A 225,996-nucleotide genomic window follows, 5' to 3' on the forward strand; every position below is an offset into this window, starting at 1 on the left:
TGAATCTGAAACCCTTGCCACCGAATCGATATCCACGTTTGAATCTACAGAACCTGCGTCAACTGCAACATCAATGACATCTGCTCCAGCTGGAACATCTACTACAAACATTATGCCAACAGGCACTGAATCAGTATCTTCATTACCTAGCCAGGCTGCATCAGCACACTCTTCAGCCTCTTCTGCCCCACTGACTAGTGAATCTGAAACCCTTGCCACCGAATCGATATCCACGTCTGAATCTACAGAACCTGCATCAACTGGAACATCAATGACATCTGCTCCAGCTGGAACATCTACTGCAAACATTATGCCAACAGGCACTGAATCAGTATCTTCATTACCTAGCCAGGCTGCATCAGCACACTCTTCAGCCTCTTCTGCCCCACTGACGAGTGAATCTGAAACCCCTGCCACCGAATCGATATCCACGTCTGAATCTACAGAACCTGCATCAACTGGAACATCAATGACATCTGCTCCAGCTGGAACATCTACTGCAAACATTTTGCCAACAGACACTGCATCAGTATCTTCATTTCCTAGCCAGGTTACATCAGCACACTCTTCAACCTCTTCTACCCCACTGACCAGTGAATCTGAAACCCTTGCCACCGAACCGATATCCACGTCTGAATCTACAGAACCTGCATCAACTGCAACATCAATAACATCTGCTCCAGCTGGAACATCTAGTGCAAACATTTTGCCAACAGACACTGCATCAGTATCTTCATTACCTAGCCAAGCTACATCAGCACACTCTTCAACCCCTTCTGCCCCACTGACCATTGAATCTGAAACCCTTGCCACCGAACCGATATCCACGTCTGAATCTACAGAACCTGCATCAACTGCAACATCAATGACATCTGCTCCAGCTGGTACATCTACTGCAAACATTATGCCAACCGGCACTGAATCAGTATCTTCATTACCTATCCAGGCTGCATCAGCACACTCTTCAGCCTCTTCTGCCCCACTGACGAGTGAATCTGAAACCCCTGCCACCGAATCGATATCCACGTCTGAATCTACAGAACCTGCATCAACTGCAACATCAATGACATCTGCTCCAGCTGGAACATCTAGTGCAAACATTTTGCCAACAGACACTGCATCAGTATCTTCATTACCTAGCCAGGCTACATCAGCACACTCTTCAACCTCTACTGCCCCACTGACCAGTGAATCTGAAACCCTTGCCACCGAACCGATATCCACGTCTGAATCTACAGAACCTGCATCAACTGCAACATCAATGACATCTGCTCCAGCTGGAACATCTACTGCAAACATTATGCCAACAGGCACTGAATCAGTATCTTCATTACCTAGCCAGGCTGCATCAGCACTCTCTTCAGCTTCTTCTGCCCCACTGACGAGTGAATCTGAAACCCTTGCCACCGAATCGATATCCATGTCAGAATCTACAGAACCTGCATCAACTGCAACATCAATGACATCTGCTCCAGCTGGAACATCTACTGCAAACATTATGCCAACAGGCACTGAATCAGTATCTTCATTACCTAGCCAGGCTGCATCAGCACTCTCTTCAGCCTCTTCTGCCCCACTGACGAGTGAATCTGAAACCCTTGCCACCGAATCGATATCCATGTCTGAATCTACAGAACCTGCATCAACTGCAACATCAATGACATCTGCTCCAGCTGGAACATCTACTGCAAACATTATGCCAACAGGCACTGAATCAGTATCTTCATTACTTAGCCAGGCTGCATCAGCACACTCTTCAGCCTCTTCTGCCCCACTGACGAGTGAATTTGAAACCCCTGCCACCGAATCGATATCCACGTCTGAATCTACAGAACCTGCATCAACTGCAACATCAATGACATCTGCTCCAGCTGGAACATCTAGTGCAAACATTTTGCCAACAGACACTGCATCAGTATCTTCATTACCTAGCCAAGCTACATCAGCACACTCTTCAACCCCTTCTGCCCCACTGACCATTGAATCTGAAACCCTTGCCACCGAACCGATATCCACGTCTGAATCTACAGAACCTGCATCAACTGCAACATCAATGACATCTGCTCCAGCTGGAACATCTAGTGCAAACATTTTGCCAACAGACACTGCATCAGTATCTTCATTACCTAGCCAGGCTACATCAGCACACTCTTCAACCTCTACTGCCCCACTGACCAGTGAATCTGAAACCCTTGCCACCGAACCGATATCCACGTCTGAATCTACAGAACCTGCATCAACTGCAACATCAATGACATCTGCTCCAGCTGGAACATCTACTGCAAACATTATGCCAACAGGCACTGAATCAGTATCTTCATTACCTAGCCAGGCTGCATCAGCACTCTCTTCAGCCTCTTCTGCCCCACTGACGAGTGAATCTGAAACCCTTGCCAACGAATCGATATCCACGTCTGAATCTACAGAACCTGCATCAACTGCAACATCAATGACATCTGCTCCAGCTGGAACATCTACTGCAAACATTATGCCAACAGGCACTGAATCAGTATCTTCATTACCTAGCCAGGCTGCATCAGCACACTCTTCATCCTCTTCTGCCCCACTGACTAGTGAATCTGAAACCCCTGCCACCGAATCGATATCCACGTCTGAATCTACAGAACCTGCATCAACTGGAACATCAATGACATCTGCTCCAGCTGGAACATCTACTGCAAACATTATGCCAACAGGCACTGAATCAGTATCTTCATTACCTAGCCAGGCTGCATCAGCACACTCTTCAGCCTCTTCTGCCCCACTGACGAGTGAATCTGAAACCCCTGCCACCGAATCGATATCCACGTCTGAATCTACAGAACCTGCATCAACTGCAACATCAATGACATCTGCTCCAGCTGGAACATCTAGTGCAAACATTTTGCCAACAGACACTGCATCAGTATCTTCATTTCCTAGCCAGGTTACATCAGCACACTCTTCAACCTCTTCTGCCCCACTGACCAGTGAATCTGAAACCCTTGCCACCGAACCGATATCCACGTCTGAATCTACAGAACCTGCATCAACTGCAACATCAATAACATCTGCTCCAGCTGGAACATCTACTGCAAACATTATGCCAACAGGCACTGAATCAGTATCTTCATTACCTAGCCAGGCTGCATCAGCACACTCTTCAGCCTCTTCTGCCCCACTGATGAGTGAATCTGAAACCCCTGCCACCGAATCGATATCCACATCTGAATCTACAGAACCTGCATCAACTGCAACATCAATGACATCTGCTCCAGCTGGAACATCTAGTGCAAACATTTTGCCAACAGACACTGCATCAGTATCTTCATTACCTAGCCAGGCTACATCAGCACACTCTTCAACCTCTTCTGCCCCACTGACCAGTGAATCTGAAACCCTTGCCACCGAACCGATATCCACGTCTGAATCTACAGAACCTGCATCAACTGCAACATCAATGACATCTGCTCCAGCTGGAACATCTACTGCAAACATTATGCCAACAAGCACTGAATCAGTATCTTCATTACCTAGCCAGGCTGTATCAGCACACTCTTCAGCCTCTTCTGCCCCACTGACGAGTGAATCTGAAACCCTTGCCACCGAATCGATATCCACGTCTGAATCTACAGAACCTGCATCAACTGCAACATCAATGACATCTGCTCCAGCTGGAACATCTAGTGCAAACATTTTGCCAACAGACACTGCATCAGTATCTTCATTACCTAGCCAGGCTACATCAGCACACTCTTCAACCTCTACTGCCCCACTGACCAGTGAATCTGAAACCCTTGCCACCGAACCGATATCCACGTCTGAATCTACAGAACCTGCATCAACTGCAACATCAATGACATCTGCTCCAGCTGGTACATCTACTGCAAACATTATGCCAACCGGCACTGAATCAGTATCTTCATTACCTAGCCAGGCTGCATCAGCACTCTCTTCAGCCTCTTCTGCCCCACTGACGAGTGAATCTGAAACCCTTGCCAACGAATCGATATCCACGTCTGAATCTACAGAACCTGCATCAACTGCAACATCAATGACATCTGCTCCAGCTGGAACATCTACTGCAAACATTATGCCAACAGGCACTGAATCAGTATCTTCATTACCTAGCCAGGCTGCATCAGCACACTCTTCATCCTCTTCTGCCCCACTGACTAGTGAATCTGAAACCCCTGCCACCGAATCGATATCCACGTCTGAATCTACAGAACCTGCATCAACTGGAACATCAATGACATCTGCTCCAGCTGGAACATCTACTGCAAACATTATGCCAACAGGCACTGAATCAGTATCTTCATTACCTAGCCAGGCTGCATCAGCACACTCTTCAGCCTCTTCTGCCCCACTGACGAGTGAATCTGAAACCCCTGCCACCGAATCGATATCCACGTCTGAATCTACAGAACCTGCATCAACTGCAACATCAATGACATCTGCTCCAGCTGGAACATCTAGTGCAAACATTTTGCCAACAGACACTGCATCAGTATCTTCATTTCCTAGCCAGGTTACATCAGCACACTCTTCAACCTCTTCTGCCCCACTGACCAGTGAATCTGAAACCCTTGCCACCGAACCGATATCCACGTCTGAATCTACAGAACCTGCATCAACTGCAACATCAATAACATCTGCTCCAGCTGGAACATCTACTGCAAACATTATGCCAACAGGCACTGAATCAGTATCTTCATTACCTAGCCAGGCTGCATCAGCACACTCTTCAGCCTCTTCTGCCCCACTGATGAGTGAATCTGAAACCCCTGCCACCGAATCGATATCCACATCTGAATCTACAGAACCTGCATCAACTGCAACATCAATGACATCTGCTCCAGCTGGAACATCTAGTGCAAACATTTTGCCAACAGACACTGCATCAGTATCTTCATTACCTAGCCAGGCTACATCAGCACACTCTTCAACCTCTTCTGCCCCACTGACCAGTGAATCTGAAACCCTTGCCACCGAACCGATATCCACGTCTGAATCTACAGAACCTGCATCAACTGCAACATCAATGACATCTGCTCCAGCTGGAACATCTACTGCAAACATTATGCCAACACGCACTGAATCAGTATCTTCATTACCTAGCCAGGCTGTATCAGCACACTCTTCAGCCTCTTCTGCCCCACTGACGAGTGAATCTGAAACCCTTGCCACCGAATCGATATCCACGTCTGAATCTACAGAACCTGCATCAACTGGAACATCAATGACATCTGCTCCAGCTGGTACATCTACTGCAAACATTATGCCAACCGGCACTGAATCAGTATCTTCATTACCTAGCCAGGCTGCATCAGCACTCTCTTCAGCCTCTTCTGCCCCACTGACGAGTGAATCTGAAACCCTTGCCACCGAATCGATATCCACGTCTGAATCTACAGAACCTGCATCAACTGCAACATCAATGACATCTGCTCCAGCTGGAACATCTACTGCAAACATTATGCCAACAGGCAATGAATCAGTATCTTCATTACCTAGCCAGGCTGTATCAGCACTCTCTTCAGCCTCTTCTGCCCCACTGACGAGTGAATCTGAAACCCTTGCCACCGAATCGATATCCACGTCTGAATCTACAGAACCTGCATCAACTGGAACATCAATGACATCTGCTCCAGCTGGTACATCTACTGCAAACATTATGCCAACCGGCACTGAATCAGTATCTTCATTACCTAGCCAGGCTGCATCAGCACTCTCTTCAGCCTCGTCTGCCCCACTGAAGAGTAAATCTGAAACCCTTGCCACCGAATCGATATCCACGTCTGAATCTACAGAACCTGCATCAACTGCAACATCAATGACATCTGCTGCAGCTGGAACATCTACTGCAAACATTATGCCAACAGGCAATGAATCAGTATCTTCATTACCTAGCCAGGCTGTATCAGCACTCTCTTCAGCCTCTTCTGCCCCACTGACGAGTGAATCTGAAACCCTTGCCACCGAATCGATATCCACGTCTGAATCTACAGAACCTGCATCAACTGCAACATCAATGACATCTGCTCCAGCTGGAACATCTACTGCAAACATTATGCCAACAGGCACTGAATCAGTATCTTCATTACCTAGCCAGGCTGCATCAGCACACTCTTCAGCCTCTTCTGCCCCACTGACGAGTGAATCTGAAACCCTTGCCACCGAATCGATATCCACGTATGAATCTACAGAACCTGCATCAACTGCTACATCAATGACATCTGCTCCAGCTGGAACATCTACTGCAAACATTATGCCAACAGGCACTGAATCAGTATCTTCATTTCCTAGCCAGGTTACATCAGCACACTCTTCAACCTCTTCTGCCCCACTGACCAGTGAATCTGAAACCCTTGCCACCGAACCGATATCCACGTCTGAATCTACAGAACCTGCATCAACTGCAACATCAATAACATCTGCTCCAGCTGGAACATCTACTGCAAACATTATGCCAACAGGCACTGAATCAGTATCTTCATTACCTAGCCAGGCTGCATCAGCACACTCTTCAGCCTCTTCTGCCCCACTGACGAGTGAATCTGAAACCCCTGCCACCGAATCGATATCCACATCTGAATCTACAGAACCTGCATCAACTGCAACATCAATGACATCTGCTCCAGCTGGAACATCTAGTGCAAACATTTTGCCAACAGACACTGCATCAGTATCTTCATTACCTAGCCAGGCTACATCAGCACACTCTTCAACCTCTTCTGCCCCACTGACCAGTGAATCTGAAACCCTTGCCACCGAACCGATATCCACGTCTGAATCTACAGAACCTGCATCAACTGCAACATCAATGACATCTGCTCCAGCTGGAACATCTACTGCAAACATTATGCCAACAAGCACTGAATCAGTATCTTCATTACCTAGTCAGGCTTTATCAGCACACTCTTCAGCCTCTTCTGCCCCACTGACGAGTGAATCTGAAACCCTTGCCACCGAATCGATATCCACGTCTAAATCTACAGAACCTGCATCAACTGGAACATCAATGACATCTGCTCCAGCTGGTACATCTACTGCAAACATTATGCCAACCGGCACTGAATCAGTATCTTCATTACCTAGCCAGGCTGCATCAGCACTCTCTTCAGCCTCTTCTGCCCCACTGACGAGTGAATCTGAAACCCTTGCCACCGAATCGATATCCACGTCTGAATCTACAGAACCTGCATCAACTGCAACATCAATGACATCTGCTCCAGCTGGAACATCTACTGCAAACATTATGCCAACAGGCAATGAATCAGTATCTTCATTACCTAGCCAGGCTGTATCAGCACTCTCTTCAGCCTCTTCTGCCCCACTGACGAGTGAATCTGAAACCCTTGCCACCGAATCGATATCCACGTCTGAATCTACAGAACCTGCATCAACTGGAACATCAATGACATCTGCTCCAGCTTGTACATCTACTGCAAACATTATGCCAACCGGCACTGAATCAGTATCTTCATTACCTAGCCAGGCTGCATCAGCACTCTCTTCAGCCTCGTCTGCCCCACTGACGAGTGAATCTGAAACCCTTGCCACCGAATCGATATCCACGTCTGAATCTACAGAACCTGCATCAACTGCAACATCAATGACATCTGCTCCAGCTGGAACATCTACTGCAAACATTATGCCAACAGGCAATGAATCAGTATCTTCATTACCTAGCCAGGCTGTATCAGCACTCTCTTCAGCCTCTTCTGCCCCACTGACGAGTGAATCTGAAACCCTTGCCACCGAATCGATATCCACGTCTGAATCTACAGAACCTGCATCAACTGCAACATCAATGACATCTGCTCCAGCTGGAACATCTACTGCAAACATTATGCCAACAGGCACTGAATCAGTATCTTCATTACCTAGCCAGGCTGCATCAGCACACTCTTCAGCCTCTTCTGCCCCACTGACGAGTGAATCTGAAACCCTTGCCACCGAATCGATATCCACGTTTGAATCTACAGAACCTGCATCAACTGCTACATCAATGACATCTGCTCCAGCTGGAACATCTACTGCAAACATTATGCCAACAGGCACTGAATCAGTATCTTCATTACCTAGCCAGGCTGCATCAGCACACTCTTCAGCCTCTTCTGCCCCACTGACGAGTGAATCTGAAACCCCTGCCACCGAATCGATATCCACGTCTGAATCTACAGAACCTGCATCAACTGCAACATCAATGACATCTGCTCCAACTGGAACATCTAGTGCAAACATTTTGCCAACAGACACTGCATCAGTATCTTCATTACCTAGCCAGGCTACATCAGCACACTCTTCAACCTCTTCTGCCCCACTGACCAGTGAATCTGAAACCCTTGCCACCGAACCGATATCCACGTCTGAATCTACAGAACCTGCATCAACTGCAACATTAATGACATCTGCTCCAGCTGGTACATCTACTGCAAACATTATGCCAACCGGCACTGAATCAGTATCTTCATTGCCTAGCCAGGCTGCATCAGCACTCTCTTCAGCCTCTTCTGCCCCACTGACGAGTGAATCTGAAACCCTTGCCACCGAATCGATATCCACGTCTGAATCTACAGAACCTGCATTAACTGCAACATCAATGACATCTGCTCCAGCTGGAACATCTAGTGCAAACATTTTGCCAACAGGCACTGCATCAGTATCTTCATTACCTAGCCAGTCTACATCAGCACACTCTTCAACCTCTTCTGCCCCACTGACCAGTGAATCTGAAACCCTTGCCACCGAATCGATATCCACGTCTGAATCTACAGAACCTGCATCAACTGCAACATCAATGACATCTGCTCCAGCTGGAACATCTACTGCAAACATTATGCCAACAGGCACTGAATCAGTATCTTCATTACCTAGCCAGGCTGCATCAGCACACTCTTCAACCTTTTCTGCCCCACTGACGAGTGAATCTGAAACCCTTGCCACCGAATCGATATCTACGTCTGAATCTACAGAACCTGCATCAACTGCAACATCAAAGACATCTGCTCCAGCTGGAACATCTAGTGCAAACATTTTGCCAACAGACACTGCATCAGTATCTTCATTACCTAGCCAGGCTGCATCAGCACACTCTTCAGCCTCTTCTGCCCCACTGACGAGTGAATCTGAAACCCTTGCCACCGAATCGATATCCACGTTTGAATCTACAGAACCTGCATCAACTGCTACATCAATGACATCTGCTCCAGCTGGAACATCTACTGCAAACATTATGCCAACAGGCACTGAATCAGTATCTTCATTACCTAGCCAGGCTGCATCAGCACACTCTTCAGCCTCTTCTGCCCCACTGACGAGTGAATCTGAAACCCCTGCCACCGAATCGATATCCACGTCTGAATCTACAGAACCTGCATCAACTGCAACATCAATGACATCTGCTCCAACTGGAACATCTAGTGCAAACATTTTGCCAACAGACACTGCATCAGTATCTTCATTACCTAGCCAGGCTACATCAGCACACTCTTCAACCTCTTCTGCCCCACTGACCAGTGAATCTGAAACCCTTGCCACCGAACCGATATCCACGTCTGAATCTACAGAACCTGCATCAACTGCAACATTAATGACATCTGCTCCAGCTGGTACATCTACTGCAAACATTATGCCAACCGGCACTGAATCAGTATCTTCATTGCCTAGCCAGGCTGCATCAGCACTCTCTTCAGCCTCTTCTGCCCCACTGACGAGTGAATCTGAAACCCTTGCCACCGAATCGATATCCACGTCTGAATCTACAGAACCTGCATTAACTGCAACATCAATGACATCTGCTCCAGCTGGAACATCTAGTGCAAACATTTTGCCAACAGGCACTGCATCAGTATCTTCATTACCTAGCCAGTCTACATCAGCACACTCTTCAACCTCTTCTGCCCCACTGACCAGTGAATCTGAAACCCTTGCCACCGAATCGATATCCACGTCTGAATCTACAGAACCTGCATCAACTGCAACATCAATGACATCTGCTCCAGCTGGAACATCTACTGCAAACATTATGCCAACAGGCACTGAATCAGTATCTTCATTACCTAGCCAGGCTGCATCAGCACACTCTTCAACCTTTTCTGCCCCACTGACGAGTGAATCTGAAACCCTTGCCACCGAATCGATATCTACGTCTGAATCTACAGAACCTGCATCAACTGCAACATCAAAGACATCTGCTCCAGCTGGAACATCTAGTGCAAACATTTTGCCAACAGACACTGCATCAGTATCTTCATTACCTAGCCAGGCTACATCAGCACACTCTTCAACCTCTTCTGCCCCACTGACCAGTGAATCTGAAACCCTTGCCACCGAATCGAAATCTACGTCTGAATCTACAGAACCTGCATCAACTGCAACGTCAATGACATCTGCTCAAGCTGGAACATCTACTGCAAACATTATGCCAACAGGCACTGAATCAGTATCTTCATTACCTAGCCAGGCTGCATCAGCACACTCTTCAGCCTCTTCTGCCCCACTGACGAGTGAATCTGAAACCATTGCCACCGAATCGATATCCACGTCTGAATCTACAGAACCTGCAGCAACTGCAACGTCAATGACATCTGCTCCAGTTGGAACATCTACTGCAAACATTATGCCAACAGGCACTGAATCAGAATCTTCATTACCTAGCCAGGCTGCATCAGCACACTCTTCAACCTCTTCTGCCCCACTGACGAGTGAATCTGAAACCCTTGCCACCGAAACGAAATCCACGTCTGAATCTACAGAACCTGCATCAACTGCAACATCAATGACATCTGCTCCAGCTGGAACATCTACTGCAAACATTATGCCAACAGGCACTGCATCAGTATCTTCATTGCCTAGCCAGTCTGCATCAAGAACCTCTTTGCAGTCCTTAGCTACAGTCAGTAGTGAGTCTGAAACCCATACCACCGTATCAGTGTCCATTTCAACAGCTGCAGCAGCTGGATCAATTGCAACATTGGCCACATCTGCTCCAGCTGGAACATCTACTGCAAACATTATGCCAACAGGCACTGAATCAGTATCTTCATTACCTAGCCAGGCTGCATCAGCACACTCTTCAGCCTCTTCTGCCCCACTGACGAGTGAATCTGAAACGCTTGCCACCGAATCGATATCCACGTCTGAATCTACAGAACCTGCATCAACTGCAACATCAATGACATCTGCTCCAGCTGGTACATCTACTGCAAACATTATGCCAACCGGCACTGAATCAGTATCTTCATTACCTAGCCAGACTGCATCAGCACACTCTTCAGCCTCTTCTGCCCCACTGACGAGTGAATCTGAAACCCTTGCCACCGAATCGATATCCACGTCTGAATCTACAGAACCTGCATCAACTGCAACGTCAATGACATCTGCTCCAGCTGGAACATCTACTGCAAACATTATGCCAACAGGCACTGAATCAGTATCTTCATTACCTAGCCAGGCTGCATCAGCACACTCTTCAACCTTTTCTGCCCCACTGACGAGTGAATCTGAAACCCTTGCCACCGAATCGATATGCACGTCTGAATCTACAGAACCAGCATCAACTGCAACATCAATGGCATCTACTCCAGCTGGAACATCTACTGCAAACATTATGCCAACAGGCACTGAATCAGTATCTTCATTACCTAGCCAGGCTGCATCAGCACACTCTTCAGCCTCTTCTGCCCCACTGACGAGTGAATCTGAAACCCCTGCCACCGAATCGATATCCACGTCTGAATCTACAGAACCTGCATCAACTGCAACATCAATGACATCTGCTCCAGCTGGAACATCTAGTGCAAACATTTTGCCAACAGACACTGCATCAGTATCATCATTACCTAGCCAGGCTACATCAGCACACTCTTCAACCTCTTCTGCCCCACTGACCAGTGAATCTGAAACGCTTGCCACCGAATCGATATCCACGTCTGAATCTACAGAACCTGCATCAACTGCAACATCAATGACATCTGCTCCAGCTGGAACATCTCCTGCAAACACTATGCCAACTGGCTCTGCACCATCATCACCATCACCTACTGAAACTACATCACCAGGATCAACAGCATCTGCAACAGAACTTACTAGTGAATCCATATCTCTTGGTACTATATCAACATCCACATCAAACACCACAGAAGCTGGATCAATTGCATCTTCAGCGACAATGCCCCCTGCTGTTACATCTCCTGCAAATATTTTGACAACCGGCACTGCATCATTATCTTCATTGGCTACCCAGTCTGCATCAGCAACCCCTTCAGCATCTTCTGCGACACTGCCTAGTGAAAATGCAACCCTTACTACAATATCAATGTCCATGACAAGTGCCACAGAAGCTGGATCAATTGCAACATTGGCCTCATCTGCCCTAGCTGGAACATCTCCTGCAAACACTATGCCAACTGGCTCTGCACCATCATCTCCATCACCTACTGAAACTACATCACCAAGATCAACAGCATCTGCTTCAGAACTTACTAGTGAATCCATATCTCTTGGTACTATATCCACATCCACATCAAACACCACAGAAGCTGGATCAATTGTATCATCAGTGACGTCTGCCCCTGCTGTTACATCTCCTGCAAACACTATGCCAACTGGCTCTGCACCATCATCTCCATCACCTACTGAAACTACATCCCCAAGATCAACAGCATCTGCTTCAGAACTTACTAGTGAATCCATATCTCTTGGTACTATATCAACATCCACATCAAACACCACAGAAGCTGGATCAATCGCATCATCAGTGACGTCTGCCCCTGCTGTTACAACCCTTACAAAGATTATGCCAACAGGCACTGCATCATTATCTTCATTGGCTACGCAGTCTGCATCAGCAACCCCTTCAGCATCTTCTGCGACACTGCTTAGTGAAAATGTAACCCTTACTACAGTATCAATGTCCATGACAAATGCCACAGAAGCTGGATCAATTGCAACATTGGCCTCACCTGCCCCAGCTGGAACATCTCCTGCAAACACTATGCCAACTGGCTCTGCACCATCATCTCCATCACCTACTGAAACTACATCACCAGGATCAACAGCATCTGCAACAGAACTTACTAGTGAATCCATATCTCTTGGTACTATTTCCACATCCACATCGAACACCACAGAAGCTGGATCAATTGTATCATCAGTGACGTCTGCCCCTGCTTTTACATCTCCTGCAAACACTATGCCAACTGGATCTGCACCATCATCTCCATCACCTACTGAAACTACATCACCAAGATCAACAGCATCTGCTACAAAACTTACTAGTGAATCCATATCGCTTGGTACTATATCAACATCCACATCAAACACCACAGAAGCTGGATCAATTGCATCTTCAGCGACATCGCCCCCTGCTGTTACATCTCCTGCAAATATTTTGACAACCGGCACTGCATCATTATCTTCATTGGCTACCCAGTCTGCATCAGCAACCTCTTCAGCATCTTCTGTGACACTGCTTACTGAAAATGCAACCCTTACTACAGTATCAATGTCCATGACAACTGCCACAGAAGCTGGATCAATTGCAACATTGGCGTCATCTGCCCCAGCTGGACCAACTCCTGCAAACACTATGCCAACTGGCTCTGCACCAACATCTCCATCACCTACTGAAACTACATCACCAAGATCAACAGCATCTGCTACAGAACTTACTAGTGAATCCATATCTCTTGCATCTATATTGACATCCCCATCAAACACCACAGAAGCTGGATCAATCGCATCATTAGTGACGTCTGCCCCTGCTGTTACAACTCTTACAAAGATTATGCCAACAGGCACTGCATCATTATCTTCATTGGCTACGCAGTCTGCATCAGCAACCCGTTCAGCATCTTCTGCGACACTGTTTAGTGAAAATGCAACCCTTACTACAGTATCAATGTCCATGCCAAGTGCCACAGAAGCTGGATCAATTGCAACATTGGCCTCATCTGCCCCAGCTGGAACATCTCCTGCAAACACTATGCCAACTGGCTCTGCACCATCGTCTCTATCACCTACTGAAACTACATCACCAGGATCAACAGCATCTGCTACAGAACTTACTAGTGAATCCATATCTCTTGGTACTATATCCACATCCACATCAAAGACCACAGAAGCTGGATCAATTGTATCATCAGTGACGTCTGCCCCTGCTGTTACATCTCCTGCAAACACTATGCCAACTGGCTCTGCACCATCATCTCCATCACCTACTGAAACTACATCACCAAGATCAACAGCATCTGCTTCAGAACTTACTAGTGAATCCATATCTCTTGGTACTATATCAACATCCACATCAAACACCACAGAAGCTGGATCAATCGCATCATCAGTGACGTCTGCCCCTGCTGTTACAACCCTTACAAAGATTATGCCAACAGGCACTGCATCATTATCTTCATTGGCTACGCAGTCTGCATCAGCAACCCCTTCAGCATCTTCTGCGACACTGCTTAGTGAAAATGTAACCCTTACTACAGTATCAATGTCCATGACAAATGCCACAGAAGCTGGATCAATTGCAACATTGGCCTCACCTGCCCCAGCTGGAACATCTCCTGCAAACACTATGCCAACTGGCTCTGCACCATCATCTCCATCACCTACTGAAACTACATCACCAGGATCAACAGCATCTGCAACAGAACTTACTAGTGAATCCATATCTCTTGGTACTATTTCCACATCGACATTGAACACCACAGAAGCTGGATCAATTGTATCATCAGTGACGTCTGCCCCTGCTTTTACATCTCCTGCAAACACTATGCCAACTGGATCTGCACCATCATCTCCATCACCTACTGAAACTACATCACCAAGATCAACAGCATCTGCTACAAAACTTACTAGTGAATCCATATCGCTTGGTACTATATCAACATCCACATCAAACACCACAGAAGCTGGATCAATTGCATCTTCAGCGACATCGCCCCCTGCTGTTACATCTCCTGCAAATATTTTGACAACCGGCACTGCATCATTATCTTCATTGGCTACCCAGTCTGCATCAGCAACCTCTTCAGCATCTTCTGTGACACTGCTTACTGAAAATGCAACCCTTACTACAGTATCAATGTCCATGACAACTGCCACAGAAGCTGGATCAATTGCAACATTGGCGTCATCTGCCCCAGCTGGACCAACTCCTGCAAACACTATGCCAACTGGCTCTGCACCAACATCTCCATCACCTACTGAAACTACATCACCAAGATCAACAGCATCTGCTACAGAACTTACTAGTGAATCCATATCTCTTGCATCTATATTAACATCCCCATCAAACACCACAGAAGCTGCATCAATTGCATCATCAGCGACGTCTGCCTCTTCTGTTACATCTCCTGCAAAGATTATGCCAACAGGCACTGCAGCATTATCTTCATTGACTACGCAGTCTGCATCAGCAACCCCTTCAGCATCTTCTGCGACACTGCTTAGTGAAAATGCAACCCTTACTACAGTATCAATGTCCATGACAAGTGCCACAGAAGCTGGATCAATTGCAACATTGGCCTCATCTGCCCCAGCTGGAACATCTCCTGCAAACACTATGCCAACTGGCTCTGCACCATCATCTCCATCACCTACTGAAACTACATCACCAGGATCAACAGCATCTGCTACAGAACTTACTCGTGAATCCATATCTCTTGGTACTATATCCACATCCACATCAAACACCACAGAAGCTGGATCAATTGTATCATCAGTGACGTCTGCCCCTGCTGTTACATCTCCTGCAAATACTATGCCAACTGGCTCTGCACCATCATCTCCATCACCTACTGAAACTACATCACCAAGATCAACAGCATCTGCTACAGAACTTACTAGTGAATCCATATCGCTTGGTACTATATCAACATCCACATCAAACACCACAGAAGCTGGATCAATTGCATCTTCAGCGACATCGCCCCCTGCTGTTACATCTCCTGCAAATATTTTGACAACCGGCACTGCATCATTATCTTCATTGGCTACCCAGTCTGCATCAGCAACCTCTTCAGCATCTTCTGTGACACTGCTTACTGAAAATGCAACCCTTACTACAGTATCAATGTCCATGACAACTGCCACAGAAGCTGGATCAATTGCAACATTGGCGTCATCTGCCCCAGCTGGACCAACTCCTGCAAACACTATGCCAACTGGCTCTGCACCAACATCTCCATCACCTACTGAAACTACATCACCAAGATCAACAGCATCTGCTACAGAACTTACTAGTGAATCCATATCTCTTGCATCTATATTAACATCCCCATCAAACACCACAGAAGCTGCATCAATTGCATCATCAGCGACGTCTGCCTCTTCTGTTACATCTCCGGCAAAGATTATGCCAACAGGCACTGCATCATTATCTACATTGACTACGCAGTCTGCATCAGCAACCCCTTCAGCATCTTCTGCGACACTGCTTAGTGAAAATGCAACCCTTACTACAGTATCAATGTCCATGACAAGTGCCACAGAAGCTGGATCAATTGCAACATTGGCCTCATCTGCCCCAGCTGGAACATCTCCTGCAAACACTATGCCAACTGGCTCTGCACCATCATCTCCATCACCTACTGAAACTACATCACCAAGATCAACAGCATCTGCTACAGAACTTACTAGTGAATCCATATCGCTTGGTACTATATCAACATCCACATCAAACACCACAGAAGCTGGATCAATTGCATCTTCAGCGACAATGCCCCCTGCTGTTACATCTCCTGCAAATATTTTGACAACCGGCACTGCATCATTATCTTCATTGGCTACCCAGTCTGCATCAGCAACCTCTTCAGCATCTTCTGTGACACTGCTTACTGAAAATGCAACCCTTACTACAGTATCAATGTCCATGACAACTGCCACAGAAGCTGGATCAATTGCAACATTGGCGTCATCTGCCCCAGCTGGACCAACTCCTGCAAACACTATGCCAACTGGCTCTGCACCATCGTCTCCATCACCTACTGAAACTACATCACCAGGATCAACAGCATCTGCAACAGAACTTACTAGTGAATCCATATCTCTTGGTACTATATCCACATCCACATCGAACACCACAGAAGCTGGATCAATTGTATCATCAGTGACGTCTGCACCTGCTGTTACATCTCCTGCAAATACTATGCCAACTGGCTCTGCACCATCATCTCCATCACCTACTGAAACTACATCACCAAGATCAACAGCATCTGCTACAGAACTTACTAGTGACTCCATATCGCTTGGTACTATATCAACATCCACATCAAACACCACAGAAGCTGGATCAATTGCATCTTCAGCGACAATGCCCCCTGCTGTTACATCTCCTGCAAATATTTTGACAACCGGCACTGCATCATTATCTTCATTGGCTACGCAGTCTGCATCAGCAACCTCTTCAGCATCTTCTGTGACACTGCTTACTGAAAATGCAACCCTTACTACAGTATCAATGTCCATGACAAGTGCCACGGAACCAGGATCAATTGCAACATTGGCCTCATCTGCCCCAGCTGGAACATCTCCTGTAAACACTATGCCAACTGGCTCTGCACCATCGTCTCCATCACCTACTGAAACTACATCATCAGGATCAACAGCATCTACTACAGAACTTACTAGTGAATCCATATCTCTTGGTACTATATCAACATCCACATCAAACACCACAGAAGCTGGATCAATCGCATCATCAGTGACGTCTGCCCCTGCTGTTACAACTCTTACAAAGGTTATGCCAACAGGCACTGCATCATTATCTTCATTGGCTACGCAGTCTGCATCAGCAACCCGTTCAGCATCTTCTGCGACACTGCTTAGTGAAAATGCAACCCTTACTACAGTATCAATGTCCATGACAAGTGCCACAGAAGCTGGATCAATTGCAACATTGGCCTCATCTGCCCCAGCTGGAACATCTCCTGCAAACACTATGCCAACTGGCTCTGCACCATCGTCTCCATCACCTACTGAAACTACATCACCAAGATCAACAGCATCTGCTACAGAACTTACTAGTGAATCCATATCTCTTGGTACTATATCCACATCCACATCAAACACCACAGAAGCTGGATCAATTGCATCTTCAGCGACAATGCCCCCTGCTGTTACATCTCCTGCAAATATTTTGACAACCGGCACTGCATCATTATCTTCATTGGCTACCCAGTCTGCATCAGCAACCTCTTCAGCATCTTCTGTGACACTGCTTACTGAAAATGCAACCCTTACTACAGTATCAATGTCCATGACAAGTGCCACGGAAGCAGGATCAATTGCAACATTGGCCTCATCTGCCCCAGCTGGAACATCTCCTGCAAGCACTATGCCAACTGGCTCTGCACCATCACCTCCATCACCTACTGAAACTACATCACCAAGATCAACAGCATCTGCTGCAGAACTTACTAGTGAATCCATATCGCTTGGTACTATATCAACATCCACATCAAACACCACAGAAGCTGGATCAATTGCATCTTCAGCGACAATGCCCCCTGCTGTTACATCTCCTGCAAATATTTTGACAACCGGCACTGCATCATTATCTTCATTGGCTACCCAGTCTGCATCAGCAACCCCTTCAGCATCTTCTGCAACACTGCCTAGTGAAAATGCAACCCTTACTACAGTATCAATGTCCATGACAAGTGCCACAAAAGCTGGATCAATTGCAACATTGGCCTCATCTGCCCCAGCTGGAACATCTCCTGCAAACACTATGCCAACTGGCTCTGCACCATCATCTCCATCACCTACTGAAACTACATCACCAAGATCAACAGCATCTGCTACAGAACTTACTAGTGAATCCATATCGCTTGGTACTATATCAACATCCACATCAAACACCACAGAAGCTGGATCAATTGCATCTTCAGCGACAATGCCCCCTGCTGTTACATCTCCTGCAAATATTTTGACAACCGGCACTGCATCATTATCTTCATTGGCTACCCAGTCTGCATCAGCAACCTCTTCAGCATCTTCTGTGACACTGCTTACTGAAAATGCAACCCTTACTACAGTATCAATGTCCATGACAAGTGCCACGGAAGCAGGATCAATTGCAACATTGGCCTCATCTGCCCCAGCTGGAACATCTCCTGCAAGCACTATGCCAACTGGCTCTGCACCATCACCTCCATCACCTACTGAAACTACATCACCAAGATCAACAGCATCTGCTACAGAACTTACTAGTGAATCCATATCGCTTGGTACTATATCAACATCCACATCAAACACCACAGAAGCTGGATCAATTGCATCATCAGCGACATCGCCCCCTGCCGTTACAACTCTTACAAAGATTATGCCAACAGGCACTGCATCATTATCTTCATTGGCTACCCAGTCTGCATCAGCAACCCCTTCAGCATCTTCTGCGACACTGCCTAGTGAAAATGCAACCCTTACTACAATATCAATGTCCATGACAAGTGCCACAGAAGCTGGATCAATTGCAACATTGGCCTCATCTGCCCCAGCTGGAACATCTCCAGCAAACACTCTGCCAACTGGCTCTGCACCATCATCTCCATCACCTACTGAAACTACATCACCAGGATCAACAGCATCTGCAACAGAACTTACTAGTGAATCCATATCTCTTGGTACTATTTCCACATCCACATCGAACACCACAGAAGCTGGATCAATTGTATCATCAGTGACGTCTGCCCCTGCTTTTACATCTCCTGCAAACACTATGCCAACTGGCTCTGCACCATCATCTCCATCACCTACTGAAACTACATCACCAAGATCAACAGCATCTGCTACAAAACTTACTAGTGAATCCATATCGCTTGGTACTATATCAACATCCACATCAAACACCACAGAAGCTGGATCAATTGCATCTTCAGCGACATCGCCCCCTGCTGTTACATCTCCTGCAAATATTTTGACAACCGGCACTGCATCATTATCTTCATTGGCTACCCAGTCTGCATCAGCAACCTCTTCAGCATCTTCTGCGACACTGTTTAGTGAAAATGCAACCCTTACTACAGTATCAATGTCCATGACAAGTGCCACGGAAGCAGGATCAATTGCAACATTGGCCTCATCTGCCCCAGCTGGAACATCTCCTGCAAATACTATGCCAACTGGCTCTGCACCATCATCTCCATCACCTACTGAAACTACATCACCAAGATCAACAGCATCTGCTTCAGAACTTACTAGTGAATCCATATCTCTTGGTACTATATCAACATCCACACCAAACACCACAGAAGCTGGATCAATCGCATCATCAGTGACGTCTGCCCCTGCTGTTACAACTCTAACAAAGATTATGCCAACAGGCACTGCATCATTATCTTCATTGGCTACGCAGTCTGCATCAGCAACCCCTTCAGCATCTTCTGCGACACTGCTTAGTGAAAATGCAACCCTTACTACAGTATCAATGTCCATGACAAGTGCCACAGAAGCTGGATCAATTGCAACATTGGCCTCATCTGCCCCAGCTGGAATATCTCCTGCAAACACTATGCCAACTGGCTCTGCACCATCATCTCCATCACCTACTGAAACTACATCACCAGGATCAACAGCATCTGCAACAGAACTTACTAGTGAATCCATATCTCTTGGTACTATATCCACATCCACATCAAACAACACAGAAGCTGGATCAATTGTATCATCAGTGACGTCTGCCCCTGCTGTTACATCTCCTGCAAATACTATGCCAACTGGCTCTGCACCATCATCTCCATCACCTACTGAAACTACATCACCAAGATCAACAGCATCTGCTACAGAACTTACTAGTGAATCCATATCGCTTGGTACTATATCAACATCCACATCAAACACCACAGAAGCTGGATCAATTGCATCTTCAGCGACAATGCCCCCTGCTGTTACATCTCCTGCAAATATTTTGACAACCGGCACTGCATCATTATCTTCATTGGCTACCCAGTCTGCATCAGCAACCTCTTCAGCATCTTCTGTGACACTGCTTACTGAAAATGCAACCCTTACTACAGTATCAATGTCCATGACAAGTGCCACGGAAGCAGGATCAATTGCAACATTGGCCTCATCTGCCCCAGCTGGAACATCTCCTGCAAGCACTATGCCAACTGGCTCTGCACCATCACCTCCATCACCTACTGAAACTACATCACCAAGATCAACAGCATCTGCTACAGAACTTACTAGTGAATCCATATCGCTTGGTACTATTTCAACATCCACATCAAACACCACAGAAGCTGGATCAATTGCATCATCAGCGACATCGCCCCCTGCCGTTACAACTCTTACAAAGATTATGCCAACAGGCACTGCATCATTATCTTCATTGGCTACCCAGTCTGCATCAGCAACCCCTTCAGCATCTTCTGCGACACTGCCTAGTGAAAATGCAACCCTTACTACAATATCAATGTCCATGACAAGTGCCACAGAAGCTGGATCAATTGCAACATTGGCCTCATCTGCCCTAGCTGGAACATCTCCTGCAAACACTATGCCAACTGGCTCTGCACCATCATCTCCATCACCTACTGAAACTACATCACCAAGATCAACAGCATCTGCTTCAGAACTTACTAGTGAATCCATATCTCTTGGTACTATATCAACATCCACATCAAACACCACAGAAGCTGGATCAATCGCATCATTAGTGACGTCTGCCCCTGCTGTTACAACTCTTACAAAGATTATGCCAACAGGCACTGCATCATTATCTTCATTGGCTACGCAGTCTGCATCAGCAACCCGTTCAGCATCTTCTGCGACACTGCTTAGTGAAAATGCAACCCTTACTACAGTATCAATGTCCATGACAAGTGCCACAGAAGCTGGATCAATTGCAACATTGGCCTCATCTGCCCCAGCTGGAACATCTCCTGCAAACACTATGCCAACTGGCTCTGCACCATCGTCTCTATCACCTACTGAAACTACATCACCAGGATCAACAGCATCTGCTACAGAACTTACTAGTGAATCCATATCTCTTGGTACTATATCCACATCCACATCAAACACCACAGAAGCTGGATCAATTGTATCATCAGTGACGTCTGCCCCTGCTGTTACAACTCTTACAAAGATTATGCCAACAGGCACTGCATCATTATCTTCATTGGCTACGCAGTCTGCATCAGCAACCCCTTCAGCATCTTCTGCGACACTGCTTAGTGAAAATGCAACCCTTACTACAGTATCAATGTCCATGACAAATGCCACAGAAGCTGGATCAATTGCAACATTGGCCTCATCTGCCCCAGCTGGAACATCTCCAGCAAACACTATGCCAACTGGCTCTGCACCATCATCTCCATCACCTACTGAAACTACATCACCAGGATCAACAGCATCTGCAACAGAACTTACTAGTGAATCCATATCTCTTGGTACTATTTCCACATCCACATCGAACACCACAGAAGCTGGATCAATTGTATCATCAGTGACGTCTACCCCTGCTTTTACATCTCCTGCAAACACTATGCCACCTGGCTCTGCACCATCATCTCCATCACGTACTGAAACTACATCACCAAGATCAACAGCATCTGCTACAAAACTTACTAGTGAATCCATATCGCTTGGTACTATATCAACATCCACATCAAACAACACAGAAGCTGGATCAATTGCATCTTCAGCGACATCGCCCCCTGCTGTTACATCTCCTGCAAATATTTTGACAACCGGCACTGCATCATTATCTTCATTGGCTACCCAGTCTGCATCAGCAACCTCTTCAGCATCTTCTGTGACACTGCTTACTGAAAATGCAACCCTTACTACAGTATCAATGTCCATGACAACTGCCACAGAAGCTGGATCAATTGCAACATTGGCGTCATCTGCCCCAGCTGGACCAACTCCTGCAAACACTATGCCAACTGGCTCTGCACCAACATCTCCATCACCTACTGAAACTACATCACCAAGATCAACAGCATCTGCTACAGAACTTACTAGTGAATCCATATCTCTTGCATCTATATTGACATCCACATCAAACACCACAGAAGCTGGATCAATTGCATCTTCAGTGACGTCTGCCCCCGCTATTACATCTCCAGCAATGACTATGCCAACAGGCACTGCATCATTATCTTCATTGGCTACCCAGTCTGCATCAGCAACCTCTTCAGCATCTTCTGCAACACTGCCTAGTGAAAATGCAACCCTTACTACAGTATCAATGTCCATGACAAGTGCCACAGAAGCTGGATCAATTGCAACATTGGCCTCATCTGCCCCAGCTGGAACATCTCCTGCAAACACTATGCCAACTGGCTCTGCACCATCATCTCCATCACCTACTGAAACTACATCACCAGGATCAACAGCATCTGCTACAGAACTTACTAGTGAATCCATATCTCTTGGTACTATATCCACATCCACATCAAACACCACAGAAGCTGGATCAATTGTATCATCAGTGACGTCTGCCCCTGCTGTTACATCTCCTGCAAATACTATGCCAACTGGCTCTGCACCATCATCTCCATCACCTACTGAAACTACATCACCAAGATCAACAGCATCTGCTACAGAACTTACTAGTGAATCCATATCGCTTGGTACTATATCAACATCCACATCAAACACCACAGAAGCTGGATCAATTGCATCTTCAGCGACAATGCCCCCTGCTGTTACATCTCCTGCAAATATTTTGACAACCGGCACTGCATCATTATCTTCATTGGCTACCCAGTCTGCATCAGCAACCTCTTCAGCATCTTCTGTGACACTGCTTACTGAAAATGCAACCCTTACTACAGTATCAATGTCCATGACAAGTGCCACGGAAGCTGGATCAATTGCAACATTGGCCTCATCTGCCCCAGCTGGAACATCTCCTGCAAACACTATGCCAACTGGCTCTGCACCAACATCTCCATCACCTACTGAAACTACATCACCAAGATCAACAGCATCTGCTACAGAACTTACTAGTGAATCCATATCTCTTGCATCTATATTAACATCCACATCAAACACCACAGAAGCTGGATCAATTGCATCTTCAGTGACGTCTGCCCCCGCTATTACATCTCCAGCAAAGACTATGCCAACAGGCACTGCATCATTATCTTCTTTGGCTACCCAGTCTGCATCAGCAACCCCTTCAGCATCTTCTGCAACACTGCCTAGTGAAAATGCAACCCTTACTACAGTATCAATGTCCATGACAAGTGCCACAAAAGCTGGATCAATTGCAACATTGGCCTCATCTGCCCCAGCTGGAACATCTCCTGCAAACACTATGCCAACTGGCTCTGCACCATCATCTCCATCACCTACTGAAACTACATCACCAAGATCAACAGCATCTGCTACAGAACTTACTAATGAATCCATATCGCTTGGTACTATATCAACATCCACATCAAACACCACAGAAGCTGGATCAATTGCATCTTCAGCGACAATGCCCCCTGCTGTTACATCTCCTGCAAATATTTTGACAACCGGCACTGCATCATTATCTTCATTGGCTACCCACTCTGCATCAGCAACCTCTTCAGCATCTTCTGTGACACTGCTTACTGAAAATGCAACCCTTACTACAGTATCAATGTCCATGACAACTGCCACAGAAGCTGGATCAATTGCAACATTGGCGTCATCTGCCCCAGCTGGACCAACTCCTGCAAACACTATGCCAACTGGCTCTGCACCAACATCTCCATCACCTACTGAAACTACATCACCAAGATCAACAGCATCTGCTACAGAACTTACTAGTGAATCCATATCTCTTGCATCTATATTGACATCCACATCAAACACCACAGAAGCTGGATCAATTGCATCTTCAGTGACGTCTGCCCCCGCTATTACATCTCCAGCAATGACTATGCCAACAGGCACTGCATCATTATCTTCATTGGCTACCCAGTCTGCATCAGCAACCTCTTCAGCATCTTCTGCAACACTGCCTAGTGAAAATGCAACCCTTACTACAGTATCAATGTCCATGACAAGTGCCACAGAAGCTGGATCAATTGCAACATTGGCCTCATCTGCCCCAGCTGGAACATCTCCTGCAAACACTATGCCAACTGGCTCTGCACCATCATCTCCATCACCTACTGAAACTACATCACCAGGATCAACAGCATCTGCTACAGAACTTACTAGTGAATCCATATCTCTTGGTACTATATCCACATCCACATCAAACACCACAGAAGCTGGATCAATTGTATCATCAGTGACGTCTGCCCCTGCTGTTACATCTCCTGCAAATACTATGCCAACTGGCTCTGCACCATCATCTCCATCACCTACTGAAACTACATCACCAAGATCAACAGCATCTGCTACAGAACTTACTAGTGAATCCATATCGCTTGGTACTATATCAACATCCACATCAAACACCACAGAAGCTGGATCAATTGCATCTTCAGCGACAATGCCCCCTGCTGTTACATCTCCTGCAAATATTTTGACAACCGGCACTGCATCATTATCTTCATTGGCTACCCAGTCTGCATCAGCAACCTCTTCAGCATCTTCTGTGACACTGCTTACTGAAAATGCAACCCTTACTACAGTATCAATGTCCATGACAAGTGCCACGGAAGCTGGATCAATTGCAACATTGGCCTCATCTGCCCCAGCTGGAACATCTCCTGCAAACACTATGCCAACTGGCTCTGCACCAACATCTCCATCACCTACTGAAACTACATCACCAAGATCAACAGCATCTGCTACAGAACTTACTAGTGAATCCATATCTCTTGCATCTATATTAACATCCACATCAAACACCACAGAAGCTGGATCAATTGCATCTTCAGTGACGTCTGCCCCCGCTATTACATCTCCAGCAAAGACTATGCCAACAGGCACTGCATCATTATCTTCTTTGGCTACCCAGTCTGCATCAGCAACCCCTTCAGCATCTTCTGCAACACTGCCTAGTGAAAATGCAACCCTTACTACAGTATCAATGTCCATGACAAGTGCCACAAAAGCTGGATCAATTGCAACATTGGCCTCATCTGCCCCAGCTGGAACATCTCCTGCAAACACTATGCCAACTGGCTCTGCACCATCATCTCCATCACCTACTGAAACTACATCACCAAGATCAACAGCATCTGCTACAGAACTTACTAGTGAATCCATATCGCTTGGTACTATATCAACATCCACATCAAACACCACAGAAGCTGGATCAATTGCATCTTCAGCGACAATGCCCCCTGCTGTTACATCTCCTGCAAATATTTTGACAACCGGCACTGCATCATTATCTTCATTGGCTACCCACTCTGCATCAGCAACCTCTTCAGCATCTTCTGTGACACTGCTTACTGAAAATGCAACCCTTACTACAGTATCAATGTCCATGACAACTGCCACAGAAGCTGGATCAATTGCAACATTGGCGTCATCTGCCCCAGCTGGACCAACTCCTGCAAACACTATGCCAACTGGCTCTGCACCAACATCTCCATCACCTACTGAAACTACATCACCAAGATCAACAGCATCTGCTACAGAACTTACTAGTGAATCCATATCTCTTGCATCTATATTAACATCCACATCAAACACCACAGAAGCTGGATCAATTGCATCTTCAGTGACGTCTGCCCCCGCTATTACATCTCCAGCAAAGACTATGCCAACAGGCACTGCATCATTATCTTCATTGGCTACCCAGTCTGCATCAGCAACCCCTTCAGCATCTTCTGCAACACTGCCTAGTGAAAATGCAACCCTTACTACAGTATCAATGTCCATGACAAGTGCCACAGAAGCTGGATCAATTGCAACATTGGCCTCATCTGCCCCAGCTGGAACATCTCCTGCAAACACTATGCCAACTGGCTCTGCACCATCATCTCCATCACCTACTGAAACTACATCACCAGGATCAACAGCATCTGCAACAGAGCTTACTAGTGAATCCATATCTCTTGGTACTTTATCCACATCCACATCAAACACCACAGAAGCAGGATCAATTGTATCATCAGTGACGTCTGCCCCTGCTGTTACATCTCCTGCAAAGATTATGCCAACAGGCACTGCATCATTATCTTCATTGGCTACCCAGTCTGCATCAGCAACCCCTTCAGCATCTTCTGCGACACTGCCTAGTGGAAATGCAACCCTTACTACAGTATCAATGTCCATGACAAGTGCCACAGAAACTGGATCAATTGCAACATTGGCCTCATCTGCCCCAGCTGGAACATCTCCAGCAAACACTATGCCAACTGGCTCTGCACCATCATCTCCATCACCTACTGAAACTACATCACCAGGATCAACAGCATCTGCTACAGAACATGCTAGTGAATCCATATCTCTTGGTACTATATCCACATCCACATCATACACCACAGAAGCTGGATCAATTGTATCATCAGTGACGTCTGCCCCTGCTGTTACATCTCCTGCAAATACTATGCCAACTGGCTCTGCACCATCATCTCCATCACCTACTGAAACTACATCACGAAGATCAACAGCATCTGCTTCAGAACTTACTAGTGAATCCATATCTCTTGGTACTATATCAACATCCACATCAAACACCACAGAAGCTGGATCAATCGCATCATTAGTGACGTCTGCCCCTGCTGTTACAACTCTTACAAGGATTATGCCAACAGGCACTGCATCATTATCTTCATTGGCTACGCAGTCTGCATCAGCAACCCCTTCAGCATCTTCTGTGACACTGCTTAGTGAAAATGCAACCCTTACTACAGTATCAATGTCCATGACAAGTGCCACAGAAGCAGGATCAATTGCAACATTGGCCTCATCTGCCCCAGCTGGAACATCTCCTGCAAACACTATGCCAACTGGCTCTGCACCATCATCTCCATCACCTACTGAAACTACGTCACCAAGGTCAACAGCATCTGCTACAGAACATGCTAGTGAATCCATATCTCTTGCATCTATATTAACATCCACATCAAACACCACAGAAGCTGGATCAATTGCATCATCAGTGACGTCTGCCCCTGCTGTTACAACTCTTACAAAGATTATGCCAACAGGCACTGCATCATTATCTTCATTGGCTACCCAGTCTGCATCAGCAACCCCTTCAGCATCTTCTGCGACACTGCTTAGTGAAAATGCAACCCTTACTACAGTATCAATGTCCATGACAAGTGCCACAGAAGCTGGATCAATTGCAACATTGGCCTCATCTGCCCCAGCTGGAACATCTCCTGCAAACACTATGCCAACTGGCTCTGCACCATCGTCTCCATCACCTACTGAAACTACATCACCAGGATCAACAGCATCTGCAACAGAACTTACTAGTGAATCCATATCTCTTGGTACTATATCCACATCCACATCATACACCACAGAAGCTGGATCAATTGTATCATCAGTGACGTCTGCCCCTGCTGTTACATCTCCTGCAAATACTATGCCAACTGGCTCTGCACCATCATCTCCATCACCTACTGAAACTACATCACCAAGATCAACAGCATCTGCTTCAGAACTTACTAGTGAATCCATATCTCTTGGTACTATATCAACATCCACATCAAACACCACAGAAGCTGGATCAATTGCATCTTCAGCGACAATGCCCCCTGCTGTTACATCTCCTGCAAATATTTTGACAACCGGCACTGCATCATTATCTTCATTGTCTACGCAGTCTGCATCAGCAACCCCTTCAGCATCTTCTGCGACACTGCTTAGTGAAAATGCAACCCTTACTACAGTATCAATGTCCATGACAAGTGCCACAGAAGCTGGATCAATTGCAACATTGGCCTCATCTGCCTCAGCTGGACCAACTCCTGCAAACACTATGCCAACTGGCTCTGCACCAACATCTCCATCACCTACTGAAACTACATCACCAAGATCAACAGCATCTGCTTCAGAACTTACTAGTGAATCCATATCTCTTGGTACTATATCAACATCCACATCAAACACCACAGAAGCTGGATCAATCGCATCATCAGTGACGTCTGCCCCTGCTGTTACAACTTTTACAAAGATTATGCCAACAGGCACTGCATCATTATCTTCATTGTCTACGCAGTCTGTATCAGCAACCCCTTCAGCATCTTCTGCGACACTGCTTAGTGAAAATGCAACCCTTACTACAGTATCAATGTCCATGAAAAGTGCCACAGAAGCAGGATCAATTGCAACATTGGCCTCATCTGCCCCAGCTGAAACATCTCCTGCAAACACTATGCCAACTGGCTCTGCACCATCATCTCCATCACCTACTGAAACTACATCACCAAGATCAACAGCATCTGCTACAGAACTCACTAGTGAATCCATATCTCTTGGTACTATATCCACATCCACATCAAACACCACAGAAGCTGGATCAATTGTATCATCAGTGACGTCTGCCCCTGCTGTTACATCTCCTGCAAACACTATGCCAACTGGCTCTGCACCATCATCTCCATCAGTTACTGGAACTACATCACCAAGTTCAACAGCATCTGCTACAGAACTTACTATTGAATCCATATCGCATGGTAATATATCAACATCCACATCAAACACCACAGAAGCTGGATCAATTGCATCTTCAGTGACGTCTGCCCCCGCTGTTACATCTCCTGCAAAGACTATGCCAACAGGCACTGCATCATTATCTTCATTGGCTACGCAGTCTGCATCAGCAACCCCTTCAGCATCTTCTGCGACACTGCTTAGTGAAAATGCAACCCTTACTACAGTATCAATGTCCATGACACGTGCCACAGAAGCTGGATCAATTGCAACACTGGCCTCATCTGCCCCAGCTGGAACATCTCCTGCAAACACTATGCCAACTGGCTCTGCACCATCATCTCCATCACCTACTGAAACTACATCACCAGGATCAACAGCATCTGCAACAGAACTTACTAGTGAATCCATATCTCTTGGTACTATATCCACATCCACATCAAACACCACAGAAGCTGGATCAATTGTATCATCAGTGACGTCTGCCCCTGCTGTTACATCTCCTGCAAATACTATGCCAACTGGCTCTGCACCATCATCTCCATCACCTACTGAAACTACATCACCAAGATCAACAGCATCTGCTACAGAACTTACTAGTGAATCCATATCTCTTGCTACTATATCCACATCCACATCAAACACCAGAGAAGCTGGATCAATTGTATCATCAGCGACGTCTGCCTCTGTTGTTACATCTCCTGCAAAGATTATGCCAACAGGCACGGCATCATTATCTTCGTTGCCTAACCAGTCTGCATCAGCAACCTCCTCAGCCTCTCCTGTTACAATGCCTTCTGAAAATGCATCCCTTACTCTGTTATCAACGTCCATGTCAAAATCCACAGAAGTTGGATCAATTGCACCATCAGCCACATATGCCCCAGCTGCTACAATGACTACCTACCTGATCCCAACAGGCCCTGTGTCACCATCTTCATCCCCTAGCCAAACTGAATCTCTTCGACCAACATCTTCAACATCTGCCCTACCTGCTAGTACTACTGGACACATTGTCCCCACAGGCTCTGCATCGTTTTCTTCATTGGCCAGCCAAAATGTTTCACTAATCTCTTCAGCCTCACCTGTATCGAGGACCACTGAATCCATAACTATTGTTTTCGGCTCAATATCTCCATCTAACGCCACAGCAACTAGACTAACGGTAATTTCAATGACACCTGCAGCATCTGCTACAAATTTTGAACAGAGTGTACCACCAGGCTCTACATCATCAACTTCATCCCTGAAACAAACTGCATCAGCACACTCTTCAGCCTCTTCTGTCCCACTGATGAGTGAATCTGAAACCCTTGCCACCATATCAACATCCATGTCAGAAACAACAGAAGCTGCGTCAGTTGCAACATCAAGGACATCTGCCACAGCTGCTACATCTCCTGCACACATTGTACCATTAGTCTCTGTATCATCAACTTTATTACCTAGCCAGTCTGAATTAACAACCACTTCAGTCACTCCTGCTGCACTGACAAGTTTATTGGTAACCTATGCCACCATATTGAAGTCCACATCAAATATTACAGCCGCTGCATCAGCTGCAACATCAGTGATATCTCGCCCAGCTGCTACAACTACTAAATACCTTATATCACCAAGCTCTGTATCATCATCACCTAGCCAGACTTTATCACTCAGCACCTCAACCCCTCCTACCTTATTGATCAATGAATCCATAACCAGTGTCTCCGGCTCAACATTTGCATCTAAACCTGCTGCAGCTGAATTAAATGCAACATCATTTACATCTGCACCATCTACTACAACTACTGCACACATTTTCCCAACAGGCTCAACATTGTCATCTTCATCCCCTAGCCAAACTGTATCACCAAGATCATCAGCTTCTGCTTCAACACTGACAAATGAGTCCGTAACCCATGCTAGAGTCTCGACATCTATAATTAAGACTCCAACAATTGGATCAGCTGCAAAATCAACAACATCAACGCCAGCTGCTTCACCTACTGCACACATTATCCCACCCCCAGTCTCTAAGGCCAAAGTACCCAAATCAAATACAACATCACTTTCCCCTGCTGTAGGTGCTACAGCTGTAGGAAATATTACTTCATCAGTTCCTGCATCCACATCTTCAACAACTTCTCCTCCTGACTCAGCAAGCTCCTCCCAGTCTCCAGTACCTCCAAATATTACAACATCACGGTCACCAACAGTGGCCGGATATAATATTTCATCACTTACTTCAAGATTTGTCCAACTTGGAAATACGAATAGACCTGATTCTCCTACTTTAGGCCCCATATCTTTTAATAGACCTTACTCTCTGTCAGCGGCAACTCCATCACCCTCCACAATGTATGTTATTTTTTAATATGTTCCATGATTTTTCTTTTGTAAATACACGTTGTTATCATTTACTTATTCTAGTTTACGCAATATTTGTAGAATATCACTGATTGTTTTTTTGTGTTTTTCAGCATTAGGGATGTGCTCATATATGTCCAGATTGTGTTTGTCACTCGCATGTCAAGGCTGCCCAGTGAAAGTGAAGTTCTTAACGTCGCCAATACTCTGCTAAGTTCAAAAGCAAGATCTGAAATTATAACACTGATTAATCCAAGAAGCCTTCAGAACATCACATATCAAAGTACGTGTATAATTCCCTTTTCCGTTTTAATATTTTTCGGGTGAAAGATTCTCCTTCCATTTGCACAAGCATTTCATTCCTTATTTTCTTGTACTTAGAAATATCATTTGAATTAATGAAATCGGGCAATCTGAAACACAAAAAATATGTTTGACATAGCTTCAACTTTATTTGGTAAACACTCATGACTAAGCACTGGACATTTAATACGATTGTTGTTTTCTATATTTCCAGAAATCTCAGACACTTCATTCGGAATCAACTTGACCTACTTGATGAATAATGTCAAAATTGATAAAAGAATCTCGTTGACAAATAAGACTTACAGTCAGATCCAGGAAGACATAAACAAGTTGGTGAGCTCATCCTCTCTACGGGCACTGTGCCCATAGTGACCCCCCCCCCCCTTTCATTGTCTTTGGGTGAATCATAGACTGCAGGAACCCTCAGGGATGCCACACAACATATTAATTTCATATTTTTTGCTCATTCATTTAACTTTACGTGTATGCATGACATATATCACAATTATATAGTTATATAAAAAAAAAGTAATGAGAGAACAATGCAATGTTCAAAGAGGTAGTATAGACAAAATTGATAGCGAAATTTAAAGAAACTTTAAAACAAAGTTACAGTTTTGCTAAGTTTTTTGTTGTGCTGAAGCTGTATATTTGTCAAAGTAGAAGATGGCTGGTTTGAATGGCGTGAATATGCAGGAGTCTTCACTTCTCCAGGCTTTGTAGATGTATGTGTCAGGTATAGGCAAGCTGTCATAGGCAACACAGGCTTTCACAGGTAAACCCTTCAAGGAAGATTATTGCTTTTTACTCCACTTAATCTACGGAGAATACCAACAGTTACTGGAATGTAAATACATGTATCTTTAAAACCCCGACTTCTGATACTGTTTTGAAACTGGTCAATGGAGAGATTGCTTACATTTGGTGGAATCTAAACCCTACTTTTTGTGTAGAATTTGGTCATCTGGTTTCTCCCCGCAGTGGAAGGACGTAGTTTAACGAATTGCTGTCTGTAACTTGCTCATGTCACGTGTGTCTTGGGATCGAGTAGCATTTTTATGAAACGTACCTTGTGACTCTGGGGAGACTCCAGGCACACAAGCCCTGTGCTAGTTGTACTGGATGGATTATCACCTTATTTCTAATATTTGTTTACGAAAATATACAACAGGGATGAGATCAGCTGACTAAATCGCACTGTGTAATGGGTTGCCTAGAAATAACTGCAAAAAAAAAAACAGTAATCTATTGATTACATATGCAATAATAGTTTAACAAATGGGGTCTTGTTATTTGGAGGATGCACAGAATATGTAAGACAAGAGTCATTAGTAACCTGCTGGGAGTTTGTGCTGTAAAATAATCTACTGAACTAACATAAAGTTGTATTTTCAAATCGTTTGTGGTTATTGAACCCTAGTGTAATATAACAGAACCGCAAAAGTTGATATTTCTCTTCTCTTCATGCTTTGGTTTTCAGATGAAGCTTATTCTCACTGACCCCTTATCCAATTCTAATGTCAACTTTCCAAATGCGACCTTTAAGTAAGTATCAGCATCAAGCTAATATCAAACATTATCTAACAGCATTATATACTCCGACCATTAAAATGTACCTTTTTTGCTTAAATTATTTTACTTTAAAACATTTGCTGGAATTCTTAAAAATAAAATAATAATCAGAGAGCTGAAAATATTGTGCAGTGTATAACGTTGCTCCATTATAATTTCATCCAAACTTTTGCTTTCTTCCTTACAGTGATAATAGTAGTTGGATCATTGCATATGAGACCTACACTTTTCACATGGAGGACATTAACCATCCAAGCAAATTTTTGAATGCGATCATGAAACTCATTGGTAAGTTTAATTCATCAATCACTGCGTGTCTCTTTTCAGCGTCATAGGCAGGAGCTCACAAACATATGATACAAGTGTTAGTGGTCTGTTGTGATGTACAGTATTGTGTAGTATACACTGTATATCTTTGTCTTAGGCAGTCAAAGAAAATGATGACTAAATGTTGATATGATATTATGTCTGTCAATGTATGTCAGCTTCGAAAACTCTACTAAAATCACCCAAGTATTTGCAGCAACCGTCCAACACAACACTAGCAAACCTTGTTTGCCTAATCGCCACCTCATTGAGTTACTTAGCTAATTAATTAAGTTTATTAATTAATTGAGCTGGTGGTAAAATTTAACGAATATATGGAATAGCTGGGAGAGGTTTTGTGACTGAAATTCTAGCCATCCAACAAGATGAGTAACTTTTTGCAGAACAGAAGAAAAAATTCTTGTTAGTTTTTATTGTGTTATTGTTAATATGCATATATTGTAGAGTTGAGCCGGATACTCGGCTGAAACGAGTATCCGGTACGGATAAAGCACTTTTGACGAGTACGAGTATCATACGAGTAATACAAGTCAATATCTGTGCTCGGATTGAATAAAAATTCTCATTGGGTAGCTGACTGTGTCTGCGTTCTGTGATAGACTAGTCACAGCGCCCCTCCCCTACACACATACAGATTTATTGTGTTGCTGTGTCCCGCTCTGCTCACTCACACACAGAACACTGAGAAGAGAAGAGAACAGCGCTCTCTCTCTCTCTGTCGCTCCCTCAGTCACTCAGGATCGCGGGTTTTTTTCCGCTAACGTTTAGGGTTTCTTCAGCTTCAGGTTTGTTTGTAGAATGCGACTCGCGTCTCTGCCTGTCGGAGTTTTTTTTTTCTTTTTTAAACCGTCAGCTGGCTCTAACCATTTTTTTTTACTTCACGCACTGAGTGTCTGACACTTTCTTGCTGTATTTTATAAAAAAAAATAAAGGTAGTTGTGGTATAATTAATATTACAAATTAAGCTACACACACAAACACACACACACACACACACACACACTCCCCCCCCTCTCTTTCTCTCTCTCTCTGTCTCTCTCTTCGTCACTCACTCACACACACTCACACATACCTGGTGTGGAAATAAAAAAAATAAAAAAGAACCAAAAAAAAAGAAATCACACTGATCATAAAAAAATTAAAAGTTAAAGAAAGTTATGTTGAGATGAAAACTCTTGTTCATTACATTTTACTTCATAATTGCAACCGCATGTGTTGTATTCATTGTTGCAAAACTTGTTCTGTATATAGTTCGTTTGTTATCGTGATCAAAACCACTGATCTTAAGCTCAATGCTGATGCTGTCATGTAAATAGTTTTCTAATCAGCAATAAATATAACAATTTCTGATCAACCCATATCAATTGCATGCTTAAAATAACATACCGGTTAAAGCCCCGCCCATTTAAAGACAACCCGACCCACTTCCAGGTCAAACCCCGCCCACTTCTGGGTTAGGCCCCGCCCATTCCGAGTACAGATACAGATACAGATAATTCATATGGTTAACAGATACGGATACAGATACAGATAATGCTGTACTCGCTCATCCCTAATATATTGTAATGGTAAATTGTTTTTTCTTCTGAACAAATACACTTTTACTACTTAGGTGAATAGCTTGAAACATTGTCTTTGACTGACAGTACTGTATATCAAAGACGTGCGCCTGTAAAGGTGAATGCAGACAAGACTTGTAATGGATAAGTGACTATGGAAAGAAGGATGAATGAATGCAAAGGTGACAAGCCGGCCACTGCTCTAACTATGAATCTATGTCATCTTCAGGTTTAGTAACTACTCCTCCCCCTACCACTACTGCTCCCGGCCTCCTTCCCAGTCTCCACATGACCGGCCCCTCCGCTGGTACCACGGCTGGGGTGGGAAGTCAGAGATTTCCAACCTGGGCTTTGGCCATCATCATCCCGTGTGCCATAGCCATCATCCTCATTCCCTTATGGATTCTGCTATGTGTAAGTCCCGCGTTTTCTGTGTTCATCTCTGTGTCACATATAGAGGCAGCAGCACAGTGCAGAGAGAAATAAAACATCTCTGTCATTCCGATATAAATAATTACATTTTGCGTCGGCCGCCGTTTCCCTCATTCCGTCTGTTTCGTTTTTCTTTGCTTTGCAGTGCCTCCTGTTCGGTTGCTGTGCAGCCATCAAGAAGCGTCTCAGCAGACGGAGGTCCTACCTTATATACAGGGCTCATAGTGACATCTTTTAAAATGAAACAACACGGAGAGGAAGACAGACACAAAATTTCATGCACACTTACAAAAATATATATCTTTAATGTTACGTAGAAATACTGAAAAATATATGCGTACATTCTGAAATGTAATATCATATTAAGCTGTATTTTCAATCAATGTATATGTAGTGTAAAACAATCTGCAATAATAAGCTAAACGATCATTATTATTTATTACTTTAAATATATACCTCAAAAATCAGTGTAATGGCTTTATGTGCTTGATAGCCCACATTTAATTGTAGTTTAAATGGCATAGTTTGTCGTGTAATTTTGCTCCTATCTATGTTAACATCTAAATATTTTAAAAATTATTTATTGCAAAAATCATCTGAATTAATTTAAATGTGAATTATTTCTTATTTGTATTGAATTTATTATTCATTTTATCATAATTTAAATCATCATGGTCTGTATTCATATTGTCATGAAAATTAAAAGCATATTAAATGGCCACATGATGAGTTCAATTACTATTATTTCTTCGATATTTTTAAAATAAAATATTTAATAAAATATGAATTGAAGATCTCCCACCTTAAGATCAAACACTACAAAAAAAATAAATTTACGTTTTTTAGGTATATAAATGTATATATAATCAATGTGAAAACAAATACTGCATTCATCATGCAAATTACATTCAAAGATGAAATACAATTACTTTCTATTATTTAGACTATTATTTATATTTTTTCCCGTATCATATAATCTCGGTGTTAGCTTGGTATTTGTCCTTTAAAGCTTGGAAAGTGAACTTGCCCCGTGGACCTTTTAGATAGATGCTGCAGTCAGAAATACGGCAAAAGCAGAGGTAAGACCAATGACATTTTGCACCACATCAGGTCAACCCCCGGCACCCCACTGTTCAAGCACGGGCAAGCCCATTGCTCCAGCACGTTTTTGCCTCTTGTCTTTTTCCCAGAATGCCTTCTGTCCTCCTGGTCCACTTCCCTGTCCCTCTCAACTCCGTGAAATTCATTACCGGTGGGTTGTGAAAAAGAGAAGCTGCCCGGGGCGGATGAAAAAGGCTGAGGACAATCGAGCCAGTCCGTGGCCAGGGAGCGCGGAAATCCTGCTCCAGGGCTGGAGCCAGGATAAGGAAACTTCCAGTACAATTGGCCTCTAAAAATGTTTATGGAGCCTGATAGAGATGAAGAGAGAAAGGTCAGCGAAGAGAGCATCATCAACAAATGGTAACAGTAGCCAGTAACACAATAACACTGTACTGTGCAAAAGTCTTAGGCAGTCAAAGAAAATGAGTAAGGCTATTTATCCATTTCCTGAAACTGCTTGTCCTATCCCAGGTGGTATGGGCACAAGGGGGGGAAGAACCCGGTACAGGGTACCAAGCCATCGCAAGGCACACCCACACACCAGTCACTCCTATGGGCACTTTGGTAGCGCCAATTAACCTCAACATGTCTTTAAACTTGGGGAGGGAAACGGAGGAAACCCCATGATGACACGGGGAGAACATAGCAGAGACTTGAACCCTGGGCCAAAGGTGTGAGGAAACATTGCTAAGCACTGCCCCCATGCTGCCCCCGGAAGACTATTTACCTTTGTAGTAATTGTGTGTTTCCGCAAAGAAAAAAGATTTAAAAGATGCAAACTAACAGTGACACAATAAAAATAAACAAGCATTTTGTCTGTTTTCCAAAAAGAACTGATGTCTTGTTGGATACTTAGGTAAACTGCACTTTAGCTCCGAAAACACTCTTTACGGACACCTCATCCAATTTATGTATTCGTTAATTTTTTCCTGCAGATCAATCTATCGATTAACTTACTTGTTAAGTAACTCAGTGGCATATTGATAGGCCAGATAAGCTGGGCTAGTGGTCGAGTTAAATAAAATATGGGTGTATTGGATGGTTGATGCAAATACTGGGGTGACTTTAGGAGAAGTTTCGAAATGGCCAAGATGAAACACTTACATAATATCATAGCTTTACACCAACACCCTGGCCTCATTTACACATCATTTTCTGTGACTGCCGACTGCCCAAGACTTCTCCCAGAGTTCTGTATATACAAAAACTGTCTTACCATCTTCATCTGTGGTGATTCCATTCACACCTTTTCTTAGGAGTTCTTTCCAGATTTCTCCATTTTCTTCTCTATTGTTTTCTGCTTCTCTGTTCCCCCAAACTGTACCCTTTTCCATGTCCCATACCAGCCCTTGTTCAACCTCCTGTCCTCCGGCGCCTAAATCAGACAGAGGCCGGGGGTACCCTTCTTGTAGGGAGAGATCCTTAAACAACCAATACTGGGGGCCTAGAAGGAGATCAAAGAAATGATCAGAGTTGGAAAATTCAGGTTCAGGAAGTAAAAAGCCAGACCAAATTTTGTTTAAACTAGCCAGTTGAGCATAAAGAGTCATATTCACAGAGTACGCAACTGGTTTGTTGGAGCGAAATCTTGGTCTGGATTTGCAATTTCTGAACCTGAACTTTCCACTTCTGGAAATGGTCAACTAAACGTGCTATACTACTATTAGCAAACAATGCAACCGAGAAATAACGAGGCAGTTTTGTGCTTATTTTCTGGTTAATTTTTAGCTTCAGATACGTTTTATTTGACCAATAAAAAGTAAACACAAAATTTTAATGAATTAAATGTTCAAAAAATTAAAATGAGAAAGAGACTTAACCACTAATGAAGACAATTGCGTGGTCTGACTGTCTCTCTAAGACTGCCTGCAGAGAGGCTAGGCTGGGAGGAAGACCCCTCCACATTTGCCGAAGGACGGCGGGCTTCCCGGACACCAGCCCTCCTCGGCTAACCCTCCACATACTGAGACCTATTGGAGAGACAGTCGGTGGAATATCCTTTCAGATATGGTCACTGCCAATTTGAAAAGAATCCTTCTCAATCACCTCTCAAGTTACAACACCTATCGAACATAGCTATAATCTAATAAGACAACTTAACAAAGTGCAACACCATTCATAGAACATAAAAATAAAATTGCTGATGGTGATCGAACAATCATGGCAATAGGGAAGACAGTGCTGCGACACACATATGTTCACTGCATTTTGGAATTTTATATATAACTGTCCAGTGCATTCCAGTGTGACTATAGGAACTGAGAAATAGAAACAATACAATGTGTCCTTGCAACAAAACATTATTTCAATTCCAAAAATGTGATTTCAAATTGGTTGCTATATGACTCGTTACATTCTCTAATAAAGCACAACAATCTTTCATTCACTACTAACTCACCTTTAAAAAAAAAGGTCTCCCCTCTAATTTTGGCCACTGCATCGAAGCTGGTTGCACAGCGATCAAAAGTATTTCTATATTGAAGGAAAGAATTAAATCATTTTCAGTGCTGCAGCGATACAGTACAGCATTCAGCCTTGGGACAGTGAGCATTTACAATTGTGGTACCTTTGTTGTTCAGTAATATATTGTTCTCTGCGTCTGAAGTGAGGCTGTAAGGCTGTATCAGTAGAATCTATGGCCAGATGATTATCTCGGTTACCTGAGATACAGAGATATCAGAGCAATCATAACACGCAGCACAATATTAAGACGTACGTGTCTGTCATGTTTTGAAATCACAGTCACAATAGATTAAAAAAGGCATCAAAATAAATATATATATTGCCTTATATTTTATATACCTACTTTTTCATTTTATTTATTATTTATTTATTTGTTATTATTATTATTATTATTATTATATATTTTTTACCTACTTACACATTGATTCACTGATAAACAAGTAGAAACCCCAAGTGATACAATGAGCTAAAACAGTGATATGCACAACCTCACTGCAAGTTCAACAAAAGTGGTTATGGCTATTAAAAGTCATTCATTTTCATTGAATCTAAAACAATAGATGATGTCAGATGCTGATGTGAAAATTGAGTAACTTGGTAGCTTAGGATTCCTACACAGTTACAGCAAAACAACGTTATTTCACAAACTTCAGCAGTTGGATACAATTCACTGCAATGAAAAAATAGCTAATTATGATTGTTTACTAAGGCAGATATAAAATGTTCCTATTCATACCATATAGTTTAGTGATCTGCTCCCTGTCCAGGGAGCTCAGGGTGAAGTCCAGGGCATCCCCCAGCGAGCCGTGGTAGTAAGGTCTCATGACAGACCGCTTAGAAGAGGAGTGGGACAATCCTAAGGCATGACCAAACTCATGCACCAGCACTGTGAAGAGATCAATACCCTCAGAGGCTGACAGAAACACACAGAGAGAGAGAGAGAGAGAGAGAGAGAGAGAGAGAGAGAGTAAATGAATTAAGGGTACATTTTATGAGGCTCGACACCCACATTTTGGCTACTATAAAAAGGTTAAAGGTCAGGCACTCACGAGGTTGCCTGAAAGCCCAGTCTTCCTGTGAGTCCAAGTGAACTGCACCAGCTCTGTCAGGATCAGATGGAAAGAAAGCATGGCCCACAGACCCACCCGGCCCATCAAAGGGAAAGCCGTCGCCATGTGAGCCGTGCAGGAAATCCACCAGTAAGTCAGCTCCGACTGGGCTGCCCACCTGCCAACAAAAGTAGGGTAGGGAGGTGACACGGGGACGGAAACGGCCATGAAAAATTACCTTAATTTTATGTTAATAGGTGAACGTTTCCTACGTCGATGAGTGTTAAGCACATCTGCTTCAATTAGCTTAATAACAGTGAGGATAACAGAGTGTGGATGCCTTTCCTTTTGTTTTCCACCACCTACTAAAGAGATCTCATCCCTGCAGAAGCAAATCCTAAGCTGGTAACTTATAACAAGAAGTGACGGGTTCTTTCCATATTGTACCTGTGCCATTACATTGACATTAGGCCATGTATTTTTTTACATCATAAATGACATTTTAAAATTCTGTGAACGCACCTCATGGAATTCCAGTGGAATTGGCTCCGCCCAAACCTTAAGGGCATAGAACACCAGGGAGCGAATTGTCTCACGAGAAAGAGCAGAGGGAGTGGGATATGACCGCAACCTAGTGGTGACGAAGGAATGGTCTGAGAATCGTGTACGCACCAAGGAAATCACAGAAGAGAGAAACGGGGACAAGAAAAGAGGAGAAAAATCTTGAAAATAAACCTCCAATTGATGTTCCTGTATGTCCAGGTAACTCCCCGTCTCTCCCGGTGTCTCCCAGCATGCAGGGGGTCCTGCTCCTTATCCTCATCTGGAAGGGAGCATCGCGGTTGGCGCATCAAGTCCAGTGTGTCCTTATCTAAGAGAAAGAGGACAAAGCAAGCGTCCATCGACCTTTGAGCTGACCTACTGAAATTCCATGAGAAGATCATAATTGTAGTGGAAGATCGTAATGACAGCATGCGTTTCAGTCATAACGATACGTTAGAGAATTCAGTGTTTAAAGGGCAGGCTGGAGGACTGTCTTTTGCAGACTGAAGCAGTAGAAAAATTGACTGTGTTCCATCGTATTTTATTGTTTTACCTACAGCTCCTGTTACATTGAGGCCAGCAAAGTTCTGCATAGTTCTTAAAGCCTGGGTGACGGCTGTCCAAGCTTGCAGCTGCCCGGTAGAGGGATCGGAGGGCGGGAGATAGCCATACCGTGTTAGCCAGTCCTGAATAGGGAGGAGGGAAGAACATCTACATGTGTTTGCAACAGGGCGATACTGTTTATGACTGGTTTAAATTGAGAAGGACATCACTAATACACCCTAATAACCTTAGAGAGATGTATTCAGCAATAGTCATGTTCTGAAACATCTCTGCACATTGGGAGCAAAAATATTAAAGCTTCTAATATGTCTCAGTGCCTTTCTCTCTTCATCTTACCACCAGTTCTGTGCTTTCATCCTCTGTAGGGCTGACAAAAGCAGAGGACGACGAAGTCTGAATGGTCGGGTGCAAAGGTGAAATAGGAAAGGCCTCCACTAGTTTGCAGACGTAGAGAAGCCGCAATCCCCAAACCATCACCCTCATTCTTTCTCAGTAATATGTGGTTGTCTGTAGGTTATTTCATAAATTAAATTTAAGTTACAACCCTTGACACCTCTGTCTCTTTTAAACCTAGGAATATGTATACATGATTTAACCTTTATCTGAAAAAAATCTTTTACTCTATAAACTTATATTGTGTCATATTGTAACATTATGAATTCTATATTTTTGGATATACATTTTTTGTTTAAGCTTACATATACAGGGCACCATTGTTAAAATACCCATTACTTGTCATTACTAGCAATATAACCATTTTTATAATGTCTAGCAATATATTATGTGAATATTTCACTTTAATTTTATGTCTTCTTTTGATGCAATTTGATCAATGTTGATTGCACAGTCTTGTTCCTGGAACACAGAAGTCAATAGTGAGTCAGATGACACTGAATGTTTTTTATCTGACAAATGTCAAATATTGTATGTTACTTGAGAACCAGATTTGCATGTCTGATTATTTATTATGGCTATGTATCCTATAGAATAATTCCTATGTTACTATTACAGATAAAACATCTAAAACAGGAGCATTTGCTAGCAATAAAAATTCATTAGTGGAAAATGACAAAGAAAGTACTCTGTTACCAGGCATAAAAATAGTTAGAGGAAGAAAATGAATGAGAGATGGATAACACAAGAGGATGTAAACCACGAAAGATGAATGAGAAAAGGGATTACGCGCTTTAATTTAATTAGGGGATGTCATTCCATTAACAAATGTGACGGGGAAGGAGGCATGAGACAGATTTGTGACATGATGAAATTAGATTAAATTAAATTAAAGACTCCTTTCTCTTGGGCAGTACTAAGGGGAAGAGCAAACTACAGAGCGAAATGAAACATAAGAAGTTAAAAAAAATAGGAAACAAATATGAGCATAATCAACAAATCTATTTCCTGATGGGGATAACTTATAAATGCATTGAATATCGTTTGTTTCCAGAAAAACTATAACGGGCCAAGTGTGTTTACTTTATAACATTCATACATAGAGAGAAATGCATTGAAATATTTTTTGACTGATTAAAGGTTATTTGATAAATAAATACCAGACACATTAGGACATTTTCAGTTATATTAATAGAGTCAGAGAACATAAGAAAGTGGTCAGATATGAAGAAAACAGTCCAGAGACCATCGCAGAGAAACCAGCAAATCTTGCTTACCTTCTGCATCCAGTACGTCCCTCTCTCTGTCAGAACAGATGTGTCCTTTCGAGATCTGGTCTTTTTGAAAGCCCTCCCACAGTCCAGCGCATGTAAGTCTTCACAATAGTCTCTTTACAAATGGCATTCCCACCCTGCCCTGCTCAGAAACAGCACAGTCAGTTAGCAGGGTGGGTGTCTTCTGTGTTGGGTGGAGGAGGGGCAGTTGTGGAGCAACTAAAATAAGGTACCACCTTTCATGCTATAAGAAGAAGCATGGAGATTTGCATCTTCTCTCTCTCTCTCACTCTCTCTCTCTCTCTCTCTCTCTCTCAGACACACACACAAACATACACACATACTTACTCCATCCAGATATAAAACACATAGATGAAGATTAATTCACATTTCTTTATTGTTAAATAACCAATTACCAAAATTAATTAAAATTTATGATCTTATATCCTATAAAATGTATAATATTATCGGATATATTAATTTAGGGATTTTGAACCATTTCCAACAGAGCTGAAGAGAGTTAAATGGCAGGCAAATATTACATGCAAAGCTTTGAGGGGAGGTGCAGATGCATGTTTTGTTGCAGGAGCTTTAAATCCTCAGATTTTAGGCGTAGAGTTAAACATTTAAGTATATATCTCTCTCTCTCAATGCATTGTTCACCCTGTTAGCCAATCACAGTTTTCTGCTTTGACCATTTTTATTACCACAAAGAGCATTTATATTGGCTTGCTGTTAATTATTTACATCACGTATTTGAAGTGTTTAGTACTGCAAAGACCAGTAAAAGTAAGAAATGTTGCTCATATAAGCGAGGTTGACTGCATATGACTGCATTTTTGTTAAATGTTTCAATATGAAAATGCACCTTAAAAACAATGTGATAAATGGTCACAACAAAGCAAACAAACAGAGCAGGATGTTATACCATGACTGGAAAATCTAATTAGTTTCATATTAAACATTAGGTGTGAAGTTAGAGTGGATGTATTTAGCAAAGTGGTTTATTTAGCAAACCACTTGCAAAATTATGCCAGATGTTCTCATAAGCATTTGTCACAGGTGATATTCTCTGTTGATTTCTATTCCTCTGCCTAAGGTGAAGGAAGAGAGCAGTTTGCAGAGATTGTTTTGTTGAAATGGGGTGAATAGGAATAATTGTATTAACACCTGTTGAAAAATTTTGCTGCATATTGAGAGTGAAATGGCGACAGAAAACAGCTTTTCCAGATGTGTGCTGTTGCATGCAGGTTTGTTTTTTTAGGAATCTCATGATAGGAAAAGCATACTTAAAACACTGCACGAATTCTAAAACCTGCTCATTAAACAACCAGAGTAACAAAATAACTACACATTGTAAGGTTCAAATAAAAGAGAAATTAAACATCAAACACTGAATTAACTTTAAAAGCATCAAAGTAATCGTTTAATGCCATTTTTAAACACTTTTTCTTTAAACGCTTCTAAAAAAGCTTTTCTTTCAAAGTAGAAAGAGTTAGGTTGTCTAGACAACAGATCTGACTTGGATGCATGTAGTGGCAAGGAGGGGTCAAAGGTCATGTGGTTTAGGGGCTCGGCAAGCTGTATTTTTAGAAGTTCCAAAACTCAGAGAAACTGGAAGCATGAAAGGGTTATGTGTTAGAGAATGACTGAATCCCTCAGCTGTCAAAACTGAAGAACTGAATTGAAGAACAGAACTTACCATCTCCTTGGTAACCAAGGTTTCTTCAGTGCTTTGTAACATAGAGTTCCATTGTTAACACTATTCATTGCATATCAGAGAGTACCGCAAAATTCTTTCATCAGTTTTACCTTAGTATGTTTCCGGTTTTAAAACTTAAAGATTTGTCTGCAGCAAATCAAAAGTGCAGTAGAATAAGCTGTATAATTTTATAGTAAAAAAGTACATCACCTACTATCAAACTAGATATGCTAATACTGTAATGCTATTTTTTTACTTATTCAAAATAATGTAAGGAAATTTACTTCACACATTGATGCAGGAGGCTACACCAAAAAAAAGAGAAAAGAATTCTTGTTATACAGTTAGATATCTTAGTAGAATATTAATTTACATCACTGTTCAGAAAACAAATAAACTATTTGGCATACACCCTTCCTTCGGGTTGTGAATGTTCCATGTCTGACTTTTCACTTATTAGACCCTAAAGAACTTCATGATTCCCAAACGTATTAACAAATTCCTTGGAGAGATGCAATCAGCAGCCTTATGCGTTGCCTTTAGTTTAGCTGCTTATTTACAACTGGAGCACCATGTGAACTTAGACTCTACTCTGGAATAACAGTCTCATAAAAACCATTAGTAAAGCAAAAAAAAGCCCATGGGTCCCCATAAATCTGGGCTCCCCAGAACTGCTGTAAGAGCAAAGACGCTACCTTAAACAAATGCCTTTACACCTTGTGTCAGGTCCCCAATGTCCCATTGTTGAACTACATTTCAATGGGGTTTTAAACAATCAACAATCACATCACTCAGAAATACCCACAAAATGACCCCGTCTGGAGATGCCGGGGATTGAACCCGGGGCCTCATACATGCAAAGCATGCGCTCTACCACTGAGCTACATCCAAGAAGCTCTAGTCACATTCTATTTAGATTAGAAAACATTACGCGTATTGCAATTGCTCTTATTTTCCTGTATATACGGTACATAAGTCCGGAAATAAATGTGCTAACAGTCGCCTTCAGAGCCTAGCTTGCAAGTTAGCTTCGTAGCTAGCTAGCTAGTTTATTGCTAATAACACATAAACGGATTACTCTAAGTTCACGAGCTGGACAAATAATACCACTGTTTTTAAATTATTACTAAGAGACAGCTACTGTGATACTAGGTAATAACGTCAGCAAAATGACGAACTGTGTTACTTTTCAAGACGAATTAGCTTCTATTATGGATGTGCTAGTTAAAGCAGCGGTTACAGATATTAGTAAACTTTTTGACAATCGCTCTGCTTTTCTGCGCTTGGAAATATCCTATCACCAAAAAGAAAACACGTCTCTGAAAAGGAAATTGCAATGGATGGAAAATGAATTGAAAGCGGCCCGACGTGGAAGGGGACCGAAAGCAGCACGACAGACCATTGTTAAAAACCACCAGTCTGATAGCATCAAGGTTCGTTTTAAAAGTGTTGTTATATATTAAATTCCTACACAAACTCTCTACATTTAAACTAGCTTATAGTCAGTCATTGCGTTATTGGGATGCCATAGTCGATTATCTGGTAGACTTAGTAATGTCAAAATAATATCCCTTAAAAGTCGACAGGAATACATCTATGTTTGGCCACTGAAATTTCCACAACTTTTTCACACGACAGCGCTTTCGTTGGGGTGTCAGGTTGCGACTGAGAAATTGTTCTGAATGTAACAAAGTGTTACATTATTCCAGGATGTCGATTTATCTAGGATTAGCCAGTATACTCTGAATGCAGTGTCCTAGGACAAGCAGGAATTAAAGCGCAATTTTCATAACCATATTCATTTCACTTCTACCTCAAATGGCAGAAGTTGTACTCTTTAACAAGCAATCTAACCAGCCATAACGATCAATCCAACCATCTTGACCATCTTGTTTATATTCAAACAAGTGTCTTGTTTAACATTTTGATAGAACATTTTATAAATATATATTTTAAGAATCCAGCACTGGAATTGGCTACAATAAGTTGCCAATAATATTAAAATTTCCTATTACAGGATGCAGACGTGGATGGAAGCTGGTCTGAAACTATTTTAATTAAGCATGAAGAACTTAGGGAGGACCTGGAGAACACTGATTCACAGAGAAGACAGAAAAGTAGCCAGAAAGGTAATGTGTCTGTTCCGTAATAAATTACAGTGTTTATACCTTTGCAAACATTTTATTCAATACAAAAAATGAACAGCAATGTAAATTTCTTTTGTTGGAAGGAGACTTGAAATCACCCCTTATCTGCTTGACCGCTTGACCTTTGTAATAGTAGGGGATGTAGTTCAGTGGTAGAGCGCATGCTTTGCATGTATGAGGCCCCGGGTTCAATCCCCGGCATCTCCAGGTTGGCTTCTTTTGTGGGAATCTGTGGAGCAGTATATTGCACAAAACCTTAATGACCCAGTTCCAAGCCATGGTCAAGGAGACCATAAGAATAGTACACAGCCCAGCCAAAAAAAAAAAAGTCGCCATTTGAATTTTTCATTGGACCATCTTTAGTTTTGATTATATATCATCTTATCTTACTTCAACCTGGTTTGGTCTTTCTTTTCTGGATACCTCAGAAAGAAGCTTGTTGTATTTCAGATAAATTTAAAATGAATTTTTGTTCTATGCATAAGATTGTTTGTAAACAGGTTATATTTCAGACAACTGGAAACCTGTCGAGGTCAGGTTGCCCCACCAAATTCAGCACAAAAGATGCTTCAGGAAGTTGTCAAGAACCCAAGATATTCATATCCTGCTCTTTATAAGTAATTAAAACGGTTAAAATGCGGGGGAATAAAAACCAATGTTTTAACATTTGAGTCAATTCTCATAATGAAAACATTCAGATTGATAGAACAGATATTTCAGTTTTATCAGTATTGAATCTTCCAGAACCATGATAGGAGACCGTGAACATTTGTATCATGGTTTCGGCCTCGGTCTCAGAACTGATACACCACTACTTGTCATAGTAATCTGATGTTTTTTTTTTCTGTTTTCCTAAAGGCTCATTGGAATCACAGGATTTCAACAATGATAAACGAGTTCTCCACACAGAAAGGCTGCACAGCCGGGAGGACTGTGACGCACCTTTTACACCTGCATCAGGCATCAAGCAATTCACAGACCAGCACTCAATCCAATTAGTAGGGAAAAGACTCAGTAAACTGGCAGGAGTCTGCAAGTCAGAGGAGGAGTACTCTTGCTCAGCCCAAAGACTCAGTCAAACCACATCTGAGCACAGTACCCTGAACCATCCGTTTCCTCAATATCTAATGCATGAGAGAGGAAGTCCACGACAGTTGGTACATCAGGCAAAAGAAACTGGTGAATCGGGTTACTCTGACACAATAGAGAATGATTCAGCAGCTCAGTCAGCTCTGCTGGGGCCCCATACTACTGAGACCGGGACAATTCCAGTTGGCTTAGGTATGACGGACACAAAATCTGAAGTTGGCAATTTAGAACCTGCTAAGATTAAGGATGAACTTGAGATGCCTATATGCAGTGATGAGGCAAGAATGCAGGTAGTTGAGTTATATCCTGTTTGGTGCAGTGAAGACAAAGAGAGCAAAGGAATGCATCTAGAAAGTAATAGAAGTTTCAGAAACCTTCTGGAAGTGCAGCAACAAATGTATGCAGAGAAAAACCATGAACTATTAGGTGACCACAGCAGAAGACAGCTAAGTTTAGGTGTGGTACACGAAAAAGAATTTTTGCTGCAAAATGACTTTTCCTCACTGAAAAGTATTAGGATGGACCAAAGGTCAGATGCAGACAGGCGTTTTAATTGTACACACTGTGGGAAGAGTTTTACACAGCGAGGTCACCTTAAGATTCATCAGCTCATTCATACAGGTGAAAAACCATTTAGTTGTACTCAGTGCGGGAAGAGCTTCACTCATGTCCATGTACTCAAAAGACACCTGAGTGTCCATACCGGTCATAGACCCTACACTTGCAGTCACTGTGGCAAAAGCTTCTCACTGCAGGACAGCCTAAGAAGACATAAACGAATCCACACTGGAGAGAAGCCGTACATATGCATGTACTGCGGGAAACGCTTCACTCAGGGAAGCCATCTTAAAATACATCAGCTGATTCACACTGGAGAAAAGCCGTTTAGCTGCACGCAGTGCGAGAAGAGTTTCACTCAGCTGCATGTCCTCAAAAGACACCTGAGTGTTCACACTGGTCAGAAACCATATATTTGTGTACAATGTGGGAAAAAGTTTACTCTACAAGACAGCCTGAAAAGACACCTGCGTATCCATAATGAAGGCAAAATAGCATTTCCCCAACAGTTACACGTCAGTCAAGATTTACTGTCACAGGATCTGCACTCAGATACATAAGTTGTACATTGAAGTTGCACAGTCATAGTAAACTTACTGTTTGACATGACAGGTTGGACTTTGTCGTTGAACTTGTTGTGTGTAATTATCTACTTTCATGGATTTTAAAATTTTGAACATTTCAAGGTGAATTTCAAACAAAAAATGTATGATGCTTCCTGTAATTTCATTGCAAGTATTGCTGGACTTCAGTAAAAGGACAACTGTAGCATGTATGTGAACCATGGTTTCAGACTGGTGAACAATACTAAAATAAAATCTGTATGACATAATATTCTTACATCAGCTTAAAGCATCTTATTTTTGTTGTGGTTTTCAAACTATGGTAATGGATGTGTGGATTGCATGCTCAGGTCAAAACCTAAGAAACACCTGTTTTATATTTAGTTTCAGTGTAGTAAATAATTTAAGGAAGCTGACTATTTATTGAAAAGATGTGAAAGTCGTAATATCCCTGTAGATCATGTAGTTGAATTTTCATAAATATGGTATGGTTAAGCAGGTAGTGTATAATTCATGGTCATTTTGAGGCATAGACAAAAAGAAAAAAGCCTTCAAATTTTTTTGTAAGTTTGTTAGATTTGCTAAGATATCATTTGTATAATATATTGTACGACATTTTGCAGTCCTGTTAATGTCAAAAACGTTCTTCCCTGACCGGGAATCGAACCCGGGCCGCGGCGGTGAGAGCGCCGAATCCTAACCACTAGACCACCAGGGAAGGTATTGGCAGCAATTATAAATATTTTGTCATAAGTAAAAATATGTTTGTATATATGTATGTATACACACCTGTCTCATTGGATCTCATGTTATTGACTAGATCTTGAATTACAAATTTGATCTATTCTAACCAGTTAGCAAACTTAGTAAAGAATAAAAGAAACTTTATGTACCATTGAAATAGTACAAATATTGCAACTTGTCCCGCAGTAAACAACGTCCAACTGCGGTGAAGCTATCCGCGCTTTAAATGTGAGGTGCACGCATAGGCATAACATTACGGTATCAGATCGCGTTTAGGAAAAATAACTGATTCTAAGCGATCGTGGATAAATAAAGAGTGATTTATAGTCATATGTACGAATATACTTAAATACAGCGAATTTCTTACTTTCCCATAATGTAAAAACTCGTCTTATACCTTCTGAAAGGCAAGATCCCAAGCTATTTCCAGGCACAATTTGGACAACTTTTACTGTACCATTTTCGAGAAACAGCACTTTGAAATCCATGGCTTTATGTGCATCTGGTTATATGAGCCAAGTGTGACCGGACATACCTCAGAATTTTCCCATAATGTATAAACAAGTTTTATCCCTTCTGAAGGGATCGTCACAAAAAAGGCCTATGTTCCATCTTTCTACTTAGATTTCCAGAAGGCATTTGATGTTGTCCCCCACAAATGGCTCTTGCTTAAGCTCAAAGCTGCAGCGATTTTAGGAACTGTAGCAGCTTGGATCGAAAACTGGTTAACTGACAGGAAGCAGCGAGTAGTTATTAGAGGCACCATGTCACAGTGGGCCTGCGTTCATAGTGGGGTACCGCAGGGTTTAATTTCAGGACCAATATTTGGACTAATTTACATTAATGAAGTTGACATCAATACATACAGTAAACTGGTTAAATTTGCAGACGACACCAAGGTGGGTGGTGTAGCAGATACTGATCTAGCAGCACAGAGGCTACAACAGGATCTGGATTTAATTAGCAACTGGGCTGATACCTGGCAGATGAAAATTAACATAGATAAATGCATGTAAGGTAATCCATGCAGGGAGCAGAAATATAAAGTACAGATACTTTATGTGTTTCACTGAAATAAAGGTAGCTGATTATGAGAAAGACTTGGTGTGCATGTTGATGCTTCCATGTCCCACTCTCGCCAGTTTGGGGAAGCAATTAAAAAGGCCAATAGGATGTTGGGTTACATCTCTAGGTATGTGGAGTTTAAGTCAAGGGAGGTGATGCTATGATTATATAATTCCTTGGTAAGACCCCACCTAGAATATTGTGTGCAGGTTTGTTCACCATACCTTAAGAAGGACATTGCTGCCTTGGAAAAGGTGCAACGTAGAGCTACAAGAATGATTCCTGGTCTTAGAGGAATGTCTTATGAGGAGAGGTTAGCTGAGTTGAATCTGTTCAGCCTCGAGCAAAGGAGAATAAGGGGGCACATGTAGGGATGGGGCCGATCCGATCCAGTATCGGTATCGGGTTCCGATACCAGCTTAATTAACGGATCGGAAATTTCTCCAGGTTGGATCGGAAATTTCCGATCCGTTAATTAAGCTGGTATCGGAACCCGATACCGATACTGGATCGGATCGGCCCCATCCCTACATGTGCCCCCTTATTCTCCTTTGCTCGAGGCTGAATTATGTCTACAATGCTGTCTGCTGAAATGACTTCACAAGTGATCCCGGGCTAGGTGACGTGTCTGTGCTCCAATGAGACACTGAGAGAGATGACACGCCTCCTTTCAGGAAATCCTCTGCAGTTTGCAGGTAGCAGTTTAGCATTGAGCGCCATACAACATGTCCGCTGTGTGGAAACATTTTACGGTCGAAACGCCGCAAAGTAAGACAGCAACGTGCAATGTTTGCAAAGCCGTTGTTCCGAGAGGTGGAACCTCCGTCGCGACGTTCAACACTACAAATATAATTAATAATTGCACTAGTATCTAGTAATCCTGTCTTGAAATTTAAATAAATACCCATTTAAACCCTTAAGTTGCATATTTGTTTTCAGGATGGGATTTCTGCCGTTTTCTGACCTCATACTTACCTCAAGTTGCTTTTTGGGACATACAATACATAGACTTGCTTGTAGAGAAATTTATTACAGCCTCATAAAATTAACAATAACGATAATAATCATAGTGATATTAAAGCAAATAGAGCTCTGGTATCGGAATAGTATCGGTATCGGCAGATATCCAAATTCAGGTATCGGAATCAGATCGGAAGTGAAAAAATGTGGATCGGTGCATCCCTAGGCACATGATCCAGGTCTATAAGATTCTAACAGGTCTGGATGCTGTTTCAATATTAGTTTAAATACTAGAACTCGTGGCCATAAGTGGAAATTAGCAGGAGAATTTGAAGGAAGCACTTCTTTACAAAGTGTGTAGTTAGAGTATGGAATAGTCTTCCTGCTAGTGTAGCGGAAGCTAAAACCCTGGGTTCCTTTAAATCAGAGCTAGATAAGATTTTAACAACTCTGAGCTATTAGTTAAGTTCTACCCAAACGAGCTTGATGGGCCGAATGGCCTCCTCTCATTTGTAAATTTCTTTTGTTCTTAAGGGCACGGTCCCATTCTCAACAAAATTTGTTCAATATTTACTGTAAAATTTTCAGGAAAATGCACTTCGAAATCCATTATTTTGTGTTATGTGAGCCAGATCTGAGAATCCATTTGCGAAATCTGACATGGACCAAGCTACTGTAATTTGCAAACTTTGCAAAGATATCGTGCAACAGGTGGCAACAAAAACAATTTTGTTTGTCTATTGTTATTTGTTTATAAGGTCAATGCACCGTTATTTATTATTTTAAAATATTTAAATTAGGCCTATTTTATTTATTACTATAATTAGACAAGCAGCATTTCTTGTAAGAATAGAACTGCTAGTTTCTTGGTTAAATGGTTAATTTACATTACTACAAACATTCCAGTTTAGTTGGTTTGTAAACAAAAAAAAGGATTAGCAACTACTGACAAGAACCGAAATGAAAACACAAGCAGTGTATGTATGGAAGTCACAAAAGGAATTACATAGTAATGAGAATATTTTTTCCCACCAAAAGTTGTCTTCCACTACTATTTTTTCCAAAAGTTGTTTATCGCTTCTCTTTTTTTATGCAAAAGTTACATTTTACTATTTTCTGTTTTCTTCCCTTGTTTTCTTGTGATAAATAACATCACATGCTAAAATAGCTCTATCAGACAGCAGATCAAATGAACCTTTAGCTCAAACCACTATCTGAATAGTACCCCGACTCAATGACACAAAACTTTATTGATGAAATATCAATCTAATCTGCATTAGTTTGCTGGAATCTTCATGGCTAATAGTAATAACATTTATGTTAGTTGACAATTGTTTTATTTGCATATAAGTGGTATAGTCATGTGCGGTTTTCATGTGGAACTAAAATTGTTCAAACGTCACCCTATAACCATGAAAACATCCTGCTTCCTTAAGTTCTCCAGCAATGAAACTGGCCATCGTTTCAGGATCACTTTAATGACCACAGTAATAAAGTTCCAAATGTCTCAGCCTCCTTCTCAAATAACACTGATTTGAAAACTGTCCATTGCTGACAGATGCTGGCCTTTCGTACACCACTATTTTGTTTTGAGTCAATCGCTCTTCAAAGTAATATCAAACTGATATTTGATAGGCTGATCCATGCTGCTGATATATGTCCGGCCAAGTCAATGATTTTTATATATCAAAAGACAGTAGCGAAAAATTACTTTTGGGGGGAAAAAAGGCCTGAAATTGCCCTTTGTTTCACATCAGTATTTTTTTGTATTATTGTTGGAGCCTCTGAACAGACAGGTATTGTGTGATAGGTGCTTACTGCTTTGTTCTGTGGTTATAATAATAGTATTAAGTAGATGTGCATGCAAAATCCAACCCGATTCCAGTAAACCAGGCCCCCAAGTGTGTGACAGTTCTTAGCTGTGGTCTCGCAGACATTTTCATTGGCTAACATTTGCGAAGTTGACAGCTGTTAGCTGCTTTTCTGGGGTTATTTGTCCCTTTTTTAAAAATTTAATTCAGCTTTAATGTCTGTTTTGCAAGTAACATTAGACCTTATAATAACCTTATGATTGACACTTTCATTCATAATATCTTTTTGTTCGCAGTTATTCATGCTAGACAAGTAGCTATGACAGCCCATAATTTCACCCCAACCTCTATGAGGTAATTTGTCCGGTATGTTTGTTCAATATGTGTTTTATGAGCAACAGTAAAACTGTCTATAATAGGCTTATAATGGGGACATAATAATAATGGGCTCTATTGTAATTCCAGTTAATATGCTTACCATGTGAAACAGCAGTATTGACGTTCATTTATTGCATTGCTTGCTTCTGTTAACACAATGGATAACATTACAGATTGAAAAATAAGCATCAGTTAGTCAACTATTTCTTGCACACATCGTTCCTGTTTTTTTGATACAGCCAATTTTTCTCATTTTAAAGATGAGAGGAGTATTTGTGTGCCGTCAGGCGTAATTCAGAAGCTGCTACTATAAAATTAGGTCAGATGAACAGAACTAACTTAATTAATTACAGTTATATGGTAAGATGGAACCAGACAGTTTATGATCACTTATCACTGTTGAGGTTTTGTTTTCCACAATAAGGTCTGTTCTCCCATTCACTTATAAAAGTGCGAGTTGCTTTATATCTTATAAGTACTGTAATTAGACACGCTCCTGAGACATGAACCTTATGCACTTACCTTTGCAAGATATTCATGATCTTCCTATATAGTCTAACAGTTTCTCAACTGGTGGGTCGTGACCCAGAAGTGGGCGGCAGGACCGCTTTCGTTGACTATGGCAAGTGTGTACATAAAAATATATACAGTGTAACCAAAAATAATTTTTACACTGTGAATAAATGGTTGATGATGAAATTACATAATCTGAGAACAATTCCAGTATAGGTTTTTTACAGTTTTTAAAATTTGCTCTTCGATATCTTATATATTTCCATTTTGGACCATTTCTCCACAGTGTACAATAATTTTTGGCTACACTGTATATACTTTGAAAGTTTGTTTCTAATGTCAGACTTTGTTTTTTAGCAGTGCTATTGTTACTGCGATGTTCTATTTACTATTTACTGTACTATTTTTTTGTTAAATAAATTTGGATCAAAATTAAAAAAAAAAAAAGGTTGTGGTTTAATAACCAAGGAAACACGTGTGTTGAGGTTCTTCCACAGTATGGAAAGGTGTGGACTTTGATTTTTGTGTTTTTCAAGTTTGGATAAGTATGGAAAAGGAGAGAGTATGGAAACATGTTTCCAGACTATTGCAACTAATCAGTCTACTATAATTTCCAGTGAAAAATATCAATGTAGGCTACCTTGCAATGTACAACGCTCACAGCTGGGAAATGCAAGTTTTCACATGTTCGGCTTGCCGATCCCAAGTAATGTAACTGGTTGGCTAAGGATCCCAAATGCGAATTGGAAGCAAAATACAAACTGTGCGTAAAGTTGGTCAACATTTGGAATACGGGCGAGATGTTATAGCCGCATGGTGGGCAGAAATGTTACCGTTTGGTTGCAACCAGCGGCCGGTCCTGGCAGGATGGCCAGTTGGGCGGGACAGCATTCTCTGGGGGCATCGACTTAACAAACCACCCAGGCCAACTGCCTATTTAACGCACTGCGTGTGCCAACTCCTGTTTCTCCACCCAGCCCTGGCAGCTGTTTCCATCACCACCCTGGGGTTGGTGACTTTTAGGTTCTCCACCCTGGATTTTCTTAATTTAAAAATGGAAAGTGTGTAGGGAGCTAGAGGAACCTTGATCTCCTGCCAGCTTTGTTCACTGGTATCTCTCTTTTGTCTCTGCCAGTCCATCACACATCTGATGCTCCCCCCCCCCCCCCCTCCGGGGTACATGCCATTTTGTATTTTATTTGCCATGTGATCTTTTAATGTCTATGGTCTTGATAATTAACTGGGTATTTCCTTCCCTCTCGTGTCTTTGACAAAAAGGAGATTCATTGTTTTAATCTGTTTAAGATTCATGTTCTAATCATCACTTATGTTTGTGCCACGAATCACGTGGAACCTCTTTCCAAGGCTGGATGGCCCAGCAGGGGACGTAAAACCATAACAACAGGAAGCTCTAGCAGTTGACAATGAAATCCACTCACACTATAATATTATAGTACGCTAGAGACATACCAATATATATTTAATCATAAAGTTAGTGTTATGGGTCTACTTAACTGTAAATAAAAACATGATAGCTATAATTTACTCTACATTTTCTTTCCAAATGCGCTCGGTGTGGTTGTTGTTGTTAAGTTGCTGTGAAATCTATTAATTGTCTGCCCCCTGGCGTTTCTAATTCAAATTTCCCTCCGGAAACTATGACGCGTTCGTTTGTGCAGGTTACGAGAAGCTCTTCGTGCGTTTTATAAAATCCGAAATATTAATCAGTTGCAAACAATATATGAGCACACCAGGCAAGATTAAATGCTGATTGTTTCAGTTCAAGGTATGCTAAAGCTTCTGTATTTGTACTTTTAGAATTTGATGAAACTGTAAAACGGAGAAAACATCAGCATTCGGGTGCATATGCACTACAGCATATCAGTGGCCGAGGAAACGAAGCAAAACCAAAACATATTCGCATTAAAATAAAACGTGCTTCTTAGCACAAAATGAATGCATTTCAAATTAAGAAACTAAATATAATACTGTAAACTGCATACAACATAAGTTATATAAGTTGTTTTAAGTATGAAAGTATTTAATGTGGGTTTAAAATATTGTATTCAATTATCTTATAAGGTACATGTATATCGGAAACATTCTAATTCTCATCTATGAATAACAAGCAATTTGTTTTAACCGTAACTGACGGAGCATGCATTGAAGTTTTCAGGATTTCCGCAAGCATGGTAATTACCAAAAACGTTTGAGGGGTGTACCGCAAAAATGAATTAAAGTCGAACTCGAGATTCATTTCTGTAATCTTGAACTGTGGCACGCTGCTGGTGTTCATTCAAATCAAGGTGAAATTAGTGATTTGAATAAGTTGTTTTTGTCTTATTGCCATGTTATACATTTGCGACACATTGGCGATGTAATTTTTTATCGTTTGAAAATATTTGGAAATGTTGCATAGCAGAAAAATATCGTGTGATGTGGCAGAATAGAATAAATTAACCGTGAAATGGCCTCTTTATTTGGTGCCCCTGCCTAGTACTATAGCTAAGACTCACTTTTGCCTCCGGAAATCCCTTCTGTAAACTTTCTCTGCCATTACCCTCCTCGTATAAATAAAAATCACACCCATTCATTCATTCATTTTCCATACCCGTTTGTTGCCAGTTCAGTGTATATGAATTTAAACATACCCTGCGTCCTGTCTAACATTAGATGATTGGTGGACACAAAGTGTACGGATATATTTTTTGTTTATTATTGTGTATAAAATAATATATGTACATTACAAGATTTCTTATGCATTGAAGCCAGCTGTACCGTGTATTTTATGTGATTTTCATAAAAAAAAATTCATGTGTACAATTTTATAAGACTTACCTTGTCAAGTACAGAATATAAATTCCATCCATCCATTTTTATACCCGTTTGTCATATAGTTTGTTTTTTGTTCATATGTCTATCTGTTTAATCGCAATACAAGCTGATATCAATCAAGATTATCAATCAAATGTTTTTTCCATCAGATACAGTTCGTCAGATAAAATATCACTTTTTTTTTTTAATCCACCCCAATACATTTAATAAATAATCACCTTGCAAATCACCAACCGTTTAATGCAAATCGGCATGGACAGTCTTTAATATAGTGTAAAAAATATACACAGTTAAAAAATATACACAGCTTTATCATTTAAAACATTATTGGGGGCTGTCTGGTTTTCCACTTAGTTTAATAGATACGTCTAGAATCTTACGCATAGTAAATGACTGGAGAGAAATGTCAATTTAAAATGAAAAGGGGGGAATGAAAAGGAGAGGCACTGGGATGCATGAATGAACTGCAAGAATACAGGGGATCCAGGCATGCATGAAATGACAAAAATAACACAGAAACAGGAAATGAATAAAAACAACACAGGAAACCCAATTTCTGTTTCAAAAATAGATCAACGTTCTTATTCTCTGCTTCCTCTACCTTCCCAAATCTTTTCTTTTCCTCATGCGTGCATTTTGTTGAAAATGCACTCAATGTTTTGTAGTTTTGGTAAAAAAAAATACATAAGGAAACTTTAAAACCCATGCTTACCTACATCAATCAATAAAATAACAAACATATTAATGTCATGCGTAAAGAAAGCCGGGTTTTGAAAGAATGCACAAGTGAAAAAGCTGTATAAAACATTACAAACACAAAAATGCATGTATACTTTTTACAGTATTTACTAAAACAAGCTTAAATGAGAAATTTTATTAAATGTCTACAACAAATAAAACATTCTTTTAATATCAGAATGAAATTCAGACCTCAGATTTAAAAAAAAAAACTGTGATGGGGAATGTACCAACTATTTCTGGTATTATACCAGAAGTGAAAAATTAAGGTGCAGTCCCATTAACATAAAGAGCAAGACCTAATTTGTATTTACATATATAGTATATGAATCATCTCACCTCAGACTGACAAGTCCATGCCACGTTAATGTCAACACAGTTGGTGGTCATTCGGGATGCTCGCCAACCTGAATGCAAACCAGACCTTTATCTGGAAAGCATTCGTTTTGGTTCCGGGACCTTTGTTTTTTGATGAAAAGTTCTTGTTACTAGGCACTTGGAAGAAAACACTGGTGTTTCATGATGGCGCCGTTGATATAAAAGGTCATGTCGATGACTTAGTTATATGAATCACAGTCGCTGTTTCGGTTTGAGGAAGGCTCTCTGCCGGGCTGTACAGACAGTCTCTCCAGTGCTGTAGGATAGCAAATGCAGTCATTGACGCTATATCCAGAGTTACAAAGTTGCAGTTTAAATAAACACTCAGTCTAGTATCCAGTTCTGAACAGTTAGTGCTGGTAACAGGTGACCTCATCATCACGTTTGACACGTGAGTAAGTGAAGATGAAAGCCAAGACAGACATCCAAACCCTGTTGCCATCTTTGTAGTCAAATTACCTGAATTCAGTTATATTAATTAAAACACAACAGTGGACTTAATAGAAATCTGAAGTGCGTTATTCATCAGCTGCACATGTCGTATAAATGTATATAACTAGGTAAACTTTTCTCACAAAGATGGAGCCACATTCAAATGCCGTAAAATTCACCTCATAATCTTGCCAACAAAATGGAAATATGTCATGAAAACGCTTCAAATTTCAAATGGTATAAGTTGTGACTGGTATACTTTTAGCTGTTCTATAGCTGTTTCAAGAACGTTGGTTTACGGGTGTACCGGCATATATTCCACGCACTCACCGGGGTACGAGTATCTTGCTGAGTTGCTGGAAGGCATTCCAGCCTGTGCTCTATAAAACGACACTGACACAACATAAAGACAGATGTCATACAGAAAAATACAGATTCGGTGGTTCCTGTACAAAACGAGTGTATTAACCTACGTGACGGTCCAAGCAAGAGACTGACTAGTGGTTTAGGTTCCAGTGCAAATATAACCAGCTGCTGAACCTTTGCTGGAGCTGCTAATAAAACATTTCGAGGTGATAAAATACAATGTGTGCGCGGCTTTGGGTAATAACGCAGAGCACTTACCACTCTGACTCTGCGTGGGTCCGATCCACTCCCGATTCCGCCGCTTAAACACTGCGCAGAAAAAGCACCATTTATGTACAGAAAACCCACAGTCACAGTGGAAAGAGTTCCGCATCCAAGTCAGCATGGAACATGATGTTTAAGAAACAAGGAAACCAAAGGGATTCAAATCATGTCCCCAGGTGAAGTCTGACTGTAGCATTGCCATGCAAAGCTGAACATTTACCGTATTTTGCTTTTTACAGACATATTAACTATAAAGCAACATGTAGCAAAATAGCCATCCAGAATAGAAGCATATGCTGACCATTAAATATATATATTGGTGTCAGACTGATAAAACCTGTAGCAATCAAAGGAGGATGCAGGTACATTGCGATGTTTCCTATGAGAGGCCTTAGCATGACTACTGAGAGCTTAATTTTCAGTGTTTCTCAACTTACATTTGTTGTAAAGGGTGGTGCACCTCTTATGTCCAAACCTGAGAAGAAGCAGGACTAGGATCCCCGTGATGAGCAGACCAGTCACAGTCTTGTAGCCTGCTAGTTCTTTACTCTTGGGGAGAGCTGGATGAGCAGAATGAAGGAACTGAGACCTCTGCTTTTAAAAAGACACTCTAGTTCTACCACAGAAAGACGCCGAGCACCTTCAAAAATACTCCTTCCTGTCATAAGTGGTGCTCAAAAACCATGAACTTTAGGTTCAGAGCTGATGGCATGGTGAGATAGTATTGAAAATAACTTTCAAAAATGTTTAAAATGCACAAATGTATGCACACCGGCTTACCTTTACACATAATCTCCAGCGTTATACAGTTGTCCTTTGGTATAAATCCATTTACCTCAATCTTGTAACCCGTATGGTTTTGTGACCGTTTCCATCCCTTGAATCCGTCACATCCCAGGTGGGCACAGAACATGTTCTTGAAGGATTCCAGCTTTTCAGAACTGTCGTGGCAGAGTGGGCGCGCGTTGAAGTGATTAAATACGTGCTGGAGGTGGAGGGCCCCCTGGCACGAGCTCACCGTGGCATTCACGTTGATGAACGCCAGGACCGGTGGAGGAGGAGTAGCAAATGATGGTGTTGAGGCCGTCCCAGGTGTAGAACATGGCGCACAGTTAGTCGTACAATTGTTCCAGCTGGGTGTCGTTAGATTGGCAGGATGAGTGGACAGGGATTCATTGCACACAACTGCAATAAGAACAAATAAGTTATTTTATTTTTGCTGTTGTTGCTGATGTGATGAATAACCCTCCATCCATCTACTAATTACTTATCCAGTGTAGGATCACTAGGGTCCTGGAGCCTATTTGAGGAAACAGAGGACACGAGGCAGGGAAATATCTCAGACAGTATTCTGGCCCTACCACAGGGCACAAGTACACACGCACGCACAATCACGCACTGCAGCCATCTTAAGGACATCAAATCACGTTACTGCATGTCTTCAAATTGCATGAGAAAACCCAAGTTACAAGGGAAGAAAACAGGATGAACACGGGGTGAGCACAGGGAGAACACAGGGTGAACACGGGATGAACACAGGGTGAGCACAGGGAGAACATGGGGTGAACACGGGATGAACACAGGGTGAGCACGGGGAGAACACGGGGTGAGCACAGGGAGAACACAGGGTGAACACGGGATGAACACAGGGTGAGCACAGGGAGAATACGGGGTGAACACGGGATGAACACAGGGTGAGCACAGGGAGAACACAGGGTGAACACGGGATGAACACGGGGTGAGCACAGGGAGAACACGGGGTGAGCACAGGGAGAACACAGGGTGAACACGGGGTGAGCACAGGGAGAACACGGGATGAACACAGGGTGAGCACAGGGAGAACACAGGGTGAACACGGGGTGAACACGGGATGAACACGGGGTGAGCACAGGGAGAACACGGGGTGAACACGGGGTGAGCACAGGGAGAACACAGGGTGAACACGGGGTGAGCACAGGGAGAACACGGGATGAACACAGGGTGAGCACAGGGAGAACACAGGGTGAACACGGGGTGAACACGGGATGAGCACAGGGAGAACACGGGGTGAGCACAGGGAGAACACAGGGTGAACACGGGGTGAGCACAGGGAGAACATGGGGTGAACATGGTAAGTACAAAAATGCACAGAGCTGAGATTAAATTCAAATGTGCCGCCCTGGAGAAGTGACATCACTGTGCAAGATTATTATTATTATTATGTTTTTGTTGTTTGACCAATTTCTGTAACTGCATCTATATCATTACAGTAAAAGTAATACTGATCATAGCAGCAGTAGCAGCAATTAAAAGTTTTACTTTTACTCTTTTCCTTTTAAGACAGGACTAACTTTTATATATCTGCTTCAAGCAAGATGCATAAAGTGACCTGAACTGCAGCGACCAAACGACAAGCAAAAAACTGCAAACGACAGCATCTCGAAAACGCTGCATGCCATACATCTTCAGTCATGTTCCTGCAGATCACCTGTTCCTGCTTGCTTGTATTGAATTAGCATTGACTTGGCTGTTGTGACAATATCTGCATGTTGCCTCTAAGCAACTGAAGAGTGTTACATGTAAATGCAAACAAAATTTTAAAAAGCTAATTTTACTTCGTTCGTTTCTGTTATGTATCTGACACAATAGCAAAAACTCTACAACTAAAATTAAATTACTGCTGCAAGAGTGTCGTTTTTAAGAAGGTGAACAATCATAATTGCACTTGCATTGTTATTTTAACAACAAACAAACTCTCATTTATAAATTTGCTCAGCGCACCTAATATCTCAATTCACAAATATCAAGACTGGTGGTCAGTTATAATTACCTAATTGCAAGTTCAGCAGGAACAACAACAAGATTACATAAGAAGGCTGTCACACTGCTGCTGTAACCCAAAATCACTCCACAGCTGGAGAAATGGCCCTAACTGATCAAACATACAGCCAACGTGGAATGTGTACCCTGCATCGTTTGACAGAAATTACATTCGTACCTAACCACAAAAACATAATGCGTTATTGCCGCTTGGACAATACTAATATTAATAAATATGCTAATAAAAAAATGACGCTTGTTTTTTTAATCCTTATTCTGATGTGGAACTATGACTATGAAATCTGCCGAATCATGGCTGAAGCATTTCGACACCTATCTGAAAGTCATCGCATTGCTTGCAGTAACAATCTAATACACCCATGCATGTAATTCTTCACTCACCAATTAGCATGCGATTATTTTGCCCCGCCATCACCTCACCATCTTGCCACACTTGCTAAGTTAATTAATTGAGCTGGTGGTGAAATTCAATGAAGACATGGCATGGTTTTGGTGCCCCTGAGGAGATGTTTGGGAACTGAAACAGTGTTCATCTGGCCGTCCAACAAGATATGAAGATATAACTTTTTGGAGAACAGATGAAATGCTTCTTTGGATTTATCATGTCACTGATCCATACTGAACTATATTCTTAAAATATTTTAAAACGTTTTTTTCTGAGCAAATAAACACTTACTTCCCAGATAAATGTTTGATGGCCTGCGACTTTTGCACCGTACTGTAAATAATACGTTCATAATACTTTTTTGATGCACGTTAAAGTGTGAAATCAAGAAGTTTCCAAGGCGAAGTTTTACTTCTGTATGATAACAGGCCAAATACATTCCTGTTGTTCCGTTTATATTGAAAAAGGCGCCAAGTGTTTGCTTATATTCAGATACAACAAACGGACTGCTATGTTTATTGAACCAAAAACAAAACTTACCAAACAGTAATACGGCAATAATTGTCAGCTTCACCATCGTCACTGAAAGAGTAATTTAAAGTACAAGGTTATCAAATACGCAGGGATGAGTCTCACCGGTGAGGTTTAAAAAAATCATAAATGTATGCAAATCTAATTTATGCTATCAACTTAAGGCTAAATAAACACAACAATGGGGAGATGAATTTATTAAAAATTGTTGAGAAAATAATGAACGGCGCCAGTATAATGGTTATATCCTAATAGGGCCTACAATTTTTTTTTTTTTTAAAAACAGCAAGACCGAGCATGTCATTTTCTATAATCGTAACAATTACTGTCACTGTTAGGCTGACTTCCATCAGATATCTGTGTTATTTAGTTGGATAATCTCATTATATTCCAGTTAAAAAAGTGTTATTACAAGACAGAACATTACTTTAAATCGATCTCATTTTGCATCAGTCAAATTCATGTCTTACCCCTAGAAGTTTTCGCAGAGCGAGAGATATGGAGAGAAGCACGAGAGACCGAAGACCAGCACGAGAAATGAAGGTGAAGGAAGTGTGCACGAGAGAAATAGTGCGTCTCTCCCATCGGCTCTGCTGCTCTTTCTCGGTCTCTCTGCATACATAGAACTTCCTTGCATCAAAGTGTGTTAGCGATGAAAAGAGAGAAGAAAAAAAAAGAAAGATGGGGGTGGGGGAGAAGGGAAGCATAGAATAAGCAGATGAACGAGGAGTGAGAAAAAGAAAAGATACTTAGCGAGTAAGAAATGATTGCGATGTTTATGAGACAGAGACTATGTTAATTTTTTCCATTTTTATGCTCCCCAAGGTGCACAAAATTGCGTCACACTTAAGTTTCTCACACGCATGGTGCAGACAGTGTGTTACGTACAGTGTCCAGTGGATACCTGTGCAGACGCTGCAATAAATAAAGATCTGTTTACTCTCTATTCTATGTATTCCATTAAACCACTAGTCGCACCAGGACACAAGTCAGTAGACGAGTTATGACTGTTGTATGATTCGGTTCTCACTTGGTTTCATTTTCTTTCATCTTTCGCGGGTGGTTTACCGTTCAATGGATTTACTGAGAAAAATACCCAGTGCGCAGCTCCAGCTCATCTCCTGTGTACAAGTTACTGTACTACAATAGTTATTTTTTTTTCTTCTTTTTCCATCTACCTGCTTAAAAAGGTAAATAATGTAAAATGGTGTGTGGTATCTTTAAATTGCATTTGCAAATATATTGTAATTGTGTATTTCTTCTGATAAATTACGGTTGTTTATGGTTTACGAATGGATTTCAGGTCTGTTAAGTTACCTGAACAATAAACAATGCATTGTTAGAATATGCAGCGCCTTACAGGAAAGCGGTCTGGGCAAAATGCATTACATTATTATAGAAAGTACTCTACATTCAGAACCGATATTAATAATCGTACTGAAATGTTTCAACTTCCAGTGTGAGCGATTTGCGAGAATGTCGTCAAAACAATATGTTAAAGACCCATTTAGAACAAATATATTTTGTATAAAATTATGTAGAAATTCAACTATGACGTTTTCATGCACTCATCGTTTTCAACACTCCGTTTGATACTGTGGCGATCCATATAGGTGATCCCTAAATCCACGGAGAAGTAGCATGCCCAGGTTGAGACATCAACCCACCACACTATTAGCCTACCTTAATTTTAAACAGGCCTACTCTATTACTTCTGTATTAGTGTTTATATTTGCACTTAAATGTTTTGATACAAAATGTTTTGAAGTACACAAGTATAGTTAACGGTTCATAGTCAGAAATCACTTTTAAAAGTTAAAAGCTGAAATAAATATGGGTTTCAATGTTTCGATAATATAAGTTTCTTTTTATATGAAAAAAGAAAAGCATATTTATTAATCAAGGCACATACAATACACGCAAAATAAACTCAACTACGGGATGGATCCCGATATTTTTCTAGTCTCATGTTTGTTATTCTTGTTCTTTGTTTAGATCTCAAGTTTAATTGCATTTTGTTCAATCAAATAAATACACGTCAACACATTAGATTAGTCACAAGAATATCAAATACTTGTTTCGTAACACTTAAAGTTATTTAATCTTTAATGCAGTTATAAGTTTAGTTCCAAACACAGTCATTTATGTTGCTCCACGAAACGGCAAAAAGCAGCGTTTTTCCGACCTTGTATGATTCTGCAATGATATCCTTACGTTCGTGGTTGTGTGAACCAGCAATATATCGATTTTTATTTGAATATGAAGAACATCTGACATAATTTTATTTGTTGGGATTCATTTTAGATCATTTTCACGTTTCTGTCCCTCGGGATTACATCGTCAGAGAAAGGGTCCGGCCCTGGTACAGTTTTGTTCCCCAGGGTATACAAACAACATTAATGTACACCAATGGTACAGAGATGTTCCCCAGAGTTCATTTCTGTACCTTAAATTAGAATAAAAGGTACATTTACCTACAACTAGAGTACAACTGCAGGCAGACCCTTGAGGGGTGAAAATTGGTACTTTTTTCAGACAGTATATTTATATTACTTTTCCCCCTGCAAATCATTTATTAGTCATTTCACCAATATCATTTCATTGTTTCAAACGATACATATCTTCACGTGTGATACAATTTTATACGTATACCTATAAGTAGTAATTTAAATGAAGTTATCAAAGAGGTGAATCCCGTAAATCACACATGCGTATCATGTTATTTTATGCAAAGATTTTCTTACAGATGAGTACATCTGAGTGAACGTCTGTTTTTCTGTAGAGTATATTTCACACTGCTACTGCAGAACCATTTAAAATGCCAAAATCAAAAATCATGGTCCCTGATCAGGTCAGTGCTCTTAATATGTAATCGTATTACACATTACATAGTATTACATAATATCTTAATATATAATAGTATTAAACATTACATAGTATCTTAATATGTAATATGCAGCAACTATAAATATAATACATTGACCAAAACAGCACATTTACCCACTGCACTACTACTCGTTTTTCCCTATTTTTTCTATCGCCATTTTCGGTTCAGCACCGCTTTCCACATCAGAAAGGGACAGATGAATAATGTTTCTCTTTCACACATTCAAGAAGAAACCAAAGCTGGCGGTACGAAATTAATGAAGGCGTATGAGCTCCGGCGTGAGTAGGCCGCGCTTTACTACAGAGCATGAAGATCGAGAGTGAAAATGACCTGGCAGCGAAGGTGGGGGAAAATAGGCCCAGCTGCCTATCACATCAAAAAGCAGACGTTTGGTTTTTTTTTTTTTTGAGATCGCATGCATGTTATGCAAAGAATAACCATCTGGAACGCTCTTAGTGTACACTGGACATATTTCCCCTATGCTTTTATCCAAACTGACATACAGTTGAGGGTCAGACAATTCCGGAAGCAAATGGACAAGTGATCCTGAGATTCAAGCCAGTGACATTCGAATCACAGATGGCGTCCCAACCCTCTGAACCGAACGTTAAATACAAGGTTGCCAACTCTCGCGCGCATCTGGCTTTAAATTCTCATGCTCACGCAAGAATTCTTAAGGCATGTCCATACTGTTTCATTATAAACCTAAAATTAGCTACATCAAAAGCGTTGGGTAGTCTGCAAACCCTAGACCGTTTACAAGGTAATAAAACTGTTACATACATGTAAATGCGTGTGTATGTGAGTAGAGAATATCTCACGACAGCCAGCAGACCAAAGTTGGTAACCCTGTAGGTATAAGCCCCAATCTGAAATAACCACCACTTAGTTAATGCAAAAACACTTATCTGACGAAGATGTCAATTCCGCTGTTTTAATTTACCGTAAAGAGAAAATACTGTGCATAAGATATAACACATGAAACTTGCATTATAATTCTTAGTGCTGTTAAAACCTAAACGAGATTTAATAAGTAATCCATCAGCAAAGATTCTAAGGATGTTTAACCTTTGAATTATTTGATCTAAAGCTCTTAAGGCCACTTAAAATTAATAAATTGTTTTACATGGCCGCCCGCCTCAATTTTTTGGTGCCGCCTCGATTTTTTTTATATTTTATATTTTTTATTTTGCTGTTGTTTTGCTATTGTCAGGAGGACGCTTTTATTGGGCCATTCTGTGGCAAGACCATTAAACACTTAGACTAGGCATTTGTTTTTAAGGTTTCTCTTTTCTTGTAGTTGTTTGAACTGTTGAGAGTTTAAAATGTTGAGATACTGACAAATTAAAGTTAAATTTTCTAGTTTTAGTATATCTCTGCTGCCGTTCGTCTTTTCGCTAAAAATATAAAATATAAAATATAAAATCCCCTACTCACCAATATTTTAGAAGTTTGAGTCATGTAAAACAATTTATTAATTTTAAGTGGCCTAAGCTGAAATGAACATTGGAAAATGAACAGACTGACAGGATGGATGGTGGGAAAATATACTATTATCATATACACACAATTATTTCTGAATCTGTTTTGAACTTCGTTTTCTTTAACGATGATTGATTAAAAGTTCATCTGGGAATTAACAGAGCGCTTTCACAGTCCTTGGTACTGACTCCACAACGAAAATGTTTCTGAACTTGAAACTGATGGTGCGATTTTCTAACTGTACCTCAGGCTACTAACCCGAGGGCAGACGGGACATCCTCTAACGCTTTTTGTACTTGAGGCTCCTGTGTTGGACTTAAGGCTCAGCATCGCAGGTCCATAAACACGCTCATCGGGCCCTAAGTACGGAGGCAGAACTGCGCCGGAGATGTAGGCTACGTGACCGTACATGTTAAGACAGATTCAAATGCCAAGTAATAATCCTTAATAGAGAATGACAATAGTATATTACTGTAAACTGTAAATGAATTATTATTATTAAAATTATTTCGTACTCAATATTATTTTCGTTTAACTTTAAGGAAATACCACCATACACTTGCGTCTGTGTAATCGCGTTTGTCTTTTCATGGGTTTTTGTGGCTGGTATAGGCCTATGTGAGCGAACCATATACCATGTTTGTTGTTTTAGTTAATTGGCCTGTCTAGTGTCTACCAATGGTAACTTTGTACTTTGAAAAAATCATCAAAAGCGTTGGGTAGTTTGCAAACCCTAAAGACTATTTACAAGGTAATAAAACTGTTACGTGCATGTAAACCAGCTAGCTGACCAAAGTTGATAACCGGTCTGAATCTAAACGTAGCTACAAAGATCTTCGTGGGCAGACAAAGGTTAGTATGTCTGCGTATGTATGTGTGTGCGTGCAGGAGTTTGTTAAAATTATTAACTAAATTAATTAGACTAACTTAGGAACCCGTTAGTTGGAGATAATTTCGCCATTAACTGCTTTGGATTAGTTTTTACGTTCTTAAGTTTTTGTTGTGTGTTTATCGTTATGATAATTAAGTCTATATATAAGCATTTGATAATGGCTATTTACATCAATAATTGTTGTTCAAGTTAGCTATAGCTTTAATTTAATTAGATTCTTGGTAGCCTATCGACAATTTTGACTGGTGTTAGTGTAGGCCTATACAATAAAATAATAAGGAGACGTAAATGAAATGATTCTAGAGACTTGAGGATTCAGTGATTTACTTGCGTTAAATTATCATGCGGTTTAAACGTGGCCATTTTTCCACTCATGGAAGAGAAAGGTGCACCTTTCAATCCCATGCAGAGATACTGACCCTGTCATCGGCAATAAGAAGTACCGGTCCCTCACTGGATTATACAAACAAGGGAGCCGATGCACGAGGCCCGTGTGCATCAGGCCTTCGCTCGCAGCGAGCTCGGTAGGCGGTCCGCTTCCTGCCTTCGCATGTGGATCCGTCGAGAACGGAGGAGGAGGTAGAAGGAGGTAACGCGGTACCCTGAAGTCTGTCCCAATCTAATCTAATTTTTGCTGCTCTGAACTCAGAGTCTTCTTCCTTTATTCTGTCATTGTAAGATGGATGCGAATTGTGACAATTATGCTGACATTGCCCCACTTAACAGAGCCTGTGGACTGCAAGATACCGTCGAGCTCTCGCTTTCCTCTGGAGCTTCCACCGAGCGGACGGACCGCTTCGGAAACTTGCCATTAAAATTGGCAGCGCGCTGCTCTGTTCCCGTGCCAAATGACTGTAAGCAAGAGATATTTATTTTGTGGTCAGTAAACTCTAAACTGTTTTTAGTGCCGCAGAATTAATTTTGTTTATGTTCATAAATTTGTCCTTCTCATATAGAGAAAATATAAGGCTGTATTTTATTAACTTGGTCATTAATTTATTTTTATTTAATTTAATCAGTATAACACTGTCAGGAACTAATGAAAAAAAATCTTATTAGGAGAGCAGCAATTTATTACACTGTTACATGCTGTTGTGTCCATGTGCTCTTGTTTTTGCCATCCTGCTCCTTTGTGGCTCCATCCCTCCCTTCCAGCTCCTTGCTGATCCTCTCATCACAGACACGTCCATCTGCTCCATTGCAGATCTTCCCTCCGCATCCCTGCTTCTGGCTTCCCACCTTCCCTGGTTCTGTGTATTATTCTAGTTGTCAGACTTTAGCTCGTATTTCCTGGTTTCGCTTTTGACGTTCCTTTATTGGCACCTTGGTCTCAGGTTTTGTTGACCGCTTGGTTTCCCGGATTTTGTTTTCGGCTGACTGGCTGTGATTTTCACTTACCCTCTTTGTACTGTCACTTCTGTTTATTTGTGCATTAGTCTGGTGTATAGGGAGTGGCTGCCATTTTGTGTGATGGTGTTGTTTTTGGTTAGGCAGAGGGTGAGAGAAGACAGCTGGGATTGTTCACTAAGTTGCTCTGAATTTGTTATTTGGCAGAGGTCACTCTAGGGGCCTGTATCAGGAGACAGGATTTCTGCCAGATACGTTTTCAGATTTAAGGTAGTCTGGGCTAAATGTGAGCGAATGAAGTAAGTCCATTTACCCCAGACTACCTTAAAATCAATTAGTTATCTGGCTAAGCAAGAAATCTGGCTTTGTGATACAGGCCCCCGAAGTCCATTACTGTATTATTGTTGTCCTTCTGCTGCAAGTGTGTGTATTGCGACCTCTGTTTTCAGTATAGCCACCTCAATGTACAATCCTTTCACCCACCAACAACATTCTGTTATGGCTCATCCAGAGTCTGGGTTGTCACTTACAGTACCAGTCAAAAGCTTGGACATGACTGCCATAGAAAAATGTAATTATAATACAACATTTTAGAATACTTATGAAGACATCAAAACTATAAAAGAACACTGATCACACTCATTGGCTGCTTTTCCTTCACTCTCCGGTCAAACTCCTCCCAAACCATCGCTACTGTGGTCAGGTGACCAGGTCACGTGATGCGACACTATCGCTCTCCATTGTAGGCGGCTTTTGACTGGCACTGTACACCACTATTCAAAGACCAGTATGGTTTTTATAAAACAGCCTGTACATTGTGAATCAAAATGCGTGGCAGCAAATTCCCAAATAAACATTGCAGCCATGTTTCATCTGTAGAACGGCAGTTTTTAATTCACTTATGAGATTGCTTCTGTCGCTGGTCTGGGGTGCTGTTTGCTGGATAATCCACCAAGGATTCGCATTCTAATACACATAGCTGGCTGTGAAGAGAGATTGGGTGGCGGCCTGGTTAGCTTCACCTGCAGGCTTGTATTCTCCCCTTGATGCTAGGCCATTAATCTGTGGAAGACAAACAGCAACTGTAAATGTTCACTTTAAAATGTATTTAAAAAGTGAAGTAGACCAGTGACTCCCACAAAGACTCAGCATTTTGCTCATGGGAGTTTTACTTGCACAAAAAAGGAAAAATGACTGGTTATCTCTCAGAACCAATCATATAGTAGAGGAGGTGGGTCCAAGCAACTAAAGGAGGCAGGAACAACCAATCAGATGTCCTGGTCCCTTCTCCTCTAGCTGCTTGGACCCACCTCAGAACTCTGGTTCTCATTCTGAACCAATCTATCATCTTTTTTGTTCCATCGTCAAAGCATTTCTGTGTATGAAATTCCCATAAGCTTAGAGCTCCTCCCCCTCAATATTAACCCGATTACCTTGGCTCGTGTGCAAAAGGCATTTTGTGCAGCCTGCTTGTTTTCTTGCTTGCCTTTCCAGGCAGATAGGGCAGAAGCCTGCAGGGCACGGCCGTAGGAAAATGTCAGTTTCCAGGGTCGGTGGAGGGGCGTTTGATTTATTGCATTAAGGTTGAGAGAGGCCTCCTCTTCACTCTGGCCTCCGGACAGGAAGCAAATACCTGTTGGCAAAATTAAGCAAAACAAAAACAAGACAGAACTGAGGAATACAGTCAAATCATAGTCCCTTTACACAGTGAGCATCTATTAGATCCAGAGAAAAATCTGCATCGCTTCCAGTTTGGCAGCCTTTTCAATGCCTCAGCACAACTTTATTTTTCAGATTTTTTCCCCGCCCCTCGTACCAGGCACTGAGGCGGGCACTGTACGCCTCAGGGCTGAAACTGTCGCCATGGCGACCTCTTCAGGGCTGAACTTCTTAGGACACGAATGCCCTGCAGTGACCATGTTAGGCTTCAGCAGGGTGCCTTCCAGGTAGACATGATGGTCGGAGAGGGCCTTGTACACGGCCGCCAGCACCTGGAAGGTTTCCCAGAGTGAAGTCGAACATCCTACGTAACGTAGGCAGCATTAGCGAAAGGCTAATAAGCGCATGCGAGCGCGTACCTTCTCAGTCACATACTGACACCGCTTCAAGTCATGGTCTCCATCCGGCAAGATCTCAGGCTCCACAATAGGAACCAAGCCATTCTGGGGTAAAGAGAAAGGAGGATTGTCAGGGGATTCTGCATGGAATGGGATGAATTGATTCTAATACGAATCTTCACTAATATACATAATCGTTAATATAATGTTTCAATTGGAAGTGCAACTTCCGTGTAATAACATGCAAATATCTGAGGTACTGCAGTATCAGATCGTGTGACAGCTTCATACCACAACCCATCAGAATTCTTAACGTTAAACATCCACGAATCTCTGCCTAACCAAATGTCATTCCAGTTCACTACCGTTTACCTCACAATAACTCCATGGACCTATATTGCGAAATGTTGCAGTGTTCAACGTTTCGTGTTGTTCTTGTCCGTCTGCAAGTTGTACTCTTGTTATACGTCAATGTATATACGTCATGCACCCCTGGTCCATGGAGGGACTGTCTCATCACACTATGTACACAGCTGCCGATAACAATAAAGTACCTTGAACCCTGAAATATAGTTTTGGCACAAATACAGCAATCATTTGTAAGAAGTAAAACAAAGCCCGATGATATGTCCATTTCTGTTAAAGGTCCACATTCTGCACTGCGCAAAAGCTTGCTCACCGTCAGCCTGAAAATAACGTCACTTAGTTCTCCTGTGGTACCAGCCGGTCAGATTGCGCATGAAGGACGTGAGCGGGGGGTGAGGTACGCACCTGCTGACAGATGCTGGCATATCTAGCGAGTACGTTGGCATTCTCAGCGATCGCAAGGGCCGACGGGCAGCCGTCAGAGATCTTCAGCACGCACCGCCACTTGGCAAAGTCACAGCCGTCTTTCTTGTACTGGGCACAGCGCTCCGCCAGACCATCGAGCCCTGAAACGCAGAGCCACAGCAATGCACCACGCTCCTCTACCCATCCATCCATCCATTGTCCAACCCGCTTATCCTACTGGGTCGCGGGGGGTCCGGAGCCTATCCCAGAAGCAACGGGCACGAGGCAGGGAACCTCCTCTACCCAAAGTACATATTTGAATTATAAGCAATGCTTGACAAATACATTTTGAATTTCAATTTCAAGTTTCTTCGCCATAGACACGTCACCAAGCAGGTGCATGAATATTGGATTTATGTATGCGAGATGAAACTGATAAAAACAATAAATACGAAGCACATCAAAAGACTGAAAGTTATCAGCATCAAAAGATATTGGTTATACGCAGTACTGAAGAACAGAAAACGACATCCACCTTGTGTTGTTGTTTCCCCGTCTGTCCCGTTCAGACCGGCTGTTCCTTTGTCCACCTAGAAATGACACCAAATCAATACCTGATAACAGCAGACAGCTGCAGGCCGGGTGAGGAATGCGCCACTCGCCCGCTTACCTTGATGCCCACCACGATGCCCTTCTCCTTAATGAGCTTAGGGAACAGAACTCCCTTGTCAGACTTCTGGTACAGGGTTTCATGGAAGAAGATGACTCCCCCTATGCTGTTGGCAATGGAGGAATCGACAGAAAAGAGCAGGTCGCGGAAGAAGCGGCGGTTCTCTTCGTTATTCTCCACGTTTATCTTCTGAAGGCGCTTCCCCATAGTACCTGCGGAATGTCAGGGGGGGGGGGGGAATGAAACGTGGGGGCACTAAGGGCATGGGGACCCTGGCAGATTAAGTGGGGGGCAGCACCTTACAGGGGCCACTGAATACATACAATTGGGTGCAGGGGGATGGGGGGGGCAGAATTTCCAGCAATGCCCCTGGGATGTGATGGCCAGCTCAGCAATGCGAGCAGCACACTTGAGTATCGCCTTTGATATGATTTAACGCTTCAAAATAAAAGTATCTGGAGATCCATCCCACATTTTAACCCAGTTTTACGCTCACCAACAGACTCATCTGCTGCAAGGATGCCCTTTCCAGGAGCAACTATGCGCTGGGCAATGGTGGAGAGCTCCTTCTTCTGCTCTGGAGAGAGTGACGGGTACTGATGAGTCATCCTACAAAATAAAAGCACCCATAGTATGAATAGTTGTTGTACTCGATAAGCCAGTCTAGTGACTGCCATAACACATAAACCGCACAATGTACAGCTTATAATTTCTGCTTCGCAATTAACTTGAGTGCATCATCGATGTGGATCTACGTGAATATCGGTGTCCTCAGCGCATTCCTTCCCTGTGATCAGTATGCCTGTGTCAATGTTTGCCTTGTGTGCGCCTCGAACTTCAGTCTAATAGGCGATCGTGTCAGCATTTCTAGACAAACAAGTTCACAGTTCACCGCGAAAGGCCAAAGTCTATGCAAGTTTGGTCAGGAAAAAAAACATCCTGCATAAGTAAAGTGCTGCACTATCAAAGTTAAAATTCCACAGCAAGTTGCCTAAAACTCAGTATATTACATGGCGACAGTCATGTTAAGTAACTGACGTACTAAATCGCGCAGATCCAATGTTTACTAAGAAACAGCTTAAATCAACAATCGTGCATTTTGACATGGGAAGTGTTAAGCACGAGAACAATCGTGCATTTCTTTTTAAAAGCAAAGCAAATACTCATTTATATTTATGTTTTAAAATAAATTTCATTTTAAAAACATTTTACCTAACTGGAAAGGAAATTTCGCCACAAGCCGTAAAAAACTGAAATATGTTCTAGACTCGAGATCCTTATTACATTCGCGTGCCAGTTCGTCCACTTCAGAAACACTCGAACTACTTGTTATTCTACTGCATGCATTTAATTATAATTCAGCACGTTAACTTCGCAACAAGACCAAACAACCATTTACCTAAATATGATTTAGCAGGTATTAAAAAGAACATAAGGCTTACTTATTGAAGTCTTGATTGCGATTGCTGAAGTAAGAACGCCTGGCTTCCACGGCAGTTCACAAAAACTGGGAAGAGGCAACGGGACTGACGCGCTATTTAAGAAAAAACCCCAAAGCTGCAGATGACAGGAGAGGAGTAACGTGGCGAAGGCGGATGGCGGCTCGAAGAATTTCACTGGCCAGCAAATCCTGAAATGGGAGTGGTTTGACTTTTTTTTTTAAATCAAAATGTTAACAAATTATGCTACAAGAATACGTCTAGTCTCCCGTCATCCAGTCAAAAGAATCAATCGTTAGTATGCACTGACTTTCCTTAAGTTAATAAAAAAAATGTGTAATGTTTTTCCGTGACGCGTATACAGTATAAATATACACATTGCTGTTTTCAAATAAATAATAACAATAGGCCTACGTGTATGCTGGTTCTGCATAATTCATTGACAAATAATGAATTCGTGCTTAGTGTTTTTTTCCTTTCCTATGTAAATTATTTAGTTGTCGGTAAATACGTTTAATAGACACACATTTTAATAACTCCTTCTTCAACTATACTTTAGCCGAACAAGAACCCTTTTACACAGTTTTTACATAGTTCTGTGTTGAGTTTAAATCTCAACTGACCTCAAGCAGTGATTTCAAAAAAGCAAATTGCAACACCGAAGGAAGACTTATGTGGCAATGTGTGCCACGAGTTTGAAGTTTCAATTGATTAGATTGATTTGGGAGAAAAAATTTGAAATGCTCATGATGTGAAAAGTGAGTGCAATGTACATTACGTTATTCGATGGCGCAATAAAACATGAACGACTGTCTAGCTCACAACAACCGAAAAAGGTAGCTACCTGTGGCCTGTACTACGAAGAGGGGTTACTGGCTTATCGGGGTAACTTGCTGGATTTAAGGTAGTCTGGGCAAAATGTAAGTGAGCGAATATGAAGTCCATTTAAACTGTGGTACCTTAAATCTGACAAGTTACCCCGATAAGCCAGTAACCCCGCTTCGTAGTACAGGCCACTGGTCTACTCCGACTCTGGGTTCCCAAAGTTGAATATCAGAAGGGAGCTCATTTCATCTTTTATATTAAATATATTTGACATGTTATGTTAAATGAATAACATCACCGCCGACGCCCCCAGTCCGAGGCAAAATGAAATCGACTGGCAAGTATGCGCTCCCACTGAAGTCGGTGCCCTAGTCGACCGCCTATGCCGCTGCATGCTTACGCAGCGAGTTTTTCCTGATCCAAGTTCTACTGGTAGTGCCAGTTCAGTCCTCCGTCCACGAGGTGGCGAAATAACGCCCGGCGAGCGCAGCCAGGAGGGTCGCGATTGGCTGCAGTTTCGTCCCACAGGGAAGGACATCCGCTCGTACCAGCAGAGCAATTGCACAGGAAGAGTTTAAATAATAAACAGCTAGCTGTCTCTATAGCTAGTTTTCAAAATCGGTAAGGATCTAGATTTAGTGGAAAGTCTTCTGGAGATAGCTAGTCCGTCAGGAGACCGTTTAGCTCCGGGGTTTGGTTTTAGTCCGCTGACTAGCTGTGTCTGTTTCATATGTACTGTGTCGGTACTCTTCCCCCGTCTACTTGCACCAGTTTAAATGTAATAGCTAACGAGTTGGGTAGAATAAACTGTTATGCATAGCGGTTGCTTATTTTGTAAGAATTACACATCTGTGCAGTATAACACTAAAAAAAATAATTTCACTCTTTTATTTGATGTGTCGCGTTCATTGCTACTAGCTAATGTTTAGCCCTTCACAAATTCAGACCGTTTTGGAAAGCGATAAAGTAACTAAAAAATAAACCATATCCTATAGCACAAGTAGTTACTGTGATTTTATTAGAACAGTAATATAGCTTTCTACCTGACAGTTTTAAATTCTGTAATTTAAAGTGTGTAACCCCTTAGTGACGACGTTAAATAACCCAGTTATTTTCTGGGTGATTAAAATGAAAAGCATCATTTATCTTTTATACCGAAATAATGACGTGCTTCTCCTTCACATGCTGTCCGGTTGGTCACGTTTCCTACACTGTTGCTAACCTGTAGATGCTGCAGTCAGCTTAGACCTTCCCCGATGGTCCAGATGTTAGTATGCTGGTTGAATGTATCTGAATTGACACTTAGATAAAGCCATTAGGACCTCTTACAAGAAACTTTTAACACCTTACATGTTTTCTTCTAAATCTTCCACCTCTTTGTAGGGCTAAACCCCAACCTATGAGTGCTAAGGATGTCAGGACAGAAACGGTCATATGACCCCTGCAGCTCCAGCTCTTCGAGCGGACCCCCGGAGAAGCGGCGGGAACGTGAAGCAGGGGATGATGGAGCTGGGGTGGGAGCAGGAGGAGGGAGCACCGCCGTGGAGACGGTCATCAAACTGGGTGGGGTGTCTAATCTGGTGAGTTTGCTTGCCTGTGCATTTCTGCCTTAAAGTTTGTCTAAAATACTTTTTTGGCTATGATCAAATTCTTGAGTCAAGATGGTGCTAAATATGGAGTTAGGTAACTGTTTTTGCACAGGTTATTTGGCACATTTAATACTATTATACTCTAAGAAGTTTTGCCCATCAGAATTACAAGATTTTTGCTTAATCGTCCTGGATTATACTGCATTCTTATAATACACGTCTAATTTTAATTGGTCTTGTTATACTAATTAACAAGCATTTTCTGAAAGCTCATATTGCAGTATTGCAAACATGACTGCTGGTGGCAGTATCTCAGATGAGCTCAAAGTTAAATAATATAAAAGGCAGACAAATTAGCTACAGAGATTTTGCTCCTAAATTGTCTTTTGATTTTTTTTAACAGGAGGAGCAGGACATTAAAGCTCTCCAAGTGAAGAACCGAAAATTGGGGGAAGCTCTCGATCAACGACAGGTACTTCCGTCATACTCTTTAGTTTAATGTGTGTTGTGTACATTTATGATCTCCACGTAAAAGTGTTCTAGAGCAATCAACAATTTATTTTCAACCTCCTTATGCTGAAATCACACCTTGCCGGAACGCGGTTTCACCTCCTTCAACCTTACCCTTTTTTTCTAAGGTCCGGTAATTTAGTAAAATATCGGTTTAAGAAAAGGCCACTTTTGCACTAAACATAATGTTTTTTCATCAGCTTTAATGTTCAGTTTTATTATTAGGTCTGACCAGGTGTTCAGTTCTTGTATGAATAAGATATTCCGTGTTTTTGTATTTTGATGTCATTTCACTTACCGTACTGCTGTAGATTCTAATTTAACCTCGGTAAAGGGGTATTGCAAAATCTTGTTGAAGTGACATGTAGATCTTCATTTAAGTGAAGTGAAAGTGCTTAATTGTCATTGTTGACACACCACAGCACATAGTGCACAACAATGAAATGTGTCCTCTGCATTTAACCTGCATGTGCCATTGTGACATAGCAGGGGGCAGCGAATTCAGCACCCGGGGAGCAGTGTTTGGGGGCAGAACCTTGCTTGTTGGGGATTCGAACCAGCATCCTTCCACTCACAAGCGCACTTCCCTAACCATTAGGCCACCACTGCCTAATATGTCACTGATCCCATCCAGGGTGTCCCCTTTTCACTGTGACCCTGATGTTAATGCATGGATGGATGGACGGAGTTTAGACTGTTTTTGAATATCTGGGAGCAGTGCCTTGCTCAGGGTACCTCAGTGGCGCCATGCTGCTCGGGGATTTGATCCAACCACCTTTCAATCACAAACACGCTTTTCTAACCGTTAGGCCACCACTTAATTCTATATCATTTTTTTTTGTCAGCTGCATAATTTGAGCAGAATGAAAGAATCGGTTCCCTGCTATGATGAATTTTGGTTTATTCGTTATTTATTTCGGTATTTAGGTAATAGAGGATGAATTGAGGGAGAGAGCTGAGAGACTGGAGACGCGGCAGGCTACCGATGACGCCAGTCTGCTAATCCTGAACCGATACTGGAGCCAGGTAACCCAGGCTGAACGGAAAGTGAATGTAGCAAACTCTGTAGCTTTGCAGCTATTCACTCAGCCTTCTTGTACCTCTGTCACAGTTCGATGAAAATGTGCGTCTTATTGGCCGGCGCTATGACCAATCAGGAAGTGAGCCTGCAGATCAGCCGTCTGCAGAAGGGCGGAGCCTCAAGCCGGAGACCCCAGAACCGGATGGGGACTCCAACCAGGAGAGGGTCAGAGACCGAGGTATGATGGGGAGTGTGGCCATCAATCCAAGGATGTGAAGTGTGGCTTAGAAACATGGCAAAAAGAGTTTTGTGTGTATATGCATCGTCCAGACAATACGCTTAAACGAGGATGAGAATACTTCAGTCCTCCCGATGTTAGCAGTTTAGGTTTTTATTCTGCTTTGTCATTTCTTCTGGAAGACAGCCGTCTCTGATAATAGTAGAATTTTGTCGACAGCATAGTGTATTACAACTTTGTGTTGCCCTGGATTCTCATTTCGGGCTCTTCCAGCTTGAACATGGTCTCTGCCTACATGTGAACAGTCTGTTTGGCCGTATCGCAATAGTGTAGCTGTCCGTCACGTTTCCATTACTGTACACATGCTGTCTTACAAGTTAGACTTGGACAGCGGGTCATTAAACAGCTGCCAGCTCTGCCCTTTCTCCTGCACCGTTACACTAAGCGATGCATCCGCTTAATCTGCTTACAGGGGTCTCTCCTTCAGTGTACAGGCAGTCCTCAGATTAAGAACGCCCCGCTTAATCCGCTTACAGGGGTCTCTCCACCAGTGTACAGGCAGTCCTCAGATTAAGAACGCCCCGCTTAATCCATTTACAGGGGTCTCTCCATCAGTGTACAGGCAGTCCTCAGATTAAGCACGCCCCGCTTAATCCGTTTACAGGGGTCTCTCCATCAGTGTACAGGCAGTCCTCAGATTAAGAACGCCCCGCTTAATCCGTTTACAGGGGTCTCTCCATCAGTGTACAGGCAGTCCTCAGATTAAGCACGCCCCGCTTAATCCGCTTACAGGGGTCTCTCCATCAGTGTACAGGCAGTCCTCAGATTAAGAACACCCCGCTTAATCCATTTACAGGGGTCTCTCCATCAGTGTACAGGCAGTCCTCAGATTAAGAACGCCCCGCTTAATCCGTTTACAGGGGTCTCTCCATCAGTGTACAGGCAGTCCTCAGATTAAGCACGCCCCGCTTAATCCGCTTACAGGGGTCTCTCCATCAGTGTACAGGCAGTCCTCAGATTAAGAACACCCCGCTTAATCCGTTTACAGGGGTCTCTCCACCAGTGTACAGGCAGTCCTCAGATTAAGCACGCCCCGCTTAATCCATTTACAGGGGTCTCTCCATCAGTGTACAGGCAGTCCTCAGATTAAGCACGCCCCGCTTAATCCGTTTACAGGGGTCTCTCCATCAGTGTACAGGCAGTCCTCAGATTAAGAACGCCCCGCTTAATCCGTTTACAGGGGTCTCTCCACCAGTGTACAGGCAGTCCTCAGATTAAGAACGCCCCGCTTAATCCGTTTACAGGGGTCTCTCCACCAGTGTACAGGCAGTCCTCAGATTAAGAACGCCCCGCTTAATCCGTTTACAGGGGTCTCTCCACCAGTGTACAGGCAGTCCTCAGATTAAGAACGCCCCGCTTAATCCGTTTACAGGGGTCTCTCCACCAGTGTACAGGCAGTCCTCAGATTAAGAACGCCCCGCTTAATCCGCTTACAGGGGTCTCTCCTTCAGTGTACAGGCAGTCCTCAGATTAAGAACGCCCCGCTTAATCCGTTTACAGGGGTCTCTCCATCAGTGTACAGGCAGTCCTCAGATTAAGCACGCCCCGCTTAATCCGTTTACAGGGGTCTCTCCTTCAGTGTACAGGCAGTCCTCAGATTAAGAACGCTCCGCTTAATCTTCTTACAGGGGTCTCTCCTTCAGTGTACAGGCAGTCCTCAGATTAAGAACGCCCCGCTTAATCCGCTTACAGGGGTCTCTCCACCAGTGTACAGGCAGTCCTCAGATTAAGAACGCCCCGCTTAATCCATTTACAGGGGTCTCTCCATCAGTGTACAGGCAGTCCTCAGATTAAGAACGCCCCGCTTAATCCGTTTACAGGGGTCTCTCCATCAGTGTACAGGCAGTCCTCAGATTAAGCACGCCCTGCTTAATCCGCTTACAGGGGTCTCTCCACCAGTGTACAGGCAGTCCTCAGATTAAGAACGCCCCGCTTAATCCATTTACAGGGGTCTCTCCATCAGTGTACAGGCAGTCCTCAGATTAAGAACGCCCCGCTTAATCCGCTTACAGGGGTCTCTCCACCAGTGTACAGGCAGTCCTCAGATTAAGAACGCCCCGCTTAATCCGTTTACAGGGGTCTCTCCATCAGTGTACAGGCAGTCCTCAGATTAAGAAAGCCCCGCTTAATCCGCTTACAGGGGTCTCTCCATCAGTGTACAGGCAGTCCTTAGATTAAGAACACCCCGCTTAATCCGCTTACAGGGGTCTCTCCATCAGTGTACAGGCAGTCCTCAGATTAAGAACGCCCCGCTTAATCCGTTAACAGGGGTCTCTCCACCAGTGTACAGGCAGTCCTCAGATTAAGAACGCCCGAATTGTACTTTCAAATGGACTGCCGTGAAGCCTAAATTAAAAATTCGGGTTAAATATAATGGTTCGTAACGCATGAACTGCTCTTTGATGCTCAAGAAAACATTGTATGGCTTCAGTAGTGCATTGGTTCAAGGAACATTTCTGTATTTAGTTACTTTTATTATTACTGTTTAATAATAATTATAATTCTATATTGCGTTATAATTTTTCTGAGTTAACTACGAATTTGATTTAGGGAACGGATCTTGTTCATAACCTGGAAACGACCTTATATTAGTTACTACGGATCTTAATGGATCGTAAATGCAATCAAGCGTGACTCAATCAAGCGTGACTCGATCAGGCGTGACTCCACGTAAGACAGCAGCAACAATGTGTCCTGCACTGATCGTCACAGGGCACCAAGGAGAAACGGCCCCTTCCTTCCTCGCCACTCTGGCCAGCAGCACCAGCGAGGAGATGGAGGCAGAGCTGCAGGAGCGGCTGCAGCTGAGCCTGCAGCTGGTTGGTCGGGTGGTCGACATCTACGAGAGCCTTAAGAGCACCGTCGACTTAATGGAGAAGAATCAGGATGTGGGGGCAGGTGAGGAAGCACTCAGTGTGAAAGACGTGGGTAACGTCTGTGGCCTTAAGAAAATGGCTTCATGCCTTCCTTAATATGCTACAAATGTAAAAGGGGAAACATTAATCAGTACATAAATAGGTAATAGGAATACTTCAGATGACTCGCGTATATACAATACTGTGCAAAAGTCTTAGCCAATCAAAGGTGATTTTTAAAGATTTTTAAAATAAAAATCTGTCACATATGGCATAAAAAAAGATTTTTTATAGAACTATGAGATTGTCTGTTAAAATGTGTCTGCTTAGAGATTTCAAAACCTCTCCGAAAGTCATTCCACTATGTGCAGTAACCATCCAGTATACTCATCTATTTTTGGAATTTTGGTACAGTAGGGAAGCAGAATGTGTTTTGAATTTTTTTTTTTAATTAAAACTGCAAAAATATTATAAGAACAGCTGTAATCCGAACCTAAGGCCATTTGTCTGTAGCCGTGTCTGAAAAACAAAATCTGAGAGGCTCATTCACACAGAAAAAGTAAAAATGTAAAATAAAAAATACTAAAACTAAATCCTATTTTCTCAGCTACCAAATATGGTCGCATATCTGTCACAATAAACAGCCCTATAACTTGGGTGTTTTTCCAACAACATAAAACAGAGCCGACAGACAGTGTTGCTCTTATTAACTACTCTCTCTCTGGTGTTGGTGTGATGTTTTGGGAAACAAAATGTACCCAAACTACTGATGTAAGTGACATGGGGGGGGGGGGGGTTTCAATGTTGAACATCTACTTGTTAATTTTTTAAGTAAACTTAAGTTTTGCCCATTTCAAGAAACAAATTCGTTTCATTGTGTTTTCTCGAGCAAAACTGATGTAACCGATCGGCGAATATGTGCACCATGGCAGCACTTGTTTTTGCTTCAGATGTAGGACCTGAACTGCTTTCAGTTACTTTTCCATGCAAACTTATGTCACTGTATAAGTAAACAAGGTCTTTCAAAGCGTTATTTGGGTGTCAGCAAAAACTTAAAAAAATATATGATGTTGAATCAGCAAACAGATATTAGCATAATATTGATTCAGGAGCTCTGCCAGTACCAACTCTGCCTCACCTAATGTTGAACTGTGTTTTTACTCTGGACAAATTTACCCTTCTGTTAAGATGAATAGCTTTAGACATTGTCTTTGACTGCCTAAGACTTTTGCACTGTATATATCTGTGGGTACTTTGGCATTTTCCAGAGTTTGAAAGCTTTCTACGCTATGGCTGAACATTTATCATAACACTGACGTGTAATTAATATTTGCATATGAAATGCACACCGTGATTGTCATAATTTCTCTGCCTTTGTTGACAGAGGGCAGTATCTCGGAAATTGTTTCCCAGCTAAACAATCTGCTGGTCAGTGAAAACGAACGCCTCCGTCACGTGACGGAAGAGCTGCAACAAAGGCACAGTCATATGACCAGTGAGGTAATTATATCTGACGGCATGTAAACTTCCGTTGTAGTAAAATCGCGTCAACAACCATACATCGGTGAAGTGGAATTACTGTAATTGTAAGGATGCTGGGTGGAATTTGAGCTCGTCGGTCTGTGTCTCAGTCTCGGACTTTGGGCCGGGCCGTGTCGCGGGCCGACAGTCGGATCAGCGAGCTCCAGGTTCTGATCGAAGACCTGCAGTGGGACATGGAGAAGATCCGGCGACGGGAGAACCGCCTCAACGCCCATCTTGGGGAGGTGTTGGAGAGGGTACGTCGGCATCGTCGGTCCTTGTGTGTCTGGAGACAGGTACCTGGCTCTTCCTGCTTGATCATGGTCTCGGTCTACAGGTGAACAGTAAAGGCTACAAGGTGTGTGGAGAAGCCAGCAGTGTTTGTGGGACCATCACCATCAACAAGCGGAAGGTAAGAAACTCTGAGGTTGTGGCGTCGCGGAGCCCCTGCCAACTTTCCTCTCACATCTCCCCTTTTCTGTCCCTGATCCCTGATAATTATTCTTCCTTACAGTTTGAGGAGATGAACAGCGAGTTGGAGGAGAACAGGGAGCTGGCAGAGAACAGACTCAGCGAGCTGCAGAAGCTCCAGCAGGACTTGCAGAATGTGTACCAGGAGAACAACAACATGAGGGTGAGACCTCCACGTCACTCTGCTTTCAGTTACTTTTCCATGCAAACTTATGTCACTGTATAAGTAAACAAGGTTTTTCAAAGCGTTATTTGGGTGTCAGCTAATGTTTATTGTCCAGCCCCTCTGTTGAATCAAAATCGGAATCCTTTTACTCACCATGTGCATAAAGTATAAGAAATTTGTTTTGGCGGTGTCACAAGTGTACAATTTAAACATCACTGTTGCCTCAGACCTCTGGGACCTGGGTTCGAGTCTCCGCCTGGGTTCCATGTGTGTGGAGTTTGCATGTTCTCCCCGTGTCGTCGCGAGGTTTCCTCCGGGTACTCCAGTTTCCCCCCACAGTCCAAAGACATGCTGAGGCTGATTGGTGTTACCAAATTGCCCATAGGGTGTGCATGTGTGAGTGAACAGTGTGTGTGTGTCCTGTGATGGGTTGGTTGTTCTCTGCCTTGTGCTCGTAGCTTCTGGGATGGGCTCGGTACTGCTCGTGACTCCGAATAGGACAAGCCGTTTAAGAAAATGGATTGATGGATGGATGGATGAAAATGCACAAAATAAGAAATTACATGAAGTTAGAGATCAAGAAAAGTGTGGAAAAATCATGGTGGAAAGTGTCTAAAGCCCTGGCAAATGGGAAAAGCTGTAAAGCTGACTCTCCCTGCTGGCCCCTGGAGGATGGGCTCCCCCTTTGAGTCTGGTCCCTCCCAAGGTTTCTTCCTTCTGGGGAGTTTTTCCTTGCCACTGTCGCCTATGGCTTACTCACTGGGGGCTTTGGGTGGGGATGCTGTAAAGCGCTTTGGGACAATGTAATGTTGTGATAATGCGCTATACAAAAATAAATTTGTTGTTGTTGTTGTAAGTCACTGGCATGCTATTGTCTCCCCCCCCGCATTTGTCACAGGTGGAGCTCTGCTGCCGTGCCGAGGGGGTGGTGAGAGAAACCTCTGAATACCGCTGCCTGCAATCCCAGTTCTCCGTCCTCTACAACGAGTCCCTGGTTCTGAAGGCCCAGCTGGACGAGACTCGAGCCAGGCTCAGCACCACCAGAACGGCTCGGCTCAGGCAGTTAGACCACATGGAGGTACTGCTGGGTGAACCTGACGTCGCCGCTGTAGTGTAGTGTAGACTGCTCATGGCTTTTGTAGAACGAGTATCTTTGCTAAGTTTCCTGCCTATTGAATACAAATGTATCGTTATGTTAGCGATGCACCGTTTTGACCGATACTGGTCACCGATATATTTTTCTCCAATTTCCGCAATACCGATTCCGGCTAACCTCTAAGCTACCTGCCAAGCTAGGGGGTGGGCATGAGGTGCCAGCCCTGAAATTTAGCAGAATAACGTTACGTTGTTTTTTTTATTCTGTCGGGAAAAAAAAGATCGATGATAAAGAATTCAAAACTTGCCATGGGCCGTATTAAACATCTCGGCGGTCAGTACTTTGAGATCTCTTCTTAGTAGAATTGCCATCCTTCCCATATTTTACTGGATCATCCCGTATTGTAAAATAAAATGCTGTGTCCTGTTGTAAACCAGTGGGGGGTGAGGGGGTGTTATTTTTTGAGATTGAAAGTGGAAGCCCTACTACTAAGCTGAGAATGAGCTGACTATGAAGTCAGAATAGTGCCATATATACTTGTATGTGTACTTTCCAATTTGCACCCGTAAAATGAAATTTGCTCGCACTGCACACAGTTTTCATTCCCAAAATACTGAACAGAAATACACGTCGCTTTATAATTGGCTAGAAAATGAATTCATTTGATTGGTGGCTATGCTAGCAAATATTTATCTGCAAAGCGCTAGGCAAGTTAGTGTCAAAATTATTTATGTGCGCAAGTGTGAATTTGCACTCTCAGGTCTGTATTTCCAAGAGGACTTGGATTCCTGAATGTAGTTTCGAGATTTGTAATACAGGTTTTGTACTTGAAAACCATTCTGTCTTTGTAAAAAATACTTACGTGAATATGTGAATTTGCAAAATGTTTTTCACGTTCATTCACAAATCTTCATATACAAGTACAGATCACGTGACGTTTATTTCTGTTCAGTATTTTGCAAATGAAAATTGTGTTTGGTGCGAGCAAATTAAATTTTATGGTTGCAAATTGGAAAGTACACATACAAATATATATGGCACTATTCTAACTAAGCTGACAGAGTCCCTCATCCCCCTGTACAGAAAATGGTTCATTATCCAGTTCAATCCTCTCCGTTATTTTAGTATTTATGACTTTAGCCCTGATGCGGATAACTTTTAAAACTGAAAAAATTTAAATATCAGCCGGCAACATTGGCCAAGATTGAACCGATTAATTATGAATCTCCGTGTTCCGTCCCTGATGCATTATGTTTTCTTACTGTGAGATTGTTACTTATTGTTGCAGAATGACGAAGTCTCTCTCCAGAGGAAGGTTCGCACTGAGGTGATCCAGCTGGAGGACACGTTGGCTCAGGTGCGCAAGGAGTACGAGATGCTGAGGATCGAGTTCGAGCAGACCTTGGCGGCCAATGAGCAAGCAGGTAGAGAGCTGGTGGGGGGGGGGGGGCGTGATTTGCTTAAACTGGTTATACGATGCCATCGTGATACTTGAGTGACAGGGTAATGGCGTGTCACACGGGGGCATCAGCGTACGATTTGCCTCTCTGTTCTTCTCAGGACCCATCAACAGGGAGATGCGTCACCTGATCAGCACCCTGCAGACGCACAACCAGCAGATGAAGGGTGAGGTGCTGAAGTACAAGCTGAGGCTGAGGGAGGCCCAGGCGGAGCTGAATCAGGTGACAGGTCACATGGAGGCTCCAGGGAGGCCAGACGGGGGCGCCACAGGGTCTCATTTGATGCTAAAGTCACTCTCCTTTGCCTGATAGGCCAGAGCCCTGAAGGGCAGCTCTATCCTCCACTCACAGTCCAGCACGGAGCTGGACGTCAAGGAAGAGACCGCCTCTCCCCTAACGCCAGCGCCTTCCTGTGAAGTCCCTGTGAAGGCGGAGCCCGACAATGGATCTGCCACACCCACCAGCATAGGTGGGTCTCCCTCCGCTTTATCACTTGGGTGTTGATTTCATTGTAATATTTGTTAAATATTAATTAAATATACCTCTTGGCAATGAAGAGAAAGGCCATTTAAACTGCGGTAAATCCGACAAGTTGTCCGGCTAAGCAAACAATCTTGCTATTTCATATGGGTCCATGGTATTGCTACTTCTGTGGCAAATGGAACGCATCCCGAGTTTTTAGCGGATGTGACGTAATCTCGGAATCCGAAAATCGGATCCCAGGGCAAATGGAACGCACTATTTGTGTGGTATTCCTTAGTGCGATTTGCATTGAAGTGTCAGTGAAGAAAGGAGCAGCTCAGCAGCCACGATATCTTTTAAAAGAGGAGATCTTGTGGATGAACAAGGTAAAAAGACGCTGGTGGTGTGGAGGTACTTTCGTAGTTTAAAGTCTATTAAGTTTATTAAACTTTTGGGTGTCATTATATGCCTCATTAATATTTCTCATACTATTAATCTGCTTAACTAATTGTGGGCACAAATAAACGTCCGTATAGTACCAAAAGGCTGGCGTTCGGCTAAATGTTTTGCCTGTCATCGGAAGCCCTGGTGATTATTCGGCATGCGCGATATAATACCGATATATCGCTCGGCCCAACTTGCGCCCTACATTTCAATACTACTTCTCACATGTTCTTCTCTGTGTCTTCAGGACCAACTGTGAAGACAGAGCCAGGGGCAGATGGAGAAGGGACGATAAAGGAGGAAGAGAAGGAGAAGGAAAGAGAGAGGGAGCGAGAGAGGGAGAGAGAAAGGGAGCGTGAGCGAGAGAAAGCTGCCCGCGGAGGACCAGGTGGACCAGTGAAGGAGGAGAGGGAGAGACCTAGCACAAGCAGCCAATCAGAGGAGAGCTCGGCTGAACGGTGTGCTGTGATTGGAGGACCAAAGAGGAAGGAAATGGAGCAACTGAAGATTGTCAGAGCAGAGCTGAAGTACGTTATTTACCATCAGAATTTAACTCAGGTGTTATGTGAAAATACACAAAGTAGTTTGACAATCTCAGCCACGATAATTATAAACAGACCATGATTGAAACAGACTGACAGACTAGTGCTTGTGTTATTGCTTTGAAAATGATTGCTGTTTAAATCTGAAATGGTGCATGCAGTGAATTTAGAAATAAAATACTGACGTGCAATTCAGCAGATTTAAGGAGCTCTGAGCGTCCAATATGGAACAAAGGTCTGAGTGAGAGAAAAATATTGATTTTATTGATTGGTGTGTTTCTGACGTTAAACATTATTTGTTAGGACAGCAATTCTTTTGCCCCCTCCAGATGCTTTTGAGAGATTCTTTCGTTTGGGGTCAAATTACACCTTTTGTTTGATTTCTTTGTGAATTTACTCTGATAAAGTTGTTTGGTTAAGTTTTTATTGTAAGGCGCCAGATAAATGCTCGACGGCTGATTATCAGTAACTGACTTACCGAACATCCACTAAAAAGCAATTTTGAAATTCTAAATAATAATTGAAACATAATATTTTAGCATGAATATAGTATTAGGGGTGATTGTAAAATTTTCAGTAGTATTGGTGGCTGAGATGAAGAACCCAGGCGGCGACTCCTCTTTTCTCACCAGGAAGGCTCAGGAGTCCCAGAAAGAGATGAAGCTACTCCTGGACATGTACAGGTCAGCACCCAAGGAGCAGCGGGACAAAGTGCAGCTGATGGCGGCCGAGAAGAAGGCTAAGTCTGAGGTGTGAGCCTGGTAGACGCCACACGTTCGTGTGAACAGTGTGCCCTGTTCGTTCAGTGATTTCGGCATTACCCATCGTATTTACATCTAGGAAAAAAACGTTCTGTACCATCATTGTTTGTACCCCAGCTATCTTTGACGCATTTTGCTGAAGCCCTCGGTCTCGTGCGTTTGCGGTAACCGTACGGCCTTGTACATTGACCCACGCCTTACAAGCGGCAGGTCAGCGGTTGATAAATGAATTGTGCTGGTAGACTTAGGGACATATTGTGGGATTTTAATGATTTTAAATGGAAGGGTTAGGCATTTGAGGTTCTGAGCGGTCCTGCCCTCCGCCAGGCTGAGGAGCTCAAACAGCGCCTGCGGGAGCTGGAGGAGAGGGAGAGGAGGGAGGGGAAGAAGATGGCGGACGAGGAGGCACTGAGGAAGATCCACTTAGTAGAAGAACAGATCGACATTCTCAACAAGAAACTCTCCCTGGCCAAGCAGGTGTGTATGCCGTGACCTTCTGTCAATGCACGACGGTGCACGCGTGTTTGTGTGTGTGTTCACGTGGCCATCCTCTGCCTCAGGAGGAAGACGCGCTCCTCAGTGAGATGGACGTGACCGGCCAGGCGTTTGAGGACATGCAGGAGCAGAACATCCGACTCATGCAGCAGCTGAGGGAGAAGGACGACGCCAACTTCAAACTGATGAGTGAGAGGATCAAATCCAACCAAATCCACAAACTGCTGAAGGAGGAGAAGGAAGAGCTGGCCGACCAGCTGCTAACGCTGAAGACTCAGGTTCGCTGGGCTGCAGGCCACTCTGTAGTCTTTTAAGTCTTTTTTTTCCAGCAATTAATTACATTAATTAAAAGTGAAATGGTAGAGGCTTAACAGAAGTTATTGTGAACATCAATGAAAACACAACAATGGAATTACATAAGAACATAAGAAATTTACAAACGAGAGGAGGCCATTCGGCCCATCAAGCTCGTTTGGGGAGAACTTAACTAATAGCTCAAAGTTGTTAAAATCTTATCTAGCTCTGATTTAAAGGAACCCAGGGTTTTAGCTTCCACTACACTAGCAGGAAGACTATTCCACACTCTAACTACACGCTGTGTAAAGAAGTGCTTCCTCAAATTTGTTACAACTTGTTGACGTTTGCTACTCATGTGAAGGGAATTCATTCCCAGATGCTGACAGATACCGGTAACGAGTCCGTCTCACGCTGCATCACACGATTCCCTTTTTTCTGTAAGGTCGATGCCCAGCTGCAGGTAGTCAGAAAACTGGAGGAGAAGGAGCGACTCCTGCAGGGGACCATTAGTGCTGCAGAACGAGAGCTGGCACTGCGGACCCAGGCTCTGGAGATGAACAAACGCAAGGTCAACCAGAGCTGCGTGCTCCTCTTTATAGTACAGTCCCAGTTGAAATATTGGTAAAGCAAGAAGTAGTATCATTGAGTGCAATTAGTAAGACACAAAGGTCATATTTATGATCAATATCCCTATTGATCTATCCATCTTTCAATAACCTGCACAGAGTTGTGGAGGAGGGGCTTAATCCTGAAATAGTTTGGGGCCCAAGACTGGGATCCATTCTGGACAGACATGCATGCACTCATATTATGGGCAGCTAGTGCCAGGTAACCTCACTATGTATACAGTACTGCACTGTATTGTACATTGAGGAAACCCATATGATCCGTGAAACTCCGCCCCCTAACTTTGGGGTGTGTCTGCCTAATATTCATTGCTTAACATGTGTGGTATAATTAGTATTTATTTATAGTATGGTCAGTGATTGCAAGGTTATGGAAGTTTGTAATGTGATGTCAATAAATCATTTGTACTCGGAATGTTAATGTTACAGAAGCTACGTCACCCTGATGTATGTGCAAAGACAGTACGTTGCCCTGCTTCGCTCGTGTGTTTGACTTTGACCCTCCCCCCGTAACGCGTGAATTCCCCCCCCTCGCCACCTCCACCTTACCAGGCCCAGGAGTCGGCGCTGCTCTCAGAGGAGATCCGTGCTCAGCTGGATAGCGTTCAGCAAAGGCTCAGCGGGGTCCGCGAGGAGGTGATCGAGAACAGCATTTCCCGCGAGAAGGAGTCTTTTAACTCCCGCCGAGCCCAGGCACGTAGGAGACGAGACCAGTGACATGTCCCGTGTGTCTGCGATGGTTTAGGCTTTGAACAGTGAGCGGATTCACTTACTGCACCAGTAGTCATTGGTCCTGGTGATGTAAATATCACAAAGAGACGGTCTTCGGAAGATCACAGAAGTGCAACGTGAGATATTCAGAAACAGTTTAAACTCCGTCCGTCCATCCATGCATAGGAATCAGAGTCTCAGTGAGTGGGGGACACCCTGGTTGGGATAAGTGACATATTAAGCAGTAGTGGCCTAATGGTTAGGGAAGCATGTTTGTGAGTGGAAGGTTGCTGGTTCGAATCCCGAAACAGCAGGGTTCTGCCCCCAAACACTGCTCCCTGGGTGCTGAATTACCTGCCCACTTCTGTGTCACATATGGGTTAAAGGCAGAGGACACATTTCATTGTTATCCACTGTGTGCTCTTGTGTGTCAACAATGACAGTCATTTTCACTTCACTTCATTTTCACAATTTCATACCAGCTCACCTCTGGTAGTTTTAATAAATAGACAATATCTAGTACATTCTAATGTACCAATTCCTACACTCTCTTGATGGTTTTCTACTACACTAATAATTTTCCATAATCATTTTCAGGAGGACATTTCCAAGTTGAGAAGGAAACTTGAGAAGGCCAAGAAGCCTACAGAGAACATTTCAAACTGTGACGAAATTCTCAATCAAGAGATTAATGAGTACAAAGTAGGTGCCTGCCCTCCCTGTCAGAGGATGAGTGTCCCGTGATGTTTGCTCAGCCTGGTCAACGAGCCCTGTAACTCCGCCCCCCCTCTCTCTCTCCCTCTCCTCGTAGGCACGTCTCACCTGTCCCTGCTGCAACTCGCGTGTGAAGGACGCCGTCCTGACAAAGTGTTTCCATGTCTTCTGCTTTGAGTGCGTGAAGACACGGTACGACACGCGTCAGAGGAAGTGTCCCAAGTGCAACGCCGCTTTTGGGGCGAACGACTTCCACCGCATCTACATTGGATAGACGCCCAGTGGGCGGAGCTTGCGGGGGTGAGATAGGGAACTACTCTGCCCCTGGTAGAAAAATGTGATTAAAAATGGACAGTAAGACCGAGGTGAGGTATGTGATTGTGCTAGAATTTCAAATAGCTACTTCCCATCACTGAGGTTGTGGGGGTCGAAGAATAGGTTGTATAAATTTAGCCGAAACGTTAAGCGCACAGCCTGTCTCAGGCGTAGTCCAGTGGAGCGCCCTCTTCAGGAAGCTCGGGAGAACTGTGGGAGGGAGCCCTCAACAGCAAGCATGGGCTCATGAGTACCGAAGCAAAAAGCAATTATATCAGTACGAAACTAGTATATTGAGTAACTGATTTGAAGAGAAAATACACAGGACTTAAGCTCAAAAGTTGGGCAACCTGAGTTTGTCTGCCTCTTTTTGTTTTGTTTTTCTCATGATGATAATTATTCCTTTTTATTTGAAAGCTGCTTTAAGTAGTTGTATTGGTTTCTATTCTCCTTATGGTTCAGATTTGTAATTGCTTATTTGCAATTAATAAAAAAAAAGACGATAAAACATGTTTGTATATCGGCTGTGTATTTTGGGGCGGGGGGTTACAGTAATTTCTCGTGGTTTGATGCACAGTGGTTAGAGCGGAACCACAAATCCCAGGATCCCTCCCTTTCGTACGGCCCATTTGGGTGGCATGCAGGCAGACGCCGTGCTGGAAAATTTAAACGCGGCGAGTCATTGGGAAGGCGGCGTGTGCGTCGCTCCAGGGGCGCTCAAAACTTTCTTCAGGTCATTTCATATCCGCCAAACAATAGCAGCTCCCTGCTGGCTTTGCCGATTGAAAACGCCTTCAACTACAAAAACAGGCATAAAAGAGATTTAAGCGCCTGCAATCACCGCAGCGTTTTCCAGCTATACCTCCGCCTCTTTTGTTAAACGTCAAACTTGTAAAATTCCTCGGAGAAGCAGTGTGCGGCTTTTTTCTTCTGCGGATTTCTCGATATATTTAAAGTATAGCCGTATTATTCGGTCAGTTTCTATTTTTAACTTTGTTCAATACTAAATATAGCTATTTAATGGTAACACAGTAACGCGCGTGTCCTTGGTCACGGTGTGAAAAGGCATGAGATGCAGTTTTGCGGCGTTGCCAGGTTGTAATTAAATATAAGGGTGGAATAATCGAAAAGTGCATTTAACCAGTTCAGTGTTTGCCAAACATCGCTATAGAATTGTTTTATTGTTGGTGTTGTGTTTCCAAGACATTAGCGACGGCTGGAAGGCTGGGTGTTTATTCTTATCTGCATGTCGACTCAGTTGGGCGTGCTGTCATTTGTTACTAATAATAAATTGAACAACGTGATCGGTATTCAGTTTATTTTGCGTGTTTAGTTTTTTTTGCCGAAATACATAAGCCGATTGTGCATTAAAAACCCTAAGAAACTGAATGTGCAAAATATAATCATTTAGTGATTGAATTAGTTTTGCGTACGTCCAATACTTAGTCATTATTGATATTAAAATGGCTGTACGAGGGATTTGCAAAGTACGCCTGGCTCTGCTGGCTTTAGCTGTGATCACGCTTTCCGGAGTGGTGCCCCCATGCACCGCGGATGTGGGGGCTTCCCAGACCCCCAATGAGCTGCTGGCGGGACTGCGGCTTGTCCTGGACGAAGCGTGCGGGAAAGCACACCAGCTACTGGTGTCCGTCGTCGGCTCGCGGGTCATCGACACCACCACTGAGGTGAGAAAGGGAGGCGGTATCGGCAACATTATCGCTGGGTGCGATTCTCTAAACCCTCCTATGTGAAAGGCCTGTCCTTGCTGCCAGACACGTCAAACAATTGGAAATCTGGCATCTTTGAGTCTGACACATAATCCTCAGCTTTTCCTTTCCTGCTTGGCGCGGTGCTCTTCCACACCGCCCGATAACTGCCTTATAACTTACCTTTTGTCTTTTGTCTCCTTAACCCTGTACCTGGTCTGCTGTGGCTTTACTCTCCCTCCTGCACATCCCCTCCTCACACAGAATGCTAAATTGTGCCTTCACTCTTTGTTTGACCAGGAGAAACTAGAGGCCTTATTGGAGGTGAGAACCTGAAATGACTTTTGTTTGTATTTATGTATAGCTCTGCTGAGCTGTTGTAGTCTGAACAATGCAGACACTGTACAACAACAGGTGCATGAATGGCAGCTGTCGTTGGTCTTCCCTGCAGCTGTGAAGCAGGCTGAGAGATCTCAGCTGTTTTCATACGCTACAAGTGTGCTTTGATAAGAACCTGTATTGTTTAGGTGAATAGTAGTACATTTTGCAAACCCTAATGCACTGCATTTAAGGTCCTCCCTCCCTCCATATGACTGAGTACCACATGTAGGGACGGAAAACTGCTGCATGTGAGATGGTCTCACTCTCCCCTCTCTAGTACTTTAAAGTGGCAGTCGGAGTTCTGTCGACGGGAGCAGCCAGTGGGTTGAACGTGATCGCCGTCTATGTCTCTGAGATCCTGAGTGCAACTGGAGTGTCAGGTGAGAAACGCATCGATATCCACGTGCCGCAGCACGATCACATACCAGCGCTGCCGCTGCGGCGTTCGTGTAGCTCTGCCTCGACAAACAACTTGCGCAAATAGCTGGATCGGTGGGGGCCCCTCCCTCTCCGATGCCCCACTTGAAGCCAGAAAAACCGGTTAGTTTAATTAAAAACGAACATTCTTCCCAGAGATTTCAAAAATAAACACCAGATGCCATGTAAGAAATCACACGGTTCTTGTGGTTTTTAAGACGTGATATTTTTGCTTAAACTGGATTGGAAAAACGCAGTGATTGAGCAGGATTAGAGCACTTTGTAATGGACGTTTTCTCTCCTTGTTTGCAGTCAAGCTGCCGTTTCCTCATTTCACTGCAGAAGGGATCGCCTTTGTCGCTCAGTGGGCTCTGCTGGCGGTGATTGGTTACTGGGTTTTCTCCTTGGTTCTGCATTTGGTTCTGTGCCTCCTGAGGCGGGTTCTTTGGCTCCTGAAGCTGAGCATTGCCCTGTGGCTCTTCGTGGTCATCGTGAGCGACACCAGCGCAAACACCAACACCACTGCCTGGCGTCTAGGTGCCCTGGTGTTCGCCTGTGCCCTGCTGGGTCTGGCACGAGTCGGGTCTGAGCAGGACAAATCCAGCAATCTGGAGAGACGTGTGAAAGGTTTGGAGGGATCAATGAAGAGGATCGAACGCAATCTGAAGCAATGATGTATGTCTGGAGGTGGAGTTGGGTCAGTGTGCTTGACGATCTGTAATAAAGCTGTCTTTATTACATGTTTGGGAATGCTGTCTTTCACTCTGTATGATGTCAAACGTGCGGTTTGTGCTGATTGGTTGTTTCTGAGTGAGCAAATAATGTGAAAATTATTGTTAACGGATAAAATGCATGAATGGATAATTATAGCTGAAAAAATAAACCTCCACAAAGCAAGGGGTTAAAGTGCAGGGTTTAGAAATTCATTTGAATTACTCAAGATCTGTTAAAGCAAAACATGTTACTGTATTTTGCTCATTGACATGGAATACAATGAAATATTAAGAGTGACCAAATGGAAGATATTGTATGTGATGGATAAATGACTTCATATTACTGTCTTCTTATTCAGTTGACTATAAACTTAGAACATACTACTTCACTGCTTGGGACAGTAAGTTTAAGAGATGAACCGGTGACTATTCCTATGTGAGGTCACAGTGACATTGTCCCGGCCCTGATTCGGATCCTCAATACAGAGAAGCTCTTTCAGGGTGGCTTTCTTGAAGGCCTGTTTCTGGACCAACCCTTTCATCAAAATGAAAGAAGAAAATGTGAGGAATCCGTTCAACTGTGGGAACCAATCAAATAGGATGGGACGAGTATACTGGGTGTCTTGTCGTAAGGGTGCATCTATTACACAAATGTGCACTTTTGCATGTAGAGCAAAGAAAGTGTACCTCTTCATTCTTGTATTACCTCATCTTTGGCCCTGAGGGGAGGGTGTGTAAAAAGGAGGTTGGACCACAATATGTAGCATTTTTCCAATACCTGTGGTGCACAGTGGACCATGCTGAGAGATGTGTATGGTACTATCTTTTGGAGTACCCATTATTTTTCTGTAGTCATTTACCTTATTGAGGGTAACAGAGTCCAGAGCCTATGGGCACAAGACAGGGGACAACCCAGGATCAGGTGCACTCATACACCCTTCACAACTATGGCCAATTTGATAGTTAACCTCAGCATGTTTTCTGGGAGGGGAAGCTAGAGTACCCAGAGGAAACTTCACCACGGAGAACATGCAACCTCCACACACACAAAGCCATGGCCGAGACTGGAATCCTGGTCCCAGAGGTGGGAAGCAACAGTACTAACCACTATCCCAACCCTGTCCGTTATTTTCCAACACTTCAGTATAGAGTCACTGAGAGCCAGGCCTAGGAAGAACGGAGAAAGCTGGGGTGTTTTTCAATGTAATTCCGGTCTTAGGCTATCGTTAATTAAGAGACCAATTCACTTATCTCTCATGTTTTGAATTGTGGGAGGGAGGCCATATAAAATCAGGGTGAATTTCACAGACGAAATCGGTGGCAACGCGGGAGGTGTGAGGCAGTGTGCTACAGGGTATAATACTCTTGGTTTTACATACAGCTCTCTGCGACAGTACCTTTAAACCGCGTGGTGACGTAATAGAGATTATTTCCGGCGACTGTCCAGTAGATGGCGCACAGCGGATAGTCGCGCGTTGGAGATATGATGCGCTACTTTTACCGAGTTTAACCCCAATCATGCGATTTGCGTATGTGCTGCACGAGAATCATGCACGTAAATATGCTTTAGTCACAAAAGCACTGCACGAGGATCCTGTCTCTACGGTAACATCGACGAGATGCTGTACGATAATTAGCTGAACCTGAGATACAGGTGAGTTTTTGCTAATGAAGGTAATATGGTGCCGTTATTGTGATGAGGCAATATATCAGCGTACTAACCCAAATACATTGATGCATCTTCCAGTTTATCATAAAGCATAGTGCGTTTTCTTGCTGTGTTGCACAGTTGCACAGTAATGCAATATATACGTCGCATATTTGAAATACCAGATAATCGTCAGTGATTGTTGATTTGTAAAATTCATTGATGAAATGCAACATGGACACTTCAGATGTAACACTTCTGATGTGGGGATCAGTTATATGATATGTTTAAAGGCAAACTGTTATTTTTAATGGTGTCCATTCGGACACTTTACCTGTTGTTTTATTTCATTCCGGGCTGCGTTTTCCCATATTGATGTATTTCGGGGGTTAGCGATCGAGTGACTTTATGAGTACAGAACGTGCTATACGGCATTAAATGGCCTTCGTATACGTGTTTTCACAGTCACTTTGAATTGTAACGCTTTTAGCGCGACACTGTGCCGGTTACTGATCCGACTTGGATGCTAGATAAATTGTGGTCAGAGACAGCAGTACGACCTACCGTACAGTACTATAATAAGCACTCATTCTTAGATGTCATTACCTTCTGCACAGTGATACGTTTGTCTGGTGTGGGGCGTAGATTATATACCCTTAACTATACTATGTGTGTCTTTCACAGATGATGATCTTAGTTTTCCTGCTGGGGGTTTTCTCTTGGAGTGAGTTTCATTTTCAGTCGTCTAAGATGTTTAAATAGCTGATGTGATGAATACTTATGTATGTTTACACTTTTTGCATTAATTCTGAAATATTTGTTTTTTTTTTTTTTTTGCCAGATTTCTCTTTGGCAGGTAAATTCTAAAATATATAGACAAATATTTTTGCGTTGATTACTGAGAAAGGTATATTTTTCCTAATAATAATAATAATAATTATGAAAATAACCCTTTCTTTATGTTGTAGTGTGGAATGAAGAAAAGCATATTGTCTGCTCTGGGAAGGATTTTAACCTTCCCATCAAGTCTAGAGTCAGAGTGGTCATGTTTATTCCCAGTTCTCCCCCCGGACCTACAAGAGTGGTACTGGACCACAACAAGGTGAGGCTTGTGCGTTTCTGCATGCTGGTGCGCCCCGTTACATGCAAACTCCTTTAATGTGCTGTTAGTTTGCATGGTTAACTGGTTTCCAGGTTAACTGGTTCCTCAGTTTTCATGTCATTCTGTGCTTATATGTTCCTATGTATGTTCAGGTGATGGATCCCAGGTATGGCTGGACAGGAGAAAAGATCTTGCAGGTAAAAGAGGTGACAGGGAAAGACCAAGGACTCTTTAAATTGAAGATGTCCTCGGGATTTGTTTATAAGAAGATCTATCTCACTGTAGTAGGTAAGACATTACTAAATATTTTGTTACTTTTTAAAACTGACATCTTCCAGGTTGTTCTGTCCTATAAAGTACTAACAAAATTCAAATCTGAATGTACATTATCCCATTTTGTATTGTTAGTTCAGATTTCATTTTTCTAAGTGAAAACATTGCTCCCCCCGATGAGTGCAGAATTTGTTTGCCATCATGAAGAATTATTATTATTACGAAAATCAACCAGTGTGGTACAAAAATGATACAAAACAGTCTCCTGTTTTTGTTTTTTTTTTTTTACTCAGACTGCATCAAGAGCGTCAGGCGTTTTTATGGAGACGACCTAAAGATTCACATCTCCAGTGGTGGCGCTTTGATGGAATTTTCCCCCAAATCCTCCCAGTCGCTTTCCCAACCCACAACCTTGTGGAACAGCTCGATTCCCTCGAAAAGCCAGCAGAGCAGGGGGAGCGTGAAGGCTGGACACTGGATTCTGGAAGGGCTGACTCAAGCAGACCAGGGGAATTACACGCTGAGAGATGTGAACAGGCAGCTTCTGTCAACAGTCCATCTAATTGTTGAAGGTGAATGAGGGAACAAATGATAGTTTTGCCTCCCATATACTATTCAACTCAAGCCTTCTCTTACTGTTTTATTCTTCCTGCCTTTTCCTTGCAGAACATGGCTTCAGCTTTACCTACTTCACTGGTGACTCCTTGATCCTTCCACTCTTCCTTCCTTACTCCAAAACCCATCTGTCGTTCATCCCCTCCTATTCCTCCTCTTCATACGTCTCCATCACCGACCGGCCTGCCGTCCTGCTCGTGCGAGGCGGCGAAGTCGTGGCCACCGCGGAGCGGTACAGATGGCAGTTGATGCCGGCCCGAGTGGGACAATCCGATGAGATTGTTATCGAGCAGCTGAGACTGGACAACACTGGTGTGTATGAGGTTCGAGACACGGAGGGTAACCTCGTCTCCTCCACATGGCTGGAGGTTGTTAGTAAGTAACAACTTATTCAGGTAACAGATGCATGCGGTATGTGTTGTCTGTTTTGCTAACATTTTAATTTATTGTGTTTGAATGCACATCCTTCGTCGTATTGCTGTGAGTGGATGTGGCGTGGTCCTGAAATTTCATAAATACTGCACATATGCCTCACACCTCCAGAATCCTGCCCCTGTCCTCTGTGTGTGGAGTTGGCATATTCTCCCCATGTCGCATCTTTAAATTCCCCATAGCGTGTGTTTCTTAGAGTATACGTGCCCTGTAATGATCTGGCATCCCATCCAGGTCACATATGTTTGTGCACTGTACTTCTCTGCACTGTACTTCTCTGCACTGTACTTCTCTGCACTGTAAGCATCGTTTTTCGCTTTTTGTTCCTTCCCATGCTACTGCAGAAAAGCCGAAGTGGAGAGCAAACTTTAAGTCAGTAGCTGCTCCGCTGTGCGGACTTGGCTTCATGGCTGTTATTGTTCTTCTTAAGAAAAAATACCCCTCATGGAGCAGGCCGAGCAGAAACACCCAAAGAAATGCCAGCGTCACCCCTTTCGGCGCTCACCTGTACAGTGAGGTAAGGTGGCAGTTTGGCCAGGCTTGTGTTGATGTCATGTCAAGTTTTGCATGCGTTCTTGTGTTTATGTTGCTGGCCTCTAGTTGGACCTGTGTGAGGAGTCATGTCTTACTTATACCTCTCTATGCGGCTGGTCTTCTCTTAGGTACTGGTACCACCCATGAGAGTTTGTTATTGGTAACTTAATTCATCCTGCTTTTTATAGACCTACAGTTACCCCTTCACTCCCCAATTTCCCAGTCACCCCCTGTGGGACGGAGCACAGAATTCTGGGAATTGTGTCTCTCCAATGGCAGTAAGTTTCATTTGACATTTTTTGCTGTTTTAATTATTATTTTTTTTTTTTTTAATTTCCCCTGTATCCCTGCTTTTAGGACATCACTCCAGCAGCAAAAACTGCATGCACACCTTCTACTGAAACGGAGCCACTGGTTGACAGGGCTCAGACAGACCCTGCCAATAACATTCTGCAGACTCGGGTAGGTCGACACATATTGAACACAAACACGTATGTGCAGCGCGTCGCATTTCTGCATTAATCCCTGTTAATTCTTCGCAGGGGATGGAGGGAGAGAGGAAGGCGTCCATCACTTTCCCACTGAGCTCCGACTGCTTACGCTCCTCTGAGCCCTACGTCCAGTTCCAGATTAAGAAAACGGGAAAGTTCACGCATGGAAAGGAGTATCTTTCTCTCCTGCCACTCAGCACTAATACATCTGACTGCTGCAGTGTGTACACCTCTGACAAGCTGAGCTTCTCATAGAGGACAAGAATGCCAGGACGTGGAAAGCAAAGTCTTGGGATTTTGATTGGGTTCAATGTGAACTGTTAGGCCGACATTTATTTTAGTTGATGCCTTTGTCCAAAATGACTTACAAGTGAGGAAAGTCTGAGGTAGGACAACAGCCTGCACCCCTGGGGCAATTGGAGTTAAAGGCCTTGCTGAAGGACCCAGAGGTGATGTGATTACCCCACTGGTCATGGGATTCAACCCCACCACCTTCTGGACAAACACACAAATCCCTAATTCACCAAGCTTCACACTGCCTCTACATGTTGTGGGGATGTTTTGGGGGAATAGTATTGCATCACTGTCCAGTATTCTATGATTTAAGTGTAATCATCACAAATTGTAATATGGAAGTTCAACTCTTTGGGCTACACCTTGTGCACAATTATAATTATTAATAATAATAATAATAATAATAATAATAATAAATAATAATAATAATAACACTACCAAATGGAATTATGAGATATTTCAGTAACTGGGACATTCTTGCATTCTTTGTTATATTAGTTTTCATTATTTTTTCTCTACACTGCAGAGGTTGCTGACAATCTCAGGATTTTAAACTACCAAGGAGTCTTTCTGCTACCTCTCTGTCCTTGGGATCGCTGCGTAGTGTAATATCAGTAATATGGTTACACAACAACTATTATTATGAGTGCCATTTATGTGCATAGTCATAAATAATTTATCTTGTAAAAAATTGAATATAATGTATACTACGTGTACTATAAGAATTTTTGTTGTACACTTAAATACGTTAAGACAATGGGGAAATGGACAGGCAAACCATTTCTTATAGATAAGAAGCTATACTCCTGTGGGTAGGGAAGAAATTCTATAAATGTAGCCAGCAGAATTATATTTTACAACTCTTTTCGATTTATCAGTTGTTAATTTCCTCAAGTAGTAACATCTCTATTACAGTCTCGAAAATTTTTATATGGTGGACGACAATATGATGCTTCCTCTAGGTCCTAACGTAAAGCGTGTTGGTGTCCTGTCGTAAAGTGAAATAAAAGTGTGGAGGATCGAAATCCTTTTCTTTCAAGTGATTGCCGCTGAATATACACAAACACACCAAGTTGCTCCTATTGACCATCAGAAGCACGAAACAAACGTTCCCGGTTTTATAAAACCCGAATTGAAAGGAAGGGGGTGCGTTTGGAGGACCGTTGCTATCCCGGCATGCAACAGACACTCAGCGGCGGCAACAAGCTCGAGACAGACCGTGTGGCCGCGTTTGCATGCACGCAGTTGAAAGGAATAAAACCAAATCTGAATAAACCCTGCAAAAACTTAGTAAATCACGCTGTACCCTGAGTAGGACAGACAGGGTGTGGAGCGGAGTGTTTCAGCCGGCCAGGTCTTTTTCAAGCCCGTTCATAACTTGTGTTTTTCGCTCGCTGGTGGACGAGCGGCGGCTTTTCGCGCAGGATGTCTCTGGTTTGTGCAAGTAAGTTGAACGTGCAGTTTTGCTTTCTGTGCTGGATCGTGGCGTTTGGTTTTATTCTCTAGTGTGTTTTAAACTACGTATTACTTTCCTGGCCATGTTTTAGTTTTCGAAATAGCATTAAAAAACAGCTTTACTGTAGTGCTGGGTCAAGGCCCACGTTTCAACGCCTGCCTCCCCCACAGTCTCCAATGAGGTGCCGGAGCACCCCTGCGTGTCCCCCGTGTCGAACCAGGTGTTCGAGCGGCGGCTCATCGAGAAGTACATCGCCGAAAACGGGGCCGACCCCATAACGGGCCAGCCGCTTTCTGAAGAGCAGCTCATCGACATCAAGGGTGAGATCGCAGAGCTATCCGGCAGCTGGAGTTTTATCAGGCGTGTTACACAGATGTGTGTCTATAACCAGGGCGCTCAGATGGTGCATTGTGTCGTATGCATAACGCGCCGAACCCTGTTCCCTTCTCAGTATCTCATCCCATCCGACCCAAGGCTCCATCTGCTACCAGCATTCCCGCTATCCTCAAGGCGCTGCAGGACGAATGGGTCAGTGGCTCAAGCCGTTTTCTCCATAAACTCAGCCGTATCTACATGACAATGTAGAGGACCTTATAATACAGTGTATCTGTAAATGTACTAAGACTCAAAACTGTAACTGTACATTTCCCCATGTGGCATTTTTTTATGTTTTTAGTTTGACATGTGTTTAAATTTCACTCACTGAATGAAAGTTGGATTTTTTTTTTACATTGATAACTGAGTAGCCTGCCACTCTGTAGGTCAGATCAATATCATTTCCTGAATGACAGGAAGGTAGTATATAGTGTATAGTGCCTTTTATACGCAGACTCTCCCTGGGTTACGATGGTCCGTGTTACGATATTTTGACTTTGCGACAGGTAAATGATTTTAGCTTTCAGTATATTATTCAATATATTACATGAGATTCCATACTTTATAATAAAATAGGCTTTGTGTTAATGATTTTGCCCAACTATAGGCTAATGTAAGTGTACTAAGCATGTTTAAGGCAGGGTATAGGCTAGACTGTGATGTTTAAGCATTTTTGCCTTTTGTAAGCCCATCGTAACCAGGGGAGAGGCTGTAGTTAAGTTTTTTTTTTTTGTGCTGAATGGGTTGGGGAAGCCCCGCCAGGACTTTCGAGCATTGATCCATATGGAAGCTGTTTGTGATCTCGACGGCTGCCCCGTCCGGCTTTTCTTTCAGGACGCCGTGATGCTGCACAGCTTCACTCTCCGGCAGCAGCTGCAGACGACCCGGCAGGAACTCTCTCACGCCCTCTACCAGCACGATGCCGCCTGCAGGGTGATCGCTCGTCTCACCAAGGAGGTCACTGCTGCCCGTGAAGGTGAGCACAGGGGCCAGTCCAGGGCATCCCCGCCTACCCCCTTCCTCTGTCCTGGAACCGGCCCGGTCGTGCCCTTTTATTTGATCTGTAGTGACATGTGACCTTCCGCAGCCTTGGCGACGCTGAAGCCTCAAGCCGGGTTGGTCGTTCCCCAGGCTGTTCCGGCCTCCCAATTGGCAGCTGTGGTGAGTCTCAACTGAGCTGCCCAATCCAGCTTTTTTTTAAAACCATGGCCTTTACTGCTGACTAAGAACATTCCCCCCCTCCCCCCCCCCAGTCAGAAATTATATCTTGCATCTTCTCTCAAACTTAGGGTGCAGGTGGAGAGCCAATGGAAGTTACTGAACAGGTCGGAATGACCCCAGAAATCGTACAGAAGGTAAGAACCTGTAGCTCATAAGAACATAAGAACTATACAAACGAGAGGAGGCCATTCGGCCCATCGAGCTCGTTTGGGGAGAACTTAACTAATAGCTCAGAGTTGTTAAAATCTTATCTAGCTCTGATTTAAAGGAACCCAAGGATTCAGCTTGCACGACGTTATCAGGAAGACTATTCCATACTCTGACTACACGCTGTGTAAAGAAGTGCTTCCTTAAATCCAGTTTGAAATGTTCTCCCGCTAATTTCCACCTATGGCCACGAGTTCTTGTATTTGAACTAATGCTGAAGTAACTATTCGGTTGAACAGCATCCAAACCTGTTAGAATCTTATAGACCTGGATCATGTCCCCCCTCAGTCTCCTTTGCTTGAGGCTGAACAGATTTAGCTCAACTAACCTTTCCTCGTATGACATTCCTCTAAGACCAGGAATCATTCTTGTGGCCCTACGCTGCACCTTTTCTAAGGCTGCAGTGTAGATCTCAGTCCTGAGAGATATACAGCCAAACTGAGACACTGGCATTTCTAAAAATTTGCAGATAAATTTAGTTAAATACCCATCTCGGGTTCGGTGTGTTTCGTGCCACCACCACGTTTTTATAAGCCGCAGCGTGATATTTGGGGTGTGTGTGCGTGTTTATGCAAAAATACACATGGGGGGGTGCCGGTAAGTCCTCACCGCTCAGTCCCCAGTTACACCAGGGGTGCTGTGTGCTGGTTTTCGATCCCGCTGAGCCCTTAACACAGATTGCCAAGGGGAGGCTGATTATTGCACCTCCCTTCGAAGCATGTTAATCCGAATGCATTAATAAGACATTTCAGTGAATCAGCCTCCCGTCAGATGCGTGCATCCGCAATTCCCTGATACTGGATAACTTGGTTCTAAGATGGTGCTCATTTATTGGGTGTCAGGGGTCAGTTTTATATATGTGTGATGATCAGATATATCAGCAAATGATTTTAGGTCTGATTGAATATAACATTTTTGCATCTTAATGAGCCTTTTTTTGTTGTTAAATCTTAAAGGAGTTTGCATTTAGGAGAGCACAGTCCCTTTATGATAGTGTGGTGAACACATTGCATGATTTACAGTTTAACCCTCCCTCTATTTTGTAGCTGCAAGACAAAGCTACTGTGCTTACAACTGAAAGGAAGAAGGTAAGTTATTGCTTTATTAGTTTGCGGACTGAATATTTAACAATTTGGGGGGTTATATTTGGGGTTTGAAAGGTCGTGTTCCTCTTTCGCTCACCTCCCCACAGCTGCTAGTTTCACTCACTAATATTTTTGTCAGAGAGGAAAAACGGTCCCCGAAGAGCTGGTCCGGGTGGAGGATCTCTCCAAATACCGTCAGGTGGCATCCCATGCTGTGAGTATTGGCTCCGTGGCGCCCCCTGTCTACACATCCGCCCTCATGCTGTATATGTGTATCACTCATGTCACATGACTTTGGTTTTATGTTTTAAGGGTCTGCACAGTGCCAGTGTACCTGGAATCCTTGCTCTGGACTTGTGCTCCACAGATACCAACAAGGTGCTCACTGGTATGGCCCTTTATCACTGCCTCCTGTTGCTAAGGCAACACTGTGCCTCGTTGTGTGTGGGTGTCCCCTGCAGTGTCCCTTCCTTTAAACACATTCTCTCTCTCTGTGCAGGCGGTGCGGATAAGAATGTGGTGGTGTTCGATAAGCGAGAGGAGCAGATCGTGGCTACTCTGAAGGGCCACACGAAGAAGGTCACCTCTGTCATCTATCACCCCTCTCAGGTAGAGATGACAGACCAGCCCGCCGTCAGTCCGCAGGCTGTGTGTTCCTAGCTAACCCGTAGTGCCTCCCTCTCTCCCATAGTCGGTGGTGTTTTCCGCTTCCCCGGACAGCACTATCCGCGTGTGGTCCGTATCCAGCGGCAACTGCGTGCAGGTTATTAAAGCTCATGAGGCAGGAGTGACTGGACTCTCTCTGCATGCCACTGGAGATTACCTGCTCAGCTCATCTGAGGACCAGGTATGATCTCCAGCACGAGACGCCTACCAGCGCCCGTGTCTTCGGACCTCTGTCTGCACCAGGGCTGTGGAGTCGGTAGATAAATGCTCCGACTCCTCAGTTTCTAAATCTTCCGACTCCGACTCCTCTGTATGTATATACTATGCTAATGTATTTTCTACATCCATTGAAGGAAAGGAAGGCAACATACATGTCATTTCACCACAGAACTACTGGCTAGGAAGCCAACACTCTACTATAATGCCAGATTAAAGACAAACACAATGAAAACAAGGTTTCAAGGGTAGCGCATAGCGAAGGGGAGCCGACGGAGCTGAGAACACACCAGATGATTTTTCAGGCGTTTGACGCGTGATGACTCGTTGAACGGCCGAAAAATCGGCAGTGCATCTGTAAATGTATGGGGGGCTTTAGGCTAGGTTCACAGTTCCCTGTAACAGTGGAACACGACACAATGGAAAGCGGTGCCGCACCTTACCTGTGCATTACATCCCATATAGTGACGCATACAGTCAATGAAAAGCATGCTTCATGGTTACTTGACATGTTCGTTTTGTGGTAACATTATGCACTGCATGCATTGGGCTTTATTCTTACAGCAGAGAAGTAGTTCATTATGACTGTTTGTGAATTGGGACATTTCAACTTACTTTTTTAATTCCCATTTAAATTTAGTAGGAGTCGGAGTCGGTTAACTTTTTGCCGACTCCGACTCCAGGTACCCAAAATTGTCTCCGACTCCGACTCCACAGCCCTGGTCTGCACGTCCCTCTCTTTGGGCTGGGATTCCTGGTGCACCTCTGCCACACCTCAGTTGACCTTTCTGATTTATTTCCTGCTATTCTGTTTCAGTATTGGGCCTTCTCCGATATCCAGACGGGTCGGGTCCTCACCAAGGTTACCGATGAGACTGCAGGCTGTGGTAAGCACCCCCCCCCCGCTTCAGAATTGCAGGAAAGAATGTGGGCGTATTAAATTGCTCCCCCTAACCCTGTGTGGCATCCCGTCCCCTTCCCAGCTCTGACCTGTGCCCAGTTCCACCCCGATGGGCTCATCTTCGGAACCGGCACCGCGGACTCCCAGATCAAGATCTGGGATCTCAAGGAACGCACCAACGTGGCCAACTTCCCCGGACACTCTGGGCCGGTCACGGCCGTGGCCTTCTCCGAAAACGGTTACTACCTGGCCACGGGTGAGTGACTAACCTTCGCGTGTGTCAGCTTGTGCCTGGCACGTGGTTTGCACGTCGCGCTGAACACACTATTGCATTTCACAGGTGCTCAGGACAGCTCTCTCAAACTGTGGGACTTGAGGAAACTGAAGAACTTCAAGACCATTACCCTTGACAGCAATTATGAGGTGAATTAACGGTGCTTTATCCAGACATCTGAAAACCCACTTATTATGTTTTGAGTAGAAGTAAAACTTTTATTGAAAGGTTAAGGTACTTTAGCAAGGTTCCGACACTGAAGGATGTCTAGTCATGCAGTCCGTCATCCAAAGGCAGGCTGTATAGATGAGGTCTTTGAAAACAACAAAAGAATCGAAATACTTAATTCTGGTTACAATCAGATTTAAGTCAAATCTAATGCTGATTTGAAGTTAACCCTCTTTCTCGTGTATTTCAGTTCATAACTCGCTGAAATCTTATTGTAGAAACATGAAAAAAAAGCTGACTAATTCTGTCGTCTCTTCAAATCATCCATTGTTGGAAGTATTAAAGTTTTTAAAATTAGGTTAAATCGGCAAAAAAGTAAACCATGTCACCTTACTTTGTTTTACCTGCATCGGGGGCGTGTAGTACCGCTCTCACCCGAAGATCGCTATTCACATTCTAAATAGCCGCATTAGCGCGTATTCAGATCGCATTCGCATGGTAATTTGGTGAACAGCGCAACGGTAAAACGCGATCCAGATACATCCCCATCAACACCATAAAAGGGGGTTGGGGACGTGGCCAGGTGACAATGGCTCATTCATACACATGAAAGTTGCTACATATTCAATGAAAGGAGCCAGAAATAGTGACATGAGTTAGGTTTTTCTTATTTATTTATCCAAATTAATGTTGCATCTACACCATTTAGTCATCTTCATGTAGCCAAGACTTTGGTGATCAGATATCTGGGATCAAAACAAACTGCCAGCATTGCTTACTATGTACTTTTATAATGTTTCTGCAAGTGTTCCAAACTGCATTTTGCAATGTCTATACTTTGAATGTCAAATTACAAACTTCACAAAAATCTGACATATTTACAAAATACACTAAAATGAGTTTAATGCCAAAAGAAATATATAAGAAATAATTTATTTGCCATGAATTGTTTGATATTGAATGAAATGTGTGACCATGCCCCAGTCAGTGAAAGCGTGTCCCCTATCCCTAGACCCCAGAGGGTTAAACAGACTGTAGTCTTTGTTACAAACCTCTAATTTTGAAGTTGAACTGCAGTGGAAAATTTACATGAATTACATAAATCCTGCTCAGGTGAAGTCGCTGGTCTTCGACCAGAGTGGCACGTATCTGGCTGTGGGAGGCTCTGACATACGAGTGTACGTCTGCAAACAGTGGTCCGAGGTCCTCAACTTCACCGGTGAGTTGGCCATGAAATGTTGCGGTCCTTGTAACATTAAAGTTCAGTGCTGCCCAAAACCAGCGTACTGCTTCTGCCGTGGTTCTGACCTTTGACCTTTGTGTGTGCACTTCATTTTCAATTCCAGAGCATTCAGGCCTGGTGACGGGCGTGGCCTTTGGGGAGTATGCCCAGTTCCTTTCTTCTGCTGGGATGGACAGGAGCCTGAAGTTCTACAGCCTGTAAAACTGAAGATTGGATGGAGAGGGCAGGAGTGGCATTTTAAATTGGGGGGGGTGGGGTGGGGTGGGGGGTTCCACAGTAGAGTGATAGTGCATATGAGGTGTGCTGGCAGATATCGTTCTGCTGCAAGCTGAGCCCTCTTTCAGATTAGCTCGTAGTGCAGTGCTTCCCAATCCGGTCCTTGGGGACAGACAGACGGTCCACATTTTTACCGGGAGCTGGGAGGGAGCAAACACGTGGACTGGACTATCTGCTGGTCCCCAAGGAGCGGACTGGGAAACGTTGCCGTAGTGCTTTGGAATTTCATACAAGTGGGTCGTATCACGTTTGCAGTTCTCTAATTTGGCACAACATGGATCTTAGATTATTTTTCCTCTCTGACTGTGTTGATGCCAGCAAGGGGGATCCACTATTTTGTTTACTTCTGTTTTATCTGCATTTGCTGGTCTCCCCCTTTATTTTTCTGTTTTTAATGCCAAGGTAATTGCGTGACCCAAAACCCTTTAGTTATAGGCATGGTGTTCCCGTGTACCATATTTGGCTTGATATACCTTCTGTTCTGTCTTTCTCTTTCTGAAATGATAGCGTATGCTGTATCACTTGTCTGATGGAATCTATTTTGTTTAAAATCGTGGCAACATCTCTAAACCAATGGCATTTTAAATCTTGGTTCTGAATAAAGACATGAATCTTACCTGTATGCCTTTGAGTGCTAATATGGGGTGTTGGGGATAATTCAGAAACCGTAATTGGGCGCTAATGTGCAATTAAAATGCATCGATAGAAAGGCCGTGGTGAGTACCTGGTATGGGATGGGGGGGGAGGTCTCTTCGTACCCCGGACCGGCCGCCGAGGTCACGTGACCCACCGGTGTCACATGACTGCGTGGTGAAACGGGAAGTGCGATGCTCGCGGTTCCTTATCGGCGTCGGTTCTGCTTTCGGCTGTTCCAAGCCGTTGTGCATCAGTCCAGGCTGTTTGTTGCCCAGAAGGGCACCCTGCATTTTTTAAAGAATCGACAATAAGGAGGGTAAGCCGAACCTCGCAAAACTGCTGTAGTGACATGAGCTAAGTCACCACACTGTTTGGAAACGTGTTTGTCTGATAAACTGCGACGTGGTCGTAAGTTTCGGTTTGTGTTCAGTTAAAAATCCTGCGATACATTTTAATCTCGGATAAGTATAACTGCAAGACCATTGTATTATATTTTCAGTTATTAAATCGTCACAAATTCACGTTATGTAGTCTGATGCATTTTGAAAGCTCGTTGGCTTGTTTCGGAATCCTTTCCAGGTCGCTTCTTGTAATAGGTAATAAATGGTCTTTATGTTTTCGTTCCAGTTGTTGTGGTAGTGGGTAGTCCTTTTTTTTTGCAAGTCACCAGAAAACAAGCCTTTATTATAAAAGGTGAACGATAACTGCAACGTCGCCGTCCATCCACACGTATAATTAACAATACGCAGATAACGACGTAAATTAAATCAGTGACTTTTCTTTGTATAGGACAGACGGGTAGCTGTTTTTGCTTATCTCTGTTTGCCAGAAGCACGAAACCGCTGACTTATTGGCACATGTTTACAATTAGGCAATGCTAATGGTAGAGCTGTGATAGTACTTAGTAAAGACGGGGACTGCAGATTGTAATGATACATTTGTAATGTTCCAAATGCGTAACTTGTTGCAATTCACGAAAATCGGAGTGTGGTAAATCCTTGAACTGACAGGACGCGTAGGTTTCTGTAAATTCAGTCACGTTAGGGGCTGGCGTCCGGATCGCGTATATCTTGACGTTTTCTGTAAGTGACATGATTTTGGATCCTGTCAACGCTTTACTATCAATAGGGATAACGAAAAACATTTTTACTTAACGCATTCGTTTAATTTCAGATTATTTTTCCTATTCCGTTTTCTACAACGCATTGAAAACTCTTGGCCAGGTTTGTACAGGTCTATAGGATGTGAAGCTGTAGGAGTGTAGCTGGCTGTTTGGCACCGTAATCTGTCAGCTGACTCATTGAGTCACCTGGGAGTGACTCCTGCCTTTGATCTGATCGCTGTTTGCTGTTCTCAAATTTTCCCCTGTATAAAAATAGCTTTGGGGAAGAATGAGAGAGAATCACATGCTAGTTTCTTTTAATTCCCCCTTACCCATGAACTTACCTCAGTTTGTTTCCCTCTCCTTCAGGCTGCAATGGGAGCCCTGTTTCGGAGCGAGGAAGTTTGTCTAGTGCAGCTTTTCCTTCAGTCAGGGTCGGCGTACGACTGCGTCAGTGAGCTGGGAGAGTTGGGGCTGGTCGAATTCAGAGACGTAAGTTCAGAGATTTACTCGCCCAGAATAAATGTGTTCATCGCACCAGGTTCGCAGCCCTGTTTTGATTTGACGTTAATTCTTCTGTGGTGTCTCCATTTTTGGTCACAGCTGAACCCAAACGTCAACGCTTTTCAGAGGAAGTTTGTCGGTGAGGTGAGACGATGCGAGGAGCTGGAGAAAACATTTTGTGAGTTCCTGGGATTCTCCATCTACATTTGTAAAATCGGCAATGCATCTCGCTGTAGCTATAAATGTAGCTTTTGCTGTATTTTATCATTTTCCTCTCTTGGCTACATATTATGCTGCTTCCTGCAGCTTTCCTGGAGCAGGAAATCCACCGGTCGCTCTCGCCTCACCTGGAGGGACGGCTGTCACCACCCTGTCCTGTTCCCTCGGCGCCCCAACCCAAAGAACTGCTGACCATAGAGGAGGAGAGTGAGAGACTGTCTAGAGAGTTAAGAGAGGTTGGGAAAAAGTGCTGAGAGTTCCGGAAATAGGGTTGGAGGTCACCCTCTGAGTCGAATGGTGGTTCAGTGTTTCTCCTTGTGCTGCTGCGTGTCAGGTGTCCCGGAACCGAGACAGTCTCCAGGCCCAGCTGACCCAACTCTGCCAGTACCGGGGGGTTCTGACACAGACACACTCCCTTACTGCCATGCAGGTCAGCATCTACTCAGCTTTACTTGGTGTGTCTGGCTTTCAGTAGAGTCTTACAAGGCCAGTAACAATACCCACATTGCCAGAGCCCAGAAATACCATAGTATTAATTATAGAATGGGAAGTAATAACATGGAAATAGCCGTCCAAGTCATTATGTCCTGTTAGTCAGGTTAGGGAGCAATGTTAATCATTTGTAGCATTTGTGATGCTGTGGAAAGTTCTTGCACTTTAAATTCCAGTGGTGTTTCCCTAGACTGAGTGGTTTACGGAAACTGAAGCTAAGATTTTGGTTTTGATGAGGAAGAACATGTCAAAACTTAGGGGTCAGTCTTGGTGAGCGCTTGGTGAAAAATTAGCTTTTTCATCCTATTTGTGATTCCAAATAAATTTGTTTTATTAATTTAAATACAGTAAATGGCACAGTACACTGCATTTGAGCGATTAAATGTATTCTAAGCAGTCCTAGTGGCAGTAACGTGTTTTACCTTTACGTTAAAGTGAGGATGCGTGGATATACTCCCAGGGGATTGGGGCGGAGCTAAAATACGGACTATCTGGGGGTCCTGAGGACTGGTTTGAGAAATGCTGACCTAGCTGATGTAGACTGGAGCTGAGATATGTCTCTGGTGGAACCTTTGTTGTGCCATCCATCCATCCATTTTCTGCCGCTCATTTGTTGTCGGGTTGCGGGGGCAACAGTCTAAGCAGGGATGCCCAGACCCCCCTCTCAGCAGCCAGCTCCTCCAGCTCCGCCGAGGGATACCAAGGCGTTCCCAGGCCAGCCCAGAGATATAATCCCTCCAGAGTGTCCTGGGTCTCCCCCGGGGCCCGAAACACCTCCCCAGGGAGCCGTCCAGGAGGCATCCTAGATAGATGCCCAAACCACCTCAACTGATGTGCCATGTGGTCAAATTAGCGTCTGTTAGGGTTACCTTGGACTGGCTGCTACTGTGAAAAGCATGTTTAATAAGAACTTTTTATTTTTCTACATTGGGCAACTTGCTGTGTTTGTTTTTAAGGCTCCACCATCCAGCCTAGAGTCGTCTGGCATTTCGGATAATAGACAGGATATTCGACTGAGGTAAGTCAGACTATGATTTTGTCACTCCACAAACTGTCGGCTATGATGCTTTGTTATTCTTCAGTTTCCATGAATATTTCTATTAATTTGATGGTGTATGTAGGGATTGTGTTGATTTTAGTTCTTAAAATATTCCCATAATGCATTACAAGTATATTGCTGCCTGGGGCATTGTGGGAAACGTAGACTTTGTTTCTTTCCTGCCTCTTTTGGCGGCCCATCTTTGACCTGCTTGGTTTTTTCAGTTTTGTTGCTGGTGTTGTCCATCCATGGAAAGTCCCAGCCTTCGAGCGGTTGCTGTGGCGGGCTTGCCGTGGTTACATCATCGTGGAGTTCCAGGAAATGAATGAGAAACTGGAGATGCCTGATTCTGTAAGAAGAAAGCATTTGTCTTTGATTTATTTTAGTGGTGAGATTTTACAATTGTTGCTATTTTCATTTTCAATTATTGCTGGTTATTTAATTTTTTTTTCTCTAATCACAGGGGGAGATGGTGCAGTGGACAGTTTTCCTCATCTCTTATTGGGGAGATCAGATTGGTCAGAAAGTTAAGAAAATCTGTGATTGGTAAGCTTGCAATTGATTGGTGTGTTCTAACTAGGCAAAAATCATGATGCCACAACCATTGTGGAACTGTTGTGGTGGGAATGGAGAATTATAGCAGAAGTCCTGTGTATATGAACCACCTGGTGTTTTTCATCTGTTGTAATCTAGTGTTTGTGTTAGTGTTTCACATAATTTCCTTCTTTTGTCCAAAATGCAGCTTCCACACCCAAACCTTTGTGTACCCAGAAAGTATGACTGAGAGGGAAGATGCCCTCCGTAGGCTGGGAGACCGGATTCATGACATTAAAGTGGTATGAGATGGGAGATCAGGGTCGCTTAAGAGATAATTGTCAAATATAAGCAAAGTACGTTGGATTTTATATCCAGATTGTATACCTGGTTTGGGCTTAGCTTAGTTTATCATCCAGGCTTTTTTTCTGAAACTATGCCAGTGCTGCCTGGATTTTGCAAAAAACTATTTGTTTTTTTTAAGCCATTGATTGGGCCAAGAAAGAATGGCATTGTAATCTGGCTGGCGCTCCTGCCGGCACTCAGGATCTCCCACCTACACTCCACGCAGGTGCTCTCCCAGACAGAGCAGTACCTTCAGCAGCTGCTGGCACGTGCCGTGGGGGTCCTGCCACAGTGGAAGGTCCAGGTCCAGAAATGCAAAGCGGTTCAGATGGTACTCAACCTGTGCAGCCCGTCTGTCACTGACAAGTGTCTGATCGCGGAGGCCTGGTGCCCCGTCAGCCAGCTGCCAGCCCTGCAGAGCGCCCTCAGGGAAGGCACGGTGAGAGGAGGAAGCGGGGAGCGTGGGGGGGGGGGTTGTATGCGGTAAGATGGTCGAGGAGTGGGGGAAGATGAGGTGAGAACGAGGAAGGATAGAGGGATATGGTAAGGGAGGAGGTGTTAGAATATCTGTCCACTCTTACAAAACATTCAGACCTACAGAGCATGCCGCAAAGGGGATTGTGGGAAGGCGGAGGAAGTGAAAGAACGGCTCTCTAAGCACTCGTTTACTGAAAGTCACATGGCTCACTGGCTTGCCGCCCCCCTTCCCACCCAGAGGAAGAGCGGTAGCGGTGTCGATTCCTTCTACAACCGGCTGCCGGCCTCCACCTCCCCCCCGACGCTCTTCACCACCAATTCCTTCACCGCTGGGTTCCAGAACATCGTCGACGCTTACGGGGTGGCCATGTACAGGGAGGTCAACCCAGGTATTTAGCGTTTTGTTGCTGGAAGGATTCCAGTTCACTGTCCTTCTACTAGCTCATTACCCGATTGTCAGTGTATGCATCAAGGTGGATAAATAAAGCTACTTATCGACTTATGACAGGGTTACGTACTGAAGGGTGTGCTACCGCCACAACTTTTCCACTTTCTTGCCATTTTTAAGCGATGGTGCAGTACCAAACAAACACAGAAATAAGCACTGCCTGCACTTTTCGTTTGTGCACAATGTCCAAATAATGAACGATATAAACAAAACTGCCAGACAGTATTTTGTTGGGTGTGGCTATATTGTCGCACCACGTGCTAAGCGGTTGACGTTTGACTGAATGAGTGAGCAAGTTAACGGGATGATGGTTTCATTTTGTGACCTCCCCCACCCCCCCCCCCCTTTTCCAGCGGTGTACACCATCATTACTTTCCCCTTCCTTTTCGCGGTCATGTTTGGGGACGTGGGTCACGGGTTGCTGATGGCTCTCGCCGCACTCTGGATGGTTCTGGAAGAAAAGGACCCGAAGCTGAGGAACAACACCAATGAGGTCTTTCCTGTTCTTTGGAGCTTGCAGAAGGGAGATCTTGGAGATGCTTTTTCATTTCTGACCTTGTTTACTCCCCGTGGCCTTTCCTCTCTCCCTGTCTTACTGTCCTCGTGTTCAGATCTGGAGGATGATGTTTGGGGGGAGGTACATGATCCTTCTGATGGGTCTCTTCTCCATCTACACCGGCGCCATCTACAACGAGTGCTTCAGTCGAGCCCTCAGCCCCTTCGCGTCCGGCTGGCACATCCAGCCCATGATGCAGCACTATAACTGGAGGTGCTGCTACCTAGTGTCCATCCACCAGTCATCCCTGATGATCACTTTAACTCGCAACATATTTATTTAGCTTTTCTCTAAAGAGAGTGTGTGGAGTAGCAGATACATTAATCAGACAGATCCCAGACACCAGGGTTGTCAACTTCCACACATCTGTCGTGACGCTCATGCTTTCTGACTCTTATGCTCAAGCAAGAGATCTTGCTCATGGTGGTTTTACTTGCACAAAAATGTTCTGATGGCAGAACGAAAAACGATTGGTTGAGAGAGAGAACCAATCAGATTGTAGAGGTGGTGGGTCCAAGCAACTAGAGGTGAGACCCACCAGTCAGATGTCTTGGTCCTGTCTCTTCTAGTTGCTTGGACCCACCTCTACAATCTGATTGGTTAGCTCTCTGAACCAATCATTTTTCGTTCTGCCCTCAGAACATTTTTGTGTAAGTAAATTAGCTCCATCAGAAGCTTTGGGAGTAGTTTGCAAGCCCGACATGCTATTTACAAGCTAATAAAACTTTTGCATACATGTAAATGAGTGTGCAAACTTCTCTCGAATTGGAAATCTCACGCCAACCAGCTGATAAATGTTGACAACCCTGAGGCACAATCATCAAAGTACAACTCTGTTCTGGTACCTGGATTGATTAGCTTGTGAACCGAATACTTCTCTCTTATAGTAAGAAAACACTGCAACAGAACAAGTATCTCACCCTGGACCCTAACGTCACTGGAGTCTTCAAGGGTCCTTATCCCTTTGGCATTGACCCGGTATGCAAATATCCTTTTTTCATTTTTCTTTTTAAAAAACATGAAATATGAATGAAAATATGAAACATGGTCTTCTAGATCTGGGGGATGGCCAATAATCACCTGACGTTCCTCAACTCCTACAAGATGAAGATGTCAGTGATCATCGGAGTCATCCACATGACCTTCGGAGTTTGCCTGTCCTTCTTCAACTACAAGTTAGTCAGTCTAGTTTCCATATCAGATTTTTAGTTCCTGCATTTATTTCTGCCTGAAAGCTAATGGGTCTGTCTGTCTGTCTGTCTCTGTCTGTCTGTCTCTGTCTCTGTCTGTCTGTCTGTCCTACAGGCACTTTGGGAAGATAAGCAGCATGTTCTTGGTTCTCATCCCGGAGCTCACCTTCATGCTCTGCTTGTTCGGGTACCTCGTCTTCATGGTGGTATATAAGTGGATCATCTACGGGCCAATGAACTCCAATCGAGCCCCAAGCATCCTTATCCACTTCATAGACATGTTCCTTTTTTCTGGCAGCAAGGATAATCCTGACCTATACCAGGGACAGGTGAGAGCATACGTATTCTCAAAAGGTGTTGGTTTTTCCCGCTACCATTGGAGCATATTGACCTGAGGCTGATTGGGTGCGCTTATAAGAAAGAAGGAAAATACAGTATTTAGTTGTGTCCAGATTTCGTCCCGGAAGAGAGGACTTAAGTCAGTCTGGACATTAATCAATTATTATAGGGGAGAGATCAAATATACTGTACAACATAAGATAAATGTCACACACGTGTATAGTGGCTGCGCAGTGGGTTTATTTTGGTTCTTGCTGCGTGTCACATACGTGGTAAAATATGTCTGCTAACATCTACTATGTCTACATCAGACAAGTCTCAATTTTTTTTTAAGGCTATTATGGGATGCAGGTACAATTGAGCGTTACTCTAAGATGCAAATCAGCAGATTACTGTACATGCATGTCCAACTCTTTTGTCATTTTCTCTGGGGAAAAAAGTAATTTTTTATTTCCTTCTCTAGCCGATAGTCCAGAAGGTTCTTGTGATCTTGGCGCTGATTTCAGTTCCAGTTTTATTATTGGGAAAACCAATCCATCTTTACTGCACGCACAAAAAAAAGCAACACAGAACAGTAAGTGCTTTTATTGAGCAAATACATTCCTAGCAATTTAACACGTCTGAAACACCTGACTTGACCATTTCAAATATCTGTGTCTTTTGGCATGATTGTCTGTCTTAGGAAGACCAGAGGCCATTAATAGTAGACAGTAATTCCGTCAATAGCATACAAGGGGACCTGGAAGCAGGAGAACAGGATGAGGAAGAGGTGAGAGGATCAATATAAGTGATCTGACTGGTGATAGACTGAGGAAACCAAACGAAAAATTCTGCTCCCAAATCTCCCTACTTTCTGCAAGGAAGAATGAGTTGTCAACAGTTGCATTTATTTGTTTACAGTAATTTGGATTAATTTGAGTAGGTATTGACCAATTGAACCTGTCATGTTTAGATGCTGAGAATACAATGTTGAGGAAAAACATGAATGGAAATAGCATAGATCTGTCTTCTGTTTTTTTTTTTTTTCCTTCCTCATGCTCCAGGAGTTCGACATGCCAAATGTGTTCATGCACCAGGCCATCCATACCATTGAGTACTGTCTTGGGTGCATCTCTAATACTGCCTCTTATCTGAGGCTGTGGGCCCTCAGCCTCGCACATGCGCGTGAGTATCCAAGGCAACAGCCCACCAGCCTCTCTCCACTTGCCTGCAAGTTCTTCTTTGTGGACCTACACTGTTCAGGGTTCATACACTTTTGAGCAACAAATTTCCGTGACATTTTTCTGACTTCTCCGGGACTTCAAGCTAAATTTCCTAGATTGGATTCAAAGAAAGTTTTTTTTTTTTGTTCAACCCATTCCGGAAAAGTGTCCCAAGTTCTGCGATCATCGCATGACACCATTGCACACATATTTTGTGTAGAGGAACCAGCTGCCTTGACCTTTCATTCATCCTTTAGATATGGATGTACCTTCCATTGCATATAATTTTACAGACATGAATGTTGCTTTTTTTGGTTCAGACACACTATTAAGAAAGTTTCATAGTTCAATTTACAAATCTGGTCTGATAATGGTGAGCCGAGCAATTATTAACCACACTAGACTATCTGTTCTAGCTATCAGATAGTCGCGAATTAATTTTTTATTATAGCAAATGTAAGTAACAATAATTAGTGAATTGTACAAGTTAGTGCTATAAGACAAATTATATGTGCTGTCATAATTACCTTAACGTGACACAAGCGTGATACAAGTGTCAAAAGTAAGAGCAAAATAGTTCACTTGAAATGTACCCAACATGTTATAGAATGTGTAAAGTTCATATATCGAACTTTATTTAAAAAATAATAATATTGATAAACAATGACACAGTGCATGTCGCATGTAAAAATGTAGGAAGGAAGGTGTTTGGGTATGAGGCAGCTGTTAGCACCTGCGTGGAATTATAAGCTAGAAATGACTTTTTGTTAGGAACACATTTAAAATATAAAAGTAAACACTATCTGTAAACACTTAAATGGCACCAATGTCTTTATTTTTATACTGTCTGATACTTGAAGTTGAACTTTACACATTCTTTATCTAAATTTCTCTGCTAGCTTGTATTCATAGCAGGGCAATGTTTTCCACAGGCAAAGTGTTTATTTGCGAAGGGGCTCATTGGCATGTTGGAACATCAGACGATTGCACGCTCATGTCTTTCTCCTGTACCGTCTTATATTTGGACTTCATATGGTCTTTACACATTCTACTCTTAAGTTAATCTTTATTATATATAAAAATATTTTCTTATCCAGACAATCACACAAAATGTATGACGTTGACACAACACACACACACACACACACACACACACACACACCTGTTTTTTGTTACAGCATCTAATATTTCAACTTTACAGTCTGTAACATGTTGGGCACCCTTCAAGATAACATTATTGCATTGTTTTGTGACACATTTATGTGCATATATCGCGTTTGTCACGTCAGAACAATTACAATGAAATTCAGAAATAATCTGTTTTAGCATAAACTTCAACTTAATGGTAAATTGACATAGATTGTTACCTTTTACTTTGCTTGTTCCAATTTAGACATTATTTTGCATATCAGACAAAACAAACCTGTTCGTTGAAATTTTCACAAATTGAGTTTGTCGTTTTGATTAAAAGGCTAAATGTCATCTTATGGTAATAACTTGAAAATATAACACATGATGCGTTACATACTAAACTCTTCACCCTTGAATTGAAAAGTTTTAGTATTTAGCACTGAAAGACCTTTTTCCCCCACACTTGTACTGTGTTGTACTGTGTTAACATGGTTAAAAAAAAGAAATAAAAAAATTTAAATGCGTATTTTGATGCCACTTAAATGGGCTCCGTAGGAAGGTGCCGTGTTGAGACATATTGAGGGGGAAAATGCTGTATTGAGACGTATTTTCTCTCGTTTTCCCTCTCCACAGCATTCCATTCTCATGACCTGCACAGATAAAGATCCAGATACTACTTGAGACTGGATCATATTGCGACTGTTGATTTTAAAATACACGTAGTTCCCAAAAATCCCATGACATTTCCCACCTTGATTTTCTTTTAACTTTCCTTAACTTTTTTCCAGGTCTGGAAAACGTGATTTCTTAATTGCATGATTTTTTTCCAGGATATGCATGACCGTATGAACCCTGCCATTGTACATTTTGGTTGGGTCATTATTTGTTTGTGTTCTTTACTTTGTGCATCATATTGTCATGTGGACCTTCTGGGCCTTTTTGTGTTTTTTCCCCCCAGAGCTCTCGGAGGTGCTGTGGTCGATGGTGATGCATATGTCTTTTTCCTCAAAGAGTTACGTGGGCTCTGTGACCATGGCTGTGATTTTCGCTTTTTTCGCCGTGTTAACGGTCTCCATCCTGTTGGTCATGGAGGGGCTCTCAGCCTTTTTGCACGCCCTTCGTTTGCACTGGTGAGAGGCTGAACACTTGATTATATAACAATAGCATTAGCATGGTTAAAAGTTTAAGTTGGCGCATGGGTGTGTCATGGGCCAAACTGATGCACTATGATTGGCAGATCAGAAACCAATCGGATAGCTAGTGACCCAAAGGTCAGAAGCCTTTTTTTAATGGAGTAGTGTCTGTTTCAGGTTAGTTTTAGCAGTACCTTCCTTATGAAACTCAGGCATTCTTTTTAGCTGTGTTTGACATTTCTGATCCTGAAATTGACAAAACTCCTTTTTTTTCCCCAGGGTGGAATTTCAGAACAAGTTCTACAGTGGAACAGGCTATAAGCTCAGTCCTTTTGATTTTACATCCATTATTAATGCTTCTTTACCAAATTAATGATTATCAATTTAAATTCAGTAGTTTTTTTTTAATTTATGGATTATGTGCCACCTTCAACCAAATTTAACATTTTTTTCCCGTTGTAAAATGAACTTTTGTACTCTGTGCAAATGGTATAACAAGAATATAGTACTTTGATTATTTTAATTATTTTCAATTATTTTACGGAAGTATTTGCTAAGATAGAGCTATGCAGTCCTAGACATCTAGGTCATAGTTCTGTGGGTTTTAAAGTTTCCTGTCAATTATCTACTGAATTGTCAACAACTGAAACATCACAAAGTAATAAACTAACACAACCATTAAGCAACCAAGAGGAGACACAACTCTGTACATCTTGGACCTATCAGGGAGTTGACATTGCTTCTGGAAGACCTGTATTTGCATTGTACAGTTTACATATTTGAGTGGAATTGACATTAAACATACTAATACCACAGTGTGATGTTTTTTCAGCATGGAGTGTTTGTGTGAAGTATGTCTGACTTTGGAAAATATAAATTTTTGTGAGCCTTACTGGATCCACAGACAGACATCAAAACAAGTACAATATGTTAATTCTAGGATACATGCACTGCCCTGGAGTAGCCAGGGCGGTGAAATCGGACTGAATGAATTCCATTTCGGTTTAATGATGGAAGTACTTCTGGGGGGGTCATGGGTGGGAACACATTGTACATGTACATCTTAGATGTGATGTGCTGTGATCCCAGAAGTCTTTGCCCCAAATGAAAAGAACTTAAATACTGTTTGATGAGTTGGACTTGGTTGAAAAATTGGCCCTGGGCATTGGGGTCCCCCAAAGTAAATTTTGATTGGGGGAGGGGGGCACAATAATTGTTGCCGGCTCAGATACCCATTGGCCTGCCAGGAAAAGGTCTGCTATGCTAAATGGCCAGTCATTCAGTAATTTTAACATAACTGGTGTTGTGTTCATTTATTGTTCACTTTACAGTAGAAGAAATTGGTTGATGTCAAATTATATATACTGGTATTTGTACATCGTTACACCAGTGGGTGGCGAAAGTGGGCAGCTCGACTCTAAACTAAAATGAATAACATGAAATATGATGCCTTCCCTAAGTGAATAAATAATTTCAGTGACCACTTAATGAAATACAGTTTAATTAACCATAAAATTCTAGGCCCCCCACACACGTGTTATAAAGGATTATGTTTTCCATCTCCACATGCCATCGCTGGTTGCTAAGACTAGGGTGAGAAACGCGATTATATGCTTCTGGAGTACTTGCGTGGTCCAGAAAACCGGAAGCGGAAATAGATGCGGGTGCGTCCTGAAACATGGCGCTGCCCTTAGAACTGTAGCGAAGCGCATTTATACTCTGTAGAATGTCACTTCAGCGCCTCGTTTTGCCTAATCGCTTTAGGAAATCGGGAATTTTATCATAAATTATATAATCACATTATATTCAACCATGGCGGCGGTGTTGGGAGATTTGTGGCGTAACGTCCGTGTGCTGCTGGGTCAAATACAAAGGCAAGCACTGAGCCCAGCGTTCAGCAACACAATTAACGGACCCTTTACGAAATCGGGTAAGTTTACCAGGTATCAGCATGATAGGAAATCTTATCTGCTTGGTTTGTTTTGTTAACCAGTTGTAAAAGAATGCGTGTATTGCAGTCTAGTGGAAATCTGAGTATTGCAAACAGTTGTCGACACCATTCCTTATTCCCCAGCGCGCTGCATGAATCAGGCTGCCCCCCAGCTTCAGCCCCAATCGGACCGAAATGACAACGAAGATATAAGCAAGGAGTTTGTCAACAGGAATCCCCGAAATCTGGAACAGATGGCTTTAGCAGTAAAGGACAGAGGCTGGGGGACTGTGTGGCCATCAAACCAGTACTACCACAGGTACAATTCGTGGTTTTATAGTAACAGCAACGCTACTTCCCACTTTAGAGAGGGATGCTTTCTGTGAAATTGGCTGTACTTAAAGAGAAAACACTGCTGATTCGGAAAGTATGTGAATGCTTTATGGTGGACGTGTTCAAAACACAGATGTTTAGAGGTGATGTAAATAGCACTAAGCCGAGAAAGATGTTATTGTTTTAGATTAAACTGCTTGAAGAGAGGCACCTGAAATCTGAAATCTTTAACATTACATTAAGGCCACTTGTACACTTGTCAGTAGCTCCTATAATTCTTAAGGTCTTTGGCTTTGGATGCAAGTTTAACACTACAATAGGGCCCTGTAGGACAAACACTCTTCACATATCAAGTTATAGAAATGGATAAAGTGTATGCCATAATATTATGAGCTTCTCCTTAAATGTGCAAGTTCTTGTTTTATCCAAGTCCCGCAGTGTGATTGAAATAGCATTTTTGCCTATTTTCACTTGTATTTCCTAAAATTGACAATGATTAGACATGTTAAAATTGGAATATTCACAGCCACACTAGAACTTAAAAACTCTACTGCTCTGAGAGACACTCTGTATGTGTGGACTTCCAAAATAATCAAGTTGTCCATTTTTATCTCTTCTTGACAAAACAGCTCACATCTATTTGGGAGGAATTTGTCAGAATGGCATTTTTAATTATCAAGATCCAAGGCAGCACAGTGACCTACTGAGATATTTCCCTCTCAATGTGTTTAATTGTTCTGAAACAGCTGTCACCCTGACTGTCAGTCCCTCTGCTCTATAGTTCCTAGACTGTAAGGGGCCCGGCGTGCGACCCAGTGCTAATCAGTGTGATTATTTTGCATGTTTTCACTCCTAGGCTGGTATTCATACGCTCTCAGAACTACATCACAGCAGAAATCTTCGCCCCTCACTCCTCCTCCCCAGTGCTGTCTTGCTCCAGCAAGGAGTGGGCCCTGAAACGGGAGCTGGCCTCCACAAACTCAGTGTCGGCAAGCCAGGCGGTGGGGGAGGTTCTGGCCCAGCGCTGCCGCGAGGCCGGCCTCCTCAGGCTCACCTTCAGGGTCGTCCCGTGGACTTTCCGCTCAGAATCTGTGAGTCCTGTGCCGTTCTCGGGCTGAAATGTGGCGGGGTGAGGCTCTGTGGCTTCACGCCCAGAAGGTCGCAGGTTCAGATCCTTATGGCCGGCTGGGTGATGTCACTGTTGAACCCTTGACTAAGGCCCTTAATCCCTATTAGAGTGCTGCATGGGTTTGGATACCCACGGGTGCCCGACAGGTAAAGCCAGAAATTGAGAAGGAACAGGAGAAAAGTGTCACTAAAATTTAATTTGTGGGTATGGGTGTAGGCGGAAATTGATAGGGTGCCGGTGGACCACAGTTCTAAATGGCAAACGTATTAAAAATAAGCAGACTACAATTTTACGTTTAAAAAAAAATACATATAACACTTGTGGGTACCCGAACCCGTGCAGGACTCTGATCCCTGTTGCTTCCAGGACTAACTAATCCTGCTCTCCGATCCTCACGTGCACATAGCTTTGGATAAAAGCATCTTCCTCTACTTATTTCCAAAAAGCAGCCTCAGCTTGTATGAATTACAGGGAAAGTCAGAAAAACTTTTATTACACATTTCCTTAACAGGCAGGATAAAACACACAAAAAAATGTGATCCTTGACCTGAATAAGTTACGGACTCCAGATTTTTGAAATTATAAAGATTCTGGCAGCGGTGTGCATTCCTGAAATACGTTTCCCCCTGTATGTTTATCTCAGGTAAAAAAGTTCAGAGTGGCCATGAAAGGAGGAGGAATCAAACTCTGCGAACCACGAAGGAAATACGTCGGCTGAGAACCAGAGGTGGTTCATCGGTTCCACCGTCTCACTGGATAAATGTCCCTTTGCTGATCACTGTGCCTGTACGTGTTGCTTTAAATAAAACGTGTAAGATCTCTATGTTCACGTTACTAGATTTTGGTTTTTTTGCCTTAAGGGGACACAGGCTACTTGGACACACAGGTCCATCTTTCCATTTTCTGTGACTGCTCATCCTGTTTTCCAGGGAACAACCCAGGGTGGGGCACCAACCCATCACATGGTGCACACACACCATTCACACCTATGTATGTTTTTGGACAGTGGGGGGGGAAAACCAGAGTACCCGAAAGAAACCCCATGATGGCAGAGGGAGAACATGTAAACTGCACACCCAGGGAGCCAGGGTGGAAACTCGAACCCAGGTCCCAGAGGTGTGAGGTGACAGTGCTGACCACTGCACCGCCAAGCCGCCCCACAGCGCTCCAAACTGTTCAAATCAGATTTGCGTTACATTAATGTGGTCGTAGATTGTATATGTACTCAATTCGTAGGCATGCAACATGAATGAGAACAGTCAGATCAAAATGTTTTTTTTTTTTTGTATATATGCATGTGCTGAGCATTTTTTTTTGTTGGTGACGCAGATGATTTACAAAGATGTATCGATTCACATTACAATTAGATACAGGTCACTTGTAAGTATTAAGAACGTGAACCATCAAGTTAGGCAAATCCGATCGGAGCAAAAACATCCATAATCCTGAGGCATGAAGTTGTTGATCTGTACATCAGCATTTTTGTTTGACTGGTAGGAAGTACATAAATCACTGTAAACATTTGTGATTTACTGCACATATTATTCAATGAGAGCCGAGAATTTGAAGAGTCATTCAGTATCACAAAATGGAAAACAAACGGGTCATCGAGTTGTCTGAGCCAATGCAGTTCAGAATTGATTGATCATCTTTGGTTTGTTCAATTTTGATTTGACTTGATTTTTTTCTTAAGTTCATCCGGCAGATCACGACAGGCCCATATCCACACTGGAGTCAATTCTGTAATGTTCACAGATATACAATGAAACCCCATTCATTCATACATACAGTTCATAACAGACAGACATTAAACAAATACATTACAAGGTACTGAACTCTCAGGAAGGCACAGTGACAAATACTGAAAATGATAAGCCGTCACCTCACAACCCCTTTCTAACACTAATAATAATATACATCTAGGGCCATATGATGATCACTGTTTTTGTTCAAGGCATTGCTAGATCCTAGGTATAAAAATATAAAATACATATCCGTGACTTAATCCAATTTTTTCATGGATATACAAATTTGTAGCGTTACAATAAAATATGTTCTTAGTGTGGTGAATAATAAGTTCAAAATATAGCCAAACAGTGCATTTCCATTCAGACATCAGCATGCTGGCAGACATCGCACTAGTGACACAGCAAGTGCAGAACAGAATGATCCACCCACTTGGAGGGCTTCGCAATACAGTAAAGTGAACTAATAATGTCTGGCCCTGAAAACGCTCCAGCACCTGCATAGTTTCACATTTGCAGAACTAAAAGACAGCTTAAAACAATGGATTGCATAGAACACCTAGAGAGAGACTACCAAGAAAGTGTGTGCAAATGCTTGTGCAAAAATAGATCTTGTCCAAACTACTTGTTTTAAAATACTAAAATATTACCTCGCCATATTTAATCCCTGCAAACGAATGCTACTGACTGGTCCTATTTGGATGAGGAAAATACCCATAATGGATGATTTCTTGACAGTCACATGACTGAGAGGGGTGTTTGAACACACACACACACACACACACACACACACACACACACACCTAAGTGTCTGCTCAAAATTAGTACTGACAATTATGGGATGCACCGTGATTTTTATATATACTTATATAAAAAGTGGCATTAAAAACAAAACAAGGTTTTATAGATAAACCTTCCTTGTTTAAGTTTTCCAATATTGATACTTGGTCATAGTTTGTCATTTAGCTATAGTTTTGTAAAATACTACATTAATGAACTTCCGGGTTCATTCTGTGACCGGAAGCAGTGAAAAGTTGGATGGCTTCAAAAACTCGCAGTCATTTATATACATATACTTGTTGGCAAAATATTCTCTCTCTCTCTTTCTCTCTCACTCTCTCACACACACACTCTGCTTTTTCCTGAGCTCTCATTTCATATTTTACTCTCCACATCCTCCCTCAGTTCCACTCTCCTCTTCCTTTGTTTCAGTCTTGGGTACAGCTGACCCCGCCCCTTCCGCCTCCAAGGTCCTATCACCACGCAGGCTGCGTGGCTCTGGAGACACATCCACGTGAGCTTTCTGATGAATAAGGCTCCTTCTCCCCAGGCTCCGCCTCCTCTGCTCAGGTGACCTCCAGTGACTGGCAGCCATCTGCACCAATGGCAGACCAATACAGTGCGGACATCAAAGACGGCACAAAAACAATGAGAGGCGTGTGCTGTAGTGGCCTTTCTTTCTGTTGTTTTAGTGACACGGGCTCATTTTTCTCACCTCCTTGTCGTTGCCCCTCTCCTCGTCCTCATCCAGTTCACAGATTGATTGCATGAGGGAAAAGAGATTCATCCTTCCACTGCGACTCGGACTCTGGGAAACCTGATGGATGGGGAGATTGAAAAGTTGATTAGTCAATAACTGTTGATAAGTTTGAGCAAGTTCAAACCTACATCCAGTTATAGCAGCAAAATAAACTGCAAAGTTAAACTGCTTTGTTCTCAAAAAACTAGGGATGGGCAATACATCAAAAATATCATATAGCAATTTTTTTCCAGACAGGATCACGATCTGCGAACTTATCCCAATTCTGTTGCATGTTCATTTTTAAGACTATTTTGCAAGACACTAAAAAGTACAACCAAAACTAATTCTTATTTTTAAAAAGATGAGATATAAGGTAATAATAATTGATTAACTGACATCAATATGTAACAATATTTAACAAAACCTAAAATCAAAAACAGCAGAGCTTGTCAGCAGATTCTTTCGGGTGTTGTTGAGGTGCTTAAAAAAGTTTGTGTTACCTTCCAACCTGTAAGCCTTATTTTTGCAAATTCTGCAAATAAGTGTTGATTTGCGAAAATATAAACAAGGTACATGTTACTGGTATCAATTCTTTTTCAGGGACGAGCTCCTCCATATTGTCTGGGATGGTACGTTGCCGAAGAGGGAATATGTTGCATGTTACACATTGCATGTTGGGATGAAGGCACATATTTTAATTAACGGTTTATTGCGGTGTCGAAAAGAACTAGGCTGACAAAACAACATATGATGTGTGTATGAGGAATGGAGGAAGTCTTCACGATTCTCATCCCCGGAAGAGTCAAAACCGTCAGAGAGCTAACAGGGTCAGGCCTGCTGGGGATCAGGGCTGGTGTGGTGCTGAGGTGTCACCTGCTGCATGGCGGCACTTGGGTCCTATTTTGAGGTGGCCCATCTGGGTACGTTGCCCATGGGTCTGGAGACTGGGGTGTGAGTGGCTCCATGTTCCTTGACTTTGTGAAAGGTCAGGGGGTGTGGGTCACTGGATCCTAGTTCTAACACCCTGAGCTGCATCATTGGACTTGGTACTCCGATACTGGTGGTGCGGCGAAGGAGATCGATCACATCCTCGTGGGCAGACACTGGAGGCTCCTGCAGATCTGTAGGGTCTACAGAAGTGCCCAGTTTGTGGATTCTGATCTTCTACTCTGAAGACCTCATCCCAATTGACTGGAAAATGGGACTTGTAGTCCCTATCTGGAAAGGGAAGGGTGACTGTCTGGGATGCGGCAGCTACAGGGGGATAACACTGCTTTCAGTGCTGGGTAAGGTCCTTGCTAGGGTCATCCTTAACAGGATCCGTGATCACTTGCTATCAGCGAATGGAGCAGTCTGGTTTTACGCCTAAGAAGTCTACCATCAACCATATCCTTGCACAGGGTTCTCATCGAGTGCAAGCCCGAATATTGGTTCTTTGCAGCCTTTGTCGATTTTTGTAAAGCGTTTGAATCAGTTGATTGAGTTGCCCTGAGGGACATCCTGAGGGACATCCTTTGCGGGATTCCCCTGAAGTTGCTGGACGTCATGGCTGGCCTGTACACTGGTACTGCGAATGCTGTGCAGAGTGGAGGGAGAACCTCTGTGTTCTTCCCAGTTGGGTTCTGGGGTTCTCCAGGGGTGTGTTCTTACTCTTACTCTGTTCAATGCTTGTATGGACTGGATGTTGGGCAGGGTCCTGGGGTCCAGCGGTTGTGGGGCATCTGTTGGTGAAGAATGATTTACTGATCTTGACTTTGCCAACGATGCTGTGATCTTAGCGGAGTCAATGGAGGCTCTGATTGGGGCTCTCGAGAGACTGAGCGAGGAGTCTGAGTGTCTGGGATTGTGGGTGTCCTGGATAAAGACCAAGACCAAGATCCGAGCCTTTTATGACTTCTTAGGCACAGCCATCAGTAGTGTATTTGTCTGCGGAGAGAATGTCGACCTCGAGAGATTTAGTGACATTAGTGTTTCTGGTGACTCTTCCTATGAAGTCAGCAGACCGATTGGGAGAGCATGGGGGCGTCATGAGGTCGCTGGAAAGGGGTGTGTGACGCTCCCGATATCATTGCAAGAGGACGAAGGTCCAAGTCTTCAGAGTCCTGGTGCTCCCTGTCTTGCTGTATGTCTGTGAGACATGGACACTACCCAGTGAACTGAGATGAAGACTGGACTCCTTCAGAACGGTGTCACTTCAGAGAATCCTTGGGTACCGCTGGTTTGACTTTGTGTCGAATGAGCGGTTGCTAGAGGAGTCCAGAATGAGGCGTTGTGCAGGAGCGTCAGTTATGGCACTACGGCCATGTGGCGCGTTTCCCTGAGGGTGATCCGGCTCAGAGAATCCTCATCGCTGAGGACCCGAGCAGCTGGAGCAGGCCAAGGGGACACCCACGTAACACCTGGCTGTGGCAGATGGATGGAACTGGACCAGGTGTCTGTCGGGGGGGTCGCCAGCCGGGATCCTGAGGCGTTTTGCCGTGTGGTGGGTGCGGCAACACGCTGCATCAGCATATGCTCCCCAACCTGACATCTAACATCGTCAAATTACACACCCCTAAAATAAGGTATTTCAATTTAAACTTGACAGACCATTTCAGCTCACGAGTTAATTCGGAATGACTTTAAGGAAGCACCACAAAGGAGGGGCAGGCACTTACAGAAATAAACAAGTGCACATTTAAGGGGTAAGATGCACCCACCTTGTCACCATCTGGGACAGTGGTGTGATGGGTGGATCTTTCAGACTCCTGGGATGGACAGGGGGTGTCAGGTGGGGAAGGGGGCAGAGAGCTGTCTGCTAATGGATCCGCAGAACCTTCAATGAACACCTAAAGGAAGAAGCAGACATGGGTCAGGGGAGGAGCTGGCTTGTCTTGAACTTGCAGAAAAATGCTTTTAAGCCAACAGTGATGAGAAGAAAAGCGAGATTTACAGAAAGGGAGCGATAATAGTACAACTTTTATTCTGCAGTGCAGCCTCACATCGCCTGCTAAGGGATGCGCTTTTACTCCATTATGTGAAGAACGAAAGGAAATTAAATAAAAACCAGCCATACTCAAGGGTCAGTTTTACACTAAGCCTGCTGAATGCATCTGAGAGTAAATTGCACTTTTATTCATTCCCCGCCTTACCTCTGCCTCATCTTCATCAATCTCTTCATCCTCTAGAGACCTGTCATCTTCATCCTCCTGCTCTTCATTACTGCCTTCTTCGTGGCTGTGCCTTGACTTCCGCTTCCACAGGAGGTTGTGACGCTGCTGACTAAGAGGCAGAGAGACACCGTGATAGACACACGAGTAGATGAATACGCCTGCTGGCCAAAAGTGAAAGTGAAATGCACCTTCTCAGTGAGACGGGCACAGCGCCAGTCAAAAGTCTGGACACACCAGGTCGCCTCCGAAGGAGGGTGGAAATGTCACATCACATGACCACCTGACCGAAACCCAGTAGACATGATTAAGGAGTAGTTTGGCCAGAGTGTGAATGCAAAGCGGCCAGTGAGTGCTTAGAATATGTGGCACCTCCTTCAGGACAGCTGGAGAGCCCCTTGTTGGTGCAGGGGTATGATTACTGCTTGTGGGGCAAGAGGTCCTGGGTTTGAATCCCAGGCAACCACGTTCCCAATGTAGTATAACTGTGGGCAGTGGTGGCTTAGGGAAGTACATTTGTAATTAAAAGATTGCAGGTTCGAATCCCTGACTAGCAAGGCACCACTGAGGTACCCTAAGCAAGGTACTGCCCCCACGCACTGCTCCCCGGGCGCTGAATTAGCTGCCCCCTGCTGTCACATATGGGTTAAATGCAGAGAACACATTTCGTTGTTGTGTACTGTGGCGTGTCAACACTGATCACCAAATTCAAATTCTGAAAAGCATCCCAGGAGGCCACCTGATGAAACTGGCATATAGGAGACAGTCGGGTAAATCAGTCCCTGGAGCAACTGGGGTTAAGGGCCTTACTGACCCAGGGTATTGAACTAACAACCTTCTCAGTCCCAACCCACAAAGCTGCCACCCCCAACCTCACAAGGGGAAAAAAAAATTTTGTCAGTGTAAAACCCATGTTATTTTATAGTTTTCATGACTATATAACTATTCAAATAAGCCATACGGGTAGGTGTGTCCAAACTTTTGACTGGTACTGTATGTAATTTTATCTGTCTGTAGACTAAAATATGAAGTCATTTACATGTTGATTCTGAAGTATACCTAAAGGCAGAGTCTAACAGATTGGCACCCATCCAAAAACAGAACTTTGAAATTTCTATAGACCATATAAAAATTTTCCTAAATTTGAAGGTTTCTATTGCTCTCCTGTACATAACTTTTCCAGAATAAGCAAAAAAAAAAAAAAAAAAAACCAACTAGTCAATAAAAATTCAACCCCAATGCACTTAAGGTTTCACACCATGCAGAACATGCTTAGCGCAGACAGTCAGGAGCCATGTGACTGTGGGGTTGGCATGGGTACCTGGCACTCAGGATGCCGTTGTAGGTGTGCAGCTGCTTCATGAATCCCTCGTTGGGTTTGACGATGGACCGCCTCTCCCGTACGTGGCCCAGAGCCATGTCCAGCGGCCACTGGTACTGCTTCATGGCGAAAGCCATCACCGTGGAGGCTGACCGGCTCACGCCCATCTTACAGTGGACCAGGACGGCCTGGCCGCTCTGCCTGGGAGTGACAAGGTCACCACATGACTGCCGAACTCACCAATCACAACACTCATGGCCAGAAACTGGCTACATATTGGTAGAAGAATGGAAGATTTCATCTCACTGTACATTAAGAGCTATGCAATGCTAATTTTATCCTACAATAGACTGTTTTACTAGACTTGTGTGGAAAATAGAGGAAAAACCCCAAAGCAAGCAGAGGAAGTACCTAGCTTTGTTGATAAACGTGTAAGTGTTATTCCAGTGAGAGAGGAGATCCGTTGACTCCACGTCATACACCCGGATATTCATGTAGGTGAAGGATTCTGGGAAAAAGTTGTCTATCTCCATGGTCACATTCAAGATGTAGCCAACACTGTCGAAAGTGAAACCGCAATGGAAAGTGTAAACCATAATACTTCACACACATTTCAAACAGTGTAATGTTGTAACAATTTACCTAATGACACTGCATGTCTCACATGCTACATCAGTGATTCTCAAACCGTTTCGGTCACGACCCCTTTGGAAACAGCTGATCTTTCATCGCTTCCCCACATACCCACCGTACCCGTACAATTTTTCGGATCAGTCTCTCCTAGCAGTGTAATCCGCTGATTCATGAGAAACTGTCAGATAACTTAACAGTCATCTCTGGCATTAGAAAGTTGCCTCCACCCTTTACCTGGCTGGTTTCTGGTCTTTCCCAGTGTCTCCCGCTTCACTTTGTTCTTGTGTCCTGCTGTCTTAAAAATTTTGAACCTGGAAGCAACCTGCTGCTTCTTAGCGTAGGCCTCTGCCAGAAGAACCATGGATTTAAAACTGCAGATTTGTTTAAAAATATAAAGTGGTCTCTTCATCTTTTTCTGCGGCTGTAGGTTTGTGTGTGTGTGTGTGTGTGTATACATGAACACATGTTCATGTGATACTTCGTGTTTGTTTTGCTGTCTGAAAGAAAAAACCCCAAAGTAGTATTTGCTATTGCTCCCACTTGAAAAACACATTAATTTGGTTCCGCTCCGAGCGCGTGAGCAGGAGGGAGCGCGAAAGGATGTTGGTCGGAGTGGGAGTGAGCAGCGGAGCGGCATATCTGAATAAAATTGGAGCATCCCCTTATCTCTCACTCCATCTCACTCCACTTTCACAGGATTCCTAACTCTCACGCATCTGGCGTGACACACAAGAAATTTTACAGCAAATCTACAGTATTCCACCATAATCCTAATATTAGCCACATCAAAAGCATTGGGGTAATTTGCAAACCCTTTAGTCTATTTACATGGCAATAAAACTATTACATACATGCAAATGCATGCGCAGATTTGTCTTGATTTGAAAATTGCACGCCAGCCAGCTGACCGAACTTTGCAACCCACTGACATCTTGAAATAAATAATTTCTTCTTGAATGTAGATTTGGCTGGTCAGTTATTTTGATGCCAGGCTACAGGTTAAGCTAAAATTAAAATACAATGCAGATTGTTTTCTTTTTTTGGAGCTAGCGATGCGATTTCATTGTAGTGGGGAGCGATAATGAGCGGAGCGGGGAGCGATAATGAGCGGAGCGGGGAGCGATAATGAGCGGAGCGGGGAGCAATAATGAGCGGAGCGGGGAGCAATAATGAGCGGAGCGGGGAGGGATAATGAGCGGAGCAGTCATCGCTCCGTTCCACTTCCATGCTCTGGTTCCACTACACGTTTTAGCCCACTCTCTACCTGGGATTTGTTGTGCTTCGTGCCCCCCCCCCCAGTAAATGACATAATTTGCCATTCAGAGGCCACATTACCCCAGTGATGCAAGAGATGAGATCATTTACAGCAAAGGAACGGCCACAGAAGGAATTAGTATGACACGAAACACAAGAGGCAACAGAAAGCAGGAAAGTTGGTGAATCGGGATTACTTGTTTTTTTGCAGTTCTTCAAAATTGGCCGCATTCCACTCTGAGCCCTTAAAAACAACAAAATCAAATTAATTGATTTATCTCTATCGATCCCACGACTCAGAGCTACCATGCCCTGTAACTGATAAACACAGACAAAATTAAATCATCTCTCACACACACAAAAATCAAGATACCATGGATTACAAGATGCGGCAAAAACTGCTGCTCCAATAAGAGCTGTCACGGCTGAGACGGTAATGAACTGCCAGTGCTTAAGAAAGAATTCCACTCATATCTGTTCATGTCCCCGACACTTGATACAAAGAGGAAATTAAGTAATCCTGCCAACACAGGACTCTGGAGAGCTGCTCTGTTCTGCACGTGTGATCTGTCAAGGGGGTTTCTCTCACCAGGAAAAGGTAGTCGAATATCTTAGAGGGTTTGTCCATCTGTGCCATGGTGACCATCATCTCGTTGTCGATGAATTCCTTATAGTCTTTCATGTCCATGTTTAAGTTCTTCTCGAGAGCCATCCGGACCTAGAGACACGAAATAACATTCTTCAGAATCACAAGCCCAGATAAGCTGTGATCAGGGGCGCTGTAAAGGGGGGGGGCAGTTAGAATGATTCCAAGGGCCCGAGTGACAGGGGCCCTAAAAAATTTGGAACATAATATGATTGGTCTGAGTTGGGGGCTCAAAATTATATGCTGCCATGGGGTCCAAAATCTCTAATGACACTGATGGCTGTGACGGTAAATATCTGATGGGGTTCTTGCCCTCCCCTTGGCTTCTGGATCTCTCTCCTCCCCCCACCTGTTTGGATGTGATGTTCTCAAGATCTTCGGTCCTCATGATCTCCCTTAGCTGGGTTTTGATCCTCCTCTCCACCGACACTCTCTCTGAAGAACTGATGAAAGGGTGAAGCCTCGTCATCCAGATGCTAAAGCCAGGACACACCAAGTAGCGTTTGATATCTGAGGCCTAGCTGGGGACGAGTCCTGACCTTTGCCCCATGTTGTCCCTCCTGACCGACTCCAGGCCCATCATTGCTCCCCACTCGTTGCGGCAGAGGCGGTCTGACTCCACCTGGGAAACGTAGTTCTGGGTCCAGGTCAGTCCAGAGCCTGGGATGATGGCACCTTTCACTGCCCTCTCACAACAGCCATGCAGGGCCTGCAGGACTGACCTGCGTGAAGAAGCAAGAATTAATCCAACAGGTCGTAGGAGAACAAGGGGATTGAAGCACAGCTAGCAAGTGCACTAACAACACTTTCCAATTAATATCAGAAAACAGGAGGTTATAGGGTTCAGACCCCGACACGTTACTGGCAATAGCAGCGTGGCGTCGTAAGTGGAGAGTAAATACATTTCAGATGCAAATTAATGAGTCCATACAGAAGCAGGTAGAATCATCGAGTCCTTCAATATAAGCTCACCACATGGTCTGAATGGATACAGGTTTGAAGATCCTTGTCATCTTCGCTGAGGTGACACTAAACCCACTGAAATGGAGAAAAAAAGAAAAAAAAAGGACTGTAGCTGAAACGTTAATAGTTAATAAACATTGTAGAGTTAATAGTGCTACAGTGTACATGCACTAACTGAATCAGGGGCAGCCATCACCAAGGAACAGGAGCGCGGTGGTTTTGCAAAAAGGCTATTTTGACTTTACCACCTCGGCTCCTGCAACATCTCTGCTTTCAGCACCCAAACCCATTAACCAAACCCACTGCATGTTTTAACCCAGAGATGGAACTATTCCCCCCCCCCGCGAAATATGTGTTTCAAAGGTTTCAGAAAGCACAAAACAACCACAGTAAAACACACATATATGTGCACATGCAAATGTACACATTCACACGCCCACACAGAGAACCTTAAATAAACATCCCATGCAATATTTGAGCATGCCATGTCTGGGCAATTAAGAACCAGTGCTTAAATAATCAATTTCATTTGTTTGCATAGCAAAAACCATGGAAGAATGAAAAGAAAAATCAGCTGTATAAACATTAGACTCATCAGAGCTCTAGGACACTGTTCAGCCAGAGCTACTGCATCTTGTGCAGGAACATTTTTAACATTCACTTGTCGTGACGAATGTCCCATCCCTCATTGGCCATTAATCTGCTAGCCTCCTTTTTTTTTCTCCGCACCCCTTCCAGTCTCCTACCCGTCTCCGTCAAGGTAGACCTGCGTGTCACTCCAAATGGGGAGAACCAGGCCAATCGTGCAACAATCACTGCAAGAGAAAAAGGCAAAATTATGATACATTGTTGCGGAGTCCTTTACGTAATGTAGCATATTATTATGCATCTGAATGTTCTTGAATTGCCACTGAATTGCAATAGCTGGAAAGCACTAGATTGAAGCTCTGGAAGCTACAACTGCAGGAGGTATACACACCTCTCCATGTTGGGGAAATCCACTCCGAGTAAGATGCTCTCATTTTTACTACAGTCGGTCGAAATAACTAACAAGTATCTCACTCTGACGGGACTGACAGACTCCAACCTCACCGCCTGACAACGAAAGAAAACAAAGTTTGTGTTACACATCATATGTAAACAAACACATATTAACATATTAACATATTTTATATATTTTAACATATTTATATTTTTAAAGTGTATGTCTGTATGCATCCAGAGGTAATTCAAGGGACTCTGGGGGGCCAAGGCAAAAACTCCATGGGGCCCCCAAACTTCCCCTCCCCCGGCAGGGTAAAAATGTATTACCTTTATTTTACTCTTAAGTGTATATTAATCATTTCAACAAAGAGAATTTAATAAACACAGGACCTTTATTTTCACTTTTGTGAAAAACAATGCACAAATAAAGCAGATTTGTCGTTGCAATGTACTATGTAATCGGTGGCCCTCGGGGGCCCCCCTCTCAGCTCGGGGCCCCAGGCCATTGCCTGTCCTCTCACTGTGCCACACACACACACAGGTTTGTAATTACACCTTTGTGGGGACTCCCCGTTCATTTCTATTGGGAAAACTCCAATCCCAACATGACAACCTTAACCCCTACCCAGCCCTAACTTAAACCATAATTAAAAAGACAAAATACGAGACTTTTGGCATTTTTAGTTTTTTGATTGCATTCACAGGTCTTTGTGGGGACCTGGAAAATTGTTCCCACAAGGTCAAAATAACAGGTTTTTATTACATTGTGGGGAACATTTGGTCCTCACAATGTAATAAAAACATAATACACATACACACACAAACACACACATACAAATGGTGCAGGAGCATGAATGTACACTTTGCAAACCAATTTGACTGAGAGCCTGAGAGGAAGAGGAAGAGGAGGTGAGAGGAGGAACAGCACCGCAGAGATGTGCACTACTCCGCACGGCAAGCAGCTCGCACCAGCTTGAGGGTGTCCTCCGGTCGCAGCAGCGACACCATGGCCTGGAGGTGTCTGTGCTGAGTCTCCGATTTCCCTCCCCCTTGTGGGCGGTGCTTCAGCAGAGGGGGCGAAGTCCCAATCTCTCCTCCTTCACTCTCTTCCAGCAACAGCACTGCCCCCTTCACCAGGGCAAAGCTTTCTCTGTCAGTGAAAGTGGGCCGATATTTTAACAAATTAACGGTGACTTTGTGCGACAATGAGAAAATACGACAATAATGTTGACCATAATCACTTTTTTTGCGAGACAATCCTCAACATCGTAATGACTGACAACACAGAGGCAAGTACAACCATCTAAACAAATTTGCTTGTAACTTGAAAAATTTATTTTCCAATAATTCCAGTAGTTATACCTCTTCTGGAGTTGTCCTCTCCTTGGGATTGCTTCATCCTTTAAGAAATCAATTTTAAAAAATGAAAAATAAAGCATGACGGATGACAGTACAATTATTGCAAAGGATTTTATTTTCCACTTTCCAGAGAACACTGTACTGTAGGGAAGAAGGAGAGGAATAGGGAGCAGGGAGGGAGAGCGTCAACACGGAGGACAGAGAGGGATGAAACGTGAGATAGTAACATTACCTGTTATGCAACTGACATGTCCAGACAGGGACAGTAAAAAAAACACAGAGAAAGAGAGAGAGGGGGGGGGGGGGGGGCAGAGAGAGCGGAGCGATGGGACGGGGAGAAAGAGAGAGAGAAAATGAGTTAAGCCAGGAATTTGATTTACTGACTGACTCAAATAGTTTTTCACCGTCATGAAGGTCAGGAGGTGAGAGACAGAGAGCAAACAGCGATGAATTAAAAAATTTCAAACAAATAACAAAACGACGACAATGTTCCAGATGGCGTTAAACGACACAGACAGAGGGAGAAAATGATAAGCAAGACGGTCACAAAAGGTGTTATCACACAGCACGTCAGAAACGGGGAGTGTGAGAGTCGGGGACAGCTCTGCAGCTGTAACACTATCTGCCGCTCTCGCTATGGCTTAGACAACACTGATGTAAATGATACATCCATAGCTACCCGTGTAGTTTTACTGAACGGGAAGAAAGCACTCCTATACAGATGAATCTTGTTTAAAACACGACTATCTTATTTCCCATTTTGTCCGCCAAACAAAAATCTACCCATTTCGTCATCAACAGAGTATTATACAGTAGTCCCTGTAAAAACAAAATCAATCCTATTCACAGACAGGCAGAAAAGCCTCTCATCTCTGCAACGGCTGGCAAGTTAATTGTTACCTACTAAGCCTAAGGTAACAGAATTACTCCTGGAAAAGTTTATTTATAACTAGTCCATTAAGACAGTGGTGCTGAGACAAGTGTGAGGGGGTGTTTTTTCCTCTGTGAACTGTCGCAACGGCTACTATACTACTATACTCAGGTGCCATCAGTACAGCTAGACCCACTGCCAGAGAAAAGCATAGCAATTTGTACCTTTGCTTGTCACTGGGGCTGTACCCTCAAGGAACTGCTAATTATACCCTAGGTGTAGGTAATTGTACCTTTTATGGTACAGAAATGGACTACAGAGAATATTGTTGTGCCATTGATGGTACATTAATGTTGTTTGTACCTTTGGGATGTTCCTCAGAGTCCATTTCTATAGCTTAATTTACACTAAAAGGTTCATTTACCTACAGCTAGGGTACAACTGGCGGACCCTTGAGGGGACAGCCCGAGTGACAAGCAGAGGTACGAACTGGCAATCTTCTGCCAGTGTAGTGACACGTTATACTTTCCAAATAAACCTCAGAGCAACAAATGCGTTCTACTTCCGTTCCTTAACTTCTTCACATCAACTTTTCGCCCCGCAACAATCCTTCGCCCTAACTAAGGAAATGCAGTTTAATAACGACGCGTGCTCATAGCTTGCACTTTCCAACATACTCCGAAAACAGGTTGGTGCAGAATAAAATAAATTCCCAGCACACAAACAAAGCAACCGCTGTAAGAATGAAAACTCGCCCATGAGAAGGAAACGAAATCGCAGCTGGTATCCGTGCGGACAGTGCAGCACAGGCGGCGTGACAGGCGCGGACTCACCGGCGTGCAGACTGACGGAGTGCGGTGCAGCGTGAGCAGGGCCATGCCGTCGGGCTGCTGGGCGCCTGGGGTCACACACAGGGGACCCGTGAAGCACGGAGGAAGCGAAACACCCTGCGAACGGGAGCAGCGTTAAGCCGAGACTGACAATCTGGACGTACCAGAAATGCAGAAAGGTGCCGTGACGCGAAAAAAAAATCTACAAGTATCGCCGGTGTAGAAACACAGTAACGCCCCATAGACTTACTATTTAAAAAATCAAAAGTCGACGCTGGACGTTTCCAAGAGCGACACATTGTGTAACAGCTTCTGACACAACCAGACTGCCGCAGTGACAAATATCATTACTTTTTCTAATCACCGTACCGTATCACTGACCAGCTTTAACGCTGTCCAAATACACATATATACACATATATAACACCCACACAGTTTTTATGTTGCAACTGCAACGAAGTCCAGAAAACCTTCAGTTGTGCGTTTCTGTTTCCGCACATGGATAAAAAAGAAGCACCAGCCAGCTGTTTTCACACGTACAGCCAGGCGCATTAAACGTGGCAACGCAACACGACATTCCCATCCGGCTCGGCAAGTATGTAACTACCATGTAACTATACATGGCAATACATGCGATCACTTATCCAAAATACCTATTATGCGATGCGCTACCTTGCAAAGTGGGGTAAAAATCGTACATGACACGAACCGCGTTAGATCGCGACTTCAAAAAGCGCATCTGCGGAAAAGCCGAGCCAGCCAAGACTTCTTCCAGGGCTTGCTAGGCGGCTTGCTAAAAACCTAACTTACTAGTTCCTTAAAATTTAACCCATGAAGAACAGAAGGCGGATAGACAAGACGATCCTCTCACCCACCTCCAAATACTGTCCCTCTTCTCCCGTTCTCCTCCCTTTTTTGGGGTCCCTCTCCTCTTTTCTTATTTTGATCCCGCTGGCGAAAGGCTGCTTCAATTCCTCAGTAGGCATTCAATTAAAGGTGAGTGCTACTATCGAACCAGGAAGAAATAGTTTCGGCCGAGAAAAGTAAACACGACCTTATTAGGAAGAGGCGGATTCCGCACTGCTTTTCTTAAAGGGGAAGGAGTCTTGCCTTTCACTCTCTTAAGGGTACTGTAAAATGTACGCCGCATTGTAGGAATACCACTGGTTCCTGTAGATAACCATTTTAGTAGATGCGACGTCATTAGCATGTTTGATAAGGAAAAGAAGAATATGTGCTAATTCAAGCCTTCCTGAGACAGTTACCCACGTTCCATGATGTATAGAGGCAAAACTTAACTTGAACTGCTCTCACACAGCAGAAGACCAATGAAAACACCCAAAACATTCACTGACTTTATTTATTATCCACATCATTCATTAGTCAACCAGCATAGCTCAGATTTAAACATTTTTTCCAGTAATTATACTCTCATCTTTTTTTAAAATGCATTTCAGAATTTCTGATCATTAAAATTATGATAGCAGGAATGTGAAAAATCTATTATCAGTACTATCGCTTCCGTATGTCTGAATGCGTGCCAGACCGTTTAGCTGAGTAGATGCAATGAATTAACTCTCGTGCCTGCAACAAGTGTTGTTAATACCTCACAGGCAGTCTCACACTTCTGTTTTTGTTAGCAAATTCTTTATTCCAGGGCAATCTAGGCATTTTTTTTTTAATTTATAGATCTCCTGGAGCAATTCTGGAACTTGAACCAGCGACCTTCTGGTTATACATCGATATCCAATACTCTGGCTGACCTTTCACCATTCACTGAGGTCAGAATTTTGGTCAGGGAGGCTAAGAATGAATCCTTACTCCTCCTTAACTCTACCGTCCTTCAAGGTACGCGTTGAGTTTCTTCAAATGACAAAAATAAACAAATAACAATAATTTAACATTTCAGGTAAAGCACAGGTAATAAACAGCTTATTGTCCTATTGAAAGCCCCTTTCCCGGCATGGCTCTTCGTTACTTCTCTGTGAGTGACAGCTGTAATATCCTCTCCAGCTCCTCTTCCTCCTCCTGCCGTTTCCTGTCAAAGTTTGCGAGCCCATCAGGGTCAAGGAGAAATGACCATTGCTGATCAACACGTTCCGACGTGATTTTATTCCGACTGAAGTTGGAACTCATGATCAGACTTTCAGCCTCGTCCCTGTTAAACACCTTTTCTCACCTGTCCATTTCCTCTTGGTCCCTGCAGGACAGCTCCATGGCGATACGCAGCTGCTCGTCAAAACTGGTCGCCATGCCGACCACCCCGGGGTCCCTCTGATCAGTCAGTGAGCTGTAAGATGGGGGGTAATGGACCGCCTGGTCTGGGGAGGGCACTGGTTGTGGGTTCTGGGGCTCTTCTAATCCCAGGGTGTCCCCTCCATCTGTGACAGCTAAGGAGTGGGACAGGGACTCCTGGATTGCCCTGTTAACGATGGAGAAAGGTAAAATAGCATGTATACTGCGGTAAATGGAAGTTCTGTCCAAAATGTGATATTTATGGAACTCATCTCAAACTAAAAACATTAAAGACATTCATGTACTTGTCTGCCATATATAACCTTCCACATGTTTCATGCACACTGTTACAAGTTCTAAATGTATATAATACTATTCACCACTTTTTCACAGACTACCCGACAGCTGCAGATTTATCAGAAATATTTCCTTCAAGAGACTGGAGGTTACCTTTCTGTGTATGAAATATCAAAGTAACTGAAAAATCTCAATATTAACACCATAAAGCACACATATGACAAGCACTGGATGTTCATGCCTGTTGAAAATGGGTAGCAAGCACCACGCACTTCCTGGTCTGCGTCAGGCGTTTCAAAAATGCACGCTAGCAGAGCGAGACTGACCTCTCGAGCTGCGAGTCGTCCTCGTACAGGGCCGAGTGCGAAGGCGGCCGGCTGTTGGTAAGGGCCTCCCATACCGTCACCTGTTTGAAGACGGCGACTCGCAGTTTACAGAGATGACACGGCCAATCACATTTACGATCTCCATGCTTCGATCTGTGCATCTGATTCATGTGGTCGTGGCTGCCCACACGTAAACACAGCCTCTTGGCACTCTCTGTGCACCTTCACCACCACCCCCACCCCCGTCAGACGGCCGCATGGTCTCACCTGGTCACTCTCAGTGCCTGCGTCCAGCAGGCTCTGCTGAATCGCAAACTGCAATAGGTTGTCGTCCTCATCTCTTAGGGGTTCGCTGCGGCCCGGACCAAGGGTGGTGTAGTCTGGGGGGGGTTCAAACACGGAAGGATCCACCTCGCATTGTAGGGGAGGGGGAGTCTGCCCTGGGAAAAGAGGGAAAGTGACAGAAAACGGTTCATTAAAAAAAAAAAAACTACAAAATGGAAAAAATGAGAGCAATGGTGTAACATGTGCCTATAACATGTGACTGTAATATTGTTATAAAGTTACCAGCTTCGGGGGCAGCCTCCGGTGTGTGGACAGTGACAGAGCTAACCGGCTCATCACAGCCACAGAGGTTACTGAAGGTCACTCTCGCGTTGAGCACATGGAACAGAGGGATCTCTGGGACAGGGAGACGAGACGTCTGTTAAAAAGTAGCATGAACGGCCAAACGATAGTGAAAAGTTGAACTTTTCTTAACGTAAGATAATAGCAATAAGAGCAAACATCGGTCTGCAAACAATGCTGTATGCAAACTGATATTGTTGGTGTTGGTGAGGTTAACAGGTTAGCCCATCTTGTGGTCTGTGTGGATCCCAGTGCCCCAGTGCAGTGACGGGGACACTGTGGCCAGCAGGTTAGCCCATCTTGTGGTCTGTGTGGATCCCAGTGCCCCAGTGCAGTGACGGGGACACTGTGCTGTAAAAATGGCGCTGTCCTTTGGATGAGACGTAACACCAAGGTCCTGACTTTCTGAGGTCATAAAAGATCCCTGGGCATCTTTTGAAAGAGCAGGGGCGGTACCCCGATGTCCTGGCTAAAACTGCCCACTGTGGCCCTATCAAATCTGGCCTCCTAATCATCCCCTATACCTAACTGGTGAATTTCCTCCTGCCCCTTCAGCACCTCAGCTAACTGTACTGACACAAGATAGCTGCCACTGCATCATCCAGCTGAGTGCAATGCAGTGGAGGTGGACAAAATGATCCCCCATTGCTTCTGTAAAGCACTTTGGGTGCCTTGAAAAGCGCATTATATAAATGCAACTTTTATTCATTCATTCATTCATACTGACATTATCTGAACTTGTGGAAGGCATTTATTTGTTTATTTTTAAGTGCTGGACTACTGAACTAAATACATTTCAATTAAAAATAACAAATATGGCTGTACAAAATACAGAAATGTATGCAAGATGGTGCATTCTTGACAAATAGTGAATTCTGCTTTTTCAGTTTTTCTCGTACCTATCTTGACAGGAAAGCCATGCGGAAGGCGGAGGGTGATGAAATCGCGCAGTTTGGCGAAGTGTGCGTTGGAGATGGCCATGAGGTCGATGATGGGCGTGACCTGCTCTGCCAAGGAGAGGGGGTGAGCTTCACTGAGCCAAAGGTTCGCCTTGAACCTGAAAACGATAGATGAAAGAGAGAGAGAGAAATGCATGATGGGAGCGATCAAGGCTCAGAGAAAGAGGGGGATAAGAACGACAGCTTCCAGCATGTGTTAGCCTGTTGTTACACTGGCTGTGAGGCCTAAACACTCAAAAAGGGGAACTTTGCTGTCAAGCTGCAAGAGTACAGCAACCCAGTGGCAACACTCTTGTGTGTTTTAGCGGGTAACCCGCCTATCTCTGCATTCACACAGTCAAAGGGCAAGCAGCTGAAAGTCAGTGGCGCTACGGCGAGGCAGGAGACCTCTGCACTTTGCTGGTGAGCTCCACCGGCCGCCCAATATCCCTGCTGTTGAGGTCAAACTCCGGGTTGAAATACTCCTCGGCGGTGATAGCCGTGGGGTTGTGAGGACTGGCACACTGAGAGACGTGACTCTGCAAGACAGTCGGACGGACAATCGTTTAGTCCTGCCTATGAGCCAGCCAAGCTAATCAATCTACGAAATAAGGATGAGATGAGATTGCAAAATAACGCGAAGACGACTCACTCCATTATGAGGCACGTGCTGCTCTGCTATGCCTAGAAAGGACTGGAGAGGGGTCTTTGAACCTTTGAATTACAAAAAAGGGGGGGGTGGGGAGGTTGGAGAAAGATGTAATCAATGCTGCAAAACCTACTGCAAAATGGCCTGTTTGGTTACTGCTCAAATTCCCCTGTTACAGCTCAACAGAATGCTGGTCTTTACTGTATCAGGCTTAACTGTCTGTATCACCCGCAGACAGAAAACTGCATAATAGGGGCTTTTCACCATGGATCGCCAGCAAACCCTGACCAATCAGACACTCCCATGCTTGCAATCTCAGGACATCAGCAAATTTTTTTTCAGCACGTCGACAGAGTCCTTCTACTCGCTGAGACGCTCAGCGATTGCAGAATTTCCTTCCCTTTATGTCATTTCCTCCTCCCCTCACTCCTCTATCTCTCACCTTTGCTCCGCGACTTGTCCTGGTCTGAGAGGTGTTCTGTCCTCGATCGTGTCACCAGCTCCACGTTGCTGGCACTGTACACCTGTGAGAGCAAACAAAAAGCAAGCAAGATCAACAAAGATGGCACACTATGTCTGAGTAAAAAGCACACCTTCAAGCGTGGCTCCCTGTGTTTACATATGTCTATCCAACGCCAACACGAAGGCTGACGTGCAAACCCCTCCCACATCTAAACACAGCTGAGATCTTCCTCCTCGTGGCTCTGGCTGTTCCTATGGCTTTCACACAGCCCAGATTCACCTTGGATGTTTCCTACCCCTGATAACAGAGTAACATGAACATATAGCGTGCTGGTTTGAGACATGACCTGGTAATCAGACGACTGCCAGTTCAGTTCAGAAGGGAATATTTCCCTTGAAAAAGGTGCCAGTGTATAAAAAATACTGTCGTTTGCCCAGAAGTCATATCAGATGCAAGCTTAGCCGCTCTGATACGCCGTATAAGGCATGGCTCTCGGAGCTGCTGTGATTCTGGCCTCCCTCTCACCTTGGCTTCATACCCACTGACTACTTCGGTCTTCTCTGAGCGCCAGCCCCAGATGCCAGACTTGTTCCTGAGCAGAAGACGGTGATTTTTATTTCTCTAAAGCATTCACATTTCCCGTTTCCACAAAACCTCTTTTCATGTTGAATCCCTCGTTACTTATGGTACAAAACGGTAGTAATACGCTCGACGTCACCAGTGGTCAGCCAGCATCTAAAAGTTCAGAAGTAGTTAATGATGGAACTACATTTCCCATGAGGCCTTGCTGCTCTCATCCTGGAGAGTGAACAGCAATAATGTATACCAGCTTCAGGGGTGGAAAATCAATCACATATACAATGCTTCTAATATTTTCAAAATACAAACTTCTACCAAAAAAACAAAACTGGTGCCATGTTTATGACTGATTAACTCTTTTCCTCAAAGTTTCCAGCCCATAGCCTAACAGATTAGTAATCGCGCTTATAATATATATAGGCTATTCTATTTTTTCCCACATTAGTAAGTGTCGTGTTCCTTGTCACTCAGTCATGAATATGTAAATGTCTTACGTAATAAAATGTATACATTGTGAACGACCTTTTCATGGAAGTCAAGGCTGTAAAAGCATCTAACAGCTCTGCAGTACCATGCGGCTGACGCAGGATAAATGCATTCAGGAAGTGGCAGCCTGCAAACCTCTCGAAAGCGATGTTGCGGGTGTTGAGGTGGGTGGCGACGATGGGGGATGTGAGGCGCTGGGCCGTGTTCTCCTGGGATGGCAACATGGCAGCTAGGAGGGAGGAGGCGTCCCGGGGGGACAGGGAGAGGGGCTCTGTGTACACCACCTGCTTCTCGTGGTCTACCTCCATAACGACGGCACCACTGTCTGAGAGAGTAGGAAACAAATGGCCTTAATGCAGCACAACGCATCGGTGGGTGGATGGGGCGTTTACTCAACTGGACCAACAAGGGCGTGGTGTGTGCTCAGTGGGCTAGGCCTCTGTGGCTGTGATCAGAAGGTTGCTGGTTCAAATCCCCTCCTCTGTGGAATAGTCACATGAAAAACATGCGACTCCCCCAGAAATGCTCCACAGGTACCAGATAAGTGGTCCTTGGGTTTGGACCCCAAGGTTCATTTTCAACTGTAGATAAATGTACGTAGTCTTATGCAGTCAAAGACAATGCTGATTAAATGATATTCATGTTGTTGCAAAACTATGTAAGTAATATCTGTAAAAGTAGCCATTTCAAAACCTCTCCTAAAGTCAGCCAAGTATTTACAACAACCGTCCAGTAGACCAGTGTATTTCTTGACTTGACCACTAGCACACCTTGTTTGGCTAATCAGTACCTCATTAACTTTATCAAACTAATTTAATCAGTTAATTAAGTGAGCCGGTGGTGAAATTTGATGTAGACATGAAATGGCTGGGATGCCCTTGAGGAGAGCTTGGGAACTGAAGCGGTGTTTATCAAACTACGCAACAAGATATTTGAAACTTTTTGGAGGCTAAGAATTTTTTCTTAGTTATCATTGTGTTACGCTTAATTTGGATAAGCTGTAATGTTAAATTGTGTTTTTTTTTTTTTTTTGGTTGTTCTGAACACCCAGATAATCAGCTTAAAAAATTTCCATAAAGTTGCCGAAGACTTTTGCACAGTACTGTATGTGTGTGTTTGTCTCAAAGGAGAGCGAGACAGGGCATGCAAAATGAAGCATTGAAATGTACCCACCCCCTCCCTTAAATATGTAGCTGCGTCGGCCCTTCAGCCAGGTCATGTGCTCGAAGCCCAGCAGCGTGGTGTCCACTCGTAGGCAGGAGCCGCTCTTCCACACTCGGTACACATCGCTGGGGCACACCTTCGACACCAGCGGCACTAAGAGAGGGCGAGACGTTTAGTCAGTGTCTGTGAACCCATCGTTTAGGGAAGCTGTCTGGAAACTGGGACAGTGACACAGGCTTGGACAGTGGTGGCCTAATGGTTAGGGAAGCGTGCTTGTGATCGGGTGCTGAATTAGCTGCCCACTGCTATGTCACAGTGTGACATATGGGTTAAATGCAGAGGACACATTTCACTGTTACCGGCTGTGGCGTGTCAAAAATGACAATCACTTTCTCTAATATGGTAGGCTGTGGTATTTTGGATATACTGTGGTATTTTGAGATCCTGGGGACAAAATTTTACTGCAGGGAGGGGGGCACAGCATTTGCCATTTGGCAAGTGTACAGCCCCCCCGACCCACCCCCACAGCAAATTTTATCAGCAAAATTTCAAAATAACGCATACCATGGTATAATGTCTGGATGTCATGGTGGCATGAAAAATTAGATACCGGCCAAGCCTGCAGTCAGAATGACAAATGTTCATTTTTGAAAATGTGTAATCTGCAATAAGGCTATAATTATTCCTTCCATCCATCCATCACACATCTGTAACTGTTGGTCCTATTCAGGGTCGTGGGGGGGTCCGGAGCCTATCACGGAGGCTACAGGCGCAAGGCAGGGAATAACCCAGCATGGGGTGCCAACCCATTACAGGACACACACACACCATTCAGTCACACTCACACACCATTCAGTCACACACCATTCAGTCACACACGATTCACTCACACTAACACACCATTCAGTCACACACGATTCACTCAGACTAACACACCATTCAGTCACACACGATTCACTCAGACTAACACAGCATTCAGTCACACACGATTCACTCACACTAACACACCTTTCAGTCACACACGATTCACTCAGACTAACACAGCATTCAGTCACACACGATTCACTCACACTAACACACCATTCAGTCACACACGATTCACTCACAGTAACACACCATTCAGTCACACACGATTCACTCACACTAACACACCATTCAGTCACACACGATTCACTCACACTAACACACCATTCAGTCACACACCATTCACTCACACTAACACACCATTCAGTCACACACCATTCACTCACACTCATACACCATTCAGTCACACACCATTCATTCATACACCATTCAGCCACTCACCATTCACTCAGACTCACACACCATTCAGTCACACTCACACACCATTCACTCACACTAACACACCATTGAGTCACACACAATTCACTCACACTAACACACCATTCAGTCACACACAATTCACTCACACTAACACACCATTCAGTCACACCTCATTCACTCACACTCATACACCATTCAGTCACACACGATTCATTCACACTCATACACCATTCAGTCACACACCATTCACTCACACTCATACACCATTGTCACACACCATTCATTCATACACCATTCAGCCACTCACCATCCACTCAGACTCACACACCATTCAGTCACACACGATTCACTCACACTCATACACCATTCAGTCACACACCATTCACTCACACTCATACACCATTCAGTCACACACCATTCATTCATACACCATTCAGCCACTCACCATTCACTCACACTAACACACCATCCAGTCACACCTCATTCAGTCACACACCATTCAGTCACACTCACACACCATTCACTCACACTAACACACCATTCAGTCACACACGATTCACTCACACACCATTCAGTCTCACACGATTCACTCACACTAACACACCATTCAGTCACACCTCATTCACTCACACTCATACACCATTCAGTCACACACCATTCAGTCACACTCACACACCATTCAGTCACACTCACACACCATTCACTCACACTAACACACCATTCAGTCACACACGATTCACTCACACACCATTCAGTCTCACACGATTCACTCACACTAACACACCATTCAGTCACACCTCATTCACTCACACTCATACACCATTCAGTCACACACGATTCACTCACACTCATACACCATTCAGTCACACACCATTCACTCACACTCATACACCATTCAGTCACACACCATTCACTCACACATCATTCATTCATACACCATTCAGTCACTCACCATTCACTCAGACTCACACACCATTCACTCACACTAACACACCATTCAGTCACACACAATTCACTCACACTAACACACCATTCAGTCACACCTCATTCACTCACACTCATACACCATTCAGTCACACACCATTCACTCACACTCATACACCATTCAGTCACACACCATTCACTCACACTCATACACCATTCAGTCACACACCATTCACTCACACTCATACACCATTCAGTCACACACGATTCACTCACACTAACACACCATTCAGTCACACCTCATTCACTCACACTCATACACCATTCAGTCACACACCATTCACTCACACTCATACACCATTCAGTCACACACCATTCACTCACACTCATACACCATTCAGTCACACACCATTCAGTCACACACCATTCATTCATACACCATTCAGTCACTCACCATTCACTCAGACTAACACACCATTCACTCACACTAACACACCATTCAGTCACACACAATTCACTCACACTAACACACCATTCAGTCACACCTCATTCACTCACACTCATACACCATTCAGTCACACACCATTCACTCACACTCATACACCATTCAGTCACACACCATTCACTCACACTCATACACCATTCAGTCACACACCATTCATTCATACACCATTCAGCCACTCACCATTCACTCAGACTCACACACCATTCAGTCACACTCACACACCATTCACTCACACTAACACACCGTTCAGTCACACACAATTCACTCACACTAACACACCATTCAGTCACACCTCATTCACTCACACTCATACACCATTCAGTCACACACGATTCAGTCACACACCATTCAGTCACACACGATTCACTCACACACGATTCACTCACACTAACACACCATTCAGTCACACCTCATTCACTCACACTCATACCACATTCAGTCACACACCATTCACTCACACTAACACACCATCCAGTCACACCTCATTCAGTCACACACCATTCATTCACCATTCAGCCACTCACCATTCACTCAGACTCACACACCATTCAGTCACACTCACACACCATTCACTCACACTCATACACTATTCAGTCACACATGATTCACTCACACTCATACACCATTCAGTCACACACAATTCACTCACACTAACACACCATTCACTCACACCTCATTCAGTCACACACCATTCACTCATACACCATTCAGCCACTCACCATTCACTCAGACTCACTCACCATTCACTCAGACTCACACACCATTCAGTCACACCATTTAGACATGCATAATTACTCCAGACAAAGGAATTAGTTAGGAACAAGTAGGCTCATATACAAATGGCTCATAAACAAAATATCAAGATATAGTTTTGCCAGAACAAACAAGCAGTGCAAGGGGCTGATCATTCCGGTTTTCAGACCCTGTATAAATAATGGCCAACACTGGTGGAGAGGAGAAAAGCCAACACAAATATTTCTTTGTCTCTTTTTTCAAATATGGCCGGCGTGTGCAGTCAGAGGCCTCAATGAAACATTAACATATTTCCCCAGACTTCACTTAAAACACATTTAGCGAATTAAAACAAGCGTACCTGGACGGACCTCACGAAAGCAATTCTGCTTTGTTTAGTTGATTACACTGCACTGACCTTAGAAAGGTTGAGCGTCGCACCAAAATGATGATTCTGTTCATTTTGCGAAAAAGACACCTTCAGCCAAGGTGTAATAAATAAGGCGACAGCAAGAGGAGCTGTCCCCGCGGCAGTGCTGAAACCCCGGCGAGGCCGTGGGCCATTGCGGACCGGACAGGGACTCACCCCAGCTCGTAAATTCCCACTTCATTTCCACATAGAAATCCTGTGCCTGAAACGTTAAGCAGCAAAGAGGTTAAAGGGTAATCAAACGAGGTCAACGCTACGTCATCTGTGCCGCGTCGCATCGTTGCGATATTCACCTGCCAGTAAGGCGGAAAGGAACAGCCACACAAGACTGGAAAGCCTGAGACCCTTGCTGAAAACTCAACTAGGGTGAGCCCAGCCCAAGACTGGCATGTTCTGGGGTCTTATACATGTCTGAACGCCCCACCCCACCCTTTACAGTGCACCAGGAGCATAGGAACCAGGGGAGAAGTGAATCCCCCAATATTCAATCTGGCTTCATTCATCCCCTCCAATAAACAGACCATTGCATATAAATTATTAAGCTGTGTCCCCACCAACATCAAACTCTTTCAGACAGCTTAGTGCAAAACTTGACGGTATCTGATACAATTCATTCCTGGTGAGCCACAGAAATGTTCACAACAGAACCAGGTGTCCACAACAATAATTAAGATGTTGAGATACAATTAAATATTCGACCATGACATGCGTCAATAGAAATGACTGCTGGTTGGCATAACCAACACGCCATGTCTGTCGTAAGTGTACTGCCTGATTATGACCTGCGGGGGGCGTGTGTCAGCAATGCTTACCTGTCTCAGTTTGCTGAGCAGCTCTGGAATTCCAGCCAGCCTCTCCGTGGCCCTCTTGTAGTCCCTATGCTGCAGCACCAGCTGTACAAGCTCTGGGTCTCCAGTACTGACTGCTTCCTGCAGCACTGAATGCAAAAGCTCCCCTGTAAGTTTACTGAACCAAACTGCATGTCATCCGTTTTTCATGTTTACCTTCATCTAGCTCCTTCCACACTCCTGACCCTAACTTCCATTCTCCCTCTAACACCACCTCCCACCCTCACAAACCCTCCCCTTTACCCACCCGTCCAGCCTTGAGCGTTGCAATGCGTGGGGTCAGCAGAGTGCCTTAGCAGCACGCGCGTGGACTCCAAGTGGCCCAGGCATATAGCAAGCTCCAACGGGGTGCGACTCCGAGGGTCCAACTTCTCCACATCATGCTGCAAAGTTAGAAGGGAAGCGTTCAGTGCAGAACAGCAGACGCGGCATATTGCGGTGCAGTTACTACTCAGAAGCACTATGAGCACAAAAAACGTGCAATCCACACACCTACACACACCAAACGTTTGCTGCCAATGACATCCAAGGAACAATATTTATTACCGCACCTGATTTTTCTGCAGTTCTCGGTCGAGCTCCAGATATTGATTATTCCACACCAGAAAATGTAAAGGAAACGCTTCTTGGGCCATCGTTGTACTGGCGTAGGTTACAATGAATCCGTGATAAGAGGCACTGTAACTTTGACAGGTTCCCCTATGATAAACTGCCCAATCGCTCCCCCACCCCCGGTAAATTCAATCACCGCTATATTTACCCTCAATGTTCAGCACGCAAGAATTCAAAAACCGAATCGAACTAATTAATTCTGAGTGAATGCTAGTATATTTATGTTTTTTGCAACATGCAATATATTACAATTTTAGCTAGATACAAATTATCTACCCCTGTCAAGCGGTTAACAGGCGAACGCTTATATATCTTGCCAGCGGGCGCATACGTTAGTGCAACGCCTGACTTCTAACGAGGTTTAACATGCAGCAACACGCTGCTTTACACCTTTAAACCGAGCCAAACAGCTCAGGTGGCTGGATGCTGCGCATCGTTATTCCCGTGTTGTGCCAATAACTAGCTGGTTAGCGGCTGTGCGACCGCAAGCCCGCATCCCGGATCACCGCGAAGCTCATCGGCGTATGAAGAGAAAGCGAAATGGGGGCCGACGGCGTTTTCCAGGGATGTGGGATTATTATTTTTTTTATCTTATTTCGTGTCCGGTTTCTAAGCATCCCTCTTTCTGCCGCTGCCTCACTGCCTCCCCACCGCACCGACTCTCGGCCTACTTCCCATTTTCACATCCAGGTCACTTGAGTTGACGCAGCGGCCGCGGCGCAGGCTGCCCGGAACGGCAGTGTCCAGTCCCTCCGATCGGCTTCCCAAAGCCCGTCGCCGTACCGTCTAAATCTTTATTTTTTTATCCTTTTAAAAAGCAGGAACGATAGAAGTAGTCGTCCGTCGGCCCGTACGCTTTCAATCACCCGGCTTCCAGCCTCGTCGGCTGTTTCCCCCCGTTTATTTATTTAATTCTCACGTCAGCTTTCGGCTGGAGCTTCAGTTCCAGGTTATGCGGGGAAGGAGGAAAGGCATGCAATGGAAAAGAGACAGGCAATCTCATTATTTATTACTTCTGTTTTATTTATTAATGAATTTGTTTGAAACTGTCTGGTTATTTAGCTAATGGTACTACACAGGCGGCCCCTAGAGTTGGCATTTCAATTCAGCTAAATTGTTTTATAACACGGACTGTTATGGGTATAACCATATCTATTAGAAATTCAATATCAAACACCGTGTAAGGAACATTAAATCGAAATGTATAGAAGTGTACTCGTCAACCGAATTGCCTGTAAAAATTCAACCTGCAAATCAACGATGTGTATACGCCACACAAAGTACAAATAAAACCATTAGTACCACCCCCCCCCCCCCCCCCAAAAAAAACAAATCCTAGAAAATGTGAATTAAAGATCAGCAAACAGTGAAACTTGTTTCCCGATGACGGTGATATAAATCAGTTTTCATAAATCCACATTAACTGTAACAGTATTTGATTCTCCGTCTAATTTCAAAGCCAGTCGATTACACGGTTTCAGTAAGGATTTCCTCCTAGAAGTCCACAGCAAATTAATGCTTGAACGCGCCGGGTGATCTTGATCACGCTTTTCTTCAAGACCAAGTAATTCCAAATGGTTCTCTTTACAGAGAAAAAGCTTGACTGTCACTTTGATTTTTACGAAACGGCAATTCTTTAATTTTTTGGAAAAAAAAAAATCAGAAATACTTCAGAAAATTATAATGCTACAGTTTTTTGTCATCGTAGACTAGATGAAAGAAACAAATTTACATAAAAGTATATATTTATATTTTTAGAGAGGAAAGTGAGACGACGAACAGAAACTGTCCGTCAGATTTTCAGAAAATACAGTTTAAGAGGCAAAACAGGGAAGTGGATTGAGAAGAAATTTTTAAATACAAGTAAACAAGTAATGGAAATTCTATGAAAAAGTACAATTTACATCCTTTTGAACAGGGGGAAAAATGAGGAAGAGATTTGGACATAACAGAATAATGACCCAAGACATTTTTTTTTCCCCAAATAGATCGCAAGTAAGAGTGTTCGCATTTCCCCCTAGACCATTAATGTTCTTATCCTTCGTTTTCTTTCGGTGTCCAATGTCAGTACATGCTCTTCCGAGTCATTTAGTTGCTTGCCGTTATCCATGTGATGTTACTGCGCCCCACCCCCCCACCCTCCCCCCACTTTGCACCATTTCAGTATAGCACCTTGGTTCCTCTGGACAGGTCAAACTCTGGCTCAGAGAGCTGTAAGTAGTCCACTATATTCCATTCTGTCACACTAAGCATGATTTCAGGAACAAACTACATGGATTGTGTTGCTCCTGCTGTGTGAATGCCCTCTGCAGTTAGTGAGCCCAGTGAAGTCCTCCTTCCATGCTGTGGGCACCAGGGCAGCAACTTCTATCAGCATGTCTTCCTATAGCTTAGGCCAAATACTTTCTGGCTCCAGTCATTATTTTCACTCTATTAGATTCCCAATTTCCTGATAATAGTCAGTACAACTTGCAGAGTATTCCAGTCTTCCATCTGGAATATGCCTTCCTTCTGGTTGGCAGTAGACTTGTCCCCATCTCCCACCCTAACCCCAACCCCAACCCCCTTGTTGAAACAGGCCTAGGATATCCTCTGTATCAGCTTGTCTTCAGACAGGCAGTAGAGGGTGTTGACAGACAGCTCGGAGATGAAGTTCTCGCACGCCTTCCGCGTCACGCCCCTACAGTCCCGCAGGTCCAACAGGGTGACACTGGAGAACCGCTTCAAGTACTGGAGGCAGGTATCAGTCAGCTTGCTGCAACCTTGGAGGACATTGAGGGAGAAGGAAGAGGAGGATTAGCCAGGGATGTACACAAAGGTCATCCTCGCACACAGGGACGGCCGCCCCCCACCTGCCAGGTTGATCTCGGTGAGCGTGTTGCGGGTGGAGGAACCAACGGCGCTCAGCAGGTTGACGGACTGGTCGGTGATGCCACGGCAGTGCGAGAGGTCGAGCTGCGTCAGCAGCGGCATGTGCCTGATGATAAGCCTCAAGGTGGAGTCACTGATCTCTAGGCCTGACAGCCGGAAGGACAGCAAGTTCCTCAGCTTGCTGCGGTTATTGCAACCTGGTGGGCGAGAGAAAAGCCTGCTTATCCTAACTGAAGCGCTGGCTCTTGGCACCTTTTATGCAATGGGGATGATGTGAACATGTTCCATGTCAGCCATCCATCCATCTGCTACAACAGTACAAAACAAAGGAAAATTTGGGGAAAAAATAAACTTTGCATTTGAAATATTCAAACTTATGGGCTTATAGGAAAAGAGCTATTCCATACTCTACATACTGTGCTTGTCCGTGTCTTAGTCCTGGTACTTAACTGAGTGACCTCTGCATAAGATTTCCAACATACCTGTATCATCTAAAAATGTTTTAATGTCAAATTTACAGTGTGACAAAACAGTGCATGGACATCTCGCCATGGGTTGTACACATAAAAGTCCAAAACAGTCTAGTCATGATAGAACCTGGAGGATTGAGCAGGTCCCGGATCTGAGTGTCTTTGACTCCCTCTATCCATCGTAAGTCCAGGGAACGCAATGGGGGACAGCTGGGAGAACTGAGGGCTGAGACAGCAGGCCAGGTGCACCCAGAGACCATCAGGTCCTTCAAGCCTGTAGGAGAAGGAATATTAAAAAAAATAATTCCCCCCCTTTGGTACCTTTCTCTGCTTTTAGCTTTTCTTGCCAGCCTGGAAATGTGACGGCTACCTGGCAAACGGTTGATCAACCAGGTGAGCTGCTTCTTGGAGATAAGGGTCCCAGACAGGTTCAGGGAGACAGGCTGGCGTTTGATTATGCCAGACAGGGCTTGTGGGCTTATGGCCTTGCACCAGCTCAGGTCAATCCGGGTCCACAGGCGTTTGTCACAGCTCCTGTAGAGGCAGGGGTGACACTATTGATGCCCCTTTATTCAAGACGCATTAGGTCATATTAAAAAGACCTCTCTGCTTGTCAAGAACTGTCCCACAGCAAATTCCTATTAGTCTATATTTCACCATTTCAGGTGTTAGCTGCCAACAGTCAGAATCCATAATGAATTCGGAAATGTTTCCTCTCAATGGCTTGATTACTATTTTGATATTACTTTCTCCAGAAGATTGTAACACCAACACTGTTAGTTAATAGCACTCCTAATATAATTTAAGACGCTATAAACCTAACATTTGATATTCTGTGCTGGGGAGAGAGGTCAATTCCCCGAATATAACAACATTACGGTTAGGGCGGTCGCGATCACGTCGCAATGTAATCGGAATTATATGCCGCATGCACACCACCAGGGCTTTGGATATAAATGATATAAATGAAATGCGTATTGTGACACCCAAAGGAACACATCACATGCTACTGTTTTAGTGAAGTGATAAGCACTGAAATGGCGGAGAAGAAAGGAACAGCTCAGCAGCTACAACATCCTTTGAAAGAGGAGATATTGTGGATAAACAAGGTAAAAAGATGGTGGCATGGCGGTACTTTCTGCAGTTTATAGTCCGACACGTTTATTAAATAAAGATACGGCGCATTTCTACAGATCACTAACTTTTAGGGCATCTCATGAATCTCTTTGGTAAACCATGGGTATTAGTAAACATCCGTATAGTACAGAAAAGCCGGCATCCAGACAAATGTTTCTCCTGTCATCTGAAGTCCTGGTGATTGCGCATGCGCCATATAAGTCGCAATTGCATTGCAACGTGATTACGGCAGCCCTAATTACGGTTCTTCAGTACCAAGGAACTGATGATCGAAAGAGAGGATCCTCACCATTTGTACCAGCTCTTGCAGACGGTCATGCACACGCAGAGCTCTGCGCGAGTCAGATAGCGGAACACAGACACCCACACCTCCTTTTCGCAGCCCGGCTCGTGGCCTGAATCTTTAACAGTGGAGAGAATGGAGGGGGGAGACACGGGGGAGGCCAAGGCCTCAGATGAAGAAGTTGATGGGGAGGCGGAGTCAGACGCCGCTTGCGCTTGGGGAGGTGTGGCCCGAGCCTCTAAGGAAAGTCCCTTTCTCTGGCCCAGGAGGCTGAGGGAGGACCTTCGGAGGTGCACATGCGGATGTCGCCCAGAAGAGCCTGACCTACTGGAGATCCTCCCTCGCTCTGATGCGGCGTTGCCATTATTGAGTCGAGGGCGCTGCAAAGACTTCCGCTGGACATACCCCTGGCCGTTGGAAGCTCTAGTTGATACTGCTGCTTCCAGTTTGGGGACGATGGCGCCGGGGTCACGCTTGGCCTTTGGGGGGCGCTGCAGCGTCACAGTCAGACGGGAGCTCTTCAGCAGGTCATCATTGAGGTCAGACACTAGCAGCAGCTGTGAGCTTGGGTCAGAATCCAATTGGCTCCCTTCCTCTCCATCTTCATCCATCTTCTCCTCCTCCGTACCATCCTGGTCCATCTCCACAATCTTGTCGTCATCTGCTCCTAGCCCTTGTGGCCGGTTCTCCTTGTCCAGGAGCCCTCCTCGCTGATTATCTGCTCCTTCTCCCTTGCTATTGTCTTCCTCATTCCTCTCCTCCATGTCCTCCCTAGGACGTTGATGTTGGCCCATGCCCCTTCGCCGCACCCCCCGGCCTCTATCCCTCCTGATCCCCAGCTCGCGTCGCATTAGGGGCGAGCCCACTGTCGGCCTGCCTCCTCGGCTCATGCGGTAAGGCGAGCCCCTCCACAGGCCCCGCCTACTGGCCCCGCCCCCTCGCAGAAGCCGCACATCAGGGGAGAGGCGGGACGAGCCCCTGAGACGCCGGTGGGCAGCATGACCGTCGTCGTCTACACCCTGGCTACAGCTGCGGAGGACTTTGGGAGAACGAGAATCCAGAGAGGAGGGTCTTCGTTTCTGTAGGGAGGGAACCAACAGGGTGACTGAGAAACACATCATCCAGATAATGTCCGGTCTGAAGGGCAATATACTTACAGTCTGCAAAATTTTGTCCCGCTCCAGTTTTATCTATGAAATATTGAAAAATAAAAACAAGAATAAAAGTCCTGCTGTCAGGCAGTGCTGAAGATGACCACACGAATCCATAAACAGACCTCACCACTATATAAAAACATATTTGCGTTGGTGTGGAAGAAACATTATGGCTACAGTTAAGCATTCAAGATCATTGCATCGGAGGTAAATTATTATTTAAAAAAATCAGCTACATATTAGGTCTGGATTTACAGTTTGCTGTTAACCCTGGTAACCCCATGTTTGGTTTTGTGTAATATAACCAGAGGCGAGTAATTCCAGAGTTCAGGTCCAGAGTTCTGAAAGTCCAGTAGTACTCTGACTCTTTATACTGGTTGGCTAAAACAAAATCTTGGTCTGGACTTTCGCTCTCTGGACCTGAACTCTCTACCTGCAATGACCGATCAGAACATTAGCTTGGTTGTGGATGTACTGTATTTAATAGCAGTGATGATGCAGCTAACAGGGAGGATGCTGCTGAGGTCTCTGCTCTCACCTTCCGGCGCAGTCTCAGCTCCAGAGCTGCCGCCCGCTTCCTGTTCTGCTGTTGCTGCTGCAGTAACAGCCTCTGGGAGGGAGGGGGCACCATACGGCGGCCGCGTGACGGCGAGAGGTAGGACAGGGCCAGCGAGGGCCGGCCTCGGCGCGTGGGCCTGCCCCCGCAGTCATCCTCCTTACCCAGCCCCTCCCCATGTGACGTTTTTCCTGAGGTGGGAGACGCGGGGGGGCGGGGCCCTGGTGACGTCACACTGGTGTCGTCGTCTTCTTCTTCGTCGTCGTCGTCGTCGCTACCCGAGGACTAAAAAAAAAAAAAGACAGGAGAATCGCATCAAAGGGTTTAAAGAGGAGTCTTGGCGACAAGCATTAACACCTCAAATAGTCCAGCACGAGGACAAGCAAAAATACCTCAGAGTTGTTTTTCTTCTCCAGCACACACTTAGGACATTCCCAACAGCTGGGCAGCTCCTTGTTGACTACGCCTTCGCCCTGCGCCTGCAGAGGAAAAGGGAGCCTGTGAGGGACGTCCCCTTCCCCTGGGGGCACAGAGGGCCCTAGTAGGCCTTCACCTACCTTGATGCATTCTGGATGGGTGATCTGTGCACAGTTGGAGCACTCCATGAGCGTGGTGGACAAGTCGGTGGTCTCCCCGGGATCCTGGCCGCTTTCTCCGCAGATGGAGCACACGGCCGACAATGGGAGTCCCGGCTGGTGGGGGTGGGTGGGCGGAGTCAGAGGGGGGCGGGGCGACACGAGCAACCGGGGCGTGGCAGGGCGCAGGCTTACCGCCAAGCACTGTCGCAGCACGCAGGTCTGCTTCAGCCGCCCAGGGCCCCCGAACTTCCTCATGTCCCTGCAGAAGTTGCAGTCGCCGCATTCGGTGCGCAGGCAGGCCTCGCAGCGCTTGCAGCGGACGCGCCTGCGGCGGATCGCCGAAATGGATGAAGGCGGCTTCACGGGCCGGGGAGGCGGCGGCGGGCCTTGGGGCAGTGAGGAGAGGTGCGGCCGGTTCAGTATGGAGGGCGGAAGTGGAGGCGGCTGGTACCAGGGGGGCTGCAGGCCGTGAAAGACACAGTCAAGTTTGACACACCCTAGATTAAAAATAAAAAAAAATGTAAATACTGAAAATACACCAAAAACAACAATTCAAAGCTACATGCAAAGGGGCTATGAAAATCATTAATATGGAAAGACTATTTTCAGAAAATAGATTTTGGTAGCAATGGCTCTAAACACTTTTATAGTGATGCTGTTCCTGCACACAAGGGTCCAATTTTGTCCAGCACCATGATACTATAAAAGACATGTGGTTTCAGATGTAAAAAGGTCACCCTCTCAGGCCACTTGACGATGGGTTTTCCAGTGTAGGCCAGTTTGGGATCATCATTGGCGTGCTCCTCTAGCACAGCCTAAGGGGAGAGGAGCACAGTCATGCAGACTCCAAAAAAAAATGCCTTTAGTCATACCAATAAATAAATACTAAATAACTATCAATAAATACCAAATAAGTACTAAACGCTAAGTACTAAAATAAGTACAAGAGGAAGGTGTTATGTACACATTCATTATAACAAAGTATCAGTACAAATCAGAAACTTTTTGTGAGTGAATTATTTAGGAATTTTGCAGATTTTTTTCACAAAAAATTTGAACCCCTGAATGTCCATAAGAGCCAAACAAACCAACATTTAAGAGAGAGAAGCAAGAGAGTGTATGTAGCTACCCGGATGTCGTGCAGCAGCGCTGGTGCGTTGTGGATTCCGGCCGGGACGCACTTCTTGTGTGAGGGCAGGGACTCCAACTTCCCCAGTAGGTTCCACAGCCCCTCCAGCTCTAAGGGCGTGAGGTGGACCTTGACACCAGGCTTCATGGGAGGGGACACCTGCTCCTCCTCTTCCTCCTCCTTGGCGTGGCCGTTGACATTTTGTTCCGGGCTTGACACATCTTCCCGTGTCAGACCTAAGGGGAAGTAACATTTCGGGGATTTACATCAATCTTCAAAACGCTTCAAATCCCCCTTCCGAAGAGTAAGAGTCATCGAGACAACTGGCTACTGTAACTATTACATTAACTAAAATTAGCACAACAGTCAAAGGCACAGCGTGAAGGAAGCAGAAGAAGCACTCATACTGACCGATGCCCAGAGAGTATTTCTGAAACTCGGGTGTGAGATGAGAGATGTTGGTCAGGCAGTAGAGGTACCTCTCCAGCACATACCAGCACATCTCGTAGTAGAAGGGGTAACGGAATTTCGGTGGCACCTGCCAGAGAGACGCCAGGGTTAGAACAAATTCGCCCATCCTACGTATGTACAGACGCTCCTCTACTTACGAACTTTTAGACATATGAACGAAGAGGACCGTAAGTCCAAATTGTGTTCCTTGGGCTCCCGTTTCCTGTCCACAACATCAATTGTTTTTTCCTGCGCGCCAATCCCGCCTAGTACGACATCCGGCCGCTACTCCCGCCGCGCAGCAGCGTAGCGTGCGTACTCCCAGCATCCTAGTTCTTTGTACTTGCGTATACCCTTAAAATGATGTTGAATAACGACTTACGAACATTTCAAGTTACAAACGGCCGTTCGGCACGTATCTCAGTCGTAAGTAGAGGAGTGTTTGTACTTAAAGGCGATGGCAGGTGCATTGTGACAGTTCTTCTTACCCGTGTCCTGTCCTCAATGTTGTAAATGTGAAGCTGCATTGGGATGTTAAAACTGTGCAAGAAGTTGCCCCCAAAGACCAGTGTGTCCATTGGGGTGTAGACTGCATGGATCCAGCCTAAATGCGTAAAACAGTGAAACCTCACTGATGACTGAACCTCAGCAATCACGCACTGCTTCAGTAAGATCCCTTTCCCCCTACAGACATTACTTCGTTCAAGAAGTTTAAGCAAATTTATTTGCTTTTCTACTGGAGAAACCACCATACTGCAACAAATAAAAACGTCACACTGCCCTTTTTGTCTAGCATTTTGAATTGCACTGCAGGGAAAGCCTGCACAAGCAGGTACCTGGCGGATCATCGGGACCGAATTTCACACCATGGTTATGATTGGTGCCCTCCCCCCCATAAACAGTTTAAATGGTAAAGAAAAGAAAATGCAGCACAATGTAATAATGATTCCAAACATTCTCTGTGGGTAACTTATGGCACGCCGACACTAAATGTAAAAAAACATTTGAACAGAAAAGCCTTTGACATACAGCCATGCAAGTGACGGAGGTGTAGAGCACATACCGGAGGGGATCATGAAGGTATAGCCCTGCTTCAGCTCGACTCGCTGACAGTGTGAGGCCTTGTCCCCAAGGAAGATGTCACCCTGCTTCCCTGACAGCACCCAGTTCTCGTACAGCTCCAGGTTCTGCGACGTGGGCGGGATCAGCCAGAAGATCTGCGCAGTGGGGGGGTGGGCAGGCGCTCTGTTACTCGCGCTAGCCGTGACTTATACGGGCCCTAATGCTTTACACGTGCCCGGTGACTTCCTGTCCAGCGGGAAGCCGAGGGCGATGAATAGAAAACGGAAGCTGATGAGATTCCCAAGCAGCCCCCCCACCCCCCCACCCACAATCCGCTTCCTCTGCATGGAAACGGTCCTCAATCAGCTGAGCCTCCTCACCTTTCCGCCTCGCAGTATATGGTACCAGACAGAAGTGCCTCCAAAGTCAATGTGAAAGTCTGTGAAACAGCCCTCCACACTCATCAAGCAGTACCTGGTTTGGAAGGGAGGGTTCAGGGATAAACAGGAAAGAAAAGAAGGGGGTGACAGTTTATATACACCGCAATACTGGAGGTGGCCAGGTCCCCTCGGCTAGGCCATTAACGCCCAACAACTCTAGGGACTAGCTGAACCCATCTCCTCGATCGTACGTCGCTTTGGATAAAAGCGTCTACTAGATAAAATGTGAATGAAATTAAATGTAAACGGGCCGCTCACTTCTGTACTTTGGGGTACTGCATTTCGATGATGGCATTGGTGGAGTCTCTCTGCCTCTCTTTCAAGTGCCGCGGCCACATGTTGTCAACCCAGTCGACGACGTCCACCTGCAGGTGCGCGCACACTGAGGTTATTACCCTACCGGGCGGAAAAGGGCTAAGGGGCAAGCCGAAAGCTGGCAGTAGCTCTACGCTGAAGCTGTAGCACAGAGACCCGAAGTCTATGTAGTTCAATGGTCCTCCTGACAGTCTCAGTTTAAAGTTTACAAAGACTGACTCACTGATGCTGGCCGTTTCACCAGGTTCTCCAGCTTGGTGTGGCTGAACTCCAGGCTGATGACGTTATAGAGCTTCCCCCTCTGCGAAGCTGGCGTCTCGTAGTACCTCCTCCACTGAGCCATGGACATCTCGATGCCTTTCTGTGTGGTCACGTCCATCACGTCGATCACCCGTCTGCTGCCTGCGTGTGCGCGCACACAGACACAGACACGCAAAATAGCCGTCAGTACGACTGCTGGTTCGACAAAAGGGAAGCGCGAGAACGGCATAAAAGCCTTACCGACAAACAGCTTCACGTCATTCACACTGAAATCAGAATCCGGCATTCTGAGACGAGGGAGAGAATGATCTATAAATATCCGCACTTAAAGAGTAGATACACTTTAAAATCTGCTCTGAGAAGTATTTGTATTTAACTACAGCATACTGTACAGCTGTCAATGACACATACACACTGAAGTTGCAGCGTGACAGATTAAAACAGTACATTTAAAGGTACATTTAAAGTGAATGAGGAAGTGAGGTTTTCAGAGTCAGAAAAAAAGTAAGAAACAAAGACAAGATAATGAGCCTGAAGGCAGAGAGAAAGTGACCGACGTACTGAATGCCAAGTCCATCTGCTTTCTCAAAGATAATGGGGTCCCTCAGTCCTTCCCTCTGGATGTACTCAAATGTAAAATCTGCAAGAAAGATAAGAGTTCCGAGTTCCAGGAACACGCACCTAGAATCGAAATGCCAAAGCGCAAAGCTGACAATTCCATAAGAGGTAAAACTCATAATACCAACGTAGCCTCAGACATCCTTCTAGAAGTTAAGAAGAGTTCTGATTGTGCATGTGACCTTCTTGTGCACAGTTTTAGACCAGATTTCTGCCATATAGTCTGGGGGATTGAATAATTGAAAAAAATGTGCTAAGAACCTTTGCCTTCCATGCGCTTGACAAGGTCAGAGTTGTACTTGTCACAATGCAGTTTCTCATTCAGGTTGAAGGTCCTCTTCCCTTCAATCTCATCATCAGAGATGCCATCATCCTGGTACCGCCGTCGTGTGCCTGTCCGCTGTGGGGGAGGGCAAGCAGCAATTCAAACGCCATACATCCGTGTTGAGATCTCTCATCTATGCTCAAACGAAAATACCAAAACTCAATGCAGTTCATTTTTTAACACAACAAACCTTAGTGAACCAGGGTATATTTAACAGTGGAAAAATTACTTGTACCCATATTTTCCATCCACAGTGTTCCCTGGAAATATTTTGGTATATAAGCAAATTTTCATCAAAAACTAGTCCGTCAGTTGATATAGATCCAAAGGTAGCTTGTTCACAATCTATATCTCTGCTCAATGTCACTTAATATGAGCATTATATCACACAACTTACAAAAATAAACATTTATTATATAATCAGAGGACTCTGTCTGAAAAGAACATCGCAGAGATTGGAACCCAAGTCTGTTACACATTGAAATCCCAGGTGACAGGATGTTCTAATTTAAATAATTGTTAAATGTATATTCTAAATTTACTAAAGCAAGCTAACACTGCACCGCCTTCAGGTTGCCATTGAGCTCTCCTGTTACCAGGCATGGAGCCAATTACATGGTTAGGGGGTTACTGAATGTCACAGCAATGCTTTCATTAAAAATGATTATAAATACATCCTTCGCTCCATTTCTTTAAAATGTTTTCCGGCAGCAAGGGTGCCATATTTTCTTTCATCAAACCCGAAAATAATCGGACATTAATGAAATGCACATCCCCTTCGCAGTATGGCATTCCTTACGCCATGACAGACTGCGTCAAAATTGCCTAAAATCTCCCCAGATTAAGGGGAGAAAGTGCAGAGAACCTCAGCCCAGTAAACTTAAGTCTACTGGCCAGCTCATTAACCGAAGAGCACTGCTGCAAGCCCAAGCAAGCAGTAATGCTTTATAACAGGGTTCTTCAAATCTGGACCTCGATTCCAAAAGGCCTTGTTTTCAGTTCTCCCAGGTAGTTAGTTTAATAATTACTGATTCTGGTTGGTCAGAGGCTTCACACCTGGCTCACAGGTAAAGGAAGGCTGGAAAACCAGCAGTGCTCGGACCTCGAGGACCGTGATTTGAATAACTCTGCTTTATAATGACACATTATCCTCCAGACGGTTTTTTTTTTTATCATAAACATCCATCCCTCATAAATTAATATGTATTCCAAATTTAAGGCTGACAGAGGAGCCAAGGCAAAGAGGAGGAATCCCCACAGCTGTAATATGGTCTACTCCCCCATATCTAATTCTGTACCTTAACACCTCAGGGTATTGCATACACACTCAACTAACATCTCTGCATCCATCTTATCCACACCAACCCAACCTAATGTTTTATATACATTTCTAACCTTGGACTACATTTACAGACCATGCAATTTTCTACTGTAACAGTAACGGCATAAACACAATACATTCAACTTAAGATAGCCAAGTGCGTGGCCAGTGTTTAATGACTTTGAAATCATTTAGGTGCCTAAAAAATTGTGATCATGCCATGCATCCATCAAATACAATGTAGGACTGTTACATAAAGAGCATGGCCCTTCGCCAGTTCTGTTAACCCTGTCAAGCCCAAAGTGCATTTCTAAATGTTCAATTTTAAGAGCATATGAAGAATAATTATTCTAATTATCAAATGTAGAAAAAATTGATATATCAGTAGAATATAAAATCGCAAAAACATAGGTGAAGAATGCTTGGCACAGATCAAAACTGGGTCACTGAAGACTTCAATTTACACTAAAGTTTTCACTCCATGAAACCAGAAATTAACACAAGAGCAAAAATAAATCTAAAGTCAATTAACTGGCCAAGTCTCTCAAAGTGCAGGTTTACTTAACATCTCCTAATTTGTTAGAAACAAATGTGGGAGAATTTAATATTGCAATTCAATGAGCTCCCCAATAGTACGAGTCTGACAAAGCCACCTGTTCAGCCACTGAGTCTGCTTTCAGTGGCACGTAATTAGGTACCGTAAACAATGTCTGACAGATTAAAAAGAGGGTTGTTTTTAAATGCGGCATACAATGCAATATGTCATATCATACGCTCAACAGCTACCATGTAATACATCCTTTAATAAAAGCAAGTATATTATACAAATAATAACAGTAATGATAATGCCATTATAAAGGACACAGGGCAACACCAAAGAAAAAAGCAACTGTAAACACAGCAGATGGGCCATTATTGTGGACAGCATGCAGACGGCAGCGAGCTGGTCAGCTCCCCACTCTGCCACAACAATCACTAGCACCTTTACCATCAAACATAAGAGCTTTGGAATCATTCTGTCTTTTGTTAACGCATGAGGGATGTTCATTAAAATCTTTATTTTCAACCCTATCGCTGACTTTAAACCTCGCTGATTTTCCATATCTAAATTAGAAAAGTTCATTATTTTACAGTAATGCTCATTATTTTATATACCGCCGTGTATAACTAATAAGTAAATTAAAACTCAATGATACCATTTGTTTTCATTGAACAACGACATAAGTTACAAACGGGAAGTGAAGGTGACTCCAATAGGATGATATTTACTTAAGCTGACAAACCAGAATACCTTCAAAACTGTCTGTCACATGGAACCGGTATTCTGGCTCCACTGTGCCGGTACACAAACACGTGTTTGGCATTTTAACCACCAAAAAAAAAAAACTGCTTTTATACCAAGTATTAGAGTGCTAAAGCATATTTTTGAGAATACAGGTAGTCTCCGCAAAAGTACCGACCAAAAATCACAATCATTATCATTTCACGGTCGTGCCCGGTTATTTTGTATTGCTAAACAGATCAAGTCCAATGATATTTAACAAAGCTCCCACAAGCCAAAATGCAGAGATTGACGCTTTAGACCAATCATATGGGAATCGGATGAGTCCAAATCAGGTAATTTCGTTTCGTGTGGCAGCAGCCAAAAGAGGTACGTGCTTTGAGCGGCCGTGTGACAGACTTGAACTTGAACTTATAGTGTCCATCCAGGCACGCCGAAGTATATTCCCATGCCAACATACTGGAAACCGCCAAACCGAACCACTACCACCCTTAATTCTCCCATTATCACAATGATCAGTCACTGACGCACAACACGGAGTAACACTTACCAATCTTTTACTGTAACGAGTGTGTCCCTCTTCCATGTTTAATGTTAAACCGAAACTCCTCTCAGGGGGCAATTTATTAAAATTCACCTGCTGAGACGTGACTCGGGACGATTTGATTCCACCTTGATAAAGGCTGTTTCTTAAGAAAAAAATGTATATACTTTGAAGGTTACCAAGCGGGTCAGTTTTTTTAAAGTTTTGTTGCACAGGGTAGTGAAAAGCCAGCTAAACCCCGAAAATCATTCGCTACGGTACCAGAACCTTGCAGAAGACCAAGACCCCCCCTACATAACTGGAAACGACCTATGCGGGCTAAATACCCACCAATTCACTTCAACTAAAGTACAAACGTAGCCGGAAAGCTAACAGTAATAACAGAGCGCGCGGCTATATTACCAAACACGGTCTTAATGAGGACACAAACACGAATAACGCTAACCATCTGTGATCAGCTAGTCGGCTAGCTATCCGGCACTAAAAGGCAACATTTTTGCAGGAGAATAAAACGATATGGATGTGGAATCAAACAACTACTGGTAGCCTGCTCACTTAGCTGCAGCTATTAGCTTTGCCCGCTAAGCTAGCTAAAGCTTACGTTCTGTCTTAGCTGGCGGGCTACTAAATTTATGAACGGGATCTGACGTGTGTACGTGACTAACTGGTCAGAAAGCAATAAGTTTTAAAATATATTTTTATTTGATGATATTATGTTAAGTGGACCTGCTAGCTAGTAAGCGGCAACCCGTGTCCAGTATAATGGCTGAGGTTCTACCGATTAATACAGATAAAAGTTGCCGTATCCTACGTAAACCAAATAACGAAATATTTAAGCGTCTCGATACCGCGAAATGTCGAAGTTTGATTTATAGCTATATAAAACTGAACGGCTGTAATAATTTGGAAGAACTTTCTACCATATCAGTCGAAAAGAACTGCAGGGTGTTGCGCTAAACATCGCTCGGGGAAGCGCGGTAAAAGCGTGTTTTAAGCTCTCCTTAGACTCCTTTCTCTTAAACGTGAAAAGGGGTTTTAAATCGCTGTTCTTCTTGTTATTATCCGCTAAAGTTTGTAGGATCTAGCTCACGCCGCCATTTTCAACTCGTCGCAAAACACACACACACTACAAGGAAGGCCCGACCGACTTACAGTAGCACCCAATGGCTGACATGCCTGCGTACGCCGGCCAGGTTTTCATTGGACAGTACGAATGTCGCTCTTATAGGGAAATGACCGCTCGGGATTGGACAGAGAAAACAAAAAATGTAAGGCCGCACCCACGTGGGTCAGTTGATGAACGGGTCAGTTGATGGACGAGAACCAATGGCGGGATGGGTCCGGGAGATTTGGGGTTCGAGGAGGTGGGCGTCAACAGGAGACCTTCTTGCTGGGTTTTTGAAACATTGTCAGAGCTGTAGTGAGAATCTTTAATTTTCCGCTTTACCATTTGAGGAGCACACAAATTGGAGGATTCTGGTTAACACGTTTGTTTAAAATGTGCATAGTAATCTGTCAGGATGCACTTTCACTGCTTACTGAAAATAATGAATGGGTTTTGCAACTTCGATCAAAAAAATAACCAGCTATATTTCCTGACAGTGTAAGCCGAACAGCTGTGTTCAATTCATACAATCAACAAACTGGAAAACAAATTGACACTCATGAGAAATACGAATATCATAGTGCCATTACTGTCACCACTAATAAATAAAGAGTACACACAAAGACACATACTACCTCTATTGTTTCAGTAATATGCCTGAAAACCAAAACCTGAAAAACGGTATATATAATTTGTATTCAACCGAACAAGTGAAATCAACAGTGGCCTGACTTTGTATTCATTTTTAACAGGTGTCTGTGGCAAAAATTGTACAACTTTTATGGTGGCACGTTGAGCTGGTCACTACGTCATTTGTACGAATGCAAATAGACTTGGGCTGCTTTGTACCTGCAATAGAAAACCGGCGATTTCAGTGTCGCATGCTGATAGAACAGATTTCTTTGGAATGCATATGTAACATGATACAGCGATCGAGGTACGCATTCACGGTTAGCAGTTCACCTGCAGCTTTTAGAAGTAGTTGTACCCAACTGCACCCAGAATGCAAATAAGTAGCGTATCCTACAACACAGCATGACCATCATCTTCTTCCGCGGCTCCCCAAAGTGGGAAACAAACAGAAATTAGACGGGAAAAGGAATACAATGTCAAATGTCGAAGAAATCTATCACACGACATATCTGGCGCAGAAAATAAATGGCGTAGATTTGTTCTACTGCAGGGTCACTGAAATTAATTCCCCAACAGCAGCAAAAGTGCATAAAATTGTGAAGATGACCATTTATGTTGTAGTGGAATTTCCATGGTATTCATATGCTAAACATTGATATAATTCACGTTGTTCTCATTTTCAAAACACCATATTAAAATGAGCTCATCTTAATGGGGCCACTTAGAGACATTTTTGGTGACGCAAAAGTTACTGTCTATATTACGCTCATAATTTTACTTCTACATAGATTAATATATATAAAAAATGCATTCCATTGCTTGCAGAAATAAAATTAAAACAAGTAGTCCAAGTAATTCTAATTTTTTAAAAAAAGTAATTAACTCAGAAATAATCTCAGTATATTAAAAAACTGACATGATAATCGGCCTTTTCCCCTTGAAATAGCTTTAAATGTTACAGCAAATTAACCAGCTAGTAGGCCCCTCTATCTCTCTATGATAGATATATATATATATATCGGGGGGGGGGGGCTGGATTAGGGTTCGCAACCATTTGTGTGCATTAACCGGTTTACATGGTATTGAAATGGCACGGACCGGAATTATGTCCGGCCGAGGGGAATCGATTAGCTATAACAATAGTTTAAACGTTTCCATTTTTCAGTTTCCAACAGAACGCAGGAACGCGGTCGTAAAAATTGACAAAATACACTTTCTAAAAATAAATTAACCGACCTCTCCGACAAACCCCCAAACTTCCGCAGTCCGGCGTAACACTTGCCACGACACGACGGCTGGAAACCCCTAGGCTCGAGGACCTGGGGAAGGTCCGGTGGAGGGAAAAGGCATCACAGAGGAACTGGGCCGAGCATCATTACCGTAAGTATGCAGCACGATATGCTCAGCATATTAACTAGCAAGCGCAACTTACCTTATTTTCAAAGCTACTGTATTGCCTCAAATGAGGAAGCACCAGGCCGCCTACATACGTACATATATACAAACCAGCAGCTATACAGTGAAACACAAAAGAACAGAAGTGTGACCTACACAGGTTACTACCAAAGCACGGCCGAGTTTCCCTGGAACAAAAACTCACTTTTCATTACAGGTGTACATATTGTGTATTCGCATATTACTGTGTAAAGTCTGTTTACAGGATAGTTATCAATACATCACCTTTGCAGATATAAACACTGAAGGATGCTGGTTAGAGTGAAAATGATCATATAAAGAATCCAAAAAAATTATGAACCAAATTTAAATCACAAATATACAAAATATATTTTATTAATTTAGTGAAATCTGATCTCCATAACAAAGGCATCAAAAATATAACAATCAATGTCTTAAAATTTATGAACCTCCCAGTTTTAAATGTTACTGCTGTTACTGTACAGTAACTGATCACAGACGCCAGTCATGCTACGGTTTCCCAGATGGGAAAATACCAAGAATGAGCCGTTTTGCTCACTACATCAGAAAACTAATTATATACACACTCTGAAATTGAACTGAAAACTGAAAGCATCTGCTGACCTGACAGAGCAAAAGGTTTGTATTTTTAGAGTAAATCACCAGAACATTCATTGCACAACAGGAACAGGTTAAAATGTTAGTAGCTCAACCTCCTTGGAAGGCAAGACAACTCATTCTGGATTTTTAAAACTGGGTATATCAAGTATCAGGTGACACTTATGAAAGGCACTGTAGACTTCACATGGGTGGGGAGAGACTTCCTATCCTGAACAGGAGATAACAGTAAGACACTGGTTCCTCCGAGTCCCTTTTTAAACTGGCTGGATCCGGACTCCAGTAATGGGTACGATCTGGCCGAGATGTCACCGCAAAGTGTAGACAAGGTTTATATTGTGTACATAGTGTCATACGCAGGTTTTCCCTCTGCCTCAAAAGGTCACATGAAAATAGTCTTTTAGAGTGTGTACACTTAGTGATTTTAAGCGGTACTCTGTGTTTATATCGGTTGTTCTTCCAGTAACTATGAATGATGTCAGCGATGGTTCTGCCTTCCTGGCTTAACTCACTGCCCTTATTTACATGCAGTTCAAAAGCAGGATTATGGAGAGTTTACTCCTCAACCGGACATCTTGCAGGCGTTTCCCCTTCTCAGGGGCTTGGAGTGTCTTCAGTGGGAGATGTGGATTGTTTTGCTGGTTCTCTAGTTCTTTTCAACCGAGCAGGTGGGCAGGTGAAGGGATCGAGGCACTGGGCAGGAGGAGGGCGCGAGAGGAATGGCACTGGGTTTCTCACACCGTCTGTGACAGAACGACGGCCAGGATAATGACAAGCAGGACGGCGACGCAAACACCCAGTATGATCATTTTCTATGGGGAGAGAAAAAAAAACTATTTAAGCTGGACGGGCATGGAACAGGCTCAGTTCACAGACAGGAGGACAGAAGTATGCAGAAACCCCTGAAACAGACTTCAGAGGAGACTTCTTGCATGTGGCAGAACCAGAAGACACAATCCCACCAGGAACATAAGTTTGGTGCCCCCCCACAGGAAACCCAGGAGAGAGAGGAGAAACAACGCAGCGCTTAGGAACCACGGCAGGGAGAAATGCATCCAGAACCACAGCCAAGAGAACTAAAACCGTTATGACGACGCAGCGAGGCATCCAGCTACATCGCTACACCCGAGAACACCCCAAACACCACGGGTTCTTACTCACCCTTCACGTGTTACGTTTCACTGTCAGTCCCACTGAGAGCCCAATTATCAGGGCTATGAGTGCGAGCACCACCAGCACTATAACCACAATAATCACCATTTTCTGTGGGGCACAATCACACATGTAGTGCGTAAGACACAAAAAAGGCATATTCTCCGGCAATAAAAATCCAATTGAGGACACACACCTGTATCGTGGGCTACTATCATATGGGAAAACTAGACAAGTCCGCATTACAGCATGCAGAATTAAGCTACTCCCTCACATTTCTTATTTGCACAAGGTCATTGCTATTCTAGCAGTTCCTTGCCACAGCCCCCTTTCCCATAATGCCTCAGACAAAACCTCAGGACAGGCTAACTGCCCACCCAATCGAAGACATGGCTGTTCAGATCTACTGCCCCATATACCCCCCTCCCCCCCAAATTATTCAGCCATGGAAATACCACATGCCTCGTCTTTTTTTAATTTTTTTTTTTTTTTTTTTTTTTTTTTATCTTCCTCCCCAGATCTACAGACACTTACACATATGTCACCATAGCAACACAGATTAACGTCACGATGTCACAACGACAGACAAACTCCGTGATCTGCCTGGAGCACCTCTGCTGGACACGCCTTCAGACCCCCAAAACTCCGGCTAGTCCAAAAAAATCAGCAGGGGCTCCAAACATCAGAGCAGTGAGTCCGACTATAAAATAACCACGGGCAGTAGAGATGAAAGGTGAAGAAGAAAAGAAAAAAAAAAAAAAAAAAAAAAAAGAGGGAAAATGGAAAGAAAAGAGTGTGCGCGTGTGTGACCATGCACTTGGGCGACGGGTGAGAGGAGCTCTCCTTTGCCAAAGGACACGGTCAGGTTTTCCAGTAGATGCCGTCTGGTTCAGTCTATTTATTGACTTGCATGGCGAGTCAGAATGAGGACTGACAGAAACACTGAGGCTCTCGATAAGGGAAGAATGTCATGAAAGGGGGAGAGAGATTAATGCTTACACTCATGATCGCTACAAAAACAGGCTGGTAGTTACTGAAACAGAGGTTACATGTAGTTAAGTCATGCTGGGCTTACAGGAATAAAATGTACACCCCTTTGTTCGAACACAGTCAGTACATCGGCCTGATCATGGTGCACCGCAGTATTGCGAGAGGCACAGCACTGGGTGTGTGTGTCTGGTATTTTGCTTACCTACCACAAAGGCGGTCTACGACCAATTCTTAACATTAATGAAACATTCTAGCATTTAGGCAGTAATGCGTGTATGAACTAGTCCATATGGATCTCATTCAAGTGTGAATATCCAAGCTGTGTAAATGTTATGAAGAATTGTTTTCATTTGAGATTGGTTTTTAAGAACCAAGTGCATCGTGTAATGTTCATATTTCTAATTGGCCCCTTTCTGGTTAATTAGATACTTTTGTATTTACACTATAATGACAATTAGGCTGAAGTGAGTTAGTGCTTTGTACAGGCATTACTGAATCCGAGGGATGATGGGAAATCGGGTTTGGGATCATTGCGGTTACAGTGGGGCACGGGGGTGTCACCACCTATTACCACTCACCCAATGGGCCTCAGCTGTCTTAGTGTCTGGCAGTGCCTGCTCTACCAAACCCACCGATTGGTCCATATTGTTCTCAATCCTGTCAATCATGCCACCCTGACCAGAATCGGTGGAGTCAAGCGTGAGGATAAATACAATTTTTTAAAGAGGGTGGAAACAGCGAAGAAGAGGGACAGAAGTAACGGGACAGAGTGTCGCAAAGACACAAGGCTTAAACATCTGTCACTCAAATACCAAACCCGGGCCACCAGGCCGCAGGGTGCAGGAGCACAAGGGACAGGACGGGGCTGGCTGGAGCGAGCTACCTTGCGGGACTTCTTCTGGTACCTGACGGCTTTTTTGGTTTCGATCTTGGCCACCGCTATATGATCGACCGCTTTGGACACGTGGACCTCGATGTTGTCTACGATTTCACCCTGGAACACAGGAGATATGGGCCTGGGTCAGATTCATCAACAGGGTGAGGGTGGCCAACAGTCACACTCACTCTGGCTGACTGACGAGACAGAACCGGTAACAGAATCGTAATGAAGACTCCTACCTCAATGGCAGCATCCACAGGCGGCATTAGATTGTTGATAAAGAGAAGCTCAGATTACAGATGCAGATCAATACTTTACAGAAAATATAAAGGCTGTAAATCTCATTGAGGCTTCTGGTGTCAGGGCTGGGGGGGGGGGCATCCAGCCTCTGTCGCTACCTGGTTCTCAACCAGCATGGCGATGTCCACGAACATCTCATGCAGCTCCCGGATGCTGCTCTCCAGCTTCACGATGTCTTTGTGCCGAGCCTCGATCTCACTCAGCGCTTGCTTCGAGATGCCAGAGTCCACGATCTGCGCAGAGGCCAAGGTCAACGGGGGGGGGGGGCACGCCCTGCAATGCGCATGCACACCCAGCACGGCGGGCCCGCTTTACCCCTGCTGTGAAAACGGCTGCGTTCCCACTCTCCAGCATCTCCTCCAGCTCCTCGTCGGTCGTAGTTTTGCCAGCTAGATGAAGGAAAAGGAGGACCGGTTATTTCCGAACAGATGCCGATGCGTGATGCTCGCAAAGACCGAAACTCACAAAGAAAGGGGTCGTTCGCACCATCAGCCATAACACCAGCAGAACCAGTCACCAGAACCAGTCACCTCGACTAACTGGGAACGAACTACATTTAACTGATATTGCCTTCAGCTGGCGTGTCATCAAGGGTGGGCAAACGGCAGCAAAGACTCGGATTTTAAGGACGCAGCAAGAGTTGATTTCGAATGAGAACAGACTAAGCATTTTTAAATAAAATAAAGAAGCACACTGTTAGCATAATTAGCAAAATGCTAGATAATTCGTTTGAGGTTTCAAACAACACAGTGACAGCTTTACAATAATTACAGTGGCTATGAGGGGGATGAGAGATAAAATGTGACCAGGCGGTAATGGAGACTCACTGATTTCCAGCTGTCGCTGAATCCGCCCTTTACTCCTCTCCCGGAAGTCCACCTGGGCCTCGTTGTACTTGGTCATCACCTCCACAAATTTTCTGGACAGGACAGAATGCTGGGGACGCCAAAGAAAGACGATATGAGCCTTATTGCGTTATCTACGGCGTCTGCCCTGCTGCGCTCCTGCGTTACCTGTGATTTACGGATGCGCATGTCTGTGGAAGCCCTCTCCTCTTCTCTCAGCAGGTTCTGCTCGATACCTGCCAAAAATTAAAAAAGGTCATTACCCAAGCATCAAATGTTTTGCAATTACCACTTCTATAGCAACTACAGAAAGTCATTGAAACTGTACTTATTTATGTATAAAAATGAGTCTCTGAACATACTCTTAAGTTTGCTGTGAGTGCTTCGAGCCCTTTTCTTGATATTGTTAGTGATGGCCTCCAAGTCATCTTGAGTTTCTGGGGGTGGGGGGGGACACACACAGAATTCAAGATATAAATATGGACAGAAATGTAAATACTGCAAATCGGTTATATTTCAGGCACTGGGAGATGTACAGAGTGAGAGAGAGAAAAAGAGAGAGAGAGTCTGTTATAGGGGCCAACATGCTGCATACTGACTCTGGTCTGAGGTGGGAGCGGACAGGATGAGCGAGTAGAGTCTCTTGGCTTCAGTCACACTCCCTTCCATCTTTTCGATGTTGGTGCGAATCTCATCAATCTGGTTTGAGGGGAGAGAGGCAAAGGCTCAAAAGAGACGCACGCGGAAACAGAGACATTTCTGCATCACGTCACTGGCACACCTAACCACCGCACAAAGGACCGACATTACAACATGCTCACAAGAAGCAGTCCTGACATAAAAGCCATTTGCTAGGGCGTGAGGCAGGAGTGGCTGACATTTAAGTCTGTGGCCAATTTTTTGAATGCTTCAATCATCCCGCCCACCCAAAAAAAAACAAAAAACCCCAATTCTCTTCATCCACCAATCACATCATCCCTCGTAAAGTAGAATCATGGGTTATAAAAATGTGGTTTTATGAACACTGACAATATTTCAGGGTACTACCTGATCAAAGAACTCATCCATAAAGGCTGGATTGTCCACAGCAATTTCCACATCTTCAACATCATCCGTGTCACATGTCTGCGGGAACAAATACAAAAGCTTAGCCATGAGCAGCGTCTGGTCCACACCATCCTTACCGCCGTAGCAGGAAGCTGAGCAGCACTTTTTAGGAACAGAATCAATTATGTTAATTTCACTCTTTTTTTATATGTGTGCATTAATGCACTACAAGAAATTTCACTTGGACAAATGTACATTTAGCCACAAGCAGTATCAAGCCAACTTAAAGAGACTATCACACTGGGCACAACCAAATACCATCAGACGGTCACAGTCTCTCCCTTTCTCGTACACCACCTCTCAGCTACGGCATAGAGCCACGCGTCACTGACAAGGCACTTTCAAAACGCTGATATTTCAATAGTTGAATATCATCTGTGATGTGCTGAGTACTTCAAAGACGTGCCTGAAGGAGAAGACGTGGGAAACGAAAGAGGAAACATTTGTGGTGAGAGATGGGGGCCCATTACATTAATCCACCCCTCACCCCCCCCCCCCCCCCATAAACAGCTCCAGTTTCACATCTGATCATGCAGGTTAATCTCATTACGTCACCTATGCTACCATGGGGAGTTCCCCACAGGTAGGTAAACTGGTTCTGGAGGTTGGACGGTCTGCAGAACACTGAGCAGGTAACCATGAAATCGTTGGTGCTGCTTCTTACACGTCCACAACTGCAGAAGCAGGGGTTCCAAACAGAGGACTAATGACTGTGTTAGTTTAAGACAGAGAGAGTCTGGTGAAAAAAGTTCACAGTCTGAACGAAAAGTAAAAAGAAAGTCACTTAGCTTCAATAAGGATCTAAATCATCTTGCCTGATAATGCACCTTTGGAAATGAGTTTTACTTTTACACTTTCATGTCACTAAAATAATGACATGACTTCCTGCATCCTAGCTGTCATACAAACCAAAAACAGATATGCTAGCAGGCATGCAGAAGACCAGAAAGACGCCCATTAACAACTAAATAGTTACAACCAGCTTTATGGTTCATTGCAAGAGAGGAGGCCCTTGTCCTAAATACAGATAAAACTGAATGAGAAAAATCTACCATGTTTGAATGAAAACTGTCTTCTCAACCATCCTGGACATTACAGCCTAATGAACGTCACTGGCTGCCTCACACCTAGCAGATGAGAGGCTGCACTACTGCAACGTCACTGGCTGCCTCACACCTAGCAGATGAGAGGCTGCACTACTGCAACGTCACTGGCTGCCTCACACCTAGCAGATGAGAGGCTGCACTACTGCAACGTCACTGGCTGCCTCACACCTAGCAGATGAGAGGCTGCACTACTGCAACGTCACTGGCTGCCTCACACCTAGCAGATGAGAGGCTGCACTACTGCATCCATCGCTAAAAGACCCCATTTATCTGAACACAAATATGAAAAGTCCCTCAGACTGATAAACCATGGCTATTTTAATCATTTCACACAGCTAAAAACTTGTTCTACTAAGGCAGTCTAAATCACACGTGGTGTCCCTCAGGAAAAACAAGACCACAATGCAAAGTAGATCAAAGTGAACCAAATCGACGTGTCAGGTTTCACTCAGCTTAAATGCCAAGAAAATGTTTTTATTGCTTTTTTATCATGTGAGAAACAGTTGAAGGCCGTTACTGGAGACCCACTTCTAGAGGGGGAAACCATTGTTTCAACATTTCCTTCTTCATATCTCTCCTATCAGATTTGCCAATTTACTGCTCATTTTATGCAGCTGTTTGAAGGTCTGACAGAGACACATATTCAAAGATCTTCCGCTCAACTATTCATTAACAGTGCAGCCGTGTTTAAGGTTGGTTCATGCTTCTCCACGCGCGTCATATGATGCATTGTACGATATCGTGCACCTTCACGGATGAACGCATGCCGCACTCCAAATTTGCATCCGCACAGACAGTGTACGTGCATCTCAACACAGTGTGCATATGCAAGCTCTTTGTCCTCGGTAAAATGACGTAGCAAGTACGCAACGTGACGTATGAATCAGCCCTTACTCTCTTGTCTTCTCATTCTGATCAGTTCCCCTTAACTTCATTTATCATTTTTTCGACGTTCTGCAAAGTATTGCCTGTTTTTTCAGTAAATATCAGCCTCTTCCTGCTTTATGGTTGTCCTTCCAGAAATCTCCTTTTTCCTACACACACACACCATTAACCTGATATGTTTAACAATGGAGGCATGTCAAAGCCAAGATCTGCACAACTCTGCTGACGTTAATCTCTTCTTCTCCTCTCTCTGTACGTACACAGCCGGGGCGTCCCTCACAAAATCAGCCGTCAAACCACCCAACCCAAAGGCAACAACAAACTGTTCAAGAATTCATATAAAATAGGAGCAGCTATAGGCAAGCTCTGAAAAGCTAAGATGCTGAACTTTAAAAACACTAGTAACAGCCAACGCACGTACACTCACATGGAGGGTCAACACATTTACACGGATTTATCTAATCATGCTGTTGACTTCGTTGCCGAAAGCCTGCGAAAGCACATATGTTCAGCTGCTTTCTCAGCTCTAATCTTTAGAAGTTGTATGCTTCTTAGACTGAATATGAACTGTTAAAATCTGGATGTAGTCCCATTTTGATGATTATAAATGGTACATTGCTTAGGGCAGAATATTAGGTCATCAGTTACCATTGACATTGTCTTGTAATTGTAATTGCAAATGACAAAAATACAGTACAAAACATTACCACTGATACAAATACAATTGCAAATATTCATAAAATTCATAAACGTCAAGATGGTGGCGATGACCCAATCAGCAACTCAGTCACCATTAAGTGTTAATTAAAAGCTGGAAAGAGAAGTAAAATACCACAGATATCTTTATGGAAGGGACCGGAAAACCAGGTATTACAGGGAGTAAAACAAATTAGCTCCTTTTTAATGGTATCTCTCACCATCTGCTGAAACCAGCAAAATCTATGGAAAAAGGCCCCGCTGGTTAAACATTAGAGAGGGTAGGGAAGGGCAAACCTGTAGGGCTGGTCATCATGTTGCATGTTAAACACTGTGCTGAAACCAGTTTCAGCCAAACATCAGACTCGCATTCAAACCCTAATCACAATGGCTTCAAAATCAAAACAAACAGTCAGTATTCCGCGCTACTGGCTACTCTCTGCCCTGTTTTACTGTCCAAATGTGCCCCTTTTAACACCTAACCTGCTACATAATACCTGTGCTCGAACCAAATAGGAACTAATCAAACAACTTGTTCCACGTCAATACATGGTCTAACACAATACCATCCAGAACTTTTTCAGGTCTACCGATACCCGAATACCTTCCAACGACGTGATATAACGCCGTATTAAGAAAGGCTGACAATTTACGGAAAGTGTAGTATTTACATCAGGAAACGGGTCTAGAGGAAGTGCAAAAATAACGACAACATGGCTCAAGAGTGTCAAAACGCCCTGAATTAAGGGGTAAAAAAAAAAGCTGATTGCAGGACTCACGTGCTATAATAAAAAGCACAGGCATTTCTGAAATGATTCATGCACCGGTCATCAGGTCTGTGGGCCCCCACCACGCCCCCCGGAATTGCTCCTGAAGCAGCTGACAGTCACGCATCCGCCAGGTCATCCAGCGGCTATAGGTGGGGGCGGTGATGCGCGAACAGCGGACAGGGACCACCGATAAGAGGAGTTTATCATCGATCAGGAACCGATAGGGAGCCTTTAGGATCACGACGAATCCAACACAAAGCATATTAACGGGCTGTGGCAAACTAAGGCAACTGAACTCTTACAATCTGTCTCCAGTTAATCAAGTCAGAATATTTTTATTGCCATGCCAGGTCTACGATGCATGGGCCATACATTGAGAAAGTTTCTTTTCTCATTTGTCAAGACGGAATAAATATATAAGACACATAAACATGACATAAGAAGACAAAACAGTAAAATCGAGGCATGTACATAAGGGAAAACATGTATAATTGACCTGATTAAATAACAGTTGTATGATGCAAAACATTCAAGGATATCCACGTAGTTAAATAACCTACTGAAACATCACAAGGAAATATATGTTGTTTGGTTTGACTGCTTATGTGTTAACAGCTACTTCGACACGTACTCTGCCATTAACAAGTACTAGACTAATTTTAAGCAAGTTACGCAAACAGAGCCGTTCCGATACCTGCCCCCAGACGGTCTGTTTTCAGCCATTAATTCTAAAGTGTGACTGAAGAAGCAAAAAAAAAAAAAAAAAAAAAACTGTTTGTGTCAGTTTGATGATTTCTACCAGTTATCCACAAAAGCACAATACAAACAAGGAGATATTTAATGTTTTTCGTAACATTTTCACTATTAAACTTGACCTTTATAATCAACTTTAACAGACAACTTGACTGGGGAATTAAAGACAGTGGTACTTACCGCCTTAAGTTGTTCCAGTCTGTCTTTCATTTCTGATAACTTCGCAATCGCGTCAACAATTTAAAGAACAATCTAACAATAAATAACTAAAAAAGCAAGCAGGACTCAGACTTACTGCGACAATATTTTAAAAGGGTATCTTGAGTAGAAGCAATATGATTTTTTCTAATTCAATCCAAGGCCCGTATTCCCGTAACTAATGAATTTACTAAGTTTGAAATACTGATTTCCCAAGTAATGTCCATACAATATGGCTGCTTCGTTTCATCCTGGTAGTTTTACAAAGTCTATCTGCTCGGCGTGGATTAAGAGAGCGGAGTCGCGCGCAGATAATCTCCTTCTCCCTCCCTGCGCGCGCCCGTCTCGCTCCGTAATCATTACAGAGCTCAGGTGCTGCTTTACGCATGCCCAGTAACGCCCTCCCGCAACCTGGAAGCCCCGACGGGATACGTACGCTGCCACACCTCTGTAGGTTACCTGTAGTTACCGAACTAGAGAGTGGCCCACTTAAAGGAGACGTGACGTTTTTCACCGACAAATGTAGTTATATGAAGTTCTTTTTAGCAGTAAAAATAATAATAATCCACTGTACTGTCTATGCGGATTGACACTTTATGCCTGTGAGTGACCGGAAGGTTTCTGGTTCGAATCCCGTGGTGGGCAGCGTGATCTCACTGTAGGGACCCTTAACCAGAATTGCTCCAGGGACTGGCTGACTCACTGGCTTTCTCAAAACTTTCTCAAATGTACTTTGCATTAAAGCGTCCGTTAAATAAGTAGGCTAAATGATTTAAAAAGATCTTAATTCATCATTCTTTGCATAACTAACTATCCAATTCTGTGTTTTCATTCGTAAATTCGGCATTTTCTCATATTTTTAGCAGGAAAATTGCGAAGCTTTTCAGCAGAGAAGATGAGGAACTGGAGCGTTGATCGTTATCGTGACTCTTTGCACCATAGCCTCGTCATAGTGTCTGCAACAGCGGCTGTGAGGAAACGCATAACTGCAGAGTAAGAACCATCACTTCATTCACATGCATGTCGCACACTGAAGGTGTCAAGATTTACAAAAAAAAGTCTCATTTAGTGTTTCTCGTCTTGTGGTTAACACTTCCCAGCTAACACGCCCTTGTGGGGCCAACACGGGTTTAAAGTGGGCTGGTCGGGTTCCACGTGGGCATGGGCTCTAAGTGGGCTAGTAAACGGGCTGATACTGGGGCCCTGTTGGGCTGCCTAGGAAAGTTTATAGTGGGATGTATGTGGGAAGCCCAGCAAACCTGTACATATAGGGCACACATGGGCCCTTTGTGGGTTTATTTGGGTATACAAAGATTTTGTAATTTTGGCATAAATATATCCAAAATATTAATTTATGTTGCTTTTATTATGCATACGTTTAAAAATATGTTTTTCCATTTTCATGTTCATAGTGAGTTCTTTGGATATTAGTGGGGCCCATTTGGGTTGCCCATTTAAACATAATGAATATGTGGGCATACCAGAAAACGTTAAACGTTCATTTCCATTTACTGTGCTATAGCTGATTCTGTTTCTTTGGGGGTATCAACATAGCGTAAGAGCAAGCAGGAAGTAATACTGACAATTATAATCTAGTTAAAGCAGTTGAAAATTGTTTTTGTTGAAAATTGTTTTTAATTCTTTTAATTAGCAGTAATCAACCGTTTAAAGGTGTTTTTGTTCAATAATATCCCGCAAAGTTCATTCGTTTTATACATTTGTTAAGAACTGCTTGTCCCACAATTAGGATTATGGGTAGGATGGTGATGAGCTGCCGTCACCCCTCTCACTAATTGTTTTGTCGTGTATCCCATAATTCATTTTTCCGCGCAATTTTAACGTTCAGGAGTGGAGCAGCGCGAGAGTAATAAATCTAAGCGGTCCGAAGAACAAGCCTGAGGTAAGTTATGTTATTTCTTAAATGCTTGAATAGTAAACCTGACAAAAGGTGTCAATTAATAAAGTTTGGCATCATAACTTTTAAGAATTTGTCATGTCCTATGATGATATTCTTATTGTAAATTAGCACGCATGCTAACATAACTAGAAACGAGTTAAACATGGCATTTTTGTTGCTGAAACGTTCGAATTTTTTAATTTGTGGCTACGAATTAAAGTACCACTTGGTATTTTAATGTACTTTAGCTATACATAGCTAAAATAATGTTGTATATATTTGAATGTGTACTCCTCTATTTACGATTATTAAATAATCGCTTGGATGTTAACCATACTGTGTTCATTTACAAATGACATTTGCCCTAGATTGATTGGTCTGTTATTTTCCCACCTAAAGTTTGAGCTCACATATGAAAACTAGGTGGTGGTATGTGGTGGGGTTAAAATATACATTTGTGAAAATTAGTTGTCTTATTAAGTTATGTGGAATATAATATTGCCTTCTATACCATATACAGAGACAGGGGTTTCTGTACATGTTTGCATACCTACTAGTTGGAAAATTGACATTTTTTTCTATGGTTTAATTTGTTTCTGATGGAAAACTACTTATTTGAATGCAGTCATTTTAACTTGTATTTATTAAAACACATAATGTGTACACGTTTTTTCCCCCATGGAATAGACTTATTCCATGATACGATAAAGAATGCACTATATAATTACAGTCTAAATCAGGGGTCTCCAACTCCGGTCCTGGAGAGCTACTATCCAGTATGTTTTCTGTCCCACTTGGCTTCTGATGAGCCACACCTGGCCCTGGTATTTACCTGAGAACAGGTGTGGCTCATCAGAGGCCAGGTAGGATAGAAAACCTAACTGGACGGTAGCTCTCTAGGACTGGAGCTGGAGACCTCTGGTCTAAATGTTAAGCGCCTGTTTTAAATTTTACTTTATTTTACAAAGTTTTGTCTCAAAAAACTGGTATCTGTGCATCACTAAATATATGTCAGTGATATTGTAATTTATAAAAGTACTCTGTTGCTATCTTTTGGGGGGAAAAAATGTAGTATAGCATACCATAGTCGATACAGCACAATAATACTTGTTGGATGGGTTCATAGATATTCTGGAGATCTGTCAATTAATGTTTGAGCTGTTAATTTAATTGATAATTCTTTACTACTCAACTTAATTGATATAATCCTGTCTTACTGTAATGCTAGAGCAGACATTTTAAATGAAATTCTCACATGGTTCGGGCTGCATAGCATAATAAAACAGAAACTGATGACACTTGGTGATAATTTGGTTGTGCTTGCATACTCACAAATGGAATTAAAAAAAGTATGAAAGCTTTTTTGTCAAACACAAAAGCTAGATTTATTAGTTTTTGTTTTGCATAAATGACTATAATATGAATTTTAATGCATTTTGTTTTTCTCCTCTGTAGGCATGATGCTGCAGCCGGGCCTCAGCCATAGTTTCAACTTTTCACTTATTGCTTTTTTTTTGTTTCAAAAATGTATTTTTGCATTCACAAATGACAATGTTCTGTTGAAAATTTGGTGTCAGTTAATAAACTTCATTACTTAAACTACATTCTGAATTTTTTTCATTTTTAAATGTCTAGACAAAGTTGAAAATAACATTTGTGAAATCTTAATGCCATTATTTGCCTCATTTACCTGTTATTAACGTAAGCCATGTACTTGCATTTTAAAATTAAATAAGAATTGTAGAAGTACTAAATGGTAGTAAATTTGTGTAAAAATAGCAAATGGTGTAAGTTTGTGTAAAATAGTACATGGTGTACATTTAGATTTTAGCCTAACCAAATTTATATATAGCTTTAATATTTGAAAAATAACCTTTGTGGGACCCAGGTATATAGCCCAGTTACCCAAAAGGTTTAGCCTGTTAAAACCCCATCATTTACCCAAATGAGCATTCAGTAGTGGGGCCATACATGAGCCCAGTGAGTTTGCCTAAATGAGCCCCAAGTTTAGCCCATATTAGCCCCAGGTGGGCTGCCACAGGTGGGGCCACCATGGAACCTGAGGACAAATCTTTATGGGGCCCAGTAGGGCTGCCCAAATGGGGTCCATGATTCAGCCCATCCATAAACCCACATGGGCCCCACATGGACATGTTGGCTGGGTTAATATTAAAATAATTTAAGTGTACACCGTCTATAATGTGTATTGATTTCATACGTCTCATTTACTCTGTCGTCCTCCTAAATATATTCGAAAATATGGGGAAGGGGTATAACATAAATGGCGAAAATTGGAATCGTAGATTAGGACGCGAATTAAGCATATAAACAGGATATAGATAGCCCTGGATACTAGTTTGTCCATGTATTTAGTTGAAATGTGCTGGACATTAGTACATGAATTTTCAGACTTTTATCCCGGACAGAAGAATCGTCTGCACCACTTCCCGGCACGTTATAGAAGCATTGCCGTGGTTCTATCCAGGCGAGCGTGGCACTTAGCGTGTAACCACAGCTGTCTGTCAGAACAGTCCTGCTGTCAGCGTGCAGCCTGGGTGTGAAAGTGAAGCAAGGTGCACGCGATATTACAAAATCGCCTTTAAAAAGCTTGTTTGATGGAAACGGCTCCATGACACATGGTCATACCCTTAAGTGACTGAATTCACCGGCTCCAAGCAACATAGCTGAGCAGCACAGGCTGAATACAGCACATTGCCACACCAACCACACAACAAACCACCTTTGGGATGAGAACCCAAGTGCAGTCATGCAGCACTCCAAATCCCCCCCCCCCAGTGGCTGGAGTACCAGTCCTGCCACCAACCCCCAAAGTTTCCCTGTAAGCTGGAGGATTTCCTTGCAGAGCTGGATGTAGATTAATGTCATACCCAGGATGAAGCAATTGCAGGTTAAGGGCCTTGATCAAGTGCCCAACAGACCAGGATCACTCCTGGCATTCACGGGATTCAAACCAGCAACCTTACGAGTGGTGGCATAGATCTGTAGCCTCAGAGCCATCATTATTTCAATGAGCAATGCTGTTATTATAATATATATTGTAGGGGACACATCCCCCAGTCTTCAGATATGCTCACAAAACCCCAACCAATATATATTACAATTACACTCACCTAAAGGATTATTAGGAACACCATACTAATATGGTGTTTGACCCCCTTTCGCCTTCAGAACTGCCTTAATTCTACGTGGCATTGATTCAACAAGGTGCTGAAAGCATTCTTTAGAAATGTTGGCCCATATTGATAGGACAGCATCTTGCAGTTGATGGAGATTTGTGGGATGCACATCCAGGGCACGAAGCTCCCGTTCCACAAAGTCCCAAAGATGCTCTATTGGGTTGAGATCTGGTGACTGTGGGGGCCATTTTAGTACAGTGAACTCATTGTCATGTTCAAGAAACCAATTTGAAATGATTCGAGCTTTGTGACATGGTGCATTATCCTGCTGGAAGTAGCCATCAGAGGATGGGTACATGGTGGTCATAAAGGGATGGACATGGTCAGAAACAATGCTCAGGTAGGCCGTGGCATTTAAACGATGCCCAATTGGCACTAAGGGGCCTAAAGTGTGCCAAGAAAACATCCCCCACACCATTACACCACCACCACCAGCCTGCACAGTGGTAACAAGGCATGATGGATCCATGTTCTCATTCTGTTTACGCCAAATTCTGACTCTACCATTTGAATGTCTCAACAGAAATCGAGACTCATCAGACCAGGCAACATTTTTCCAGTCTTCAACTGTCCAATTTTGGTGAGCTCGTGCAAATTGTAGCCTCTTTTTCCTATTTGTGGTGGAGATGAGTGGTACCCGGTGGGGTCTTCTGCTGTTGTAGCCCATCCGCCTCAAGGTTGTGCGTGTTGTGGCTTCACAAATGCTTTGCTGCATACCTCGGTTGTAACGAGTGGTTATTTCAGTCAAAGTTGCTCTTCTATCAGCTTGAATCAGTCGGCCCATTCTCCTCTGACCTCTAGCATCAACAAGGCATTTTCGCCCACAGGACTGCCGCATACTGGATGTTTTTCCCTTTGCACACCATTCTTTGTAAACCCTAGAAATGGTTGTGCGTGAAAATCCCAGTAATTGAGCAGATTGTGAAATACTCAGACCAGCCCATCTGGCACCAACAACCATGCCACGCTCAAAATTGCTTAAATCACCTTTCTTTCCCATTCTGAGATTCAGTTTGGAGTTCAGGAGATTGTCTTGACCAGGACCACACCCCAAAATGCATTGAAGCAACTGCCATATCATTGGTTGATTAGATAATTGCATTAATGAGAAATTGAACAGGTGTTCCTAATAATCCTTTAGGTGAGTGTAAAACCTTGGTTCCTCCCGGTGATGACTCCACAGCTACATCCTTGAGTCTGTCAGAAAGAGACAGGGGTAAAGTGGTGGGTGCCAGAAGAGGGAAAATGGGAAATTAATTTTCTTTAATCCAGTCTAAGATTTCTAGGGTAAGTGAGAAAACTTCCCTGAAACACCTTTAACTGGCGAAATGTGTCAAACCTCCATCACCATCAACGCTGCAGGTGCACGTGGGAGAACTTGTTGAATAAGTTTAAAAATTCTGTCCACCAATCTTCTCCCACTACAGGACAGTGTTTAGGACTTCCTCCTTTCATAAAACAGGAGATTTCATTTGTGTACTTAGCTCATCCTCACTACAACTCCTCTCAGTTCCTCACTCATGTCTCAGAACCAGAGGTGACCAGGCTTTTTCTGTAGCTGACCCTGGACTTTGGAATAACCTCCCATCCAACATTAAGACCTGTTCTACTGTTTAAATCTAAATTAATGACCAACCGTTTTCTTCTCTTGCTCTCAACTCCATTTGAGGTTCTCCAATGGATTTTTGCCAAGTCCATTATCAAATTACTTTTAATTCATTTGACACTTTTAATTATCTTTTTACTCCTTTCTGAATCTGTTGCTTGATGCATTACATTTCCATTAATTTTTCATTTTCATTTTATTTCTTGCATACACGTTTCCATGTCATTTTATTTATATATTTTGCTATGCATGTAGTACTTGTTAATCAATTCTCTCGACACTGGAAAGCACTTTAGATGAACTCCTGCTTTTTTAAAATGTGCTACACAAATAAATGACAACAAAAACCTACAGTCCTGGTACAGTTTTGTGCCCCCAGGTACAAACAACATTAATGTACCCCAATGGTACAAAAATGTTCCTTAGAGTTAATTTCTGTACCTTAAAAGCTATACAGTTGGCAGACCCTAGAGGGAACAGCGCCAGTGACAAGTAATTGCGTCCTAAAAAGTAAAAATCGATACTCTTTTTCTGACAGTGTCTGCACTCTTTAAATTAGCTTCCACTGCATTGACTTGTTTGCAGCATGTGTACTGACTTTGTCTGTTTGGCGCTATACGCATGTTCATCTGTGTAATGCATTCTTACTGCAACATGTGCCCGGATTTCTTCCTGAGATCAGTAAGGTCAGTCTTAATGTCCAGGTTTCTTGTCTCTCAAGTCGACGACTGCGTCTCCAGATCAATAATGGTAGTCACACCCCACTGTTACCCATACTTTATTATATACAGTATTAAGTCAGCACAAACTTAAAGTCCTCGTTCCGCATCCCCATCGCAGTCCCCTCCCATGGCCAGGCTTCCAGATCACTTCCCATGTCTGATGCCGATGCACTTGCTCTAATTGACTAAAAACTAAAGACTCATACTTTGAATTTATACTTTCACCACGTAATGTTCTGTGACACACTGCTGGGCTTGCAGTTTCTATAGGTCAACACATTATCTTGTATTCATGTCAAACAAAATCGGATCCACGTCATTCCAGTCGTTTTCTTTCCGACGTACATTTGCACTGCCACCTAGAGGTCAAAGAATAATCCGCATATTATTTGCCCATCGAGAGAAAATAGATCTAACACAGAAATAATTCCGTATTCTTTGTGCGAGTAGTGTGTGTGTGTCATATATATATATATACATACATACATACATACATATAAATAAATACAAACACAATCATACATATATATTTAAAAACGTTACTAGGAATATAGTTACATTGTATACTCTGCATTTATATAAATTGAACGTTAACAAGTCAGAAGTGGGGCAAGATGGCAGAAGCAGATGGTCAGGCGGATCCGAGCCACAACTGCAGTAATGCAGGGGCTGTACCTTTCTGTCGTGGTAAAGGGTACCTTAAATCGACAGCTTTGCCTTTCAGCTATCGGTCAACCTTTGTTCCTGCCCTCACCTATGGTCAATGAGCTCTGGGTAGTGACCGAAAGAATGAGATCGCGGATACAAGCGGCAGAAATGAGCTTCCTCCGCAGGGTGTCTGGGCCCAGCTTTAGAGAGAGGGGGAGGAGCTCAGACATTTGGGGGGCGGGGGGCTCAAAGTGGAGCCGCTGCTCCTCTGCATTGGAAGGAGGAAATTTAGGTGGTTTGGGCATCTATCTAGGATACCTCCAGGATGGCTCCCTGGGGAGGTGTTTTGGGCATGTCTAACCGGGAGGAGGCCCCGGGGCAGACCCTGGCTGGAACGCCTTGGTATCCCCCCAGAGGAGCTGGCTGGCGAGAGGGAGGTCTGGGCACCTCTGCTTAGACTGCTGCCCCCGCATCCCGACCCAGATAAGCAGCGGAAGACGGATGGATGGATAGATGGATCCAAAAGATGTACCACAAAAACAATTAATTAGCTAGTAGTTTTCCTACATGCATATTCATTGTGATAATCGTGACCGTACCGTAATTTAGTATTTGCACCTTAAGCTCTACTTCTGATCTGTGTTTTGTGTTAATTTGTGTTGAGTGGAAGGACATGTAGAGTGCACAGTGGAACCAGGAAACACAGGACAGACATACCTATATATGAAAAAAGGTAATCTACCGAAATTGCATGACCGTTGTGAGGCAAAAGCTGCGATCTTGAAGGGAGCCCATAAAAGAATCCACGAGACAGAGTGGGAATTAGACATGCAAGGGTAAACACTATGCTACTCTCCACAAGCACTCACCCAGTACAGGGTCTCCGTAAGCCTGGAGCTCATCCCAGGGCACATAAGGCAGCCGACAACATGGATAGGAACGTAACAAACTAAACTGCAATGAATCACATAACGAAACAAACTCTTTAAGGGCTGCAATGCTCTCTCACTTTCAGCATCCTGACAACTGAATGACTGAATCACAGTTGCACTTGAGAAAATAAAAGAACATGCAGACTTTCCGCTGATACACCCAGGATGCTTCAAATGACTAAAAGGGTGTCCCATGTTGATAAGCTTCAGTAATAAATATTTCCAACAAGGGGGGGGGGTCTGTAAAAGAGATCAACAGGAAGAGCACGTTCCCACAAGTTGATTGAGAGTCAAGAAACGCCATAATTTGTTAAAATTCTGGGCAAATAAAGACAACAAGAATATTAAATACCGACAGTTTATTCAAAGCTGTTTTCAAAGTGCTTCCATTTTCGCTGTATTTTCATCAGTACTGTATAATAAGTCTAAACTGTATGACAGTGACTATTTCGTACTGGGTGTTTACGCAATGTATGTCTGCACGCATGTATGTGCTGCGATGAATCTACACTGAATGTGTGAACTACATGTCATATTCCGCCCAAAATGCAAACAAAAAAAAAATAAAAATAAAATAATCTGCAATGGGATTTACAGTAAAAGGTTAAGGGTAATCCAAATACGCCAGCATTCTACACACCTCACCAACTATATGGTGAGGTCAGATGGTCACAGGTTAGAGATCGTCGTCCTCATCTGGGAGTGCCGTTTCCGACGCCACCTTTAAGGAAAACAGTGTGTGATCATCTAGGCCTCTGACTTTGATATTGCCTCAGAGATTAATCTGGTCTGATGTAAAACAAATCCATTTAAATGAGTTGTTTAAAAATAATATTCCCAATCAATAATTTGAAAAGATGTCTGCAGATTTCAACACAATGTAATTAAAAGATAAGATTATTTTGGTGTGTGTGTGTGTCCCCTCAAAAAAGTCTATTTTTGGTCAATATAAGGCAACTTAAGGGAGACACTCAACACAAAAGCAACTCATACTTACTTTGAGGTCATGCTCATACTGTGCAGCGAGGGTGGGGTCCATGGCAACCTCAGGGGGTGCAAGAGCTGGCATCGCCACAAATTCTAGGTTTGGGTCTCCTATCAGCTTCCTGGCCAGCCATAAGAAAGGCTTCTCGAAGTTGTAATTACTCTTGGCAGAGATGTCATAATACTACATGGAAAGATTTGGGGGGGGGGGGGGAGCAGGTTCACATGTCAAAATGAATATCATCTGGACAGCGGTGGGGAAAATGAGCAGAAATAAACTGGGTAATGGCCTCACATTTAGAAGGAACTAACTAATCGGTTCACCGTAAACCTCACCGCTCGGCGTACAGGACGGTCCAAAAGAAGGTTTGCAAAACGGGAAGCATTAAAACATGAACAACCTTTCCGCAAATATTATATATTTATACATAACTGTAAGCCTACTTTTAAGCCACCTGATATATACATATGTGATAACTGTACGCACGTCTCCATAACCTAAATGCAGAGTATACAGTCGACACAATATTGGTCACGCTAATCCGCACAAGGCTGATCGAAGAAGGGATGGCAGCAGACAGCGAACACGGCACCGGCACCTGCAGGTTCTTCTTGCGGTGGAAGACGATGCTCTTGGCTTTGACCTTCCTGTCCTTGATGTCCACCTTGTTGCCGCAAAGGACGATGGGAATGTTCTCGCACACGCGTACCAGGTCACGGTGCCAGTTGGGCACGTTCTTGTAGGTGACCCGCGAGGTCACGTCGAACATGATGATCGCACACTGAGCTAAAAACAAGAGAATCCATGTCGATAAGTCATGACGATAAAACTCAGACGGCATAAGGAATTACGGGGTAAAGAACGAGCACACAGACAATTCAAAACCGACAAATACATGAGAGAAACCAGCAAAGCACATTTTGGGTGTCAACGGACAAACTGGTTACCTTGTATGTAGTAACCATCCCGAAGTCCCCCAAACTTCTCCTGGCCTGCCGTATCCCACACGTTGAACTTGATAGCCCCTCTGTTTGTGTGAAACACCAAGGGATGTACCTCCACTCCCAGGGTAGCTACAGAGCAATGGAATCACAATAAAACAAAAGCCAAAGGCAGACTCTCAAGCCAGGAGAAGAAGCTATAGATATAGATAGAAATATAGATAGTGGGGAGTAAATCACCATAATAAACCTTTGCCAAAGCCTGAGGACCTAGAATGCTAGCTTTTGCAACATTATATATTAGCCGGATAAAGGCAGTCATTTTCATTCAGGCCTACTGAGAGACGTGTATTTCAATGTGGACGGTAATACCACAATTAACCTATAATAATGACAGGATGTGGCTAAAACCAAGTCTTAAAAAAGCGAGGAAAACTAGGGTGATGGAGCACTTACCAACATACTTCTTCTCAAACTCTCCTGTCAAGTGTCTCTTCACGAAGGTGGTTTTGCCGGTACCTCCATCACCCACCAACACCAACTGCAAGGCAGGAAATTTAATCCGATTAGAAGCCGGTCAGCAGTCGCATGCGGCACGGTGTATCCTTTTCTAGTTATTGCATTATAATACTTCCGCAGGAATAAACTGAAGCAAAAACCTACCTTAAACTGGACCTGCGGCTCTCCTTCTGCCATGACTTGTGTTCAGACTGATGCTGCTGTATTGAGGAAGACAGCGATCGCATAGTCAAGGCGCCAGCAGAGGCACTAGGGTGCGTCACACACTCAGCCAGTTCAGATTGCTCACCACGTTATAAGTCACAGCGCAGCAATGCTTCCAGTAAGTTCCAGCTGAGCGGGGCAACCCGGGAAATACGCTCCGCAGCCACCAGGCAAAAGTCAGCCGGTTGCCTCGAGCAATAGCGCAAAACGGCACCGGGATCAAACCGGATACAGTCAGATGCCGCCTTTACAGGGCAGATAGACTGGTTCCTTTAGCAGGACGATCATGCTCTGACCGAGCAAAATTAAACACCTAAGTAGCTCCAGACTGCATTTTTGTTATACACACGTATAACGTACGATAATAAAAAAAAATCATTGCTAATATGAGTAAGAAAGACCCCCCCTACTTTAGCTACTACGCCTAACCGACAATTAGCTTATTCACTCTGTCTTATCCTTTAATAAACTAAATAGCAAGCTTACTAAGGGGTAAAATATACCATCCGCGTTAATTTTACGGTCCTGCGACACTTACTGGAGTATGAACAACATAAATGGACATACTGAACATTTTCCGAAGAGTTAGTAAAACATATAGGTATAGCAGAGTTAGCACGCTTGTTAGCTTAAAAGGCTAGCCATTCCACATTTGCATTTGTTCTGCAAACTTTCAAATTAAGGCAAAAGTATTGAGAATAATTGGTGGCGATGTGTTGCGCAAGACTTACAATGAAGGTTAATATTTTTTCCTTCAGTGATATTACACGATCGTATTACATTAGAAAAACTGGCCTGGACTTACCCGGCGTTGGATGGAAAGGGAAAAAGAGCAAATGGAAGCTGTACATGAGCTTCAGCGTGGAGCGGGGGGCGACTTCCGCCTGTGTCATGTGACCAAGTCGAGCGGGCCCAGAGCTCCGCCCACCGCCTGAAAATGGCGTCCCACGCTGCCGGAGAAATACGTAAAAATAACGGATGACACCTGCTGACGGGAAATCGCATATGGTTTGAGACAAAGGAGGGAAAACAACTTCCGTCGTATAAAAATCAGTCGTTCTATAAAGAAGTACAATGGTTAAGGCAAGCCAAAGATATACATAGGCCTTCACACACAAGAGACACCAGTGCATGTTTTTAGACTGCTGAAGGAAGCTGGGGCACCTGGGGAGAACAATTAAGAGTTAGGAATAATGAATACGCCATATGATGAACTGGCATCCTAACCATGGTGTGCACTGTTTTGACTAATGCTCTCCTTGACACTATACTGGATAAGTGGATCTATAATCATTGGCCTCAAAACAGACACCAGTAAATATGACGTCAGTGTAATTTAAATATTATACTTTTTGCTGTTTATAGTTTTTTTTTTTCTATTGACACACAAGCAGCGCATATGATCTGAAGAACAATTAATTTTTTTGACAGAATAATTTTTCCACCAATTAAATCTAATAAAGAGTAGCAAAACTACAGACCCCCAGCAGTCCACATTTTTGCTTCCTCCTGGGGAAACACTGCAGTAGAGTATTGAATCCTATGTGTTGTTGGAAATTCTTATCCAAGTCAGTGAATCTGCCGCTCAGTGGCTGCGTTACAATATCGATGGCATAATGAAGACACTTTATTGTCTCTCCAGATGGGTACTGCTGCAAGATTGCTCTACGTGGAAATGGGGAGACAGGAGACCTTTCTCAAAAGGATAGTTAATGGTGGTTGGCTCTCGGTACAGGTAGCTCATAGTCATTCCTGAATCTCTCAGGGTAGGAGTGGCGAAAGGGAAGTACCAATGGTGGGGAATAAAGGGGAAGACATGATGTTTGTGAAATGCCATGGGAACGAGAATCAGGAACGTGTCTAACCCCTGAAGAGCTCTGCCCACAGTAGGGTCTGAGTGGGCCAGTCTGTCTTAGATGTTGTCACTTATGAGAGAAAGAATGACTATTCAGGTATTTTCCAGAGATCAGCTACCCCACAGAAAACCAGAGGTGGAAAGTTTAGGTTCAGAAAGTACAAATCCAGACAAAGATTTTGTTTCAACCAACCAGTTGAGCATAAAGAGTTACATTCCCAAAGTACACAAATATTTGGTTGAAACAAAATCCTGCTTTGGATTTGTACTTTCTGAACCTGAAATTTCCACCTGCCAAGGGCTGAAACACCTCACCCTAATTCTTGAGAATGAGGTCATTAGAAGCCTTTTAAACTTCAATAAAATGATGGTTAAATACAGGATTTCATTAACATTATTCACAAGGGTAAACTAAAAATGGTTGGGAATGAGTTTTAAATAATAGATTACCATGGAATAAAAAATAAGTATAATAATTACAAACTAACATTGAAGCATTGTTCATTTATTTTTAAAGCTGTTGTTAAAATACCAGGTAATAGGATTACTAACACAGCGAACTACCTAAGTTGAGTTATCTAACATCATTCGGCAAAAATGTAACTTTTCTGTGTTAATTGCTCTGACATGGACAAGTAGTCATGTGATCTACCTATAAAAGCCTAAAAGTTGTAAGTTTGGGTTGCATATTCAGCCACAACTGCTGTCAACCCAAAAAAGACTGTCCCCCTCAGGAATGATGACCGCTTTAATCCTTTTAAATGCAGTTTTCCAGGTAAACCATCGCCATACCCATCCCTAAAAGCAGTTGGAAGTACAAATCCATCAATTTTCTTGAAACCACATAATCCTATTCAGAGTCACAGAGCCTACAAGCCCAAAGCAGGGAACAACCCAGGATGGGGGACCAACCCATCACAGGGCACACCTATGGGCAATCTGGTAACTCCAATTAGCTTTAGCATGTTTTTTGGACTTTGGGAAGGGAAACCGGAGTACTCAAAGGAAACTATGCAACAATAACAACACATGGAACTCTGGCAGAGACTTAAAACCAGGTCCTACAGGTTTGAGGCAACAGTGCTAACCACTGCACCACCATGTTACCCCAGTGCAAAGCCCAAAGCCTCATTTCTGCAGTTCGTCTCGTGGCAGCTACGGTACCTAAACACCCCCTGAATTCTACCTTTCTTCAAGCACTTCAAAAGACTGAACATGGTCCCTAGTAAACCACCTAAATAAACAATATTAATCTACTGCGAGAAATAGCCCATTCCAGATATCCACCGTAGGCGTGAGTAATTTGGGAAAAGCATTATAGCATCTAGATTTATTTTCTTAACTTGCGCAGGACGCCCGTCTACTTCAGAGGAAGATAAGCGGACTGACTCCGGCGCCATTTTTGGAGTGGCAAAGGATGGCTGGTTTTTATAACACGGAGCTGTATTAAATTTAAATGGTCAATTCATTGATACACTGTTTTTTTTAATGTATTTAAGCATTTTAACTATTTTCAGAAATATTTTATGTTACTGCCTGCTTGAAGCCTATAACGAAGCTGCGAGTTATTTACCTTTTAGTTTCGCGCTTGTCGTCTAACCTGAACTATACTTTTCAAAGTGGGCGCTGTTTTTTTCAAACACCCAGCGATGATAATATTGTAGACCCCTGCAGATCAGCTGCTAGTTAAAAACACCACTCTACTGTGTACGCAGCATGCATTTCTCGAAATAATATTTGATATGAATATGAATTTATTAATAAGAATGTTTGAAATATTTAAGCCACTTGAAGAATGGACGGTATAACCATATGTGAAGTTGTGTGGAAAGACTTCAAAAAGATTCAGTTACATGCGGAAGGGCAGAAAAATCACACGCCCACTCTTTTTTTCCTTCGCGAAAGCGCATCACTCCGGCTACTCCTCGGCAAGGCAAGCCAGCATCTCACTAAATGCACTGATACAGGAAACAGCGACCCGAGGTATTTCTTTTTATAATGACAATCATTGTATTGTATCATATTCGTACTCTTGCGAATAACAGTATTTAGACCGAGGTACATTTACAGCTGGACGGGCACGGCGGTGTTTTTGGACTCCACCTGTTAATATAACAAAGTAATAAAATAAAATATTGTTGTTCCTTTGTAAAGTGATTAATGATATTATACGACTGCCATCAAACATTAATCTTTAAGGGGGCAATAATCATAGTTTAAATAACTAATATTTTTTTTATTAATCGTGTATGCAAAATACTTTTTAAAAAGTTCCAGAATTTAGAATTCACTTTACATAAGTAAAAAATGTTTTTGAAAATGTTCATGTGTTGCTCCGGAAAGTAAACAGGGTTTTAAGAGTGATGACAGACTATGATAACGGTTTTTCTCACTCTCTCTGTTTATTATTTTTATTTTATTTTCTTAGGGATGGATCCCCTGGTGGCCCAGTCTGAGCTGAATGGCGAGGACAGCTCTGGTTCCGATGGGGCGTCAGTGTTCAGCGTTAGCATACCACCAACGGAGACTGACCGCTTTGGGTTTCTCCTGGGGACCGAATCCACTGTCGGGTCAGTAACTCAGAAGAAGGAATAATATTAATGTTAAAGTTATCGAAAATATTCGTCAGTTATTCTCTTTATATTTACCTCTGCTACTTTTTCTACCTCAACATCCTGGCATGTTGTCATAGAAACAATCGCACCGTCAGTGTGTGGTTTTCCTGTTTCCTGTTTTTGGTGACAGCTAAACATGTTGTAACCTTGTTCTGTATGCAGCAGATGCTTTGTCCTTTTTTTAACATTTTACAGACAACATAACGAAGACCTAATGATTGTGCAATTGCTTAATTGGGAAGAAGAGGCACAAGCAACAACAGATGGGCTTTTGTGGGCTTGTATGCTGGAAGAGATCAGGGTTGTAGCTTAGATCTGACTAAGTCAGCCAGCTCCACCCTGTAATGCTGGCGGCTAGTCAGACGATGAAAGTAGATGCAGTCATTTATGTAGTGATCTGCTGAGGAGGTTGTTATAAATCAAGGAAAGGAAAACTGGCAAGTCTTGAAAATGTCAAATGGCACACATATCCTAGTCTTTCAGTTACTGCTTGTGAATAAGAATTTAAAAGTAATATGAGGTCAAACAACAAAGATTTGCCCTTCAGCCTATGCTCACGCACTGAAAATTGTGACTGTTACAGGCCAATAAACCAAAACTTATTGCCGTTGAAAGTCTCAGATGTTTAAAAAGTTGAAAATAGTCTCCAGATGGTGGAAGTGAAAGGACCTTCCCTTTGTGTTAAGGTGCAATGTAGGGCAGCAAAGGAAATCCAGTCAAACATAATGGAAAATACCTCTTTCTGAATTTTGATATTTGCTACAATACATTAGCTGAAATTATTATTTTTTTTTTTTGTGTGAAGCTGATCAACTTAGGCCAGTGTTTCTTATTCCGGTCCTTGGGGACTCACAGAAGCAGGGAGCAAAAATGTGGACTGTCTTGGAGGGAGCAAAAACATGGACTGAGGACCGGATTGGGAAGCACTTTCTTAAGCATTCAGGACATGTTCCTGAAGTATGACAGTATGAGTTTGAAAATGTGATGCATGCATAATTTTGTGTTGATTTGGTTGTGTTACCTTTGTGTGACAGGAGCGAGGGACCGCCACCTGAGCTGGTCCGGCAGAGAGAGGCAAAGTGGCTGAACATTATCATGCAATGGGACCGCATCCTGCTGAAGAGGACCAACAAGGTGACACTAGTTGAACTGAAGAAGAGTGCATTTCCCTTTTAGCACTCATGCAGGACAGTTAGGTTCAGTAATGCTGACTCAAAATGAGCGCTGAATATATATTTTTTTAAAAAGCGTGAAGTTTCATATTGACTGTGAAAGGACTGCAATTGTTATGTTAGTCTGACTATTAGATTCAAGCCAAAAGGTACATGGGTGGTCACAAAACACAAGAATAAGGTACAGAAAAACAGACTGGATTTATTTTAATGCAGAAACAGGTAATCACACACTTCACCTACTGTAATATAGGTCCTGATCCAGTGTTGTGCACTTGTTGGTGGTCATGTGGGTGTTAAATTACAGTTTAGGTAACCTGAGCTGATTTAAAACTATCAAGGCAGCATGTGGCTTAGTGGGCTAAGCCTCTGTGCCTGTGATTGGAAAGAATTTCCCCACAGGGATCAATGAAGTATCTATCATTATTATTACTATGAAGAAGACCTGTAAAGGTAGACTTATTATTCTTGAGAAATAAAGGAAGCAGCTACTTTTTTCCTACTAATTTTGGCAGGGGAATATGGATTTTTAAACATTGTTTTTTTGTTTCTGTGTATGCCTTAAAAATTCTGTCAGGTGTTCTTTTAATGACATTCCTGCCATTTGTCTCAGGTGAAAGAGCAGTGTCGAAAAGGCATCCCAGCTTCCCTCAAGGCCCGATGCTGGCCACTTCTCTGCCGCGCCACAGAGAGGATGAAAGCGAATGAAAAACTTTACAAGGTAAATACATCTTTCCTCACCTGCTTTTGTGCCTGCCCAGGCATTTCAGAAATGTGTCTATAGCACGGAGAAGGGAGGCACCGATACGATTTTTCAGTCCTGATACCGATAATAATACCTGAGCATTGGGTATCAGCTGATACAGAGTACCGATCCGATACCAGTGTTTCATTAATAAGCCGTATGCCTCTCTGGGTGAAAGACACTGGGATCATTCTTTTATGTGTAAGGTAATGTCAGGCTTGACTGAATCATTGCTTTCCTAACTTAGTAAAACAAAATGTAAAACATAAACAGATATATTAATAGTTCTTTGCTTGAAAGGTCTCTACCTTGACTGTATTATGTACGCAGACTATGGCTGCCTTCGAGCAGACTACTGTCTTGCGGAAAAGAAAAAGAAAAAAAAAAGATGCATCTAGTTTTTCGGCGGTGGTAAACCAGAGGCATTTTCAACAAGTGCATCACTGCAACATGCCTCTGATTCACCCCCCAAATCTCCACTGGATCCTGTCACACTGGATACCTGCAGTCTCTACATGGGTCTGGCTGCTTTGTCATATTTTAATACACTCGGGAGAGAATGTTATCGTGTTTCGATTGGGTGTAAAGAAATCCCAGAGTATTGTCAATATATAACCCTTTATCTAAGAATCAGTGCAACGTATTATGCGTGGCTTGGACTGCATTAACCTGCTTATACCATGGTTGAATCATATTTGGCTTATATGTTTGTATCAGACTAGGCTGAACCGTAAACAAATTTATTAGTAAAACTACTATTTAGGCTTAAACCTGTAACCCAGCATACCACAGTATTTCCTTTTCTGTCTGTTGTTGGACTTCAAAATAAACTAAGTGCTGCTTTTTCAAATACCATCGAAACACCACATACATGTACCGCATCGTAATGTCTGGACGGTCTGAAAAATTGGACGTCACCAAGCCTGCTACTGTTAAATATTTGAGTTATATAATCACCTAAGCCACTTTAAGTTAGTCGCGTTTAATTTGCAGTGCTGCCGCCACCCATCAAAACACTGGTTTTGTAGATATTGCAAGTAGCCGTAGAACGTGTTACCGTAGCAACTTCAAGCCTGAAATACCTGCAGGCTGCTGACTCTTTACCTCCCTTGATGCTGGTTAGTGCTCGTTCCAGCAAAATGTACAGGTCTACTGGTGCACTGCTGATGCATGAGGCAACGCACGCGCGGCTGTAAACGTACAGTAACGTTGAATTGGTCGGCCCATTGTCACCGATTGCAGTGCAGCAATTTTATTTATTGGATGAATATCCAATATCAGACAGGGATGTGTGAAAGGGGTCTCCTACCTTTTCACTATGGAACTCTAATATTTGGAATATATATGAAATGGAATATTTCCAGGGGAGGGACATGGGAGGCATCAGAAAAAAAATTAAGGCTGTTGACTTATTTATATGTGCATTTGGGATAACTCTGTCCCACATTATATAATCAACATTATTCAGTGTCAATGAAAAGTGGGGGGGGGGGGGGGTAGGGCCACCCAGGCCTCTCATTGGCCCCTCCACTGCTTCTGTTGTCATTCTTTCAGGATATACCCTCTTCTCTTTAAGGGTGAATCACTGGCTGAGAGAGCAAGAAGCATATATCTGGACACACCTATTTTAGGGCAGCTTTGTCAGTAAAGTTCTTTCCCTTTGCCCTCGACCCTTTTTTCAGAAACTTGATACGGCACCTGCCCTGCAGACTTGGGTGGATGTGATCGAGAGGGACATCGACAGACAGTTCCCCTTCCACGAGATGTTCCTCTCCAGGGATGGCCACGGGTAACATTCATTTTAGCGTCGTTGCCGACGTGGTGATCCCAGTAACCCTGACCAGGACAGGAAAATGTGCATGAAAACGCAACATTACGAAATGGATGGGAGAATAAAAAAAATTGCATAAAGATTTCTTTTTCATTCTCTCAGATTATTTTTTGGGGGGAATTAATTGTGTACTGTACTTTTTCTTATTAATAAATTATATGACTCGATGTTTAATATTAGATTTGCGCCGATTTCCCTTTTCCTCCCTAATAAGAACCTATTTAGAATCAATATACCCTTAAGTACCTAACAATATCTAAAAAGGCTTTTTTTGGACAGGCAACAAGGGCTTTTCCGGGTCCTGAAGGCATATACTCAGTACAAGCCAGAAGAGGGTTATTGTCAAGGCCAAGGACCCGTAGCTGCGGTGCTTCTCATGAACATGCCTGCTGAGGTGTGGTTGTGTACCATCCATGGGTTGGTGGTCACGTGATTGAAAGGCATATACGGGATACAGGTCCTTTTTATGTTAACTAAGCGGTTTTCTCTTGTTAAGGAGGCTTTCTGGTGCCTGGTGCAGATCAGCGAGCAGTATCTACCTGGATACTATAGCCCTCTGCTGGTGAGCTTCCGGTACTACATCCACTGACATGGGTCTTTGATTGGCTACATCACAATCGTGGGCCCACCATTTCTGGATTAAATTGCAAACCCCCCCCCACACCCCCCCCCCACACAGGAGGGAGTGCTCTTTGACGCAGGCATCCTGAATGGAGTGCTACGCAAGGTATGCCCTGCCGCTCACAAACACCTGAAGAAACACGAGGTGGAGCCACTCATGTTCGCTACCGACTGGCTCATGTGCCTCTACACTCGACACCTGCCCTTCAACACCCTGCTCAGGGTCTGGGACCTGTTCTTCTGCTACGGTTGGCCTCCCGCTCTCTTAGTAGTCCATACACTCAAAACCCTAAAAATTCTCCTCGAGTGCCTGCATCTGCAGTTCGTGGATGTCTGACTCCTTCCTCTGCCGGCAGGCGTGCGGATCCTCTTCCAGGTAGCAGTGGTTTTGGTGCATAGGAGCCTGGGAAAGCAGGAGCAGAGGGACGAATGCGACGGGCAGATGGAGACCCTGGAGAGACTCCGAAGCGTGAAGGACCGCATCTCCATGGAGGCGGATGCTTTCATAGTGGAGGTGGGTTGCCAGACGCTTGTTGTCCACCCAGTCCTCCACTTATGCAACTTCGTCATGATAAACCGGTGACGGCTCCTGACTTACTTCCTCTAGGTGTGCTCAGTACCGTTCTCCAGGAAGGATTTAGAGAGAGAGACCGAAAAGGAGATGGAGAGGTGGAAGAAAGAGCATCCATCTTCGACCTTCAACCCTTGCCTCCGTTGCCACGGGTACCGGGCGGCTTGGGTTAAAGGGAGAGAGAAGGAGGAAGAGTGTCAGAGAAGGGAGCGAGAGATTGGGAACCTCTCCGTTCCCGTGTCGCGATCTCCCTCCTCTCTTTCACCGTCATTTCTTCGAAAGAAGTGGAGAAGAGGCAGCAAAGCAGAGATGAGCGAAAAGGAGGGGAATGGTGGCAGAGAGGAAAACAAGTTGAAGGAGGTTGTCGAGCTAAAGGGCAAGGAAGAAAAGGAAGCCATAAATAATGATGGCAACCGAAGAAAACCTTCAGAGTACAGCAGTGAAGACGCGACGCTCAACCAAAAGGGAGCAGGGCAGGAATCTACACAAGCCGCTGCAGATTCATCCTGCCAAAACCTGGAACTATGCAGTGGTGCTGCAGACCTCTCTCACTCCCAGAACACATGCAGTCTTAGTAAAATGCTAAACAGTTGTGGTGGGGCGAGCACAGACTGTGCATCTGAGGCTCAGGACAGTACCAACACACCCACAGCCCAGATAGAGACCCCAGAAAACCAGACGGAGAATAATGCAGTCGCAGACCACATGTCGCAGCTCGTCTCCGTGCAGACAGGGTCCGTCTTCAGCGAGACGGTGAATTGTTCAGCAGACCAGGGTGAACCACAAAAACCTCTATGCGACAAGGCTGACGAGACTGCTGAAGTAACTAGAAAACTTTCTCAAGAAAGCTGCCAGTCAGAGCCATCAGAGGCAGGAAAGCTCATTTCCCCAAATAGCTGCCCAGAGTCTGATGCCAAAGATGCTAGCAAATTGAATAAAAACACTGAGGAAAAGCCAGAAGAAACAAATGTTCAAAATACTGGAGAACTAGATGTGGGAACAGAGGAATGCATTAAGACGCAAGACGACTGCAGGCAAAGCTTTGTAAAGGAGACAAGTACGCTGCTTGAAGATTCAAGCGCAAACTCCCCAGATCTAAATGAAACCCAACAGGAAAATGACCAGCCAGTACAGTATTCCCTCCATCCTTCTGAAGATATCAATGAGAATGTCACAAAGACTCCTGAGATGACTGGAGAACCGTCAACAGCAGAAAACACAGAGAAAGTTGACAGCTTAGACATTCCGGCACACCACTGTCAGATCTTCCACGTGCTCCAGGAATCTGAAATTTCTAGCATCTCTTCAGTAGATGAGTCCGAGTTATCAGTACAAAAGCACGCAAACGAGGAGGCATCCTCAGAAGACTCTCCCCAAAACGATCCACTGGCCAGCAGAACCATTATGACTGCAATTTCAGACCAGCCAGCCTGCGATGGAGTCACAGAAAAGCAGCCTGCAACCTCTGCAAGTGAGAGTGATGAAGAGCATTCTGATGATGTCACCCAGATCGAGCCACCTTCAGAGCAAGATAACGATCAAATCCCGGTAAGGAGCTCTGTGGACCCAAACTTGCAGGAGAATTTGCAGGGCACAGGACAGTCGTTGGGTGAACATCCTGGTCAAAGTTCAGAGGTGGACATTATTTCGTCGAAGGGTCAAGATTTGACAGAAAAAAGTCCCTGCTCAACCCATGAGACCATGTTGCAAGTGTCAGGAAGTGAGATTACAACAGCCATTCAAGAGGAACAAAAGCCCTTAAATTCTCAAGATGCAGATGCACCTCAAGTCGAAAGCAGACCTCCAGAGGGCTCAGTCATCGCAGTACCATCGGCAGAAGGAAATGCAATAGAATACGAGCAGCAGAATCTGTCTGCTGCTGATATCAGGGAGGAAGCACCTCAACAGCCTAGTCTGACGAGCTCGGGTGCAGTTCAGCAACCAGCAGACCCACTTTGTCCAGCAGAGGACGAGGTAAGAGGGGGATCATTGGACACGTGTGGGACCAAGATGGAGACACCTGAGCGTACTCCTCCTGAATTACATCTCGCGACGGAGATGGAAAAACCAGCTGAATCACAAAATGATCAGGGATGCACTGCGGAGCAGTCAGCTGAATGTCACATAGAACAAATTGAGCTTGAAGCAGAAGTTGGCTCTAAGGACCAGTGTAAAGAGACAATGGAAGCAGACCGAGAAGAAAATGGACAGAACAACAACAGACAAGACGACGAAACAAATTCAGATGCGGGACATTCCTCTCCTGAATCGAAGGACGCGTCCTGTGAAGAAACTAACAGCTCTACCCCACCCAGCACACAAACGTCACAAGGACAACCTCCTGGGACATCCACGGACTCTGAAATGACAGAGGCACTTCCAGAAGTCACGGCAGAGCACGGCAAGGATGAGGCCATCAAGGTGTCTGCTACACTTGAGAACCAGAAATCAAGTGGCACTGGGGAATATAAACTTCGCAAGACATCCAGCTCCAGAACCACGCCGCCCAGAAGGCTGTCGGAGGACACGTTCAAAGAGCCGGAAAGCACCAGATACAACAGTGGTCCAAGTACTGCTTCCTCCACCAGCAGTTCTGCCGCTAACCACACAGGTGGCACCAGAGCTACCAGGGCTGTTCAGGACACAGACAAAAGCCACGACACTGAGCACCATAGCACTGAGCACAAAGACTCTTCAAAACGCTTTGGCCTCTTTCGTAGGTTCCGGGGCGACCATGTCACGAACGTCGAGGGGGGCGCCAAGGGCAAGGCCAAGATGACAGTGCCGACAATACTCATACAGGACTTCAGTGAGCAGGTGAGCGAGCAGGAAGAAAGACTGACCGCCAAGGAGAGGAGAAAGAGGAGGAGGGAGGAGGAGAGGAGGAAAAAAGAGGAGGAAAAGGCACGGAAGAAGAGAGAGAAAGAACTGGAGAAGGAAAAAGGAAAGGAGAGGAGGAAACCGCAGACGAGGGGGAAGAGTTTTCAGGTACACAGCAGCAGCAAGACTGACCATGTTGTTCCTTCCCTTGGAAACTCTATCACTCCAGGTTCCAAGAGAAACTCCGCTCCATATTTTGATACTTACTTCTGAGTGTTGGGGTGGATGGCACCAAGTATGGAAGGGACAGACTGTGAAATGCCTTAATACTTAAAAATGTTTAAAACAATGAGTTTTTCTATAACGTTTTTCAAAACTGACAAAAAAAAACCCGGAAATGTGTATAGAATGTAAATAAAACAGATGTCTAGAAAACAGTACTTTAATCTTGCATTTGTCCTAATGCCTAGAATCCATTAGAAAATGTACAAAATTTCAGATATTTCCCTTATTTATTTTTTATAATATCTTTATACCAACATCATGGTGGTAGAAAGTGTCATTTTTTTTCTCAATAGAGAAGTAAATTCTGCTCAGTGTGCATATGCTGGAAATCCGTCCTTTGAGGTCTCAGCAGGACGTGCTTTGGCACAGTGACCCTCAAGGCCCGTCCACCTGCAGGAGCTGCTCCTTCACACCTCAGCGTTTCCTCCAAAAACTCATCAGTCAGCGCCGGCTTTCCCACGTTCACAGATCGTGCCGCCTGGCAGCCCACAGACCTCCCGATCACTGTGGGGCAAGTGACGTCACGGGGACGGGGAGCCGTCCTCGTCCTCGCTGTCACTGGCCAAGACCTCCTGGCTCTGCAGTGTCCTGTTGGACATCTGGGAGGGGGTAGGCAGCACCGAGCCAAAGAAGAGGGAGCGGAACTGGTGGGAGGCAACATGAAAAAGGGACAGAAGCAGGCAGGATGGAGAGAGTGAGTCAGACGCTCAGACGCGAGATCTGCCAAGTTCATGTGAAAGTAAGAGATTATACAGCAAAATAAGGCCCACAGTTAAAAGGGTCCTACTGTGCTCAATTTCATGGTTTGTAATTTTATTTTTGGGGTGTACTAGAATAGATTTACATGCTTCAGTGTTCCACAAACACATAATTTTTCTCATACTGTACATCTCTATTCACTCTTTAACTTTGTCTGAAATGGTCTGTTAGAGCTTTAAGCCTCACTCCCAGTGAGCCTATTGTGCTCTGATTGGTCAGCTTGCAGTCTGCAGACAGATCCTTGCAGGTAGGAGGCCAATAAGGATTATGTTATGAGGTGACCTCACCAAGTCACGGAAGTAAGGGCTGGAATTCCAACAAGGTGTTTCAGGCAGATTAGAGAAGACTGGTTTCTGAGGTGAGAGTTACTCTCTTTGTCGTGTACTTTGGGCCTTAAGACTTTGCAGACCGTTTACATGCACATAAAGCTATATAACACACTAAAGGAAAGGAAGAAACAGAAAAGCATTATAAGGTCCTTTAACGGCAGCTATGCTCACCTTCTTATTGGGTGGTCGGCCTGATTCCTCCACTGGTGTCTCCTCTGCTCCCTGCTGCCCATCCTCGTCCTCACACTCTCCGCTGGACTCCTGCTGGTCTCCGGCGGCTCCATGGAGCCGAGGTGGAGTCAGAGCGTGCCGAGGCGGCTCCGGCCAATCGGAGTCTCCGGCGAGCTCGCCGGCCTCCATGGCAATGATGTAATCGACGTCGTCGTTCATGAAGTCGTCCGTAATAGGTGGCTCTGAAACTCTGCGGAGAAAAGAAAACTTCCACTAATTAAAAAAAGAAGCAGCAGCAGACCCTAAGCCAACTTAACCATTTTGTTACTAAAATTCAAAGCAGTAACATTTACCCACTAAGCAGGAAAAGACTTTTATTAAAAATACTGCAGCACTTAGCCGAAGTTTTGTTATCATATAGTGTAGTACTGCATTTAGAGTAACCTACCGTCTCATATTGCTGTTGTGGTTCCGAGGCTGACCTTCCTCAGACAGGGTGGCCAGCACAAAGTTTACCTCCAAAACGCTATCTGTGAGGCTCAACACCATAGGCCTGACCACAGCAGACGAAACAAAGAGATAGGCTTCACTGGGCATGTATCTTACCACAGCTACCCATTAACGAGACCACAGAGAGTAACGACATCCTAGCAGAAAGGTGATCTAAGAGATGTTGTTGAATGACAAACAGCACTCCGCTAATCGGGGTTTCGGCTGTATGGCTACACGCGGCATACCTGCCAGGCTCATCGAAGTACAGGGAGACAGGGAGACCAGAGGACTCTGCAAACACCAGCAGCCCCTAGAAGTCAGCGAAGGAGCACATGAGCGTGTTCTTCAGCAGCTAAAGAAACGCCTGTCCACATCGAATCCCTCTCCATCTCTCACCCTCAGCTCCTTGAGACAGAAAGTGATGCATGTGTGCATGTTGACAACGAATCTGTCAAACTCTTCTGCGCTGAGGCAGAACTCCGTCATCATGGCTTTGGACTGTTCTGGAAAAGAAATGGGAAAAACAGGGGGGAGCTGGATTATACAGGCAGCATTACACCCCTACAAGTACCATGGTTTGGCTTCATCACACACAGCAAATAAATATGTTTATTTCTGTGCAAAATGAAGGATGATTTGATTAGGGCACAAACCTGCTTCGTCCTCGACGTGATTCCTGAACAACACTCTTTCGTCATTCACGGACACTCGCACTTCTTCCAGAGATGGAGGGAAGTGAAGTACTGTATCTACCAGTAGCCTGGAAGAATGGGGGGAATGGAAGCCGTACGAGGGGTTCAGCACAGGTCACTCTCTCCGAGAGAGATGTTGAGATAGAAAGCGGGGCAGGTGTGCAGGCCTACGCACTTGGGCTGGGCGGTGAGCGTGTTGGCACAGCCCTCTTTGTCGAACACGGCCTGCAGGCTCTCGCTGTCCTGGAACGAGAGGTTGTGCGTCTTCAGCAGCCCTATGTGGGGCAGGGGGGGAAGGGGGGGGACAGATGTCTCTCCACAACCGCTTGGCAGCCAAAGGCATGAAGTGGCAGCATTTCTGACGGCCCCCCCACCCACCATGTTTGCAGTGCAGGGTGAAGGTCAGGCGGCTCTTCTCGATGTCCAGCTCGATACGACACTTTTCCACCGTCTTCTCCAGGGAGGAGAGGGACTTGAACACAGCCTGCACAGACTGGGACATAGAGTCGATGGTTCCAGTACAGTGGTGCACAGCTGACCAAGTGTTCCACTGGTGTGGAATTTTAAAAAAAGTATGTGCATATGCATATATATATATATATATATATATATATATATATATACATATATATATATATATATATATATATATACATATACATATATATATATATATATATATATATATATATATATATATATATATATATATACACACACACACACACACACACACATACATACATATACATACATACATACATATACACAGACACACACACACAGCCTGGCCAAAAAAAAAAAGTCACCATTTGAATTTTTCGTTGGGCCGCCTTTACCTTGCACATTTGTCATGACATTGTTTCCACAAGCTTATGCAACATCTCACCCTTTATTTTCATCCAGATTTGCATTAATTTCTCACCGAGGTCCTGTATTGACAAGTGAGTTGAACCGCTCCATAAAGCCTCCTTCAGCACATCCCAGAGACCTTCAATGAGGTTAAACTCACAACTCTGTGGTGACCAAGTCATACGTGAAAATGATTCCTCATGCTCCCTGAACCACTCTATGACAATTTGAACCCAATGAATGTTGGCATTCTTGTCCTGGAATATGCCCATGCCAACAGGGAAGAAAAAATCCATTGATGATGGATGGAGGTGTAACCTGGCCAGTAGATTCAGGTACTCAGCCGACTTTACTTTATTTCTGCATAACCTTACTGAGCTGTAATAATGATCCAATCATTGGCTCTTAAATATTTGCTGATATAAATTCAAATGGCGACTATTTTTTTTTTTGGCCGGGGAGTATATAATATAAATTTTATGTGCATATATATTTGCGCATGTGTGTGTGAATTTGAAATGTTTTGCTAAATATCAAGTTATAAGACTTATAAGACATAAAAGACAATGCAGAGCATAACATATATACCAATCATTATGCCTACATATATTGTGCCCTTTGCTAACTGTTCAAAAAGACTTATCAGTATATGGCAGGATATTTTAAAATTGAGGCTGACATGGATGCACATCCCACACCTTGATGACCATCTTGCAGCGCTGAGTCGAGCTTTTGGGGGGGGTGTATTTCTGGAAGAAGAGCGGAGAGAAGAGGAAGCAGGCATACGCTGACCGCGACGAGTTAACGGTGCGGAGAGCCAGCTGGGGAGGCAAAAGATGAGAAAAAAAAATATCTTAACACCTAAAATAACTGGTCTGGAAACGGACTAAAGAAGCACAATGCACAGTCAGTGGAAAGACGGACTAAAAACATACCCCATTTTCCTGCGGCTCCAAATACAGCTCCTCTCCGAGCCTGGATAGCGACTGGACAGCTTTTGCCAACACTGAGGTCAAAGCATCCAAGCAATCGAAATGACAAGTAGCACTTAGCCAACACATTATCATTTATAAACAATAACATGACCTTTGTAATAACACCTCAGAAATGACAGGCGAGTCACAGTCAACAAAGTTCTTTAATACTCTTCATATGTTGTACCACAATTACTGAGTACCTTTCACGTTGCTTCCTATCAAGATGCAGTCCATTGTGTGTATAAGGCAGCGTTCTCGGGATCACTGCAGCAGCGTATTTTGTTGTTTATCTAAATGTCGGCATGAATCACGCTATTACTGTTGCGCAAAAGACTGCTGGAGTCACAAACCTCCCAAAGCCAAAAAACAAGCAGTCAAAAAGTATGTATTACTTTGAACAGAAACTTAACGGCGCATTTTTTTCTCAACAGTCCCACTGCAGATGAGAATGGAGTTGACAACGATGACCCTGAAAAAAATGACAGCTCTGGTATATGGATTGGTCACGTGGGTGGGGTGGATCAATTCAGCACTGTAAGGGGATTTGAACGGACACCCTGCAATTCCAGTTATGGCAAATTAGTTCATAACTTACTGCACAAAGTTAATATAGTTATCAGAAATCTCCTGTCCTTATTTACACTGAAAACATAAAAAGAAAACACTATTACCAAACCTGTTAGATGCATGCAATTTTCACTGCAGCTTCCACTGCCGGATAACATTAAACAAAAATTAATCTAATGGATAGCTAATCAGTTAATATATATAAATGTGTGAATTTCACACGTGGGAGCTCAAATTAAATAATTTTGGACAGACAACTACATTTCCGTTCATTTTCACACAGTTACTGAGTTAGCGCGTACCAGCTTGTTCGCCTAGCCATGTGTAGCTAAGGCTGTTTCCGGGCAAATAACATTTAGTTGGTCAGTTAATGAAAATATTCAAATTCCGGGTTTTCCGACAACACCAAGCCCCACTGACACAGTTCCACCGCCCACCTACGGCTATATGCCCCGAACACCTAACCGAAAACATCCAAAGAAATAAACTCACTGCTCGGCGAACTTCAAAAACGTCACGACGCGGTTCTTCCTCAGTAACCCATTGGCTAGAAAAGCGATTCGTCTCATTGGTCCGTCGTCTTCTTCGTGTACTCAGTAATAAAATCTCTAACAATTTTCACTAGCGCCATCTTCTGTACGGGAGTGCGAGAGCTCAGCAAAAGTTAAGTATTCTATTTATTTTTCTTATTTATTTACTTATTTGGAAAGCGAACCAAAGTGTGAAAAAGTATTATTTGAACATGGGTAATTTAATAATCCATGGAGTCGCGTGATAGGTGAAGAAGGAAACATAGCAGTGGTCAACACCCATTTCCATCAAGTTTACTACTGAAACATATTTTGACGTAAAGAAAAAAATACCGATTACAGTGATTACACTTTTAAATCTAGTTATAAGGTTGGCAACTTTGGTCAACCGGCTCACGTGAGATTTTCAATTCGAGACAGGTCTGCACACACATGGACACGTATTTACATATTTGTAACAGTTTTAGTACTACGCAAGTATAGTTTACATTGGCTTCGAAAACTACTTTAGGTTCATAATTTAATAATATAGATATTATTAAGATTTCTTGCCTGAGCGTGAGAGTCTGAAAGTGTACGTATGACACCAGATGCATGAGTTGGCAACCCTGCAGTTACTAATACTTTTAAAGTACAACGTACAGAATTGTATCAGAATTGTTTAATTTGCTTATTTTTCACCCACACAAAGACACATTCTTAAAGAACCAATAATTTTGCACTAAGAAAAAAAAATATGGAGGGGAGGTTCTGAATGAGTACAGACGCCTGTGTGATAAGCAGCATGAAAACAAACCAGTTAGCTTGTCCCTCTGGTCTATCCCGTCTGTCAGGTTCCCTTGTCAAAATCTAAAGAACTCATCTGCTGTCTCCTTGTCATTCCTCCATACGGATGGCACGAACACAGAGGCAAACTCCTTGTGTGTATAAGCGTGTGAGAGTGTACGTTACGAAGTGAAGGATTACAATAAGGGGTTATAGCGACTGTTTATGTAAGTCACGGCAATTCAAGCCTGCTGGGAGAAACCCTGGAATACAGAGGGATCGGCCTTTTCTTGGTCACCACGGGGACGTTTGTGGAATGGAGGAGGACATAGACAAATAAAGAGAAAAGGGAATATTTGCACTTGTGTGCTTCAAAAAAGAAATAAGATGATTTCAGAAAGATTGAATGATGAAGAAGAATGAAACACAGAAAGAACAGGAAAGAAGATTGAATTTTGATGGAGGAGCATAGAGGCAATGTGCTTGAACAGCAGAGGATATTGTTATGCATTGAGAAGATGAATACAGTATATGACAGACTGCTGGGTGGCCTGAACATGACTTTACCTTGACAGAAAGACACAGAGTGATTCAAGGCATTCCAAAGAGATTCTGAAGTCTTCAGTAACATTTCCCTGAATGTCTCAACAAAACTATATGACGGACACGCAGTCTGTATTGCTGTCCATGCTGGCGAGAATGAAGATCAACTCAGCGGAAGCCACACAGAGCCAGCAACCACAAAAACAGCAGTGCACTTTTCCCACAGGCGGAAACTTGGGTAAATACGGCCCAGTTCTGACAGCATGTGCCACTAACACAGGTGAGCAAAGTCCAGTTACCTCTGGCGATGTAACCAAATCAGTGGAACATACCAAACAGTGGGCTCATGGGGGGAGAAGTAACAGAGATTTAAGTCTGAAATTTGAAGTTCCGTCACTGGATTGTTCTAGAAAGTCTGCCTTCACTAATCAGGATGAGAACTCTGCCGTTATTATTCCCAAATGGAAACGGATACAGATGTTCCCCTGTTCTGAAGCTCCGGATCACATTCCTCCCATGAGGGATGCTGAAAATGAAATGACTCCGACAGCTATATGTACCCCGGCTATAAGAGAGCGGGAGTCTCTCTGCATGGAAATTGCAGGCTCACAGGAAGTCACAAATCAAACATATCCTCCACAATGGGACATTAACCAACAAAAGAAACACGGTGATCAAAGTTCTGGAGTATTGAGAGACACTGTCAGGGTTGGGGGGCCTTCACCTTTGGCAGCTTCCTACCCGGGGGGTGCTGGAACTCTTAATTTTGCAGAGTTGAAAGGCACAGGTGGGAAAGGTCATCTCATTCCCACACAAAATGTGATAAGACAGAAACAGCAATCTATGGATGTCACAGTACACAATACTAGTACTGGCTCTACTAGTTTGAATCCAGAGAAGTACTCAGAAAACTATTTGGCTTCTGATCCTGACTTATGGAATAAAATCAAATGGGACAGGTCAGTTCGGAACGCAAGAGATGACAATTTCACAAGTGCCCCAGAATTTTGGAAGCTGGACACCGTTCCAACACACGACTCGGGAACGGGGAAGAAAAAGAGGAAATGGATCAATGGGAAAACACTGCGATGGGCCCAGAAAATAAGGCAGAGCTGGAAGGAAAGACAAGTCACCGTGAAGGAAGGAGAACAGGGAGCGAGCTGCCAGGTGAGGGAAGGAAAAACAGACGATCAGGTGGCACAGAATGTGAGTATTTTTGACCTTTGACCTTTTGTCAGTGTGACTTTTTACATTTAGCAAAAGCTTTCATCTAAAGTGGCGTACAAACGAGCAAAGCTTGTACAAATGACTTGCCGCATTTAGGGTTAAGGACCTTGCACAGTGGCCCAATGATGATATGATTACTCTGCCAGTCACGTGATTTGAATCCATGACTTTATATACAGACACTGTCCTACTGAGAGTTTGATGGTTCAATTTCAATGTTTTTGACATTTCTGGTTTATTGAGTTATAATATATTTCCCATATATTATTCATGTATACATTCTACAGTTGCATGACAGTATGTTTATGACGGGCGAATTCAATTCAAGTATGCACACATATAAACACAACAGAAAGAAAACTGAAAGAAGCATATCTGATGGCCTGCTTTTTCATAGGTAAAACATCCAGTTCAAGGATCAAGCAGAGCTGACATTTTCAATGACATTCACGTGGGAAGGGAGGAGACTATCTGTCAGAAAGATCTTAGCGGACAGGTCAACATGTCCATTCCCAATCAGGAGCCGGCAGCTTTTGGGAGGTATGGGAATTCAGTGTATAATATAACATTGACTCGATGTAGCCTTGACCGTAATAGACATTACATTGAAGTAAACATTTTGCTTTACTGGCCTGTCACACTAGAATAAAACTATACTTGACAGTTTACATAAAAATCTGGTTTCATGTGTCACCATGGAATGAGTCAGCGGTCTGTCCATCAGCTCCCAGAACTCTTGGAATGCAACGCTGAGATTCCAGGAATGGTTTTCATAGTTTTGTTGAGAATCACGCACATACAATAGCGTAAAGCAGGTGTTGAATATAGTTAACACAATACGTTGCTATGGTGACGGACCATCTAGCACTGTTTTCTCACGTGAGTATCCCCCGTGTTTAAGTGCACATGATTTGTATGTGATTATTTCGGCTGCTCTTACTTCTGCTGGCAGTCTAAAGGCATGTTCAGATGAATCAGTTTAAAACACTGGAATGTAAATGTGTGTTTCGGGGAGTCCTGTGATTGACTGGTGTTGAGCGTTGGGGCTGTCAACCAGGGCAGGTTCAAGGCTGACTGTGATACTGTATTGGACAGACACCTGAAAGTAAACATATAAAGCGTGATAATACGCAGGCTTCGTTTGTTGAAGTGCATGTAATTGATATTACTCATTCCTATAATAATAAAGTCTGTATTGTTATCCATACTATTCCAGGGGGTTAAATGACTTTCAGTTCAACTTTAGCCCCATAAACTTCGCGGATGAAATCTTCGCGAGTGAGCACTGGTCCAAATTCTCGTCCCATGAAGAAAGACTGAGTTCCATGAAAGCTTCAAGTCCATCTGATCTGAAGATGCCATCCTGGATTCGGGAGAACGTTCACAATGGTGAAATGAAGATGACGGAAAAGCAAGCAAACCAATCAGGGTTCAGAACACATGATGACAGTCCAGTAAAAAAGAGCAGCACACAGGAAAATACTTTTGGGGTTTCACCTCTTGTTGTGCCAGTCAATGATGGGAATGGAAACGAAGTAAACAAGGCAATGTCAGAAGTCTGGAGTTCAGCTCCATCATGCTTTGAACAAGACCAAGAAGAATCAAAGGAGGCGATACCAAGCAACCTTTCTTTTGATGTCTTACAGGTATGACCCCTTGGAGTCTTCACTGTAAATATCCTGATGGTTAGTTAAAGAGCTGACCTTGTGATTCTCCCTCAGCCAGTCAAAGTCCTGGATAATTCTGCCCTGATGAGTCGGGTCTATCTCAACCGGAAGAGGCTGCACCTCACACGGGAACAAAGCATTAGCAATGAAGAGGAGGAGCACTTGGTGTTCAGGGACTCCACAGGTAGAAGATCGAGCGTGTCTCACAGGTGACAAAAAACACAGAAACCTTCATACTGAAGGGTATCTCACAGAAGGTCTGCCTTTCTCTCGCTCAGGGTCGCCACATGAAGGTTCCACATCAGAGATGCAGACAGTGGAGTCGCAGAATCAGGTACACGCCAATCTCACAGCTTGGTGTTCCTCTACCATTGCTCTTCCCATCCACACATCCATAATCTCTGCAGCTCCTTGTTTTGTTCACAGGACTCTGATGTCTGTTCATGTCTTGAAACCGTCGCCAAAAAGGTACGGTGTTGATTTGCAGTGTAGGCACCCCACATGCATCCCCAGCATGATGCATCATGTTGACCGACTTCCCCCCCCTCCTCCTCAGAGAAAGTTGCGGGACCCCACAGAGGACACCCGTCACGTCCACTTTGCCGAGGTGCTGGTGACAGACATTCCCTCCCTGCCATACTATGAGACACGGGACGTGTCCCTCCCCAAGTGGATTGTGGCCATGAAGAAGAAGAGCAGGAGGAGAAATAACAGATCACTCCAGGATGCTTTTCATGATTTCTAACGTGGTTAAGAACGCAGCCATAAGTCATTAATTCTGCTGTGCTACTGTATGCCACGTAATTTTTCTCTTTGTTGCAAATTTGAAGTGCATATGAGGAGCTGAAATAACCAATGATTGCATGATTAGATGTTTTCGTCTACCACATACAGGACTGAGTTGAAATACAGCGCTGCACAAAACTCTCAGGAAGTTTAAAGCTATTTATCTGGGTAGTAAATGTATATTTGTTCAGAACAAAAATAGAATTTAACATAAGAGCTTATGAAAATGAAGAGTAACACAATAAAAACTAACAGGAATTTCTTCTGTTCTCCAGAAAGTTACTTGTTGGATGGCTAGAAGGTATCTTGTTGGATGGCTACAAGAATTATTTTTCTGTTCCTAAACCCTGGGATCAGCGTTTCAACATGGGGGAAACTTTATTTCAAACAGAATGTACAAGAAAGGACCATGTGGGGTTAAAACCATGGTCAGAAAGGCAGAGATACACAAAGGACCAGGGCTAATCTGAACACATGGTTAGGTAGGGTAAACAGGAACAAAGAAACACTAATGACAAAAACAAATACATCACAAGCATAACTTAACACAGCACTCACATCTACATAAGAACATAAGAACATAAGAAATTTACAAACGAGAGGAGGCTGACAAAGGAACAGGGCAGGGATAGGCACACATATACTCTGCTAATGATGGCTACATGAGGAACACGTGATAAAAATGAACTAATAACCCACACATTAGGAGCAGGGAAGGAAATGGGATGGCCAGCGACATCTGCTGGCCAAACCGGAACATGACAGACATGGTAGGGACAGATCCTGACAGGTGTTTGCTGCAATTACTGGGGTACACTTCAGGAAACGTTTTGAAATGGTAATGAGATGGAAAGACGACACACTTATAGTTTTACACCAAAATGAAGATCATTTAAACATTTTATTTTGCACAATACTGTAGGTATATTATTTAAAAGTTTCACAGTTCAGGAATACACCCAATAACCACTTTATTAGTTATACCCGGCTAGTACCAGCTATGACTCACTTCTGCTTCCAAAAATTAAACGTTCTCAGCAAAGCTACAAAAATTTAATATGGTATTTTTATTTCACCTAAACTCTAGACACTGTATTTTGTGTGAACATCTCAGGTGTATCTGGTCCCCAGGGGCCCACAGGTCCATGTGTTTGCCCCCTCCCAGCTCCTGGTAGGGGGGGGGGAGCAAAAACATGGACTGTAGGGAATTCAGAGGGAGCAAAAACATGGACTGACTTTGGGCCCCCGAGGACCGGAGATGGGAAACACCATCTTAAAGAATTCGAGGTGTTCCAAGTGCAGCCCTCTGATGGACACCTTCAGAATTTCCTGAGCTGTGAAACTTAGTCACTAAAAAGTGTTTTAACCTATTAGCTCCACAAATTTCCGGTTATGCTTAGAAAAGGAGATTGACCTTACGTACCGTATTTATCAAGGGCACATTGCCTACAGTAAAAGAGTGAAGGGAATAAATTAAAAACAGTATAATTTCAGTTTAAATTAATTTCCACAGAGGGAACTGGTGTACAAACCTTTCAGAATAAAGAAAAAATAATTAAAATGCTTACACCTGAGTCCAGCAGACTAAATACCGTAATGCTCTGTTCCCAGGGAGCGTAGGTTACATGCTGTGTATTTTGGAGTGGATTCAAAATGCAGCAGTAAGGATCGCGATGAGATGGAGCAAAAATGACCAGCTTAAGTGGTGCAGAGATTTCCAACCATTCCACCGGGCCCCAGACCACTGGGAGTTTCTGGGAGGAGGAGAGGTGAGCGTGCGCTGATTACAGCGCGTTGCCGCACCCACCACACGACAAACCACCTCAGGGACGAGAACCTGAGTGCAGCCATGGGGCGGGCGATACCTCAGCACCACACCAGTCCAATCCTGCCACCAACGGGGCGGCAGAGGGAGGGGCTGGTTCATTTCACATTAGTGCGTTCTGATCTAGAAAAGAAAATGCAAACTGTTAAAATTGCAGCATCAGTCCTGCTAAACAATTTGCCCTCCCCTCAAGCGAGTAGTTTTAGCACCAGGAACGCCCCCCCCTACCCTCGGTTGACAAGTTTCACCGGCCTGTAACATTTTTGCACTGCATACAAAACGTTAAAAATCTCCTGTTTCCTTATAAGGTAAAAAAGAGTCAGGCTTATTTACCTAAACTGATCAGCATGTACTGAGATCACAGAATGAAGGCCGTCGTGTAATTCCTCACGTACAAAGGCGGTTGGCGCCACAGTGAACCACGGGACGCCTGGTCGATGGGACAGGCTGCCAGCACAGGTGAGGGATGCCTCCTCTACAATCTGATTGGTTATCTCTCTGAACCAATCATTTAGTGTTTTTTTCCTTTACACGGTTCCTTTCATCTGGTTCTTATTCACTAATCATAAGTATTTTAACCCTAATGTCCATGTTAAGTGATGTCAGGGTTAACCATAAGGGTGGGGGGAGGGAAATAAGACACTGGGGTGGGGGGTGGGGGGGGGGACCATGGGAAAAATGAAATGATTGGCAAATTTTATTGTCAGTACCCTCAAAAATTCATATTTTGCTTAGGGCCCTGAAATGGGTAAGGGGGTGGGGGGTGGGGGGGCATTTGGCAGCCATTGTGCAGTCCTGTGTGCTTTGGCCCTACCATGATTAAGGTGCTGGATGCAAATCAATTAATTTAATTTCTCCGTGAGGTAATAAGTTTACATCCCCTTGGCTCATGGACGAGGTCGGCGGAAAGTGGCATGACGATTTGGTCGACATGCAGCACATTACGTTTCAGTTGTTTGTCTGTTAACAATGTTTCTGTTGCTAAAAAATCTTTTTATATTTGGAAATGAAAGAGGAAAAAAAAAGCTGTGACACAGGGCGTGGTGTGTGGCCGGGCCGGTTGGGCTGCTGTGTAACTTCACTTTGGATGCTTCAACAAGACCATTAACCCCCAGTGGTAACGTTTTAGAATTAAGTGATCAGTGTTAACACACCACAGCAATTAAATGAGTCCCCTGCATTTAACCCATATATGATGTTGTGACATAGCAGGGGGGCAGCTAATTCAGCACCTGGGGAGCAGTGCTTGGGGGCTGTACCTTGCTGGTCAGGGATTCAAACCTGCAATCTTTCAGTTATAAGTGCATCTCCCTAACCATTAAGCCACCACTGCCCTCAGGGGGCACCAACAATACACACTTACCTAATGTGTTAATTAACTAGACTCTAAGTCTAAATTACGTACCGATCCCAGGTTCGTTCATCAATAATCAATCATGGCATTTCATGTATTTCGGAATTTTCAAAATTAGAACTCACTTTATTGCCAGTATGTACAAACACACCAGAGCTGTTTGTGGTCCAGGACCAAACATGAAGTACAGGACAGAATTACAAGACACACAGGGGAACACCTGACAGAAAAGTATGTGAACAAAAGAGGAATACAAATAAGAGAGTACAGATCAACAGAAGACAGTGCAAGACGTCTTAAGACAATATGTCAAACGTTAGAACTAGTGCAAGAACCATTTTAGAGTAAGTTGAAAGGATATTGCAGATATATCATGAATGGAAGACTGGATTTGACCCTGGGGGAGTACATTGCACCTGGATGACAGACTATTGAGGTACTAGGTGAGTTTATTTAGGAGCTGGGTGGGGGAAGAAGCTGTAGAGATGGTGTGAGGGTCGGGTCATGATGCACTTGAACCTCCTCCATGACGGCGGTTTGGTGTGGTGGTGACTGCCTGGGTGGGTGGCATCAGCAGCAATCTGCCCAGCTCTCCTCTCTGCCCAGGTGGTGAACAGGTCTTCTAGTGTTGGCATGTTCTCAGCTGAGCGGACCACACATCTTTAACTGGCCTTGGAGAGAGTGGAGGCAGCAGGAAACCAGATGGTGTTGGAGGACTTCACGACACTCTCAATGATGGCAGGGTAGAAGTTTAGTAGGATGTGTTGGGAGATGTTGAGCTTCATGAATTGAGTTGTGTTTCATGCTGAAGCTGTATTAGTTCATGATTTGTTCTTCAGTAATAACTGAGTCAAAGATATTGGTGCCCTCTCCAGTAAAGTGATACCACCCCCATTTGCTCCAGGGACTGGTCGACCCCTTTTTCCTTTGAATTAGAATTTAGTGATCAGTGGTCATTGTCAACACACCACAGCACACAGTGCGCAACAACAAAATGTGGCCTCTGCATTTGAACCATATGTGACTTTCGTGACATAGCAGGGGGCAGCTAATTCAGCACCCGGGGAGCAGTGCTTGGGGACGGTACCTTGCTCAGGGTACCTCAGTGGTGACTTGCTGGTGGGGGATTCAAACCTGCAATCTTTCAATTACAAGTGCGCTTCCCTAACCATCAAGCCACCACTGCCCACTGGGTAATATTATCTGCTAAAAGAACACAATGAAAAAGCCATAATGAAAAAGAGGAACAGTGTTATAGTGTGGCTGACCCTTTGTTGAAGGAAACATTTGTTCCATCACATTTATTATGGGGGTAGGCATGGGTGTCGTTAGGTCCGATTGCTTGGGGCTATAGCCCTGAGTATTTTACCGCTGATGTTATTCGGAAATTGCATTTTCTGTTTTTTTTACTGGCAATTTTAGCACCACAGCCTTCAGCTTCTGTTTGACAGATATTATTAGCCTTCATCTACATTAACCAAGAAGTTAGCCCTGGTTAGCTCTTCTCAGGCCTTTATCAGGTAGCTTTCAGAGAACAATTTCCATTGCACTACATGTTTTGCTATGAAAGTGGAGCCGCAAGTAAAACTTATCTTAGAGCTTAGAACTTATCTTAAAGCTTAAAACTTATTTTAAAAAACTATAAACACCGGAATGTTGGAATATGGATATCTGGTTTCATTTTCTTATCATAGGTGTTACGGTTGGATAATCTTCAGTTCAACAGCAAAAATGTCTTATTGATGAGAAGAACCTCTCTATCTACCCTTATGCTCATACACAACATGCACTTGGTGTTAATAAAATGGAGTCATTGTACCATTTAATTTGGTGCGCAGTACCTTAGCATCTCAGCTGAGTTTGCACATGTTCTATCAGTGTGTTGGACAGGGTGGGGTATTAGCTGAAACATACTGAAACATACTTGTCCGTTCAATTTCCAAAGGTTCACAGAATCCTTCCAGAAGCAGCACACAATGTTGCTGTACAGTCGGACCTCCAGATCCATGGGTTATGCATCTGTGGGTTCAATCAACCGCGGATTGAAAATATTTGGAGAAAAGATTCCAGAAAATTCCAAAAAGCAAAACTTGAATTTGCTGCATGCCGAGCATTATGCTGAATTAACATCAATGTGGTGATGCGTAATTTTGGTTGTTGGTGAGTGTTAAGACAGTGTGTGTGTGGGGGGGGGGGGGGGATATGGGGTGGGATAAAGTGAGAGAGAGCAAGAGAATGAATTTATGAATAAATATTTTCTTTATGTATATATTCCATATGTACCTGAACAGGTATTGGGGGAAAATTAAAAAGGAATAAATAAAGAATAACAATGAAGATAGAATAGAAAATAAACAGCACACAAGAATACACAACACTAAGACTACAAATAACACAAGTAAAGAGTGTACGTAAACAGAGGGCAAATAACAGAAACAGTCTGGTGCAAATGTGCATTTATCAGCAATTATGGGAGCTGAGAAGTTGGGGGGGGTGGGGTGGGAAGCTGTCGCAGAGCCTAGTGGAGATGGATGCTAATGCTCTTGAACCGTTGTTCCTGATGGAAAGGGGGTGATCAGGCTGTTTGGTGGGCGCAAGGAGCGCCTGTCATGGAGTGACGAGAAAATGATTCATTGTCATTGTTGACACACCACACAACAACAAAATATGTCCTTTGTATTTAACCCAGATGTGACAGAGTAGTGGCATTTCTGCATAAGGGCAGTACTATGCTCAGGGTACCTCAGTGGTATCTTGTTGGTTAGGGATTCAAACCAGCAACCATTCAATCATAAGCATGCTTCCCTGACCAGTATGCCACCAATGTCCCAGGCTCTGCTGCGGCACCGTTTGTTGTGTATGAGCATAAGGGTAGATAGAGAGGTTCTTCTCATCTTCTCTGCTATCCTCACTATTTGCTGGTGAGACTTGTGGTCTGAGGCCTTGCACTTTTTCACCAGGCAGTGATGCAGCTCAGATGGTTCTTCTGTAGATATCCATGAGAACTGGGGGTGCTTGGCCTTAGTTGGCGGATGCACTGCTGTGCCGTCATGGTCTGGGAGGTGTCGTTGGTCCAGGAGAGGTCTTCTGACATACATGCCTTGTGGAACTTGGTGCCGTCTTATGTTTGTTGTCTTTTGATTATCTTTTGGAAAAAAAGGTCCATCCATCTTTCCATCTTCCACCACTTATTATCCTGGGGGGGAAATTGATTCAGTTACAAATTGTGATTCTTCAAGGTGGCGATTTTTAGATCGCTGGCAGTTAATCGATTTTTAAACATCACATTTGTTACTGCCAGTACAGTACGTTTCCCCAGTTGCAGATGGGCTGATTTTGTTAAGTGACTGACATACGTGAATCTGGCATGGAGCTATTATGATTGAGCGAGCATATGCAGAGATTTTCCCTGCACTTGTATCGATTTAAATCCAAAGTGTGGGCAAAATTTCGATTCTGTAATGTAAACGGACACCTAGAAATGAGTACAACTATCTGCACGATTTTCCATGAGAAGATAACATTTGTATGCATCTTTCCCGACACCACAAACTCACAGCTACGTGTGTAAGGAAAGAACCCTTGGCACAACTTTAACACTTTATTTAATACTTTAATAAAGGCTTTCTAATGTAAAAGGATACAGTCTTCACCAGTGGTATAACAGTTCACAATTTATGATTTGGTACACACCTTGGTTTTGGGTTCACAGTTTGGTGCAATTTTGGTTCAGTAGGAAATAGTTTGTTGATTGGTCAGAATAACAAAACCTAAGTGACACTCATTGTGCACTAAAATTAAATACTGTAACAATGTAATAATACTGCATCATAGCAATCATGATTGCATATCTCTAGCAATAAACACTCCTATAGCTGTAGTACCGATCAGCCTTAACTTTAACACCACCGATTGGTATCTTGTGCACTGTGCGTTGTGACACCTCTCTGTCAAAGCCAGCATGAACTTTTTCAGCATTATTATTTTAAGTAAAATTTGACGGACATACAGAAAAGATGCTTTTCCTGAAGGGGCCACTAGGTGTCGACGATAGCTCAATGAACGAGTGTGAGGCGTTCGGAGCTTTCAAATGACCAACCACAAGTATTCAACAAGTTGACTGATCGCCCCACCCCCATCTTACACACAGTGGAGCCAGAAGGAGTTTGATATTGGGGGGGGGGGCAAATTAGCCCGAGCGGCGGAGGGAGGGGGATACATTGTAATGGGGACCTATGCAATAGTCATATTGTGAAAGAATGATGTAAGAAAGATTTAAAAATAATTTATAATGATTATAAAGATTTCATCATTTAAAATAAGACTAACTGTTTAGGGTACAGTTTCACAACTAAACATAACCAAAAAAATGACAGAAATCCCTGTGACAGGATGAGTTTGTCTGATACAGGACTACAGTCTTTCTTGAGTATAAGTTTTGTCTTCTCTCTCTGCATGCGCAGCGACGCCCAGATTCATAATGAAAGGTAAGGAGCACATTCTTAATTATTTGCTTACTTTTTAGGAAGGGGGGGTCCACCGGTATTGAACACATCCACCCCCCCCATCCCCCTATTTCCAATGCCCCGGCCTACAAGCCATATTGTGATTATGGAAGTTGTACCACAACGTCACTTTTGAGAAGAGAAGTTGACTTGAGCAAAACAAACCTCCTGTCTTACACAAGGAATTCAGTTAAATTATTCTACAAACATCTGCAGAGCCCATGTAAGGCCCTCGTTGAACCTCACCACTGCCCGCCCCACCCCCCAAGCTTCCTTGCCAGTGCCCTCACCCACCCCCCACTCACACTAACATCGCACAGCTGTTCTGTGATGGTAGAGGGTGTGAATTCTTCTAGGGGTGTGAAGAGCAGATGAAATGTCCGGGTCAAAGTGAAACTGGCTGGCTAATGCAGCGCCCCGCAGAAGATGGCCTTCAGCCAACTGCCCATGCGGCCCGGTGGGAAGCCCTACGGAACATGGCCCATTCGGACCTCCAGGAAATTGGAGAGAATTGCAATGCTTACAAGGCAAAGCCCAGCCTACACCTCGGCCACTCAGACCACATAGCCTCCAAACCCATACCAGCCCGCTCACCACTTTTGAACCGATCCAAACCCACCATTAAGCAAATCAGAGTCTGGCCACTTCTGCAGTGCAGCACTGTCTTAGTAACAAGTTGGAATCTCCTCAGAGAACTAATTGCTTATGAGGATCAACATGGACACTGTTACCAGCTATGTTCAGAAATGCACGGATGTGACGGTACTGCAGCGTGTCACCACAAGAACTAACCAGAGGCCCTGGTTCATGAGACGTGACCTTCAGGTCTAGGGACCGTGGGACCCTAAGGACAGCAAGGCATGCTGGGTGCAAGCACCAGAAAGCCATAACATTTTCCATAACACCAAAGACACATAACGTATGTGGAAAGGCATGCAGGCCCCCACCGATTGCAAGTCCACGTCACATACCACAGATTGTAATACCTTGCAGCCCAACAGGCTCAACCAGTTCTTCGCCCAATGTGATCTGGCACACAACAAGTCAAAGAAGACCACTCCTCCCACTAATGAACAGGCACTCCACCTATCCACAGCAGAAGTGAAGAACACGTTGTGTAAATTTTATCCACGTAAGGACCTGACAATATTCCATGTTGGGATCTCAGGTACTGTGCTCATGAACTTACAGATGCACTGACAGACATTTCAATGCCTCGCTCAGACATGAATTTATCGCTGGGATGCTTAAAGACTGCTGCAATCATACTTGTGCCTAAGAAATCATCTGCTTCAATACTAAATGTCTATCAACCAGTACCTCGCACCTCCATCATAATGAAGAGTTTGAATGGATGGTCATAGAGCACATTAAAGCAAATCTCCCTGCCTCCTTTGAATCAAACCAGTTTGCATACTTTTCTGACCGGTCCACTGAGGATGTCATAACCTTGAGAAGTTTGATAGGGCCACAGTAGACTATTTTAGTCAGGAGAACGGGGTACCATCCTACTCTTTCAAAAGATGCCCAGGGATCTTTTACGACCTCAGAGAGTCAGGATCTCGCTTTTATGTCTCAACCAAAGGGCAGCATAATTTTGACAGCACAGTGTCCCCGTCACTGCACTGGGGCAGTGGGATACATACAGAGCACAGGATGGGCTAACCTGTTTGCCACAGTGTCCCCGTCACTGCACCGGAGCACTGGGATACATACAGAGCACAGGATGGGCTAACCTGTTTGCCACAATGTCCCTGTCACTGCACTGGAGCACTGGGATACATACAGAGCACAGGATGGGCTAACCTGTTTGCCACAATGTCCCTGCCACTGCACTGGAGCACTGGGATACATACAGAGCACAGGATGGGGTAACCTGTTTGCCACAATGTCCCTGTCACTGCACTGGAGCACTGGGATACATACAGAGCACAGGATGGGCTAACCTGTTTGCCACAATGTCCCTGTCACTGCACTGGAGCACTGGGATACATACAGAGCACAGGATGGGCTAACCTGTTTGCCACAATGTCCCTGTCACTGCACTGGAGCACTGGGATACATACAGAGCACAGGATGGGCTAACCTGTTTGCCACAATGTCCCTGTCACTGCACTGTAGCACTGGGATACATACAGAGCACAGGATGGGTTAACCTGTTTGCCACAATGTCCCTGCCACTGCACTGGAGCACTGGGATACATACACAATGTACCGATCGAGAGGACCTACTGCATGGCCCTGACATAAAACATATGCATTACTTACAGCAGTTTTGTTTCCGTACTTGTTTTCTGGCAGCACTGTAACATGTAATATAACAACTGAACTTTTTTGACTTGCAACACCATACTGAAACTCAGGTGCTAAAAATAAAAAAAAAAGTTTCCTTGGTGGTTTTAACACTTGCTAGATGTATGTGTCAAACAACCAAAAAGACTGTGAGGGATAAAGAAAACTGTGAAAAAAACAACAGTGTTAATCGATGACCTTGAAGGATACGGCTTGCCAAATGTCACAAAAATAAAATGTCAGAATAAAGGTTCAAATGCAAGCTTCATCTCAGTGTTCCTTCAGGTCTATCAGTACCAAAATATGCAAAAGCCAAAGAAGGGTGAGATCTACAAAGTTTTACAGGGGATGTGTTTTCTGCACAAAATTTGGCACTCATGAGCAGGCCAATAATACTTAATCTTTGTTTCATGGGTACTGAGCCATACGAAGGGTTTAAAACCTTATCTAAATTTATCTAAACTTCATGTATAATAAACATGTTTTAAATGCTTTTTTTTAAGATATTGTCATTTTCAAATCTATATAAATGCAAATGTGATTAAAGAAGAATAGCAATAGAAGAAAATTAAATTTTAGACGCTGCTCACTGGTGAGTCGTGCTATTTTTAGAACAGGTCCGCGGGCGACTCATGTGGTCCTTGGGGGCGTCCTGGTGCCTGCGGGTATCATGTTGGTGACCCCTGGTTTAGCTGATGAAATCCCATGGCTGGAAGGGTGATGTCATCATTGGTCCCGTATGCATGGCCCTTAACCCTGATCACTCCAGGAACAGCAGCTGACTCTGCTCTCTGATCCTTACTGTGCTAAATAAGCATAAAATATCACATTGTTTCAGCTGTTAATGACAGACTGCCTTATACAGGGAGTCTCAAATATAGGCCTATCGTTATTTCCTGAATGCGTTTGAAAGAATGAAGCAATTGTCATATTCAATTTGAAATTTGAAGTGAATTTAAGAAACCTGAAAAGTATGAAATTCAATAAAATGGCCATGCTAGTGCAAA

At 43.6% G+C, this 225,996-nt stretch overlaps 18 protein-coding genes, 4 long non-coding RNA genes and 3 other non-coding genes across 42 annotated transcripts; 13 read left to right on the forward strand and 12 right to left on the reverse strand.

Annotated features, from left to right (window-relative positions):
• Window positions 1–30,115: 30,115 nt before the first annotated feature.
• LOC111836280 (uncharacterized) lies at window positions 30,116–36,674 on the forward strand. Its single transcript, XR_011981856.1, has 7 exons — window positions 30,116–31,836; window positions 31,959–32,128; window positions 32,363–32,484; window positions 33,632–33,696; window positions 33,911–34,011; window positions 35,839–36,023; window positions 36,187–36,674. It is a non-coding gene; the product is annotated as an uncharacterized lncRNA (long non-coding RNA).
• A 27-nt stretch (window positions 36,675–36,701) lies between these two features.
• mmp17b (matrix metallopeptidase 17b) lies at window positions 36,702–44,709 on the reverse strand. 4 transcript variants are annotated; one of them, XM_023797390.2, is made up of 13 exons: window positions 43,432–44,708; window positions 42,558–42,616; window positions 42,098–42,268; window positions 41,751–41,883; window positions 41,390–41,525; window positions 41,177–41,285; window positions 40,655–40,832; window positions 40,342–40,518; window positions 39,709–39,802; window positions 39,541–39,614; window positions 38,963–39,112; window positions 38,359–38,586; window positions 36,702–37,450 (listed from the first exon to the last, which is right to left on the reverse strand). In XM_023797390.2, the coding sequence occupies exons 3-13, from the start codon at window positions 42,242–42,244 to the stop codon at window positions 37,098–37,100; spliced, it is 1,779 nt and encodes a 592-aa protein (XP_023653158.1). In that variant the 5' UTR covers window positions 42,245–42,268; window positions 42,558–42,616; window positions 43,432–44,708; the 3' UTR covers window positions 36,702–37,097. The 4 variants fall into 4 exon arrangements, with proteins under 4 accessions (XP_023653158.1, XP_023653156.1, XP_072554030.1 ...); XM_023797388.2 differs by having other exon boundaries at window positions 42,098–42,616; XM_072697929.1 differs by lacking the exon at window positions 43,432–44,708 and having other exon boundaries at window positions 42,558–43,416.
• Window positions 44,710–45,949: 1,240 nt separating this feature from the next.
• On the reverse strand, window positions 45,950–46,019 carry trnaa-ugc (transfer RNA alanine (anticodon UGC)). The gene has a single exon. It is a non-coding gene; the product is annotated as a tRNA-Ala (tRNA).
• A 95-nt stretch (window positions 46,020–46,114) lies between these two features.
• On the forward strand, window positions 46,115–49,764 carry LOC111836279 (uncharacterized). Its single transcript, XM_023797386.2, has 3 exons — window positions 46,115–46,563; window positions 47,148–47,259; window positions 48,136–49,764. The coding sequence occupies exons 1-3, from the start codon at window positions 46,300–46,302 to the stop codon at window positions 49,482–49,484; spliced, it is 1,725 nt and encodes a 574-aa protein (XP_023653154.1). The 5' UTR covers window positions 46,115–46,299; the 3' UTR covers window positions 49,485–49,764.
• trnag-ucc (transfer RNA glycine (anticodon UCC)) lies at window positions 47,413–47,484 on the forward strand. The gene has a single exon. It is a non-coding gene; the product is annotated as a tRNA-Ala (tRNA).
• A 369-nt stretch (window positions 49,765–50,133) lies between the features above and the next one.
• Window positions 50,134–50,205, reverse strand: trnae-cuc (transfer RNA glutamic acid (anticodon CUC)). Its single transcript has one exon. It is a non-coding gene; the product is annotated as a tRNA-Glu (tRNA).
• Window positions 50,206–58,040: 7,835 nt separating this feature from the next.
• LOC111836301 (uncharacterized) lies at window positions 58,041–64,514 on the reverse strand. Its single transcript, XM_023797424.2, has 7 exons — window positions 64,178–64,514; window positions 63,717–63,758; window positions 60,752–61,156; window positions 60,409–60,531; window positions 59,966–60,016; window positions 59,672–59,734; window positions 58,041–59,165 (listed from the first exon to the last, which is right to left on the reverse strand). Exons 1-7 carry the CDS (start codon window positions 64,323–64,325, stop codon window positions 59,089–59,091), a joined length of 909 nt encoding a protein of 302 aa, XP_023653192.2. The 5' UTR covers window positions 64,326–64,514; the 3' UTR covers window positions 58,041–59,088.
• A 4,879-nt stretch (window positions 64,515–69,393) lies between these two features.
• On the forward strand, window positions 69,394–71,379 carry LOC140577689 (uncharacterized). 2 transcript variants are annotated; one of them, XR_011981858.1, is made up of 3 exons: window positions 69,394–69,557; window positions 69,695–69,822; window positions 70,124–71,379. It is a non-coding gene; the product is annotated as an uncharacterized lncRNA (long non-coding RNA). The 2 variants fall into 2 exon arrangements; XR_011981857.1 differs by lacking the exon at window positions 69,394–69,557 and having other exon boundaries at window positions 69,576–69,822.
• Window positions 71,183–75,411, reverse strand: aldob (aldolase b, fructose-bisphosphate). The gene is made up of 9 exons (XM_023797397.2): window positions 75,256–75,411; window positions 74,310–74,422; window positions 73,814–74,025; window positions 73,679–73,733; window positions 73,144–73,304; window positions 72,394–72,477; window positions 72,132–72,306; window positions 71,749–71,948; window positions 71,183–71,377 (listed from the first exon to the last, which is right to left on the reverse strand). Exons 2-9 carry the CDS (start codon window positions 74,419–74,421, stop codon window positions 71,282–71,284), a joined length of 1,095 nt encoding a protein of 364 aa, XP_023653165.1. The 5' UTR covers window position 74,422; window positions 75,256–75,411; the 3' UTR covers window positions 71,183–71,281.
• A 1,141-nt stretch (window positions 75,412–76,552) lies between these two features.
• rnf20 (ring finger protein 20, E3 ubiquitin protein ligase) lies at window positions 76,553–92,942 on the forward strand. Its single transcript, XM_023797396.2, has 22 exons — window positions 76,553–76,698; window positions 77,461–77,657; window positions 78,070–78,138; window positions 79,104–79,202; window positions 79,288–79,435; window positions 82,208–82,393; window positions 83,735–83,850; window positions 83,982–84,128; window positions 84,209–84,283; window positions 84,386–84,505; window positions 85,407–85,586; window positions 86,893–87,028; window positions 87,165–87,286; window positions 87,377–87,533; window positions 88,218–88,497; window positions 89,145–89,262; window positions 89,601–89,750; window positions 89,834–90,046; window positions 90,508–90,633; window positions 91,244–91,384; window positions 92,000–92,104; window positions 92,214–92,942. Exons 2-22 carry the CDS (start codon window positions 77,490–77,492, stop codon window positions 92,388–92,390), a joined length of 3,033 nt encoding a protein of 1,010 aa, XP_023653164.1. The 5' UTR covers window positions 76,553–76,698; window positions 77,461–77,489; the 3' UTR covers window positions 92,391–92,942.
• A 153-nt stretch (window positions 92,943–93,095) lies between these two features.
• On the forward strand, window positions 93,096–95,675 carry LOC111836287 (uncharacterized). 2 transcript variants are annotated; one of them, XM_023797398.2, is made up of 4 exons: window positions 93,096–94,116; window positions 94,402–94,461; window positions 94,796–94,898; window positions 95,248–95,675. In XM_023797398.2, exons 1-4 carry the CDS (start codon window positions 93,895–93,897, stop codon window positions 95,607–95,609), a joined length of 747 nt encoding a protein of 248 aa, XP_023653166.2. In that variant the 5' UTR covers window positions 93,096–93,894; the 3' UTR covers window positions 95,610–95,675. The 2 variants fall into 2 exon arrangements, with proteins under 2 accessions (XP_023653166.2, XP_023653168.2); XM_023797400.2 differs by lacking the exon at window positions 94,402–94,461 and having other exon boundaries at window positions 93,100–94,116.
• A 1,399-nt stretch (window positions 95,676–97,074) lies between these two features.
• LOC111836296 (uncharacterized) lies at window positions 97,075–102,019 on the forward strand. 3 transcript variants are annotated; one of them, XM_023797416.2, is made up of 11 exons: window positions 97,075–97,302; window positions 97,981–98,020; window positions 98,138–98,152; window positions 98,265–98,398; window positions 98,551–98,686; window positions 98,965–99,243; window positions 99,338–99,661; window positions 100,063–100,235; window positions 100,441–100,530; window positions 100,610–100,714; window positions 100,795–102,019. In XM_023797416.2, the coding sequence occupies exons 2-11, from the start codon at window positions 97,981–97,983 to the stop codon at window positions 100,996–100,998; spliced, it is 1,500 nt and encodes a 499-aa protein (XP_023653184.1). In that variant the 5' UTR covers window positions 97,075–97,302; the 3' UTR covers window positions 100,999–102,019. The 3 variants fall into 3 exon arrangements, with proteins under 3 accessions (XP_023653184.1, XP_023653185.1, XP_072554031.1); XM_023797417.2 differs by lacking the exon at window positions 100,441–100,530; XM_072697930.1 differs by lacking the exon at window positions 98,138–98,152.
• A 205-nt stretch (window positions 102,020–102,224) lies between these two features.
• On the forward strand, window positions 102,225–109,741 carry prpf19 (pre-mRNA processing factor 19). The gene is made up of 16 exons (XM_023797415.2): window positions 102,225–102,481; window positions 102,664–102,813; window positions 102,945–103,021; window positions 103,703–103,844; window positions 103,956–104,029; window positions 104,158–104,223; window positions 105,343–105,384; window positions 105,521–105,595; window positions 105,694–105,769; window positions 105,881–105,990; window positions 106,073–106,228; window positions 107,081–107,150; window positions 107,247–107,420; window positions 107,505–107,587; window positions 108,720–108,825; window positions 108,953–109,741. The coding sequence occupies exons 1-16, from the start codon at window positions 102,463–102,465 to the stop codon at window positions 109,048–109,050; spliced, it is 1,518 nt and encodes a 505-aa protein (XP_023653183.1). The 5' UTR covers window positions 102,225–102,462; the 3' UTR covers window positions 109,051–109,741.
• On the reverse strand, window positions 109,432–111,310 carry LOC140577690 (uncharacterized). Its single transcript, XR_011981859.1, has 2 exons — window positions 111,208–111,310; window positions 109,432–110,045 (listed from the first exon to the last, which is right to left on the reverse strand). It is a non-coding gene; the product is annotated as an uncharacterized lncRNA (long non-coding RNA).
• Window positions 111,239–121,285, forward strand: tcirg1b (T cell immune regulator 1, ATPase H+ transporting V0 subunit a3b). Its single transcript, XM_023797409.2, has 20 exons — window positions 111,239–111,355; window positions 111,467–111,545; window positions 111,674–111,822; window positions 111,921–112,016; window positions 113,035–113,096; window positions 113,342–113,468; window positions 113,581–113,663; window positions 113,860–113,953; window positions 114,223–114,435; window positions 114,712–114,862; window positions 115,275–115,414; window positions 115,533–115,690; window positions 116,365–116,455; window positions 116,534–116,652; window positions 116,783–116,996; window positions 117,470–117,580; window positions 117,689–117,775; window positions 118,050–118,170; window positions 120,298–120,469; window positions 120,752–121,285. Exons 1-20 carry the CDS (start codon window positions 111,239–111,241, stop codon window positions 120,843–120,845), a joined length of 2,478 nt encoding a protein of 825 aa, XP_023653177.1. The 3' UTR covers window positions 120,846–121,285.
• An 819-nt stretch (window positions 121,286–122,104) lies between these two features.
• mrpl18 (mitochondrial ribosomal protein L18) lies at window positions 122,105–124,687 on the forward strand. The gene is made up of 4 exons (XM_023797418.2): window positions 122,105–122,402; window positions 122,547–122,721; window positions 123,592–123,826; window positions 124,508–124,687. Exons 1-4 carry the CDS (start codon window positions 122,285–122,287, stop codon window positions 124,580–124,582), a joined length of 603 nt encoding a protein of 200 aa, XP_023653186.1. The 5' UTR covers window positions 122,105–122,284; the 3' UTR covers window positions 124,583–124,687.
• Window positions 124,688–125,122: 435 nt separating this feature from the next.
• Window positions 125,123–140,175, reverse strand: ssh3 (slingshot protein phosphatase 3). 3 transcript variants are annotated; one of them, XM_023797412.2, is made up of 17 exons: window positions 140,017–140,175; window positions 139,145–139,258; window positions 137,444–137,481; window positions 137,051–137,231; window positions 136,077–136,192; window positions 135,844–135,912; window positions 135,107–135,172; window positions 134,674–134,856; window positions 134,484–134,577; window positions 134,078–134,206; window positions 133,686–133,732; window positions 132,013–132,159; window positions 131,602–131,802; window positions 130,263–130,392; window positions 129,831–129,959; window positions 127,105–127,206; window positions 125,123–126,984 (listed from the first exon to the last, which is right to left on the reverse strand). In XM_023797412.2, exons 1-17 carry the CDS (start codon window positions 140,125–140,127, stop codon window positions 126,772–126,774), a joined length of 2,070 nt encoding a protein of 689 aa, XP_023653180.2. In that variant the 5' UTR covers window positions 140,128–140,175; the 3' UTR covers window positions 125,123–126,771. The 3 variants fall into 3 exon arrangements, with proteins under 3 accessions (XP_023653180.2, XP_023653182.2, XP_023653181.2); XM_023797414.2 differs by lacking the exon at window positions 140,017–140,175 and adding an exon at window positions 139,814–139,933; XM_023797413.2 differs by lacking the exon at window positions 139,145–139,258 and having other exon boundaries at window positions 140,017–140,160.
• Window positions 140,176–140,483: 308 nt separating this feature from the next.
• Window positions 140,484–153,155, reverse strand: ankrd13d (ankyrin repeat domain 13 family, member D). Its single transcript, XM_023797395.2, has 16 exons — window positions 152,180–153,155; window positions 151,876–152,011; window positions 151,593–151,717; window positions 150,937–150,982; window positions 146,915–147,058; window positions 145,877–146,066; window positions 145,202–145,268; window positions 144,656–144,737; window positions 144,217–144,278; window positions 143,973–144,103; window positions 143,526–143,683; window positions 142,567–142,680; window positions 142,267–142,439; window positions 142,000–142,079; window positions 141,321–141,563; window positions 140,484–141,179 (listed from the first exon to the last, which is right to left on the reverse strand). Exons 1-16 carry the CDS (start codon window positions 152,261–152,263, stop codon window positions 141,116–141,118), a joined length of 1,899 nt encoding a protein of 632 aa, XP_023653163.1. The 5' UTR covers window positions 152,264–153,155; the 3' UTR covers window positions 140,484–141,115.
• An 87-nt stretch (window positions 153,156–153,242) lies between these two features.
• On the reverse strand, window positions 153,243–168,252 carry kdm2ab (lysine (K)-specific demethylase 2Ab). 2 transcript variants are annotated; one of them, XM_023797394.2, is made up of 22 exons: window positions 168,189–168,252; window positions 163,826–163,964; window positions 163,508–163,586; window positions 163,187–163,233; window positions 162,909–163,087; window positions 162,629–162,735; window positions 162,311–162,404; window positions 161,932–162,085; window positions 161,357–161,472; window positions 160,830–160,956; window positions 160,419–160,654; window positions 160,027–160,104; window positions 159,482–159,748; window positions 159,269–159,403; window positions 159,104–159,190; window positions 158,694–158,996; window positions 158,159–158,191; window positions 157,008–158,080; window positions 155,952–156,115; window positions 155,709–155,855; window positions 155,093–155,308; window positions 153,243–155,002 (listed from the first exon to the last, which is right to left on the reverse strand). In XM_023797394.2, exons 2-22 carry the CDS (start codon window positions 163,836–163,838, stop codon window positions 154,821–154,823), a joined length of 3,837 nt encoding a protein of 1,278 aa, XP_023653162.1. In that variant the 5' UTR covers window positions 163,839–163,964; window positions 168,189–168,252; the 3' UTR covers window positions 153,243–154,820. The 2 variants fall into 2 exon arrangements, with proteins under 2 accessions (XP_023653162.1, XP_023653161.1); XM_023797393.2 differs by lacking the exon at window positions 168,189–168,252 and adding an exon at window positions 167,043–168,172.
• A 2,282-nt stretch (window positions 168,253–170,534) lies between these two features.
• On the reverse strand, window positions 170,535–180,894 carry stx3b (syntaxin 3b). Of its 3 annotated transcripts, XM_023797422.2 has the most exons (11): window positions 180,473–180,889; window positions 176,023–176,100; window positions 175,575–175,674; window positions 175,338–175,412; window positions 175,144–175,211; window positions 174,958–175,066; window positions 174,446–174,519; window positions 174,229–174,363; window positions 173,834–173,944; window positions 171,970–172,071; window positions 170,535–171,620 (listed from the first exon to the last, which is right to left on the reverse strand). In XM_023797422.2, the coding sequence occupies exons 1-10, from the start codon at window positions 180,500–180,502 to the stop codon at window positions 171,973–171,975; spliced, it is 879 nt and encodes a 292-aa protein (XP_023653190.1). In that variant the 5' UTR covers window positions 180,503–180,889; the 3' UTR covers window positions 170,535–171,620; window positions 171,970–171,972. The 3 variants fall into 3 exon arrangements, with proteins under 3 accessions (XP_023653190.1, XP_023653191.1, XP_023653188.1); XM_023797423.2 differs by lacking the exon at window positions 171,970–172,071 and having other exon boundaries at window positions 180,473–180,888; XM_023797420.2 differs by lacking the exon at window positions 170,535–171,620 and having other exon boundaries at window positions 171,970–173,944; window positions 180,473–180,894.
• A 60-nt stretch (window positions 180,895–180,954) lies between these two features.
• LOC140577691 (uncharacterized) lies at window positions 180,955–183,989 on the forward strand. The gene is made up of 4 exons (XR_011981860.1): window positions 180,955–181,092; window positions 181,354–181,483; window positions 182,337–182,390; window positions 183,843–183,989. It is a non-coding gene; the product is annotated as an uncharacterized lncRNA (long non-coding RNA).
• Window positions 183,990–189,836: 5,847 nt separating this feature from the next.
• Window positions 189,837–193,092, reverse strand: ran (RAN, member RAS oncogene family). Its single transcript, XM_023797385.2, has 7 exons — window positions 192,947–193,092; window positions 192,082–192,137; window positions 191,875–191,959; window positions 191,425–191,550; window positions 191,076–191,263; window positions 190,490–190,660; window positions 189,837–190,213 (listed from the first exon to the last, which is right to left on the reverse strand). The coding sequence occupies exons 2-7, from the start codon at window positions 192,112–192,114 to the stop codon at window positions 190,169–190,171; spliced, it is 648 nt and encodes a 215-aa protein (XP_023653153.1). The 5' UTR covers window positions 192,115–192,137; window positions 192,947–193,092; the 3' UTR covers window positions 189,837–190,168.
• A 2,009-nt stretch (window positions 193,093–195,101) lies between these two features.
• On the forward strand, window positions 195,102–204,811 carry tbc1d10c (TBC1 domain family, member 10C). Its single transcript, XM_023797402.2, has 11 exons — window positions 195,102–195,156; window positions 195,902–195,979; window positions 196,425–196,566; window positions 197,646–197,745; window positions 198,397–198,504; window positions 200,211–200,317; window positions 200,639–200,753; window positions 200,856–200,921; window positions 201,039–201,228; window positions 201,337–201,494; window positions 201,588–204,811. Exons 3-11 carry the CDS (start codon window positions 196,427–196,429, stop codon window positions 204,642–204,644), a joined length of 4,041 nt encoding a protein of 1,346 aa, XP_023653170.2. The 5' UTR covers window positions 195,102–195,156; window positions 195,902–195,979; window positions 196,425–196,426; the 3' UTR covers window positions 204,645–204,811.
• On the reverse strand, window positions 204,798–210,948 carry rad9a (RAD9 checkpoint clamp component A). Of its 6 annotated transcripts, none has more exons than XM_023797405.2 (13): window positions 209,988–210,139; window positions 209,321–209,397; window positions 209,129–209,218; window positions 208,887–208,957; window positions 208,650–208,772; window positions 207,478–207,592; window positions 207,275–207,374; window positions 207,061–207,167; window positions 206,804–206,910; window positions 206,653–206,717; window positions 206,364–206,468; window positions 205,916–206,165; window positions 204,798–205,300 (listed from the first exon to the last, which is right to left on the reverse strand). In XM_023797405.2, the coding sequence occupies exons 3-13, from the start codon at window positions 209,160–209,162 to the stop codon at window positions 205,178–205,180; spliced, it is 1,200 nt and encodes a 399-aa protein (XP_023653173.2). In that variant the 5' UTR covers window positions 209,163–209,218; window positions 209,321–209,397; window positions 209,988–210,139; the 3' UTR covers window positions 204,798–205,177. The 6 variants fall into 6 exon arrangements, with proteins under 6 accessions (XP_023653173.2, XP_023653172.2, XP_023653176.2 ...); XM_023797404.2 differs by having other exon boundaries at window positions 209,798–210,139; XM_023797408.2 differs by lacking the exons at window positions 209,321–209,397; window positions 209,988–210,139 and adding an exon at window positions 210,822–210,948.
• A 61-nt stretch (window positions 210,949–211,009) lies between these two features.
• LOC111836290 (uncharacterized) lies at window positions 211,010–215,271 on the forward strand. Its single transcript, XM_023797403.2, has 7 exons — window positions 211,010–212,539; window positions 212,958–213,100; window positions 213,777–214,206; window positions 214,282–214,411; window positions 214,506–214,561; window positions 214,654–214,695; window positions 214,784–215,271. Exons 1-7 carry the CDS (start codon window positions 211,430–211,432, stop codon window positions 214,970–214,972), a joined length of 2,100 nt encoding a protein of 699 aa, XP_023653171.2. The 5' UTR covers window positions 211,010–211,429; the 3' UTR covers window positions 214,973–215,271.
• The last annotated feature ends 10,725 nt before the right edge of the window (window positions 215,272–225,996 follow it).

Source organism: Paramormyrops kingsleyae, chromosome 12, assembly GCF_048594095.1.
Source record: "Paramormyrops kingsleyae isolate MSU_618 chromosome 12, PKINGS_0.4, whole genome shotgun sequence".
Taxonomy (NCBI): domain Eukaryota; kingdom Metazoa; phylum Chordata; class Actinopteri; order Osteoglossiformes; family Mormyridae; genus Paramormyrops; species Paramormyrops kingsleyae.

Bases quoted from the DNA above. Each gene is read 5' to 3' on its own strand.
- tbc1d10c (XM_023797402.2), top strand. From the start codon at position 196,427: ATGGATCCCCTGGTGGCCCAGTCTGAGCTGAATGGCGAGGACAGCTCT. The intron at 197,746-198,396 runs GTGACACTAGTT...CATTTGTCTCAG, and splicing joins TGCTGAAGAGGACCAACAAG to GTGAAAGAGCAGTGTCGAAA. The intron at 200,318-200,638 runs GTAACATTCATT...TTTTTTGGACAG, and splicing joins CTCTCCAGGGATGGCCACGG to GCAACAAGGGCTTTTCCGGG.
- LOC111836296 (XM_023797416.2), top strand. From the start codon at position 97,981: ATGATGATCTTAGTTTTCCTGCTGGGGGTTTTCTCTTGGA. The intron at 98,399-98,550 runs GTGAGGCTTGTG...ATGTATGTTCAG, and splicing joins TGGTACTGGACCACAACAAG to GTGATGGATCCCAGGTATGG. The intron at 98,687-98,964 runs GTAAGACATTAC...TTTTTTACTCAG, and splicing joins GATCTATCTCACTGTAGTAG to ACTGCATCAAGAGCGTCAGG.
- mrpl18 (XM_023797418.2), top strand. From the start codon at position 122,285: ATGGCGGCGGTGTTGGGAGATTTGTGGCGTAACGTCCGTGTGCTGCTG. The intron at 122,403-122,546 runs GTAAGTTTACCA...CTTATTCCCCAG, and splicing joins CGGACCCTTTACGAAATCGG to CGCGCTGCATGAATCAGGCT. The intron at 122,722-123,591 runs GTACAATTCGTG...TTTCACTCCTAG, and splicing joins TCAAACCAGTACTACCACAG to GCTGGTATTCATACGCTCTC.
- kdm2ab (XM_023797393.2), bottom strand. From the start codon at position 167,078: ATGGAAGAGGGACACACTCGTTACAGTAAAAGATTG. The intron at 163,234-163,507 runs GTACGTCGGTCA...CCCTCGTCTCAG, and splicing joins GCAGATGGACTTGGCATTCA to AATGCCGGATTCTGATTTCA. The intron at 158,081-158,158 runs GTAAGTATATTG...CCCTCCCTACAG, and splicing joins GGGACAAAATTTTGCAGACT to AAACGAAGACCCTCCTCTCT.
- ran (XM_023797385.2), bottom strand. From the start codon at position 192,114: ATGGCAGAAGGAGAGCCGCAGGTCCAGTTTAAG. The intron at 191,264-191,424 runs GTAACCAGTTTG...TCTTGTTTTTAG, and splicing joins GGATGGTTACTACATACAAG to CTCAGTGTGCGATCATCATG. The intron at 190,214-190,489 runs GTAAGTATGAGT...TTTTCCTTAAAG, and splicing joins AGTATGAGCATGACCTCAAA to GTGGCGTCGGAAACGGCACT.
- ankrd13d (XM_023797395.2), bottom strand. From the start codon at position 152,263: ATGGCCCAAGAAGCGTTTCCTTTACATTTTCTGGTGTGGAATAATCAA. The intron at 151,718-151,875 runs GTGGGTAAAGGG...TTTTGCATTCAG, and splicing joins CAACGCTCAAGGCTGGACGG to TGCTGCAGGAAGCAGTCAGT. The intron at 142,440-142,566 runs GTAACTTTATAA...CTCTTTTCCCAG, and splicing joins GGAGGCTGCCCCCGAAGCTG to GGCAGACTCCCCCTCCCCTA.
- aldob (XM_023797397.2), bottom strand. From the start codon at position 74,421: ATGACTCATCAGTACCCGTCACTCTCTCCAGAGCAGAAGAAGGAGCTC. The intron at 73,734-73,813 runs GTAAGCGGGCGA...TGTCATTTCTAG, and splicing joins GCATCGTGGTGGGCATCAAG to GTGGACAAAGGAACAGCCGG. The intron at 72,307-72,393 runs GTACGCGCTCGC...GAAACCTTCCAG, and splicing joins GTCAGTATGTGACTGAGAAG to GTGCTGGCGGCCGTGTACAA.
- LOC111836290 (XM_023797403.2), top strand. From the start codon at position 211,430: ATGTCTCAACAAAACTATATGACGGACACGCAGTCTGTATTGCTGTCC. The intron at 214,207-214,281 runs GTATGACCCCTT...ATTCTCCCTCAG, and splicing joins TTTCTTTTGATGTCTTACAG to CCAGTCAAAGTCCTGGATAA. The intron at 214,696-214,783 runs GTACGGTGTTGA...CCTCCTCCTCAG, and splicing joins TTGAAACCGTCGCCAAAAAG to AGAAAGTTGCGGGACCCCAC.
- stx3b (XM_023797420.2), bottom strand. From the start codon at position 180,502: ATGAAAGACAGACTGGAACAACTTAAGGCG. The intron at 176,101-180,472 runs GTAAGTACCACT...TTGTTCCCGCAG, and splicing joins GACTGGAACAACTTAAGGCG to ACATGTGACACGGATGATGT. The intron at 175,067-175,143 runs GTAACGCAGGAG...TGGCGTCCCCAG, and splicing joins TGCGCATCCGTAAATCACAG to CATTCTGTCCTGTCCAGAAA.
- mmp17b (XM_023797390.2), bottom strand. From the start codon at position 42,244: ATGAGGGTGATGGTTTGGGGATTGCGGCTTCTCTACGTCTGCAAACTA. The intron at 39,113-39,540 runs GTGAGTTAGTAG...TCTCTCCAATAG, and splicing joins GGAGACCTTTTTTTTTAAAG to GTCTCAGTATGTGGAGGGTT. The intron at 38,587-38,962 runs GTTAAGTCTCTT...ATCTCCTTCTAG, and splicing joins CGCAATTGTCTTCATTAGTG to GCCCCCAGTATTGGTTGTTT.
- LOC111836287 (XM_023797398.2), top strand. From the start codon at position 93,895: ATGGCTGTACGAGGGATTTGCAAAGTACGCCTGGCTCTGCTGGCTTTA. The intron at 94,462-94,795 runs GTGAGAACCTGA...TCCCCTCTCTAG, and splicing joins AACTAGAGGCCTTATTGGAG to TACTTTAAAGTGGCAGTCGG. The intron at 94,899-95,247 runs GTGAGAAACGCA...CCTTGTTTGCAG, and splicing joins GAGTGCAACTGGAGTGTCAG to TCAAGCTGCCGTTTCCTCAT.
- rnf20 (XM_023797396.2), top strand. From the start codon at position 77,490: ATGTCAGGACAGAAACGGTCATATGACCCCTGCAGCTCCAGCTCTTCG. The intron at 85,587-86,892 runs GTACTGCTGGGT...TTATTGTTGCAG, and splicing joins GGCAGTTAGACCACATGGAG to AATGACGAAGTCTCTCTCCA. The intron at 87,287-87,376 runs GTGACAGGTCAC...TTTGCCTGATAG, and splicing joins CCCAGGCGGAGCTGAATCAG to GCCAGAGCCCTGAAGGGCAG.
- prpf19 (XM_023797415.2), top strand. The intron at 105,991-106,072 runs GTAGAGATGACA...TCTCTCCCATAG, and splicing joins TCATCTATCACCCCTCTCAG to TCGGTGGTGTTTTCCGCTTC. The intron at 106,229-107,080 runs GTATGATCTCCA...ATTCTGTTTCAG, and splicing joins TCAGCTCATCTGAGGACCAG to TATTGGGCCTTCTCCGATAT.
- tcirg1b (XM_023797409.2), top strand. From the start codon at position 111,239: ATGGGAGCCCTGTTTCGGAGCGAGGAAGTTTGTCTAGTGCAGCTTTTC. The intron at 113,954-114,222 runs GTATGAGATGGG...CACTCCACGCAG, and splicing joins GGATTCATGACATTAAAGTG to GTGCTCTCCCAGACAGAGCA. The intron at 117,776-118,049 runs GTGAGAGGATCA...CTCATGCTCCAG, and splicing joins GAGAACAGGATGAGGAAGAG to GAGTTCGACATGCCAAATGT.
- rad9a (XM_023797408.2), bottom strand. From the start codon at position 209,162: ATGGACTGCATCTTGATAGGAAGCAACGTGAAAG. The intron at 206,911-207,060 runs GTTTGTGCCCTA...TTTCTTTTCCAG, and splicing joins TCACGTCGAGGACGAAGCAG to AACAGTCCAAAGCCATGATG. The intron at 206,166-206,363 runs GTAGGTTACTCT...TTTTCTCCGCAG, and splicing joins CACAACAGCAATATGAGACG to AGTTTCAGAGCCACCTATTA.
- LOC111836301 (XM_023797424.2), bottom strand. From the start codon at position 64,325: ATGCAGAGAGACCGAGAAAGAGCAGCAGAGCCGATGGGAGAGACGCAC. The intron at 60,017-60,408 runs GTAAGTTGAGAA...TTTTCTGCGCAG, and splicing joins CACCACCCTTTACAACAAAT to TGTTTAAGCGGCGGAATCGG. The intron at 59,166-59,671 runs GTGAGTGCGTGG...GCTATCCTACAG, and splicing joins AGCAAGATACTCGTACCCCG to CACTGGAGAGACTGTCTGTA.
- ssh3 (XM_023797412.2), bottom strand. From the start codon at position 140,127: ATGCCTACTGAGGAATTGAAGCAGCCTTTCGCCAGCGGGATCAAAATA. The intron at 130,393-131,601 runs GTACCCATGCCA...TCTGCCTCTTAG, and splicing joins AACGGCATCCTGAGTGCCAG to TCAGCAGCGTCACAACCTCC. The intron at 127,207-129,830 runs GTGGGTGCATCT...CCCATCCATCAG, and splicing joins CTGTCCCAGATGGTGACAAG to GTTTCCCAGAGTCCGAGTCG.
- LOC111836279 (XM_023797386.2), top strand. From the start codon at position 46,300: ATGACGAACTGTGTTACTTTTCAAGACGAATTAGCTTCTATTATGGAT. The intron at 46,564-47,147 runs GTTCGTTTTAAA...TTCCTATTACAG, and splicing joins ACCAGTCTGATAGCATCAAG to GATGCAGACGTGGATGGAAG. The intron at 47,260-48,135 runs GTAATGTGTCTG...GTTTTCCTAAAG, and splicing joins ACAGAAAAGTAGCCAGAAAG to GCTCATTGGAATCACAGGAT.